At 40.0% G+C, this 288,358-nt stretch overlaps 1 protein-coding gene across 1 annotated transcript; it reads left to right on the plus strand.

Moving 5' to 3' along the window:
- Positions 1–27,953: 27,953 nt before the first annotated feature.
- On the plus strand, positions 27,954–223,101 carry LOC139700484 (RNA-binding protein Raly-like; the record flags this gene model as incomplete). Its single annotated transcript, XM_071599054.1, has 3 exons — positions 27,954–28,154; positions 62,007–62,114; positions 223,023–223,101. Coding segments are annotated over exons 1-3 (332 nt in total), but the record flags the coding sequence as incomplete, so codon positions are not given.
- Positions 223,102–288,358: the final 65,257 nt, after the last annotated feature.

Below are 288,358 nucleotides of genomic sequence, written 5' to 3' on the forward strand. Positions count from 1 at the left end.
GCACGTGATGAAACGTGAAAAAAGTGAAAAATAAAATTGGAAGCAGGAGGCTGAGGGATGGGAAGTCTACCCTCGGGGTTAAGTTAACCAATTTTCCTCCCCCAATACCCCTTGCCTCTGCATCAACTATCCTTCGTCCTCCTCTTCTACTCCCCAGCTTCCCCGGGTATCCAAGAGCCCCCTCCCCCCCTTTTGCCCTCTTCCACTACTTCTAATCCGCTGGAAGGGAACCAGCTGACGAGGTATTTGGGTTAACTGAATGCGATTTGGGTCGCAGTTTCCCACTACTCCCTCCCACTCCCTCCCTCACCATCCCTCCCTCCCTCTCCATCCCTCCTTTCCTGCCTTCTTTCCTTGCCTCCATCTTACCCTGGCGACCCCTACCCCCCCTCCGTTTGGAGTAAATGAATGTTCAGAATTGCGACGCACACAAAAGAGCGTGTTCCCGAATCAATTACCAGCTACCTTCCCCGCACCCCCTCCCCCGCCATCCCTTCCCCCCTCTCCTGTTCCTTGAACGCCTCCCGACTCCTGCCTTCCCCCGGCCGCCCTCCAAGGGCACGATACCGCCTTTGCCTCCATCTCAAGAGCTGATAAAACCCTTTAAAACACGCCGAACACCGTCATTATAACGTTAACACGTTTTATTACCAGCAATATTTTCGAGCTTTTTTTCCCTTGGCTGGGGCAACGATTTTAAATTCTTGTCAGTGAAGAATCCTTGTGTCGCTTGATGATGTTGGGATCGGGCGAGGCGAGGTTTTGAGTCGATTTTTCTCCCCACACTAAAGCCCCTCCCCCTTCCTCTCTCTCTGACTTTACGTCTATGTCTCTTCGGCGTTAAAATATATTAACTACCTCCAAGGAGATCGTAAAGACTTCTCGCTCAGGGGCAGATTTTTCCCTTCTTATTCACAGTTGGTAATTTCATGCGGCGCATGGGAGCTCAGGGATTTTCTTCGCAACAAAAGATTCAAAAGCTGTTTCGATTAGGCGTTTTTTTTACCAGATATCATTATTGAAAGGTTCCTTTAATGTTATTCAAGCGCCAAGGATAAACGATTGATCTTTGGATGAATATTATGGTTTTATAATTGCGGAAATGAACTTAGGAATCTATCTTGAGCGCGCTCTTTGATCCTAATGTTACCCATGACGGTTAAATGCGTGAGGAAAAATAAAACTAACATTCTTAATGCGATCGGCTTTCGTCTAGATATGAAAGCCCATATTTTTCGCTTATCTCGTGGTGAATTACATCGCCGTAATCGCTTCAAGGTCAAAGATAATGCGCTCTAGGGAGTAATTAAGAAAAAAGATAAAGATTGCCCACAAATTCCCCTTGTTATGGCGAATAATGCTCCATCAACACGGTTAATATCATTCATATTTTCTCAATGATTGAGGAGAATGGAATGATTAGTATGAAAATGGGATAGAAATCTATGCGTTCATAGTTCTAAAGGAATTGCGATGTTTAAAACCATTTTTGAGTTAAGTTAACATTTTAATTTTTCATGGAGATGAGCTTGAATCATCATGCGCTATAGTTGAAACCTTAATCATTCTTAATAACCAGTTATTAGTTAATATCCAAATTTAAACGAAAATTCGATTTTCCACATAGCATTGAAATTTGAAATCACTTAATATTGTGAAATTACTGAGTCATTTCCATCATACTAATTAACATAGTATCAATTAACAATACAGAATAACAAAAAATATGGAAATTTTATCAACATTAACATAAAAAATCACTAATACTTTAAATTGATCGAATCTTATTAACAAAAGCTTCCAGTAGCACTGTGTAATAATAAGTTTGTGAATAAGCAATTGATTTTTTCTCATTTGATTTCTGAACGTTGTGAATTAGTCATTGATTGAAGTCCTTGTGCACGACAAAATCAAATTATTTAAATAGATTTTACAATATTATTATTTGTGCTCAAACCTTGTTTTAATCTTCTGGTTTTGCTCTGTCGGGGTAAACGTTTTTACAATTGAAAGCATAGAATAGTGAGGAACTCCTTTCGAGTTTTGATTCCTAAGTAACTTCTTTGAGCATTTCGTTAAAGTCTGTTTAAGACTTCGTGCCTTTTTTATTCTCACAGAAACTTCATTTCTTAAACTCATAACTTATTTTGAAGTAATGACCTCATAGCAAGTACGGAATTTGTACGAACTGAAAACTTTTATATTTTATTTAAACATTTATGTGAGGCACTATCTCGATAAAAGAATGGATTATTGAAAAAAGCAAACTAATTTAAATCCTCCAAAAAAACTGGTGCAGAACTTGGCTCCTGAAGATGAATAGAAATGGAAAAGTAAAACATGAGAGGTGAAAGTGCATGAAAAGGTGTGAATGACGCAAGAAGAACTCTTGCTATATAAGAACCGGATGAACATAGAGCACCTTGACATAAGAGATTGATTAATAAAGCGTAATTGAAGGGAAGAGGTCCCTAAAATTAAGATTGTTCGGTGAACTAGTAGGCCAAAGAAATTGATATTTGTTACAAAGAAACTGGCTATCAATACATAAGATAATAATTACTGTTATGGGAATAATGTGAGCGAGAGGTCAACCAAATTTAGACCTGCAAGATCTGTCAGCGGAATGAGCTCTTTCCATGGACTTCCACCTCTTTTCAATTTATTTTTTGGACTGAGTGCAATTTGACTTGATTCCATCTCAAAACATTGTGCTTTTTGGTTGCTCATGAAAATCTAGACCAAATGCTGCAAAATACACGGCTTCACCTTGGCTCAACACATCTCTCCTTTGGAATACACACGTGGAGATGAAGTATGGAAAATTTTCAGCCATTACAATGAGCAACAACTGCAAGATATTTTCCCACACGAATCGCGTCTCCACATTCATGAGACTGTGGCCCTGAAACTAGAACTATGGCGTATCGTTGTCACCACTCGAGACAGAAACCCATAAATACATGTGTTTACAGAGTCTACTGCATTAGTTCACGATGTGTGTATATGTGAATGATGACTTCAGCTGAGAGAACAAGAGTAATGAGGAATCGAACTATATCAAATGTTTTACTTCGTTTGGAGATCAGTTCTTAACCCTTTTACCTCCAGAGATAAAGAGGTTCTATTTTCTTTCGAAAATTCTCTTCAGATATTCTCCCGTGTGTTTTCCCTGAAGCTTTTTCCCTCGCATTCAACGGACATGAGCCCCACGACAACAATGGTAACATTTGCTTTACGCCCCCATTACGCCGCGCCCTCCACAACACCCTCTCCTCCAAAAACTTCAATCCCCAACCCCCCCGCCCCACGGAGAAGAACCCCTCCCCCGCTCTGACCTCCACGCCACGACGGCTCCTCCACCAGAGGGCGTGCCGCACGGCAGCAGCATCCACACCTCTCGCCTCTCACCCGCGCTCGTCTTCCAGGCAACCCCCCCACCTCCCCATCCACACCTCCGGCGTCACGCGCCGTCGTTCGCCCTCTCCCACCCCGAGAGCGCACTCGCTACCGGCCTCCATTCCGCCTCCATGCCCCCTGATCCTCCCCATAAAAGCCCCTTCTCTCTCCTCTCCCTTTCCTTCCATTTCCGCCTCCCCCACTCCCGGATCCCCGTCTCCCCGCCATCCCCTCCAACCTCCAACCTTCTCCCCCTTCCTTCCTCACGCCCGAACTTTTCGAATTAGCCTGGGCAGGAATGCGAGTTTAATTCCCGAATTCATTTCCCTTTGGAATGGCAGACGCAAGAAAGCTGCCGTCGCAAGGGAGGTGTCGGTCTGGGCGATGGTGGGAGAGGATGGGGCTGAGAGGCAGGCAGCGAGGAAGAAATTGGGAGTTGGAGCGAATACGGGAGAGAGAGAAAGAGAGATGGAGGGAGAGAGGAAGGAAATAAGGAGGAGGGGTCGAATGAGGGGGACTTGGTTGGCGTCCGACGTGTTAGGAGGGAACTGGGAATCGAGGGTTGGCTACCCTGTGATTGTAGAACGCGTGTCTGGCAGCCATGGAGTGCGTGGGTGAGTGTTGTTCTTCTACCAATCGAAGGTGAAACAATGCCACAATTTTCTAGAACGAAAAAATTGCGCATTGGTTTATTTGCACAAAACCATTGAAACTTATGTCTCATTCTCACTGAATTTCTACATTATCAACGTAGTGTCTCTTCATTACAATCCAAAATGTCGTTATTCATTTTAATCACTACAATTACATGCAAAAATAAAACACCTAAGGGTCATAGGAGGTCGTCGAAGTTGCAGTGTAATGGATTTTTTTTCTATTTTGAGTCGGTTTTCTGTTTTTCCACCATCATTGAATAACCTGAATGGCCCAGTTATTTTATTTAGCAACAGAAGGCCCCGAAATGCGGTTGGAAAAGAACTTAGGGACATGATCGTCAATATCCCAGTGTAAGATTATTTAAGTAAAGTATCGTGTCATGAAAATCTTAGCGTGGGCCTACAGAGCTCCTTTGCTGGACCTTATTATATGATAGAGCGGCGATATTGGGTAATACGTACATACCTCCCGGCCAATCCTTAAGAGCGGGGAGCGAGGGCCGGGTTTTGCACCTCATCAATTCCCCGGGACCAAGGCGCTCCCGTCCATCAATCTGCTCAGAACAGGAATGCAGTGAATTTCCAAATTATGATCCAGGCATCATTTTCTCTATTGATGAGAATGAGATGCTTAAAATATTTTAGAATCGCTTCCGGGAATCTTCCATTGCCATTGAGGTCTGCTTAGTGGAGAAGGAATAGGAGGAAATAAGCAGCTAGTGTTCTGCAAATAATGTAGCAATTGATCCGATGCGTTCTTGGAGGGCAAATGCTTCACGTTTTAAATGAAACAAATTTGACCATGAGTGGTACGTTTGAATTTTATTCTAGGATTCGACTTCCAAATGAGATTAAATTTTGTTGATACAAAGATTTAAAAGGACAGCGGAACCGTAAGGGAAGTAAAAAGATCGAACTGGTCGAGTTAATTATTAGCTTTGCGTAATGTGGTACCCTTGTTTCAACTTCCCTGACTTTCTACCTCCTAATTTTTCCTTATGTTAACTTTTTGGTATTGAAACCCTTGTTCACCGTTAGTTTTACAGATTTAGAAATTATCCATTGCGTAATTTGCTTGCTGTCGCACATCGTTCCCAACAAAACCACCACAAACGTCTGTGGCTCTCGGAGGTTGAAATTCTGTCAGTTCTCAGCCACCTTTGTCGGCTGTCGGGGACGGGTTTAGACGAAAGTTTTGCAAAATGCGACGGAGTGGGTTTGACGGCATTACAGCCGTGGAAAACCTTTTTCGGACCAATATAGCTGGTCCCTTTTAGACGAATATTCGAAGTATAAGACGAACTGAATCTTCGAATAGTATTCGAAGACTCAGTTCGTCAACCATCAGGTCCATCCTTCGGATTTTGAGGTGGGTCATAGAGGTTTCTGGTACATTTGACCGTGGTCCGAGGTATTTGAATTCACGTGTGCTGCATATTGTCGTCCCAGGAATGCCATCTCGTACAACCATATCTTTGGACTTTAGAAGTATGAATATCTGAATAAAATGTTCGGAATTTTATTGAAATTAATTTTAAAATGACGAAACATGCATTTTTAAAATTGCATATAGTAGTAAATATTTGGGAACAAAAATTTAAAATGGATTTTAAAGCACGTTAAAAACCTTTAATCTTGGCATTGCAGCATGTGAAGTGAGGAATTAAAATAACATTATCCAATGCTCCTTGTTGAATGCTGAAACGAAAAGCGTATCTTTATTTTTCCTCTTGTATTTTCATTTTTATGCACCGAAATCTAGATTTCTTATGAGGTCTATATCCTGATGATGTACGAAACCTAAGCCATGATGTGTTAAATAAAAATGTATGTAGAAAAACAGCTATTCGAATTTTCATTCAATGGGAAATGTGGAGTGATGTATAGTATGTAGATTCCCTGCCAATCACTTATTGTAAAGTATAAAATAACTACAAATATGTTCAGGATGAATAATTTAAAGAATTTAAAGTATGTAAACTGGTCATAGGAGTGGTATACAGCAAAAAAATGGGAATCTCTTATGTATCATAAAATATTAAATTAAGTGATTTAGATACGGCTAGACATTTCTTTTTGTCAAATAACTTACTGTTTTATACTAAGGACACATTTATTTTTAGTTGACATTACTCCATGGCATAGTAGAGAAAGGAAACCAATATAATCGATCTGAATGATACAATTTGAGCCCTCAAATAAAGCGAAACGCAAACGGTTCTTGTTCTCAAATAGTGATATTAATGAACGCAATCACTCGAAGACTAACGGGAGCTGATATAAATTATTAGTTTATTTTTGAACGCCTGGAAAATATATTGTGTACTTTTTTACATTGCAAAGTTTTTTAGTATATGGGTATTATATAAATAAGTAAAAATTTGTAAAAGACGAACGTTTCTCTGAATCAGTTTGATGATTTTATGGTTTGTTCCTTTAATATCCTGAAAATTAGCTTATATACGATACATTTATTTTGTGAATCTGACGCACAATATTTGTGAATATTTCAGGTGCCTTAAGTGTAATAAGGTGTGAAACATAAAGACTTCATAGAATTCAATAGACATAATTGATAAATAAAACAGTTTCTTGCGTAACTTTGTGGAAAATCGTCATATTGAACTTGAAATTAAACCACTTGGCTTTTCCACGTAGAAATTTCTGTGTGGAAAAGCCAAGTGGAACATGGAATGGTTGGTGAAATTTGAAGATTTAATTCATGAAAAGTGTTATAAGAATTGTTATAGTGAAGTGATTTAAAAGTTAAAGTGCAGAGCTTACAGATGCTTTACTTTTAATTTCCATTTCTAATTGAATTACCTATACATTTTTAGTTAAAAAAATGGCCATAGTTGCGTGTTGTGTTTGAATGTATATCCCTATTGATTTCGTTTGTAATAACCTAGGTAATATTTCTGGTGCCAGATCTTTCTGAGAAACCGTAGGCGACTCACAGAAGATCGGGCCCCCTACCTTGAGCGCATGGTTTTCTCACACCACATATGGTTTATCATTAAATGAGCTCAACTATCAAACTACCCTTTGACTTTATTACTGCGTTTTTTATTACATTAAATGTAATGTCATTATTGCAAATTCGACATTCTTACTTCCAGGGAAAAGTTACTCTAAATCCAATTCAATGGCTAATTAATCATCCACTTCCTGGAGATGATAGTAAACATTAAACCATTAAATATTTCGCGAGGCGTTGAAAATAGAACTTTTACTTAGCAAACCAATATAGTATTATGCTAATACGAAATAATAATGTGGCTTTCCTAATTCATGCAAAAAGATTTGATTGATAAATTGCATATGAAATTCGTCAGTATTTAATCGATTTCACGATTTAGGTGTATTTTCAAAAATTCGATATTCATACTCCTGGGGGTGGCTTAAGTAAATCCCACTAGGTTTATTCAACTGATATATGTCATGAGCACCTAATAAGGTTATTTTCCCATTCTTACTCTTCAACTCTGCATGACCTGTCTTGTCATGGTTGGAAGCCAGTCCTATAAATGGTTGTGATTCATTTTTATTCCCTTTTTCTGCATAACAAATAACTAATTCATTAAGTGAATTAACCTTTCTTTTGAACTAAGTCTTTGTCCATGATGTGTACAAATTTGCACGTGATTTGATATTTTTTTCTGAGTATTTTTCCCTTTTCCCATCCTCTCCCATATCCTACCTTATCACCCACCCCTCCAACCTCGTGCTTATAACCCCTGCCAAACACCTTTTTGGTGGGTCACGGGGTATTTGTCGTCGACAACGAGCATCACAAGAAATAACATTTTTAACCTTGATGTCTTAGGACATTTCGGAACAAGCCAAAAACTTAAATCTTTTCAAGTTAAGTATGAAGTTATATTTTAACGCTTGCTCTTAAACCGTGAAAATGATTTTAAGCAGCGTAATTAGCAAGTTAAATGTCAACGTACCATCTGGGGCGTAATAATACCTTTAGTCCATCTGCCGTTTTGCAAAATTCAACTTCCGAGTACGTAGTTTGGCCATGGTTTACATCAGTTCTATTCTAAGAATTTTGTTCCCAGATCACTTTTATTCCCAATTGTATTGGAGTACAATAATATTGTGGAATAATTCTCCATCGGCGGGGGAAACCGCATACAAGCTTCGCGCGGAAGAATGCCGTGGACAGTTTGAGAGCAAAGGAGCACACCCCCCACCCCGTTCCACCTTTGACCTCTCTCTCCATCCATGAGCGAATGATATCCTCCGATATCTCTAACAGCTCTGGCCGTGTGCGAAGGAAGGAGTGCCGCACACGTAGCGAGAGAGCATTACCAGCTAAAAGCATAGTGGAGTCTGAGAGGGTTCCTTCGCTAATAAACACACGGATTAAGGAAGGGAAAAAAGAGAGCGGGAGCGTCGAAGAATGCGATGGAAGCGGAGATGGAGGAAAGCAGTGGTGAAAGGAGCGAAAGAGGGTGATAAAACGTCTTTCGAGAAATATGAGAGTGGGGATGGGTAAAAAGATCAAGTTTCCTTCTTCCACGTCCTCATTACCTCCTCCCTTTCCTTTTTGGTTCCCCCCCCCCCCAACCAGGGGTGCCTCGCCTCTCGAGAGGCGCCCCTGGGCGCATACCTCAACATCTTCCGAGCATCTTCCTCCAATTTCCCTCCCACCCCTAAACACCCTCCCCTTCATCCTTTCTACCTCTCCTTTGAGGAGAGAGAGAGAGAGAGAGGCGGCATCCTTCAAGTTCTGCAGCCGCCCGGCCAAACTCATTCGCCACCCCCTTGATCCAAGGACGACGGGGCGATACTTACTTTTCTCTCTGCGAACATTGAAAAGAGTCCGTAAATCTCTCTCACATAGAATTTGATCGCATTTTTAGAGATTTTGATTTGAATATGCGAGCGAAAACTTGTAAAATTCGCACCGCCATCTATTTTTTGGCTTAGTTTTGGCGCCGTTTTCCAGCACTTATTCCAGGAGGATGTAAATATAACGACCTTTTACTTCAAAAAGCCACAGCTACATCATTTTCTACTGTGGAGAAGGTGGTGCGGTTGAAGAGATAGGTGATTCCTCTCTTAATCTTCTTTTCTCTTACGCGTCGGCGAGTCATTTCACCGGAGTCACTTTCCATGAAGCACACTCTACGAATGCTGTCCAGAAAGCAACTTGCGTTTGCGTGTAGTGGGCGAAGCCGAATGTTTGCTGCCATGACAATCACAAACACACACACAATGGCAGTACATCTCAATCTGCAGTGTTTGAAAGGTCACACGCCTGTCGTTTGTTTATTGTATCGAATCAAAATGAACAACACAATTGGACAACCCACCAAATGTAAAAGTCGTTTAGTAATAAGGTCAAAAACTGGCCTAACTGGGACTTAACTGGACAAAAACTTAAAAGCTGCTGACATTCATCGGAAATTTTGTGAACTGTACGGATATGATTACTGACGAGATTTGTGCGTCGGTGGTGTTGCCAGTTAAAGACTGAACGGACAAATGTCCATGATGTCCAAGAACAGTCAGCTCATCTGTCACAAGGCTAGGCAGACCACTGCGGGCCTCGTCGTGAAAATTAGTGGGGCCATTTTTAAACTGAATGCATCACTGCCTCACTCCACCATCACTCATTATTCTCCGCCTCTGTACACTTCACAAGTTTGCCTATGAATTTAAACTGGATTGTGGTTTCTTTGCCACTAAAAACCTAATCATAGATCTCACGTGATTTTATATTGCAGCTAACATTTTAATAGTTATCAGTGGGCAAAGTAGAAAATCAGAGTCTGCAAATCACCATAGCAGGATTCGTACTGAGTGTAGAGACGTTTAAACACCAATATGGTGGCTATATCCTCTATCCACCGCCACGCTAGACCGAAGCGTAACTTACTTTCTTGACAGCCCTCCTACTAATAGGGCATTGAAAACTCATTTACGATAATTTCATGGGAAAATACTCGCAAAAAGAAAGAAATTAATTGATATACTTCATCCACTACCAGAAATTTCGAGGTAATTTGTTGATCAAACTGATTTCCTCCAAGAGGAAGAAAGACCGGCGATGAATTTTTAAATATGGTGAACGAAGAAAAGGCTTTGTGAGGAAAAATCCCAAATCGGCAGAAAAAACGATGGAAGGAAAGGAATATTGCAAGGGAGATGGATACTGGAGAATGGTTGAAGTGGGAGTATATTGTGTGATCATGGCTGAAGTCATAGGACGGAGGTATGCATAGCGCGAAGGCAGGGGGAGTAAATGAAAAAGGGAATTTTGTAGAGCGAGCAAGAGAGTAGCAGAACTAATCGGTAGAATACCTTGAATGAAACAGAAAAAAATGAGAAATCATTAACGTTGACATAATACTCAAGTCATTGATTCTGAGGCGTGTCATCTTAGTTCATTTTAATGAGATAAAAATTGTTAAATGATGAATATCGAGGGATTTTTAGTAGCGGTTTTTATATTTAAATTGAATATTTTGGGGAAGTTATTTTTGCTGCGAACGAAATATTTCATAGTTGCCATTTTCTCTCAACATTGCTTTAAATGCTAACATGTGTGGCACTAGGTAACGGTCTTTGTATGACAGGCGCATGAGAGAAAATGTAATTTATTGAGCTGATGCATCAGAACTGTTGTTAATGACACGCATTGATATCATTATTGCTCGTTCTATCAAGTTAAAACGTATAATTGTTGGCAAATTTCTCACAGGAAAAAAACAGATAAAGAAAAACCAAGTATAATTTCAGCGATACTCGAATGTTTAATTACTTCGTTTTAAATATCATTGACAATATTTTTTATCCAAGAGAAAAATCTATTTAGTTATTAATCGCTGTCTGTGGCATAAGTTGTTTGTAGACACTCTGATATTTTTTATCTTATCCTTCTCTCCACTGTTTTTTTTGGCAATAAAATTATGCACCATGAATAATAAATAGCGTCGATGGCTGTTTGTAAATTACTCATTGGTGAAATGATCATATTAGCAAGTTCTTTCCCATGCACCCCTCCATTCAATCAATCCACACCTCAAGCCATGGCCTTGAAACGCTCCGCTTAATTATTCATAATTGTTGATTGATACATCCAGATTACCTCTTTCAATAATCGCATTAATTTGCAAATACAAACAATCCGGTCGTTGGTAATTAAATTTGCTAAGTTGGTACGTGCCGTTGAAAGTGATGAAGTTATGAACTCGGGAATAAATTTTGTGTGTTAAAACAGAGAGAAAGTAAGAGGACAGGACGGAAATGTGTCGTTATGGTTAAAGAGGAATACCAAAGCAAACTTCTAACGCAAATTTAAACCCACTGGCAAATGCCAGTTATTGTCGCAAGCTACCAGTTGCATGCCCTGACCAGTATGTCATACATCAGCGTGTTTCCATGCGTATCGTACTGCGTCTACTAACCCTGATACCGAAATTATAAGGTGCGGCATAAAACGATCACCTGAATCGATAATTGGTGCAGATGCAGGACGTTATAATCCGTAAATTAAACGGGTATTATTTATGCGTCATGCAAAAATTGTCTCATTTCAAGATATTAAATTGTAACGGGCTGTTTAATTCTCTATAATCCAGACACTGAATTTAAGCTGTCAAGAAAGGATTATGGAAATTTTGCAAGTCCTTCTTGATTAGTATGAATCCCTGGCGATAACCGTATTGGATTTTAAGTATTTTAGGGGAAAAAAAGTTGCTATTTTTAAAGATATGGAAGAGTTTAGTGAATAATTTTCAGTGCTTTCAAGAGTACAGCTTCGGCAGAGATGTTTTTATTGTTTTCTTTCCGGTTCATAATAAATAAAAATTCAATCGGTTGCAAGGAAAATTTTTTGATAATTCATAAATTATTCCAGAAAGTGATTCCTTGAGCTCGCAGCCACGTCTTTTTTCCGAGATTTGATCATTAAAATTTGACTAGAAAATGCTTGCATGTTGAAATTTTGAATATATTAATGGCTCTAATTGGTTCTGTGGTACTGAATCAAATGATGTTTGGGAAATATTACATGAGTTAAAAAGAAGACAAGAAAGGGTAAGTATTTATTTCAAGACTATATATTTTTAAATAAGGAAGGATAGAGGGGAAGTGGATAAGGAGGCAAGAAGATTTTTAGGTGTTTTTAATTAACATGAATTTGGTTTGATCCAAATTTCACGATTAAATTTTAAATTTTCAGTAATAGTTGGCAATTATAAATTACATAAATTTCGTATTTCGACTTTGTTGCGATTTTCGCATCAGTTTGAAAATTTAATCATAAAAATAAAGCGAGAGGACTTCCGACGGCTACTGGAGAACCGGAAGGTGTACTGACGTTGCAACACTTGTTATTAACCCGCAGTTAATCGTTGAAGTGCAAGGGGGGCGTCCTCTTGGGTATGGCTAGAAGCTACGTACTTATTTTAATGTTATCAGCATGGTTTCAATAGACACAAGAGTACATGCAAACGAACAGGGGTTTGGTTCTGTAACGATAACTTCTGAAATTGTAATGCAGTAATTTCAGAGTGTGAAAATTATTCGCCTTGACCGGAATTTGAACCCGGATCCCTCAATGTCCGGTCAAGGTGAATGATTTTTACACTGGAATTGTTGCATTGAAATGCATCTTAGCGGATGACTCTGTTAAAAGTTACTGTTGTGGCATCTCCCGTAGTTTCTTGGCAATTCTGAAAGTGTGCATACATTTAGCTTATTTGGTTATGAAATAACTTTACGACTAACAATGAACTCACCTCACTGGAAAGGCTTGACCAAAAGTGGCGGGTATTGCTGAAGTCAGTCAAAATGATATACATTTATTTGTTTTCGCTGATGATTAGATCTATATTAGTATTTCATTCTGACACGGTCTTGAAGTTAATTCAGGGGACAGTGGAGTTATGTGTAGTAATAATTAAAGTATTTATATTTATCATAATAATGGCAGCCCTTAACCATTATAATTGAATATTTACTTTTGCATCTCTTGAATTGCTTGAGTCTAATATTATTTTACATATTTAATTAAGATTTCAAAAGTCTGCTATTGGGATATGACACCATGTCAACAGTTCACCACTAATAGGTATAGAGATTAATTCTCTCTTTGATGAATTGGCATCACCGTTTTATCTCTTGGCCAATCCCTACACATTATTTACTATATTAATCCGTTTAATTACTCAATGACCGGTTTGATTGGGGAAATTATGATATATATGAATGTTTCAGAGGTTATGCATGGTGTGTGTGTAAAAAGGATCGGAAAATGTTTCGGAAAAATTGATATAGTCCAGTTATTGCTACAATGCCTCAAAATTCTTCAACGTCGACCCACTTTTTCCAGCGGCTTTTCCACGACTCGAAGGCACCGGAAGGTCCTTAAGGGAGTGGCGAGTAAGCTTCGACGGCACTTAGGGTCCCATTGCAGTGCTCTTTAAGGATGTGAGTGTGTTACTTTTGGGGAAAAGGAATAGTCTGCTGGTGGCAATTCGGGACTGTTAGGGAGTTGGGGAATCGTCGCGTTGACGTTTCAGAAGGTCTTCGCAAGCAGACACTCGACTCTGCTCTCTCCGTCGTCCGTTCAAACACCTTCGGGACGAGTTTAGTGCAGATATTTCGCATCGCCAAATTTTCAGGAGCAATGGCGTGCGCATCGTGATCTTATCAATGTCGGTACAATCAGCAATAATGAGCACACTTAACCGACGGTCTAAATTCAGCACTTCACGCACATGTCATGGTAATAGTTGTTACCGATACTTTTTATACAAAATTTGTATCCTGTGAAAAAAGCAGTCTTCATGTCAGTAATTTTTCAATGGCCATCAAAGTCCGACTCCAGAACTTCAGAACGCATGCTATTCCTCAATATTCCCCAATTCGCGGCACATTCTCGCGCGCTGATCGCCGATTCCTCTTGAGCGATCAGTCGGCGACGTGACGGCGGCAGTTTCCGAACGCCCTCCTCTCGCCCCACAGCGTTTATTCCCCCTTCCTTCACCCGTTATCCTCCTTCACCTCTCACCGCGAACGGCTAATTACATTCTTCGGCGCCTTAGACACCCCCTTCCCCGTCCTCGCCCTCTCGACCTGTCCTGTCGCTCAAATTTGTTGTCGCCTTTATTAATATTCCCTTCGCTCCAATATTCAACCCACATACCTCCCAACGCAACCTTCGTCCGTTCCTCATCAATATTTTCCATTTTCTCCTTAGAAACTCTTTTCATCTACTTTCTTTTCACTTGCTGCTTTCATTGATTTTTTTTGCTCCAGAAAATTTTTCGTTTCGTTGCTGTGTGCTTTGTTTGCACCTTACACCACCAGAGGGAGATGAGAACGGTTTTCCATTCGGTGGGCTAGCGTTCGCTTTGATTTCCAATCAAGCAACGCTAGTGGAAGGAACGGCGAAAAAATACACGTTTTTCATTTAATTTCCTTTAAGTGCCTCATAAACGAGTAATGGAGCTGAACGGTTCCTTTTCGTAACCATGGTAGACCCAAGTGCACTGTTACGTAAATTGTTTTATGTTGCATTGCTCTGTTTTATTGGAATTGAACTCACTCTGCGTCTGCGATCGATGGCAAAAACGTACTCTAATCATTTTTAAACCACCCCGAAGTTTATAATTAACTTTCGTTTTGGACTCGATGAAGACGAATTATGCACAATTAAAACTTGCATTATTCATACGTCGACTTTTTACGAGTATTTTAATAACAGAAAAAACTGCTGTTGTATAACCTTTACTTTGATATGTCTTCATTCTCTTCATGTGCGATACTGCTGGGTATACTAGTGAGGAAAAGGATAGAATATTTTAACGCCTGGCTTTAATAGCGCTACAGGCTTACCTTATTTAGTTCCACGAATGTATTGCTGTTATGTGAGGGATGGTAATTAAGATAGTTGACGTTTCGGAAACCCACCTCAGATAGCGCCAAGCTCAATGGAAATGAAAGCCACTCTTACAAAGTGCAAGGCACTGTTTTCTTTAAACTTGATGGAGATCGAAGCCAAAATACTCATTCATGAATGACCCAAATTTTATAGTATTTCCCCACAGCTAATAAATTTTTATCTCTCATCGACAACAAAATTTCGATAACATAGAAGAAAGCATACTTGTTACTCAGATTGAAGAAGGCTAATTGAAGATGCTAGATGGACAAAGATTCTATTGAAAATGACTTGTGACCCTGATAATCTGTGTAAAAATCATGGTTATATAATTACGGCTGATAAAGTTGTCATAATTGCTATATCTTTTCAATTGACGATCCTGAATCAACTTACTATGGTTGACCAGATGAACAACGTAAAATAAGGGTGAATTGTCGCAGAGGGGAGAATTTCAAAATGTCGTTTTTCCCTCGAGCCATTAGTGATCATAATAGACATGATGGCAATCGCACAGGTGATAATATAATTGATAGTGTATATATTTATCGATACCTTGTATGTTTAACCCTGCATGTAATTCTTTTTATTCAATAGAACCATATTTTTAAAAGTATTCCAGGATGATGTGAATGTACGTATCATGCAATTGAATATTGTTGTATATAAATACTTTCTTTCCTGTGTTTAAAATTATCGAGTGCATGAACAAGTTAATATTTGTGTAGAGATAACATGACTTGGTTTTACATGTGGTTTTATTCTATTTTACCAGTGGTGACCTCCGCCACACGCCCATGCGACGGTTTGCGGGTATTGTATAGATTTAGATGCGGAAAAGTCCCGTTCAGAAGACACGCTAACTTCCACTAGTTAAATTGACGATGCTGAATCGACTTACTATAGCAGACCAGATCACCAACGTCAAATAAGGGCGATTTATTGTGGAAAAGGATAGATTTAAATTTCGTTTTACCTCGAGCTTGATGTCGTAAATAAATCGAAGATAGAAAATCATTTGGGATTTACAGATGTTCTATGGTGAGTGTCCATAAAAATATTATTTCAACAGGAATCGGAATTAAAAAGAAACATGCCTTCCAGAATCCCTTTTGATCTATTTTCGAGGGTCTGTCAACGTCGGATTCACTGATATGAGTCCGCCGTGTGAGTGGAAACAGGGCAGCTCTCTACCTCCCGGACAATGCCCCGCAACCAGAGTTTCTGAAACTTTGTCCGAAAAATATTTTTCCTCGGTAATTCATTGTCATGGAGTCGTCTGCTACAAGCCGTTGCCATTGAGTTAGCGCTGCAGTTTGAGACAGGGATCCCAGTTTCTATATGTGCTTTATCAAGAGTTCATCTTCGAAATTGAGTTAAGGCAATTGTTTCGCAAGTTGAGTCAAGGGATTGATGGAGCGTTATAAGTGGAATCGAAAACAAAGTTTAAACTCCTCCAGCTCTCGAGAGATCCAAATGACTTTTGGGGAAGCACACTTGTTGGAACGCCAAACCATTAAAGGGGCAAAGGCATAAGGCGGAAAATTTCTGAGGCATGAATTAATACGTTCTTATCAGCTACTTTTGATTAGCGATTGAATTATATTTTGATAGGCTCCAAGGAACTCATAGTCGGAAAGTATTTCTTAAAAAGGTTGTGGATAAGGAAGAGGAGTTGGATCTCGGCGAAGAGAGGGAGATAAAGAGAGTGAGAGGGTGAGAGACGAGAAGACGAATTTAGGATGTGAAGTGTAGCTATAAATGAGTATTTCCCAGGACATAAGAAGTGAGGAGAGATGTGCTATATGACATTAATGTTGCATTTGGATATTTATTATATGGTAATGAGTCTATAATAATAAACTAGTAATTTATCGGTTTAAATGTGGAAGATAAAATTTTACCGTAAGCGTATTTTTTTACTATGCCAACATTGGATTTTTTGAAAATTTTTCATTATCTTGCGGTTTTCTGTACTAGTAAATTTTCCATTTGTTCACTTGTGACATTTATAATAAAGCAAAGGAATGCATGACTTACGGTAGATATTCGTTTGCGGTAATTTACCCGAATTTAAAGTAAACGCATATCCTAAAATAATGCCTTTCCTCTTTTATGTTACTTTTCCGTTGCAGATAAGATAGAAAGGAGGAAATCATTTTTTATTAAGCAAAAAGATAAAGGCTCTCGTGGCACGCAGAAGAAAATATTCTTCAGGAAGCGCCCAAAACCCATCTTCGAATAGGAATGGAATGCCTATTGTGAATGAATACACCAGTACAATTCCGTTCATTTGCTGTGGGTCTTTCCTGAGCCGACAGGGCTGATCAACCATTCCTATCCAACGAGGAGTTGGGTATGGAAGCGGCTGTGCTGCCATCTATCCGTCTATCTGGCAACATGTGGCTTTAATCTATTGCGTATTTAGGGTTCAAGGAATAAAGAAAATGGAACCCGGCCGGTAATGATAAGAGGCGTGTTAGGAACCGTCGAATAGAATGCATGAAAATACATCATAAATTGAGGGTGCTGAAAATTGATTTATTGCTGCATTGATGCTTTGTCTTTGGGGTATAATAGTGGACCCAAGTTTCATCTGCGGTTACCAACTGACGCAGTAAATCTTGTTGGCTGCTCTTAAAACGTGTCAAATATTGTTCGGAAATTTCTATTCTGCTGTGCATTTGTGATCCTGTGTCAAGAGTCGCAGCACCCATCCAGCAGATAATTTTCTCATACCCAATGCCACTGTTAAAATGTGACATGACCATTCAGATATCATCCCTACAGCTTCAGCCACTTCTCGAACTTAAAATCGGGGATTCTCCATGACCATTTTAAGCAATTTTCTGGAGCGGTGGCATATTCTTGACGACCACTGCGATCATCATATAAGGTGTTCCGACCAAATTTAAACGGCATGAAATTCCTTTGCTTTCATACCTTTCATTTTATTTATACACTTAACCTTCCTACTTTTATTAGCATGATATCTCTCCTACCATAGTACGATGGGATTAATAACACATTGTCAACGTCACTGCTGAAAGGACCTCCTTCAAATTGATGCAAGAGCTTCAATTTAAAATTATACTTTCGCTCCGAGAGAAATTCCCAACTTAGCTCCTCTAATATTTTGGATACGCTCCTAATTTTATCCTAGAGTTTTACAAATCTAGCTCCTCCACGCTGCACACGGTCCAATTCGGCCATTATTACAACTTCATGAAGATTCTAAATGAGACCTAACCAGTGGCAGATATCATTTCTCTTTGACTTTGCCATCACATTGACCTAGAACTCTTCTAATAACTCCTAATTTTTTTTTTGCTTGTCCACATATTCCCCGTATGTGTTTATCTTAGTGGGAGAGGATAACGTCTAGGTATTTAATTGAGTCTACACATTCAATTTTGGTGTTCCCAATGCAGTAGGCGTTCGAGTGGGAATTGTTTTTTCCCTAACATTCAACACTACGCACTTTTTTAAGTTTAATTCTAATTTCCAAGTGTCGCACCAGCGTTGTATAGTATTTAGGTCATCGGACAAAGCTGCTGTGTCCTCAGGATTACGGATATCACGGTATACAGCTTCATCGTCGGCAAATAAACGTATCTTACCAGTTACTATGAAGTCAATGTCGTTAACTTAAAGTTGGAATAAAATAGGTCCGAAAACACTTCCCTGGAGGACACAAAAAGTTACTTTTACTGCAATTGGGCTAACTTCATCCATGACTAATCTTTGTACCCGATCTTATAAGTCTTCAATACAACCCCGGATATTGTTATATATGCTATATACTTCTAGCTTTGCGAGTAGTTTACTATGAGGTACCTTGTTAAAGGCTTTCTTAAAATCCAGAAAAATTGCGTGCACTGGAACATTAATCTCCCCCGAAATAAGAATATCATGAAAGAAAAGCGCAAGTTTTGCCTCGCAGGATCTACCTTTTCGGAAACTGTGCGAATTTTTCATTAATAACTCCTAATTATCGAGGTGTCTCACGGTCAAACTAGCAAGTATACGTTCATAACCTCACACGAAATGGATGTGATGGAATTAGGTCTGTAGTCACTCGGTTCATCATTGTCTCCGATTTTTAACTTTGGTGCTACGTAAGCCGTTTTCCAATCTCTGGTAACCATGTGATCTACCAGCGACCTCTTAAATTTTATTTCTAGATACGGCGCAATTTCCGAAGGAAATTACTGAAAATGAACTTGTTGAATGCTGAGCGCGTGATCTCAAGGAAGTTATTTCACGTATCCTCAATATTTCGGTGATTAATATCTTTCCAAAAACTTGTAAATTTATTCCATAGCACGCACTTTAAGCCATTGTTGTCCCCAAACAAGTAAAGTTTCTTTTAAGGCTTCTTATTTCGGACCCCACGTAGCGAAAACGTAGCATTTAATGCCCTCTGGCCACTGATTCCTTTTATAGTTTCTAACTAAGGACTTTTTTTTGGGAATATTCGTTACTAAAAATCAAGAATATTATCGCCCCTAGTTGGTTAAGTAACAAGTTTATGCAACGATTTTAACGAAAAAGAATGCAAAAGCGATTCGCAAATATCTTAGTCTTTACCCCCCGTTTTAAAATTACATGTGCTTCAGCCAATATCTGGGGCATTAAAATCTCCACCGATTATAACGTCACGAATGGAATGGAATGAGAAACCTTTGAATTGCGTATCTTATTCTAGTATTGAATTGTCATTGACGAATGGTGGTTTATAAAACGCGCCTGCATAAAGTCTTTTGGATTGAAGAATTTTGGTTGAGCATCAAACGCTTTCTTTATGAAGTATTAAACATTGCTCGGATATCATTTTTTTCCATATTCACAATATACTACGCGGGAACAACAACATATAGGCGTCCGCACCACAGATCTCTTCCCGGAGCACTGACGAGTTACGTGTTTTCTCATTACTATGCGGGAAACTCGGGCTAGTGCTGACATCTGGCGGTGATTTTGAAAACCTTTCAAAGTAACATCTTAAATTGTCACATTAGCATTTATCGTCCATTATTAAACAATTTTTAACTTAAATTTCAATCCCAAAGTCACAAGAAAAGAGGAACCAATGTGTTTGGTGTATTTTCTCGGCACAGGTCTATGTCAAGAGAGGCTTTACCTGCTGCGATGCCTGATGTATGTTTACTTTTTTCATCCATTTCATCACACATTTTTTCATCCTTACGCTTGCATAAAATTTACATTGAATATACAGATTCAGAATTCACAATTCCTCGTGAAGGTAAAAGGCAGAACCGGCTCCATTTTGATTCACACTCAAAACATAATCTGTTATTATAATTTTTAATTACAACATGATAAATATTTCAGGAATGAGACACATTGAAATATGACCAGAGGTCTTAATTGTAACCCAGTAATTTTTCCATTGAACCCCTTTACTAAATATTCCTCAGTGAAGCCCTGTACCAAAATTCATATGCTACCTCATAGCATGCAGAAAGGACGTACTAAGAAGCAGAAATGGAATTATTACATTTCAAGGGAGGTTTATTAGCAGAGTCCTTATGATACTTTACAGCATTCAAAGCCCTCTTATTAAGGAACCAGGAAGGTAATCCCAGGAAAATTACCCTCCAGTGATTCAAAATTTGATTGTTAAGTTCAGATTCTTTTGGACGGAGGACTTTAATGCTTTTGATGTCAAATGCTTGCTTTCTTTATGCATTCCCTTGATATGGTAGCAGAGGTTTATGTAGAGTTTCTTTGAGAATTTCGTTAATTTTCCCAGTTTTTTCATCAACATTTTATTTTGCGAAATATTTTGAATCGTTGAAAGATCCTTGTCTAGCAAAATTTTATTCTTCGAATGCATGATGATATTCTTAATCTATTTTGCTGATTACCCTTAAAGATCCCTTCGAAGAATTTTCAACTTAATGCATAAAAAACCCCGAACTTTTTCAATGAAATATTAAGTTTCAGGCGATGCTATGTGGCAATCCATTCCAGTGTTTGGCAATGGGCATAAGTGTACTCTTATTTCAATTGACGTGCGAATTAGTACTATATATCAAAATACTACCGCATTGATCTATATTCATTATAGGGTAAGAACCTGAAATAATTCGAAAAGTGGTCAGAAAAGGATGGAAAACTAGGAAAGTTGTCTTCCTCCTACTTTGCTTCTATCCGACGCATTAGTGAGCTCTCATGGCTGCCTCTGTCTATGCTCGCAGCAACACCCCTTTATTGACTAGTGCACTACAAAAAAATCACTGCAGCTGCCATGGGAGATGGATATGCATTTAAACCCCGTGCCCCATTGGTCCATTCCCTCACCAACAAGCCATTCGTCCGTCTACTTGCTTAACTCTTTCGTCCCGGGACCGCAATCACTCGGGGGAGGTGTGAAAAATAGGAATGGGGAACGGAGTTGGTGAGAGTGGTGCGGAGGGAGGGGCGATACGGAGAAAGATGTGAGGGAGGTTAGGTGAGGACAGGAGGCACCGTAGCGGGATGGATGAGGGTTAGGGGTTAAAAGGGCAAGGGGAGGGGAAGGGAGGCAAGAGGGGGAGGGCGTGTGAAACTTGGAGGGGTTGACTCTTGGGAAATGTTATTAGCGAGGAGAGGAGATGAGTAGGGAAGGGTGTAAATGGTGGCAGATCGGTTGAGAACTGGTGAGGAGCGTGATGACGGGAGGGTGGTCTGGGTGACTCGGATACAAAGGAGGGGGTGGAGGTCGTGGGGATGCATGGAAGGGGGGAAGGGGGAAGTCACGTGGTGGGGATGGATAAGAAGGATGCGAAAGGGGGTGCGGGGGAGGTTTAGCCGGTGAGAGAGAGGGAGGGGGGTGTGGCGAAAGGTATATAGAGTGAGAGGATGGCGTGGAGTGTAATGGATGGGACCGGAGTTATAGATGAGGTGGGGGGGGTGGGGCGAGTTGGAAACTTATCAGCCCACGTGCTCCCCAGCCCTCCTCTCTCTCATTTCACACATCCCCATCCCTAAGAGAGTTCATTCTCTCTTTCTCTCTCCATTCCTTCCTTTCGCTTTCTCCTCTTCTTTCTTCTTCTCGCCTTTGGCTCCCCTCCTCACACTTCTCCTTTCTTCGGCACACCAAACCACCCCCCTCCCCCCGGCCACCTTTGTCCGCCACCCCCCCCTCATTTTCAGCCCTACTATTACCCTCACTCCTTCCCAAATGCCTCTTCCATCTTTCAGTCGTAATTGAATGTGGTTTCCTCGGAAACATTTCGCTTGTCTTCTTCATCTTCTCCTCCGCCACATCACGACTTTCTACTTGGTCTTTTTTCCTTTCTTCCTACTTGTGGGCGGGGAACTGATTAATCTTTATTAAACGCCTTCAGGTTTCCGGGAATAGCTCCGTTTAATGGAATGGGATTCTTTCTGACTACAATTCTGACTTTTTTTCCCGTCGTGATGATTTTCATTTTCCTGATCCTTTGTTTGTTTTTAATTACGGCCTTCGTTTAAATTGATTACCTTAGAGATTACAGGGTAACAACACGGATAACTCTGAAATAGCCGATAACGACGTTTCCCCAAGTTTTTATTTTTAGAACTTGCAGCTTCAATTGAATGTGTATCACTGAAATGCCGGTAGAGTTTTTCAGAACAATGATGCCTTATTTCGTCTTTATACCTAAATGCTAGAAAGACAATTACGTTACGTAAATTCTATCAGGTAACAAAATAAATATTGATTTCTCATTTTGTCGTGGTTTATGTTGATTTCTTTCCTCATAAATATGCTATTCAGTTTAAAAAACTAAGGCTTGTTCATTGTTTGTAAATTATTTTACTGGTATATAGTTTGAATATAAGTTTTTCAAATAGAATATTTTCATGTTAATTACGAAATGTATATGGATTTTATGTTCAGAGATGTAACAAAAGGGAATCAAGAAGTTTAGCCCTGCAGACTGGAAGGAGAAAAATATTTCAGACTTAGTTTGAAGATCTCCAAAAAATATATAGAAAATAGAAGGAAATGGACAGTGAAAAAAGTGGTTTGGGATGTTTTTCGATTAATAATTAATGGCTGGCATGATGTAATTGAATACTAATCAATAGTAATGTTGAAACTAAATCTATAACATGAAGGGAAGGGAATACACTAAGCAATAATTTCATTGCACCCCAGGGAATGCATCTAAATCAAGGGTGCTCTGTCTTTATAATTTTGAACCGAGTTCAATAGACCTTTTAATCGATGGAACTAATAAAACTGTGGGTCATGACTTGAAAGTTCGTCTTTCAGTATTTCAGACTTTTACATGATATATTTCAGGCCAAACATACAAAATACAGAGAAAATAATAGAATCACCATTGTTACATGTGTTTTAAACGCATTTATATTTAATATTGGGGTATGTTGTTGTTATTGCAAAAAAATAATTAAAGATATAATTTTTAGCTGTTCATTCTTTAAGATTAAATATATTTTCAATTTTGATGAAGCAGAAAAAAATGCATTCACTTGAGTAGATAGAAATCGACCTAGAATAGATAGAAAAATTTAAATAATGTTTAAAAAAAATAAACAGAGGTTAGAAGACTAGGATTAAGTATTCAATGGAATTTGACAGCCATTAGAATAGCACAGCAATGTTTCTAATTGTATTTCAGGAAGAATCATTTGTATTTCAGAGATAACTATTTTAGTAAACGGAAAGTTACACATAAGGCTACGCCTTCACACATTAGACTTTTATTACTGATTAGTTTCACTAAACTGTAGCATTATCGGGACTAATCTGTTTATGGGGAAACGGAAAGTCTTATGAATCCATTTATGAGTATTTAATTCGATTCGATTGGATTATAAAGCATTATAAATCCGATATAATTTGTGAGAGGTCACGTTCGAATATCTGATACAATGGCTTCAGTATGTGCAGAGAAAAGACTGGTTTTATCAAGGATTTCTCTCAGCAGATAGTTGTTCGTAGTACCAAAGTACGTAATTTATAACAGATACTGATCAATGTTCTGAATAATTAAATACTTAAATATATACTTACATATGATATCATTTATTGTAAAAATTATACAAGAAAATATACTGGCATTCCACCACCATTCTGATATTTAAATGCACTCATTAATGAAATTAACCGCCATAGTTAATGGCTAGCTGAAACTTGATCACCCACAAATCTAACTAATTTAATGAATTCCTCACCTTTACTCCTCAGCCCAGCCCTTCCCATGTCTCTGCATGTGTTGAACCCATTATAGGAGTAAGAAAAATGAGTCCCTGTTTCATTCTCCTATTTAGCTTTGCCCATACCGGCTCTCTATCTGTCATGCGCACCTGAGTAGTCAGGTTACGGATAATCTACCTCCAATATTCTCCTACCATCTGGGTTACATTCATTTATTCTATCAAAGTTCTTCTCAATACCCACTAAACCATAAAATATATCCAGATTATACCTACTCTATGGCCTTTTCTATTGGTGACCTCATTACTGATTTTGCATCACGCTACCACTCTTTTATATATATTCACCCCCTGCCACAGACCCTAGCGGTGGTTTGCGGAGTACTAAAATAACTAACTAACTATCTGATTCCAAACTGATGATCCCCCAAGCTATTACTTGCCCTCCTCTCCATTATCTTATTGATCATCATACATACAACCTTATCTGGGCCTGGAGTAAAACTTCTTTTTCTATAATCCTCACTAATGCTTGCCTTTCACTTGTCCGGGATGGGAACTAACAATGTTCTGATCAAACTCATTTTTTATTATTGCTACAAAATCATCCCTAAAAATCCTTGTAAAATAATTGCGACGAATGTGAGGAAACACACGTAGAGCATGTGTTTCAAATATTGATTTCTTGTCTGCAATCAATAAGAAATTGTTGGCAAACTGAGATGTTCGTGGAAAGTATGTATTGTTACAATATCTTCCATTCTTTTATTTCAACTGATAATTAAATGATGCCAAATTTGGAGCAGCTGAGTAATTATTAATCCTCCAACGTCCCCAAACACCAAGCCAATGCACTAAGTCATTGGTTTTGAATTTGCTCAGGAAGCACTAAAAATGTTTTAATCATAGCATATAAAAATATTCCTTTTTATTCTAAAATAGTATCAAATAAGTGAAATGTATTACAACGGGAACTTCTATGATGTGTAAATACAGTAATTATCTTGCTAAAATTGCTGAAAACTTTACAAGCTGAAATCCATGCCTCTAACATAAAATAAATGTTCAGAATTTCTGAAATTGAATTGTTTTCTTCATAAGTAAATGCGACAAAAAAAGGTTCATATCTAACAACTTTGGTTACTTTTTAATAAAGTACGATTGACCATTGCCCTAGGAGTTTTTATTGGCCCGATGTGTTTTTTAAGGACGATATTAATGCCTCTCTCCAAATTTTCACCTGAGAAATCATTCTTTCAGGAAGATTTTGATCTGTTCAAGCAACTATCTAGCTCTCTTGATACAACTACTAAAATTTTTCTGTGGTCATGATCACTGAAAGGGCTATTAAGATGAACGTATCAAATGGTCAGATTTTCCCTAGTCGGAGGAAACATTAACTTAAACGATCTGTACAACGCCATTGAACGATTATCAAAATAGATAGTCTATACAAAGAATATGAGACTTATCTTTCTACGCACAAGCTGCTTGGCAGATCACAATCAACAAGGTGTGCCTTCCAGCGGCGTCTGTGAGAAGTAAGATACCGTCTTGCTTGTGGCCCTTTCTCGACTTGTCTCGGCACAACAACGATTCTTGTCTGATTTTGTGCACGCTTGCTGTTCAAATTCTTGTGTCGCGGAGAATGAAGGTGTTCGAGAAACAGCGCGTGTGCATTGAATTTTGTTTTAACCTTGAAGAAAGTCCACCTGAAACTTACGGAATAATGTAAGAGATATTTGGCAATGAATCTATTACTCGAGCACATTTTTTCCGTTGGTACAACTGCTTTCTGTCTGGGCGAACCTTGACAGATGAATAACCGAGAAGTGTACGACCATCGACGTCAACAAACGACGCCCACGTTAACAGTGTTATCCCCTCACAAAATTGTTCCTCTAGCAACACCGCTCTCCGGATCATGCTCCATCGGACTTTTTCCTATTTCCTAAGTTAAAAGCCGATTTAATGGAATGGTTGTCGATTTGAAACCATTGAAGACACCCAACAAAGTTGTACAGCAGACTTAAAGGCTATCCCGAAAAAAAACGTTCCAGGCGGCATTCAAAAGTTGGAGAAAACGTTGGAGGCGTTGTAATGGCAGTCAAGGGTAAAGTCTCATCTTTATTCGAACAGACCCTGTAAGTTAGAAAATTTCAGGCTTCAAAGTCAAGGTGTAATAATTGGAATGCATTACTTCCTTGTCGTCGAATGCAGATGTCAAATCTAATGCGAGAGTAGGATGGCGAAGTAATTAAGTCCTCGGTTCACCCAAGAACCCCGCTTTGTTATTGCGTAGGGATTGGTGGTGCCAGAGGAGAGGTATTGCTAGTGGTGAACTCGGTTATTGCCCGTCAGGAGAAATACCACATCCACCCGCTAATTGCTCCGCGATCCCTGCAAATGCCACGAGGAGCACTTAAGCGTTTGGAACACTCAACGCCATCGATTTATTAGCGTGTATTATGGAGTTAAGTTTGTTCAAGTTAAATATTCGTCCATCTGTCTCCGACCGCATTCAATCACCATGGTGCTCCTTTTAGGATTCGTTGGTGAAGCACATTATCATATGGGTCGTGTTCCACATCATTTTCAACATTCACTGAATTGATTTACTTTTATATCTTTCATTTTAGCATATTTTTAAGTTAAAGCAACAAGAAATACGCTCTTAACATGTTTCAGCATAATATGGGATTATGGTATTGCTTTTTAAAGTTAAGGTTAATGTATATTGTGTTCGTTATGGTACAGATTAGTCGTAACTGATTATCAACAGGACCTCATAATGAATCACAATTACTGAGGTTAAAATATCTTTTCTACTCCTTACAAGTAATGCAGCATTACTTAATGGATAACATTGATTTCAAATAGGAGTATCAAGCATTTTTATAATAGTTAGATTTATTTAGTTGACAATTATGAAGGACATTACCAATGGTGGCTGATTCGGTAAATGCCTATTATTCATCGTTAATATTTTATGGTATTTCTGCTGTTTTAAAAGGCTATTTATTTTGAGTGCCATTTTTATAAGAAATAATATTTTGGTTTAAGGAATTTGGAACTTCTTCATTATTATGCTTTATCTTTTGCCTTATAGTGTGACATATACGGGGGAAAAATTGCAGTATTACGAGACGAAATATTTATTGCAGAATTCTAAAATATCTCGTTGGCCACCAAAATATTCGTGGATTTCTATGAGAATTATGAAAAGAGAATCCCACGCACAAAAACGTATTTAAAAGCTTAAAATGGCGGAAAATATCACAAGGTTCACTACCGGAGTTATTTGTTTAATCTTCAAATGTGCAACTCTTTTTTCTCGTGAATTATCTTTCCAACCAGTCGTCCTTTGAATGATTAAAATGAAGCTTATATGAACAAGTGCATGAGAAAAATCTCATTGCCTTCTTTGTGCATATATCTTTGTCATAAATTTGATTTACATGTATTTTCGAGATTAGAATGTGCCAGATTGAATATATTTGCAATTATGCAACGCAATGTTACCTTAAAATAAAAGTGTTACTCTTAGGGAATAAGAAGATATGTTTTGAATAGAAAAAGTACAGCGTACAAATAAACTTTGGATTTCATCTGCTCAAACACGTTTACGGTGACAAAATATTGTTTAGCAAGCATTGCATTCTTTCGAGGAAGCATTGTATTCTAAGAAATTAACTAAATAGTCCTAAGTCCAAATTCAATGATTTGACAGTAGCTCGTAAATTTTATCGCGAGGATTCGCTTTTTTTCTTGTATTATTTGCTAACCGCGTCTCTCATTTGTGGTTCTGCAGGTTTCACAGCCACCCCCCGAGGCCTCAGTGGACGCTCGTCCCGCGTGGTCATCGCCCGACATGAAGATGAGCAAGGTGGGAAACCAAACCAACTCACAGGATCCGCAAGCCGTCAACTCCCGCGCCTTCGTCGGCAACCTCAACACATTCCAGTGCAGCAAGACGGACGTTGAGAGAATGTTCCAGCGATACGGACGCATAGCCGGTGAGTGGACACGAGCGAAAAGCCAGGGGAAATTTCTTGGCCTGATATTACAAACGAAGGTGGGTGATCATGTTAAGTAAATTGTCATCGTCATCTCTTGGTAAGTATTTTTTCTCAAAGAGGTGTAGTTGAAAGAAGGTTACCTACCACCTATCCACTGGTTAAAGCAAAATATTTGGGAGGATATCCCGTAAAAGGGGAAGGATTAGGTGAGAGATTCACACAGCTGTGATATATCTACGTCCCAGTTATAAGGTGCATTTTGAGAAGTGCTCGGAACACGGGAAATCATACCATTTCCTGGTAATGTTGGACGGTTAGTATTAAAAACTGGAGTCAGACTGTGCAGTTTAAAGTTAATGAGAAAGAAATGGTTAAAGAGGTATGATAACAACTGGATATTGGAATGAGAGTAGGTGGGGAATATATAAAATCACTTAGGTTTGCTGATGACGGAGCTTTAGTTTGTTAATCAGCCAAGGGGTTTCCGAGTTCATAGCAAATGCGAAGGAAACCTTTAAAGAGGCAGAAGAAGAACTGGAGATGTGAATGAGAGTCAGAGGAGAATTCATAAAATCGCTTATGTTTGTTGATGACGGAGCTTTAGCTTGTCAGACAGTTAAGGGGTTGAAATTATTACTGAGTTAAATAGAAATTCAATGCGATAAATATGGAATTACAATCAATGTAAATGAAACAAAGGTTATGCGGTATTCGAGAATATGAAAGGTAAACTGAATGTTAAAATAGGAGGGGAAAAACTAGAGCTGGTGGAAGAATTTACCTATCGCGGAAGTATTTCGTAACAAAATAATCGACGTGCTTGGGACGTAAGGAGAAGAGTAGTGCTTGATGGGGGAGGAGAGGAGATAATTGGGAGAAGATAAGAAGTAGGTGGTAAAGATCGATGCAAAGAATATTGATTTAGGATGGTATCTTGAAGACAGTGATAGAGGAGGGAGGGTTAGAAAAACGAGATAGGGGCAGAAATAGGATGTTGAACGGAATTAAGGGAGGGAGGGTGTATGCGAAATACGGTCGCTGTACCATTCGGCGGCATGTGTTCATCAAAAATCTACCTTTATCGTCGAATTACCGGTAATAATAATGTTATACTATTATTTACGGCAATTAAATTAAAGGGATGCCGGTTTACCAGTAAACCGGCCACCTTTGGATATCTCCCCGCAATCCCCTCTCCTTACCTTTCATGACGTCTAGCCCATCCTCATTTGTTTTCCATACCGTACACTTCACCTTTGCCTTCATTAAACTCTTCAAAAAAACATTTATTTTTGACACTTCAATTTAAAATTATACATACCAATAATGTCTTGTAATCGGAGCTAATATTTTAATTATGATCGTAGGTTCTAACTCAGTGACGTGATGTATACCAAAATTTTACTTTAGACATCTTAGATATCTATCCTTCAAAATATACAAAATAATTTTTATTTCTACAAAAAGCAATTAAAAATTAAATTGCACTACCTGGGTACGCAATTCTTGAAGATGTTTCTTCATTCACGTAACAGTATGTTAATAATCAAAACGGGTTTTGGACAGCATGAAGGGGAGGGAGATCTTCGGAGAGCTGGAGAAGGAAATGCAGAAATCCTACAAGGCTGTTTCTATTTTTCATTAAAACGAGAAATTTCCCGTTTTAGTGTAATTGTTTTCTGAAATTTCAAAACTTATATAACAATAAAGGAGCAATGATTCACCATATCGAAATATAATGCGGTTTTAGTACAGATTGCCTGAGACAGCGTGAAATTAAAATCCTCTTTAACCGAAAGGGAAGCTGAAATAGGCGAGAAAACTGAAGAGATGATAACGCGAGCATAGTGACCTGACGTGATAATATACGGTCATTGGAATTTCAAATCCCAAATCCATTCAGTGCGTTAAAACATTCAAAATGCGTATCGCTTGGCCAAAATGTTTGTACACCGATGCTCACTCCGGATTTGTAACCGTTCATCGCTTGGAGATTTGGAAAAGGTATACATAGGAGAATCCAAATGCGTCAAAAGCCCAATATTTCATATTTTAACTGTGACGGGAAATCCGCGAAAGGTCCAAAAAAAATGGGAAAGCAAGGGGATTAGAAAATACATCGCTCTAAGCTTAGGAAGACGAAAGGCATGAAAAAACGGGGACAATACAGTGCAACAGGGCCACAGCAGGGCCGGCCGGGCCTTGTCCTCCTCCGCCGCCTCTGTTTACCCAGCTTCGATTACGGGTGAGGATTGATTCCCAGTTGTGGTTTCGACGGGAGGCGACGTGCGCGCGATTTTAGCCCGTATTGCGAATAGATCTGCTGGAGTTGGGGGATTGATAAGAGCAACGGTAAACATTTTATGTCACAACGTGAAAATAATGGAGGATTCGTCACGACTTCCTGGTTAATAAATACCATAAGCCACTCAGTAGGGTTGAAAATGCTAGAGATAAACTAGAATTTAAATTTTAACTCGGATTAATAATATTCCCGGTGCTGAGTTTGAATATCCTCTCCTGAAAAAGCAGGAAACGATGTGCTATTCTCCTTTAAATATGTAATGGTGACCTGAATTTCGTGATTTTTGAAGTCTTATTCCTGCGAACCAATTGTTATAATTGGAAAACTAATTTCCTAGCAACATAATTTGCTGGGAGTTACGTTCGCTTTGTCCGAACAATTGCTTTTGGTCTCTTCTACGTATTCTGATACATTCATATTGGATTTAATTTCTCTTCTATATGTAATCGGATGGTACCACTCATAATTAAATGCTTTGGAATATGTAAAGTTTGATTAAAGTTCAGCATGGAGTCAACAGAGTGAGTAATGTCATTACATATTTCCTAAAATGTTTGACAAATCGTTTAAATCCATTTGGTTAAGAGAACTATTTATTAAATGTACCATACAGGAAATATGCCGATGCAGAGTAATGAAATTCATAGTTTAGAGTCCCTACTTAAATATTATTAATCAATCATACTTTGCCATATTTAAAGGTAATTACTGGTATCGCTCACACATAATGAAGGGAGAAAATAAACGGTCCTCAATAAGTATGACGCATTCCGAAGAAACTGCGGGAGATGCCGCAACAGTAACTTTTAACGGAGTCATCCGCTAATGTGCATTTTAATGCAACAATTTCAGAGCGTAAAAATCATTCGCCTTGACTGGGACTCGAACCCAGATCCCTCAATATCCGGTCGAGTGCTTTAGCCACTTAAGCTACCGAGGCGTCCTCTTAAACTCTGAAATTTTGGGGCTTTTAAAGGAACTAGATGTTATGACGAAATACCGTACATACAATGTCACATGCATTCGTAGTCGTGCGCGAGGCGCCACTGTCCACGAGGTTAAAAGCCAACTTTAAACACGTATGGTGTTTTCCCTTTGACAAATTCCGAAGAAACTGCGGGAGATGCCGCAACAGTAACTTTTAACGGAGTCATCCGCTAATGTGCATTTTAATGCAACAATTTCAGAGCGTAAAAATCATTCGCCTTGACTGGGACTCGAACCCAGATCCCTCAATATCCGGTCGAGTGCTTTAGCCACTTAAGCTACCGAGGCGTCCTCTTAAACTCTGAAATTTTGGGGCTTTTAAAGGAACTAGATGTTATGACGAAATACCGTACATACAATGTCACATGCATTCGTAGTCGTGCGCGAGGCGCCACTGTCCACGAGGTTAAAAGCCAACTTTAAACACGTATGGTGTTTTCCCTTTGACAAATTCCGAAGAAACTGCGGGAGATGCCGCAACAGTAACTTTTAACGGAGTCATCCGCTAATGTGCATTTTAATGCAACAATTTCAGAGCGTAAAAATCATTCGCCTTGACTGGGACTCGAACCCAGATCCCTCAATATCCGGTCGAGTGCTTTAGCCACTTAAGCTACCGAGGCGTCCTCTTAAACTCTGAAATTTTTGAAATTGTTGCATTAAAATGCACATTAGCGGATGACTCCGTTAAAAGTTACTGTTGCGGCATCTCCCGCAGTTTCTTCGGAATTTGTCAAAGGGAAAACACCATACGTGTTTAAAGTTGGCTTTTAACCTCGTGGACAGTGGCGCCTCGCGCACGACTACGAATGCATGTGACATTGTATGTACGGTATTTCGTCATAACATCTAGTTCCTTTAAAAGCCCCAAAATTTCAGAGTTTAAGAGGACGCCTCGGTAGCTTAAGTGGCTAAAGCACTCGACCGGATATTGAGGGATCTGGGTTCGAGTCCCAGTCAAGGCGAATGATTTTTACGCTCTGAAATTGTTGCATTAAAATGCACATTAGCGGATGACTCCGTTAAAAGTTACTGTTGCGGCATCTCCCGCAGTTTCTTCGGAATTTGTCAAAGGGAAAACACCATACGTGTTTAAAGTTGGCTTTTAACCTCGTGGACAGTGGCGCCTCGCGCACGACTACGAATGCATGTGACATTGTATGTACGGTATTTCGTCATAACATCTAGTTCCTTTAAAAGCCCCAAAATTTCAGAGTTTAAGAGGACGCCTCGGTAGCTTAAGTGGCTAAAGCACTCGACCGGATATTGAGGGATCTGGGTTCGAGTCCCAGTCAAGGCGAATGATTTTTACGCTCTGAAATTGTTGCATTAAAATGCACATTAGCGGATGACTCCGTTAAAAGTTACTGTTGCGGCATCTCCCGCAGTTTCTTCGGAATTTGTCAAAGGGAAAACACCATACGTGTTTAAAGTTGGCTTTTAACCTCGTGGACAGTGGCGCCTCGCGCACGACTACGAATGCATGTGACATTGTATGTACGGTATTTCGTCATAACATCTAGTTCCTTTAAAAGCCCCAAAATTTCAGAGTTTAAGAGGACGCCTCGGTAGCTTAAGTGGCTAAAGCACTCGACCGGATATTGAGGGATCTGGGTTCGAGTCCCAGTCAAGGCGAATGATTTTTACGCTCTGAAATTGTTGCATTAAAATGCACATTAGCGGATGACTCCGTTAAAAGTTACTGTTGCGGCATCTCCCGCAGTTTCTTCGGAATTTGTCAAAGGGAAAACACCATACGTGTTTAAAGTTGGCTTTTAACCTCGTGGACAGTGGCGCCTCGCGCACGACTACGAATGCATGTGACATTGTATGTACGGTATTTCGTCATAACATCTAGTTCCTTTAAAAGCCCCAAAATTTCAGAGTTTAAGAGGACGCCTCGGTAGCTTAAGTGGCTAAAGCACTCGACCGGATATTGAGGGATCTGGGTTCGAGTCCCAGTCAAGGCGAATGATTTTTACGCTCTGAAATTGTTGCATTAAGTATGACGCATATAATTTCGCGTAAGACTTCTCTTGTTCGTCCTGCATTATTTGCCTCATCCTGTTTTCTACATGTCTTCCTAGTGTCCAAAAAGTCGATACCTTTCCTATCCCCCTGAAATTCTGTACTCATTTTCATTTAAAAACACTACCCAGTTACGTTAGCTGTTTCACCTTCTCTTCGTCTTCGGATTTCCTCAGACTTTAACATAAAACTTAGCTTTTCTTTTTTATTAAGAGTCTCATTGCTTTGATTTTTTTATTTTCCTTCATACTTAACACTTACTTCATAGTTATGCTTTGTAATCCACTATCATGAGTCACCTTTCAATCTCACCACTCGCCTTAATTCCAAACTGAAGCTTTCTTCATGTCGCATTTAACATTTCCGCGACTGAGAATGGGTTAAAAAGCCCTGAAGGTACAGGAACATCCAATCTCCATTGCTTTTTACGTATGCAGTTGGATTCACAATATTATATTATGAGAAAGCGCGTTGATAAAAATATTCGCCTATGATAAAAAGTTCACGAGTTACGAAAAATAGTTGATAGTTAAGAATTCAAATATACAGTGACATTCCGAACCAGTGCATACGGGAGGGAATTGCTCCCAAACCCCTGAACTCTCTTTTCTTACGATCTACTCACTTGATATATTTAAAAAATTATTATTTCATAATTGATTGCCTCCTTTAATTTACAAATCACAATATCGATCCAGTAATTGACGTCGACGTTTCCGATTCTGTTTATTTCTAAAGAAATAGTAAGAGAACATGACTTAAGTAAGAAACAATTTGGTAGGACTTCAAACCGCATAAGGAAAAAAACTAAAAACAAAGGTGGACTTAAAACTTGAAGTGCGAAGTCAAGCGTCTTGGAGGGCGGTCAAGTAACCCTTGGACGAGGGTAAGGGTCGAATTGGGCGAGGGGATGCCTTCAGGGTCGCCGAGAAGACGCCGGAGGAGAGATTAACTGCCCCCGCAATGCATCCGGAACCCTGGAGCCTCCCACTTTGATTAAAGGCTGTGTATCGAAGGAGGGGTGGCCGTGGATCCGGCTGCTATCCATGTACTCTTCCCGATTACCGGATTCCGGTCTTTGTATTTGTTCCACCTTTATACCTTTTCTTTTTCCTCCACCCCTTCTCCTCCCTCCTAATTCAAAATGGAGGAAAAAATAAGCCTTATTCTTTGAACACTTCTGTTTTTCTGGGTGTAGGGTGAATTTGAGCACCACAGCCCCATTAATGCCCGTCTCAATTCACCCTCCCCCTTTCCTTCCTCTCCTCCCCCCTCCCACGCCGACCTGCTCGGTAGAGATACGACAGAGCAAATAACTCTGTGATTACGAGGGCCCACATAAACACATCTTTGTTTTGTCTCACCCCAGTGGCCACGGATGGGAAAAGAAACAAGAGCTGGGTAAATTTATGCCTCTCCTTTGAGTCGGACAGAATCTTTTATTCACGCTCGAATCCCCGAGCTCGTCCTTCCCCCTTTCCCGCACGGAGTCTGCCGCACCATAAAAATATGCATTCGCGCTCAACCGATACGCCAAACCATTGGGATTTCAGGGTTGACTGCAACGAGCCTAGATAACAAAATGAGGAAGGATGTGACTGGTTGAAGGATTGAATGGTCGAAGAAAGTGAGGGAAGTGCGAGGTCAACCAATACAAATCTGTCTTGGTTAAAACCCTTGCGCTCATGGTGCCTGACAAACAGTCCCCCGCCACGAACATTTCAGACCTAGGACGCCATTGTCTCAGGTAAACATCTACAAAAGAGTGTGCAGTGAATACGTTTTCTCTCCTATACTCTACTTATACTTGCCTTGGTGTGTCCATTTTCCATGCATCACTGTCAACGAGAGCTGTCCAGAAGGTAACATAGGTTTCGGCCTAGCGTGTGGTGGTGGGTAGGGCTAGAGCAACCACCTTGGTGTCTTAACGTCCCAACATTCAGTACCCATCCTACTGTGGTAGTGTGCACAATTGTGGTTCTTCTCCTCTGCTCTTTGCGAGCTTTAAATTGTGCGCAGCAATAAAAAATCACGCGAGATCTGAGATCGGGTTTTTGCTGGAAAAAAACTGCAAACCAATTGAAATTCATGGGCAACTTTTTTAAGTGTACGGAGACGGGATAATGAGTGAACTTGAAGAGAGGCAGTGGTGCATCCAGTTTGAAAATGACCATACCTATGTTCACGAATTGGTGGTCGGCTTAGCCTTGCGATAAATGAACTGACGGTGAAATCAATGAAATAACTCATGAAAATCGCCTATTTACAATTACGGATCTCTCGCTAGGCGTGGGCTGCAACACAGCGCTATGAAATTGACGCAGAATTGCATTCTGGTGTAAACAAGAGGTTCAAATCCAAGGCGTAAGATTTTTTCAGAAAAGAATTGATAAGATTGTGCATCGTTATGATAAATACCTCAATTTGAATGACGACTATTTAATAGAATAGAATAGAGTAAGAGTAAGTAAATGTGCCTTTCATATCTACACACGTATAATGAAACTTTGTCTTGTCACTAGGTTCATATTTTATTTCAAAACGTAAGTTACTTTCTGGAGTGACTATGTATATTGGTGTATTTCCTCTGGAATGCATAATAAGTGCCTGGGTATTTTTTTACCGCATCGCAACATCCACGTTTTATGTTTTGAAAATAAAACAGAGTGATATGTAACCTGCATTTTTCTGCCCATGTTTTACTTTGACTCTGAGTAAGGTACAAAATTGGTTTTCTATATGCATCATTCGGAAGTTTACTCTTTATTGTATAATAATGAATGGAATTGTTTGGAAAACTCAGGATTGATTTGCAACTGCATCCTCAAAACGTGATGCTGATACAAGAAACATTGGCAGGCTATAGAAGGTGCTTTTCGCACACGAATATGATATCTCATCATAGCCATATGAAGCATTTCCGAAATAGTATCTCAATGCCAAAATAATTAATTAATCATGCCATAGGAGTAATGATCGTGAAAATAGCAAGTATTTTACGGGAGCATATTAATAATCTGTGGAAATTACGTTGGGTGCCCAGGTTTGGAAATAATTCAATAAAGAACCTTCCACAAACAAAACATATTCGTGGAATACCAAAAATACCAGAGCAGATTCTGTCTACCTTGAGGGCGTGATATTACGTGCTCGCAGAATTATTTTATTAAAGCTCAGTTGTCCGCTACGCACCTATTTCGTGGCTTGACAGTCATTAGGTGACATATGCTCATCAGATCTAAAATTGGGCCGGTCCTCTCTCTATTGGCGTATCTCCCGAATGATTTAGAGTAATCCACCGGGGCAAAATCTACATCTCCGCTCCGCTTCGGAGAGCGATTCGCTCATCTTCGTCAGAGCTGTTGAGTTCAACCCAAAGTTAGGCCTCTCTAATTCTACTCCATTGAGTTGATGGTGAAACAATTCAACAGCTCTAAAGACGTTAGCTAGTGGAATGTCGGTGGTGATTTAGAACGTAAGGTCTTGAGTACTTTAGGTGCGACCCATTTGGAGTTCAGGACAACTCTTGTATTCAAAATGATAGGATTCGGTAACTTTTATTGTTTATGCACAAAGAGCATGTGGAGGATTTCGAGTGGCAATGGAATGTTGAACATTGTGGTAGAAGCATGAACGTTCGTTGGTGAAGCAGGATACCATTAATCATGATTAAAGAAGTCACTTTGCTTTCCCACATACAATATTTTTATTATGACCTATGTGTCGTTACAGCGTAACATCTTCAGGGCTTTCTTCAGCGTCTTCAGGTTGTCAGGTCTCGGTCCTCAAGATGCTAGACTGTAACGAAACCTACAATATTGTAATATGAATATTCTGTGTGGAAAAGAATTGTTTTCTCTCATCATGAGAGATAACCACCACGCTATGTCTGAAACTGTGTCATTTAACGATTAGGCATGCTGGATGGAATGAGGGGAGACAGAAAGATGAGGGGAGTTAAAAAAATGATTCATAGTATTGTCGAGTGCCGATGTCGCTTAAGGACCTTAAAGGTGAATGTAGCTGACGCTAGCCTTCTTATTCCCCTTATAACTAGCTTTGACCGGTTAACTGCTCTGATTCTATGCAAAATATTTTGTAGATGGACAGCGTACCTAAAGCACATTCCATATTACCGAAAAAAAAAGAATTATTTGATTTGCTCTATCGAAGGTGTTCCAGCAGTAAGCTGTTTGGTATGTCCAATTCACACATTCTGTGTACGAGACCATGCATGTTACATACATGTACTTTCACATATCACTTTCAGTGCCTCAGGTAACATTAGAATCCACATCATGTGTTTACCTGCGGGAACATGATGCTTTAATTACAAAATTATGTCTTCGCAGTAATATGCAGACACAAATCTGGGGCATTTTGATCGTTGCATAAGATTGTTAAATCAGGTTTTTGTCAAGACAACTTCTTATCCGTAGGAAAATTATACAATTACATTCCGATAAAATGCAATAGTCTATGCATCTTACATTGATCAAACAGACTCTTCGGCACTTTCAAACAGAGACATTCCAATACGATGCATTTCTCTTTCATTAGTATTTTGCCACCTAACTTTCCCCATTTTATTTTTCGTCTTCAACTTTCAATTCTTATTTTCTAAATCTTTAACCGCAGACATATTCTGACGAAGTGGAATTACCAACATCACATCGCTTTGGCCGAGCTATATTTTTGTGAGTCGCAGCCGGGAATTTAAAAATGCATTACAATTTAAAGCGAGATATGCAAAATGAGGTTTTCGCACCTCGCCCATCTCTCTTTCTGTCCAAAGGATATTCTCGAAGCTTAATTAAATTGAACTTAAACTTGTATAAACTGTAAAGTTTCGGGAGTTACTTTATGGCACTCTTTCGTGTTTAATAAAAAATGCCTCTTGGTAGCGTTCCAAATTTCCATTTTAAAAACCCAACTTGTTTAATTAACCAGTCGCACGAGTGCTTCCTTCTTCTGGGAATAGTGGCTGGGAATAGTGGCTAAAACTACTCTGGCATTCTCCCCCGCGAGAGATCCGCCTCGCACGGGAGTATGCTTGCGAATATTATTGAGCTTAGAAAACCATCGCACGAAGTCACAGATGATTCCTTGGTGGAATTTTAAAAAAATTTATTCTAAGGAACACGTTTTGTGATTGAGACTAGGATATAAGTAGAGAATAGGTTACTTTTATGCACAAATTTACACCATTTCAATTCAGGAACTATCCATGGATCACAGTAAATAGAAATGCCTCGATATTTTGGCTTTTAGTTTTTTTATTACCCTGCATGCCACCGCTAGGGTGTGTGGCAGGGGATAAATACACACCTGACTAATTTCGACCCAAATATGATCCCTTCCGTGGTCGAACACTGTTATTATGATCCCTTATCATTCGTGGAAAATTTGACATGTTAAATCTATCTGTTTTACACATAATTTCTCTAACTTTACTTACATGATCTTTCATACCGTAGTACGATGGGAGTAATAATACATTTTCAACATCACTGCTAAAGAGACATCCTTACAATTTATACAAGAGATTTAATTTTTAATTTAACCTTAACTCCGTGAGTGTTTCCCAGCCTAGCTTCTCTAATATTTCGGATACGCTACTAAGTTTATCATTACAGCGTTTTACAAATCTGGCTTCTCTACGCTGCAAGCGATTGAATTTGGCAATCAATCCAACTTCGAGAGAATCCCATATACTAGCAGAATGTTCTAAATGAGACCTAACCAGCGAAATGTAAAGTTTGCCTTTGACCTTTTCATCACATTTACCCTAGCAGTCTTCTAATAAATTCTAATTTTTAGTTTTCTTGCCCTCCTATTCCCCTATGTATTTCACCCCAGAGAGGTCGTGAGTTAGGGTAACGTCCAGGTATTTAATCGAGTCTACACATACCATTTCGGTGTTCCCGATGCAGTTGGCGTTCCGGAGGGAATTCCTCTTTTTCCAAAAATTAATCACTACGCACTTTTTTAACTTTAATTCTAATTGCTCAGTGTCACATCAGTGTTGCATAGCATTCGGGTCATCTCATAAAGCTGCTGTGTCCTCAGGATTGCGGATTTCAAGGTAAACCACTGCATCGTCGGCAAATAAACGTATCTTACTGGTGACTACTGAGTCAATGTCGTTAACGTAAAGTAGGAAAAAAAGAGGTCTGATGACAAATCCTTGGGGAACACTCGAAGTTACTTTAACTGCATTTGAACTATCTCCATCTACTCTTTGTACCCGACCACTCAAAAAGTGTTTAATCCAACCCTTGATATTCAATCTATGATTTTGTGCCAAGCTTACTCATAAACTGGTAAAAAATATAAAATTATTGAAATAAAGATGGTCAACGCCAAACCTACTTCTCTATGTGTATTTCGTCATCATATCTAAGTATTAATAACATCGTATTTTTAGGTTGATTTTTACGATTCTTCGCAGATTGACAGTACAGTATCTTCACAAATTTGACGGTTGCCGGTGTATTATTCTAGGGAGTGGAGAGCGTGCGGCCACTGACCTGAAGGCCCGCATTCAAATCTGAATATTCCCAATTTTATCCTTCCTGTATGATATTTTGGGGGCCAGATCTTCCTGTGACACATTTATGGAGATGCCGCGAAATAACTTGTTAACGGAGTCATCCGCTGTATGCGCAATACAATGCAACATTTTATGAGTGTAAAAATCATTTACGTCAAGAGACCTGTGAGAGGTCAGGGGGTGCCTTCACCCTAACTTTGTGAATTTTACAAGCTGCAGCAGAGCTCTAGCCGTTGTTAACTCCATACAGTAACTTAAAAATGATTCCCATTCGAAGCGAAACTTTAGCGCCATGAACTAGAAGCAGTAAATCAATTAGTTGATTTCTTTGCCTCCTGAAGAATTCTGTGTTACTGATTTATTGCGAATGAAAAAAACAACCTCATGTTTCGCATCTTGGTGCATTATTTTTTATTGGAGTTGCGTCGGTCGCTAAACCTATCGGCTTGAGAGATGGGGATACACTTTATTATCATTTGTCACAGGTTGTTGACCCTTACTAGGGAATAATGTTGAAGTGCGTCCTTTTTGCGAAACCTCCTTGCTAAACGTCCTTGAGACGAAAAGTCTCATTGGACAAAGTCTGGTCCAAAATATTTTTTTCGCGCATAAATCCACATTTTTGGCTATTTTTTTCCACACTTCTATTTAAATAATATTGATTATTAATATTCATATAATTCTTTATTTTGTATTATTTTTAAAGAATGGATACTGTCTTATTTGATATGGTAGTAGCTAATCTGCGGCCGGAATTCACTCAACTGTAATAATTATTTACCTCATAAATTACTTATGCCAATTTCAATCAAGTTTTTTGACAGCAAGACTCAATTTTGTCCTATGAAATGCCAGCTCTCCTGAAAGATTTTTTCACGACATTTTTCTTCATGTGACATCCTCGAAGGGACTCGTTTCATTATGTGCCGTTGAGCACTCCTTCCCATCGAATTCATTGTCTCGCTCAATTCATCCGCACTTTTTCGTTCCTCCTTCTTGCTGAGGTCCAAAGTGCCTTTATCTCCTTCTCCTATTGTACTAAGGTAGAAGAAAACATTCCTATAAAATCAGGGAGACTAAAAGTAGAACAGATACGTTTAAGATAGAGAGTTACCCTGAATCACGACCTCTCTTGGGTGAAAAACATACGGAGAATATGTGGGCAAGCAAACTAAAAATTAGGATTCATTATAAGACTACTGGGTAAATGTGATGACGGAGTAAGGAAGAAATGTTAAGGGCCTCATTTAGAATATGATGCAAGTATATGGGATCCTCACGAAGTTGTATTAATTTGCCAAATCGGATGGCGTGCAGCGTAGAGGAGCTAGAATTGTAAAACGATGTAATGATAAACTTAGGAGCGTATCCAAAATATTAGAGGGGCTAGACTGTGAATCGCTCTCGGAGCTTAAGTTAAATTACAGATTAAATCTCTTGCATTAATTGCAAGGATGTCTCTATAGCAGTGGTGTTGAAAATGCATTATTACCCCATTTGCACTACGGTAGGAGAGATCATGTGAATAAAATTAGAGAGATTAAGTGTAAAACAGATAAATTTATGATGTGATTTTTTCCACTAATGATAAGGGATCATAATTACATCGTCTGATCGCCAAAGGGTCACATTCTGGTCAAAATTAGTCTGGTATGTATTCACCCCCTGCCACACACCCTAGCGGTGGCTTGCAGGGTACTAAAATATCAAATATCAAATTTCAACGCTTTTACACTATACATTTCCTTTACATCTGTGAATCTGATCTTCGGCATCCTCCAAGAGTGACGGACATTCTGGCCATTCTCAATTTCTTGCTGAAAGCTTGTCTATAAATGCTAGTCCTATTATTTCCCTAATTAATTATATACGACATTTGTCACGAATGAGGAGAAGCTGTACTCAAGATTCGATTCTCGCAAGGATCTCGCTTTCATCTCAAATGGAATCGCTATGCTGTTATGAAAACCCTCCGGACATATTTTGATTTTCCACCGATCCTCCCGTACCGCCTTTGCGCATTGGAAATTCCTCGGTTTATTTTGTCTGCTCCTTTAAATTGTTTTTCTTCAGTTTTCTCACTGCTATGTCAATTGCGTTTTTCAATATATTGACAGTAACTCCAGGTCTCCTTCGCCAATCGTGCTTTAATGCTTTATTTAGATCAGTTAAAAATATTCGATCCTTCATAACATACTCCGATGTATTTCTTCTTTTTGTTTCCCACGGCCTTTTTCATTGATTTTTACACGGCACTTCCTTGGTCTGGTGAAACTGCTGCCTCTTTAAACGCTCGAGGTCCCTTTCCGTTGCTTCTATTTATTCCAGTTACCTTACTTCGACAAAATCAGAAAATGAGAAATTAAATAAAATTTTTATGAATCGGTTTCGGACCCTGAACCTATAGTCTGTATTCGAATGTTGTTCTTAGCAACTGATCAATTGGAGCACGTAGGAAAAATATTATCTAAACCTTTCGGCCAATTTTTCTTGTTATTATCATCGGCAGCCCTTTCGAAAATTATAATTCTATGAAAATCTATTTACTCTACGTGTTTAATCTTAAATTGTCTTTGAGTTTAGTTTTTTTTTAATTTAATGAAAAAAATATTTTTCTTGTGCGTGGCCACTTGTTACAAATTATAGGCAGAGGAAATGAATGATCCCTATTGTTTTCGTTTAGCTCTGCACATTTTGCAGCGGGTTATACTAAATTCTTCTATACATTTTAAATATCGTCACTATAAATAAATTCATTACTATAATTTATATTTGGTCGACACTTGAATGAAGCATTTCCACTTCTTTTTTTATCCATTGAGAGTTTTTTCATCATTCGAGATTTCTGCACTACAAGGGAAAATCATTTTTCCATTGCACATAAAAAAATCTTTACACGACGTAACGATCCGTAGTGTAAAACTTTAATCGCAGTTGTTAATACAATTTTTCTAGGTGAAATGGCAAAAAAGCAGCTCCATAACTCACTCGGCATAAAATTGCTTGTCAATTCTTGTGAATTAACGGCTCGGATTCATACGTTTAAATCTACGCGATTTATGAATACCGAATTATCGACTTGGGATGAAAATTGTGGTTGCCGTACAGTTCGTGGAGCCCTCCTTCCTCTCCGCTCCCCCTTCCACTCTTCCCTCTGCTCTCTCACCCTCTCCAACCCCGAATACTTCCCCTCCCCACCCCGAGCACGAATGTCCCACAAAGAATACTCAAATTCCCATTTCGCCGAGTTGAATTGGATACCCGACCAAAACGACGCGCCCTCAGCCAGTGGTAAATAAACACGCGTTTCCGCTTTAAGGCCTGCCGCTATATTCTGAGAGGGGGGGAAAAATAAACAGTGCACCTGTACCGTGGTACTCGGAAGAAGGGAGTTCAACTCACTTTTAATTTTCGGGAAAAATCTCTCTCTTTTCTCTTTTGGGCGAAGTAATACGAAATATTTCGCCTTATTGAATGGTCGAATAAAATCCTGTAAGCACCCGATGTAATGGACGAAAAAATTAAAATATGCCTGCTTCGCCTTCGGAGTTCAAAACTTTCCTGGCACAATAAAAATCGATACGGCCAAGTGCAATCGACCGCTAAAGGGATCAAACCGGATTATATGAGAGTTATTCAACAAACTTTCCGGTCCCTCCGCTTTTCCAATTCCATCTTTATCTCCCTACCCATATCTCCGATCTCTCAAACACAACCACCTTTACCGGTATTCCTTCCTCCGTTATTTCCGTCATGTATGCCGCTTCATTCATGCGAATATTAATTTTTTTTCCTCCAATATGTCTTCATCCATAAATCTTTCAAATCCCTGTAAAGTGATTTTAAAAGTCATCGCTTATGTATAGATTGAATCACTTTTCTAACACATTGAATGATCCAAGGATTTACACATGCATCAGGTTGTTCATTATTTTGGATGATTTACACTTTTGCCATTCCTAGAAGGATATAAAGCCATGAAGCCACTCGATAACTTTTCAACTAGTTATACCAGCATTAAACTACACTTAAATATAGGAGTAAATCAGTGTATAAGTCCTATCTCTAGCAAAACCGTAATCGGGGTAAATTCAGGAGGTTAAACATTAGCCTTTAATTAATATTTCTAATATCATAGAGAATATAACTATTCATTTATTTGAGTAGTATTGGTTTTTTTCACCAATACATATATTCATACATATATTTACATACATACAGAATATATGTATATATATATATATATATTTACCTACATATGTATATATATACTGTATATATATACATATATATATATATATATATATATGTACATACATAAACTTGCATAAGTGTTTTAGCGGTCCTTCCTCTAAACCATCTTCCTGCAAACTGTGTTGATTTCACAAACTGTAAAAATATACAAGGAAAATGGACTGACTTTAATATTAATTTTTATTTTATTCCAGGACCTTCATTTTATATTTAATATAGGTTTCCATGCTCTAAATCTTATATTATTAAGCCTAAAATTATACCTATTCAAGATTTTTTCAAACTGCGCAAACAGGGAGGATGTTTACCCCCTGATTGCTGTAACAGGCAGGCGTTCATAGCCCATTTCACAAAAACCTTAATCTACCTGCCTGTTTGGGTGATTTTTCTGCATTGAATACTTATAACTATCTTGTTATCAGAAGGTTTAGGAACAGATGATTTTAGGTCAGTTACAAACACTTACTTGAGTTGTGTTAAACTATCAATTTATTTTCAGTTTACTCGTCTGTACTACCACGAAAATTCAATTTCGAGGTATTTTCTGATTCATTCATCTTCTTTTCATTTCATAGCTTTGAAATTCCAGGCTCGACTTTTGTAGCTTTTGTAATTATAGTGATATTTTAAGAGTTGCTTACGCTGACGTTATGTATTTTCGCCACACCAATTTGGAACTCTTCCACGGACAGGCAGGCAGGAAATCATTCCCATGATTTGTAGAAACACGCGCGTTAATAAAATTTCATTAATTGCAAAAGTTTTAGAGTGATTGCTTCATTTTTCACTCGCCTATCTAAACAAAATAAATATGAGTTCAAATAAATGAAATAAATTCTAAAAATAAAATTCTGAGGCACAGGTATATTGAATTTCACTCTGTCGATGGATGCGTTCATAAAATTAAAATATCAATATGGCACGTCAGAACATTTTAACGAATATTAAAGACGTTATGGAGAGGTGAATTCCTCCAATGGATGAAATCTGTTTAAAAAAAATGATTACTCCTTGCTTTAGAAGTTTGTCTTTTGTTTTAGTAGATGACTTACGTTTTCTTCCCCCCCTTTCGTTTAATAAGGTCATACGTTTACTAGTAGTTTTTTATACATGAGAAGCTAATGATTTTTCCAAGAGTAAATTAAAATATATTAGAATGTAATTAATATAAATTATCGTCTTTCACGAAAAAAAATGTGCAATATGAAAAAAAGGATTACTGTAAAAATAAGTCTTATGATGTCAGTCCTTTTCCAATCGCTACACATTACACATATTTCATGGCGAAAGAAAGAAATCGAACCAGCCATGACTCTTCATGATATGATAAAATGTATTCATGGCAGGTCTTCTTTTTTCCATTCTGCTTTGTAAATGTTGTAAGAGTCATGCCGTGAGAGGTACGGACAGAGGAATAAATCAAATTTATACAGCGCTATATTTGAAAACGGGTTTTCATAATATTCATGAAAGTGTTTTTCCTATGTTTGCGTACTAGATATTCATTCTCAAAGTCAAACAGACTTCCCCACTCTCTCTATCTACCCCTCCCACCAGTGGGCCGTCACCTCGCTGAGAAGGGTTTAGCCGGAGTGAAGAAACGACGGTTGGGGTGCGGTCGGGGCACAAGGAGCGATGAAGCAGGGGCAGGGAACCTCAACAAAACATCAATTCAAAAGACCTCTCAACCTTAAAACCCAAGTCGTAATAATTAATGATATCGATCAATGATATTTTAACTTTACTTTGAGAGATAAATACCTATGCACAGCTGATTGAAAGAAACGATGATAGAACAAAATAGATAAAAATCCACATTTATATTTGTAAATACACCTGATCATTTGTTTCAAAGCTGATTATAATCGTAGTTTTAACCCTTAATGTTAAATAAAAGTAAAATTGGATATGTTTGTTGTTGAAAGTTTAGGAAGAATCTTAAGGTCATAATGGTTGCGTTGTGAAAAAACATGCCACAGGTTATGTTTAAGGTGATATGTTTCCGTGAAAGGGTGATATGTTTCCGTGAAAAAAGGAATGTGAACAAGAGACTGCTCCAGCAAACAATGGTTAACACTCCGTTTCTGAGAGGTTAGTGCACTGTGTACTGCATTTGTGATTTAAGGGGGTAATGAGGAGATCGGAAAACACCACCTTGTCCCAAATGCCACGAAAATATTCCGTCATATTGTGCGACCAGTTTCATGAGTTCAGGGCGTTCCGTATGAAGCTGAAAATTTTCTTCGGTGGCGAGGAGGGAAGGGTGTGGGTAGGGGGGATTGAGCGGTGTGTATTCTGGAACGCATAAAAATATTGACTACGTTGCAAACTTTTAATATTGACCTTAATTGGTGTCGCAACTACCTCTCAATTATATCTGTTATTATTAAATATTGCATTATAATTTCATAAATTATCTTATTTCTCACACATTATTAGTTTATGGTATAAATATGAAAAATGGCACGTAATAATAATATTCCACTTATCGACCCGGAAGTCAGTGTGATAGGCGAGGGGAGAGCTAACCAACGACTGGTAAAATTAACACATTAACAGGTTAATAAGGGGGGGGCAGCTCTTTATTCCCCTGTTGATGCCAATTAGAGTTTCCCTGGAAGATCTGGTACCCCAGAAAAATAAAATATCTTGGGTGGAACTGAGGGTGCCCAGAGGCATCTCCAGGAATCAAATCTGGGGTCTCCTCTGTAGCCCAGCGCTCTGTCCACTGAAATACCACTCCCTCTCTCATGATGATGTGCGCATTTCAAAACCATTCGAGACAATGAAGAGATATGAATTTTATTTGTCTACTTGTTCATTTATCCCGGTTGATAATGATAGCTCAAAGGTAGATTGCATTTTGTAGGATGGGAGAGGAAGTTGATAGGGAAGGGGGACTGAAAACGTGCGATCTTGCTGGTGAGGACACGGGTTTCCCGTTCGCACGGCGGAGGAAAGGAGATAACACATATGATATCTTCAGCAATGACTTCAAAAGAAGCAGTCAATACGTTTTTAAAACGACTTTATACTATCGATTTTATCACATTGCGTATTTTAAGTTAACGAGTGAGCATACCGTCCGTCGGATGGGACGTTAAATTGCGGACCCCTAGGCGTCTTTCGATAGTAAAGTAGGCTACTGCCGACGCCGGGTTTCTCTCTATCCTTCTTTCTTTCCCATCAATCCCTAATGGCGTAAATGACATGCCCCCTAATAACTTCTAATACAATCTTATTGCATTATTTATAAAATCGCTCCAACTTCCTGTTCACGATGGTCAAACCTTCGGAGTACACCTGAGTGCTTTAAATCTGCGTAAAATGAACGCATTAATCTATCTTAGCTCAATGTGGAGTTGGCGTCTAGTGGTGGTGCCAAGCGGTGCCCCTCACCTCCCATGGAGGGGGATAGTCCAGTAGAACCCCGCGTCCACGAGACGGAATTAATTCTCGGGCGCCGATGATCAGGACTGCCAATCTCTCGTCCCCCCTCTCCTTGTGCTCTCTGCCGCCGACCACCCACCTGGGCGTTGCACGGTGGTGTGTCGATGCTGCAGCGGACGGCACTCGGGAGAAGGCCGGTCCCTTAAAGGAGCGCTTAGCTTTGGGGAGGAAGGGGAATATCGGCAATGTTCTTGGCACGGTAGGGCGAGGGGAATCGGTCCGGGGCGCGGGGGCTGGGCGGGAGAGTGTCGTGGTCCTGGAGCGTGGGAGGCAGCGATAAGCGGGGGTCCCTTGGGGGGCGGAGTGATTGGCGGAGGGAGGAGGGCGCCGTCGCCGGCGGGGGTGTATCGGAGGGGGTGGGGACACCGAGTGGCGAAGGAGCGATAGGCGCATTCGGACGGAGGCGGGCGGCGTGGGGTGGAGTGGGGAAGGCGGTGGGTGCGGCGAGGCGCACTTGCCATCCAGCCCGTGGGGAGATTCCAAATGGAAAGGCTAATGGGACGGAGAATGGGAACATAATCTGATCGAAATGCTCCAGTCTCAGAGCCGAGGTCTTTCAATCGCCTGGCCAACGCGTGAAGACGTTCCTAAGCGAGGAAAACTCGGTGTAGTTCTCTAGTGGTAAGTAATTTTTGTCAACCTCCTTGGGCGCTGAGTTTTGCCCGTTTAGATTATCCCCCGCGTAAGACTGAGGGGGGTCAGACACCGCGCCATATACCCTTGTCCATCACCCAACTACTCCGTCATGGTATTATAATTTTTAGAAAATCTACCCGAATCCACAGCGCTTAATTTTGCGGGCATTGACAGAGTTCCTAGTCTAAACTGAATGGCATGTGACGAAAGAGTAGTTGGTTCCTTTCTTTCAGCCATTTCTCATAAATGTATAGTGCTCGAAGAACGACACATCTTAGGAATTTGTTGCTAAATGTCCATGATAATTTCACATGGTTGTCAATCATATTTAATTGGCTAATAAAATATTAGTTTAGAATATGAGGTAGTTTAGAATGAAATTCGAGCATATACGGTATTTTTTATAATCTATTATTTTATGCGATCATTTTTTTATATTTCGTTTCTTGAAATAAAGTGCTATGAATCCCTAGATGTCCTGCGGCTGAAATTTAACGAAATAATTAAATAGCATTGATAAATTAAAACCGACTGTTTTCACAAAAACCGAAGATGAATTGACCACGTGTGGTTTACACTGATACCCATTTTTGCCATTCTACTAGAAAAGTTATCTAAGTTTTATTCCATCTTAATTCATGTGAAGGTATTCATAACAACTGATAATAATCCCATATATTTATTATTATGCTTGCCACACAAATCCTCAAATTATACGTTGTATAAATTCCAAATAAAGAGCGCGGGAATATACTTGAAAAATATTTAACATAGTAGGGATTCATAGTCAAGAAGCAACTGTCAATGGCGTGAGATCTCATTTCTTTCGTCCTTTTAAAGGGACATGATTTGTTGGCAATTGTTTTGCATGCCTAAAAAGGGTGAATGTGACTCATTATCTCCAGTTAAGCGAATATCTTAGACGAAGCCGAACGAGTCGTAGCGGTACTGGTGGAACGGTCCTGACATTGATACACGCTCATTCCTGTGAAAGTGCCCAAGAGATCATTCTAACGTCTTTTATGGCCCCTACCAATCTGGATTTTCATGTAAGTTAAAAACATCTAGTCCGCAGTTTAATCCAGGCGTGTCTCGATCTCATTTAAAATAAAGTCCTAACTCACCAGATAAACTAATGACTTCTCCAATTTTGAGTTATGTACGTAATGATAACGTTTTCTTGTCATGAACTATAATCAAATCAAGTCAACTCCTGGGGTGATGGGTAAGAAATTCGATTTTAAACATTCATTTTGGAAGAGACTCCGTCGTCACGAATCCCATCAGTCATCTTCACCCGCATGACCCCGTCCTCTTAACGCTGTTATTTTTCAAGGGGTGAAGGTCGCAAGCCATTTCAGCAGCGCATAGCCTCGGAGAGACAAGCGGATTCTCACCGGCGGTGCAGTAAGGGTCCGACTCCTGCGGACTCTCCCGTCTCCTTTAAAGCCAAGAGGAATTCTTCAGATTGAAGAAGTGGTCCGGGGTAAGAGGTGGAAGGTAGAATAGTGGAGAGGGGAATCGAAATTTTGCGCTAGGAAAGAAAAAGATCATCTCACTCACACCGCCTTCTTCTGAGGAATCTCATGGAAATGGAATATCGAACTCTCCTCAGCGCGGACGGAAGGGAAAAAATGGAATTCCTAATGCTGGAATGGGCGTGGTATGAGGGGTGGTGGGGGTGGGGCCGGAGAAGAGAGGGTAAGAAAGCTGGGAGTATTGGTGGGAGAGTTTATTCCCGTAGTCCCCGATAGCCAAAGGAGAGGGTGTGGTGGGTGGGGAGGCTGCGGCCCACAGCTCCTCATCTTGGGGGGTGAGGGGGATCGAAGGCAGGGACGAGAGGAGGATTCCCACTAGCCTCTCGGAGAGTAAACCGCTAATGCAGTGTTTATCAAACAGCGGATCTCCGCCTCGAATTTCCTCGGGCACAGAGAAAGGTCTTTAAGGTATGAGAACATTTTTCGTGAACAATCATAGGAAAACATTGTGATGGCATATTGACTGAGCACCTTCTCCAAGTAAAGAACGTTTAGAAATTCTCTTGCTCGGTGACCTATTTTCCGCGACTTTAAATGATGTAGTTTAACGAAATGGAAATTTCTAATCAACAATTTTATTACAGTGAGAATGAGCACCGTCCCAATAAATGTTTTTTTAATATTATTCTTCTTGTATTTGATTTAAAATCCTATTAAGAAAATGCTCCTATTTATTGTTCAAATTCTTGCACCCTAAAATAGAATATTTTAAGATAAATAATAAATTATATGTAGCTATTTAATCCGTACCGATGTAAAACAACAATAATATTTGATGAAATTCATTAATATTTCTCCAAAATTTCTCTTGGATTGAGAAATACGTCCAACATTGACTACAATATTATCCAATTGCATCTGTTACAATGCAATACATTTTGAAATCGTAACGATCAGTGTTTTGTTAACTCATTGAATTTTTTTCAAATCGTCTAGTGTTGTAAATGGCACAGATAATCGTCCATGTCTAGCAAGATTTTTCCTAATTTAAGTAAACTTCTTCATCCACCCAGTATCATCCAAAATTATTGAATATCATCAATATTTTCAACATGTTTTAAAGCTGATAATATCCTAGAACAATCAAACGAAGCAAGCCCATTTCAATAAAATGAAGCGATTTACGTTGCGTATTTCTTGCTCAAATAAGTTCAAATCGTGAAATAGTGTTTTAAAAATGGCCAAGATTAGTGGATGCATAAAAAGCATGATCTTTGGGATATTGCATTGCAGTTGCATCCAAAGGAAACTGCAATTTTTAACATAGACTAGCACTTCCATTTTTATTGAGCACTGAGTCATCCTCTCATCAAAGATTCCAAAGCAAATTCTTTGAAGTCATTGATAATAACCTGAAACATGAAACTCAAGAATAGAATCTTTAATATCTAGGTTACCGCTGATCAGTGGCTACGTGAATTATAGCGGAAACCAAGACGATAGCCACGTGAATCCCCATATTGTTGATACATACAGATTATCAATAACTTGATCTGATTATTCAACTGAAATAGTGATAAAAGGTATAGAGATATAAAAAAATAATGAAGTCGATGAGCGTAGTAGTCTGGATGTGTAATTATGTAAGGTATAATCAATGCCTGCTGGTCGTTGTTTGAATTATTTTAAGATTACTCTCGATTTTTCCATTCGGAGGCACTCTCCTTATGTCACGTAGCCCTGGATGGCAGGAACACACATCGCAGCATCATGAACGGAATACGTTGGAGGAAACGCTCGGGTTCGGGCCAATGGAGGTTGGGGGCGCCTCGGTGCTCGCTACAAGTCACTCCGCGCGGGGCTCGACGGTCCGAGAAGTGACTTAGACGGGAGGCTCGAGAAAATTCATAGGGGGTCGCAGCAGGGCTCAGTTCTCCTGAGAGTAGGTTGTTGGGCGATGTTGGGGGAGAGTAAAGACGTTTTAATAAGGTGGCGGTGTCAGGGGGAGCGCGTTCAGGTACAGCGGCCACCGGAGATGGGGCGGCAGGGGGGGAGGTCTGGAGCGGTCGGAGGTGGGGGAGGGTTTCGATTCAGCGGGATAGAGATGGGGGCGGGAGAGGGTGGATGAGGGGAGGTTAGCAGCAGGCGATGCGCAATAAGAAGATGCTGGAATATGTCCCCCACGGGGGAGGGAGGATAGGATGGTGGGCTTGGCGAGGGGCGGGGAGGTGGATTGGGTGGAATGGAAGGAGGACGAAGGGGGGGGCGGGTAGGGAGCGGAAGGGGAGAGCCGTTTGGAGGACGTAGTGGAGGCGCTCAAATTACCTATTTCAGAGACCTTAACGTCCGCCATCAAACTCGGCTGTCCCAGTGAGGACATTAGGATGCCTCCCCAGAGGCCGAAAACTCATTTTATGTTACTTTACTTTCCTCGATAATCACAGTTGCTCATCTCGAGGATAAAATGTACTCGAGTTCTTCTTTTCCCCTCCTGCAGCCCCTCCTTCCAAATTCCGTCCGTCGGCCCTTGGTTTATGCCGTCCCGCGAGATTAAAGGGATTGAAGATGAGACTTTTATGAAAATTAGATGTCGAGTCCGTGCATTTTCACGCGATACACTCGCTCTCTGCATCACCTACCAATGATGGAGCTCGTTTCATGACTCACTATCGGTATCGAATGTTTTGATCGGTCATTCGTTGTTTCACGTTTCCTGTCCGACGAGTGTGATTGATTGGTCCACTGTGGCGAAGTCTGATTCGGTGGATTGCGAGAGGGGCTAATACTGATGCAAACGCGAAGCCTGCGTGTTGCTGCATCCCTCCGCTTCCTCGGAATCCCTTTCGCCCGGGGAAGTTTCGCACTTTATCTACCTCCCGATCGATATATCCGAGTTTTTCCAAGGGCCCCTTTATCGGGCCCGCTCGGCGAACGTCGTTAGCCCCCATATCCTCTGCCATTTACGTGCTTCGTTCCAAGTACTCGACGTAACTTCCGTATGAGCCAACAGCACCATTTCTCTAATGGACGGAGTTATGTGCAACTTTAAAAAAAAAAGTCAGCGAACCGAAGGTTAATTTTGGAACAAATTAAAAACGTTTCGGTGAAATAAAGAAACTCCATCGACACTTTATTAGTGACGATAAAGTGATGAGTTTATGCTTTAAATTACACTATGAAAGATTAAATAGCTTAGAGAGCATCTTTAGTTCCCAGTCCCTTACACTGTCCACAGCAACGCGAAGGGTGGTCAGGCTATCACTGGGTCATATTGAAATTAAACAGTGGATAAAGTAATGGTAGACTATGGTAAAAGTAATAATTAGGACTTTGAACGTATTTAGACAAACTCAGGCGTTGAATATAAATTACCTCTGTAAATATAACGAACATAGAGATGCACGGTTTCGCAAGATAAAGAAATAATGAAGTATTTAAAGAGATGGAAAGAGACGGGGGCGGTATTTTCTCTTTAGCATAGGTTATTAAGGGATAGGGTCGAAGACATATATATATATATATATATATATATATAGTATATATATATATAGTATATATATATATATATATATATATATATATATATATGGCGACGCACAAATATATAAAAACACGGATGTAGATTTGTAGAATATAGAGACACAAAGAAAGGACACTCACAGTATGTTATTTGACGTTTCGACAGCTCGGTTGTCGTCTTCCTCTATATTCTCCAAATCTGCATCCATGTTTTTATTTATTAATATATATATATATATATATTATATATATATATATATATATATATATATATATATATATATATATATATATATATATATATATATATATTATTCCTGCAAACTTGGTGAAATTAGATAATTTAGAGAGAAAATGGGGTTTTGAAAAAGACTGAAGTCCAATTGCTCAATTTACTTCCAGAAGTTCGAGGAAAACGTGAGTTTTAGGTGAACAGGCCCTTCATTAATATGCTTACAGTCATAATCAATGGTGAATATTTTCTCGAATTTATTTACCACTCATATCGAAAAACTTTATGATGCCAGGGAAGAACAAAAAAAGAAGTCCAATGCTAATGCTTCTGAAAATATCTCATGTGACTTTAAGAGTACTGTTGTTGTCCGAAGAAAAGAAACTGCTAATCAGTCTTCCACGCGCATGCCTTTCGACCACTCGCCTACCACCGAGTGTCTCAAGTAGTCGGAGCAAGGAGAAGCTTATCCCCCCTCCGATGAAATTCAAAGTGTCTATACCATGCTTTTTCTTTGTTTTCCAATGAGGAGAATCAGCAATATTACTTAATACCCTGATAAACCTCAGGGTTTATCTATCAAATTCTAATATTTTGGTACGAAGGCAATTAGAAAATTTTCCGGAATGGAATAGAGACTTGCCTCAGTTAAACATTTTTATTTTTCAATGCAGTCTCCCTGTACACTGTCTCCCTTCACTTGGTCCAGCGATGCTCCAATGTCTTCATTCCAGCTCGAAAATTAGATTCCTCCAGGCCTGCCAAATGCCGGTCTACTTCATCTGTTGGTTCTTTGTTTGAATAAAATCACCGTCCACTGAGAAACATTTTGTGCCTGGAGAAAAGATATAGATCTGGTGGAGCCAAAGTAGGTGATTAAGCCGGGTGAGGCAACGATTCGTATCTTAGTTCACGTATTTTTCCCATTGGACAACATTTGTGGTAAAGCGTGCATGGTTTTGATGAAAGATAGCTTTCTTCCTTTCCAATCCTAGTCTTTTCTCGCGTATCTTTTCCTACAGTTGATCCAAGAGGTTAGCGTATTTTTGTTCAGTAATTTTTTGACCTGTGGGAAGATAATCTAACAGCAGAATCCCTTTTGCATCCCAAATAACTGAAACCATCACCTTTCAAACCGACCGTATTGCCTTTGCTTTCTTTGGTGGTGGTGAATCAAAATGTTACCACTGCTTGGACTACTTTTTTGTCTCTGAAATATAGCAGTGGGCCAAAGTTTTATCTGTAGTTACAGGCGCAGAAAATATTGTTGGTTGCTTTTAAAATAAGTCAAACATTGGTCGAAAATTTCCATCCTGACACAATCTCGTATTTTTTCCGTTTTTTTTCGTTAACCTGCTCCATTCCATCGGTGCCAGTAAAACCAAATACCTTATCTTGAGGTTATAATTCACCTCAAAATCCATGCCCATTTCACCGTCAGATCAGAATCGTGGCATTAAGTATTACTAAATAGGATTCCATTTCGTGGGAAAAATTATCGCGCCATTACAACATAAGATTGAGAGCAGATCCGACAATTGACCAGGAACTGCCCACGGGCGGAAGCTACCCTTTGTCCAATAATGTGTCATGAGTAACTTTATTTGAAATAAAATAAGCAAACCAATCTTTGAATCCCTGACGGTGCCATCATTTTACTATTCCGTACGGATTGGGCGAATAAATTCCTCTCGTGGGTTATAGAGGCCACTGCGAATCAATCGCCGAAAATGAGTCGGGGAGAACTGTTCACCCCCTTAGGTCCTTCAACCCCCCTCCCCCACTTGATCCTTCCGCCGCGCCGGCCTTCGACAATCCAGCATCCGCACTCCAAATGGCAGCTGCGACTGAACGTGGCAGCCGCTGATGGGGCTTTGATGCGCCCCGAGCCAGGAATTAATTAAACGACGCGACCAACTGTGCACGCGCTCCTCTTTCTTTCCCCGCCACACACGCTCGTGCGATTTAAACGCACGCACGCGCACGTACACACGGGCGCGCCAACGAAGACCATTCCATCAACGAGCCAAGTTTCGATGGACCACTTCCACCTCTCTCTATCTCCATTTGCGCGCCTCCACCCAGTCGCTTTGTCATCTCCCCTCCTACACCACAACAATCCCACCGGCACATGCCCTGTTCCTGCCCCTCCCCCTCCTTTCCATCCCCCCCCCACCAACCCAAAGCGTTTGTCACCCGGTGATCTCCTTTCGTACTGAAGAGTTCCGAGAAACGAATCTAGGACTTTTTTTTCTAAAGTCGGCGGTCAAAAGGCTTTTGAAGCCTCATGCTTCAGTGCCAGGGAGAAATAGGGCGACGGATGAAAGAATTTAGTTACTTCTCAATGTCTGTCTGTATGTGTCCATTACTGTGTAAGACTAAAAGAACTAAAAGAACCTTCCAGGTGTACTCCTGGGAGGTTTTCTCAGTACTTAATCGCATTCTTTCCATCTCTATTTGTCCTTCCGAACCCGCATTTTGCACTTTCTTCCGATGAGGACCACAATTAATTGAATAGTCGTTGTATTTTGTATTTAAAGGTAGGTTGACGGGCGAAAAGATAACTATCAAGATATCATTTTATTAATTTTAAACTTCGTTCTTGCATGAAAGTTCACTAGGAAATTAATTTTGCAATATAAGAATTTGTTGTGGTTGTGATAGTATTTATTATTTGCCTTCGATTGACACCAAAAACTAAGGATGAAATTATGTCTAGTAAATACAAAAATACTAATGCTATTTACTCAGAGTTTTTTATGATTAAAGGTGGCCTTATAAGGCAGAAACTGGTAATTTTAATCATTTATTTTTATAGGTAAATCTAACGGTTAAGGTAGGTTTTAGATGGATGCTACTACCAAGTAAATATGTAGCCTCTCCTGAAAAAACTCAATCCAGAAACAAAACGCTACAAAAAAACCCTTTTCATCTCTCTCTGTTTTTTCTTCCTTCCTTCATCCCATCCAACATCCCTATCCTATTCCTACTTCTTCCTCGTTTGCCTAACAGTCTCCTGTATTACAGTCTTCATCATCCCACTGCCATTAAATATGCATTACCTCCATTTTTCCTGCCTCCTTTTGATTTCTCCCAGAAATTCCATCTCTCCTCGTCCACCATACCCAGCACCACCTCATTTATTTTCTTTTCTGTCCACCTCACATTCTCCATCCTTCTCCCAAACCACTTTCCAAAAGCTTTCAATCTACGCCTATCATCCTGCTTCATTGCCACGTTTCCGCGCCGTACACAACTATGCTCCATATCAAAGTTTCACTATCTCGCCATAATGTCTATCATTAGGAATTAATGGATAACACTACTCTTTTGTTGTTCTGTTCATTTAACATTAATTTTTCAGTCAAAAATATGCAGGTGTATTGTTACTACGATAAGCCATTGCTGCCGAATGAGTCACACAGCTGAGTACAAAGAATTGATGGGAAAATTCATAAGCCTAAATGCAAAGTGGAGTCAAAATCGCTAAGCTGAAGTTAACTAAGTGCCAATGATAAGGCTCCGTGCAAAAATGTGACATTCCTGTGTGTGATTACACTTTTTGGGGTAAAAATTATATTATAAATTCCCCGCTCGTTTCATATCCTAGATTAGTCAACGAAAACATTATTCTTTATGATTAATTTCATTCCTGTCGGTCTTAGAAGTGGTTGGCGCATCTTCTCCTCAAGAGCCTCTCTCGTGACTGTGGAGCGTTGACGGTGGAAAGAAGCTCGTGAGAAATTCCGTGGCTGTGTTTCATCGCATCGCTTAGAGGGTTTCAAGGTGACAGTAAATTACTAAGTTAAAGAGTTAATAAGTTACATTGGCAAGTAAATGCAAAAAAATTTCATCTTGTACTTTTTTTGCGAAAGAAGTAGATATTTCAGAAGTATTGGAATTTATATAATAGAAAAGCATTAAAATTTAAAAATTTCTGTTTATAGAGATTTGCAATCATTCCTTTCATTCATATTTACACAAATCCCATAGACGAAGAGTTTCGGTGTTCGTTTTATACCAGCCCATCCCGCTCATTTTTTTGTATCTCATTTCAACACATAAATATTACTTTTGTTAATATTTCTAAAAGACATGATTTTCGGGCGTATCTACTCAGGAAATGTTTTGTAAATTAATTAGTTCGGAGCTGCATTGAAAAAAATTAGTGTCGTTTAATACTCTTGAGACATAATATTTTACAATCAAACAAAAAGTGAACTCAAATGCTAGAAAATATGAAGCATTTAGTTTTCAAAAAATAATACAGCATCTACACCAAAAATTAATCCATGTTTCATGTATTTTAGGAAATATTATAATATTATTCGTTTCCCTCATTAGATGCACGCAATTTGTGATGCTCCACATTGACTTTTAGTATATAAAACCTAAAAGCTGATGATATTCTAAACTTTTTGCGTGATGATTTTTCCAGAAATTGGATTAAAATATTAATATTATTAATTTTAAAGTTTAGATATCTTTGTTTCGCTCAGGTTACCCAAACAAATGTCAACAAGCACTGAGCAAAGTGGAAATACGGGGTGTTCATCACCTGAAAATAGTATTTCAATTTATCTACATCTATATAATACCCCTCAAGAGCGTGTGGCAGGGGGTGTTACGTCACCACCCGAATAAGAAAAATATAATCGCATGCAAAACCAACACATTCATGCACACCCGCACCCACAGAGGTGTATATATTCATGCGAAAACCTACTCAACCTACGAATATAGAAAAATATATATACCATCAACCAGAGCACAAAAGCAAATAAAAATTTATTAAAAATCTATCCAACAACGAGGAAAGTAGAATTGAAAAGGAAGAAGGGGAACTCCACTTTCACATGGGCATCCAACACACAATGGCCTCCGCCCCCAAAGACACAAGCAGAGAATGTGCCACACCGCAGCAAGCAGGCAGCGGAGGCGTGCCCCCCCCCCCCCAGAGAGAGACAAGTGGTGGAAGGAGAAACTTGAAAAAAAAACAAAGCAGGGCAAACAATTCTATAAAGAACACTAGATGCATTGAATGGCAGTCCCGTGCCATATAAGGGTAATCAGACTAATAGATATTTCAATTTTCCATTTTCGATATTAGCGTCACTGCGTTCACATGGATATAGAATTTTCCATGTGTAAACTCAAGTGTAACGATTGTTTACTCACAAGGGTATAAAATACCTACTAATGCGAGCCAGGTACTTGGTTGTGACTTATCCTAAAATATTTCAAGGATCAGGATGCATAAAAGATTATGCCTAGGCAGCCTTTAAGAAACTGGGTCACATTGGACAGCGTGAATTCAAATATAATGATGAAAAAAAGGGTGGTACTTTCCTTGAAATGGTTTTTGCAATATGCGGCAGTTATTTGGGACCCGAATAAAATAAAGGAAAATTGATTCTGCAACAAAGATTCTGATTTAGTGTAAAATTATCGCACGAAGAAAGTTCTTAGGGATATATTTGATAAAATAGGGTGGGAACCCTTCCAGATAGGAAGATTACCGGTGAAACTAACTGTAAGATTTCTGTAAATGTATAAGAAACTAAATATTTTATCTTACCATTGATGGAATTATTGGTGCCCAATATTGCATCGACGGAAAAGAATGAAATGAAAATGGAAAAGGCTACAGTTTTGGCATTTATTCACTCGGTCTTCACTCTTTATCGTATCAATAAAATGCCAATAAACTTCCCTCCTTCTCCACTTCACCGGTTGGGTGGGTTGTTCTTCTGCAAGCACTTCACGTCCATCCGCTGTTGCGAAAATTAGGGCTGGTGACCCGCATACCTATACCCACTTTCATTGCCATCGTTCTGAAACTGAGCACTTAAACAGCTATTTGTATCAAGTTGCGAAATGAGAGAGTTTTACGGACAGGACATGACGAGTGTCCCCCAAATGGCGAAACCGTAGTGGACAACACGAAGGTATAAAAGGATTCAGTAAGCGCGGTTTGCAAATATTTTATCTTCAGAAGGCCATTTTATAAGTTATTTTATTGAAGAGAGTAGAGCTATTTTTCGCAAATCTTAAATATAATGGTAAACTTTAAGGTATCATAATGCTTGCCAGGTACTTGTTGGCAAAAGACGATTAATGCAGCGTTTTTAGCATCAAAACATTTGCCAAGACTTATAAAGGAGGTATGAGATAGGCCTTGCCTGGTGATCGCGAAATTTATAGTACCAATGTAGGTCACATTACACAATAATTATTATGGCACTATACGAATCAGTTTTCACATATTTTCTTCAGCTCGCCACGAGTGAAACCAAAACCCTATTTGGCCCAAAGCTCATTTTCACAATTCTAAACTGTCTAGTTCCCCTACCTAAGATGAAATAGCCAGCATGCTATTCAACAATAGTTAGATTGTAGTACCTGGTCACGGCGCAGTGCTAGGAGGTATATAGTATACCATGTCCTGGCGAATCATGGACCGATTTGAAACACGGCAAATGCGTACAAAATGAAAGTAGTTGTATTTATAACGAGAAGGGTGGTGGGCATGATCCCATCGTGGGGAAAGTAAGTAACAATAGGCGAGATTGATAGGAAGAGTTTCGAAGGCCAGGCGTGTTACTTACGCATGGAAATAACGAGTACCACAGGGAGAGAGGACTAATGGCTAACTTTCTAGTTCATTAAGAAAACATTAATAGGAAAACCAGACGCCAAAAGTGAAATAGATCCCTTTTTGGTAATTTTTCGTTATAATATGAAATAAACCATCTATTTTCGGCTAAAATGATGTGTATTTATCTTGGATTGAAATTGTTTAAGGTCGGCCTATAAAAATACTTAAATAAATCTATAGAATGATATTTTTCAGATGTAGAGTTCTTCAAAATCTACACATCTACAAATTGGTATCTCTCTATTGGTTGCTTGTTTGATCATCCGAAAACCTAACTGATTTAATTGCCTGCCGACTTTCATTCCTACCTCCAGTTCTTCTCATGCCTCTTTTATCATTTCCTCCTCATGTACATTGAACAGCAACGGTGATAATGGATAACCCTGCCTTACACCTCTTCCTAACACTCCCAATCCGAACACTCTGTCCCCCACTCGCACCCGAGCAGTCTGAGGCATATACAGGTTGCGGATTAGCCTCCTGCCCCTCCCATTTATTCCCATTTTCCGCAATACATTTATTAATTCTATCTATTTCACTTAATCAAACGCTTTCTTGAAATCTATGAAAAAAACCTTACGCCCTGATTGTATTTTCTGTTCCTTCTTATCATTGACCTCATTACTACAGTGGCATCACGCGTGCTACTCCCCTTCCATAACCCAAACTCACCATCCCCTAAGTAATCCTTTCCTCTGCTCTTCATCCTTTTGCTGCTGATCCTGAGAACCACTAAACTGCGTGCAAAATCAAACTTATTGTTCTCCAGTCCTCAAATTGTGTACTTTTACCTTTTGGAGTTGCTAGGGGTTTCATTTCTAATATTTTTCATCATAGTGTGACAAAGCCTTTCACTTTGTAAACTGTCGTCGAGTTGATGTGGAAAGGAATTTGTTACAAGCATTGGGTAAATTTTCCATCTAGCACGAATGCATGGATTATGTCGGGTTTTGGGCTTTTGAGTTGATGTAGAAAGATTTGCTGGACGTTTAAGTGTTACATTTGGGCATTTGGAGGTGAGAATGGTGCCTATAGATTTGATAAGAGGGAGTGGACAAGTGGATATATATATATATATATATATATATATATATATATATATATATATATATATATATATATATATATATGCTTTCGTAGACGTAACACGGAAGTGCCGAATAGTACAATACACAGTAACACACAATATAGAAACACAAAAAAAGAGAAGAACACTCACACGTTATTTCTTGATATTTCGACGGAAACAATCCGTCTTCCTCTGAAGATATAGAAGTAATGACCAATTAAGATAAAATAATATTTAAAATAAAATATAGAAGTAATGACCAAAGGTCATTACTTCTATATCTTCAGAGGAAGACGGATTGTTTCCGTCGAAATATCAAGAAATAACGTGTGAGTGTTCTTCTCTTTTTTTGTGTTTCTATATTGTGTGTTACTGTGTATTGTACTATATATATATATATATATATATATCTATATATATATATATGTATATATATATAGTTTTAGTAAATACATTTTACCTCTATCAATATTGAATTTTGTTGGATAGCAAGTTTGGAAGGAAAATTGGAATAAATGGGAGTTTTTTCAAGAAAGCTCTAGTAAAAATAAGGGATTGATGATTTGATTCCCCAGTGCTTGACATATATTTTATGTGTATGAATCTGGCAGTCAAGAACCTGTGTGAATGCTGTGTACATCTATTCACGTGTGCCGTGTCTCCTTTTCTTTGCCTTCCAGGGATCTCCATGCACAAGGGCTATGCCTTCGTGCAGTTCACCAATCCCTTCGACGCTCGGAGTGCCTGCCTCGGGGAAGATGGAAGGACCGTCCTTGGACAAACACTTGGTGAGTCCCCCACGCTTTATTACTCTCCTTCGCTGTGATGAGAGAATCTTTCCCATCCAGCATCTTAGCTGTTTATCCGCTCCCGCATGCATAGCTGGGACATGGAAGTAATATTTCTCGCTCGTACGTTAGAGTGCTCGTGGCTGTTTGGCTGGTTATTGCATAAAAAGGAATTATTGCACTCGCTCAATCTAGCGCATAATGAAAAACTCTCGAATGCGGATCAAGGTATATCTATACTCATATATATATGAAACTCGGACAGCAACAAACAGTATAGGTACACATATAAAGAAGAGTACACACGTTATTTCTTGATAATTGCGACCGAGGTTCGCTCCGTCTACCTCAGAAGAAACGATAGTACTCAAGGGAGTGAAGGAAGCAAAACGCACACACACACATACATAAATATATATATATATATATATATATATATATATATATATATATATATATATATATATATATGCACACACATATGTATAAGTAATAATCCATGGTTAGTTAATTTGTAACTATTTTAGTCCTCATTTATTGTTGAGGAGCAATTTTGATCCTCACGTGTTTATTTGTTAAAATATTATAAATACCCGAAAATAGATTACAAAGAACATTTTTCTGATGCACAGAAATTCATATTCTCATCTATACTGATGCTATTCGTAGCACCACGAAATGTCGGAAACATATGCACAGTTTTACCAACTTTAGCGTAGTTCCGGCGACCACGCCTGTATCTTATTTGACAGAGGATAGTGAGTTAAAACCCTGGAGAGGGATTGGTGAGACAGGAGAATTCCACCGCGCGGTATAACGCTCGGGGTTCTAAAGCACAACCATATTTAAAAATTTAGAGTTCTCGGTCCTCAAGTAAATTACATCTTTTTCTTAGAATTTATTAACGTCAAAACAAAATTTGAGACGTTTCTGAGAAAGAGGGAGACTTCAAATACATTGAAGAGGGCAAAAATTAGAACATGTAGAACAGTTTGCATTCCTCAGATGTGTTTAATTGGACTTAGCTAATAAATGAGTTTTTTAAATTTCGTGATATATCTTATTTAGGCGTGCGAAGCAATCTTGAAGAATCTTCGAGAAGAATCGATATATAAAAATTAAGTATGGCGTCAAAGGGTGCAGATTCTCCGTCAAAATGTACGCTATCTGATTCAAATAAAGCTGCGGTAATTGTAAACTCTCCATTCTATTGAAAATCGCACTTTAAATACACGTTTGGACAAACTTCTTCTTCCTCCACGAACAGAGTGACAGGGATGAAAATCCCAGATTGGCGGTATAATAAGGTATGAGCCAAAATAATCGATAGTATCGCGTTAGAATAGGATCCGTATGTCTTATTCCATGTCTCCACGGAAACCTGAGATAGAAGGGAGACTTATGATGAAGCAAGGGTGTAGAAGGAAAAGGATAAACATGTTGGGTTGAATGAAGAGAGGCAGAAAATATGCGGAGGGGTACATTGCAGCGTATGGCCGTGTTTTATTGAGCAAGGTCATTAAATGTACAACCCATTTGTTTGTATCGATGTCTTTCCGGGAATATGTGACCACGCAGCAGTGTATGTTCAGATGGATTGGTTTAGATCTACAAAGGGAGGCATGCGGGATGAAAAGAAAATTTGGCAACGTACTCGGTCAGATAGGGTAGGGTTTTTTAAGGGCCAAGTTTCCGGGATGGGCAGGTAGTGGAGCAACCGTGGAGAAAAAATGGGAAACATTCAAAGAAATAATTCTCGAAGGGCAAACAATGAATTTCCCCATAAAAAATTGGAAACAGAATACGGATCCGGAGCAGTACAACAAAAACATTTTTAAAAACCCCAAGAAAGCTGTACAAAAAGCACACAGATTAAAGAATGAAAGTAAAGAAATGTCACAGTATTACAGCGCCTTGGCATGGAACCTAAATTGGGAAAAGAAAAAGGAAAAGGAAATATTTCTTATCATTGCATTTTCGAATGACAATGCAACGAAATTCTTTGGTACATGAGAATGAGGATAGGGAACAGGGAACGCGTGAACATATGAAACACTAACGATAATATCATTATAATTAGCAGATATTTCCAACTCCTGCTTTAAGGATGTTTTTCGGGTCATAGGAAAAACGAAAAATAAGGCTTGCCTAAATAGCTCAGAAACGACAAAGAACTTCATCAGGGTAACAGCAAAAAATAGCTTACTTCCCTGGACAAACGGTATTATCGTGGAGGACTTTTATTTTGCGAAAAAAATTAGTAAGATGAGGAAAATTAATTCAGTAGGACCGGACAATATATCAATTGACATTCTAAAACTGAGTGATACCGCGATAGCTTTGTACCTGAGTCATCTATTCAAAGTAGCTTTAAATAATGATGCCTCGCCTAATGATTGGATAATAGCAAACATTACCGATAAATATTCTGATATTCCTGAAGTTGTCCGATTTCCTCATCCGTCTCCATCCTCATTCAGTTCGGTAAGAACGATCTATAAATCCTACGTATTATAGCATTAGTTGGACAATCGACTCTCGGGAGAAATAAATATTAGTCGCGAAGAACGTTAATTTGAATTGAGTAAATTTTTAGCCCATTGAAGAAGTTCCAGTGCGCATGCGTCCTCGAAGCAAAGTCTTTGTTGCCATGAGTGCTTACTGAAGTTGTTTTCGCCGCCATAAATGTGCGAGCACAAATCGACTCAGCCGAGGGCGGAGAAGTCAACTTCGCAAAAAAAATCCCGCTGCGAGTATGAATGAGGGAGGAGGGAGTGAGAACTCCAGGGCGGCCGGCCCTCTTTTCTCTCTTCCACGAAAAAGTTTACATCGGCTCCCTTGCCTCCACACTCATCTTTTGTGCTGGAAAAACACTTAAACATGCATGCCTCCGACCTGCACGTCCGCCCCCGCGGCAACAAGAGCGCTGACTTCGGTATGGCGGCGGCAAAGGGGGGGGGGTTTAGCGGGGGGGGGGAGTGCTTTGCGTCAATTGTTATCAGATGATGAATATCGAAGTTGGGGTTACGTGGGGAGCGTTCGTGGAAGAAACAGAATAGGGCAGATGGGGTGGAAAAGGAAGAAGAGAGGGGGAGCTGGGGCTCCGGGGAAGAAAGAAGCCTGAATGGGGGACACGGAACGCGAGGATAGAGTACTTACTTACGCAGTAGTGATAGAGGTGGATCTCGCGGAATAGCGTAACGTGATTGGGTGTTAGTACTTCATTGAATTAGCTTTAAACGTTCTTACTTAAACTTTAATATATCATGTACATAATTGTTAGCGACGCAACACTGGTGGTGTCGCCTTGATGAATCAATCCACAATTGTTATACAGCTTTAAAAAAACAAGAATGTCTAATTTGTTCACATCCATGTATATTCATTTTGCTTGGAAATTTTTATCAGCATATAGTTTGGGATTCAAATACTGTAATTACAAGCATCTAAGTTATCAACCAATGTATTAGTTCAGTTTTATATTTTCATAATACTCACAACCTGTTTAGTTGAATCTTCGAGGTCAGCGCTCAAAAGAATTTGACCAAATTCCAATCAATTCATTGCTTTGTTAATTAATTTTTCCTGTTTATAAGTTTTTAATTAATTAATTTAATAATTATTTTTCCATTTTTTATCAGCAATATTTAATTATTGTTGACTACTTGTTAGACTGCAATAATTACATAAAGATAAGGATGGACCTCGGTGCTTTTTACTCAAAGAGGTGCCTTCATTTCCTAAGGTAGTATATCTCCAGTCAGCGGGTGAGGGCTTAGCATATGTAAAATATCAGGATCTCGTCACTCACGTTTAAATGCCCAAAGCTCGCATTTCAAGATGTGTGGAATTGAATCCCTAAGATTGAATTGGGTCAGCAAAACAATATTTTGAATTCCGCGTTAAATACTCCTTTGCATAGAATATCGAATGATTGCTGAATGTGGTCACTGATCTTAAAGGAGGAGGCCCTCCCTCCTCGTGGAAAAAGGATGAATGTATTCGGGGCTGTTTAAAGTAGGCTAGCGGGAATAAATCGGCAAGGGCACTGGAAAATGTGTAGCTGCGAAAGGCAAATAAACTAGAAAGACAAATAAACGTAGGAGCATTAAAAGAGCAAGGAGCGCTTGCATGCGTATGTTGCCGTCCGGAGTTTGGAGTTCGTGCGCTGGGCATCGGAGGGAGGCAGTGTGTTTGAATACCTTTTTCCTCTCCGCTTGTATCACGGGGAAAGATTTTATTCAAAACGAGAGGGAGCTCGAAAGAGCGAGAGTTGGAGGGATGAGCACCCCGGGGGGTGGGGAGAGAGAGGGGTAAAGGGAGGAATGGAGGGAGTCGGGAGTGGCCAGACTGTGATGGGTGGGCGTGTGGGCAGGGATATGGAGAGCAGTGGACGGTCACATTTCATGGTTTCTGAGGTGATGAGCAGTTAAACAAAAGACTCGACGCTGGCCGAAGTGGCGGTCCAGGGAAGCAGAAGGTCCGAGGGGAGGGAGGGAGGGAGTGGTCGGGGTGAGGGGAAAGGTGTGTGTGGGAGAACCGGGGCGAGGGGAGGAGAGGGATGGTTGCGATGGGGAAGGAGTTGATGTGGCAAGCGTGCTAGACCGCACGTCTGTCCCTTCGCCCCTCGCCTGCCCCCGCGGTCTTGAGAGCTGGCTGGTCTCCTGCACCACCGCCGAGCAAAAGGACCACAATGCTTCATTCTCTTGGCCTCTCCCTTTCATCCTAACTCTCATCTCCCTTCGCTGTCCGTTCATCCCTTCTTCGGCTCTCTCTCTCTCTTCCCCGCCGTCCTCCTCCCATCGCCGCTTCATTTTCCTCTCCCCACCCCTCCGATTATTCCACTGTGTTTTAATCTTGCCCTCCCTCTCCCTTTCCTCGCCCCAACTCCCTTCCTCCCTCACAGACCACTCCGCTAAACGAGCCCAAGACAATTATAGGGAACTCCTCATGAAAATAATGCGCAGTTCATGTGGCTAAAGCTTGTCGAAAACATATGCATATTTCTAAGGAGCATCTGTGCACGTAACAACCATTACTCGTGGAACATGCCCATTGCTATCTTATTTATAACCTGTGAATATATTTACTTACTTGCGGACATTACTTTACTATTATCTATTAACATATTATTCCGTATTCGCAATGATATTTTAACTCTAGTCGGTGTTGGTACTTGGTCAAGTATTACTCGTCTTTTCTGGAGAGGACGTTTCAAAGCATTAGACCAATTACCGTGACTTGAGGGAAACTCATGACTGTGAAATTATTCCTATGGCTTCGAGGAATGACTTATTCTGTGCCGCTATTGAAAGCTATATAATTTTTTATATTTTTTGATGGAATGAAGGCCTCTACTCTGGGAGTAATTCCTTAAAGGGTTACTTTCTTAGCATTCTGCTTTTTTGGGAAAATTATCAGCATTTTTTAAAAAAAGGAAAAAAAACATCGTTTCCTTTGCTTACATTTATTCATCCTTTCCAGGAGACTCGCCCCTTTTTGTTTCTCGGGGCACCTTTCGTTTTTCATTACATACTTCTCAGTGTACCGAAGTTGATGGATAGCACACAGATGAATGTCTTACTGCTCCATGCTTGAGGAAAAAAGTTGGTTTTCGTTCTCACCTCGTCCGAAATTTTCTCCTCATCCCTTTCTGCGGTAGTGGGAAAGTCTGCCCGTTAAATCTCTCTTTATTTCCGTCTTTACTGCAATATGAATTACACCTACCCATGGAAATTTTTCTAATCATTAACGTCAATTTTTATCCATTCTTCTTGGCTCTCAAGATTTCTCAATAAGTATCAAGTCTCTTTGTAGAAAAACTCTCAGCTTTTCAGCAAACGATGACCTAATGCAACGCCATAAAATATTCACATAATGACGGCCCAATATTTAAGTTTGGTTCAGATCGAAAGAAAATTTTACCAAGAGCATTTGATTCTGAGTATTCAAATAATAAAGGAAGTAAAAGTGATTAACGTTTATATTTTTCAGCTGTCTTCGGGAAAAAAAATACTCTTCTGGGGATTCAAGTGGCCCAAGGTATACTAAATCCAAAGTATACACTCCTCCGACAAATTGGTTCTCGGGAACAGAAAGGTGTAAAATGATTTTGCAGAAATGATAAAAGGCAGAAAAATATCCTTTAAAGCACAAATCCTTGGAATTTTACCCATAAAAACCCCAATAAAACCAATTCTATAACCCTGATTATAAAAACTGTTGCTTGATAATTTATTTACAGCACGTTCTAATAAGGTTAACTTGATCTTACTGTAAATTAATGAGATTTACCTTGCGTTAAAATTGTTCCGACTCTAAAAGCTTTGAATGAAATGAGTAACAATGCAGTATGCAAATTTTCAATGGAAAAGGAACATATTGCAACGGACAGAATGTGTATTATGGATAAGAAAAAAATGGGGAAAAGTTCCGTTATATATATTATAGTAAGCTTCATTTCGGGCAAACTATGTTTCTATTGACAGTCTAAATTTAAATGATAAAGTGGCCGAATATCAATGTCTTTCCCAAATCATGGGTGCAGACAGTTATTGAAACAAAAAGCTGATTTTTTTCCTGATATTTCCGATGATTAAAACTGTTAAAAATCCTTCTTATTTTCAAGTGTCAAACTGAAAATAGAATCGAGTTAATTGTGTTTTTTGCAGTTAAGAACTCATTAGTAAGTTGTGCTTAGATAATTACAGATAACTATTCAAAAACCTTTTGGTATTTAATGTAATTCCCTTCATCCAAAACAATATACGTATGTGTATTTAACAAACTAGCGGAAGTTAGCGATAATTAACTATTAAAACTAGATATACAAATCATAATATTTTAATTTAAAAATAACAAATGAGGCTAAAAATCGGTGGAGATTTCAATGACCCCACTATTGACTGGAGCATATACGATATTTTAAATTGGGGTACAAACAATTTCTTTGCGAGTGGTCATAGCATCATTTTCCGTCAAACTCTATGACTAAGCTCATTATTTCCCAAATTAGAGGAAATAATATTCTTCAGTTATTAGCGACGAGTATTTTAGAAAATTCTTTGAAAAAGAAACTCACTCACTCACAATATCTTAATGATCACAGAAAAGTAAAGACTAACTGTATTGTATCTTCATCCAACATGTATTTGTAGTAATAAGGTACAAAAATAGCTCTTAGTTAAATTTAAGGAAAGAAATTAGCTAAAATTTAGCGAAATCACAAAGGCACCTAGATTCTACCTCTGGCAATGTAAATAAAACGAGAGAAAGGTCAGCCCACGTAAGAAGAATAAATGCGGAAGCATAATCATCTGTTAAAAAAAGGTTTAATTATTGAATTCCCTCTTTGGAAATGTTTTCACTGAGTTCTAACCGAATGTCTCCCATATTTTATTATATCGTTTCCTCCATCTGATACCCGAAATGTAATTTTCACATAGTGGAATGGATGTTTGCTGAAAATCTTTCCCCAAATAAATCCTCCGCACCCAATCAAGTGCCAACTCACCTATTTAAGGAACTAACATCAAATAAATCCATTTTTCTAACTTGAATATCGATTCATATTCAAGAAGTTAATAGGTCACAAAGTTTTAAATGACTGTAAAATGGTATTGTAACCCTTAAATTTATGTGGAAGAACCGTGTAATTAACTACCTCTATTCTTCACATCCATGTTGTACAAGGTCGTAGAATGCATAAATATTTTTCATTTCGATCATGAGGTGTCTCTATAGTATGTATTTGTTAACAGAAAATCACCCCAGTTTCCGACTGAATAGGTCTTTTAACCTGCTCTTTTTTCCATATTATTTTCAATATGGAAGGGAAAAAATGCTCCAATTGTTTTTTCCAGATTTGGAAAAAGCTTTCAAGAAAATTCCTCATTGTACTATGCACTAAGGTAAGCTTATGGAATAGATAGAACAATTCCAGGTTAATCAAATACTTTTTGAATTCTCGACTACAAATGGTAGTCATAGAAGGTGTTAGCTCTAAGGTAAAACAAGTCCCTTCATTTGTTTCCCAGGGTAGAGTTATCGAAACTCCATCTGTACGTTAATAACATTAAAAATGTGGTAAATAGGAAAATTAGTTTAAATACCAATACCGCAGTGGTTACAGAGACATCCGTATTCCACAGGATGAAGTAACTTTAACTGATGACCTAAATGCAATAGCGCATTGGTATGATTAGTGGAAATTAGAATGAGAACAAAAATATTTCTATTGATAATTTTTTTAGGATAGTAGTAGTTGCATCCAAAACTCCTATTGCATCAGAAATACCGAAATACAAAAAGTAGACTCTATTCAATACGAGGCGTTGCCCTTAATCACGACCCCTCCTGAGTGAAATATACAAGGGGAAAATGTGGGCAAGCTGGCAAAAAATTAGGATTGATTAGATGAGTGCTGGAGGAATATGACGAGAAGCTTAGGCAACCTTTAGTGTAGTCGGTTTTATTGTCGAAATGAATCGATAGTGTGCATAGAAAATAGTTTTGTAAAAACTAATCATAACAAATTGAGTGTGCGCATCTGGACCATAACGGAAACTAGGTTGGGAATCATTCACGGAGTGGTGATCATCATAATTAGTGGTTCAATCCTAAGATTAGCTGACTGTAGCCCTCCATTCCACCCTACCTGATGCTAATTGGCTTATTTCCTGTTATTTTTTACAATTTTCTTTCTTCTTTATTTGTTCCATGCACTTATCTTTTGTAAAGTATTATTCTTGAAGAATAAAATAGAAGGAAAAATAGTGGCTAAAGTCCCTCCTGGGACTTTAGCCACTATTTTTCCTTCTATTTCATTCTTCATGGATAAATTGTGCCTCAGGGTGTGGCCAATCCATCTGGTCCTCCTTTCCTCTATGGCGTGTCATAAGGCCCGTTCTTCATCTATTCTTCTGTATACTTCTTCATTTCTTATTTTATCCGTCCATTTGATCTTAAGCATCCTCCTTCAGCAGTAAGTTTCGAAGGCTTCTAGTCTTTTCTGATCTACTTTTCTGACGATCCATTGAGTACCACGCTCCATAGGAATGTTTTCACGTATTTTTTCCTCGTCTGTATTTCTATCATCTTTTAACACAATAGTTATATTTCAATTGTGAATGCTCTCTTAGCTAGAGTTATTCTTCGCTTGATGTCTGTAGTACTTTTTTGCGTCCCATGCGATGGTAGTTCCGAGATAGGTGAAGGAGTCCACTTGCTCTAGTATTTGTCCTTTCAGTATGACTACTGTATTCCGCTTCTCTCTTCCACATACTAGGATTTTAGTCTTCGTCTTGCTCATGTTCATATTGTATCTTCGTAAAGTGAAGGTAAACTTTCAAAATAAATATCTAGCACAATATGGTAGCTAGTGACTCTATTAAAATGTTTAAATGTATTATTAGTCTCATCGTACAACGGTAGGATCGATAATGACAATAAGTTTAGAGAAATAAAGTGTAGACCCGATACATTTAAGATTTAAAAAGAAAAGAGAAGAATTTAAGATTTTAAGAGAGGAATTTTTTCCATTGATGATAAAGGATCAGAATAACTGGAATCGACCGTGGTAGAGGGAAAAATAGTATTTTTTAAATGCTACGTAACCTAGAATGTTGTATTTATTTTTGCTAGCCATTATTTTTTTGTTTTTGCTGATAACAACTCGTCTTTTATGCATAGAAAAATACTTTTTCTCATATACAGTAGGTCTTCTGCCTGTGGTTAATGTTATCTCCATTATTTGAAATATTTTAGGTATATTTTGGTAGGTCACAATTTAGCAGGACCTATATTTTTGCCATGAATGGAATCACCACACACCCTAGTGATTGCTAGGGTGTGTGGCGATGTAGGGTATCGTTTAGAATTAGAAGTATAAAGTTACTTCTCTTCCATAATCTTTTACATGAATCAATATCATTCCACTAGTATTCTGAAAGCGGAAACCCTAATATTGCACGCTGGAAATAAAGTACAAAATGTTATACAAAACGAAAAAGAGAATAAAAATTATTCAACCAGAGCATTCAGTCTGGACTAAACTATCGCCGCTCTCATGAGCTATTCCGTAAGCTGGCATAGGGAGAATCGCATTAAATTATTAATATTCGCCTCAATTTTTCGACTAGAATTGAAGACTACAGCCACCTACTCCCCCCCTGGCTACCCATGATTAGAGCACGCCCCCGGATCGAGCAGGAATCCCAAAGAGGTCCAGTGCATCCGGTCATCGGCATATCGAGTCCCTTAATGCGGGGGGTCACTCGTTCGAGTGCCACTTCGGTCAAAACGTTCTAATTTTTATGAGTCGTATTCGGCCGCGATAATGGCGGGCGGAGACCTCAAACGTCCGTCCGTTCGTTTAAAAAATTCAAACAGATTCCTCCGGCGCGGCCCCCTCACCCCACGCCGAGGGGGAGATGTGAGTGGGGTGGGTTTTGGGATTTAACTACCCCTCGCGGACTGTTGCGGTTGGGCCGGGCCGGCTAGGACGACGGCACCTCCGGGCGAAATGTGCCCTCGGTGTGCAGGGCCCCCCGCGCAAGCGAATGAAATACAATGCGGGGCCCAGTGGAAAATCGCGAGGGCGCGCCGGTGGAGGAGGGAACGCGGTTGCCGCTCTGTCCTTGGGCGTGAGGAGGTGCAAGTGGAGGGAAGGGGGGACACGTTAGATCGCGGGAGAAGTGAGCTGAGAGAGGGGATGTGGAGGTGGGGCATAGTTTCCATCGCTCCGCGGCCCTTTTGTGCAGGCAGCCGCCGCACCATTCATATTTGATGGCGCTCGCTTTAGCGGGGCGCCACAGGATCAGGGGTTGAGCGCCCAAAATCTGAGGTTGAGCGTGCGTCCCCTTTCCTCCTGCTGCCCTCCTCTCCTCCAAAAGCGTGAACTGGTGCTCGCCTGCCATGCCTCTCCCTCGGTTCTCCTCATTCGTGGCTCAACTTCCCTCCTCCCTTCCCCCCAGTCGCAAATGTTGCGTGCTCACCGTATCCCTCCCTCTCTCTCCAACCTCCGCGGCTTGCTTTCCCGCCGAGATCTTCAGTCGCCTCCTGAGGTGGCGAGGTGTAGCATTCCCCCGCACTTTGTTCGTCGCATTTCCCGTTCTGCACTCAATAAGAGGACGATAGGATTAGCGATGCCAGAGATCGGCGGGGTTGACGCAGGAAATTCGCTAGGAGCCGTTTTTCACCCGCCCCCGTCGCGGAGGGTGTTTCGCGATGTCGGGGAATATCAATAAATGATATTCACGAAAGTAAAGATCACGGCAATATACATTAAATCGACGCTCCGCAACCACCGGCATGGTGTGTGGCAGGGGGTGCATCCACTCCAGATGTGTGCAGTACGCAAAGAGTAACGAGTCGAGTATTGCGCATTTCATGGAAAACCGATTGTTAAAATATATATATATATATATATATATATATATATATATATATATATATATATATATATATATATATATATATATATATATTTAAGGGATTTGAAATCAACGTGCGCGGAATTCGTCGGGAAAGCATCATCCATATTAGTGAGGAGTTCATGCAATAAAGGAAATGAAGTTGCTATCTCTAAAAAAATAAACCTTCTCCATTCTTTTTATTAACTTTTAAGAGAGTCCGAATTTACAAATTCAATATTATTGCCCGAGGAGGTTTCTTCCACTTCCCGGGTCATTTGCCTCTTCGTTTACTCGCTCCCGAGACCCCTTGTTCACGTAAACATAATCATCTATTTCGAATTCTATTCCTGGTTTTTGTCGGTCAAATCCTCGTTGCGTACTTTTAACTCTCTTGCCTTACGCGAACGACTGCGTCGAGTGAAATAAAAATGAACTCATGAAATTCAAAGCAAACGTTTGTCCATTTGAATTATGGGAAGTAATTTCAAAATAATACTGAAGCACCCCTGAAGTTTGCGTTGATTAAAATAAATATTTTTGTCACACGATTATAAAACATGTGGTAGACTTCAATTCTGGTATTATTAGTGTGTGCGTTTTTTCCACATTAGAAGACAAATCGTTTTTGTTTTCACGACGTCCTAACTAATACAACTACTATATTTTGAACAGTTTGTGTTCACTTATAGTGTGGATTACTGGGTATTCTATTTTATTCTTGTTTGATATTTTTCAAAAAGATTAACATCAATTATATTTCCCATTCATGATAGTTATTTTTTCACTCGAAAATAATACCGGAATATTACTTGCAAGCGACAATTTCAAATGTTGGATGTTGGCATAATTGTTTTTCTTTTAATAGTCTTAAACTGGGATTAGTTATTACGTATTACGGGCACTGAGGTAGGGGAAAATACAAGTTATTGCTGATCAGTGGTTTGTGATACATGTTGTTAGTTTATTACTACGCTGATAGCCCGTCGTTGTTGGCACCGAGAAATAAATCTTGATCTCACCGACTAAAGAGGCACATAAAAAGTTCGAGGAAAGATGGAGCCAAGGCAAACTTTGGCGCATCAAATTAGCAAGCTGAGTATGAGGAGAAGGCGAGGATGAATGAAGGTTATTAATGCTGACACGTAATAATTTGGCACACTACAGCCGCTTTCGGCGTATTGCGCTATAATCATACTTGAATATATGGCCCCATGCTGTTTTCAGACCCTGTTCAAACTTTGGGAAAATTTCCATAGCCGAGGGGAACGGAAATCCAAAGTTACTTCCGTTTTGCGAAGACGAAAACTGCATGATCGATGACCTGTCTATTTGGCTATTCAAGGAAAACCGTTAAGGAAGAGTACCACGGAAAGGTCATTAAAAACCGTGACCTCGCAGGAGCCTTCGGATAGAGGACGGCAGAGGTAGCCACAAAAGCGGTGTGCTGGATTACTGCTGAAAGTACTCAATGCGAAAGGTTTTTAGATTGAGAATAGCCCAGGAGGATGAGGAGCTAGCTTACCGAGCAATATGATAATCACAATGGAAGTCAGAAAATATAATTAAGATGATACCCCTCGTTTTTTACATCCAGGACACATTTGTGCTTGGGAACTGCTTTCATAATTTTATAGATATCTGTAATTCCCTAGAAAATCTCGTGCAGTTTAAAATGAATTGTCATCAGAAATATTTAAAATGAATGGTCATCTCTGTTACATATTAATACTGAAACATTTAATGTGCCAGTTGTCATGGTACCCTTTGTTCCTTGCTCATTCTCTGTTACCCTAAAATACCCTTAAATCTACAATGGTCTTCGAGAAGGAACTGCACTTTAATATACTGTCGGACACAATGGATACCGAAATTCGAATGTAAATGGTACGTCTCATGGTAATCTTTTTTCTACCTGACGCCGTATGGTTTTTTAACACTTGTGAGGCAGTGAACTGGTAGGAATTTTGAAGTTGGAAAAAAACAGTGGAGGAACTGAACAAAAGAAACTTATGGCGTCAATTAGCGTTTAGAAGCCTAAAAGCATTTTTGGCTGTTTTTCAATACCTCTTACTCACTCAGGAGCCAAAGAGCAGATTTTAATAATAATTAACCTATGGCACCATCCATAATTTAAAGGTTGTGTTCAGTATTTCAAAAAAGAGAACAGAGCATAGCAAATGAAAATGTTTTGAATAGGAATAGCAACTTCAGAAAATGTTATTGAGAGCAGAGGTATTTTTTTCATAGTATTTATTTTTCAAATTTAGTGAAATTTCCGTTACTTTGTATGGATATAGATATTACTCTTAATTGAAGATCTTTCAGTATCCTTCGCAAATTTTTAGTTATAAAGAATTCACATCCTAGGATATTTCATATTTTTATGTTAATTTTTAACTGACGAGGTTCCAAGATTTAAGATGTCGATGATTTTATTTTTGATAGTTTGTTTATTTTCACATGACTAAAAAATAATGGTGCTTCTTAGATACATGATTCGATAGTATGAGGAACGGAAATGTTTTAACGACACTGTAAGAGGCAATGAGCAGTATCTCCTAATTTGGAAATATTATTTTTATGCTTGGGTAAAAAACCAGAGGTTTATCCGAGGAAATGTAACTTTTTCATACCGAGAAGAAATTATTTGAGTGTTTATTTTGTAATTCGAATTTTGTTAAAACTCAGTTTTCGTTAATAAATCCTTTTTATACCAATATTATGCTAGATATTTGCTCTAAGTTAATATAAATCCCTTATACCGTCCTTTTACCTAATGATGTTCTGTTTGTGCTGCGGTGACGACGCGAAATGAGATCACTCTCGCAATGCCCCGAAAACGTATTTCGTTGAAAGAAATTAGTTTCTGCAACATGAGGTTACATCATTCTGTTTTGGATGAGAACATTACATCCCAGCTTTGAAAAAAATCAAGCAAAAAAGCAGACGTAACGCAATAAATCTCCTACGGCCCAAAATGCGTTTGGAGTAAGCATTCAGGACATGACACTACATATAACGAAACTTCTTAAGACTGATAGGCTTAGATTTTTATTGCGATACAGTGTCTTATACGCTTAAGTGATAATGTCTTACGCCAGAAGTAGTTTCCCAGTCAAGATGGAAAGGACCAACGCAGTCCTACTTAATGTGAAAATCTAATTTGACGTACGTACTATATATCTCGTAATGAGTTTAAAATGTGCGCACCCTTCTGTCCAATAAAAGGCTTCTGCTATCCTTTTAATGGAATATTAAATTGTGAATATATATATTTTCTCTAAATAAAGGAAAATAGGTTATTTTTCGGCATGGTCACGATGATTTTTCATCGATTAAATTTTCATACTTTGCCGGCCTCGGCGACGGGGGAGGTAACGTCCTCGTCTGCCAATCCAAGAGTCGCGGGTTCGATTTCCACTTGGGTGTCTGTAATAGTCTCCATTGTTTTCGGGGATCGAGATGGTGCGGGGGTTTACGTACTGGCTTCCCGCCCTGAGGGTGCGGGTTCAAATCCCGGCGGTGTTGAATATTTTTCAGAGGTATCTCGATCCCTACTTGAGGTGCTTTGTGGAGGGTACTTTGAGTGAGTACGCCGTCCGTCGGATGCGACGTTAAACTGCGGACCCTTGGCGCCTTTTGTAAAGAGTAGGCTAATGCCGACGCCGGGTTTCTCTCCACCCTTCATCCTTTCCTGTCCATCCCCTATGGCACAAATGACCTCAGCTGTCGGTCGCCTCCCCTCAAAACTACTACTACTAACAGATAGATTTAACATGTTAAATTTTCCACGAATGATAAGGGATCATAATAACAGTGTTCGACCACGGAAGTGATCATATTTGGGTCGAAATTAGTCAGGTAAGTAGATTTATCCCCTGCGGTGGTATGCAGGGTAATAAAATAACTAAAAACCAAAATATCGAGGCATTGCTACTTACTGTGATCCATGGATAGTTCCTGAATTGAAATGGTGTAAATTTGTGCATAAAAGTAACCTATTCTCTACTTATATCCTAGTCTCAATCACACAACGTGTTCCTTAGAATGAATTAAAAAAAGATTCCACTAATGAATCATCTGTGACTTCGTGCGATGGTTTTCTAAGCTCAATAATATTCGCAAGCATACTCCCGTGCGAGGCGCATCTCTCGCGGGAGAGAATGTCAGAGTAGTTTTATAAGTGCAACTTCGCCTCCCCTAAAAACTACTGCTACTCCATTGTTTTCACTGTTAATAGTCCGATGTAAAGGTATAAAGTAGAAATAAATTCAAATTAATGTTACTCACCAACTACAACTTTTACTAGAAAAGTCATATGTTGTCTATCGAGGTGGACATTTAAGTGTTAAATATAACAAGCGTAGTTAATGTTGATTAATTTAAAAAAATGCGATATAATAATTATTGCCCAAGAATTAACTAGCTCATGCATAGTCAGAGAACCTACGGCTTGCCTTCGTGATACTGACAGCGTTCAGTTCCTATTTATTCCTACCTTACCTATTTTCTCCCATAGTCTCTCCCAGGCACGCCCACACTCCCTCACACTCTTTCCCTGACCTCGCGGTATCTCAATCCTTATCACTCCTCGCCCTTCCGCACCCTTATCTCGACACACACTCTTTTATCTCCCTCGCCTCCCTTCTATACTCCCACCCAATTGCTTCCTCGTGCCCAACGTCCGCTCCCACCCCCATTCGACGGAGGCGCAGGCCTTCCCATTTCCGCGGCGGTACATCCCTTCGCTCACCAACACTCGCCGAGCACGCAACCCTCTCAAGGTTGATTCATATTTCCTCCTCAATCAAACACGGGTTCAAGACCTTTAGGGTTAGGGTAAAATATTTATCCTCCGCGTAATTATCTGGTTTTAAGTTCCTCTTTTATCCGTGCCTCCCGAGATAAGGCAATCGCCCCATCGCTTGCAACCTACATGTACGAGTGGATCTTCTGGGCGGGCGTTTGTCATTTCCCACTCGAGACAGCCGAGCAGCCTTCGACTCGGCGCACGTCCCGATCCCTTCTTGAAGCAATCCGTATCCCACGACGACCACCCCACCCTCCCTCCCGCCCTCTTCCCCCCACCACTCCCCTTCCCTTCAGCCTTCTTCCCGACTGACGCCCTCTCTTGTATTCGCTTCAACCCCAATTGCTCTTCCTTCCATTGCCCTCCCCTTTCCATTTCTTTTATTCTCCAGACCGCCTTGAGAAGGCCTTTTCTCTCTCTCTCCTAACTCATGTATGACTTCCCTCTTAACTCTTTTATGTTTGCGTTTATTGGTAGTCAACCGTGTATGATGTCCTTTCTTACTGCTTCGTATTATAATTATTATTTAAAGGAGGTTTGTCCAAATGGAAAACAAATTAATTTTATGAAAAATCTGCTCGTGTTTCATAAATAAAATTCGACGTAACGTAGATATTGTTTTAATGTCCTTTTCACTTAGGTGATAGTTGATTTCTACTATTTAATATCATCCGACTTTAATGTTTATATTATTCTTCGTAGTTTTTGAGACCCTCATTATACTCGTTTCTTTACCCAGCCATTCTCGTTCCGCATTGATCAAAGTAATTCTTCAAAGTGTTCAGCAATGATTTCTGTCTCCTAGATGACCGGCTAATTTAAACATTCGCACAGTTGACTGATTTTTAGAGTTCTTCGTCAACTTCTGTCGTCTATCCCCACAATTTACTGCTATTTTCTCTAATGCATCCATAAATTCTTCCCAATTGACTCTCTCTACTGCCTTTTCGAAATCTGAAAACGAAGCAAAAAAATATTTATTGGTTGTAATATGTACGTCTTTCTATCTAATACCTGCACTATGCCTACCTTCCTGAACCCACGCTGATCATCCCGTGAGCGATCGTTTGCATTTTCTCTATTCTTTTGTTGATGACCTCAAATAACCATTCAAAATGTGTGCGAAATCAAAAATACTGAATTTACAATTAACTCAGGAATGCTTACAAACCCTGGGCTGTCTGACAAACTGAAGCTTGATCATCAGAAAACCTAACTGATTTTACGAATTCCCCGCCGATTTTCCTTAGTATTTTTAGTTCTTTCCTGGTGTACAGGTGATATTGGACAGCCCTACCTTACTCCTCTTCCTAACATTGCTCATCCGGGCAAGCCATCTTCCTCTTCCATCTAAGCAGTCTTATCTCAATACACCGGTTGCGGATAAGTCTCCTCTCCTGCCAATCTATTATTATTTTCTGAAATGCATTCATTAGTTTTTCCCAATTCACTCTATTAACAGGCTTTTCAAGATCTACGAAACAGAGAGGTATATCCTGGTTGTATGCTATGTTCCTATCTTTTAATGACCTCATTACCGTTATGCCATCACGGCTACCTCTCCCCTTCCTGAATCCATACTAATCATCCCCTAAGTAAGCATTAGCCACCCTCTTTATCCTTTTTTTGATCTTGAGAACCACTTTTTCTGCGTGCGATTTCAAATTTATTGTTCCGTAGTCCTCATATATAAGCTTTACCTTTTTTGGAATAGGAACTAACACTGATCTCAAAAAACCTTCCGGTCGAATTCCTTTATCATAAATACTATGAATTTGTTCATAAAGACTCTCGGCTGCACACACTGTATGCCTGATCAAACTGGACATATATCTTTACCATATAGTTAGTTCTTCAAGGAATTCTCTTCCTCTTGACAAAATTGCTTCGGCTTTGACTATTGACAATTATATGAGATGAATAATGGAACCATTTCCCAAGAGTGTTTTAATTTGACAAAACCACTAAAATGTTGGGTCCACTGAAGTTTAGACACTTTTACAGCCTCTGACTCACCGAGGAGCATACGTGACACGAAACACCCTTTTCTCTGGCTCCTAACTTTTGGTCCAACCCGCACGGGCGGCCCTATCGGAAACTATTATTTGTAATTGTTTCCACCATCAAAGCTCTGGAATCAGCATAACACTTATGCACTTACATAATGCCATGATACCATCTTTGAATATACTCTTATTTCCATGCTCTTCTTCTGTAATCCGATCGATTTATTATTTTCACGAGACCAATAGCGTTAGTATCACTATTGTTTTGAATTACATTCCGCCAGATTGAGAATCTGCGTGCTACAATGCATTAACCATTCATTTTCTTTTACTGAAGTAAAAATAACCAATCCATTGAAAAAAACGATTTATCTATTCACTAAATTCTTTATTTGGTACAACTAGCTTCGGCGCATTGGCGTCATCCTCAGTTCTTCAGATGCGTCGAAACTAGTTGTACCGATAAAATATTTAGTGGAAAGATAAAATCGTTTTTTTTACTTCAGTGACAAATGACTTCCACAACGCTAAGCCTGAAAACATCATGCGCTCACTTACTCAGAGGGACCACTCCTGTCGCATTTTATAACCTCATGCGTACAGGCTATCAGTGCATTGGCAAGATTTAGAAATAATTTTCATCACTGCTTGAACTGTCCCCATTCACTGACCTTCACAATCTTAAAGATTATTCCAAATTGAAAGTGTTCTCAATGAAGGAAGCTCATTTAATATCCCATCATGCGTATTTTACCAGTCTCTCAGAACCCTTCACCATCGAAAGGAAGTGAGCATTTTTCACGCCGTAATTTCTTTTCCATCGGGATGAAAGTCGTAAAATCACTAGCCTCTAACGGCGAACTATTCAGTGGAGGTGCGCAATTAGGGAAAGTAAGAATGGTGGAGGTGAAGGAGGCATCAGGATCAAACTAACCCTTCAATGATGGACGGGGGGAAGGGGGGTTGAAGTTGGGGAGGCGTGAGGGTGTCGCGACACCCGGGCGGCAATTTCTTTTCAAGGGCCATTTGCCGAATTCTCGAGTGAAGGCGGTCAAACCATTGAAAAAACTTCACCTGCCCTGCCGGGAACAGAGACGTGGGCATCGGGGTCAAGAGGGGTCCACCACTACGACTCGAACGGAAGTGGGTGCGAGGGAGACGCGGAAGAAGGAAAGCGTGAGAAAGAATGAAATGGGTGGGGAAGAGAGAGAGAAATCACGGAGAAAGAGAGAGAGGGGGGGAGGGACGTCGGAGGGAGGAGTTAGGGTCATCCATCAAGTGTAAGAGGAAATCATTAGACTGAGGAGGTCTGTGGCGGGGGGTGCGAACGCTGAGTGTAGGAGGTGGGGTGGAGGAGGACGGAGAGGCAACGGGGGAAGGGAGGAAGAGATAGAGGAGAGGAGGAATAATTAGGTCAATGGATAGGCCAGGGTACCGGGTTCGTGCGCCTCCCAATTAGGCAGAGTGGAGGCGGGGGTGTGGTGAGTCGGATGGGGTGGGGGTGGTGTGGAAGTGGGGTGGGGACCTGGAGGGAGGAGGAGGGGTGTATGCAAAATGGGGGAAGAAGTCCAAGTGGAGGAGCGGACAGACAAGGGGCGAGGCGATAAAGGCGCTCCGGGTGGGCGGGGGGAACCCCGGGAGTGCAGTTGCCTGCGAAACTGTTCGTTCGGTGGGCGGGAGTGCTCACAAGACGGATTCTATTTTTGTTCAGCAGGACCAAAGTCGAAAGTTCTTCGTTCAGGTCTGACATCATCGGGCTGGCGTAAATTGAACGAGGATTACAAATTTGCACCTGGAAACCGATCGCCGGATCGAGATTCATTTGTTATACGCTGCATTAGTATTTCCAGCGTCGTTTTTATTTCTTTTGCCATCTAACAAACAGAGTGGCTAATTTACCTTTTTGCCTTCTCCCACATTGGGAACACACATTAAAGGCAGGAGACTTGAGATTGGAATCTTGTTATTATTATTAAATCATTAAAATCCGTATGTGCTAAAAAAACACGTCTATTTCCTGAATTTAATTTCTTTTTCAAGGAAATTTGTTTCTGAAGCAGTAGTAGTTTTTATGGGAGGCGACTGACAGCTAACGGTATTTGCACCATAAGGAATGGATGGGAAAGGAAGGGTGGGGAGAAACCCGGCGTCGGCATTAGCCTACCTTGTCGAAAAGCGGCAAAGGGTCCGCAGTTCAACGTCCCATCTGACGGACGTCGTACTCACTCAAAGTGCTCTCCACATAGCTCTTCAAGTAGAGATCGGGTACCGCTGAAAAATATTGGTTGTCTCCAGGATTTGAACCCGGGGCATCTCGGTGGGAAGCCTGTACGTTAGCCACCGCATCATCCCGATTACCATGTTTCCGAAGGAAACCCTGATATTGCCTGTCCATGGCTGGATGAATGTCCGTCGTAATAACTTTTGTTATCTCAGAGCGTTTTATTTATTTAAAAAGATTAAATCCATGCACCGAATTCGATGGCTTTTTCTGTCCTCCTCTTTTACACGCGCAATTAGACTACGCCCTTTCCATGAAAACGAACTATCCTTACTCACGTGGCCCATTTAAGTTGATGATTTGTGTGATCGAAGATGTGTTCTAATGTTTCTGAAATCACCATTGCATTGGTAAATATGCTAATGAATACAACTATGAAATCAAAATACAGAATAATATAGAATGCAGCCCATACGCCCAAGTGTATTCCCGTTATAGAACTGTGCATGGCACTTTCTCAGTATAAATAAGAATCTTATGTGAACTCTAAGGTTATATATACTTGTTGAAATCTCTGGCGCCGGCTTCAATGCGAGTTTAGAAATGCCCTCTGAATAATTTAACTGTCCAAAATGATAGCTGCCAGCCATCAGAATAAGCCACATGCCTCATTGAAGAGCGGAGCAATTTGTATTTCATTTCTATTGATGGATGGGGATTATTGTTTCTTGGAGACTTCCAATCAGAGTGCACCCAATTATTTTGCTTTATTTCTCAATTCATCCTCCTATTCTTTTGCAATATTTGATCCTAAGCAGAAGATCGCCATACTTTTAATCTTTTTATCCTACCTAATACATTATTTCTAATTTGTAACCAAGTCCCTTCATTAAAGGGATAAATGGATGCAAATCATGATTCCCGTCTCTATTTCTCCCGGACCTCGTTCCCTCTCTTCCAATATCTTTCAATCTTCCACTTCTCGTTCACAAAGCACAAATAGTCTTATTAAAATGGCGCTTAAGACGGCTTGAATCGGCTGACTTTTAAATTAAGATGCAAAATCTAATTCACTAATATAATGCAAAAATATGTACTGAGCGTTCATTAAAACCTCTGCAATACTCACTGAATTTTCCCCTTTTATTCATGATTCATTTATTTTCGCATTTATTTTTACTAATAACGATGCATAGGTTTGACAATGGATTGGTAAAGTTTGGCTAAGTTGATGATCACCGTTGAGCGCCATTTTTTTGCATTTCTGAGCTCCTTGTTTTATTTTTCTACATGGTTGCTCACAAATAGGTCTCATACGAATATGGCGTTTTAAGCTAAAGCCAATGAAATATTCCAATCCCGATTTTCGTTGCTTACAACGTACAAGCAAAAGATGAAGAGGCGCCGTATCGCCACTCATCGCTCTAACAGGAGGGTAGGAAGGAGCGGCAAGAGAAAAGAGAAAGGGGGCGAGGGATGGTGAGGCGAGGAGGCAGCTATTCAGAACCACTCGCCGTGGGGCCGCCGAGGGGAGAGAGAGAGAGAGAGAGAAAGAGAGGGGTTTTGTGGGGGTGGGTGAAAGGAGAAGGAGGCGGGAGGAAGATATAATGGGCCACGGGAGTCCTTATCAAAGCCCCCCTTTCGCCCTTATTTATCGCCCCAGCCGTTATTCACAACCCTATCTTATAATCCGCATTACGCCGTATTGCCAAAGTAATTCATTCTGTTTGTGGCGAGGTTGGTGTGGGTGGGGACACGAGAGACAATGGGAACGAGCGGTGGGCGGAGATGGCCCTCTCCACTCGCAGGGGGCGTGAGGAGGTCACTGGGGGTGGAAGGGGGCTTTGAAGAGACTAAAGGAGTGAGGGAGGAGGGCAAGGGTAAGATTTAAAAGGAGGAGGAGCAACGGGGGAAACAATATTTGGGCATGCTGTGAATTTGAATTTTAAGAGACTCCCTATCCACCTAACTCTCTCTCATTGGCAAGGGATTTGCCGCGTGCGTCAACGGATTGGTGTGGAAAAAATGACGGAGCAGGTCAATTCTTGCATTAACTTATAATTATATTATATTATTTATGTCACCATAATTTACTAGTCCTATGAAGCAACTTTTCTATCCGAAGCTTTGCTATCTTAGGTTAGTTCGCTATGAAATTCAAATTTGTTAACACTCGGAATAATTAAATAATTTTTTTAAACAATTATTAAGCATTCTTAAATTAATCATCTGCTAGGTTTACTTACTGGCACTTAATAACAGGAATTCTTTTTTGAAAAGTTTATATGAAACTGTACATTTCATCATATGAATAAGTAAATTAAGTGAAGTTTATATTTTTAGGAGCGACAGAATTTGCATTCATGATTTTTATAAAAAGTATCGGGAAATATTTCGGAACATTAGATTTGGTTGAGATACAGGTATTGCTTGTGTTGCTACAATTCCTAAAATTCTTCAATCGGTATATCCCTCGAGTGTCGACACACTTTTGCCAGCGGCTTTTCTACGACTCGTGGGCTCCCTGCTAGGCGAATTTCGGAAGGATCTTTAGGGTACGCGTTCAAGCTTATTTGACGCCACTTACGGTTCCATGGTGGTGTCCTTTGAGGGTTGGAGGTTTACACTTTTGGGAATAGGATATGGTCTCCTGGTGCCAAGTTGAGACTGCAAGGGTGTTGGGGAATCGTTGCGATGCCGTTTCAGAAGGTCTTTACTAGCAGGCACTCGACTCTGCTCTTGGTTGTCGTCAAGACCTTCGGAAGAACGAGTTTAGCGCAGATATTGGGTATCGCCTAATTTTCAGTAATAATGGCAAGCTCTTTCATCTTATCAATGTCAAAACGATCCGCGATCATGCGAACACTTAACCGACGGTCTGGAATTTAACAACTATCGCACACATGGTGTAAAAATTTTTACCCATAAACCTTGTATTGCCGCTACGAAGGACACAAAATACATTATGAATTTACAGATTAGAGAAAATTAAACTTTAAAATGTAACTATGTGTTCAGTACAATTTTATCGGCCAGCTAACTGAGATGCAATTTAATCCAGCACTTTTTCGAAGAAAATTTACAAAATAATATTGCTAACGTAAATATAAATTATTGATATGAAGTTTACCTAAATTATTCGCGAATCACAAATAAGACTAGGTGAGTAGAAAGAAAATTTCTAATTAATATCACTTTGTCACATATTGCTCGATCCATCACATCGTCTCATAGTTTAAGTCCACAAACACAACAACTTCCATAGCATAAAATGTTAGCCCTACTTTTCAACCCAAATCTACTTGATTGAAGTAAATGAATTCCTGCTTAATCAGGTATGATTTTACCATGCTCACCTCTATAATCGAAAAGAAGATGCATTTATTTGTCATTTAATGAATTTCACTCTTTGAGTTTATTTCTGCCCCGATCGGTAGAGAAGCCATGTAATTTCCCCTTCCCGTCTATAATCATCTCAAGCGACTCAGCAGAGACTGTTCATAAGGCGAGCCGTCGGAGAGAAGGCAAAGCGTGGGCGGGCGTGGCGTCCAAAGGCCGTGGAGTGGGCCGCGTGGTGGAAGAGAAGGGATGGATGGCACGAACTGCTCATAATGGGAGTTGGAAGGGGGAGGCCGCGTTTCCCGCCACTCTTGGGCGTGTGGGACTATGCCGGGGGGTGTCGGAGGCGCGATGGGGTAGAGAAAGAACAAAAGAGGGGATGGGAGGCGGAAGAGTCCTCGGAAATCATAAGAACGAACCGGGGCCTTGAGAGAAGGAGGCGGGTCCTCTAGAGGAGAGCAATGAATGCGCCCTGATTGGCGAGACGTGAAATTAACCATGGAGGCAAATGGTTAAGCCTGGTGGCCAGGAATAAGCGGCTGTGAAGTGGAAAACGTGGCAATTGCGTTCGTCATATTCAACAAAAGATTCTTACTTGATACTCAATTTGACCTTTAGGGCGATTACTTGAATATAATCCAGGAAGTTTGGGGAGGAATATTTTACCATAGGAAGAGTGCGCGGAATCCAAAAATCAAACTTCCATTGAATTAAAGGTGTACGTCATAGAAAAGAGGTCTAAAACCACTGACATCTTTGAGTGCTTTTTTTAAAAAAGCCATTCCGTTAGTCACAAACATGTTCTATACATATTACCCAAATTCAATGGCTTCTATTCTGGAATGTCCTTTTTCCACACTCGTAATAGTTTAGTTAGGTTAATAGTTAATACTATAGATACACAGCATAAGGTTTGCAGTTGATATTGTGACCCTGGCAGAATCAGCCAAAGATATGAATAGGATGCTAAAAACCTTGTTCACAACTTTGAAAAATGGAAACTGAAAATGTGAAGACAACCAAAGCCATTATAGTTTCTAGAAACAGGAAAGAACCCTCAGTAAATTTTGATGATGAATGAATCAAGGATAAGGCAATTAGAAGGGTTTCGCAACCTTGGGAGTTTAATTACAAGAGACAACATATGCACCTCTGCAGGGAAAAGAAGGATAGCCTTGAGGCAAAAGGCAGCATATGAACATAAAAAGAATATTTTAGGATACAAACACATGATATTTAAAATTATAAAATCCTTTGCAAAAACATTTATTTAGAGTACGTTATTATATGGATGCGAAACTTTGACATTGGGAAAGAGGGAAAAGGTTCGGTTGGAAGCAATGGAAATGTGGATTTGGAGAAGAATAACAAGAACAAGATGGATGGAAAAGAGAAGCTACATAGAAGTACTGAGAGCAATGAAAGAAGAAAGGAATTTCATAAAAGAGTTGGGAAAAAGGAAAATTAAATTTGTTGGAAATGTTCTGAGACAAAACAACTGCCTGGAAAAGATTATGGAGGGAAAAATAATAGGAAAAAATTAGAAGGAAGGCCAAGAAAGAAATTTATAGATGATATAAAAAGTACCATGAGACTAACAACCTATAATTAACTGAAAAGAGCGGCAATGCAGAGAGAGACCAATGTCTGCACTGACAAGGCTCCGCCTTTAGAAGACGATGTTGATGAATAGTGACAGCAAATCTCAGGTGAGAAGCATATCACGCTGATACTATGCATTGTTTTGCGTTTATTTATATTTCAGTCGACCGATATTTAATTTATAGCTTTTTATTTATATTTTATAAAGCTTTGTGGATTTTCTGCATGAAAAAATAGTCCGCTGGTGCAAAAGTCGGAAAGCGGGGTAATTGTGTGGGTATGTGTGTGTGAAAAGGTCACGGATGTGGAGTTGCTCCTCATGCTGGTCACTTAACCAGAACAGGAAAGGGAGGCGCGGTAGTAAGACGCGGATTTCGGGAGATGAAGCCAGCCGGGTGCGGCCTCCTTCGATGAGCTTCCTCCTTTAGGCTTCACGAGTTGGTTTGCGGCTGCCGAGAGGGTTTTATCGCGTTGCGGTGTGGCGGCGTTCGCCGACTCCTGGACTGGATGCGCTGAAAATATGGGTCCCGGTGGCGTGTGAGGCGAGTCGGCGACCGCGGCGGTCGACGGATAGGAGAGATAGGGGCAAGGGACGAGGGCAGTGCGGGTCAGGGATGCTGGGAATGTCTCCGCGGAAACGCGCAGCTGGCAAGAAGTGTGATAACACTCGTCATTCTTTTAGGAAGAAAAGCCTTTGTATCCCAGACACCACGACGGATTTATTTTGAGAGGGTAGTTACCACCGTCGTACTTCATAATTTCGTCGGTAATGCCGTTCGTGGGGTTAGATTATTCTAAGGCTTCGACATTTTTTTCTTTCTTCTGTCACTCATAGAAATATATCGGCCTGTTTTTTTTATTCTTGCGAGATAAAACGGAGATGAACATCACCGATACATTCTAATTCCATTGTCAATCGGTATTTTTTTATCTTAAAACCTTTGTAATCTAAGGTTTTCACGCATATCTTACTTACATATTAGGTAAAAGAAAATGAAATATACTTAAGCAGGTTTTTATTAATGATTTTACTCGAAATATATTTAATTAATATTATTTTATCATAACGGACAGTATTGTCAAAAGAGTTTTAAATATGAAAAACCTTTCAACAAAAAGTAGAGCGTAAAATTTCTCGTCAATATTCCCTGTTTACATCGAATTGAACAATTCATGCACCAAGTGACTTGTTCGAGTGAGAGTTCAATTCACAGAGACATTAGTTTTTGATTAACTGATAGGTTTGTTTTATTGCTGATAAGTTGAAATAATTATGAAAATATAAATTATGTTATATAGATATGAAGAAGATGTTTCATGATGGAACATCTATTCTACGGTTTTCGCAAAATAACAATATGAGATACTTCAATTTGTTTACCATCATATTTAGGAGTAAGCATAATGCTACCGCCAGCATGAAGCTCACTTAATTCTCACATGTTAAAGCTTAAAAACTAATTTAAATAACAAAGCATAGTTTTTAGCATTTTTCAATATTAACTAAATGAGAGAATGAGAGAGATAATGAAGGATCCAATAACTATTTAAGGCTAATTAATGCTAGAATATTCTCTCTCTCCCTCTCTCTCTCTCTCTCTATATATATATATATATATATATATATATATATATATATATATATATATATATATAATTACCAACAGAAAGACGTATACATGCATGTAAAAAAGTGTATTGTGAATATCAATGCGTGTAAAAGGTTTAATTTGCCTTATGGCGAACTGTTAGGACTCATTTCAAACTTGAGTACTAAGATGTTATCGATATTTCTCTTCGATTATCTTCATTTTAAAACAGGTCTATGTTGTTCTTTATAAAAATTATATTATTTGTATTTTATTTATATAAGAAAATACTCATTTTGAAATAAAATTTAAAATACTTCGCCTTTCCACATAAACCACTTTTATTACTACCTAGGTTTCGTTATGTTATAACATCATCAGGTTTGATGATGATGTTATACCATAACGAAACCTAGGTAGTAATAAAAGTGGTTTATGTGGAAAGGCGAAGTATTTTAAATTTTATTTCAACATGAAGAATTTCCACCAAGTGACGTCAGAAACTGTTTCAGGAAAATACTCATTGTTTCAGAAACAATATATTTTTGACGGTCCCAAAAAGAGAAAAAATGTAGCCAACTTACTGCATTTCTGTTCCCCCAAACATCCACCAAAAATGACCAGAATTTCAAAAATTGTTAATTATTTTAAACGAAAATTGAAAATGAGTGTTCCGCATACTAGTGAACATGAAAATAGTCCAATTAATCGTTTTCTAACATGCATAACTTCTTTTCGAAGGCTTGTATCGTAGGCTGCATTCCCTTCCAGTGTCATAGGAGATGGCTAATGCTCAATTTGAAAATCAAGAAAAATATTTAAGGACAGAAAATTTCTGCCGAAGTCAAAAAATGAATTTCAGAACGCAGGTTGAGTGAATAAAAGTCCATACTTCAGATTACTATCCGAAAAAGCGGCCTTAAATTTCGGGAATGTTTACCCTATTTAATGGTTTTAAATGCTACTATTACTTCACTCAATGCTGCATTCCCGGTGGAAAATTACTGCAATTGAAGATTATTTATTTACTTTAACTTCAACATTTGTCACTGTAATCAATTTTAATGGAATTTGTGGGGACCAGAATGCTACGAAAATGACCGAAATAGCGTGACTTTTAGGTCAAATGATGGTCCAATCTGGCGTATCACAATATCTGAAGTTTTAACTCGGTACATGCTGAATTTCGAATGACATTCATTTTGATCTCCGTAGGTGCCTAATTAGCGACCTAAATTGTGTATTTTACTACCTTTTCCATCTTTTCATTAATTTTTCGGTCAATATTATCTCATGGTTTTCTTAAAAATATAGCCTTTTCTTATTTCACTTTGTAACAATTTTCGGTTGTAGTTTTGTTGAATGCACGATGAAGGTTAATATTCCTAATTCAGAATACTATGTATGTACGAGGGTCATCCGGAAAGTAGTACCCGTTCGTGCCGCATGAAGTGCTGACGACGCGAGTAGCCGCTGGACGAGGTCAGATAGCTTCAGTGGCTTGTCTGCCTTCTCTGAGCCAAGTTGCGTGACGCTAGCATTGCCTGTGTTGTTTCTGTGATTGTTTACAATGTTTAAAAAAATTGAGAACGCCGCCAGTTGTGAAGTGAGGGCAGTGATTAAATTCCTCAATGCAAGAAACGTTCGCCCATGTGATATATTCATCGCCAATTAAAGGAGGTGTATGGAGACAATGTAATGGACGAGTCGTCTGTTCGGCGGTGGTGTCGCAACTTCAACATGGGGAGGGGGAACACACACGACGATGAGCGTTCGGAGAGACCGTCTGTCATTACAGACCAACTGGTGAGCTCAGTTGACGAATTCGTGAGGAACGATCGGCGCGTCACAATTGATGACATCTGTGAGCATTTTCCCAATGTTTCTCGAACAATTGTTCATGAAATTGTTAAACACCATCTGCATTATGCAAAAATTTGTGCAAGATGGGTCCCTCGCGTATCTCAATGAGCTGGCGGCGAAGGACTATGCAGCAGGAATACAGAAACTTGTCACACGTTATGACAAATGCCTTAATTTGCTTGGAGATTATGTTGAGAAGTAGTTTAAAGTATCCTCTTTCAAATAAAATTTTTTATGTTTGTTAATATTTACTTTTGTGTCTTTATTTCACGAACGGGTACTACTTTCCGGATGACCCTCGTAGAATGTATTTGGCCCCCAATGGAAGGCATTTGCTCACAGAAACCTGAAATTCTATATTATTGAGGTACAATTCACGTTATATTTCAGTTGCACATTAGTTTCCACAAATCTCGTTTTGAAATGCTTTTACGGACATGTTTGATTCATTGAAACGTTTCAATGTATCAAACTTTCTGTCCCTAAATATACAACCAAACGTTTCAGCAGTGCCTATATTTTCGTTAAAAATCATTCCTTATTAAGAAATTATTTTTTCGCATCAAAAGTGAATTATGAAAAGCAAACTTATGACATTCAAATATTGTGAAATTTTCAAGATCGCTCTCCTAATTAAGCGTTCATTTTGATCATAAACATATTTCTCGGAAACGTTTAAGGACTTCTAAAATTGTCTTGTAACAGCAGTGGCTGAGTCTTGGAATAGCGTGATGCGTGTTTGTGATGAAAATATCAATGACTGAAATGTGTTTTTCCGAGAAGAGGACAATTACCTAACAACAATCCAGAGGGGATCTCATTTAAGTGTTCAAAGGGATGAATAGTTGAAATATTTCCAAGGCAATAAAGGTTACTATTTAAGGCCCCATTAATCAACTTCATTCTGATCGCATGTTGAAAGGCACTTATTTCAGAATTCATGTACTCCTATGGGACTTCTAATCGTCCTGAAAAGCCATTATCATTTTAGGTGATTTTAGAAATTTATTGGATACCACTTATGACCAAAGACAGATTTTTAAGTAGTTACTATTATCAATGTTAAACAACGATGAGATTGATGGAAAACATCTGATGATAAAATACTAGTAACCAATTTAAATTACACAAGAGCGTCCAACCATACGGATTCGCTTTTTGTAATTTTCAAATTTCTATCACAGAAAGACAAGAATGGGATTGAGTAGTGGTCACACAGTTAAGGTAAATATGATTTTTTATTACTTTGTGGAAGGTTATTTGTTTCAGTATGATTTTTAAAAGTGACCATGGTGGCTTATTTAATAACATAAGATTTTGAGCAAAATGAGCGTTTTACAAATGTACGATAATTTGATCAGTATCTTATTAAAATTGCTTATTGGGCAAGCTGACATTCTGAAAGACACAAGTACAAGTCAAAGGCGCCTGTTTTGAATTGAGTGTGCCGAGAGAGAAAAATCTTTCACTTAATAACGTAAATATTTCTTTTACACAAATCTAGTCCATAAATGTAATCGGTTCAATATTGGAAGGTCCACATGCAGTTCTCTAATGAGAACAACGAGAAAAATATCTGGGTTTAGTAAGAAAATGGATTCATACTAATAGGTTCGCATGGGTTATACTGAATTTAAATTTATCACCTCTATTTTATATTTGACATCCGTTTTTCATTTAATATATATCTTAAACACTTTTGATATGTTTGTTGTTTCAAAATAGGGCATTGAAAAGCAAAATATTAGCGTAATTATTGAAACACACCCCGAAAAAAAATTACGTTTTTCACTAAATAATGTAAGTTCCAATAATGACAAAAAAATACCCGAATGGAAAGCATTACTAGTATTTGGAGACCTCTTTTGAGTCCTTATATAAATGCTCCTCCTTAAAGGAAAACGCCCGTTAGTTGAGGGGCAGTACGCGGGGAGGGATGGTCGGGGCGAGTGAGCGTGGCACGCGCGCGCGTGTGCATGGAAAGGGACACTGGGGGACTGTTGAGTGTTATCGAAATGCGGTGAAGGGGAGATGAAGTAGAGGGCCCCGGGTTTTCCGGGAGGGATGAGGGTGGTGGTAGGGGAGTATCCACCTTAAAGGGTTTGATCGCGTCGAGGGAAGGAAGTGGGGACCCGAAGGGGTCGGAGACGGGCAGGAGATAGAGGGCACACTCACATGCACACCACTTCCTCCTCCCTTCCTTCTCATTCTTGGGCCGCATGCGCCCCCGGGGGGGGGGGAAACCACAATCCACGGGCACGGAGAGAGAGCTGGAGGAAAGAAAGAAGAAAGTGGGGAGAGAGAGAGAGAGTAGGGATGGGAGAGGAAGACATCGTCCCCAACTCCTTAGACCCTGGGGCCGTCCTCCGCTTCCGTCGCCTCCCTCCTCTGAGAAAGGATAGAGATTTTTTACAAGGGTTAAAGAGCTGGGCGTGTGTGGGCGGGGTTGAGGGGTTTTCTTGATGGGGGAGTAAAAGGGTAAAGAGGGCACAGAGGTGGTTCGGGGCGGGTGTGGTAGGAGGAGGGGCCAGGGGAAGACACGCACTGGAGCATGGCATCGTGGGAATGTGCAGTTACGATGGCGGTGGCATTTTCGAGCCCCCAGGGCTGAGGAGAGGCGAGGGGACTGCGGGGGAAGGGGGGGGGTGTGGGGCGAGTGCGGAACGATGGGGAATAGAGTCGAGAATGTGTTTGCAGGAGGAGGGGTCAGAGGTTGGGGGGGAGGGGGTGGGAGGTGGGGTTTTTTTGGGTACGGGGTGAAGGAGGAGTTGAAGGGATGCGGGGGATGTTTGGGAGCGGGTTTTCGGGGAGGGGGAATCGGGGTGTAAGTGTGTGTGTGTGCGTGGAAAGGGGTTAAGGTAGTCGGTGTCTGCCTCCCTCTTCCTCCTCCCGCGCCCCCTCAACGGAATTGCCCCCACCTCCTTCCCCCGCCCGCTGCCGACACAGCGCCAAGATGGCAGCTGTGCACTTCATGCGAGTCTCACGGCCTCCCTCCCCGGTGCTATATCTCCCCCCCCCCGTCGTATCTCTCCCCAGCTCGTACCACTCCGTGAATATATCCGTTGCATTGCCGTTCTTCCTCCTGCGACTCCCGTCGTCATCCACGCAAACCCACCGCCGCCGCCACCACTCTCTCCCTCTCTTCCTCTCGCTCCCGTTCTCTGCACCCGATATCCCGCCATCGTCTCGTCAGAGCTCCCTCGCCCATCATCGCTGGCTCGTGAGAAAACGCTTGCGCGCTCGTCATCGGCCGTGTTACGGCCTCGAAGGTAATATTGGACTCTGGGCCGGAGGTGGGAAAACTACTATGGGATATTTTGAAATAAAAGATCTGTGTTATGTTTTGCTCTCGGTCAAATACGATATTTCCGAGTTCCTTTCCTGCTGGAGAAATACATAAACAGATTATGAAGCATGCGAAATAAAGCTCTAAATAATAATATAACTGGAGTAATCAGTAGTAGTTATTTGGAGAGGAGGCGACCTAAAACTAAACCCATTTGATTCTTTAGAAATTGGTTGATGAGTCGGCATGGGTAAATTGTTCAGGGGATGAGGAGAGAAGAAGAGTGTGGAGAGAAATCCGACGTCGATATTAGCCTACTCTTTATGATGGAACTCAAAAAGTTAAACAGTTTCACGTCTCATCCAACTGACTGCGTGCTTTTCTAGTTGTGCTCTCCATATAGAAACGCAAGTTGGGATATGCTGGCTAGTTAGTACATTTACCACTGCGCCCTCCGATTCCTGTTGGACTACTTTCTGTATCTTTGAATGCATGGATTAATAGCTACATGATTCAAATTTCCAGTCCATTTTCAGTTGTTATGGTTTCAACTTAACTAGTTTTGAATAAAAATATTAACTCAAATTCTTTACTTCGTCAGAAACAATCATGTTCCCATTCTGACCCTAGCGCGAGATATCGGGCCAATCGGGAAAATGAACTTACCATTGGAGAAAGTAATTGTTATGAATGCTCTCCTTTATTAGCACTTTCCACATTAATGATTGAATCATTCTCAAAGGGGGGAAGATTGACTGTGCTTAGCCAGCTACAATCTCCCCATTCAATGCCTCAATAAATTCTCTATCTCTGTGTATTTCTGTCTCTATTTTATCGAGGTAAGTGAGGGTTGGCGTCTGGGACAAAGAGGCCATACTATGAGAGTATTATATCAGCCCATTTAGCGCCTATTAGAAGCATTCCTGCTTTTTCTTGTCATGTAGCGGCACGAATGAAATATATATGTCGTCTGACAGGCGAGTCAAGATGAAATTCCGTCTTGATATCTGATTACTTATTCAAAGCAATACAGATGTTCGTGTTTTTATACCCCCCCTCCCCCTTTGAGGCGTCACACCCTTAAAGGCATACCAGTGGCTACTTAGCGAGAAGAGTTCCCCATATTTTGTCCTTCTAGGCTAAAAAAGCAAACATATGTCATTAGAAGATACGTATTTTCATGTTACCCCATCAGCTATGCATGCATAAGGATCTGAAGGAGACCATTTTTAAATAATGACGATTTTTCGTTTGCAGAGGTATTTCGTTTATATTCAATAATATAATAGAGAAAAAATGTCTCCTAAATTTTTATTATACACGGTTGCGTCAGTCCTATGATTTTATACTGAATTGATTTTTAATATACTTATACATGATGTGCTGCGCCGCAGTTTTATTATGATAAAAAATGCATACAAAACGACTAATTACATTTTATAATCAGCGTGATAGTTTTTAAGTACTAGGACAATTTAATTTTAAATCACGTGGCGTGCATCAAGATACTTAGTTAATTTGTTCAAATGAAATTATCCTTTGGAAGAAAATGGGTAAAAACAGGAAGATATGACATGAATAAAAGAGTCGGAATAAGCCCAAGGATTCCAAGGGATAGGCAGGGAAAACGAAAGATCTCTTAGAAAGGCCGTGGACGGTGAAAAGAACCAAATCTACGATTTACGACGGCTATCGGCTGCATTCGGTCGTCGGGTGTACGACTCTGCGCTGTGGTCGCATACCTCAAGGTATATTGAATCCAGGGATCGGGTGGATAAAATGTCTCCGCCGGTTTTTATTTGGCGTGTCAGCAGAGAGGAGGTGACATGGCGGGAATCTTGGAATTGCAATGCGTGAGCACTTATTTTATTAATTTATTTTTTAATCTCAGCCGTCGGGGTAATGGAAACATTTCATTCTTCGAGCAGATAACCTGATTTTATCCCTATGGTTTATTTTATTGTGAGGAAACGTCTTCAGCATGTGTTTTCAAGTGGCAAACCATTTATATTTTCTTTTAAACGCAGTCTTTTAAGTAAACTATCATATTTAATACAACTATGTCAACATTCAAATATGGCTGCTAGTTTACCAGACAAACGATATGGCATTTGGGGTAAACACTTAATTGTGTGAAAAGAAATGAATATTAAATAACTTTCAGCTTGGTATAGATAATTATAATTAAGTTAAGAGTTATGGAATACTAATTTTAGAGACCACGTATGCAAGCTGAATTTATTTCGTGAAAACTTAATTTGAAGAATATTTTCGTAATAGCGTCAACTAAATCAAGACATGTTATTAACTAATGGAAATTGATCAATCAAAATAACTTACAGTTGAGCTAGTGAGCGCAACAGTTAGTGATCGAATTTTGCTTTCTATCAAAATTTTGAATAATATAATGTATTTAAAAACATTTTTTCACGGTTTTCATCAAATGACTAATGGTCATATCCTTCATTTTTACCACCTTCTATAAGAAATTATAATGTTTTGATATTTTAACGTCCTGCAAGCCACCACTAGGGGGTGTAGCATGGAGCGAAAACACTGCAAATAATTTTTTACCCGAATATAACCATGCCGCGATCGGATAATGTTACTCTCATCCCTTATTGTTTGTGGAAAAATGAAATATCAACTAAATCTGTTCTACACCTGATCTCTCTAATTTTGCTAATATGATCTCTCCTACCGTATTACGATAGGAGCAATAATACATTTTCTACATTACTGCTAAAGAGACCTTTTAATTTATACAAGAGATTTAACCTTTAATTTAACCTTAACTCCGTGAGTGTTTCCCAGCCTAGCTCCTCTAATCTTTGGATGCGCTACTAAGCTAATCATTACAACGTTTTACAAATCTGGCTTCTGTACGCTGCAAGCGATTGAATTCGGCAATCAATCCAACTTCGCGAGAATCCCATATATTGGCAGCATATTCTAAATGAGGCCAAACCAGCGAAAGATAACATTTCCCTTGGACCTTTTCATTGCATTTACGTAGTACTCTTCTAGTAAATCCTAACTTTTGTCAGCTAGTCCACATATTCCTCGTATGTTTTTCACCCAAGAGAGGTGGTGAGTGAGGGTAACGACCATGTATTTTATCAAGTCAACATACTCGTAATATAATTTCGGTGTTCCCGATGCAGTACGCATACTGGAGGGAATTACTCTTTTTCCAAAAATTCATTATTGCGCACATTTTTTAAAGTTTTATTTCAATTGCCAAGTGTCACGCCACCGTTGTATACTATTTAGGTCATGCTTAGATATTATATAGATACAGATAAATGCAGATAAATATGCTTAGTGCATTATTTCATTAAATGGTATTTAAACTTCTGTTCCAATAAATTGTTTCACGATATAGTAGAATAATCACTTTTTTAATTCAGTGATGTTAATTTGCGAGGAAGAGAATGGGCTGTATGAAGGCAAGTTGGAAGCGTTGAAGTACGGAAGAATAAAATAATAACGGGCAAACAAAGGCAGCCCACTCTTTGGCTAAAGATTGATAGGAACCTTCCAAAGCATACGCTTGATTGGGGCACAATGCACATTCCAGAGTTATCCCATCCTCCCAATTATACGTCTAATCGCGATTTCCGTTGTAGCTCAAACTTTCACGTTTTGGGTTAATGTCTTTCATGTAAAATATTTGACTTCAACGATAATTAATCCTTAGAACAATGAATTGCTAAGTTGAATTTAATCTCTATTAGGCATCATGGAATAAGGATTTCCAAGATTTTTAATTACAATTGTATCTACCGAGTGTTTTCTTCCTAGTAATACGTTGGAACTTGGCAAGCGTAAATTCGTAAAGCAAATCTAATCCTTAGTCATTTCCTTAAGGAAGAAGAATTTCTTAATTTGCGGTTAAAAAAAATCTAAATCACAAAATACATCCCTCCGAGCAGTTCTTCACTTTACGCTGGAAATGCTACTAAGTGAATTAATGGACAAAGTTTGGGCGTTCGTCGTCAAATGTGTACCATAATGCGCTTTATCAAAAGAACGTGGAAACATCCTTTCTCATTTGGGCGCCGAGTAAATCGTATTTGTTTTCTCCCCGCAGCAGCTCTAACGTAGAGTTAGTGAACACCGCGGAGCTGTCTAGCTCATAGGTCGATGAGAGCGGTGCATTTGTTTCGGAGTAACGAAGAAGTTCTTGGGAGGGTTCACTGTCCCCATTGGCGAAGCGAGCAATTTGCCGAGGGTAAAGATTATCGTTCATGTGTCAGGGAAGTGCCTACAGAAACTACAAAGAAATTGTCTGGCTGAAAGGCATCTATCGTTACAATTAGCCAAGTTAAAGCCAGTTTGAATGAGTAAAAATTCAACGTACATCTTAAAGTTGGATTTCTTCTAGAAGAATTACTCCCGAGGAAATGTTTTTTAGTTGTAAAAAAGAATGAAAAATTTGAGTGATAATAATCTTTCGGAAAGTTCCTCGCTCATTACCTCGTAATTTTATTTATCTTAGTTTCCTCCAAGCCTAGGGTATGTGGTAGGGGGTGAATACATACCAGACGAATTTCGATCCGAATAAAACCCTTCCGCGATCGGACGATGCTATTCTGATATCTCATCATACGTGGAAAAATTAACATCTGAAATCTCTTTGTTCAAGAATTGATCTCTCTAACTTTAATGACATGATCTCTCTTATCGTAGTGCGATGATTACAATATGATGATTATAATATGATGATTATTGCCGTTAATTAGTCGTCAAATTCATTGATTTCATAAGCACTTGGCCGATGCGACGCATTTCTTCAGGATATTACCGTGCAATCCAATATTGGGATCACCTGATTTTACTCGATGAATTTTCTCAAAGAAGAATGGCAAAAATAGAGAGATAAACCCAAGGTGTTTTACAATTCCTATTTCGGCTCAAAGCTTTGTCACGCGTGAATTCTATTTATTTATTTATGTACCCTAGAAGCTACCGCTAGGGTGTGTGGCAGAGGGTGAAAACCCGCCAGACTATTTTTAACTTGAATATTTTCATCCCTACCGTGGTCGTACAACATAATTATTATTATCCCATATCGTTCGTGGAAAAAAATAGCATGTAAAACCTATTTGCTCTACACTTTATCTCTTCAATTTTATTGACATTATTTCTCCTACCTTAGTACATTAGGGGTAGTAATACATTTTCGAGATCAGTGCTAAAGACACTCCTTTTCAATTTATGCGAGAGCTCTCAATCTATAATCTAAACTTCGCTTCGTGAGTGATTCCCAAAACCTGCATTCAACCTGCCCGAGGGATTATTCAACAATTTGAAATAATATTTCTCTTTGTTTTGCCAAAACAATAAATGCGCAAAAATCCCGAAACTAAATTTATTATGATACACAATTATTATGCAATAATTTTCCGTTGCATTGCTACGTTTTAATGAAACCATTAAGTAACTGATGGGCTTATGTTTGTGCCTGGCAACAGGCTTTTCGTGAATTGAAGGGAAAATTATAGATAATTGAAAATTATATCGTCTTTCATTTATATTATTAAAAAAACACATTTTATTTGATATTGAATTAGTATGCAATCTGAAGCGCAATTTTTTTCGGAAAGTAGCTTTTTCCAAATTGAGGTTATTTGAAATATTTTACTTTGAAAACAAAACGGTCATTTGTACCAACAAAAAAAAATGACACTCAAATTCATATACAGAGCATCGGTGCATAAATGGCAGTAAATCAATTTGTATTTTAATGCATATGTGAATTTACTGGTTAATAAGAGCACTAAAGGATTATTAATAATGTTTACCTGGGTCGGGTTTTCATTTTTGTTCCCATAAATTGCTAAAATGTTTGATTTAACGAGTTGTTTCATTTTCTATAGTTTTTAGGATTAAATGTGCTTCATAGAACTCACGGTAGGATTAAAAATAATCGCGTAAATTGTTTCACGCATCGTCACATCCGTGGAACGAAAGCTGCAATGACGCATGTCTATGTGTTTTGCATTAATTCTCAGCTTGCGAGATAAACGTAGCATGTATTCCATCCATTGAAATCATATACGGGTTTATTTGATATAGGTTACTTGTGTAAAACAGATTTGCTGAACATAAGTTTTTCAGGGTGAAGTGTTCTCTTGTTAATAGAGGAGACACCAGGTATTAAAACAGTAAATGATTCAACGGTAGACTCAGAAATTTGTGGCACCATGATTCGTCGCTGTAAAAATGAAAAGAAGCGGTTAAACTTAATTGCCGCGAAAGATTTATCCGCGGCAGTCGCCATCATATCAGATGCCGGAGTAGTAAAGCCGGAGAGTGTCGTGCTGCATTAACACTTGAGTTGCAATTAAACGGTCAGGCGAACATGTATTCCCTCCCCCACCCCCTATTTCACCCCTCCTCTCCCACCCGCCTTTCTTTCCCACTCTCACGCGCGCGATTTCGCCGCGTTTTTTTTTCCCCGGCGACATTGTCGTCGTATATCACCGCGAGGATAAACTGAAGCATTACGATGTCTTCGGTGGAAGAGATTATACTTTTACCACCCAATGTACACACACAATGCATTCCCCCCCCCCTCCCCCCTCGATTCCCTTTGCGCCCTCCTCTTAATCCTCGGCCACATGATTAAATACGCAAAACCGAGGTGTAGGAGTCCGTAATAACTTAACAAGGGAATCAGTATGGGGCTCTCACTCTTGATATACGAGGGCATTTACCCTTGCTGGTTTCTACCGCGCCCTTATCACCGCCGCAGCAAGGCAAACGAAGACAAAGGTGAGCCCCGTTTCAACAGCACACACACACACAAACCCAAGTACATGCCCCCTCCCCCCCGCCAGTCCCCCAATACCAATCCCGAGTGAGAACTTAAAATCTCCGCCCACCCAATCCACCTCTCGTCTCCTCATCCGGCCAAACCCTTCCCATTTCGCTGGCGGCGCCACCCCTCCCCCGTGGGCGGTCTTCCGGCCCATTCGCCGTTCGATTCCCGCTCGCTCATTCGTCTGTCACCCGGTAGTCTTCCGCCGCCGTCAGCTAAATATTAGCCCGCGAGCAAACCCCTCATTCCGATGCCCCCCTTTCCGCCTCCCTCCATACCGCCTCTTCCAAAAGGATTAGGGAAAAGGGCTCTTAGAAAAAAATTTCATCCTCATATAATTGCCCTTCGTGCTCCGCACAGATTGATCATTTTTTGATGGATGTGCATCCTGATAACATTTCCCTCGTGCGTTCTATGTAGTCATTGAAATTTTCATTCCTGATTGTGCAATCGTTAGCACTAAGAAATTCCACCAATAAATTTTTGAATGTTTTCATCCCCTGCATTCTCATTATTCAACATCCCTAGATCCCATACTTAAAGTACTCAACAATTTAGGCATACCCGAACGAATTCTCCGCATCGCCGTAAGCCATTTCATTAATCTGATCAACTGCATACCTTAGTTAGCGCATGTGTTCATGGTCGGGGTTAGTAGAAATTTCAAACTTTTCGGAAAATAGCCACTTTTTTAAAAAAAAACCTTTTTCACGTATAGATTTATTAAAAAGCTGGCGACTAAAGAATTAAATTTTTTACTACATAATAAACAAATATACGGAGCTAAAAGCAAATAAATTATGCACATTATTAAAAAAACCTAATAAACACTCATAACTGTCAGTTTTGATAACTTCTGCTCATGTTCAAAGCCTCTGAAATTTGTTTTGTGTACCGCGGTGATCGGCGTAAGAGTAACAGATGTGGTACTAAGAAAGTTTTAATCCGGGCAAATAAATATAATATTCTCGCTCCGGCTCTTACCAGGTTTTAGTATTTGCATGAACACAGTTCAAAATAAGAATTCTCCCTTTTGGAGAATTTTTTTCGCTTTGGAAAGACTGCAAGTGAAGTCGTTCACTTATTTATTTATTTTCATCTCGTCATTTTTCAAGTGGTATTTTTCGAAATACGTATTTCAAGTAACTGCACGAGAAGCTCTTGGATATTTAGTTTAGATTGACGGTAAAAATATTAATAAATTTTTATTTAATAATTCAAGCACGAAAACTATATTATCAGCATTTGAAATTATCATGAAGTACTGGGATTCGAAAATCACTCCTGCAAAAGCGAATAACTTGAGACACCGTGTCTTAGAACAGTATAATTTATTATTAAAAGCGCAAAGAATTATTAATAAGTATGGCATCAGTAAATTTAATCATTAAATATATTCTTACAAATCCATAGTTGGTAATTTAAATAAAAATGGAAAGATCTTGCCACGAGCTATATATTTTTTTCGTTTCTTTCTGTTATATATTGAATATATGTACTAATTATAGGACTGCAGAATCACTTTTTATGGTTTACAATAGTTACAGCCAATACTATCCACAAGGTCATTTCATATCATACCTATTGGTATTATACACCAAGAATTTCAGTGGTAGCATGAAAGTAAAACTGTTCCATACTCTACTTACTCAAATTATTTAATCACGAGTTCATCGACGCCATTCTAACATGTAAAGTTATGAATTAATAATTCAGAACTAAATGTTCATATAAACACATATAAGGAGCTTTACTCGATGGAAGAAGGAGGTTTCCTCATTCCCTTGATGAAGGCGGTCTCCGAAATATTCAAAGCTGATACTGTAGGTGTTTCTTTATTTAGTCTTTCTTAGTTTTATATTCCAGTACCACGCTTTTGACTGGCCTAATAAAAGTATATTCTTGTACATACCTTTATAAGGTCAGTCAAAAGCGTGGCACTGGTTCATAAAACTTAGGATGACAAAATAAAGGAAAACTAAGAGTAACGGATTTGAATATTTCGGCGACTATCTTTCTAAAGGGAATGAGGAAACCTAAATATGTAGATATATAAATATCCTGCCTAGAAAAATTAGGCCTAAATCCCCTTCAAATTACTATCCTTGAGACCTTACATACTTATATCAGCGTCTATTCCACTATTCAGAACAATCGAGAAGTCCTTTTTCGGACTGGTCATCAGCTGCCTCGGCGTATTCTCTTTTCTCTCGTAAACGACAAGAATTTCGTGCTGCAGTTGCAGGGGATTAGCTGCCAAGCCGCAAAAGATGACCCAGGTTTTCTAGAAAAGCTCTAAACTGGAGATGCGTCATGTGCCTACTATTATGACCTTGAAGCAAAAGCCCAGTCTTCCCAAGAGTCGGTTGACAAGATAAAAGAGAATGCAATGCGACGAGGCATCAGTTCCTTATGTCCTCGAAGAAGTTGGTTTCGCCACCAAAAAGTGACATTTTTTTGTCTACCTATACATGCCTTGTATGTGTTTGCCCACACCATCTATATAATCTATCTATAATATATATATATATATATATATATATATATAACACTTTTTGAAAGTCTCACGGACGTGAATAATAATGTATAACACTTAGCACTAGTGGACACAGACAAAAACACAGAAACACAAAAAAAGAGACTCACTATTTTTCGAATTTTCGGTGGTCGTTGCCACCTTTATCAAGGAAGAGAGGGACAGAACTGACTGAACCAGTGTCAGTTCTGTCCCTCTCTTCCTTGATAAAGGTGGCAACGACCACCGAAAATTCGAAAAATAGTGAGTCTCTTTTTTTGTGTGTTTCTGTGTTTTTGTCTGTGTCCACTAGTGCTAAGTGTTATACATTATATATATATATATATCATCTATAATATATATATTAAATTTGAAGTTTCTTTCTATCTTTCACTGGTGGTTTACATATTTTATTTCTTAGAAAGGTATTTATTAAACCGAAGTTAGTTAAAAACTATACTTTTACAAATACAGGTCGACCATATGGCACCGACACATCAGTAAATATGGATATGACATCAGCGATCCCTACTCTATGGACTCTCCCGACCAATCAAGGGACAAAGCGACCTTACACCCAGTCGGAGGGAGGTGCATTTCCCACCCAGGGTGGCGCGACCTCACCTCCCACATACACCCGAGGCTCCCCGAAACGGCTCCCCTCCGCTAGGCTTCTCTCACCCCCTTTACTCACTCACCACTCCGCATGCAAACTACCCCCCCGGGGGGAGGGGGAGGCGAGTGGTGATCACGGCGGTGTCCGATGTGATAAGACGACGTCCGTTGCTTCTCCTCCGCCCCCAACAGCCACACCGCCACCCCTCCCATCCCTAGGCAGCCTCCTCTCCACCCCTCCGTGGTGACCCCAGCCCCTTTTTCTTCAGCCCTCCCAGGTTTCAACTTCCCCCCCTTCTCCCCACGTTATTCCCGCCCTCCCCTCGAGCCACCCCCACCTACTCGCTCCACGGAAGACCTTCGAAAATAATCGCGTGCTGAGGAAGGGGAGACAAGGGGGTGTGTGGGGGGGGGAGGTGGGGAGGTAGATGGCGCGCGGGGAGATTAAGGAGAGTAAAACATGAGAGAGAGGCGATAAACAAGACTCGCGGGGGGGGGGAGGGGGTTTGGGTGGCGGAGGGCTTTTCGAGATGGGGTGGGTTTTGGCGAGGTTTTAAAAAAGGGAGGATGGGGAGAGGGGAGGACGGCTGCAGTGATAGAGGGAAGTTGGTTTCCGTGCCGGAAGAGGGGGTTGGTGTTCTCCGCATAACTCATTCCCTTGTAAACTTCACCCTCGACCCCACGGACCTTCGCCCCACCCCCCCACACCACCGCCCTTCCTACCCTCCTCCCAACGCCCCCACGAGCCCTTTAACCGTAGCGTCAAACCGAAAACTCCTCCACACACACACACCGGTCCCTTTTCTCATTATTTCCCCTTTTTCCTTTTTTTGTGACCCTCTACCATTCCCATTTCCCATCTTGACGTGGATATATACACTCGTACTCTTTTTAACGCCATTAGTTATTTCCGTCTAATGACATAATATCTTACGAGTCGATAAAACGCTGTTAAAGAGAGTGAAGGGGGAAGAAAGAGAGGGAGAAAGAGAGAATGAGGTTAGTAGTTGTGATATGGGACCCGAAACCTTTTAATAATAATAATATTGATAATCATAAGAAAGTATAATTTGCTGCACACACGGTCGATTAAATTTATTACGAGCGTGTTGGCTGTTAATCCCCCCCCTCTTCCCCCCTCCTCTCCTTCCAACTCTCTCTTCTTCCCCCCTCCGTCCTCCTCTTTTATTACCCAAGTGTCATCGGTTTCGTTCGTTTGCCTCGATCATAAAACATTAGATTTTTTCCGACTAGTCTCGGATTTAGCGGCTTAGATTACACGTGTCTGTTTCCGAGGAGAAACGCCACTCATATTTTTATCAATTAATTAATTTTTACGCCAACAAACTTTTTAATACGCAATGGATTTTTCGCACGCACCCTCGTGTGCAGAACACTCGAGCAAGGATCAGTTAACATGCCTCGGAAATTGTGTGTATTTACATATATTTTTGGATCAACCCATTGATTGAATTCTATCATGAGAAAAGCGACTTATTTTTCACAAAAATATATATGTGATTCATCGTAGGCTGTTCCAAACATTGGAGTTTTTACCTTAAAAACATACAATTTAGGAACTAATGTATTTTTTAAGCGATGCATTAATAATGAAAGATCGGATTTATAAACGATGTTAAAGTGAAATCACTGAGAAAAAAATGTTGGGTTTTGTTGCCAACGATTTGTGCTGGTTGAATAGACACTGACCTGCAGATGAGATCGTGCGGAGATATTGCCTCAAGGAATGACCGGACCAATATCCATAAATATTTAAACTCACTACCAATCCTTTGTCATTAGTTCTAATATTGAGTTGGAACGCTCTCCATTCAATCCTTCTATTTATTCACGTCTTGTGTCTAAATTATTTCACACGTATCATGATATTCAGTTCCATAAAGAGGAATGCACTTTTATGTGTACTGGAGAATACATTTTGTAAAAGATATTAAGTAATTTTGATTCTTTAACAATTATGAACGTTATTTTGTGTTTATTAAGGATGAAAAACAGTATCATTGTAGACATTTAATGATAAACAGTTTAAGATATTATCGGAAGATACTATTTATCTCATTTTCCTGGGGGCTTGAATTCCTTTTATGTATGAATTAATGTAAAGCATAGACAAATTAATTCAAAATGCGTGTAAAGCTTCCTATGATATAACCGTATGTAAAGAATACCAACTAAAAATGAAATGACCGCATTTTCTTTCAAAAATATGTACCTTACGGATTTTAAATTTGTTCAGAAAAAAACTGGTATGAATCGGTGTTAGTTTCTGAATTGATTTTAGAGCATGATTGGCAGCGAAGGGAAAATAAATGAAGCTAATTAAGGACTGCTTCATTTTTAGTGTATTCAGATTTTATATATGCTAACCGATAAAAATATTAATAAAAACTGTCTCTTGGGGAATTTATGCCACGCGAGTGAAAGGGGCGGACGCGGAGGAATCAATGCCGCCGCGTCCGCCGCAACTTCTTCGGCGTATCTCAATACCGAGCGCATTCAGGCGTCCCTTACACTCTCATTCTTTTGCCACGATAATCTGACGAGCACGACATGCATAGAATATGTCTCGACTTAAAATCGTTCCCTTCCTCCCGAGCCCAGTTTGCGCAGCGCCCGGAAGTGGAGTGGGGAAGAGCCGATGCAACCCTTTCCCCAGTCTCCGCTTCCCCAGCTTCCGGGCACCGCGCGCGCGTTTGGTCCCTTCGCTCTGAGAAACGGGGATCATCATCTCGGCCGAGTGCTATCCGGGGATGAGGGGGTGGGCGAAGAAACATAACATTGTGGAACCCGCCCTCTCCTTATTTACCCTAATCTCCCACTAATCTCAGCGAGACTACGAAACCCTCCCCATTCCAGACCGCTCCTCTAAACTTCCCCGCTTTCCCTCCTCCCCCCCCCACACCCCCAACACACACACACTCGACAAAACGGATCTCCTCCACCCCCATCCCACCCCCCATTTGACTCCAATGCTTTCCACGGCTGATCTCCGCTCCCCGGCCCACGACTGCCGTGTGCTCCGCCCACAAAAAGAGAATTGCCTCTCCCCTTTACCCTCTCGTGGGGTTTCCCACCTCCCCCAGTCTCAAATTCCGACAGCCCCCACACCTTCCATCCTCTCCGCTAATCCCATCCACACGGCCGCAGTATCGCCCCGGAATCCTGTCCGGGCCCTCGAAATCCCCGTCCTCTTCCTAATCTTATTCTCTCCCGCTCACGCCCCCCTCTCCTCAACCGTGCCTTCTCCCAATCTGCCCCACGTCACCATTCGCTCTTCCTCGATGCCCCTCGCGCCTTCATCCCACACGCAGGCCCGCCCCTCCCCGCTCCGAAAGGCCCCATTGCCACAAAGCGGATTTGGTAACTCTCCAAGGCATAGAGGTGTGTGGGGGATGGTTCAGGGCATCAAGGGGAATATTTTGATATTGGGCACCCAGTATTTATAAGATGACTCTTTAAGTATGTTTTATATTAAATATCCGCATCAATTGCCATTGAATAGCATGGCACTATTAGGTTAGGAGCACTTCTTTAAGGCGTTAATAAAGCACACCATTTCGCAACATACCATACGGGCAACTTGCAGGTTGTCATGTAGAAGCAACAACAATATCAAACCGAATTTTCTTTAATTTTTTTCAATTCAAGACGCTAAATTTGCCTCTATAGTTGATCGCATCTGTTGTCACATTATGTACTGTATAGATTGTTGTGTTTGCATTTAAGTTTCACGTGTATTTATATAGAGTACAAATATGTAATTATAATTCTATGTAAATACATATTTATGCATAAAATGCTGGTTGCTAGGCATCACAGGACATGCGGCCATGTGACGACTCGCGAGGCATTTAAGCATTTTTGCATTTAAGTTTCACGTGTATTTATATAGAGTACAAATATGTAATTATAATTCTATGTAAATACATATTTACGCATAAAATGCTGGTTGCCAGGCATCGCAGGACATGCGGCCATGTGACGACTCGCGAGGCTATGCATGTATACTGTATACATAAAATCCATACTAAAAATACTGTACTTTTCCACAGATTGAAACCTGTGGAAAAGTCCTGTCTTTTTACTATGAATATGAAATACTTCCACGAAGTGACGCCTGGAACAGTAGAATGTAAAAAAAAAGAAGGGAAAGTTGTAGAATTATAACAAAAGAAGATTGAAAGCAGTGGAATGTTTCCGCTAGAGAAGAGCGAAAAAAATATATTGGGCGTACCGTATTACATAGTGAGAAATTCCATGAAAAACGGAAAAAGGAATACATATGCATTTGAAAAACATTGAAAATACAATTTGCAATTAACTGATACGTGGTGACATGATTCTTCGTTGAAGGAAGGAAAGTAATGTTGATCGTAAGAGTGATTGGTTAGCCGATACTACAACTGAGTTGAAAGCTTTTTCAAAACAGGGCTGACTTTTGTGATCTTCGATGATGATCATAATGTGAGTAACATTATTTTCCCTCAGCCAGGTATTGTTTTCTCAAAAGATATATCTAACATCTCTTCCTTCCCTCTCCCCTCACACTCTTTCTCCAAAACCTCTCCCCCCTCTTCCTCCCCATCCACTCCCATTGGCAGTGGGAGGACGTCGTAATTCCAGATTCCTTCTTCCGGATAACAGTGTCATTACTCTCCCAGATACCACCGCAAGCCTCGCTCCCTGCCTCTCCGCTTACACCACCCCTTCCCCCTTGCCATTTCCCGTTGCGTCACTGCCTCCTGCTACGATTCCTCCTCCAGGCCGTCGGCTCGCCTGCCCCTCCCCCTCCCCAACACGTCGATTCACCGGCGATGGCCAGTCACGGAAGATGACCTTCCAACACCCCGCGTGGCGCACAACTGTCGGACGGGATGGAATAGGGAGAAGGGCGGTTTTCTCAAGAGAAGAGGGAGAGGATGGCGTAAAAGGAGGAAGGCTGGGCGGCGGATTGCCGTCTGGGAAAATGGAGAGTGGTGGTGTATGCATCGGGGGGGGAGAGAGATAAGGGAGAGGCAGGTGTGGCGGCAGGGGGGAGGTTAGGGTTCCCAGATCACGTGTCCATCCGATCCGGAAACGAGGCAGGAAGACCTGGAGGCCCATTCTCCTCCTCTCTCCCAGCCATGTATGTATGTATGTGCATATACATGTATATATATATATATATATATATATATATATATATATATATATATATATCCCGCAACTCCTCCCCCCCTGGCCATCATCCATCCCGTAGGGCCCCACCCTGTCCCTTCCGCCCTCCGCGGCGAGCCACTTATTCCCCCGGGGTGAATCATGCACAGCACGAGGTGGCTTCCTAGTCACGCACCCCGGAAGATGGGGAAAGGATGGGTGGGGCAGAGCAGCAGAGGTTGTTTGGCGGGAGACACGGGAAGTCCTGGGGAGGGAGTGGAAGGGGAGGGGCGAGGAGGAAAAGTCGGGGCCCCGTTTGTATGGGGTTGTGTGCGCCTGCGATGGGGGCTCGCGCTGGTTTCTTTTTTGCCTCCCCCCCCGTGGGAGTGGGGAAGGGGAAGCGAGCAGTGGCGGCTTGGAAGAGGAGGGACTGTTTATTTTCGTAAAAAGTCAAGGAAGAGGTTGCAAAGGGCTATCTCGCAAGCTCGGGGTCTTTTCCACCGGGCGGGATTCACGTGGAAGTGGGCAGAGGGAGGGTTTTGCTTCGTAATGGTATGGAATCTGATGGGGATCCCCGCGGAATTGATAAATGTCTTCATTCGATATTTCTAAAAATAAGAAAGTTATGATTCACGCGCCGGCACGGCACGGAAGCCCAAAGGGGGCCCCGCCCACCTCACTATTTCTTTCCCCGCCTATCCACCTAGCCCCGCTCCAAAAGACCATTCTATCTGCTTCATTATTTTGAAACTGGATTTGTGATTTATTCGGGCATTTATAAGGGACCACTGAAGATCCACTCGCCCCCTTGAGACGTACGCGCGGGCGCATTGCTCGCGATCACGCCGATTTCCGTCGGCTGACCCGTGTTGGGTGCACGCCGTGAACGCTTTGAAATGCAAGAAAACAATTCTAAGCCCACTCATAGAACTCGCACAAATGTCATAAATTGCCCCTTTAATCTTGGCACCAGAAACACAATTCTAACATTTCAACGTATGTTTTAATTCACCAGGATTCCGGTTTTTTTCGCTTGCTTTCGTAACAGAAGAGCGGAACGTTTTCCCTTCAATAAGGTGTTTCAAGGAATATGGTATATTTTTACACTCGATTCTAAATTCGAAGACGGAAGGGAGTTTATCCGAAGCTATACATAAACAAATCATGGTCAAAAATTAATATTTTGAGAAACGTAAAACTTTGCTGTAACGTAACATTTAGGACATGTGATTCCCTGGATTTTAATGCTTACTGATCGATCGAAGTTTATGCATCCGAGAGAAGTCTTTTGATTTCATTTTTTGTTCAATTAACAAATTATTTGGTGAAGAGAAGGAATTGTGTTCCAGTATCAGGTAACTAGATGACCTCTGATTCAGGAAAAAATATTCTCTGGAGACTTTGCTGCATAAAGGATAACTACTATATAAAGCCTGTAACCTTAAAAAAATAAATTTTTATTATTTTTATTTTATAAGTATTTCTTTTAACTCTAAATGAATCCAGTTCTCTGCCTCTTAATTCCTGCATATTATATTTTTAAACAGAAATAATTAAAACATCCTCTTGAATGAAAATGAATTACGACGAAGTGATTAATACGTAATTCAAACAACATGGAAAGAGCCTTTATCTGGAGCGCTGAAATCGCCAAAGCAACTCTTAAATCTCGAGTACTTTTAATTGAAGTAATGGAATCAACTAGGATTTAAATTATTTGATAACAGCAAAATATAACTTCAAGCGATACCCCACGCCAACCTATAAGCAACTTTCGCAATGGGCATTTCTTCACTAATGATGATTTGATGATGATGATGGAAATAATGTGATTATTATCCATCAATTTTTTATATTCATCCATTTCAATTGACGGTACACTACATTAAAGTTTTAGGGATATCACTTTTGTGTACTTGGTATTCGTTCTTATCGCCGAATTTCATAATATAAATCGGTATGAATGATTAGCTTCTAGGGGTATTGCTTCATTATCAGGTGCATTTTCTTGCATGAATTACAGGTACAATTATGCTTACGGGTCAAATCTAATAAATGGATATCCATACATTATTTCTTATTAGCTTTTTGACCTGTTTATTCACCGTATTTGTATCTTTATTTTTCCTTATTTTTGCAAGTTTCACTAATGAAACTATCCATTTCTCTTCCACACTTATTGCCAATTTATTAATTGCAATACCAGTACATGAAGCAAAGAATGTTGTTCTCGTATTCTAATTAAAACCGATTGATTGTTACTTTGGAAACAAAATCAGTTTTCAAAGTTATCTGCGCATTATCGGTGATAATATGGTTTAATAATATTCAAAATGTATCTTATTTCAGGACATGCGCAAAGAATAACCAAAGAAAAGGCATAATTTATTATTACTGTTTATATTTTAAATTCAAGTGGCGTAGATTTTAGTGGTTTCAGTGTTAATTAACTTCTTATTGTGTTACTTGATGAATGAGCTTTCAATGTGTTGGCTGTATAAGGGTGTATCATTATTTTAAAGAATAGAGGTGAACTAAGTGGCAACAGTAGTAGCACAGAAATATGTACCGAATTCAAACTTGGCCATAAATCCTGGTTATGAATCCTCTACCATAATAGCTACTATAATGGTAGAGGAATCATCTTCCGAGTACAAAAGTACCTAATCACTAAAATTTGATTTCAAAATGGGAGATAAGCAAACAGTTGAAAAAGGCTTCGAAAAAACGGTTAAACCACTCACGAGTACTTTTAGGCATATACACGGAAGAATAAATACTTAAACACAAGATATTGACATGAAAGAAATTAGAGCGAGTGCGAATGAAATTAAAACTCTTCGTTCCACTTATGTCATTGCTCTGATAGCCAAAAATCTAGAAGACCTACGTGCATAATGGAGAACTATGAGCCCAGTACTTCAGAGACATAATTTGAAAGTTAACACAATACTACACAAGTCACCGCAAGAATGTGTAACGGGGAGTGTTAGGTCACCAGCAATGCATGCCAAATCCATACCTAAATATTAGTTTGATCATGCACTCGAAAAATGTTGAAAACATGCAACAATATTCCATAACAGGATTAAAATAATATTCAAATAATGCGGTAGGCCTGTTAAAAAGATGAATCTATAAAATATAAAAATAACATGCAAGAAAGAGCATGCAGGATATCGACAATATATTCACACCGCCAATTCTAGCTATATCCTACACGAAAGCTGTGTTATCTATTTTGATCTATAAAGGTTCGAGAAAAAACGGAATTTTAAATCTATTCATTCTACCATAAATCTCCTTGATTTTACGTCGGTGATCCGATCTACCATAGTAAGTCGGGGCTTGTAGTATGTCTTTAAAATCCTCTGATAAGTAACCTGCCTCAAATTTACGTAGTAAGTTTAACCTGTATATCAAACTACTAGTCAACTAGTGGCTCACATCTTAATTCTTCCAACTCTACTACCTTATTCATAACAACCTTTCACAAACCTAGTTGCTCTACGTTGCACTTGGTCTAGTGCCAAAATGAAGCTTAATTCATGAAAATTCCTTTGCACTTGCAGCATACTGAAGGTGGGGACTAACTAACGTGAAATAAATATTCTAGCAGGCAGGAGATAGAAGCTGCAGCCATATTCTTGCACTAAAGAGAAGATACAAGGAGTACATGTGAAATATTTCACCTAATATTTCGAAAGTAAAATGAAAAATACCTGGCAACCATATGCTCTAAGAAAATAATGTTAGAGACTAGGGAGAACTTATGCGGCACTTGATGGGTAAGGGAAATGGACAAATGCAAAATCAGACCCAAGGAGAGCAAGCTGAGGAAACCTGATGATGGAGATGAATGATTGAAATGAAACGGGTTGATAAAATAAGGAAAACCCACAAAAATATATACGGTGAGTGGGTGTGCAATAAGGAACGCGATTAGAGAAGGGATCAGGCACACCCCGAGGAAAACTGAATATGATGGGAACATAGTTGAAGTCGATAAACATCATGGAACACCAAGGTACAAAGGCGCAGGCCAAGTGGAGAGAAACGGAAGACCTAAGGGCTAAGGAGACTAAGCGGGATACTGATGATGTTGATCGATTTAACTTGTTTGGTTTGTACATAGTTTTCCTTTCGTTTATAATTATTTTGGTGAAATGAATTAGTAACCAATCAACATGCATGATCCAAACTTTCATATTTACATCTACATAAAACACCCCAAAAGGGTACGTGGCGAGGGGTGTTGTTAGGTCACCACCCGTAATAGAGAATAGAAATCAATTAAATGCAAAATCAACAAATTCATGAAAATGTATCTATCTACATCTACATCAACATAATACCCCGCAAGCCGCCGCAAGGGCGTGTGGCGGGGGGTGTTAGGTCACCAACCGTAAAAAAGAAAAATACCACATGCAAAAAAAAAACACGGAAAATTACACCCACAGCAGCGCACACACTCATGCAAAAATCCCTTCATCCAATACTCATGCAAACACATATACCGCAAAACCACTAAAAAACTGCACCCCATGATGCAGCACGAAAGCCATCCTACAACACGGAAGCCAGGACACAACAAGCAAGAAATTGAAACACCACATGAAAATGCACCACGAAACACTCTACCCCCCGAGGAGATTCTAAAAGGTAGGGAATGCGACCCAACGTTGCAGGTAGCAGGAATTTGCCCCCGCGGAGAGGGACAAGGGATTAAAAGGGAAACTTAAAAACAGATGAACAGAACATGAATGAGGTCATTCGGGAAGAATGTGTTATTATAACAAAACACATAAGGTTAGTGGAAGAGCATGCATTTAAATATAACTAATTATTTTTTAGACGCTGAGGGTGGCAAGTGGAATTTTTGCTAACTATAACCCTGCAGTTGCTATCCCGTATTGTCCGTGGGAAGAAGGAGTCCTTGAGTCGGCTAGTTCTGGCATCTATTTCCCGAATTTTATATGCATGATCCAAGCGACCAATGTATGTAGGAGTACGAATAATATGCGAGACCTCGGTGCTGAAACATGCGGATCTAAATTTATTTAATAATTTCAATCTTGCATTGAATCGTCTCTCAGCCAATGATTCCCACCCCAAATCCATGAGCATTTCGGTGACGCTTTGCGTTTTATCGTAGGAATTTTTTACAAAACGGGCTGCCCGGCGTTGAACCTTCTCAATTTCCCGAATGAGACCTTTTTCACTCGGATCCCACACGCTGCATGCGTATTCTAAATGAGGCCTTACAAGAGCGTGGTAACAACGTTCCTTGACCTTCGAGTCACTTTTGCCGACAATGCGTCTAATGAATCCCAATTTTTTATATGCTTGACCGCAGACTTTACGTATGTGAGTCCCCCAAGTTAAGTCTTTTGTGAATGTGACACCTAGGTATTTTACCGTATCAACTACTGCCAGGTCACCTCCAGCTAATTTGTAAGCAAATCCCGTTGATCTTTTAAAGAAATTTACCACTGAACATTTATTATAATTTAGAGTCAATCCCCAGTTAGAACACCATTTAGTAATGCAATCTAAATCCTGCTCTAGAATAAAACGATCCTCATCCCCAGATATCTCCCGATAGATCACCGTGTCATCCGCGAACATCCTAATTTTACTTTTCACTTCGCGGTTCAAATCGTTAACAAAAATCAAGAAAAGCAACGGCCCGATCACACTTCCCTGAGGTACCCCCGACGTGACTCGAACGCTGTCGGAACTAGTTGTACACCCTTATTAGCGAAAATGTACACCCTTATTAGCGTATATGTTCATGTAAAAACCTTTTTAACTTACACGCATGCAAATACATATACTATCAACTAACATACACATGTACATACGAATATAATAGACGTCTACGCAGTATTTAGCCTTTCCTGACTTGTACATCGAATGTCTTGACTATTTCTACAATGACTTGGGTTCCTTAAAATTAAGGATCTTACTCTATGTATCTTATCATTTTGATTGCAAAGATTTTGATTTTTCTAATGACTAATAATTTTTTCTCTTAATTTTATTAGGTGTCATTGTTCCCCTTCCTGTATGAACTTATACGTTAATCCTTAATCAAGCGGTACTTTGAGTAAAAAATATTTAAAAAATCATTCGCATTTTCTCTTGCGTTGGAGCTGTGAAGTGAGTAATGAAACACCAAATGCCTTGGTGAGTGCATTGAGCTTTTCGGAGGCCTAAAGGTGAAATGGGGTTAAAAGGAAAAGAAACCTGATATGTGCGTGTCATCGCCATGGTGGGGGTGAGGGGGGGAGGCGAGTAGTATAAAGAAGAGAGTAAAGGTGGTGTAAGGGGATAATATGGAGCGGCACCCGTTCTTACCCTCTTCCTATTCGCCCCCTCCCCCCATTTCCCTCCCCCTTCTCCCCTTTCCCCCCTCTCTCTTCGAGCTGCCGGTCCTCGAGACGTATTGGATATGTGCGTGTGTCTCCGCGTGCCAAAGTTTAAAAAAAATAGTCGTATTATTGCGAATGCCAATGCCTTGAGAGGGGCGTTTGTGTCACCGGAGACGCGAAGGAATGGGCCTCCTGGTTTCCCCTCTCCTTCCTCCCTCTTTCTTATTTCCCATTCCTCCCGCCTCACAGCTCTCCTTTCTGATCCACTCACTCTCCTTTCTCGCCCCCTAGTCTCTTCTCTCTCTCTCTCTTCCTCGCCGACTCAGTCTTGAATTCCTCGAGTATCCTGCCCGCTTCCCTCCCCGACGCTCCTTCTCCTCTTCCTCCCCTTTATCCCTTAGCTCCTCTCATTTCCCGAGCGCCTCTGTCTTTCTCCTGCATCGGAACTCCCTCTTTTCACGCTCTCTCTCTCCGTCGAACACTCCGTTTGGGATAGCTTTTGACTGAGGCGTTTGGGACCTGAAACGTTTAAGCAAGTGGGCTTATTATTAGTAGTAGAAGTAACAAGGACACACAATCAAGGCAATGACAACTGCCTAGCTTACATCAACATCTACATAATATCTCACAACTCTCCGCCATGGCGTGGGGCGGGAAGGTGTTAGGCCACCACCCGCAAAAGAAATAAAACCATACGCAAAACTAACATTTTCACGCCAATTTACACCTTAATTGGCGCATATATTAATGCAAAAACAATATAAACTTATACGAATGCAAAATGAATACACTATCAACTAACATTCAAATCCACCTACGAATGTAATAGATTTCTACTCAGTATTTAGTCTTGATCTGACTAGTAAATCGGATGTCTTTACTATTACTGTCATAACTTTGGTTTCTTACTCTTATGATTCCTGTTTGTCCGGGGAAATAACAAATATTTGCATTTAGCTGCACTGGAGACTATTGCCCTTATCTTATCTTTCTGGTTTAACCTACTATAAATAGAGCAGGGTCTTAATAATTCCGTTTTTGATATTATTAAACTCGTTTGTTTTGAGACTTGCCAAACGTCTATGTCTCGTTTGTTTTATTTGCATCTCAAGCAACTCGCAGCCTAATTCCCCTAAGAGGTCCATTGCGCTCGTCGTCTTATCGGAACAATTTTTTACCAATCTGGTGGATTAACTGTGAACTTCATCTAATTCTTTTAGCAACACTTTATCCCAAGAGTCCCAAACACTTGAGGCCTATTCCAAATGTGATCTAACTAGAGTAAAATAACACTAACTTTAACTATCTTACCTTAACAATCGCATTACATTTCCTCGACACCGGTTTAATGAGGCTGAGTTTATTTAAGGCGGATCCGCATAGTCTACTGATATATGCTCCCCATGAAAGGCGTGGTGTTAGAACTATCCCAAAATATTTACCTTTATCTGCCGCAATATGCACTGAACGCTTTGCTTCATAATTTATGTATGGCTCATCATTTCCTTTGCTCCTAAATTTCAAAACCGCTCATTTGCTTATGTTAAGCATTAATCCCCATTCCTTGCAACAATCTGATGCTAAGCCTAGATCTCTAGAGAGTAGCTCGTAATCTGATGGCCCCCTTATTTCCATACATACCACGGTGTCGTGTCTGCAAATAATCTAAGGTTTCTACTAACACGAGATTTTAAGTAATTAATGTATATTAATAATGGTAAAGACTTCCCTGGGGGGCGCCCGAAGTTATATCTACCTCCGTTGAGCACAGCCCATCGATGATTGCTATTCGTTTGCGATATGACTAGAAGTCTCTATCCAATTACTCTCTGATTGATACAATGGCAATGTAGTTTGTGTAACAATTGATTGTGCCGGACTTCATCGAAGGCTTTCTTGAAATCCGGAAATACTGCTTACACTTGTGTGTTCCTTTCTAACTATCTAAGTGTATCGTGAATAAATAGGTCCAATTGGGTTTCTTAATATTTACTCTTCCTAAATCCGTGCTGGTTGTGACTTAGTATCTTCCTGTTGTCGATAAATCTCAGACTATTACTGGCATTAAGGTGCTGTAATATTTTACATGAGATCGTTCCTAAAGATATGGGCCAGTAATTGGTTGGTTTATCCATATTTCCGCCTTTATATGGGCTAGCTTCCAGTCCTGACGTACTGAGCCTTCTTCTATCGATTAAAGAAAATAACGTTTTAAAAAGGGTACAATATCTTCGGCTAATTTCTTCAAAATTCTAGCAAGTGTTTCTTCCGGGCCTGATGTTTTGTTGGCTTTGATACTACGGAGCTGATATTCTATTCCTTTTGTGGTCAGTGCTATATCGCTGTGTGTGTGTGTTCCCCGGGTGGGTTATTTGCTTGGTGTGTTTATCTTTTTTATTTAGAAGCTATGGAAAAAATTGTTTAAAATATATAACTTTTTCATGTTTTTTTAATAAGTTAGTCGTTTTCCGTTTTCAAACAATGTACAGTTTATCGTATATATATATATATATATATATATATATATATATATATATATATGTATATATATATATATATATATACACACACATATACGTAAACATATACATGTATATACATAGTAATGGTTCTATTTATTCCCTAGTTCCCTAAAGAGTGCTGTTTCTCATTGTTGTCAAAAAATCTCACGAAATTCCATGTAACTTTAGCTATGGACTAAGCAAAATTTTGGACAAGGCTGCATACTTTATCCCCCCACATCCCTACACGCTTCTTCTCCCCCTCATTCACGTTTCCCCCACACTTCATTTTTCGCTCTCACTTTCCGCCTTGCCCGATCACTGCTCGTCCCCGCCCGCCTCTGTCGTCATAGGGAAATCATTGGGTAACCGGAGGGAGAAGGATAACCTATCGCTTCTTGGAAATCCCACGCCCCTTTTTTCCGTTCCCGAAAGACTGAGGAACGAAGCATGGAGAGATTAAAATAAACGGCAAAAGGTGGAGCAAAACGCCTTGCATAGTGCTACGGCATTGAACGAAAACGATCCTTCTTTCTAGACATCCAGAGAAGTTATTCCTCCGCCCCTTTCTATCTTCCAGATTTCAATTATAAACTTTTTGATTTGTTTTCCCCTTCTTCGCCGCTAACTGTTTAGAATGAAATATTTCATCACATATTTTGGAAATCCCCTCGTAAGGGAAAGGATATTTATCGTAATTCTGATTACTTTCCAAACGGTGAGATCGGGCAAAAATTAATATCCCTTCATGAAACACTTCTGTAATGCGCATGTAGACAAAAGTGCAGTCCAAATGCAATAGAACACCGTATGTTTAATGCATTTCATTTAATATCTATTTACATCCCCTGTTAACTGTGGTTCAACATGCCATTTCTGCTTTCCATGCTATTCTTACCAATTTGTCACTGATTCACTTTCACAATTTATTGAAAATCACTCAATGTAGATTACTGGCGATAAAATTAATTTTTTAATCTTGATTAATAATAGTAACTATTATACTTATTTCATTGAGTAGCGACGTTTGATATAAACCCTTAATCAAGTCTCACAATTTTCATGTACTTTTCAATATAAATCTTAATTAATATATTTTAAAATTCCAAGTGGTAAGAACTTAATTTACAATACCGACGCTATAGCAAAATAAATGTGTTCATGATATAATGAATAATAATCATTTTTTCAAGAAAAACATAATGTAGCCCGTAGCACTATTTAACTCCGTATCATTAGATGTATCTGAAAGATTACTTTGGCCTAATATCTTGACGCACTGTCTCTTTAAGTGATTTGTAAGTTCACCAGTTTTGAGTAAAATCGCATTGAAATGCATCTGCAGTTATTGAAGAAATTTAAACGTCAACACCTTTTTCCCATTGATCCGAATGCAAAGTATTTAGAGAATATACTGGAATGTTCTAACAGCCCAAATAATATCCAAATCAGCTTTCATTATCGTTCAGAGAGAGGCTTCTCATTTTTACCCAGTATTCGTGTCTACTCTGCTTGCAACTCGAAATGGATCCTTGAGGGGGCAAGGGCCATGCAGAGAAAACTCTGGCGCAGGAAGAGCGCGGGGAATGAGGGGGCGTGGCCGTGGATGAGGCGAAGATTAGAACGGGAGATAAGGATTGGAGAAAGAATGGGGGAGTCGTCTCTGGGGTAGAGGGACGGGAAAGACAAGAGGGAATCAGAAAGGCACGCGAGTGGGGTGAGAGAAAAATTTCGGTAGCATAGAAACATCTGTTTTCTTGGTGTGGAGGAAACGCTTTTTCTCTATCAACCGAAAAAAAACAACATTTTCATAATTGCGTCACCAATTTCTGTTCTACATCCCATTCCACTTACAATAAATGAGACACAATAGATGCATACATGATTGACGGACAATTTAGATATGATAGGTAAATTAAATAGCTGAAAAAATCATGGGAACTCAAATTCTAATAATAATAAATCCTGCTGAATTAATTATATTTGATGGTGCACCAAAATTCATTTCCCTATCTTCCTTTCATTGCAATTTCTATGATTCATTATCGATTTCAACTTAATCGTTTGGCTGATTCTGTTAAGGTTTTTTTTTGAAAGATTGGAAAAGGTTTTTTTGTACCTCCATCTTCATATGCGAGTCTCGTAAATTCTACGAGTTAACTATTGTGCGAATTCTTGCACATTTCCCACATACTTTCATCTGCACTGTTCTTCCTCACTCTTAAATAACTAAAAAGGCATTTCTATATGAAAAAGCGTTTTCCGGGAATTGAATTGTTTTTACTTTTATAAACATTGGAACAATTCGGAGAAAGTTACGCTTAAAAAAACAAGTGGTGATGAAAAAAGATATCAAACTGGAGTGCCATGCGTACTTGTGAGACTCCAAGATAATTCTTGCAACTAATAAACGGACGGAATTGAAAAACTGTATTAAATTTGTGGTAAGCAAAGTTGTATACGAGTATTTCAGCCTCCGTTTAGATACAATCAAACAGTAAAAAGCTGTTATGTTGGGCTCTGCACAAAGAGAGCGCACGTAATTCCATTCTACTAACTATTCTACAATGGTCAAATTACTGGTTAAATGACTTGTTATGCCAAAATGAAAGGCGAATATGTCAAGATCGTAAAAAAGTAATCTGATAGTAATCGTAAGGTTCATTTCCGACTTATTCTTATACTCTTACCCATTTACGTTTCAATGCTACAGTTTAGTCAAGTATCAAAATCCAGTATGATCCCAACAAATTTATGATATCATGAGTAAAAAGAATTGTGTACTTATTTTATTTTGGGTCAGAGAAAAAATAAATAGTTTACTTGTCTACCGTGTAAACCTGACGGAAATATGATGGCTGTTACACCAAAATCAAGCCAGACACCTCATAATGAAAACTTCGTTGCAATTTTCCACAGTTAAAACTTTATTGCCGACCATGGTTTCGATACACTGTATCATCTTCAGGTGAGGAAAAATACAAGGAGAAGGGATATATATACACAAGTTACAAAAAGGGGTGGCAGGGGAGGAGGGAGCGGAAACCATGGTCGGCAATAAAGTTTTAACTGTGGAAAATTGCAACGAAGTTTTCATTATGTCTCGATTCCACAATATCACGCCTGACTCTTCACTTTTCATACAGACACCTCATGTTATAACAAATTATTATTGTGAAGGATTTACTAAATATAATTATTGGGCACCACAAGGAATTTGAATCTCAAAGTTTTCCCTAGTGCCGTATGAATATATGATAAATCTAAATGGTGCGGGACAAGAGTTGCGCCTTTTGCCCATGATGTGCCTTGGGTGCGGGAGAAAATAGCCAGTTGACCTGGTTATGCTCGACTTTAAAAGCTCTTTCAATACGATGTCTCATCGCAAGCTACTCGAAAAAATAGAACTCTGTAGTAAAAATATAAATATCCTAGGCTGGATGATAGACTTCCCAAATGAAGAGTCATCGGACCCATTTTATTCCTTATTTATGCTAATGATAATTACTCCGCGATCACTCGTAAGATACGTTTATTTGCGATGACTCAGTAGCTTACAGCCATAGTCCTGAGGGTAAATTAACTTAAGCAGCTGAGTTTAATAAAATACAGAAGTTAGATAAAAATTTTAAAAAGTCCAGAGAGGAATTTTTGAAAAAGCAGTAGTTTTCTCCCGATCACCTTCTTCATCGGGAATACTGAGACATAAAATGTAGACTCCATGCAATGCGAGTACTTAGGCGTTACCCTTGCTCAAGGCCACTCCTGGGTAAAATACTATATACAAGGGGATAATTTGGGCGAGCTAACAAAAATTAGGATTTATTAGATGAGTACTGGGGAAATGCGGCGAGAAAGTTAGGCAACCTTAGTGATAAGGCCTCATTTTGGACAGGTAGCTGGAAAATGGGATCCTCGGCGAATAGCAAATAGGAGCTAGCTTTGTAAAACGTTTTCGTTATAAACTGATAATTTATCTATATTAGCAAGATAACTTCGGTGTAAATCATTCACGAAATGAAGGTCAACTTTCAAATGATAACTCCAGCACAAAATGGTAGCTGATGACTCTAACTACGATCTTGAAATGTATTATTAGTTCCATCGCACTACGGTAGCAGCGATCATGGCAACAAGATAAGGGAAACCAAGTGTAGACCTGATACGTTTAAGGTAGCATTTTCCCCATGAATGATTAGGAATCAGAATAAATGTAATCGACCGTGGTGGAGGGAAAATATACTTTTTTAAATACTGTGTAACCAAGAATGTTGTGATTGTCTTTTGTTAACCTTTATTTTATTAGTTTGTTGTTAAAAGAAACTCGTCTTTAATGCATAGGGAAGTATTTCTTTCTTACATATCGTATACCTTGTAGCTGTAGTTAATATTGCCGATGTAATTTTAAATATTTTAATAGTATTTTTAATTTGACTGAAATTTAAGCAAAATTAAATGTTTCTGTGGCGTTTATAATATGGAATACCCACTGTCACATGCTCAATTGATATGTTAAAGGGTCTCATGCAGATTTAGATCAGTTGCAAGATAAATCATTTCTTAAAAACAGTATTTTTCTTGACAAATAAATTGAATGTTCATTTTGTCTTTTGAGAGTTATAATCACAACTCCATCTTGAATATCCTATGTACATATAATTTGTTAAACGATAGATTTGATACTATGCAGTGTATTATTTACTGTTACACTGCTTAGTACGCAAACGGAAATAATCACTTCCAAGAAGAGTGAGGTTTTGATGGAAAATTAGGTGCATTTTTATGATCACATCTGTTGAACAGCTGGAATAAGATTTCTTCAATTATTCAGTTTTTATCATCTTGTGCTCTCTTTTAAAGTTTAGTTTCGGAAGCCTTTTCTCGTCAAGACAGTATTCAAAAAAATTATAATGGCTTCCTAGCTAGAGATTCAGGACTTATCGCAATTTTAGCTCATTGTTTTCGGGCAAAAATCGATATTTTATGTGCCATCAACTTCATCTTTGTGACTTGCTTCCTCTCCAAGCTAAAAAAATCTGTGAAAGTAGCGGTACAAATATCCTTAAAAACCTGGACCTCTTTTTACATGAGATTTTTTTCGTCGCAGGGAACCGAGCTACCGGCAAACTTTTCCAAAATGGAACTTGAAAAAAGTCACGTTTCTGTACAGGCAATTGTTGAACTCTGGTAGCTGCGCCCTTGTTCCTACCCTCATCGAAGGCATAAGCCCTCTCTCCCCCAAATCCTCTCTCCCTCTATACTTCTCTCTCTCTTTCCCCGCTTTGCAATGCAATCTCTTATCCTAATGCTTCGATTTCTGAGTCCCCGTCCCACCGGTCGAAGGCACCGATATCATCCCTCTCTCTCTCTGACCCTTTCCGTCCCTATCCCTTCCCTCTCCAGCCGACACCACATTCTCTTCCCTCCTCGCCCGGGGCATGGGCAACATTGGACCCGGTCCCTCAACATCCCATACGACGAGACATTGTGAGGGATGCAAAACTTTTCGCGACAGTGCTAATAGCCCGGGGAACTTATAATTCGGATGAGGGAAGATGGGGAGAATGAATGAAGAGAGAGGAGCTGAGTGGGGAACATGGTCGGAAAGGGGGGGGGGGAAGGTGGCGGGCACGCCCCGTCAGTGGGCGAGACGACGGACAATTAATGATTCATGGTTAAAAAGGGGCTATGCTTAAATAATTAAATATACATTCAATTAAAAGTCTCCCGCCATCAATTCAACTACGTGTACTGAAATTCTTTGGCTACCCCACATCCGCATGGTACTCTGCCTGCAAGCCACCGATAGAGTCTGTGACAGGATATCATTGCACACCAGGTAATCAACAGCAAAATTGAATGTTTCTTAAATGTTAGCTGCCTATACTATAGCGAAATAATTCAAATAACGGCAATGCGTTTTACTTGGGCCGCATGCGCAACGGTACCTAATTGTAAAATACTTCTATACGCCTGGGAGTAGAGTCGTTAGTAACAGTACAAGACAAGAGAGAGAAATATTCAGTCCAATCTCCTGAAACCGGTGAAGCCTCTACGCACCATAACTAAGTAATAATGATTGATGAATGACTGATGAATAATGATATATATATATGTATGAGTATTTTTTCGCCGTTTGGCGGGATTTCGTGTTTGAATGTGTGTGTATATATATAAACATACAAATACGTTTTAGAAGCAAGCATTTTTACATTCAATTTTGTTGATTTTTGAATGTTACATTGCAAAAAACCTCGTATTGTCTTTTTATTTTCTTACCATATTTATTATTTAATTCTTTCTTTAAGTACTCGTAATTCCTAACTAATATTGAAACGATTCCAACTCCTAAACGACCCCATCAAAGGTTTTTTAAGGGGCCGTAGTTAAAATAAAAATGCCAATTTACATGTTAAAACTGAAATGATTGTAATATGCTAACCCATATTTTTAAAATTGCTGTAAATGCAAAGAATGAAAATTTAATGTACGATCGCGATCTGAAGGAAGATATAAGCATGTAAGCTGAAACAAGATGCATGCATGAATCTAGCAGCCGAGAAACGAGGTTAACCGAAAGATATGTAACCGAATGTGATTTAAATATGCATAAAAACTCAGTAAATGAATATTAATGGTACCCACTTTCTTTCACGCATTAATATCTCCCGCATATGCTTCAGCCCTTTTTTTATAGTGCCTGCTTTCGTGAAAACTGGCTAAATTATGAGACCCCACCGGCCACCGACAAGGTGCCCAATCTGCGATGAATCCGCATCAGGCATGTACAGCAATTGAATAACTACAATCACGTGCCGTAACATGAAAGACTGGCGTAAGGTAAATATAGTATAAAACGAATGTCAGCTTTGCCAAAAAAAGAAGGAAAGAGGTGACTAAAACTTGAAAAACGAGTAATATAAGTTAGGTTAATATCAAGAGCCAAGAAAAACAAAACCATAAAATCTATTTAACAGTTTTCTATTAGAGGCACGCTACAATCTACCGTTGTTCAAATCTTCGAAAATTTAGGTTGACACAAGCTAAAAAGTCACGTGCGTCAATGAATCCACGTGATCTATATCTCGCGGCATTTATTTTTACATTAAGTATGCTGTTCTCTTTTAACCTCCAGTATCAAAAATGCTATCCTCAAAAGAATATAGTATCTTTGACACTGCATGGTTCACCACTTACTATTAAAGTCATGAGCTTGAAATTAGCGCATGACTGCGCATTAAAAAAAACACGAATGTGTGTGTATCGATGTGTCTCGAGTCTGGTGAAAAATGAAGGAAGGAAGGAAGTAAGGGGGGGGACCAGGGGGTCAATTGGAAGGGGTGGGAGGGATGTAGACGGGATGGAGGGGGGTGGAAATCCGGTGCGTGGATGATGTATCTTGGGGCGGCGTCAGGTGAAGTGCGAGGACAAGGAGGGAATCTGGAGGAAGAAGGAAGGGAGGGAAGGCAGAGGAAAGGGAGGGAAGGTAGAGTGAAGGGAGGGAAGCGAACAGTATATGAGAAGGGGGGAGGGGCGTGTGTCTGTGTCACAGTCCTCTCTCTGCGGTACTTGTCGGGTAAGGGGAGGAAAGGACAGAGGGGCCGCTAAATGTGGGAATCACTGCCTCCGGGGAGAGGGATGGAAAAAGCGGCCCTGGGGGAGGGGGTAGAACTCTCGGCAGGAGGAAGAGAGGGGGGCAGGGTATGTGCGAGAGAGGGCCCTTACGCAAAGCAGGTGGTGACGGCAGGCGATGATGCATTCTCTTGATGACGCGCCTTAATAATTGTGAGGATTAATTGGCAAATTAGTCCACACCGCTGCGCTCAAGCCTTCTTCCTCCCCTGCCCGCCCCCCTTCCCACCTCCCCCCCGTCACACTCCTATTCTTCCTCCTTCCGCCTCCGACGTCTTCCATCCTTCGCCCTCTTCCTCTCTCTCTCTCTCCCTCCCTGTCTCTCCCGCCTCCCAAGCCCTAAAGTATCCTGCATCGTTTATTTTCATCAAATTCATTTTTCTCCTCTAATTGCTTCAGAAAAGAAAGAACCGAACGGTTGCATCGCTGGATCGTCTCGTTGGAGAGAGGGGTGGAGAGGTTGCGGGAGGGATTGAATCTGTATCGTGACATGCAGATTCATTTGAATTTATGCAAATATTCAGCCAAGCAAAGTTCACGGAAACTCTTATTCAAGAGAGGCAGACTTTGAGGTGGGCACAAAACACAGGCTATAGAAGACATTTTAGTAACTAACTGTTTCTGGGTTGGTTATTGTCACTGTTCAAATAACCCCAAATTTAATTAGCTTTATCCATACTAAAAAGAAAGACTCGTACTTTTCCACAGATTTTATTATACGGTACAACGCGTTTCACCGACTTGCGGCATCATCAGGTACGAGTCTTTCTTTTTAGTATCGATATTAAATACTTCCACGAAGTGAAGCCTGAAACAATAGAATATATTAATTAGCTTTATTGGGATTTTTTTGTGAATAGACTGTATAGTAGAAGAGAGGACTTGCAAACGGATCGAGTTTCGATCAAAGCTAATGTTATATGCATGGTTTTAAAGCTCGACGATGGAAATTATATGTAGGTAGGCTTGCTAGGATACAGGTAGGGTAGAGTATTTTCTGTTAAATCACGCAATTTGAGTTCATATGGCCGTAATTTATCAAGGGTATTATTTTGATTACTCCGAAGAATGAAAATAAGCTCATCTCCTTTTTATTAGAATATTTGCCATTTAGATCGACTGTCAGAAAATGCTTCGCACGTTCTAATATTACGTATACGTATGCAAATGCAAGAAAATCAATCACCATTCTTAATCATCCCCCTTATTCGCCAGATCTCGGCCCCTGAGACTTTTTCCTATTCCCAAAATGAAAAAATGTGATGAGGGAACAACACTGGTAAGATGTGGACACAATTAGGTAAGAAACGACGATAAAACTAAAAATTCTGACTGCTGCGGACTTCCATGGGTGCTTTAAACAGTGGAAAAGAAGCTGAAATAAGTGCATAGCAATGAATGTAGAGTACCTCGAATGGGACAAAATAGATGTAGACTAAATTTTACAAAATAAAGTTTTTATGGTTCGCGTATTTATTGGACAGACTTCGTATACTGAGAATCGTCCAGTGAAAGGTTCCAATACGCTCGTTTCTCTCCTCCGTAATTGTATGAAGTACATGTAGCTATTTCTCTTTTCATGCTCTACTTCATAATTTTAATTGTGCTCTCCAAAGCTAGACTAAATGAACAGATTCAAATTTAATAAATCCACGTAAAAGAAAAGGTGGCAAAAGCATGGTGAGGAGGATAAGTTTACCTTTAAATGCTCTTAAACAATTTATTTTAATTTTTTTAATGATGTATTTGTTGCAGTTTATTTTCGCCTCTAATGCCATTTATCTGGCACGAATTAGGAAAGCGTCCGCGTCGAAATCCCACACCACTTATTTGAAGTATTTTAACCGAGTGTATCGTTTTTCATTCAGTGACGTGTGTACTCTATCATCCCTCCAATTTTAACCATCAACAATGGGTAATGAAGACGTGAAAATTGCTCCTATGCTCTCAACGATTCAGTTAATAACGAACAAATACCAATCCTTAAAAAGGTAGGTTCACAATGCGTGGGAATTCCCATCCATTTCGGGAAATTCCAAAGAAAACCAATGTAATAACATATTTCATTAAAAGATCATTAGGGTGATCGTGGATTTAATGACAGATTGTCTTCAATGGCTTTGTATCTGCGAGCAAGCAACGGTCGCTGATGTACTGCGATCAATTAACATCGTGTTAAATTTAGAAAATACAACGGGAAACGCCGCTGCCGGGGTCTGAAAGTAATTTACGACGCAACCTCGGCGCCCGCAAGACACTGCCATTCACCTCTCCTCCCTTTATTCCCCCTTCCCCATCGTCTTCCTTATCTCCTTCCTCAATTCTTCAGGCATCTCCTTCGAGATGCATATCAGCCGCTCCCACCATTCCAAGAGCTCACCCTTCTTCCTCCCCATCCCCGCACTCCTTCTATTTCTCGGGGACACGCATTTACCCCCCTGGCACCCCCTGCACCCGTCTCCACCCCCTTCCGTCCTCCCATGCACTATGGCCCCACCCTCATCGCTCATCAGCCCTTATCTCGCCCAGGCCGTCGCTTCCTTCCTCCCCCGCCTCTCTCTCCCCCGCCTCCCAATCCACCGCCTCCCCCTTCCCCACTCACCCTTCCCATCTGTCCCCTTTACAGGCACCTACATCGCTCACGCAATTATATTACGTTACGGCGTCGACACTTTCGCGAGCTTAATGCACTCCCTCGGCCCCGTTTTAAATCCTCGACCCCTTCCTAACCTTTTGCCGAATTCAAACCAGCTCCCCGCCCAATCCAAATGTGTCAAGGGAAGGTGCCCACGTATTAAATCTCTCTCTATCTCGCTTTCCGAAGTGATGCCAGTAAGGGCCAGACGTCTCAGGACACTCCTCTTCCTCCCGGTCATTTCTGTCTGCTTGTTTTCCGAATGGATTCCGAGCGTTTTCCGACAAACTCGGGGTTACCTTTGTATATTGTAGCTATTGCGAGGGAGGGCTCTGGAGTTGTCTATTGACCTCTTTGCTCTCTGTATAACCTCTTACCTTTGGCCAACATGATTATAACTAGGTGGTACCCAATCTCCTTGCTGCTTATAATTTACCTCGGTTTCCTTGAGATTCCACCAAAAGCATAATTTGACGCTTTAATATTCTTCTTCATGGTGTATTAAGTTTAGAGTTGAGCAGAATGTAAGACGTGATTATAAAATATTATTTCATGCCAGTTAAATGGAGTTCAAAATCAAATAATGTGTCAAGTGAATACAGTTAAAATCCTTCTAGGATAGTAGCTAATTCTTTTATTTTTAGTGAACCTTCACCAACTCCCCAATTCCTTGTATACTCTCTCTAGCGAATGTTGGTTTGAAGTTAATTGAATCTGATTTTGCGGCTAATATGTGAATCAAGCAACTAGTATTGATATAAGAAAATTAATCTTCCCCTCTTTGGAATGATATTTTGCGTAATGATGCTACATTATTTATAATAGGCGCAAAATGGTGCTCAAACACGAGATATACCAATTTGTAAAAAAAAGGGGAAGGTTCTTAAATATAACTCTGTGTTTCTTTTCAACATGTAGGTTTGACCATCAAGATTCTCTGTCTATATTTCAAGGCCAAACTGCTTAGTGCAAGTCAGCTAAGCAGTAGCCGCCAGATTACAGGCATTTGGAGAAAACAATGCCAGCTTTATTTTTATTTAGACGACTGGGAAGAACGTGATTAAATTAGTAATACACCCAAGGAATTACAGTTGTAGTAAATCCTTCATCGATAGGCATATTTTTGACGAGTTTATGACTAAGTTCCTTTTGAGCAACTCCTGAGTTTCAGTGAAGGATATTTTTTCCCACGAACGTTAAATATTAGAGCGTGGACAAAAATTTTGGTTGGATGTGCGATTTTCGCTTTCATAATGCAGTGGATATGGATTGGTGACGGCCTCCATCGTTGTTAAAATCTAATTTGGGCCATAAACTTTAGGGCAAAGAGAAGTGATCCCACGGCCGAGGCGTTTTGGTTCCCTTCGGGTGCAATCGGGCGAAAACCCTGTGAGAAGAGGCCTGGGGAGAATTTCGGCCCACACGCCACCCAGAACTCATATAAGACTCAATCCGCTCTCGCGGCTCGAAGCGTGTCAGGATACAGTGTTCCCAACCGAACAACCCTTTCTTCCAATCCCTCCCTTCCTTGCCACCACCACCACCCCACGTCTCTCACCCTCCCACTCCCCCCTCTCTCTCCCCCTCTCCCCAGCGTTAAATTTCCTTTCCGAAACTTTGGATCGTCGATGACGAGCAACGACACTTGAGGGAGCCCTTCGCCGCGGTTCCTCCACATGCGCCTGCACACACACAGGACCACACGCAAAGGCGCAAGGGCCCGGCGCTTGTTGGAAGAGACGCTTAGGTAAGAAGTGGGGGAGTTGGGAGGGTGGAATGAGCGTGGGGAGAGACCTTTCGGGTAATTCCTCTTCGTCTCCATAACTAAGTTGAGTGGGACCTAACACGTGTAGAATAGAGTGGATCACCTGGGTGTGGAAGTGGGGGAGGGGTGGGAGCTGAGGCGGTAACCATGGCGGGGAAGGAGGGATGGATCTTTTTTTCGATTCGTGTGGAGGCGGAGGTGGAGGGAGTGGCGGGTAGTAAAGAGAAGGGGGCGGCCCATGATTTAGGGGGATGCGGTCTCTATCCGAGTCGGGGGTGGATGGAAAAGGAAGCGTTGTGCCGAGCGAGGCCGCCTTGCAAGTGATTGCCCCGCCACCCGGGGAAGGGCACCACCGATGATGGGAAGGGGGCCACACGGGGCACCGAGCCTTGAAGACGAGGTGGAAACATGGTGTGCATTAATTTTGAGACACTAGCATTTCCTTCATTTTACGCGACACGATATCTGCCGCTAATTTCAGCGATAATTCCTTCCCGCCTTTCACTCCCCCTGCAGAACGTTTGTCGTACTACAAAGCTATGAATAAATGGAGGTTCAAAAACTCTTTGGACGGGATAATAGTCTGCCAAGACATAGAAGTGATGTTCATTCTTTGAAAATTATTTTTTTTCCGATTTGGTACATGCTACGATGAAGTAAGTACCGAAAAATTCCCATTGTTATGTAATACTAGCAAAATCACTTTCCTAATATACCACTATCTACGAGGGTCATCCGGAAAGTAGTACCCGTTCGTGCCGCATGAAGTGCTGACGACGCGAGTAGCCGCTGGACGAGGTCAGATAGCTTCAGTGGCTTGTCTGCCTTCTCTGAGCCAAGTTGCGTGACGCTAGCATTGCCTGTGTTGTTTCTGTGATTGTTTACAATGTTTAAAAAAATTGAGAACGCCGCCAGTTGTGAAGTGAGGGCAGTGATTAAATTCCTCAATGCAAGAAACGTTCGCCCATGTGATATTCATCGCCAATTAAAGGAGGTGTATTGAGACAATGTAATGGACGAGTCGTCTGGTCGGCGGTGGTGTCGCAACTTCAACATGGGGAGGGGGAACACACACGACGATGAGCGTTCGGAGAGACCGTCTGTCATTACAGACCAACTGGTGAGCTCAGTTGACGAATTCGTGAGGAACGATCGGCGCGTCACAATTGATGACATCTGTGAGCATTTTCCCAATGTTTCTCGAACAATTGTTCATGAAATTGTTAAACACCATCTGCATTATGCAAAAATTTGTGCAAGATGGGTCCCTCGCGTATCTCAATGAGCTGGCGGCGAAGGACTATGCAGCAGGAATACAGAAACTTGTCACACGTTATGACAAATGCCTTAATTTGCTTGGAGATTATGTTGAGAAGTAGTTTAAAGTATCCTCTTTCAAATAAAATTTTTTATGTTTGTTAATATTTACTTTTGTGTCTTTATTTCACGAACGGGTACTACTTTCCGGATGACCCTCGTATTTGTGAACATGTAACGATTTGAGCCAATGCGAAAACAGTCATCATTTTGAGTTAAAACAGTAATATTGGAGCATGACTTATGTGGGGTGAATGCATTTTTTCAGCAATTAAAATGATTCCTCAATGTATTCCTCAAGAGCAGTTGGTTGACATTATGTGTTACCACTTTAAATATCAATATGGCATGATAGAAGCCTAGCTATTTATTGTTTGACAGCATATGTACGAATCTCTACCATCGAAATTAAAAGCTTTTATCGTATTATTTTAAGCATTTGTTTGACTTTGGTAAGAGTTTGTGAAAATTATTTCATACCAATAATACTCTTTACTGATCTACTTTTACGAATCACATCATAAGTCCATCACTAAATAAAATGTAATTTTTATTCGGTGGAGCGTAATAATATATGCTATTTATTAATATAATGCTTTATATTTTCTCAAATGGTAAAATGCAACAATAGGTGTTATTTTTGGTCATTGCTCCATTCATGTTGCGTTTGAGTTGCAATATATGTGCAGTAATTCCAAATAAACGCAACTTCCCGTATTAAAAATCTTATCATACTTTTCCTATGAACTCTAGATGTATTCACAGAAGTTCATCAGTTAGAGTGCTGGGTTACTCACCAGAGGGTCCGAGTTTAAACCCGGGTCATGTCTTCGGCCGCCTTTATCTTTACCCAAGTTTTGTGATTTATTGAGTCTTCCTAGGTAACTACAGGAATTAACCCCCCTGAATACCCAGGTGCTTGAATTTCACACGCGTCTGTACTTTGTATTAGATGAACTCTATGCTCGCATATCAAACCGACCTTTGGGTTGATCAATACAGTATGTCACCGTAAACAATCTAATAGTAGTGATTTGATGAGGCCATTTTTAATTTTAAACGCGTTTAATTTTCTTCTAAACAATCCTTTCTCTTTTCTGAACTAAAATTCGTGTTCGTGAAATTTTAGTATGGAGTAACTGGTGTTTTGGGTAACGTTAATTAGGGTTTAGAAATACGTTATCGAATAGTTTCAGGGTCCGTTAAAAACCTACCATAACACTACTAGACTAGCGCTAATAATTAGAATAATACTACTCGTGGCTCAAAATGATGCAAAATATTTTTCAAAATGGAGGGATATGTCGAACATAAATATTTAAGAAAAACGATGGGATCTCGTGATAGACACATTCGTGTTTTGTTTCTCCATCGCTTTTGTACACATATTTGAAATGACTATAGGAATAAACTTGATCAAATTTCCGTAAAATAAATAAAAATACGTGTTTCTCTGTCGTCAGGTACGCCGCATGTCCTAGGTGTTCGGATGCATGTATTACCGTCACAAATCAAATTGACAAAGTGCGGTGGACATATCGCAAGTTCAATTCAATTATCCCCGAGGTAATTCACCACTCGATAGCGATTAAACCTTAACCTCCATTAATTTCCCTGTGCGGTTTTTGTCGTGATTAATTGGATGAGACGGATGAGGAAAGGAAACGGAGTAAGTGAATGAGTGAGAGAGAGAGAGAGATTGGGAAGGGGGTAGGCGGAAAGGCCACGGAATCAGAGACTCCCGCTCAAAAAGGACGCTCGCGCGGCCCCTCAATCAATTGCCCGTCGCGATCTCAAGTATCACGGCGAAGGCTTGAGCCGCCATTGTGTTCGTCTTGTGGAGAGGGCGTCGCTCGGGGCGGGTAAGGGATCCCGCGACAATTGCTGTGTGAATGCGAGGAGGAGGAGGGGGCATGAGAAGGGGGGGGAGTTTTGCTTTGGTGTCGAGGAGGCAAGGGGTGTGCGCCCCGAGATTGGATTCGAAGTGGGTGGGAGGGGACGCCTCCAGGCGGCGACCGAGAAGGGAATGGGGTTGGAGTGACGACGGGGGATCGAGACGCGGCGATGGAGATTGGAGGGCGAGAGATGGAGGGAGGAAGGCGAGTCGGAAATGACAGTCGAAATACGGTGAGGTTTACGCGGAACGACACCGCCGCACAACCCCTTTGTTTCCCTTTAGATGGCAAGTGCTCAAAAATTCGGCTTTGCTATTTAAACAGATTTCACCTAATTTGCCTTGAGGAGCTCGAATCCAATGCTCGGCAAAGCATCTCACGGTTTTGTGTCGTCCTATGATGAAACTTTGAACGATAGCTTAGGATTGCTTGTATCAGTCACAATAAGTCTTTATTTTCATTTTTCTTTGAATTCTCCCGATTATTCATGGCTTGAATAAAAAGTATCGGGAAAGTTTCAGAAAAATAGACTCATTTCAGTTATCGCTAGAATGCCTCAAAATTCTTCAATCAGTACATCCCATGAGCGTCGACACGCTTTTGCCCGCGAATTTTCCATGACTCAAAGGCTCCTTAGTTGGTGGAAGGTCCTTCAGGGTACGCGTGCAAGATGTTTTTACGGCACTTGGGTCCCATGGTTGTGGTGTCCTTTGAGATAGGATTTCACTTTGGGAATAGTAAAAAGTTCGGTGGAGCCATGTCGGGACTGTAAGGGGGTTGGGGAATCGTCGTGACGCCACTGCAGAATTGGCTTCGCAAGCAGACACTCGACTCTGCTCTTGGTCGTTTCGGGACTATTTTAGCGCAGATATTTCGTATCGCCAAATTTTCAGTGATAATAGTGTGCACTGTCATCTTAAGAATGCCAATACAATCTGCGAAACGCTGAACCGAGAGCCTGAATTCCACATTTTACGCAGAGGTCAGGAAAAATTTTCGACCGATACTTTTTATACAAACGTTGTAAACCGAAAGAGTGTATTGTCTTATATGGTGACCAAATGAGTTTAAAGCTGAGGACACATTTTTAAGACAAATCATTCAAAACGCCGACAGAAGAATAGCTGAAGATAATTAAAAATTCCTTCCTTCCAGAAACTGTTTTCAGATGTAACACGACTGGTTTCACAGATTATGGCATCATCTGGGAGAGAGACATTCCTCTTGACAACGCTGAAAGTAAAGGAAATCACACCTTGCATTAAGAAATAATGCTATGTAGGAGATACGATTATTTGAATGCATTGGTTTATAGAGACAATCATGCTGAGTCTCATATTTCCCAGCAGTTTTCTAATATTTCTATTAACCCTTTCCTCAATAGGTTCATCCTTAAACACGCCATAAGCTTACGACGTCTTTTCAAAAAATTTTAGAATTATTTCACCACCCTCAAAGGCATCGCTAGGGTGCGTGACGGGGTAAATACACACCAGACTAATTTGACCCGAATATGACCCTACCGCGGTCGGACACTGTTGTTCGGATCCCTTATCATTCGTGGAAAAAATATCTTATATCTATGCGTTCTACACTTAATCTCTCTAATTTCATTTACATGATCTCTCCTACCGTAGTACGATGGGGGTAATAATACGTTTTCAACATCACTGCTAACGTCGTCGTCCTTCCAATGTAAGCAAGAGATTTAATCTATAGTTTTACCTTCCCTCCTTGAGTGATTCCCAGCCCAGCTGCTCTAATATTTTGTATATGCAACTAAGTTTAGCATAACAGCGTTTTACAAATCTAGCTCCTCTACTCTGCACGCGATACAAATTATCTGTTTAATGCTATTTCTTGGTCATCATAAATGCAACTGTTCATACTATACATTTTAGGAGACCATCAGAACAAACAGTGAAATATATTAAAAAATGGAAGGCTGTCTCTTTAGCAGTGATGCTGGAAATGTATTATTACCCCCATCGTATTACGGTAGGAGAGATCATGCTAATAAAATTAGAGCGATTAAATGTGGAAAAGATAGAATTAAGGTGTCATTTTTTCCACGAACGATAAGGGATCATTATATCATTGTCCGACCGCGGTAGGGGTGAAAAAATATTAGTCCCAAATAGCCTATGGTGTATTCACCCCCTGCCACACACACACACACACCCTTGCGGTGGCTTGTAGGGTACTAAAATATCAAATATTCGATAAGAATGAATGGAGGAAGAAATTCTTGAATTATAAGTTTGAAAAAAAAGATGTATCAATAAAGACTGAATGGGAAATTTTCTCACCATTTTAACGCCCCGTTTGTCAAGAGAGACACTTTTATCGAAATGTCCGTTATATTTTCGCGAAAAGTAAAGCGACGGCACGCTTTTCTCGGACCCTTGACAGCGTTCATGCATTTGACCATTACGCGCGTATGGTCGAAACGTCACCGCTTCGCATCAGTTCATTTGAGTTAGAAGGGAAGCAGGTCGGACCCGTCGCATTACGTCGCCCGTGGGATTAAAACTCTCGCCACGCATTAGATCGCGTTCGTCTCTCTAATCGCGTCTGTCCGAGTGCGCGTTGGGGCGCTACTCGCGGGTCACAAGGCCGCGTCATACGCAGGGGTAGTTGCGCCCCTTCCCCGCGCACCAGATGCGCCAAACTCTCCTTACCCCTCCCCTCAAGTGTGCACCACCGACATTATCCCCGTGTCGCCGTGGGAGACTGCACAGTGAGGAGGCGAGATGGGGTCCGTCGAGGGGGGTCCAGCCGTCTCCGCTCACGAACCGAACTCACCAACCTCTCACATGTCGAGATCAGACGCTCAGGAGTGACACTGCGAGGCCGCAGGCGGAATACCCGGCGTCAGGAGGCGTTCTGCTTTCTTGGTCTCTGTGTGCGCATCGTACTTTTTCTAAGTGTCCAACACGTATGAATCGTGTGGCGGTATTTTCTATTGAACTCTTTAGTATTCAATGGAACAATATCATTATTAAACCATAATTATATTGAACGTTCATATATGGCCTAATTAGATCGCCTGCAGTGTAGAGGAGCTAGATTTGTAAAACGTTATTATGATAAACTTAGTAGCATTTGACATTTTCAGAGGAGATAGGCTGGGAGTCACCGAATAGAGCGAAGGTTAACTTACAGATTAAATCTCTTGCATAAATTGGAACGACGTCTATTTTGCAATGATATTGAAACGTTGCTATTACCCCCATCGTACCACGGTAGGAGAGATAACGCCAATAAAATTAGAGGGACTAAGGGTAAAATAGATAGATTCGAGATATCATTTTTTCCACGAAAGATCAGAATAAAGTTGTCCAACCACGGTAGGGGGTGTGGGAGTATTTCGGATGAAAATTAGTTTAGTGTGTATTCACTCCTTGCCACACATCCTGTAGGTTGCTTGCAGTGTTGTAAAATAATACTAAATAATAAAGGAGTTTCTACTTTTTAACTGTTTTGCGCACTGATTTCAGTTAATGCGTTAAATAATGAAGACGAAAATGTAAAATCCATTTGACTTGACCTTTACGAAATATTTTCCAAGGCTCTTTAATTTCAGCAATGACTGCCAGAATTTTATGTTACGAAAACGATTTAATTGGTGGTAGAAACGTAACACAATCTGGAGCATCATCAGGAAATCAACCGAAAATAAATTTTTAAAACCATCGTTATACCTTCTAATTACCCCAATTTGTGAGATTTTTAATCTTATATGTGGATATGTTTTCACTTTTTAGATAGAGTTAATTATCCAAAACCATTTTTATTCATATTTTCCTACCGCTGATTTTATCACTCAATACATTCCTATTCTGGTGAAAATAGCATTTACTTTTCCATTTTTATTCCAATTGTAAATTAAGAAGAGTATGATCGCGACTGAAGTTTTATCTCATCATTACTAAAATCCTATTTCAATATTCATATTGAAAACAATGTCAAGGAAAAACATAAGGGTAAAGATACAAAGATAATATTGTCGATTTTTCTTTAAAAAACTGTTTTTTGGAGAATCAATAAAAAAGCATTTAGGCCTTGTTATAAATGCTATCGTTTATCAAAATTTGAGGTGCTTGTAACCCTTGAGCTTATATAATTAATGGGAAGGAAAAACTATGCATTGATATTTTTATCATCGACATCGCGATAAAGAAATACGCAGATTGTAGAAAGATTGTAGAAAACGATGTGCGCACAAACACTGGCTGCCTTTTCCTCGTCCATCTCGTTGTATTCTTAAACCAACGAAATCATTTAAGACTGCGTAATATATATTCGTAGGACAGTTAATGCCTTATCTAGTTGTGGTGTAAATTGTTCCAAAGCGAGAATCCTCAAATTTTAACCTCTTGCTAATTCCTAACACGTTTGGAATGATATGCTCATGTATTTCGTTCTTCAATATCATTGTTAGTTTCGCAAACAAAATATGATAGTTGAAGCAAATATCGTTATTCTAAAGTTTTTTTTGTTTTCATATTCAACTGTCCTTGTTGTTTGTGACGGAATATTTCCGGAGAGGCATTGTCACACGCAGCGGTCAGTGCCTAGCAAGCATAAGTTATGCTAATTAGGCGCTGGTAAATAAATAGTATTCTTCTCTTAATCTTCAGTGCGGGAACATGTAAAACATATGGAGAAAAGTTTCGGAAAAAAATTTATTTCGGGTATTTCTCTTAAAATCTCTCAAAATGCTGCAATCAGTGCATTCCTTGAGCGTCGACACACTTTTCCCAGCGACTTTTCCACGACTCTAAGGTTCCCTGGTAGGCGGATTCTCGAAGGCCCTTAGGGGTACGCGTGTAAGCTTCTTTGACGGTACTTAGGGTCGGTACCATGTTGGTGTCCCTTCGAGGGAGGATTTCACTTTTGGGAATAGGGAACAGTCTGCTGGTGCCAAGTCGGGACCGTAAGAGGGTTGAGGAACCATCGCAATGCCGTCTTTTAAGGTCTTCACCGGCAGACAGACGCTAAACTCTGCTCCTCTTGGTGTTCAATTCAAAGACCTTGTGGACGAGTTTAGCGCAGATCATTCGCATGGTCAAATATTCGGTGATAATGGCGTGCCCGGTCTTCAATGCCAATAATACGGTCTGCGATCATGAACTAACTTAACCGACGGTCTGAATACAGCACTTCACGCAAAGCACGTCAGGAAAAAATAGTTACCGTTGCTTTTTATATAAAACATATATCAATATATATATATGAAATATAAAGACAGCATTTAAAAATACAAATATATAACAATTTGTAACAATAGTATATTTGTATACCTGTGAATCGTTTGGTTATTAAACTGAAAATTTACATCACCCCGCTTGTCGACGTATCGATATCAAGAGTAATGGCCCTAGAGTCATATAGAGAATGTGTAGTGCCAGGTTTTCTGGCCTTAAGCAGGTACCAAACCCTGGATGTAAATGGTGAATAAGTTGATGGAAGGAAAGGGTGGTGAGGAGGAGAGTAGGAATCAAAATGGGTCGACATGGGTGCATTCGAGGGCGAGAGGCGGGGGGCGAGGGGGGTCCGTCTGCTGGGGGGAGAGCGCGCAGGATGGGAGAGTGGTGCCAGGCGGAAAGGGGAGGGGATATGTGTGTGAGTGTGTATCTCTCGGAAAGGTAGACCATTAATTAATTAGCCTTCAAGTGATTTCAAAGTGGATTTTAATAGGCTTTCCCAATAAGTAATTAATCACACCCGAGCTGATGACTTTGCACTTGAAGTTTTAATAACTTTATAGCCTCTCTTTCTCTCTCTCTCTCCATAGGAACGCGCGCATCTTCAACGCTGAGTGTTAGAGCGCTTTCTCGCTCTTCGATTTGTTATGTGTACATAGCGCTCTCTTGAGCTCGCCTACTATATATATATATATATATATATATATATATATATATATATATATATATATATATATATATATATATATATGTATTTATATGAATTGGGACTTTTGTGCGTCGATTAATTTATTCAAATTTTACTTTAAAAATTAAAATAAAATCTAAAAACTATGCGTAAGCATTTGGAAGAAATTCCCGAAATATTTGTTTCCCATGATTTTTGTTCCGTGCAGTCTTCATTTGTTAGCGTCCGCTTTCTTTAGTTAGGGAAAGGTTCTTTGTAAAGCAATAATATCAAATCATTTTCACTTTACTTTTCTTTTATTCACAATCAAAACGAAATGATAGTATTTTGTTAAATACCTTTTTACTACAAAAACAAATTAATAGTGCGCCATTCCAATAGCTTGATTCTAAAGAGAAACCATTAAAGGAAGGGTGATTTCGATTTTTTAAACATGTGGTAACTCAATTATGAATGGTCATTTATAAGCTTTTAAAAGCTGACCCGAAACTTGATATTTCTGAAACACGTCAGGTGCTTATTAGGCTATAATTTATATATTATTCCCTGAATAAAAATAAGCTGGACCAACGGGCATGTATGAAAAATATAGACGAATGAGGAAAGGTTTCATCTTTGGCAGACTAGCAATTAGCGTTGGAGAAACCAAAACTTGAATTTCTGATGTTTGTTGAAATTGTTGATAACTGTATATTAATTTAATTTTTAGGTAAAGCCATATAATACCACCTTTACTCTTCGATACTTCTTTGATCTATAACGTCCGAAGGCAGTATTCAATGCAAATGTAAGTATTTAGGTTTTAACGCGACATCCAGCAAAAGATTTTTCTCAACTCAGATTTTTCATACGTACATTATCGAGGCTTATGTGTCCTTTCAACACCTTTTGCTAGTTTGATAGATTAAAACTTAGGGCTGTATTTCATTAGAATCTTTTCCGATACATCGTATAATAGAATACGTTATTTATGGCCATTAATGAAAGCAAAAAAAGACACCACACTCCTTTTCTAAGTCGATGCTTTCTCCGCTGACGGAGGAGCGGGTACGTAACCATGAACATAGAATATATCTACAAATTTTCTCATAAACCTTTGGCACTTTCATGCAAGGTTTTTTTAAAAAAATGAAAAATTTAATTACATTTTAAGCCAAGTTCACTACATTTCTAGTTTTGTAAGTTTGAATGTCATCAAAATGGTGTATGTTTCACTGTTTGAGAGTATTTTTTGATATAGTACAACCTTCTTGGGATCCACTGGTTGTATAAAAATTGATACACTAAAAAATAAACTGCAAAATATCCTAGAGTAAATGTCTGAGGCTAGATCAAAAAACGCAAATATTCTAGATTGAAGAAATATTTATCGAAAATTAGGAATTCCGCCTATAGAAAGGCTGTATGGCAATGCCATCATAATAGGACTCGTATATTTTTGACTAATATAAAATATCTGATTTAAATAAAAAGGAATTGCCATTGAGGAGCAATATTAAGTACATAACAAAAACATTCATACAAATCAAGGTAGAAGAAAAATGGAGGTTACTGTACCCCTAATTTTTAATGAAATATCAAAATATTTCAGAATATTATAATCAGTAAACAATTTTAAAGGGAGAATAAAAGACTGGCTATTATACAAAATGGATTAGGGCTTGGAAAAAAACGTGACAAAATGTATGTAGCTATATAATGGCATACTTTTTAAACTCTTATTTTTGTTTAAGTGGCACCTATTGTCAAGCCAGAACTGAATGGCTTAGCATGACCAGGATGAGTATTCCATTTGTAAATTTTTTAATGTATACTACTATTGTACATTATGAAGATAATGTTGCTATGGTATGAGATGAAGATTGTCTGTAATTATAAGTTGTATTGAATGCCTAAATTCTTTTTATATCATATATGATGAAGATCATATCACTAGAGTTATAAAAAAGGGGTAGATTTTGATAATGATGCAGGTTTGTCCGTTCATTCTGTTGAAAGTAACGTTCAGGATGTTTCTGGTGCCTGTTAAACGAAGTGTGGGTCTAAATTTACTTAGACATAGCGTATTACCAGCATAGGACTACATCAACCTAATCAAATACGATACTCGTATACCTGTAATAATAAATGTACCCATCTCATTCTCTTGAGTGAGGAGACAAAGCAAATTAAGCTAGTTTTAATGGCTTTTATTGAACGGAGCAAGGTGAGACACGATTCTCTTTGCAAAAACACCAGAATAGAAAAAGAGGATTCAATGCCGCTTCGCTGTCTGATTGAATTGCAACCCGTCTGCGAATTATCCTCCCGTTTCTGCAGGGGATTGTTTGTGAATGAGAAAGGGACATTGATTTATATCGAAAATTGCGTTCTGGACGTCCGTCCAGAACGGCGAGAGGGGCAGGCGAGGGAAGGAACAAGAAGGGTTGGAGGTAGGAGGCTGGCGGGAAAGCCGGGGCAGCCCAAGCAAGAGGAGGAGGTCTTGAAGATTAATGATCTGTTTATCAGCCGCAGGCCGAATTCGGCGGGTCGCAGTCAGTTGGGGTCCAGCGGCAAAACCAGCAGATCGAGAGCAGCAGCAGGCGGCCTCGTTGTTGTTTTCGAAAACGACTGACTGGGTCTTTAGCGGCGACTCCTGGACGCACCCTCGCCCCGCCCCTTCCACCTCTTCCCCGCCCACCGACCCCTCCAACGCCACACCATTAATGGGAGCAGGGCCTCGGAATTACGGCCGCTGCATTTCGTGTTCATGAAATGGGTCTCCCCACTACGAAGAGGAAAATATCCAAGTGGTACTTTGGCGCTGGATTCTGATAGGAGTACCTCTTAAAGTACACAGAAACTTCCATGTGTTTTAGACAAATAAATATGTGCGCATATTATATATATATATATATATATATATATATATATATATATATATATATATATATATATATATATATACACACACACACACACACACATAAAAATATGTGTGCGCCTGTGTATAGATATTGTTTCGAAGAAAATAACCAATGTGCCTTTTTACACTGACAAAACACAAACGCAAATACAGATAAATGTATTTTAGACATTTAAGTACCCTGAAAACCACCACTAGGGTGTGTGACAGGGAGTGAAAACACACCAGACTAAATTTTGACCCGAATTTGACCTCTACCACGGCCAAATAATGCCATTCTGATCCCTTATCGTTCGTGGAAAAAATTAAATCTATCCGTTTTTAACTTGATATCTCTAAGTTTATTGACATTATATCTTCTACCATTGTACGATGGGGTAATAATACATTTTCAACATCACTGCTACAGAGACATCCTTCCATAAGAGGGGAAAACACGCGCTTGCTAATAGAACTCAGAATAATATATATATATATATATATATATATATATATATATATATATATATATATATATATATATATATATATATAATGCATAAAACAAACGAATACCCAATCCTCCCATTAAATTACTTCCGAAATCTTTCCGTTCACATTTGCGATGTTTTTTTTCAATTGAAACCCTATTCTGGTTCCGCTCTTTCCCTATTGTGCACTAGTTCTGCCATTTTGGTTTTATTCTTGTACTTTATAAACTTCAACTCAGGACTGATTTTGTGATCTAATCTTTCTTGTAACTCATATTCTCCCAGATCAACTTTTGAAATTACCAGATAGAGATCTCTGTACTCCACCTTTATGAGCTCTTCAATTGCTCCCACTAAACCCCTTAGTCTCATCACAAGCCGCAAAATAAATACATATCTTATAATAATATTCCCTTTGAATAAAATACAAATGAATAGATTTAGACTTAAACTATGAAATAGAAAACAGTTCGTTTCCCATTCATGAGCTCTGCAAGTTTTCTTGCTTATCACTCATTAGCAGATCATCAAATTGCTCTCAAAGGCAACTCTTCTGACATTTTACCAAAGGAACTATGTGATATATTTCACGAAGGTAATCCTCATGCAAAACTTCCCGCCACCCTTCAATTCTTGCCAGGATTCATCCTACACAGTCTCGTCATCTTCAGGGGCAGAACAAGCAGTCTTTGATACTACCGAACCCGATGTAATATTGGAGACACTTACTCGCATTTTCATTTGCACATATTTTATAACACTATCAATCAGAACTGAGCTTACTTCCTGACTTCAGTGTACACTTTTTCTAACTCCTGAGCATGCTTCCATAACCATTTCGGTCAGTCTTAATTGCACTTCATTTTTTCTCCACGCACATACACACCTATCCCATTCCAGTCACAAATTATCCAAGTGTGAAAGTTATTCATAAGTATATAGTCTAGAGCTGAAAAAATAAACTGCCGTTGTTTAGCATAATTAAGTCAATTAAAAGAATTACTCTATCACGCGATCAACCTCCAAATTATTAATGATTCGGGCCAAGTTAGGGAATGGCCTCGCACGGAATTCATTTGAATGATTTTAGCGTTTGCGTGTCTTGGATCAGTGGCGATGTGGGATATTCACAACTTAGGCCTGAAATATTTTGAGAATTCGTCTTCCTGAAGTAGTTAATCATTGATGAATACTATGGGTACATTTTTTCGTAGAATTGGGAAGTGTGAGATCATGCACATTTTTTAATAGATTATTGGAAATATATTTATGGAATTAATTTCTTATCTAGCCATACTTACTCATCAAGCAAATAATATAAATACCAATTTTGTTAGAATCCATAGAGAAAATTCTTCTTACCATGCATGTTAACCATGACTCTTACCATTGACCCGTACCGATATCAAACATTCCTAAATATTTAGCTATATTACTCCTACGTTATTGAACCCTTTTTAGTTATTCGTCAACCGCTTACGAGAATATAGCTCATCTAAGGACATAAATTGGTATTTGATGTCTGTGTACTGATACGTTTCGTGTCATTAAAAATCGGATAAATATGAATGCTGGTAACTCTATTTGACGTGATCACAAACAGTTTTCATGACAGCCGTGAAGAATGAATGGGTGGAAGTCCACTAGGCACTGGCTTGGAAGCGCCCTTGGAGTGACCCTAATGCGACAAGAAATTAGGAGAGGCAAAAAATATAACAGAAGCGTAGTGAGGCGAGGATGGGGGCCGTCGGAAGATGGCGATGGGTGAGGCGAAGGGGGTGAAGAGTAGGAACAGGTGGGAAATTTAGGCGGACGGCAGGGTTTTGCATTGAAACGAGAGATCAATATCTCGCTTGCATCACCGGTACAACGGTAGACACGAGTCTATACCACCTGATCTACAAAAAGACTTAGCCTAAAGAACGATTTTGATCGGAATTTGTCGGGCATTGTATTTTTTTCGGGAATTTTATAAGTAAATCAAAGTGTTTTATCGGGAGAGTATTTATTCAAATGGATCAAGAATCACACAATATGGCATTAAGTTCAAAGTAATATGCTTCGAAAATTACTTAAAATGTTTGCGCTTTTAAATAGAATTTTATGATTATCCATTCGTTATAATCCTTGTCCAAATCCGTCATATTTTCCCCAAAATTTTTGCTTAACATATCATGCTAAAGAAATGCTATTTTGCGTATAGTTGAAAAAAGGTATTTTAAGTTGATGATCGATTTAGAATAATCGTCTTGTAAGGTGGGTAGAAGAATAGAAGATTAAGATATTATGAATGTGATCAGGAGTTTCATTGGAAATTATAACCGTATGCTTAGTCACTCATCAAAAGAAAGGCAGTACCTTCTGCGCACGAAGCTTGAATTGCGTTGTCTAAACCTGGATTCGCATGAAGATTACAAAATAATTGCTAGATTTGAGACTTCAGTCAAAATAACCTAAAATCAATTTCGACCCATCTTCTGAAAATAAGATCTCAACATCAGACTCCCCAATTATGTCGGAGGGGGCTATCATTGAGAAAGTATTTGGGTTTCCGAAAGATATCCATTCTTTGCGAAAGCCCCGCAAGGTCGCTGCTTCGATCCATTCCCTTGGTACGCGCTTCCGTTTCCCTCAGCCCACCCTGGGACTCTTCTCAGGGCACCGGCAAAGGAGCTGTTTTCTCGGAAACAATTATAATTTCCATGCATTGATTGGAGGCTAACATGCATGTGAAAGCCACTGATATCCATCGAAGTCGGAAATAGTTCACCTCAAATTACTCAATCACCTGTCAATTAAGCCAGGTGGTGAAGACATTGAAATTGCATAGGAGCTTTGACATCATGTAGACTTGGAGGAGTCAAGTGAAGAAAATGAAGGGTCATACGATAAAGCGTAGCAAAAGATCGTAACACTTCAAGGTACGACTTTTATATGATTATTTTAATGTCAACTTTTATTTGAAGACACGGATAGAACCGTCTCTTATACCACCGATGCTTGAATGAAGTCGAAAACTTGCGTTTTACCAATGAAATGAAAAGTGAGAATGAAAGCGAATGGGTATAATTTGCTACATTTACCGAAGCCTTTTATGAATGTATTTCTATTATCTCGAATGATCTCTTACACTGATTTATTATTACGCATGCGCTGTAATTCGTATTTTCCAACTCTCCCGTCTTCGCCATCATCTTACCACTGATAGTCCATTTAGTCATGGTGGTTTGCTCCTCTTCTGCGTTTTTGCTTCTTCTTCTATTGGCTCGGTCGGGCAAGGCCTTATGGTGCGTGATGACTACCGCTGAGGCTTTCCCGCCTCCCCTGCAGGGAAACGCGCTCGGTCCCTTGGCCCAAGTCTTGTAGTTGCCAGCTCTCGTTTTCACATTTAGCTCCTTCATGTTTTTCTTGAGATAAATAATTGCGATGTGCGGGCACTATCACCAAAACGGATTCTCTACCGTGGTCAGACGCTTTTGCAGCCGAGCAAAAGCCACGCGCACTGCCTTAGCCTGGCTCCAACTCTTCGCCGTATCTAACACGGGTGACCATAATAGGAGCATTAATTGTCCCTCCAGCCAGTACTGCTCTATAGGTCATAGGAACACGCAATCCCTTCCTCCACGTCAAGGTTGCGTTACCAGCGTTATTAAGTTTTCAGTAAACATTCCACTTCAAAAACGTTAAACTATGCCAATGTATTTTGACCTCTTATGATAAGTTAATTTCAAAAGTAGAGCCTATGGAATTACTATTAACAGAACTCGCTCCGAAAAATATTCCAAGGAGTGTTAGAAAAAAATGCGATGCAACTCCACATTATAAAAATGACACGGCCATTGTTTCTTCATTATGGGACAAGAAAATATTTATTTAGACACGCAGCCTACGGAATTACTCGTTTCTTCCTCTTTAATTGCCGGATAATTATCAATTTTGTATCTCAAGATACAAATTATAGCATTATTTAGTTAATTTTTTACCTAATGTGCTTTTAATTTTTCAAGTAGTAGTCTTTCTACTCGGATTTCGTATATATGCACGGTACATTTAAATGTATTTCTGTAAATATATTGCACGGTCGTGAAAAACGATGCAGCAAGTAATAATATACATTAAATTGACCAAGTTATAGTGTTTATAATTCTTTTACATAATTTTTTTCCGAAATGTTATGTCTTTAGTACTTCTCTTGCTGGTAGCAAAGGCAATGCTGCAAATGATTAATAAAGTGGGCACAACGCACCAACTAAGGTTTTAGATTTTCCGAAAGCTAACCATTTCGTTTCCAATATTGATTACCTTACGGAAAATTGACTGACGGGATCAGTTAAAGCAAGGGTTGAAGAGGTATAGGGCAAAATCGTGGACATTATTTTCGTATGGTCAATATCAATTTATCACATGTCACCGAGGCTACCATCGGCTTGCCGGTTAAGAAGCAAACCAGCGTGAAAAGGGACGTTGATACTCGTCAGAACAACGGAGGCAAATTCCATTCCCGGCTAATGGAAGTGGAGCGGTGGCGCAAAAAATACACACGAAGCGGTCCGGGGAGGGGGTGACCTAAGGAGGAGGGGGGGGGAAATGGTCGGCGGATGATGGGGTGCACAGGGAAGGATGAGTCAGCTATCGAAATAATGGGAAACCGGCGTCCTAAGGAAAATTGGACTAAGTTTGGTGTTTACCTCCTGTAGTAATTAAATACTCAAGCATTTCAAAATATTTGACGTCTTGAATCACCGGATTGATGGCCAAAACGAAATCAAAAAGTCGAGTGGATATGTACATATTGCATGATTACCAGTTCAAACTGCTTCATACACTCAAGGAAGAAGATCCTAAGGCCAATAAATTTAATTGCTCAATTTATTGGCCTTAGGATCTTCTTCCTTGAGATTATTTCTTTAACAGCCAATAGCTCCACATCCTCCATTTTGCTTCATACACGGCAATTCTCATCCTAAGCTTATCGACCAATTTGCAAACAATGACTCCATTAATATTTTTCCTAATCGTGTATCTTTTCAACGCGTATATTACATTGAACTATTAGGTTTAGGTTAAAATTGAAGGAGGGCACTTATTTTAATTAATCTCAGTTCATAATGAATAGGGACTCTTAAAAAATTATCCCAATTGCTATCGAATTTTATTTCATAATTGTAGTAACAACTTTAAATATATTTAACGTGTTCGTTCTCATTTCTGCAAATATGGTTCGTTTCTTGAAAGATAGATTTTCACGAGTCATTATAGATATTCCGCACGCAGCGAAAGTGGATCTAAGGAGCATCAACGAGGGAATGAAGAACACGACGAATTATTATTTAAGGATAATCAGTTTGGATTCGGGAATGGGAGAGGAACGCGTAATGCCAAATCGGTTACGAGGTCATTAATCGAGAGGAGCATAGAATACAATCGGAACGTTTTGGCATGCATTGTAGATTTCAAAAGGGCGTTTACTAGGGTCTACTTGGAATAACTAATGAATGAGGCCTGAACATAGGAGTACATTTGAGAGATAGAAGACCGCAACCGGTATATTGAGATATGACTGCTAGTAGTAGTTTTTAGGGGAGGCGACCGACAACTGAGGCCATTTGCGCCATTGGGGATGGATAATATGACTGCTTCGGTGCGAGTGGGGGATAGAATGAAAGTCAGTAAGGTTTATTGATGACCAAGCTCCAGTCTGTCAATCATTGAGCCAGCCAAGGAGTTGCAAGCACTGCTAAGTGAATCGGACATTCACTGCGATAGATATTGGATTAGAATGAATATAAATAAAACAAAGGTTATGCCGCTTTCTTGAAAGAGAAAGACTAAGTTATGCGCTTCAACATGAGGGAAAAAACTAGAGCAGGTGGAGCAGTGTACGCATCTCGAAAGTTTTTTGGACCAAATGGTAAAAGTAGTAGAAGTTAAATTTGCACTAGGAAAAGAGGCTTTCCCAAGGAGGTGGAAATTGATGACAGGGACGTTGAGAAAGGATGTTAAGAAAAGGCACGTCAAAACATTGATATGTAGCTTAGGTATGTATGGCGCGGAAACATAATCAATGAAACATAATGATAGGCGTAGATTGGAGGCTTTTGAAAGGTATTTGTAGGGGAAGAAGGAGAAAATAAATTGGACAGAAAGAAAAACAAATGAGGAGGTGCGAGGGTAGTCGGTACAATGAATGAGGAGAGGGGATTGTTGGGAGAAATCATAATGAGACAGGAAAAATGGATGCCAAGCATTTTGATTGGCGAAGGGATGTTGAAGAAGGGAATAGAGGGAAGAATGTTTGGCAAATGAGGATGGGGCAGGAATAGGATAGGTAAGTTGGGCAGAATGAAGGGGAAAGAAGAAGTATACGGAGATGAAGAGGTGATCTTTGCTGTGGAGTAGAACGTTGGCTTGTGATTTGTTTGCAGAGACAAGAGAATTATCTGTTTACAATGTTATTCCAAAACCTACCTTAACTGACAGATTACCCACAAGAGCAATTATAATTATTGCTATGCAAAATTTGAAATATAAATCCAAACATTAGTGTTACTTTTAATGGCTAAGTGAGGGCATTCCATCTCCAGATCGGAAGTAAGATTTTTTTTTGAAAGTATCTCTTCCATTTTTCATTTCTAATGTATCAGAAAATCTCAAACAGTTATCTCGGGGGACTGCCATGATACAAGAAGTACGATTTTTTAATTTGCGACGTGTAACTCATTTGTCTGCCTACCACCACACATCCCGCACCCAACAATGTAAACGTTGACCCCTGATCGGAAGCCGAGGTTTATCGGGCCGACAAGAAAAAGGACAAGATCGCACCGACCAATAAATCCCCATTCAGGGCCTGCTAGCAGTGCCAAAGAGGTTCTGGGAGGAGAGAAATGGATAAATCCCCGAGTCTCAGACGGCGGTAAAAAGACGCAAACTTGAAAGGATAGCTAAATAAAAAGAAACTTGGAGGGAATTGGATGAAGGCAGAAGACTGATATGCAGCGGAGTATAGGAGTTTTCATGAAGGAGGAAGAGTCTGTTGGGCGAGTGGGGAGAGGGAGGGGCGAGGTTATCTATTAAGAAGGAGAAATGAGGTGGGTGGGTGTTTTAAGTCCTGCCCGTTCCTGAATGGTTCGAAGTACGATTGTTGATTTGGGTCTCGAGATATATATTTATCGATACCTTCGAATGCTTGACCATTTTCTGGAGGTAAACAAAAATACGTGTTCTACTATATTCGCGGTTTTATATTGTCTACATGCGCCTTTCATAAATTATGAACATTTACTGAGAACCATTCTTGAACACGGGGTGAAATTTTGTTACTAACCCATTTGGTGATTTATCTGAGTTTTATATACTAATTTCTATCATTCAAAGGTTAATTTTGGTTTTGAAACAATCGGATTTCGCCTTGCATTACAAACATATTCGAATGCATGTATTCTTTCAAACTTTATCCAATACATTAAAGTAATATCAATTCCGATCGAACTGACATGTTTTTCCTTCCGTCTGTTAAATTTTTTAAGAGGTCTTTATCAATATGAGTCACCAAAATTCATGGATTTGTACCGCACCACTTTCCATAAAGAAATCAGTTTGAAATCTCGCGGGGAAAGGGCAACCTGGGGGCATTCGCCATCCTGAATATTTGATTATTTTAACACTTAGGTGCCCGTAATATTTTCCAAAATCAACTTTATTCTTTTTTACTTGAAAACGTGTCCATTCGAGTCTATAAAAGCACTTCTACATTTGGAGCAACATTTCTACTCTTGAGAGATGAACTTATTATCGTGACCACCATGTCATGCATTAGTTTTGGATGTAAAGTACATGTATTCAAGGGATTTGATAGCCACCTTTGACTTCCCCTTGTGCCTGTGTGTATTCGTCTTTGGACTTTGGTGATATGTAGCATTGTGATGGTTTTTCACTCTTTTGTGGGAGCTTTACGCAAAGGCATCACCTTTCGGATAGCCCGAATTTACAAGTTTTGCATAAAAATTATCGGTAACAATTGTCACCTGATGTGCATTGCCTGAAGTACTGTATTCACGCCGTCGGTTAATTTTGCAAATGATCTCAGATCGTATATTGGCATTGATAAGATGACAATGCACACCATTATCACTGAAAATTTTGTGATGCCAAATACCTGCGCTAAATTCGTCCCAAAGGTCTTGATGAACGACCAAGAGCTATGGACGGCGTGCTCACACAAAGTGCCCTTTACAAAGCACCTCAAGGAAGGATCTGGATACCGCTGAAAAATATCTTCCACGTCCGGGATTCGAACACGGACCGCCAGAAGGAGACGTTAGTCACCATACCATACCGATCCCCCCATTCCCAAAAAGTGAAATCTTCTTTCAAAGGATACTATCATGGGACCCTAAGTGCCGTCGACGAAGCTTTCTCGCGTACCCTTATGGCGCTTCCGGAATCCGTCAACCAGGGAGCCTTCGAGTCGAGGAAAAGCCGCTGGCAAAAGTGTGTCGCAAAAATTACGTTGAAGAATTTGTGGAATTGCAGAAATGAATATATTTTTCCGAATATTTCCTGATACTTTTCATAAAAACAATGTATTATTTACTTACTACTTTCTATTCCGCGGATTTTGACTTACGCGTATGGGAACAGTGAAACATATCCGAAATGATGAATATGCATAGCTGCTTATCGATCTTATTTTCACCAATATCACAAGTGTCGGTAAGTGAGTTAGGTTGTGGTGCGTAGGTAAGCATGGTGGATAGAGCGGGTCGGGATTATAAGGAGAAGGCAGCAAAAGGTGGGGAAGGGAGGGGGAGGATGATTGATCGTCCCGCGGCTAGGCGAGGGATTGGATCATAATTCCTCCCCCAGCACACGCACCCCGCCTATCAACCCCTCTCTCTCTCTCTCTTTCCACTCCGCCCCCTTCCAAGAACACCGCCCCCTCCACCAAGAGCGTCGTCGACGAAGACTTGGCGGAAATTGAGTAATTGGTCCGATTCCCTCAGACCCCACCCGGCATCTCCCACTCTCCTGCCCTCCTCTGGAGATGCACACGCTGCACAGGCTACCTCTCCCCATTTCCCACTTTCGCTCTCCCTTGCGTGCACCATCTCCGCACCAATGCTTTGCACCCGCCTTCTTGACTTCATGCTCCGGACATATAATCTCATCTGAGCCAGCAAAAAAAAAAGTCAATACTTCCCCACCTCAGCTTTTTTCCTATCTTCCTTCCCGATTTGTTACCCTTCTACCTCCCAGCCTGGGTATTAGCGAAAGATGTATGGTAAAAAGTTTGAAACATGATGTTTGTGACGGTCATTGTCTGAGGCAAAGACAGCTTAATAATGGTTTTCTCGTACTACGTCTGCTTTCCAGGATATATTTACGTTCAAGCCAAGACAAAATTCTTCCGGCTTTCTTCATCTGCAGCGGAAGGGTATGGCCTTTATCATGACCTCTCACGTTCCCTTTTAACATCTGCATCAGTGTTTTGCTTGAAAGTTTTGACTTTTATCTTAAAACAAAAGGAAATAAAGGATAAAACATGCTAGGGTTTATGGATTTCTGTGATTTATGTTTATAAAGTATCTTTTTTATGTTAGATTAAGTGTTTTCCGGCTTGTGAATATTCTGACTCAACCTACCAGCTAGTAATTAACCTGTTATTGCATAATTTTGTTGAAATTCACTGTAAAGTTAATGGCTGGAATGTCATTACTTGGGACCTAAGATTACACTATGATCCCAAAGTTATCTCAGAAGCGCAAATATTCGCCGAAAATATTTCATTTTCAGCGAGTCGCAGCTTGGCTGGAAAAATTCCTTTTTAACATATCATTTCGGATGCCAACTGCAAACCAATATCTAAAATGCGATGTCTGGTGAAAATAAAAAGAATTTTAAGAAAATTCCTATTGGATTAACGAGGAGGCATTCAATTCATGTGGGAATTTATTTTCTGGGAAGAATGGTGCATCAATACAAGCGCTGCATGAATCCCGCTCGAAAGAAACTCCAATCATAATTAGTACTCAAAGGAATGGAAGGAAAAATAACCGTGGCTATCTAAAGCCGTACTGTCAAGATTCTTTTCCAGGAAACGGTGCAGGTAAAATTAATTGCATTTCACAGTGACGTGCCCACCATGCTGCTCGGAAACAGCAACATGAGGAGCTGCATTGGCCATGCAAAGAATCTGTCTTTATTGCGGGAGGACGTTATATCTGGAAATCCTACGGTACATATGCACAAATTAATTAATTTTGCAAACCAGTCACAGTATTTCATCATTGGTGAAGTTCGTTGCGTTAATATTTATTTTAAAGGGCCCTGCCATCCCTTAATCGGTTGTGTTACAAAGGAAGGAGATCATAAATGCCGTAATATTAATGAAATTCCTAAAATATTAATGGAAGGTGAGCATTTAAGTTATGGAATAATTTAGCGTCAATTACTATTCATGGCTCTTAGGAATATCGACAACTCATGCACTAAAATTCATGCGATAATCCTGTTATTATTGTTTTCAGGTAGCAATGATAGTAAACATATTAATTAAATTATTAAACTGTTATGAATCTTTACAGTGAAGAATTTAGTACTATTCTAAAAAATGAAACTTTTCCATCTTTGGATTTTATTGACAATTCTCAGAGTAATGAGAAAGATGATACATTATATATCATGATATATATATATATATATATATATATATATATATATATATATATATATTCATCGTTCAGGATAAAAAAAGTGTCTGCAATCTCAATAATAATTTTATCCTGGGAATAGTTTAAGTACTACATTGATTTTTCCTCGTGTGAGTGTCCATCCTATTAAGTTATCTCGTGCCATTTCGCCTTAAAAACTTAAGCAGAAAATTGTATTTGTGGATGTTTTTATTAGATTTTCTAAATTTGACTCTGTTGGAGGTACTGAAACATTAATTTGCCATTACTTTTCTTGGTGTAATAACTCATTATAAATGACAATGTAAAATATATACAACGCCAACAATAAGCTTAAATTAAATTACGTTAGAATTAGTCTTTTCCGAGAGAGCTTTTAAATTCTAGTTTTCGGGCGAATTTTCTGCCACCCACCGGTTCTATCAGTCTACCAATAAAATTAATACGCCAGAATAATGTCATTTCGATGTCATATGATCGACTTGTCATTGGTAAAAAAATTTAATAAATATCCCTTTTTCAGTTTTTAATAGCTTCACTTAATTAATTTGAAAGTAACATTTAAAAATATCGTTAAGATGGGTATAATAAGAATGCATCCAAAATTTCTTCTCCTATTGGCTAATCGGGTCAAAGTAGAAAATTGTTTCTCAACATGTGGTAAGCAAAAAGCGGTGTGGGTATAGAAAATATGCTGTCAATTCACCACATACACTAATTAGGAATGTTTAAGCGTTTATGCTCCGAAACGATTTTCAACCTGCCTCAAGATTAAATTGTTTCAAAAAAAGTTCGTTCGGAAACCGAAAGATCTAAAGAAAACCAATTTATTGCATTTAATGATAACATATATTATGAAGTATGACGATAAAATCTACATAAATGATTTTAATTCGGTAGGATTCTCCAGTCGCAACTTAGTAAAAGGCGTAATTTTCTTTATTCGGCCATAATTTTCACAAGAAGTGTGCTTCTGTATCTCCACCGAGTGGCCATTTATTATTGCCCCACCGCTCAGGACAAATGGGGAAACTTCAGTTCGCAGGCAAGAGCGATACCTATTTTCGTACCGAGTGCGAAGAATAGGATTGTTTGTAGTCTTTTTCGTACTTTTAGAAATCTCTGCATTAGGAGCCGAGCTTTTCAAAGAACTCGAAAACACTATTGAAACTATTTTTCAAGGATTTGTGTAGCAGATTACTTGAGGATTTAATCAAGATACGAGATTTACTCCTCGATTTTATAAATTAGAAAAGTATTTTTTTGAGGATAATTAAGTTTCTAATATGTTCTCGTGGGGGAATCACCCGATATGTTATACAGTACGCATAAGGTTTCCGGGTTTTGGGGGAATTTTAACATAAAAAGGATCCAGAACAATGTAAATTCTATATCTTATGTCTTTTACATGTATTAAAATAAATAAATATAAATTATTGACTGAAGTTATGATTGGATGCTATAAGATATATTGCGTTGCGTTTTCTCTTTAGATTCTATGACATTTCTGACGTGTGACCAGGAAATTTTTAGATGGTCAAGTAAAACTCACCTAGCTTCTACAAGTAACTGTTTTCTTTCTTGTTTGGAATTGTTTAAGTATTTTCAATCATTACTCCTAAAAATACTATGAAAATATATCCTGTGGGTAATAAAGATGGCGATAGCAACTTTTTGGAATTGAATGATCGAAATTTAAGTAGCAGTAAAACTTTAAAACAAGTCATTTTAAATCCGATCTCTAGAGGAATCGTGGAATACTTCGGATTGAGAAAACAAATCGTCGTGAGAGAGAGACTAATATATTTCTGCAACGAGAAAAACATGGTTGTGGTCTTCTCTTGGCCATCTCCGATCTACATCTGAGAAGAAGATACTCATGGAAAATACCTGGAGACAAAGCACGATACCAAATTGACGACACCCTTGTCAGGAAGAGATACAAGAACCAAGTTAAGAAGTGTAATAGCTAGCAGCAGATAAAAATAGCGATCATATCCTGGTGATCATGGATAGCAGACTGTGATACAAGAAGATGAAGAAAAAACTTAACAACCCAGATGGAACACAAAGGTATTGGAAGAAAAGAGTGCAAGAAAAAGGTTCACCACGGCTATCAAAAGGGAAATAGAAGGAAATAATGAAAATACCAGCACTGACGGTCGATGGAAAGAAATGAAGAATATCATTACCAAAGGTGCTGATGAACTCCTTGTGAGTTAGGCGGGAATATCTAAGAAGCCATGGATAACAGTTCAAATAAGAGGACTCAAAGACGAAATAAGAAAATACAAGAATCCAAGAAATGAGAGTGAAGAAGGCCTATATAAACAGTTGCGGGACCAGGTCATACGAGAGTGCAAGAGGGCAAAGGAAGGATGGATAGAAAGCGGCTGCGAGGAAATTAATAAAAAAGGGAAATAGCGAGATGACTTATAAACTTGTGAAGAGGCCATTCGGGGAAAGAAAAACAAAATCGCAATACATTCGAGCCGCTAATGGAAAAATGCTGATAAATGATGACGACATTAGAAATTGATGGAATGCATTGAAGGACGCTTTCAAGCTCCCAAACCACTAGAAGATTGCTTAATTAAAGATGAAAGCATGATAAGTAAAAACGATCGGGGTCCGCAGATATTAAGAAGCGAATTCGAGAGAGCCGTGGCAGACCTTAGAAAAAACAGGGCACCAGGATTTGACAAAATAAACGAAAAAATAATCAAGGCACTCGGGGTCAATGTGAAGAATACCCTCCATGGAATAATCAAAGCTAGCTACGACAGCGGAAAGATATCGGAAGACTTCGAGAAAAGTGTAATGATTGCAATACCAAAGAAACAGAAAACATGAATGCGAATAACACAGAAAATTGAGCCCAGTGACTTAAGCATCAAAAATCCTTGCATGCAAGAATGCATTATTGAAGAAGAGGCAGTTACTTTGTTCAAAGGACCTAAGCCTGAAGAGAAGGGATCAATTCGTCAAGAATTTCGTATGAGTATGGTCCGCTATGGTACCGAGACTTGGAACATTGTAAAAGTGGACCAGGAGAGAATGGAGGCCTTTGAAACATGGTGCTGGAGGAGAATTCAGAAGATGAAATGGACAAAGCAAGGAACGAGGAAGTATACAGAAGAGCAGAGGAGGATAGGGCCATATAGAGATCCCTGCGGCAAATAAGTAATAGATGGATTGGATACACATTGAGGCATAATGGATTGATTAGGAATAAAATAGAAGGAAAAATAGAAGGGAAGATTTCACGAGGAAGACCAAGAGACATTTAGATAGGACAAATTAAGAAGGACCTAACACAGAGAAGGAATCAGGGATTGAGGGAATTGACATTAAATGGAGTAAATTGGAGGGCTGCAGTAAACCAATCCTAGGATTGGAGTACTGATGATAATGATACACACACACACACACACACACACACACACACACACACACACACACACACACACACACATATATATATATATATATATATATATATATATATATATATATATATATACTATATATATTATATATACATATATATATATATATATACATTTTTTTCGATAAACCTTATTTGCGGGGACAAGTTGACAGGAATTAGCATAAATAAACATTGGATTGAAATGTGTATCTTTTATTGAGCCAAATAATTTATCTCCCCGAGTAAAATTATATCTCTTGTTAAGATATACAAATTCAAATAACGAGCGGTGTCACGCGACTTCGCGTGTTCCTACGGAATAAAAACCATACTTCCAAGCGACAGTGAAGACCTTTATGAATATTCCATTAAATTAGCTAAATGGTGTTTTACTTTTATTAAAAAAGATTTATCACCGCGCATATGAACAAACGTAAACCAGATGTTGCGTCCCCCGCGCCCCCTTTCCCCGCCAGTCCCCCCCCCTGCCGGTTCTCCCCTCCGTATGGCGTGCCTCACGCACACGTCCGCAACCCCCCCTCCGTCAGCGTGACCACGCCATGCCCAAAGTTGGCTGCAGTGAACCCCGCTTTGCCGGTGACGCTGCAGTCCAATTGGTAGCAGGGCCGGCCGCAAATGCAGGCAGCCCGAAGAGGCGCAGTCCGTTTGAGGAGTGTCTCGGGGAGAGATATTTAAATTGTGGAGAGTCGCGGGAGAGATACCCGTCGCCGATTGCACTTCTCCCTCGATCGAATCAATATTCAAAGCGAAGCTTAGGTAGAAGGCCACCTTGTGAAGAGAAGGAAAGCCACCCTCCGCCTCTCTCATTACCCTCCTTTTATCATCCACATCAAATAGCGGTCAACAGGAACCGGATTCGCTGGATTTCCGAGCGTCGAACTGTAAACCAATGTGTTCCCACCGCTAACGGCTCCGTCGCGGGAGTGAGTCAAATTTTTTTTGGATGCCGGGTGAAAAAAAGCTCGTCGCGAGTCTTCTGAATCAGAGGTTTCGCAACACTCTCTTTCCTCCCTCTCTTTTTCTCTCCCGCCGCTTTCACCGGAAAACTGTTCGGACGTCAATATTTAATGCTTGGCACCTGAAACGGTGTAGTGTCAGGACTTCCGCCCCACGTGCAAAATTAAAAACGTCTCGTTTGATTGTTAGTATTCTGGAACTATGGATTTATTCATAACGCAAAAAAATTCGATTTTATCAAACTTTTTTCCCGGGAATAGAGTATATACTCTTGTCTGCAAACATATGTCAACATTGATTTTTATGGTTTACTTGAGAACACTTTTCCGTCTTCTCTATCCAATGGCAGTTAACATTATAGACACTAGCGTCAGACTCGTGCATGGCGGTTCTCAATTCTCGTGGCTTCATCATGAATCCCAATCCGTGTGGATCAAAGCTGGGTATTTTTAAACCCCTCCTCTCACTTCCCTCAGTTCTAATCAGCAATAACTTCAATTTCCGCATATCCCACCCATATTATTAATCTGAGTTTTGGATTTGCATTGTTTCCTTCCTGATTAGTTAAAAATAAACTATTGCTAAATGTAGTATTTAGTCTATTCCTTTGAATTACAACGGTTCTATTCAGTGTTAATTCTATTAACTCTAAGAATTCTGGAAAGGCAATTTTTAGTTGACTATATATGGTAAGGAGATTAAATTCATTACCACATCTCTTTATCTTTTTTACCTTAATTTTTCGTGAAAAGAAATTGAGTTTCTAATGCCCTATGTATGCGATTACTAAAGAAGATAGTGCTATAGTATTGAAACATGAACCATTATACATATTCTGTCCAAAAAATAGTAGGACTAAGGCCAGCGGGTTTTCCACACTTCGTACGCCTTCTGGAAGGCGGCGCCCGGAATGCTGCTTAACTCCCACATCACGGTCTGTTGTAACGCTTCCACCGAGTCGTAGTGACGTCCTTCCGGAGTGAATCTGAGGTGGGGGAAGAGGAAGTGGCCTGGAGGGGTAAAATCAGGGTTTCATCATGTCCATGTTTTTGGCGACAAGTCAATGAATATCACTTTTAGGGATGTCAAGTTCATCAGAAACTATGCGAACACTTAATCTGCGATCCCTATCCAGCAAAGCCTTCACTATTGCAAGATTTTCGTCATTTTTTGTGGTTTAAGGGAGTCCTGAACGTTCGCCGTCTTCCAATTCTTCTCTACGCTCCCCAAACAGATTGCGTCGCTCAAAAACACCCGATATACGCAAGGCGATATCACCATAAGCTGCCTCGAGCATGCCATCTGTTACCTTCCTGGTTTTTCCCAGTTTCTCGCAGAGTTTGATGACGTAGCGCTATTCCAATAACCGATTCGTGAGGTAGCGTAATGAGTTCATGTTATAGAGGTTTCGCAAACGAACCATCATCACTCCACAAAGGCTGGGAGTCAACTGCCACCGGCCTTCAGCCTTTCCTAAGACTCTCCTCCCTCGAACCCAGCTAGAAAAACCGCCACCCGTCTGTCCGTCTATCCGGGAAGAAATAAGTCCAACTATTTTTGAGGCAGACCTTGTTGAATCTCACAGTGGTGCAAGAACTTATGGCTATTCCAACCTGCATTTTGGTTCATTTCTACAGTTAACTCACTAATGTCTCAAACTAATCTCTAGAAAGTTCTCTCTTTTTAGTCTTGGGACTTGATGTGCTCTTCTGAGTATCCACCCACAGCATCCATGATCTCAAATTTTCATTATACGAACATTTACACATTACCAATTGTGTAATTTGATAGGCATGGGCAATTATTTAACCAGTAATATGGTCCAAAGCAATACAATTAGTTCCTAATTAATCACAGCTCACCCTAACCAACTTTGGTTGTTACTAAAGACTTCAAAATTAAATTAATTTCTATTGTAAACTCTCCCCATATTCACGGCATTGCTTATAGTAGACGAATGGCGCAGTTATTGAGTAATCTCTTGCGTTTAACTATAAAATATCAAAATATATTGAAGTGGTACAGAGAGAAATGTTAGCTTACCAAAGCAAGTGTAATTGGATCCTCTATTTCAGCCGGATTTATTGAATAGACCGTGTAAACAAGGGAGCTAGTTAAGTCATGTGAGCGAAGGCCAAATATCTCGTCACGGAATTTTAGATTCGTGCGCTTGGAATAGCGAGAGTGAAAGAAAAAAAAACGAGTTGCAGTGAGTCACAGAGACGACACCTGGGCGGATAGATGTCTGCATTCTGAGTCGCAAATTCGAACTGTATCCACGCCTCAGGAGCTCGTTTCCTTCATTTTTGTTTAAATAACCCAATTCCCCTCTTTATATAATGCGAGGTCAAAGGTCTCTGTGGTCACATGCCATGAGAGACACTTTTTGAGTTCACAACCCTTAATTCTTTCATTAAAAAAGAAAGTGAATGGGTTCTTTACCAGATTTTGCATTACGAACATGATTCGATGCAAGAACGGATACGATCATCTTTGTTCGCCGCTGTTGATTCAGCTATGCACACATAACCATGACTTAGTATTCAGGAAACACATTCGTTACGCGTGCTCAATGGCATTATTCCCTGGGAGAAATTGGGTCATAGGATTCACCAACGTAAGAAATGTATAAAGCTAAATTATGTCAACAGTAATTCTTATTTCTCATGCACACAGTAAACGTACATGCATTTTTCTTTCTAATCAGCCAGCATAAAACCTAAAGTATTAGTGCTCCAAAATATATTTGGCTTTCATTTATTTTTTGGGAAATGCACAGATATTAATCCGCACTCATGCTGGAAATTATACTGCTATTCTATTATGACTTTTATTTTTTTAATTCCTTCTAGACGATGTTAATTTGTACATTTTATGGTAATAAATTTCTTGCTTTATTTTGCATCGCTTTATCATGTTAAAACCATTTACTATTAAACCTTCGTATTAACATCAAGGTTTATGAATTAACGAAGAAAGAAAAGCGTTCAATTTAAGCGCAGCGAATGGCAGTAATCCTGATTTTCGGCTTGGAGTCCAAAGGGTAGCAAGTGTAGTCAGTTGAAAGGATTTCGGTCTGCGTGAAGCAATTTCATTTCAGATTGTGTGGTGCTCTCGTCACTAAACTTAAGCGCCAAAACTATCTAGGAAAATCTAAGAAGAAGTTTATTTTCTTCCGCATTATACTTCAATCGCCTCACGCAATCGTTGTAATTCCTAATAGCCATTCAACAGGAGGGGTTTCAAATGTGCTTAATCATTGTCACTTGACTACATTTGGTTATGTTTAATTATGTGTGTGTTGATCCGACGAAAAATAAAACCTTTGTTTTTTTATCTGTTTCCCAACTATGAGATGAAAAGAATTATTCAAGATAAAAAAATAATGGGGTTGTGAAGAGGTAATTGGAATTAATAAATTTAGATCTGCGCCAAGCCGATCCATTTATACGTAAATGACATCTGCATATGCAACATGTAAATAGAATGACTTTTCAAATAGTCGATAGTCCTTTTTTTAACATTCACCAATCTCTGTTTCTTCCGCTTCCTCTAACTTTCACTTGCTATCATAATCGTTAAAACGTTTAAATTTATGTTGGCGTTGTAACTGATTGACATGAAGAAAAATGTTGTTTCACATACTGTTGTTGTTGCTAAATAATGGCCAAATTTAAATGATACACAACGCACTTCTTTTGTAAGCTTTAAAAAAGCTGATTAATTGTGTTTATTCAACGTAGTCCACATATCACAGCATTTATATTTCATTAAAACAAGCATCGTCAGCACCAACTTTATTTTTTTATTGTTAAGCAACCTTCAGGACAGTTTTTGGGTGTCTTATTCTTTAACTTCCTCACATTCATTCGGGGCTTGTAGCCTTTTTCATAAGCTGCACGCAGGAGGAACCGTGCGAATGGGATAACTACGCGCATATATTATCCTATGAACCCATTCGAAGAAATCTCATAACCTTGGAAAATTGGGATAATAACTGTGAAAGACCGGCGGTGGGTTGTTTGGTCAAGTAATCAGTCCCTGGGCGAAACGTTGAAGGGATATCCACCGTGCACTTGCCGCTACCGTGACGTAGCTCCACACTTTCATTTTCTCATTCTGGTTGAACGAGCGGCAATCCCTTCCCGTCACACCGCTCGGCACCCGCCTCGGACACCTTATCTCGCAGGGAATTATCCGGGGGGAATCGGACACCTCGGACGACGCCCGTTCCCCGCAAGAGAGGAGGGGGGGCGTGGAAATAACAATCTCGGCGATCGGCGCGCTGAAAGGGGGGAGGGGGGGCGACCGGAAAAGGGGACGGTTAGAGAAATGGAGCCAGCGCAGGAACGGGCATTTGTCTGCGTTCGTGCATTGAGTTGACACCGAGGAATCTTTGATTTGAATCTCGATCTGTGGGAGAGAATAGAAAGGAAGGAGGCCGAAGGACGGATTGCGAAGGGCATATCAAGTGGCACGGGCGGAGAGGAGAATGGGAGTATCGGGTCATCTGTCGCAATCTTGTCGAATTTCTCCCTTGATAACTGCTGCACCTTCTCTCCGAGCTAAGTCCAAAATTTGAAATTTATGTACCCATTGTAACTCTAAATACTTGGATAGTTAAGATTTTGAATTTGCATCCAAGAATTGTGGTAGCTAGTGATTGACGTTAGCATCCCAACTATCACTTCGTTTTCCCATGCCAATTGATATCTTCTTCTGGTGGAGAGCACTTTGAGAAAATACGCCATCCGTCAGATGGGACGTTACACTTTGCGACCCCTTGTCGCCTCTCTTTAAAAGTGGGCTAAATGCCGGCCGACACCGGGTTTCTTTCCACCAATATTTCCCCATTCCCTCAACATCCGACCTCTGCCAAATTACCCACCTTTACCTAACGACGCAAGTGTCGTAACGACGCGAGTCAGTTGTAGGTCGTCTCCCCCAACAACTAATACTACTACTGACAAGAAAAGAATGAATTATCAAGTCGTAAGATAAATCATGTAAAGGCGTAATGTAGTTTTTGGTAGAGTTGAACGGAAAGTGATGAAATTGAATTTTAAGGTATGAAAAAAGCAACGCATTCTAATGACAGTGGTTGTTCTTTTTACTGAGGCATATTTAGTCATGTCAGTACTATGAGAAATACGCCGGATGAAACTTCAACATTCTTGTTTCGTGGACACTTTTGGAGCGAACGTAAAGAATTAAATGATCCTCCGTGAAGAAATTCCTGGAGTCTTTCCGTCAAAAAATACGTATGTCGCACGTTCGATGTAAGTTATTGATTCCCTAGCGAAATAAGGTATTTCCGAACGTAAGGTATTTCCATAATGAAAAATAATGTTATGGTTTCAGTATATTGTTTGATCATTTCATTCGCATTGATCTCCATATAACAAAAAACTCATAACTCTACTTATGTGAAAAAATTGATACGCATGATGCCTTCGAGGCTAAGTATTTTGCTTTCCTTGTGTGTTTCTTAGGGAAATCTTTTTTTGAAAGGGCACACGTCACTCTATTAAACACTGCGGTACTTCCCTGAGTCCAATGGTAGTACGAGGGTCATCCGGAAAGTAGTACCCGTTCGTGCCGCATGAAGTGCTGACGACGCGAGTAGCCGCTGGACGAGGTCAGATAGCTTCAGTGGCTTGTCTGCCTTCTCTGAGCCAAGTTGCGTGACGCTAGCATTGCCTGTGTTGTTTCTGTGATTGTTTACAATGTTTAAAAAAATTGAGAACGCCGCCAGTTGTGAAGTGAGGGCAGTGATTAAATTCCTCAATGCAAGAAACGTTCGCCCATGTGATATTCATCGCCAATTAAAGGAGGTGTATTGAGACAATGTAATGGACGAGTCGTCTGGTCGGCGGTGGTGTCGCAACTTCAACATGGGGAGGGGGAACACACACGACGATGAGCGTTCGGAGAGACCGTCTGTCATTACAGACCAACTGGTGAGCTCAGTTGACGAATTCGTGAGGAACGATCGGCGCGTCACAATTGATGACATCTGTGAGCATTTTCCCAATGTTTCTCGAACAATTGTTCATGAAATTGTTAAACACCATCTGCATTATGCAAAAATTTGTGCAAGATGGGTCCCTCGCGTATCTCAATGAGCTGGCGGCGAAGGACTATGCAGCAGGAATACAGAAACTTGTCACACGTTATGACAAATGCCTTAATTTGCTTGGAGATTATGTTGAGAAGTAGTTTAAAGTATCCTCTTTCAAATAAAATTTTTTATGTTTGTTAATATTTACTTTTGTGTCTTTATTTCACGAACGGGTACTACTTTCCAGATGACCCTCGTATTTAAGAAGAATTGGCTGGATAATGAAAACTTTCGACAACATCATAATCCTGCCTCCTAATCATCTGAAATCACTGAGACATTTCGTTCCGAGGATTAGCGGGTGGGGTGGGGGGGAAGAGATGTGCGGGGGGACGGGAGGGGGGAACCGAAGAACAGAATCCAGTTGGTATTTGGTTTGGAACACAAAAACGGGTAAACCAAAGGCATGGTATGTCCGGGTCAAGGAGTGAGATGGAGGCTCGAGAAAATGGATAAAAACACTCGTCCCACTCTCCCGCGAGCTACTGTCCAAAGCATGCAGACACGTGGATAAACATATCGAACAATAGAAATAAAAGGGAAAATCCCGGGGAAGCACGGAGAGAGAAGAAGGATGGGTGGGGGAGACGCGCTCTGCTGAAGGGTGGGGGAGGAGGAGGGCGGGGAGACGGGAGAGGGGTTGGGAGGGGGGATGCAAGGGGTGATTGAGAGTTGAGTGGCCAAAGGTAGATTGAAAAAAAGAAGATATCGTGCGGATAAAAAGTTTTTGTTGCACTCCTTTTGGAATCTCCAGAAAGACATGTCCCTTTCTTCCGCCTCTCCTCACACACAGTCGAACTCATTTCCCGAAAAAGTAATAATAAAAAAAAAAGGAAACCATTCCTGAAACCATGAACCCTGTTCCCTCTCTCTCTCTCTCCTTTTTCCAGTATCGAGCGGCAACCCACCCTGGCCCTCGTTCGGAGTTCCGACCGCGCCCCTCCCCCCAACACCCCCTCCGCCACGAACCCTTAAACAACCCCATCCCTCCACTCGATCTCTCGCCATGCTTTGATATCACCGAATCCTCCTTCCTATTGTCCCAGGCACCCTGCAACCCCCCTCGCCATCCCCTCCCCCCAGAGGCTTACTTACCCTTTCCATTACGTCGTCTTGCCAGCGCAACCATCATCTCTCCTCTTGTGGACATTCACATCCTCTCTCTCTCAGCAAACAATTTAATTCGCCAAGTCATCAGCCCCAGCACCATGGCGTCATGGCGAGGTAACAGCGGCGGGCTAGGGTGCTTGGAAGGTGGGTGCCCGCCACATCCCGGTGGGTGGGCGAAGCTCTGGGTAACCTAGGCCGCGGGATTTCCTATCCAACTGATCTCCCTCGGGGCATCGAAGGCCCCAGGGGGTAAGAAACGCCCCCGCACTCATAATAATTTAGGTAATGGATGAAAACCGCACTGTTTATTTTCACGTGATAGCCACCGAATCCACTTTTAACTTTAAATCGATATCCCCCAATTCTAAACGAATTGTCCACCTGAAGTTATGCTCGGATGCACTTTCATTACGGCCGCACGTCCCGCATGCATTTTGATTTGCTTGATCCGGGCGAAGTTCCCATCACGGTTTGGGTGTCTTTTAAATTCGCAATCCAGGGAACAGCTCAGAGTATTTAAAAGGTGTTTTTATTATCTGATTGTTAACTGAGTTTTAATTTCGTCAAATGAACTGAAAATTGAATCTGTAATTTTTTCTAATATCTACCATAATAATGACTCAGCAATTATACAGCGATAATATTATCTGCCATTAATTGAGTTTGACGGGGATTCGAACACCGGATCTTTCCACTTGCCGGGTGGATGCTCTTAACCACGTGAGCTATCGAGGAAACATACTTTACTCAGAGATCCGTGGGTCTAATATGTCGCCAAGCGCCCCGATTCTTTAGCCAAGAGATGGCGTCAGGGGGCTGTTTCACCCACCAAAGGAGAAATACACACGACACAAGAGGAAAGGACAGTGGGTTGGTTAGAATTCATACAACATCATACAGGAAAGGAACAGTGCGTTTCGTGGCACGCATAGCCAGAAGAAAGAGATGAGCCACATTGGCCAAATACACATTCAAACACGAAATCCCGCCAAACGGCGAATAAATACTCATTTATATAGAAACAGATATAAGGAAAAGGGATAGGAACACACATAAGGACGAACACAATAAAGGTGGGGAAGGCGGAATCGAACGGATCACAAGAGTAAAAATATATCCTTGACCGGGATTCGATTTATATATATATATATATATATATTTACATAAATATATATATAATATTATATATATATATTATATATTATAATATATAATATATATTTATATAAATATAAATATATTTATATAAATAAAAATATATATATTTATATTTATAAATATATATATATATATATATATATATATATATATATATATTTATACATGTATATATAAATTTTATATTATAAATATATATTATATATATAAATTTTATCATTGCTTTTCTTATTACCTTAAGAATCTCTTATTTAAAAAATATATGTTTTGAAATATTCAAAATATTTTCTTCCTTTCTAGCGAATTATTTCTCGGGTACCTATTGAGATGGGAGTATTTTGTTGGGATTTGGAATGTTTTAAAGGATAAAGCATGAATATCTGCAAGAAGGAGTGAAGCGCAACGCTATCTACCACGTTCTACGGCCGAAATCGAATATAACTAGGTATCTTGTTAAATACTGAGATTTAGTGCCTTGAGCGTAGAATATACACCAGGACATGGCCTATGTATCTTCGCTTAGTAGGCTGCCACTCACTATATCCTTGCACCCAAGTCACGTATACTATGTGCTCATAATGCAAGTTTTCCTTAACACAACGTTCTGGTGGCAAATCGTTAATCTTAAAATAACCATACGCAAGATTTACAGAGGATCCTTAGAAAATGAAACACGAAAACTGGGAAGTCCAAAAAAAAATAATAATGTTTTTTCGATACTAGTGAAACGTATTTCCATTTTATTTACAATACTAGCATTATGAATTTAGATATATTGAATGATTCATTTTAAATTTTTAAATTTTACACTTTTTAATTTGTAGCCACAAACAATTTTCCCACGACCGTCTCGTGATTTTTTAGCTATTTGACACGTGTGTATGCGTGCGAAGACCTTATAAAATATAATTTATAACGTTATTAGTAGATTATAATCTGTATTTCAGCGTGAACGGACTCGGAGAACACCCCGCCATATCCTCCGTTCTAGAGCGTTTCTCCGCCGCCGACCGCCCTCTCCCCCTCCCGGTTTATGCGCATAGCCAATCCCAACCCCTCCAACCTCACCTCACCGTCTTTCATCTCCCGCTCCTCCGCACACCTTGTCGCCCCCTCCTCCCAACACTACCACGCACACACCCTCCGCCGTCCTCTCCCTTTTCGCAGTACTCCGCGCCGCGCAGAATACCTGCGCCATAAAAAAGTAGCCATCCCGCTAATTGAGAGCCCTTGTACGCCGAAGCCTGAGGGACATGGAGAAAGAGAGAGAGATAGGGAGACGTGAGGGGGGAAGGGATGAAGTACTCGGGTGTTCTCCCAGCCCTCCTTGTATCCTCATCTGCCTTTCACGACCCTTCCCCCTCTCCACAGACACACACACGTCATATATATATATATATATATATATATATATATATATATATATATATATATATCTTCCCTTTGCTCATCATCCTCCCCCCTTCTCCTTTGCTCTCCCTCTCTTGTGCCTACCTGCTTCCCTTCCCTTCCGACGCCCGCCCCCACCACCACTCTCCGTAGCTCATCGCCTCGCTCCCTTACGACCCGACCCTACTCTCTTCCCTTATCCCTTCCATTGCCCCCCCTCCACCGTCCACCCACGCCTCTCCCTTTCCTTAGTCTTACCGTCTTTCTCCGTCGTTCACCCGATAGCCCGATCCTGTTACGAGCACGGGACGATGCCGAGCGATTCGAGCGTCGGAGTCGATATGAAACGCTCTCCCCGTGCATGCCTCGATCACTTTAAGTTCCGACCATGGGTACGATTGAAGACCTCATTGTTGAGCAGCCGGGCGATGTTGGAAGGTTTCGCGAAGAGCGTACTCAAGCGGGTCAATGGAGCTCGGCCTGCAGTGTTCTCCCTCCGGCACACACAAAGCGTCGGCACACATTGCCTCGTTAGGTTTCCTGGAACAATTCACGAGAATGGCAGAGTTCCATAAATTGTGTTCCAATGTGTATAAAAATACGAGATGTGAGTGCATTCACATTTTACGCCAGTACAGTCGTGCCTTTGTATAGGCTGTTCCCACCCAAAACATAGAACCTTTACCGATAAAAATACCAGCGAAAATTGTATGCAATGAGTTTGCATTGCGTAACAATAAATTAAGTCGCTTCTAAATACTCTTTTTCTCGCTGTTACAAGATCTAATGTCGATACAACCAATTCGTTATCTGATATATGTGTATTGTAACATTAGGACTTGACCTTACTGGTTAATGATGCCACTATTACCTTCTGAATACGCTTAGGAGGAATTCCTACTATTGAATAAGCACGGGAAAGTAACTGTTCCAATGATTTCCAACTGTCGTGCATTTTCTGTCGTCCTGTTTTCAAGTGCTTGAAAAGTGGCAAGAGTAAGCAGACACCAATGGATCGGATTTAAGATTGAGTAGTTGTAGTAGTAGTATTTAGGGGAGGCGACGGACTGCTGAGGTCATTTGCGCCATTAGGGATGGACAGGAAGGGATGAAGGGTGGAGAGAAAACCAAGCTACTCTTTACGAAAGGCGGCAAGAGGTCCGCAGTTTAATGTCCCATCCGATGGACGGCATACTCACTGAAAGTGCACTCCACAAAGCACCTCAAGTAGGGATCGAGATACCCCTGAAAAATATTCAACACCAACGAGATTTGAACCAGGGCCCTCTGGGTGGGAAGCCAGTACGATAGCCACCACGCCATCTCGATCTCTCGACTTTATTCTCAAACTACCAAGTGTCCTCCTTTTCAATGTTATTTTCTGCGTCCATTGCCTTTTTCCTCATCTTCACTTTATCGCATCGGTATATCCTTCAAACTAGCAGTCTCTTCATTTTCTCGTCCATTTTTTTATTCCATTCCAATTTGTCGCTCCTGATTCTGCGCTCTCGCCTCTATTTTTCTCCGATTTCAATCCACCAGCCAGTTTCATATCAATCCTCTCGGCCCCATTTCTTTGCTCTTTCTTTTTCTTTGGTGCCTTTTCTCGCACTGCACAACCAGATACCTCTCCTGGCTCAAACTTAGTGCTCCTCCATCTGTTCCATTGCATACTCTTTACTTGGATTTTACCCCAAGCTCCTCTTTATCGCCACGATTCGCATTTCACACCTTTGGCAATTTTCCCACGAATTTTCTATGACGCCTTACCACTAGTCAAATTCTCAATTTTCTTACCATTCTTACCTTTTTCTAAGTGGCTAAAGCACTCGACCGGATATTGAGGGATCTGGGTTCGAATCCCAGTCAAGGCGAATGACTTTTACACTCTGAAATTGTTGAATTGAAATGCACATTAGCTGATGTCTCCGTTAAAAGTTACTGTTGTGGCATTTCCCGCAGTTTCTTTGGAATATATCCTAAGTGATCTTATTATCTTCCAATACGCTACGCTACAATCATTGAAAGAATATCTTTTGAAGCATGCATTTCCCAACAATCACGCGGAAATAAAATTTTTTAAACCCATTGCATGCCATGGTCTATCAAACTTTTACATGAGCTATCTGGTAGAGTCTAGGTGAGCATCTGTGGAAAACAATAAAACAGCCTTTTATTCTTTGCCACCGATCTATTTTTATGGTATTTTCGAAAGTTAAAGTTTCCATAAACTTAAGTAACATTGCAAAACGGAGAAATAAATAAGGAACTTTGGAATAAAGTACTTGTATTTTAATTACACACATCGCCAATCGGGCATATTCTCTATATTCGTTTTTGATAAGCTTGATTTAGCGGCGAATTCGTTTGCAAGGCTATTGTAGGTCTACATGTATTTAGAATGACTCTACAGGTGACAGCGTTTACATTCAGGACGTGTTGTCGGACGTAAACATCGAGGAGAGACGAGACTAAATGCACTGAAAGACGTGCACACCCGTGCCGCCCCTGCCTACCCACCGTGAAGAGAGGGCGAAGAAAGGGAGGGATCTCAGCCATTCTCCGATCCTCCTCGCCCTCCCCGCCCTCCTGCCCCACCCCTGGCGTCACCCTCTCCTCGCCACATCCACTTCCTCGGCGGTGCGCCCCCCCCAATGCTCTCATTCGCCCCTTTTTATTCCTCGCCCCCGGTCCCCTCGCCTCACACCCCCAACTCCACTCCTCACTTCCTCCTTTGTCTCTTTTTACTCCCTCTATTTATCTACTCCAGGTGGAAGTACGGCCTTAGCAGGATCTCAAGAAAAATGCATAAACGTATAAACCCTTATATGGAGTCAGTTTGAGAGGGCTGGTGGGCCAAACCCCGGAGGCTGAGTGAATCATGATTGCGAGGTTGGGATTGGGGGTCATCAGAGACGTTCTAGATGGTAATGAGGGCTGGGGGGCGAGTAATTTGATTTTGATGTAAAAACTAATATTTGATATGAGAAAGATTATAAATGAAAATCATTTACTGATGTCCACATCTGGATTGAAAGATATATTTATTTCAATAGTTTCAGCCTCAACTTTGTGGAAGTTCATTTTAATAAATGAAAAAGAAACACTATGTTCCAATCCACCACTTTATTACAGGTACGACTAGTTTCGACGCTACGGCGTATTCCTCACGCCGTAGCGTCGAAACTAGTCATACCTGTAATAAAGTGGTGGATTGGAACAAAGTGTTTCTTTTTCATTTATATATTTATTTTACTAATTCTTAAATCACGGCCTTAAGTGGTAGGACTGATTTTCTCTGGCCCGAATGGAGCGGTGGAGGGGGGTCTGCCTGGCAGGATAAGGTGGAAGGGGCTCTTAGCAACAGACCGACACCAACCTCAGTCGCCTGCGGGCTGTCGTTGAGTGAGGACACCGTTTTTAGTGAAGCACGTTTTTTGTCCGCGTCGAAAAACAAAATGAATCTGCTTTTAGAGCAACGTTATTCCGTGAAGTTTTGTGCGAAACTCGGGAAGACGGCGACTGAGACCCTCGATTTGATCAAGCAGGGATATGGGGACACTGCCTTAAGCCGTTCCACAGTATTTGAATGGCACAAGTTGTTTAAAGAGGGTAGGGAGCTCGTTGAAGACGACCAATGCTCCGGACGGCCGTCGATGGCAAGAACCGACACGAATGTGGACAGAGTGAGGACACTGCTGAACACAGACCGACGCTTAACCAGTGAAGAAATTGCAGACCAGTTGGGTCTGTCTGCATCCAACGTCCATCGCATTATTTCACAGGATTTGGCCATGCGCAAGGTGTGCGCCAAGATGGTGCCGAAAATTCTGCCATGGCGCGCTCGTCGTCAGACAGCTCCTGGCCAAATACGGCGTTGCCACGTTGCCGCACCCGCCCTAGTCTCCCGATCTGGCACCACCGGACTTTTTCTTCCCCCTGATGGAAAGACAGCTCAAGGGACGACGTTTTGACTCGAAAAAAGCCGTTTAAGAGGCTTCGACGAGGGTCATCAACGGCATCCCCGAAGAAAATTTCCAGTGGGCGTACGGGGAATGGGAGCAACGTTATACAAAGTGTGTAGCAGCTCAAGGAGCATACTTTGAAGAATATTAAGTCGATGTAAGTATATCGACAATAAAATTCTTGTAAAAAAATTAGTCCTACCACTTTTGGGTGCGATCCTGTATATATGTGTGTGTGTGTATATATATATATATATATATATATATATGTATATATATATATATATATATATATATATATATATATATATGTATATATATATATATATATATATATATATATATATATATATATATATATATATATATATATTCGATATCCCTTCTCACCATTAACATATTTTAATAGAACATTTTTATATATTTTCCTCGTAAGTATTGCCGGATCAAACTAAATCATATCCACATCTACATGGTACCCCGTAGGTTACACGTAAAATGCGTAACCGGGACTGGTTCAATACCAGGCAGACAATACCAAATATTTACAATGCAGCAATTTCAAAGCGCAAAAATCATTCTCCCTCACCGGGTTCCTGGTCAAAATGAATAACTCTTACCCTTTGAATGTACTGCTTTGCAATACGCATCTGTGGAAACCTCAGTAAAAAGATGCGCTCCTGGCATCCCCCGCTTCGTCTTTTAATTCTTCATTAAACATTTAGTTTTTCTTAACAGTTAGTCACATTTATTGTGTTTAATAATTGAAGTAGTGTAGATAATAATAACTACAGTTACATTCACTCCAATGTTTAAGTAAAAAACTTCACTATCTGTCCGAGACGGGATGCTAGTAACGAGAACAATATTAAACTAAGAAGTGTGTTACCATCCACGAATTAAATGCGTGTGCCCGTCCCCAAATTAGTTTCTTACACGGGGATGGCTTGAAGTGGGAATGAATATCAATATCTCTTCTTCTCAGAAACTAACACAAGAGCTTCGGCTAACGGCAAATTTTAGAAGATGATGCTTAAGATATATATGTATACTCATTTATATAGAAACAGATATAAGGAAAAGGGATAGGAACACACATAAAGGACGAACACAATAAGTCCCGGTCTAGGAAATGTTTTTACTCTTGTGATCCGTTCGATTCCGCCTTCCCCACCTTTATTGTGTTCGTTCTTTATGTGTGTTCCTATCCCTTTTCCTTATATCTGTTTCTATATAAATGAGTATTTATTCACCGTTTGGAGGGATTTCGTGTTTGAATACATATATATTTATATATATATATATATACACGTGGGTCGCGGTAGTCCAGTGGGTAGAGCGTTGGACTGCTGACCGGAGGGTCCTGGGTTCAACTCCCGGGCAAGGCACTCTGGGCACCTGCAGCTATACCCAAGCTATGTGATTTTTCGGGTACCAGATCTTCCTGGGACACCAAAACCGGTATAGGGAAAGGAACTGCCCCCCCTTCCCTGATGTGTGAATTTTCACACGCCGTATAGGGCTTAGTACTGGGTGAACTCTACCATCACCTATTAAACCGACCTTCGGGTTGATTACTGTGTTTATGGTTTATATATATATATATATATATATATATATATATATATATGTATATATATACTATATGTGTACGTGTGTGTATATATATATATATATATATATATACACACACACACATACACAAATGCACATTTTAAAAGTTCGCAATGTGAGCAAAGTAGAAGAACCACAATCAGCACACCTCCACAGCAGGATGCAAACTGAGCTTAGGGACGTTCACACGTGAATTTCGTGAATCCAGCCATACCCTCCACACTTGTCCGAAACATAAATTACTTCCTTGACAACCTTTGTATGATATAAAGCAATTAGAAAAAACCTTTGAGCATCTTCCTCTACCAAAAATTAAAAAAAGGTATTCCTAAAAAGTAAACTTTTGTCTTCCACTCTATTTTCTCCGTTGATTCCGTCATCTTGCTTTCGCCAGCTATCACCAGAATCACATCGGCAGCCCTATCACACTTTGCCCCCTTCTCGTATCTCCTCTCCTTTCCCACCCGCCAAATAAACCCAGTGACTCCATAGTGTTCCCTCTAATCCTCGCCACAGTCGCTCACTTTTAGTCCCATTTCAAAGAGGCCCTTTCCCCAGACCCCCCCTCTTTTTCCACTTCCCGCGTCCCAGTCCCCCCGGCGTCGTCCCCCATCTCCCCCACCCTCCACTATCCTCACACGATCGCACTTTGTCTCCTTATTGGGCTGCCGTATCTGCAGCCTGTCTTTCTCCCCGGTAGCGAAACTTCTCCCCGCAGTGGTCTCTCAACACCATCAACGTTAAAGAGATGAGCTGAATCCCCTTCTCCCCGTCAGCAGATGAACAAAGTCCCGAGTGAGAGAGAGAGAGTCTATCTGCGCTTTGCAATAATTCCTCCGATATGTCAGCCCATCCACCTCTGGCGCAAGGGGAAGCCTCCATGTGTCGGATGCGGTGTGAAAGTCGTCGTAAATTAGCGCTAAGGAGAGGAGGAGACGAACGATCACGGGAGAGTGGCCACTTTCTCAGGACTTTGGAACATTTATTGATGCTCGGTCTTAACTGGGGGGGGGGGTGCGTGAGTGGGGCCCCTTTCCTGATGTCGGCTCTTGTCGTGATTCTTTCACGCCTCGTACTCTCGAATTAACTCAGTCTTGGCGAGAGAGAGGGGCAAGATGGTGAGTCCACTGGCCTACATAGAATCGACAACGTGCGTATGTATATCCTACCTGTCTCCCTTATGATGTGGTTTAGATGACCGGAAATTTGTTGGATTCATCAGGTATGTTGGAATAGACCAACTAGTAACGAACAACAGTATGCAGGGAATTATTTTCAGGACTAATTGAATGAGGGGAAATGAGAAATATCTTTGCTACTTGTTTTTACATTGAGTGGAAATTACCAATATTGGATTCAGAGAATCTCTGTTCATTCACATGGAAATAAATATAAGGATAAGGGATCTTAAGTTTGTCCTTTATACGAGTATGTTCTCCAATCCATTTCCCTTTTATCTATTTCAATGTTTGTGTAGATACACACACACATACATATATATATATATATATATATATATATATATATATATATATATATATATATAGTCTGACGTGAAGAAGGCCTCAAAAGACAGAAAGGTTAAACTTTCTGGAATGTGAGTGTCCTTCTAGGTGTTCTCTATTTACATTTTTGTTTTCAATTGTACCGTCTAAATGTTTTATTACTCTCGTGAGAGTTTATATATATATATATATATATATATATATATATATATATTATATTATATATATACTTAAAGCTTAGTGCGTCCCGCTCTGCGAGAGCGGGACGCACTAAGCTTTAAGTTGTTAAAAACCCTCAGTCCGACATACCTCGCATACTCTCTTTACTCTATTCCGTATTCTTGAAGACTGAAGCGTGGGCTATTGAAGAGAAATCTCATTACTTAACATATATGACGATACCCTTTCCTTGTATGTTCTGTACTTTTCAATTTGTATTGGATGCAAAGCTGCAAATAATTCTTCTATTACTGTTTTTACTATTTCATTTTACCCTGCAAGCCACCGATGAGGTATGTGGCAGGGGGTGATCACACACCAGACTACTTTAAACCCAAAAAGCTTTTCAATCCCAGTGCGGTCGGGCAACGTTATTTGGATGCCTTATGTTGCACAGGGAAAATTACATCTTACCCTAGTATGTCTAGATCTATTTCTCCTAAACTTAATCTTAATAGTCTTAATTGAATTTTTTCGCCTACTTCAATTTTTTCTGGGGTTAATAATGCATTTTCATCATGATTTCTAAATAGACATCCTTCCAATGTATCCAAGAGATTTAATCTGTAATTTAACCTTGAGCTACGTGAGTGGTTCCAAGCCTACAAGTCACTCCTCTTTTCTGTAAGCGATCCATTTCGACAATCAATCCAACTTCATGATGATCCCATATAATAGCAGTATACTGTAAATTTGGTCAGAATAACTAAAAAACATATCTTTTTAACTGTTTCATCACAGTTTCACAATACTATTCTATTTCATGCAAAATATGTGTTGGCTTGTGCACATCCTCCGCGTTTATGTTTAACCAAAGAAAGGTTATTAGTGATGGTAACGCCCAAGTATTAAATTGAGTCTAAACTTTCTATTTCAGTATTTATGATCCAGTAGGTTTTCCGGATGGGACTACTATTATTAAAAAAATTTATCACTACGCACTTTTTTAAGTTCAATTCCAACTGCCATATGTCGCAATAGCATTGTATAGTCATTAGGTCATCTCCTAAAGCTGCTTATTCCTCAGGTATACAAATAGCTTTGTAAAATCACAATATCTTTGGAAAATAAGCGTATCTTGCTAGTGACTACGAAGTCGACGTCGTTAACTTCAAGTTAAAAGAGGTCTGATAACACTTCCCTGGGGAGCACCTGAAGTAACTTCTTCTGCATATGAGCTAACTCCATCTATGACTACCCTTTGCACCCGACCATTCAACAAGTCTTTTATCTAACCCAGGATATTTTTATCAATACCAAATACTTCTAGCTTTGTGAGTAGTTTACTATGAGTTATTTTGTCGAGAGCATTTTTAAAATCTAGAAAACTTGCTCTCCCCTGAACCAGAGATATAATGAACAAAGAACGGAAGTTTTATGTGGTAGGATTAACTCTATCAGAAACCTTACTGGTTTTTCATCAATAACTGTTGATTATCGAGGTTCCTCACTTGGCATTATATGGATGCGATAGAAATAGGTCTGTAGTTACTCGGTTCCTCCTTGTGTCCGCTTTTAAAAATATGTGTATTATTAGTTTTCCAATCAGTGGGAACTTTGTGTTTGATCGGTCCTGGAGTGTTGGTTAGAAGTTAATTTTGTTTAGAAGTTAATATTGTCCGCAAAAGCTTTATTAAATTTTATGGAATTTCAATATAGTCCTTAAAAATTGAAAATTTGCTGTGGAACACGTATTTTAGCCGTTATATTCTCCATTCATAAACAAGTAAATTTTTCTTTTAGGCTTTATATTCCTGACCTCGTGGATGGATATACTACTACCTTGATCAAACATTTCCCGGAATTTATTCAGAAAATTAAAAATACAAGTTTATTCATCTAAATCTATATTGTCCCCTTCAAAGTAATCCCCATCGACTGCAACACACTTATGCCAGCGCTTGATCCAATCCTCGAAACATTTTTTATATTCGGTTTTCGGTATGTCCATCAGTGCTTCCTGCGATTTTTCCATTACTTCCTCTCGGCTGCTCAAACGCGTTCCCCGTAATGGTTTTTTAACTCGATTGAACAGAAAGAAGTCACAGGGAGCCAAATCAGGTGAATTCGGTGGCTGTTGGATGGTATTTGTTGCATTTTTCGTCAAAAAATTACGAATAATGATAGCACTGTGCGACGGTGCGTTATCATGGTGCAAAATCCACGAGTTTTCTGCCCACATTTCTGGTCTCTTTCGGCGAATTGCTTCACGCAAACGTCTCATAACGCCCAAATAATACTCTTTGTTTACTGTCTGGCCTTCTGGCAAAAATTCATGATGCACTACACCGTTGTAATCCATGAAAACCGTCAGCATTGCCTTCTTTTTTGACTGAAAACGACGTGGTTTTTTTGGTCTCGGCTCATTTGGTGAACGCCATTCACTTGCCTGATGTCTGGATTGCGTGTCGTACTCATAAACCCACGTCTCGTCTCCAGTAATGATCCTTTTGATGAATGTGGGATCGGATTCAGCCTCGCAAATCATGTCTTTTGCGACGTCAACACGGTCTCTTTTTTGCATGAAATTGAGGTCTTTCGGCACCAACTTTGCTGCTACACGACGGAAACCCAAATCATTAACCACAATGTCTTGGGCGGATCCATAGGCAATGTTCAAGTCCTCCGCTATTTCTCTGATGGTTAATTTGCGGTTATTGACCAACATTTCTTTTACTTTATCAATTTTTTCACCGACTTTCGATGTCGATGGTCTGCCACTGCGTTCATCATCTTCGATTGACTCACGACCACTTCTCAACCGCTCGTGCCACTGGTAAACGACCGTTTTTTTTAGAGAATCGTTGCCGAAACACTTTTCCAACATTTCCAACGTCCGTGCGCCACTAAATCCGTTTTTTACGCAAAATTTAAGGCAAGTTCGTTGTTGCAAATTTAAATCCATTTCTGCAATTGTAAAAAATCGCCAACACACACAGAGATAGATGTACTCTTGGCTACGTAACTTTTGCAAATGTCAAGTTATGACACTAAGATTTAAAGGGAATATCAACAACAGATGTACCAATTTAACAAAAAAACAGAACTCAAATCGGAACGATGGGAGCGCCACACGGTGGTTATTCCGGGAACTTTTTGATCAAGGTAGTATATTAGCATTTACTACTCTGTGGTCATTAATTACTTCAATATCTCCTGTAGTTAAGACTTTTTTGGGTATGTTTATCAATAGCAAATCAAGGATATTATCCCCCCTAGTTGGTGAAGTGACGAGCTGATGCATAGAGTTAAACGCAAAGAAATTTTATGCAGCGATTCGCAGATATCTTTGAGTTAACCTATATTAATTCATAGTGGGGATATCATTGTTTGTTCACAGCCTCTATTCATTGTGACGAAAAATTATTGGGGGCTATTTTTTAAATTTGGCATTTTATTCTCTTACCAATCACAACTGCATTCATAAAATTTAATTTTCGTGGTGTTTCATATTTAACAATACAAAATCGCTACTACCAGCAATTTGAAAGTTTATTTGAGTTATTCCACAGTTTTTAATATCTAAAATAAGTTTGTTGGTTTTATGCCTCTAAATAGATGCTACATGATACTAAAAATTGATGCACCATCTTTCCTTTGTCGGAAGTCAAGCCCCCCTACTTTGCTGACGAATATTTCGCTCTGCTCCTGTGCTTTAAATAATTCCCACATCGTTCGTTCCTAGCTGAATTAACATGAAAAGTTATAATTATCCTTCGTATATTTAATATATTATCCAACATTATAGATTTGAATCTTTAATACACAATTGTAACGCGTAAATTCATTTGTTTAATTTCTTCACGTCAACCAATTCCAAAAACGCCCATTAAATATATTCCCAATTAATAACGCCGACGTAATTTTCCTGTTGAATAATCTGTCATCCTGGTTTCATTAACACAGATGTGCCATTTAGGCGGTTAATTCAAGTGTAACATAAATATTTCTGGTTAAAAACTTTGATTGATTTTAATACGGGATCGGAAATTCCTCCCCAGAGTCTTCTACGTGATAGTGAACCTTAGGAACTCAACTATCTAATTCATCTGTTTTTAATTCAAGTTTCTGTTTGAGCATTTAATTGTACATCAAGTTATTATTATCGGTTTTAAATAAGTTTGAGTGAGATAATTTCTCATATATGACTCAACATTCCCAAATGAACTCAATTGCAAATAATATGGTTACTCATCAAAAAAAAGGTTGAGATTTTGGAGGATGTTAAATACGAATAAGCTTGTATTTCAGTAGTTAACATTAAGGGAACGTAGAATTTGAAAGTCTAGTATAAAGATTCAACTCATACCACAAAGACTGATGAGAACCATCAACCCACTTTGTCATTCGCTCCCCATTGTTGACTCGCAGGCCATGGCCGTACCCATCCTTCCCCTCTCCCACGTCTTCTGGCTGCGTATCGTTAAAATATTTTTGAAACATCAGCCGTCGTGGTTAAATTATTCAAGTGTGTCTCCCAAAGTTTTCATTTTTCATTTCAAAGTTTTATACAACTCCATCTCACGTTTTGTTTCGCTCATTTTCTTGGTTTGCTGCCAGATAAATTTTGTAGGATGCCAAAATTGGGATATGTTTTCAAATTCTACGACTAGTCTGTCTGACAACGCTCGATGTTTCTCTAACCGCCACACCTTCGCTGCATCCTCATTCATCTCCCTCCCCACTCCACTGTCCCCTCTGCTCTTCCCTCATTCTTCTCTGAACCCCCTCCTTCCACCCCTTCGCCCCAGTCCTCATTCATCCTCCATTCCACCACCCAGGGCGGCACGGGGAGTTAATCTTTCTTCCTTTAAGAGACTTCTTCTAGAGCAGCAACATGCCTCTTACATTAGAGAGTGGATGACGGGGGAAAAAGGCAGGGGGAGGGGCGTGGCCCCTCAACTCCCCCTCCTATGTCACCTCGTTTCTTGAATGGCTGATACTAAATGCTATGCCAATGCCTTTGGCTAATGGATTTTTATGGGTTATCTGCCCCACCAGTACTCTCGTTTCTCCGGAGAGTTAGAATAAAATGTGTGCGTCATTGCTAAACGAGTGTTGACTAGGGAAAAATAAATATATTGTCTATTTTATATTCATCTACATATACATAATACCCCGCAAGTCACCGTAGGGACGTGTGATGGGAGGGGGGGTTATTAGGTCACCACCCGTGAAAGAGAAGAAAACCTAATGCAAAACCAACGTATCCATGCAACCCTACACGCACAGAGGGGTACATGTTTTTATATTCATGCAAAAACCTTTGATCTACACCCATTCAAATGCATATTCTATCAACTAAATACTTATGCGCATACAAAATTAATAAAAATCTATCCAATAACGCGGAAATTAAAATTGATAAGTAAGAAGGGGATACTCTACTATCACATGGATATGCAACTTACCGCTTCCGCCCCCTAAGGCTGGGGAATGTGACGCACCATAGCAGGAAGGCAGCGGAGGCCTAAGAGAGACACACTGAGAGAGAGAGAAGAGGGATGGAAGGAGAAACTTGAAAACAAACAAAGCAGGGCAAGCAATACTGTAAAGAGCACTTTATTCGCTAATGGCAGTTCCATGCTGTCATGCGGGAAAGGTTTTGATATCAAAACACACGAGATTAGTGAAACTGCTTGCATTTGGGTAGAACTAATTATTCCCTAGACTCTGTGGGTGGCAAGTGGGATTTTGGCTATCACTTACCCTACTGTTGCTATCCCGTATTGTCCGTGGGAAGAAAGAGTCCTTGAGTCTGCTAGTTCTAGCATCTTTTTCCCGAATTTGATATATCAATCCGATGCAAGAATGAGTTTCTTTTTTGTCTAGCAAGCAAGATCTTGCATTTGGCGTCGTTCCTCGACGTACGTTTGGACGTCGCTCCATCTGCTTATCGTTCAATTAATGTTGCATCCATTTTCCGATCTTTTGAAACTTTCCACTTTTCCCATGGCACGTAGGCTCATGAAAATGGCTGGTTGAGTAAAACTCAATTGCGTGGCAATCATTTTTCGCGATTGCGTATCATCTTCGTCCAAAAGAAATGGTCCTCAAACCTACCTGGGCTGATTTTTACGCACCTTATCACTCAAGTCAAAAAGGCCGTTTTTAAACCAACGAAATCAATCTCTGCGCGTTGTCCGTCCACGTGGTACCTGATTCTACGTACATCGTCGTCCCAATTGAATGGTCCCGCTGTTAATCCCTACGGACAATTGTTTCTATCAGTCAAAGTGCCTACCCATTTTGTCTGCACGGCTGTGTGTTCAGACTGGATATATTGTTCATGTTCACTTGCTAGCCAAAAGAACTAGGGTTCGATTCCCGCCTCGGGTATGGATGTTTTGAACTCCCTGTGATTCGCCCCTATGACGCTGGTTGGTATGCCAAGAAGTAAAACCTGTATCAGGATCCCCGGTGGGCAGACGCGTTATAAGCTATGTTCGGGATGTAAAAAAATTATGGAAAACGGAAAGAGAGCGAAGTGGCAGGAGAATTTTTCCTGAAGGCCTAAGGCCTCTATTCTGTGCATCCGAAATCGTTTTCTGAGTTTTTTGAAATTACAGAGGATGTTGGGTGGTCTTCATTATTGGATGCAGCACGCGTACGAATCCAAGGTAGAGGTAAAAAACTACTCTTTTTTCCATATAATCAATTGGAACCATAGACTCTCTCTGATTCCTGCGACATTGATTCAGTAACCAGTGCGTTCCTTCCAGTTTTTACAGAATACACTGAACTTGGCCAGCATGAATTTGCCTGGCGTCCGACCCAGCGTCTTTAGAGTGAAAGGGTTGAAATAAAAACGATAATTTTGAATATAGCGAAACTGTTAATTGACAAATTCAAAGAATGCATTGGCTCCGAAAGGATATGTTGAGACCAATAAATTAATTGATACTTATGAGCTATAGGAATTATCATTTTTGGAATTGTAATATAGTGCACGTAAATTAAATTTGGTAGTTCAGTGGCTTGAGCATCAGTCTCTAAGAGAAAAACCTGGTTTTAACACAGGCTGTCGCTTCTGGAGACTCTATGCTTCACTAAATCTATATAATTTTCAAGTACCAGAAAAAACAGGCTGCACAGAGAAAGAACTGCTTCCCTTCATTATCCTGTCGAAGTGATAATTTCACACGCCGTGAGGTTTATTAAAGGTTAGTGAGACGTCTTGTCAACCTAAAACTTTGGGTTAGTAACTGTGATTGACTAACCGGAAGGTGGCTCACCGAATTGCTTTTGGTGACCCAGGGACTGAATATAACGGAGTTAGTTTATCGGTAACCGGTAGAGTGTTGAATAGCATATATTTTTTTCAAACCAAACCAATTGTTTTTTTTCTAAGTTAATTTGTGCCCATCCTTACAAAGTTAAGATATTCAACTTTGAATTAAATTCTTTAAAATTGATTTTCACTGCATTGGCTCCTCCTTTTCACGTTCTCCCTTCGTTTCTCTTATTTTACACCTCACTCAATCACCCGTCTCTCTGTGACCTCCATTCACGCGTGTCATTTCCCCGCAAAACACAACCAGTCCTTCCCAATTAACTCAATCAAATGCAATCATTTATCTGTATAAGTGCATGCTTGCGCTGTCGAAGCCTCGAATGCTTCCCTCATCATTCATAATCAGAGGTACGAGGAAATTCAAGCCAAATGAGAGTAAAAATTGTTTGTATAAAAAGTATCGGGAAAGGTTTTTTGAAGAGGGGGGAAAATAGATTTATTTAACATATGTATTGCTACAATGCGTCATCAGTCTTCAAAGTACATCCATTGAGTCTCGAGATAATTTTTCCAGTGGATTTTCTATGTCTCGAAGGCTCCCTGACAGGTGGAGGGTCCTTAAAGGTACATCTGCAAGCTTCTTTGACGGCACTTAGGGTCCCATGGTGGTGTCATCGGGAGGAGGGAGTCACTGTTGAGAATCGGAAATGGTCTTCTGAGGCAAGGTTTGGACTATGAGGGAGCTGGGGAATCGTAATGATGCCGTTGAAGAAGTTCTTCGCAAGCAGAAGATGCTCGACTCTGTTCTTGGTCGTCAAGATCTTCGGGACGAGTTTAGCGCAGATCTTTCGCATCACCCAATATTTGGTGAAAATGGTGTGCACTGTCATCTTATTAATACGCCTATACGATCTACGAGCATACGAAAACTTAACTGACTGTCTGAAGTCACTACTTCACACAATGCACGTCAGGGAAAAATTGTAACTTATAGTCTTTAAACAAATTATTCCTCTGCATACGAAACAGTCGCTCGGGTGATGATTGGTGAAGTCGTAGCCTCCACGCACTGGGTGTGCCCTTCCGAGTGAAAGGAGGGAAGGGCTTTGCCCTAAATGTGGATGCACACTGCCGGGTCACACTCCGGTATCGCGAGAATTTGCATCCACAGTCGTTTGGGTGGCAAATAGGGGTCGCGGTTCCCTCTTCTCCATGCTTCCCTGTCTCTCATGACCCCTCCACTCTGCCGTTGGAGCAGGAAAAGAAATACCGGTTTGTTGAATTCTATTTGCATTGTCATGTACGCATTTAGTAGTGGCCTCTGAAGTTAATTTCGTAAGATAAAGAAAACATGCGCATAATTTTCATCCACCATGAGTTGCGTTTCTATCTGACCTTCCTCGTATTTCACCAAAATTCTCAAAATAAAAAGAAAAGTCAAAGAAACACGACCGCTTCAGTCAACACAGTCCTCGCTGTACGATCGTGGATAAAAAAGACCATGAGTTTAGTTTTCTGTTAACTTTAGAGAGGTTTAGGCGTTGTTCATCATTTCAAGTACAGCTCAGCATCCACCGGAAAGTTACTCGTAAAAGTCGTGAGAATAACAAATTTTGCTAATTTTTCCAGTTACGAATAAAATTTAAGGCGGCTTCAACATTTGGACCCATTAAAAGGCTAGGCTGCCCACGTATCTAATGGCAACGTGGTCCAAGCACTTGCATTGGCTGTGCATCGTTTATATTTGCTCATTTCATCGTTATAGCGAGTTGCATTGAAACTTTATAATTGCCAACTACGCCAAATATTATGAAAGCAAGTTATTCTCGTGTTTACTTCAAATAACATTTATGTTTTTTTAAAACTACCTTGGAAAAATTTACTCGTATGTACTTGTATATAGAAAGAAAACCAGGAGGAGTTTCCCCCGCTATCAATTTATATATATATATATATATATATATATATATATATATATATATATATATATATATATATATATATATATATACACATATATACATATATATATGCATATGTAACTGCATATATATTCATTCATATGCTTTACTTTATGCATGTACATATCCATGTGAATGAATATGTTTTCACGATTTTGTCAGGTTATATAGTCTATAAGCTCTTCCCCCACCAAACCTAGCACCTCCTCATTACTTTTCTTTTCTGCCCATTTCACCTTCTCCATCCTTCTCCACACCCACATATCAAAATCCTCCAACCTGCGCCTTTCATTCTACTTAAATGACCATGTTTCCACCTCAAACATAACCACGTTTCATATCAAAGTTTTGACGAGCCTTTTCTTAACATCCTTACTCGAAATCTCTGTCATCTCTTTGCTCCTCTTTGTGATATCTTCTTTGCCTAGCGAAATGTTTCTCCTTATGCCCCCACTACTTTGATGAACCTGGTCCAAAACTTTTCTGAGATACGCAAACTACTTCACCTGCTCTAGTTTTCGCCCTCCTATTTAAAAGTTAACCTTAGCCCTTCTTTTTATAGAAAACTGTAAAGCCAACCCTGGTGATGATGGGCAACTTTATCTTACCCCTCTTCCTAACACATCTCATCCGGACTCTTCTTCCGCCACTCACATCTTAGCTGTCTGAGACATGTATAGGCTGCGGATTGGTCTCCAATCCCTCCAATCCATTCATATTTTCTGCAATATGCTCATTAGATTTTCCCAATTTAATCCTTTAAACACTTTTTCGAAATCTACGAAACAGGCAAATGTTTCCTGGTTGTATTTTACATTCCTCATTGTTAGTATTCTCATTACTGTAACGCCATCACACGAGCCTCTTCCCTGCACGAATCAAACTAATTTATCCTAAATAATTATTAACCCTCCTCTCCATCTTCCTGTTGAAGATTTTGAGAAATACCTGAACTATTTGTGAAATTTAGTGCTTTCTTCCAGGAGTATAATAATCATTTTGGCTAGCTGATCGTTTACACCTCCTACTTTTTTCTACCCATTGCGCTTTTCGGCACGTTCGACTGCATTACATACCACTACATTGATCAATTCTACTCTTATTTTCTCTAATATTATTCTGAATTGTATATTGTAACTTAATAATAAATGTTTGAATTTAGACTAATTCTTGTTCAAGAGGAATACCGCTATGATTACCATTATTTGTTAATTGATCAAAGTTGTTCCGCGAAATAATATTTGTAATATATTCACAATACTCCTTAAATATTGGAAGGGAAACCCTAAGGTCGATAACTATTTGTTCTTCAAAATTATGGTGGCAAGGATCGCCATAGGCAAGGAAGAATTGCACTAAAGAAATAAACAACGAAATGGAAACCTAATGTTAACATTTTTTTTTCAATCTGAGAAATGTCGTAACATTCACAGTTTGGGGTAATAGTGATGACCTCAGTATCCACGCTATTATGACATGAGACGTGTGTACCACGTCGATATCAAAATGGCTTCGTATCACCAATGAACGATAGGAACGAAATAATTTGATTGTTAACCACCGTTTCACTCAATTAATACTTTGTAAAATGCAAACCACTAGGATGCCTTTCTTGATCTAGAATTGGAAATACAACTCGCGATGTGATGGAGTATGCGTTTGGAAAAAATAAATAATAAAATATAGGAGTTTCCATCCGGTACGAAGATGAATGTGGAAAGAGGATAATAGAAGGTCGAAGAAATGAATTTTCGTGACGTTCGAAGAGAAAACAAAGCCGCACGCGTCCCGTCCCCCCCCCCACCCCCGCTCCAGCTGTGAAGGGAGCCGGCGGCCATTGAGGGGATGTACAAGAGGAGCAGGAGGAGGGGAGCTTTGGTTGGGAGGCAGGGGGCACAGGGGAACAAGAGGGATGCGAATCGAGGGAATGATGATGGAAAAAGAGTGTGGGGCGGGTGATGGAATAGAGTGGCGGCTTGATCGGTGGGGGGGAAGGGGGCGGGTAGGGACGACGCGACTGGAGAGTGAATGAAGGACAAGGTCTGGGAAAGTGGATTCTGGGAAGGAGAAGAGAGGAGAAGGGTGGGAGGGCGACCGCTGCCAATTTTTCCTCCTCCGTGGGAATATCCCGGCAACTTGAATCCCAAATGGGGAGGCGGTTTTTTAAGGAACGTCGGTTGTTTCTTTTATTGGCTTGCTCGACTGACACGTATTATGTGAGATGAATTAACGTCCACCCGCGCCCTTAAAACTTTCTATGAGAAGGGGGAGCAATAGGCCGCGAAATACACTGTCCCTTATGCTTAAGCTTAGTAAACGGTCTAAACAATATAAACATCTCGTACTGTGAACTGATTGCGCTTGCATTGAGTTCTCAGAAGCATCAGAAACTGACTATTCATACGATGGTTGGAGAATGTTTTGAATCTTTGCAATCATAGTAAACTTTCAATCGCCAAATTAAACTGCTTTTTCTTGAGTAGTTTAGTTAAAAATGTAGGGAAAAGTGGAATTAAAATTATAAATGATTGCGTTAAACATATATAAACCTCGTACAGGGTAGGAAAGTTAAAAAGACGATAATATATTGAATATTGCGAATGTGACAATAATTCATGATTCGAAGGAGAGGGAAATATAGGCTGAAAAATATTATAATTCAAATTTATAATAAGTTATTCATTACATTTAGTTCAATTTTTCTATTGATTATTTGAAGTTGAAGAATGATATGTGTGTACATTGCCATCTCACCAAATAATGCACAGCATTACTGAAACAATGAATAGTACCGAAGGAGATATTTATAAATATATTTAACTGTCTTATCATAATTTTATCTTCAAAGAATGTAAACTGGCCCCCTTACTACCCTGATGTATGAATTTTACTCATTGGCTGTTATTAACCGAGTTCTACCATCATCTACCCAAAACTCTAGGTTGATTGCTTGGATATAGGGATTAAATATGTTTGTTACCCATTAATTACCTCCGATATACAAGGATGTACCTTAAATTATTTTTATTACTAAAATTCAATCAAGATAGAAAAATAATATTTATTTGACATTCGTTAGTTTCCTCTGAATAGTCAAAGGCCAGTTTTATGCATTTCATCCAATGTTTCTTGACCTTTCGAATGCCAATAACTCTAAAAGAATGCATCGATAACCATTATTCCACCTCTTGAATGACGTCATTTTTGTCGCCATATCTCCGATCCTGCAACATGTTTTTCATGAGTTCTGGGGATGAGAAAAATTAGCTTCCGGGGAGATCGGGAAAATTTGGTGGATGTGGCAAAATTTCAAAACCAATTGGCTTTGATTGCCGGTCGCGATTGCTGGTCACGCCGGCAGCCGTGGAACCCAAGGTGCTTACACCGTTGATATGTGCAGTTCTTCGTGAGTAATTTACCGTGCCGTAATTAAGATCGGTCTCATTCATGATCATCTAGGTAGTTGCTCTTCGATTTAATGCGGGGATAGTACCCCCGCTTTCTTCCCTGTGGCAGCATCGTCTCCGAATAATGGTCTTCCACTTCAAGGATCGTCGTCTGTGAGGGCCATGTGACCAGCTTGAAACTTCCTTTTTCGCCTCACAACTGAATCATATGACAGGCTATACTTTCCATAAACACCCATCATATTGTTGTAGATTCTCCGGGCTCTGTAGCCTTTAAATGGTGGAATACTTTTGTAAAAGTCTCTCGGACGTGAATAACAATGTATAAAAGTTAGCACTAGTGGGCAAAGACAAATACACAGAAAAACACTAAAAAGAAAAGAAAGTCACTCGGTTTCAATTTTTTAGTGGAGATAAGGACAGAACTTTTCCAGAACAGTTCTGCCCTCTTCCATGAGAAAGGTGGCTTCAACCACCGAAAATTTGAAATCGAGTGAGTTTCTTTTCTTTTTTTTGTGTTTTTGCCATTGTCCACTAGCACTAAATTTTATACTTTATATGCATATATATACACACCTACAAATACGTTTTGATATATATATATATAACACTTTTTGAAAGTCTCACGGACGTGAATAATAATGTATAACACTTAGCACTAGTGGACGCAGACAAAAACAGAGTCTGTCACTCTCTTCCTTGATAAAGGTGGTCACGACCACCGAAAATTCGAATAATAGTGAGTTTCTTTTTTGTGTGAATCTGTCTTTTTGTCTGTGTCCACTAGTGCTAAGTGTTATACATTATATATATATATATATACATATATATATATATGTATATATATATATATACATATATATATATATGTATATATATATATACATATTTACATACATATACATTCAAACACGAAAACTAACCTCACGGCGAAAAAATATTCATTAACATGTAAATAGAAATATGTAAAGAAAAGGGATAGGAACCCATCAGGCCCCGGCAAGTCGAAAGATCCGTGGTTCAAGAACCGGTCGAGGAAATATTTTTGCACTTGTGATCTGCTTGACTCCACCTTCTCTACCTCTCATGTGTTTGCCTTTTATTGTGTTCCTGTCCCATTTCCTTATTTACATTTTCATGGGAATGAATATATATATATATATATAAATATAATTATATATATATATATATATATATATATATATATATATATATATATATATATATATTCTGGCGCCTAGTTCCGAGGGGCGTTGTTGAAAAATAGACCGATATTGGCCGAGCGTCATCCATAAATAACTTCTTGCTCAAATACACGTAAGTCAGCAGGAAAACGTCCCTGACCCCTGCTTGCCTCGGTCTGTATTTCTGCGCGCCAAATTGGATCATGTGGGCAAAAGGTAGATCGGGGGAAAGAAAGGCGGGTGACGGCGTGCCTCTCCTCCTTCGGACTTGCTTCGTGCCTAGAGCCCTCATTCCACGGCCGCGGCCTTTACAACTCCACCCTCTCCCCTTTCCTTCTCCATCCCTAACAGCAGACCCATTCACTTGGGGCCTCGTTGCCCCCTCTCCATTCTATATCTCGGCAATCCCTTAACCACCCTTATATTCCGTGGGTATTACTTTGGGGTGGAATTTAATAGCGAGGCGGCGCCACCCTCCCGGGCCCCTTCGCAAGCACGACGGAATGGGGGAGAAGGGGGGTTGGGGGCAGTAGGAGGAGATTGGAACAGGAGAAGGGGAGGGGGCCATGGCGACGAAGAGTGGTCGGGGAAGGGGATAAGAAAGGAAAGGGGAACTCGCCGTGGAAACCCATCGCCGGCCGCATAAAAATTCCAGGTGCTTATACTCCCCAGCAATTTCCAGCCCCGCTCCTTCCTCATGCACATCCCCCCTTCACTCCCGAGGATCGGGTTCTCTTGCTGCCCCCCCTTTTCCATCCTCCCTCTTCCCTCTCCATCCGCAGCTCCCCGAAACCTTCTCGTCTGTCGTACTCCTCTTTCGAGGCACCTCCGTCCCCACTGGGACGGGTTCAGGGGCGAGGGAGGGCGGCATAGGTGCTTTCCCCTTCGTCGCTTCACGCGAATTTGGCGCCAGGGAGTAAGCGGATCGCCCCTCTCATCCCCCTCGGTACATCATACCACCACTCCCAACGCCTACATAGCTTCCCTAGCCATGCACCCTTTCTCCCCTTCTCTTATCTTCTTGCTCCCTTTCCTCCGTTTCACGTTCACTCATTCCCACAATTATTTTCATTTCTTCCCCATCATTCTTCTCTTTGCAGCGTCTTCCTCCTATTTTCTTAATGCCCGTGAAAAAAGATGACTCTGCGCTCGGTTAGCTCCCATTCTAAGGCCAGGACTTTATCCGAAATATAAACTTTAATAATTTGAAAAATACATGGTTTTTATTAAAAGTATCGGGAAACGTTTCGGAAAAATAGATATATTTCAGATATAGCTACATCACCTCAAAATTCTTAAAAGTACATCCTTTGAGCGTAGACACACTTTTCCAACGGCTGTTTTACGACTTGAAGGCTCCCTGATAGGCGGAGTATTCTACAAGCTTCGTAAGGGTTCGCGTGCAAGCTTCTTTGACGGTGCTTAGGTTTCTATGGTGGTGTCTTTTGAGAGAGGGAGGATTTCACTTTTGGGAATAGGGAAAATTCCCAATTATTGGCAATCGATGAAGGTTACCCTTAAAAACTTAAAAGATAAAGAAAAGTATTTGATTTCTCATGTGAATGACCCACATAAATCATTTCTGTATGCATAATGGTGCTTATTTCTCTCGTGTGCGCAATGATAAGTTTAGATCATTAAACTGTATTAGCCGGTATATGTCAAGTTGAGATCAGTTTCAGGGAAGATATTTGTCTTTTTACGATGGTATATATCTCCTCTAATTCCATCGCTGTCGGTTTAATATGATATACCCAAGCAGAACTTTCCGTTAAACCTGTCTTCATTTTTGTATCTTTGACCGTGATATTTGCTATCATATCAATTGCTGATAAAACGCCATCGTTTCGAAACATATATATCAGTTTCCCAAGAAACCTGAAACATCCCAGGCGAAAAACAACGATATTTAAACTAGTTATTAATGCGTGTAAGACCAATTTGTCGAGCGAAAGCAGAGGCAAACGCACTGATTCCGCTCAATTTTATCCGTGCAAGTGCAGAGTTTCCAACTCACGGAATAGGCTAGCCAAGATCGATTCATGCATATTCTCGGCGGCACGCTTAATCATGTTTCAGCAACATAATCATCATCTCTCTCACTTAACCCCTCCCACTCATTCTCCTTTCTCCTTTTGATCAAGTAGTTTTCCTTCATTGCCAATATGGCGGTCATTATGCTGGGAATCGTGCTAAAACGTGTTTTTGTCGTGGAATTCCTCCCGTCCCGGAATAAGAAATTTATTTTTTCGTTCTCTTCCCTCAAAAAAAAACGCTCTTCTTCCGCCGACTCCCCCCCCACACACACAAGCCATCTCTTTCACTCTCTCCCTCTCTTCACCCTTCATCCACCCCCTACCCCCTCTCCGCTCGCTAACAGTCCCTCCCCCCCTTGCCTTCTCTTCCCTCGGCTCCTTCCCTATTCCAATGAATAATTCTATTATCCTTCTCGCCCGCGCTTCGTATATAGATGTGCCCGGGGCCTTTCGGAGGTGGGGAGTGGACGGGAGACTGGAGCGAGGTGTGGGAAGGGGAGGGAAGTTGATTGTGGGGGGTGGGGGGGCGGTTCGGAGACTCGGTTGGGGGTGGGGAGAGGGTGGGGGAGGGAGAGAAAAGAGACAAGTCGCACACACGCAGCAAACGGATTCACTTTAATTCCGGCCGCTCATTCCCTCCCTCCACCTTCCCCTAAAAAAAATCGTAACTTGTTATCGAATCCCATTACTATATTCTATTAAGAAAACGAGTTTCCATATTTATGACTGCCGGTGGCGAATCCAGAATATTGCCTCAGGACCGCTGGGGTGTTAGATGAACGGTGGAGTTGATGTGGGTGATAGCGCGTCCGCTTTTGCTCTCCACTCAGTCAAATGCTCGCCCCATCATCGCCAACATCCCTATTGCAACGGATCACTTATTTATTTGAGCTACGGGCTCATATATTCGAGGGAGTATTGCTTCAATGAATGGCGTTACGATTTGTTGCATTCGAAACAAAATAGATGTGCAAAAAACCTTTTTTTACAAAAAAGTGGAATCATGAAAAAATACAAGAACAGCCCATAAAGTAAGTTACGCTTTGAAATAAAATACGTACCTAATATCAAGACAAATCTTGATTATTTACATTTGAAAGGCACATTCCTAAACTATATCTCTCTTTGGAGTAACCATTTAAATTGATGCGTTTATCATAACAATGCATAACCTTTTCAATTCTGTCTCTGAAAAAATCTGCCTTCAGAAAGTTGTATATGAATTTTAATTGGCTTGTGATTATTTGCAAGTAACAAACTTATCACAGATTGTGCTTCACAACTCGCAAGATTTTCCATTGAAGCTCACATTTTAAAAGTTCACGGTGAGAAAAACACTACTGCCTGCACATTACCATAGCAGGATGTGTACTGAAGTAGGAACGTAGAGAGACCAAAATGGTGGCTCTAGCCCTGCCCACCGCCACGCTAGGCCTAAACGTAAGTTACTTTCTGGTCAACCCTCGCAAAATCATGTGCTGATATAGATTTATAATTGTATTTTATATTTTGCCGTTGGTTACGCTATCAAATTTGTGTCCATATGCATGCTGCGAAAAGAAATGTTATGAGAAATAGTTCTTTGTGTAAAAACCCCGAAGCCGTGACAACAGAAATGGATGATTTTTGCCGAGATGTTACACGTTTCCGAAAGTACACACTCAAATGTGAGCGGCTGGGTGATACACATTCTTTTGGAATTTCCGGAATTCTTATCTTTTTAAAAAAAATAAGCTCACCAGAGCCCAAAATTGTTATTAAACCAGAAACCAGCGTTCTGTATTTAATACGAATCTGGTTTTGAATGTACCGAAAAATTAATCTCCAAACGTTTTGCATCATGCGCATTTCAAAAATATCTTAATCATACATGGCTTTCGCTTTGAATTAATTCTTCCTCCTAATTGTCACCGTTGTCACTTTCTCCAGTGTTGTTCTCTGGGAAAGGCAGTCAAATTGAAAGTCGACTTTTTCAATTGTTTTAACTCTTTTCACAAAAGAATGCGAGTACAAAATAGGGAGAACCATTCACCAATTGATCTGTCCAGCGAACAAGAAAAGAACGAAATTAAATGGGGATAAGATACATTCTAGAATAAAATGGTTTGCAAGAAACGGGACAGAAGGGGAAAGTGTCAGGAGAAGTATTTGCCAAGAATTAATTGATGAGAAAATTAAACAGACGAGAGCAGTTCTAAATGGAATTCTATGAGAAGGAGTGCATTGCAGTAATCCTAAAAACACCAATCTTTGTTCTCACGAAACAAGTAACACAACATAGTCAACATTTAGGGCATTTCTTAAAGTTGTAATGTGTAAATAAAATAATTCTACGAGACTTAGACGGTAATATGAGATGTATAATTATGACGATTCGAGATTAAATCGATTGTGTTTGTTCATAATACACATGTTTTATTTCGTCTTAATGATAACGCGAAAAAATTATCAAAATATATGCAGTGTGTTTACGACTCTTCCTCCCTTTTCAAGTGAATGTACGCGCTGCCAATTTCATTTGAAGTTAGTACTTCTCAAATAGCAATGTATTGCAAGTACTCTTATATAAAAATACATTTGGATATCATCTCCTTTACATTCTGCATAACGATTAATCAACAACTTGACTACGCAATATCATTGCCAACAGGTTCTTTCAGTCACGTGGTCCTACCATTTCTATGAAAAATAATTCACTACTCTTTCTCAAGTATTAATTCTTGTTTTGTATATTTTATATATACATGTACACACACACACACACACACACACACACACACACATATATATATATATATATATATATATATATATATATATATATATGTGTGTGTGTGTGTGTGTGTGTGTGTGTGTGTGTGTGTGTGTGTGTGTGTGTGTGTGTGTGTGTGTGTGTGTGTGTGTGTGTGTGTGTGTGTGTGTGTGTGTGTGTGTGTGTGTGTGTGTGTGTGTGTATATATATGCATACAACTGTCCCTCATGGCCCACGCTGACTCCTTTGTTAGTCACTTGCACAGAAGCAACTATTATTTTACGAGAAATTATAAAACAGACACGAGAATTAAATAGGTTGTCAGGATTATGCAATAGGTCGTAGTCAATGGTATTTTCAAAAAACTCATGATATTTTTGTATTAATAATAACTAATAACAAAATATCTATGGTTTCTGGCGTCCTACGCAGAGTTGAAAGAATAATTTAACGAATGCGACACAGGTTATCCGTGATATTAACACGAATGGACAGTGGTAGATGTAGGATATTCTCAGGAAAACAGAAAAGAACATTAGCATTGAGTTGCCAATTGAGATGCACCAAGGACTTAGATCCTACCGAGGTCTCATTAATATTACAAAGAAAAAAAACCGAACGTGCTCTGGCATCCGAGGTGAGACACAAGATTCGAACTCTCCTGACATTCACCTTGGCAGCAACATGATTAGCGCGGTCGGCCTCGTCTCAAAAACCTCTCATCCTTTTTACAGGTTGAAATATTTCGTGTATCGAGTTTTGCTAGAGTTTTCATTTATTTTCATTATTTCGTCCGTTTTTACTTGTCACTCGCGGAGGTGAATTCATTGGGGACTGTCCCCATTTCTGAGGAACGGCTGTCTGGGAGTCGAGCGAAAGTCCAGAGGGTGGGGAAGGGAAGATAAAGGGAAGGTGAGAGTGGTTTGGGGTTCGGGAGCGTCGCCTTCGAGTGAGTGAGGGAGTTGCGGAAGGGAGCGACGGGTAAAATGAGCAGAAGCCATTAAAATTGAAAAGGAGAGCGGATAAGGTGAAAGGTGAAAGGGATGGCCGTCGATGAATCATAGGGGAGAATGGGTAATTGACAGCAGTGCTGCAGACATCTCCTCTGCAGCCACTTTTTGCCCTATCAAGGAATCTTTGGCTAAGCAAAGGCCCTGTTACATTGAATTGACGTCATCAGTTTGAAATAGATATCATATCGTTTAGGAGGAGAAAAATTATGGAAAAAAACAAGAGCGCTAATAGTTTCGGGCATTTCCATCGATAATATGAAACTGTATGTAATTTATTAGGACTTGATTAACATCCATCTCGCTAACTACATGAGCAATTGGAAAATTTTCATTTGAATATATAGTATAGCCGTTTTTTCGCAAATTACCCAAAAGTGCGGTCAAATAAGTCAAGAAGACACAAGTCTAGCGGCCTACAGTATTCAGAAAACGCCTTTTTTGCATGATAGGTATACTAAACGTTTATATTCCATCATAAAATTCAATACTTCACTGTTATCCGCTCTCTAGATTAGAGATGCCCTGCACGGAATTAGTCATCAAATGATAATTCCTTTCTCCACTTGAGGAACACATTTTGAACAGCACGATGGTACAAAGCAGTAAAACTTTTCAACTTATTTGCAGTCCACTAAGTTAAATGAACCTGAATGTACTTATGATTTCACGTCAGGAAGGATCCGTGAAAAGGGTTTCAATGCCTTATCGATTAACTTGCTTGCTATATAAAGTTCACTTACGATCTTAAAAGGCAAATTAATTGGAATTTCCAAGACATAAAAGGTTATAAAAGCGGCTTTATGTATATCGAAAACGAGAAGTGATATTTTTCAGCACTGAGAAAAACTTACTTGCACTTTATCTAAGAGGCTCAGGTGGTTTTGGTGTGTACTCAAACGTGGGGATATAGTGTATAGTTTTAATTTCATATATCCGGACTCTTTCGCATCAAATTTGTTGAAGAAACTCTTTATCTAGTAGTAGAAAGAAGATCCAATCGAAATTCCTACGGCTGATAGTGTTTCATCCCTTCACTCCGCACTTACACCTTTGAGAAGCCGTTAAAAAGAGGGAATAAAAGTGACCGGGAAGTGGTTCGAGTGCTTTATTATGAGGAAAGGGGAGGGAGGTAGAGAGTGGGTTTAGGGCGAGGGCAAAATGGAGGGAAGAAAATGAAGGGGAAATAGGAGATGAAAGGAGGAGGCGGGAGGAGGGGGGCGAGATGTGAAAGGAGTGAGAGGAAGGTGTTGGATGTAGCCGCGCTCTGGATGTGATGAGCCCTCGCCCTCTCATACCCGCCCTTCTTCTCCTACTCCCCCTTAACCGCACCCAATTGATAAGCCTTCGGAGGGGATAATTTGGGGACCATTACTCGTCCTCCCCCTCCGCTTCATCTCCGCCAAGTCCTCGGGTCCCCAGCTGATCCACCGACGAAATGAGAGGCTAATTCCAAAATTGGAGTGGAGAAATCGTAAGAGAGAGAGAGAGGATCCGAGCAAAGGAGAGGAGGAGGGAGGAAAACAAAGGGCGGCAGGGAGCAAAGGGGAGTATCTGCAAGAGGGGATAGGTGGGAGGGAGGATTAGAGGCGGGGTTGGCTCAGGATGAGAGACTTGAATGCGAGAAGTGAATGCGTGGGTAAGGCTGTTTCGCGCAACCGAGTAACTCGAGAGTCCAAGGCTGCCTCTGTGGCTTGCTTGAATCGGACGCGGGAAATCGGACGATCCGTGTAATTGTCCTCTTTTTAAAATCGACTCCGAGCATCAATGACGTCCCTATCCATGAAGTACAATGTTTGTATGAAAAGTATCGGAAACAATATTTTCCAAACGCGTTCATGAAGTGCTGAAATCTTAACCGTCGTTTAAACGTGCGCATGACCATAGATCGTATTGACATTGATGAGATGACAGTGCACACACAATTATTAATGAAAAATTGGCAATACGAAACTATTACCGAAAATTTTCCCGATACTTTTTATACAAACTATGTACACGCTACTGCATGTCATGTTTCCACCCTTACGAAGATGAATGATACAAATGTGTATATTGCACTGGATGGACCCAATAACTGGGCTGAGTGATTTCAGACTTGGTCCTCTATCTCCTTCTAGTTTAATGCAAATGTAATCTTATTCAATGTTATTTAAATTGTTTTAAAAATAACACTGGAATATGACACTTTTGTATTTCAGTATTTGGGGCCGATCGGCAATACTTTTCACACCCCAGTTTTACTTGAAAAAATAAATATGCGCTAATTTTATGTCCCTCAATTTATCGCCTAGCCTGGGAGTAAGAGAAGAATTATCCCTCGAGGCTCTTAAACCCTTTTACCTGCGATGACCGATTATGACGTAAGTGTCTTCAACCCGCCAAGGGACCGACTACATTTTCATTTGATTGATTGCACGGAATATGATCGCTTTTCCTTTCGCTGCTTTTGCCTCCATCGGGAAAACTCGAAATAACGTAAACATTTCAGATATTGAATAATTCAATTCAATGAAATTTGTTACATTAACCTAAAAAACTCATTAATTTAATTATGTTCTATACGGCAAGGGTTTTATTTATTCCTGTTCCCAAATTTTTTCAATAAAGTTTTCAAATTTTTCCATCATTTTATAGATTTTTTCAACTGTCGTGATAATCAGTATGCCTAACTTGAATAGATTTATCGAAATAATATTTTCATTTCTGTCGCTAGATCCTGAAGCAGTCATATTTTTATCTGAGATTTTTCTGCTATCTTGCCTCTATAAAAAGATTGTGTCCAGAGGCTTCTTTTCCTTTATATTTATCAAATAGTTGTCTTTTATCAAGTTTTTTAGCGAAAGCTCTTTCTTTATTAACCCTTGGTCGTTTTAGAATTCACAGAAATATTTACTTATTTGTAATTATTTTTGTGCATAAAGATGAAAATATTTGATAATTATAAAAAACTCAGGAGGGAGGAGACATAGTTTTGAGAACCGGACTTCTAGTACATGCCAATTCGTTATAACATAGTAATGAAAGTTCCTTTTTACCAAATCCCAATGTTAACTTTGATACTGCTGCATATTAATATTTTTTGTATTCTATTGTCATCACTTATTAGTTAGCAAATATTCATGCTTTGGATGAAAAATTTAATGTTTTAGAGTAACTTTCATTAAATTTCCTGAATAAGATTTTAAAAGTCACCTCTATGACAGCAATATCCTAGTCAACTGTGCATGAAATACAAAGGAAATAAACTGACTAATTAATATAAAAAACACAGAATGTGACCCCTCATTTCTCTCAGGACTCAATTTCATCCTCTTCAACCTGCTTGCTAATGTCTTTATTATCTCCATATAGATCTTAAAACAGTGGAGCTCAGACCTATCTCTCAATCACACGAAGTGTACGAGGCATCCGTGCCACTCAATGTAAGATGATCTCACACGGAATGGAAGAGGAAACCTCTTAAGAGAAAATATCGTCAGCATAATGGTGGTAAACACCGATAAAAACTAAACCAGTCGAAATCTGATGCAAGATCCTCCTTATAAAATATATAAATTAAGCGATAGTATTATGAACTTTGAATGGCATTTGCTTATATCATTAAAAAACATAACTTGAAATATATATTTTATATTTATATATACATGCCCTGCAAGCCACCGCTAGGGTGTGCAGCAGGGGGTAAATACATATCAGAAAAATTTTACCCGAACATTAACCTACGGTGGTCGAGCAATGTTATTATGATCCCCAATCGTTCGCAGAAAATTATATCTTAAATCCATCTGTTCTAGACCTAATCTCTTTAATTTCAATAGCATGATCTCTCCTACCGTAGTACAATGGGAGTAATTATACTTTTTCATCATCACTGCTAAATGGACCTCCTTCCATTTAATGCAAGAGATTTAATCTGTAAATTTACCTTCGCTCAGTTAATGATTCCCAGCCTAGCCACTCTAATATTTTGGATACGCTACGAAGTTTATCATAATAACGTTTTAAAAACCTACCTCCTCTACCCTACACGTGATCCAATGCAGCAATCAATCCAACTTCGTGAAAATCCCATATACTTGCAGCATATTCTAAATGAGGTCTAACCAACGACAGATAACATTTCTCTTTGTTTTCACCACATTTACCAAGGACTTCTAAAAACTCCCAAATTTCTGTTTGCTTGTCCACATATTCCCCGTAAGTGTTTCACCCAGGAGAGATCGTGAGCAATTTTAACGCCTATATATTTAATCGAATCTACACATATAATTTCGGTGTTCCCGATGCAGCAGGCGTTCTGGAGGGAATTGCTTCTTCCATAAATTCATCACTACGCACTTTTTTAAGTTTAATTATAATGGCAGCGTTGCACCAGCGTTGCATAGCATTATGGTCATCTGAAAGGACTGCTGTTTCCTCAGGATAACGGATATTACACTAAAGCACTGCATTGTCGGAAAATAAACGTATCTTACTGGTGACTATGGATTCAATGTCGTTAATGAAAGGTAGGAATAAAAGAAGCCCGATAAAATTTCCCTGGGGAATACCAGAAGTAACTTCTACTGCATTTGACCTAACTCCATCTATCACTTCTCTATGCATCCGACCATTCAAAAATACTTAAATCTAACCCTTGATATTATCATCTTATACGTATGATTCTAGCTTTGCGAGTAGTTTATTATGAGGTACTTTGTCGAAAGCTCTCTTAAAATCTAGAAAAATTTCGCCCACTGGAATATTTCCCTCTCCCGGAATAAGAATATCGCGAACAAAAAGCGCATTTTTTATCTCGCAGGATCTTTCTTTTCGGAAACCGTGCTGATTTTTATTAATAACTTCTGAAATTAATGGTGTCTCACGATAGAACTAGCAATTATATGTTCCATAACTTTGCATGAAATGGATGTGAGGGAAATAGGTCTGAAATTAGTCGGTTCCTCCTTGTCTCCTTTTTGAATATTGGTGTTACGTTATTTGTGTTCCGATCGCTGGGAGCCTTGTGTTCTACAAGTGACTTCTCAAATACTATTTCTAAAATATATGTTGTACATTAAATGATATCCAACACTGTCGTGGAACGGTTGTTCCATTGAAGTAATTATTTTTCAATTGGCTTTGTTTCCTTCACTTTCTACATAGATGATGAACCTACAAATTTGGTTCAATAGTCCTCCCTATCAATGCCTTTCAATCTCGTTATTATAGAGTTAAACATCTGTATTTATTATCATTGAGTCAGGCAGGAACTATTATGATATCAATCATAATGTGAGTAGTGTCGGATCGTATAACATACATTAGCGATGGATGTGGAATTTAAAGTAGAGATTTCCTAATATTGATTATTGTCGCCACAAGGTGGGTGGTATCTTTCCGATTCTTACATTCCTTTACAATCTTGTATATTAGCAAGCAAAATGTACGAAGATATAACTCTTAGTATTTGCTATCAAAATTTGCTAGTTAAAATTGATTTTTGCGTTGGACAAATTGATTATAATAAAGAAATAAGATATAGCGAGAACATATAGAGTCAAAAATAAGTTACAACTACTAAACATTCGCTCAAGTTAAGATTCGGCGAGCTTATGAATTGAAAGCGAAATAGCAATTAACATTAGATAACTAATAAGGGCCTAGGCAGCTGAGTGAATGGAGTGCTTGGCTACTCTCGGAAGCGCTTGAGTGATACGTCTATGTGGATTTTTTTCCAGTGACGTATATCTCTGGTCAACCACAGACGAGTCAGTTATAGGAACCCTACCCCGTTTGATATGTGAATGTCATTGAATGTCTCTGATTCAATACTTAAACTAAACTGACTAAATAAGACATTATAATTTTTAATGGACGAACTTTTAGCGTAATTGAAGAGTCACCTGTGCCACTATTTGCACTTTAGCTTCGCATGCACGAAAGCTGTCCAGAAAGTTATGTTTTGAAACATAGTATGAACCTAGAGTCAGGACAAATTTAAATATACACACTTAAAAGTCACATTTTAAAACTATTTTTCAGCATAGTTACCAATCCAATTGAGGCATTTATCATAACGATACACAGGATTTTGAATCCGTCTCTGAAGAAATCTGCCGCCTTATATTTCAACCACTTGTTTACACCAGCATGCAACTCTGCGTCATTGCCAAAGCACTGTGTTGCACGCCATATTTTCATCGCGGGAAAGAGGTGGTAAAATCGCTTTATCCATGTCTCATCCAAAGTTATGACGCGATCTAAGCGTGCGTCACCATCTTTTTCATAAGCTTCGAGGAAAGTCAGCAATTCAGCAAGACGCTGTTTTTGCGGTCTTTCGTTAAGATTTTCGGCACCTATCTGGCGCGAAACTTGTGATAGCCAAGCTTTCCCGCTACAATTTCATGTGATACACTGTGAAATTAGGGAAAAATAAAGCAAAAGATTCGTAATCTTAAATTGGCGACTTTCACGAATGTTTTTCGTTGATTTTCACAGTCAGTTCATCTCCCACTAGGCTATGCGGTACAACGGCGATACTCGTCGTGAACATTACTGCGGCAATTTCAAAACTGAATTCACCACTACCTCACTCCTATTTCACTTATTATCCCATCTCCGCACACTTCACAAATTTACCTTTAGATTTTAATAGATTTGTAGTTTTCTCTCAGTAAAAACCTAATCACAGATCATACTTAAAAACTAGTAGGATTTTCTATTGCAGATCACATTTTAACAGGTCGCAGTGAATCATGTAAAAACCACAGTCTCCACACTATCATATCAGGATACGTACTGAGTCTAGGGACGTTTATGGACCTCGATGGTGGTTCTAGCCTTACCCACTAAGCCAATGTGATAGACTAAAACGTAAGTTAGTTTCTGGTCAGCCCCCATACATCGAATAGTTTCATGAGTAGATGATCCGTGGTGTCAACATTATGTCATGATTCATTCATTACTAGTCACATAAAACCTTTAAATTTGAAAGAAAATCATTTCGTAGTTAGCAAATGCACAAATATTATACGATTATATTGACGAATTTAAAATTTCGTCTTACTTGCCGATGCCTATTGCTATTTTCTTAGGCAATTTTGTCAAGTTTATAAGATATACATTTAATTTTTTTGGAAGAACAAGACTAATTAAGGTTTAAAATACCTAAGAAAAGAGAATAAAACTCCAAATAGACCTTGGACCAAAAGTTATCTCCGTTATTCGTTCAGTATATATATATATATATATATATATATATATATATATATATATATATATATATATATATATATATATACATATACTGAACGAGTACATATGTATCTATATGTGTACAAAAAATATTTAAAAAACATAAATATATATATATATTTTTTAATTTTTTACCATTATCCTTAATGTTCGGCAACCCGCGGTACGGCAATGCATATTGTTAATATAATCGTCAGGCTGAAGTAAATTCTTAAAAGAAAGCGAATCATGAAATTCTTCTCTCTGCCTGCTTTTTCGGGCTCACGGTCCCGCAGCAAAGTGGCACAAATCACAGGAGGGTGGAAGTGAAGATTGGGTTCAAATACGTTGGAGAGATAAACGTAAGGAAGGGATGCATTTGCGTGGGAATAAAAAGTGGGAAGCGAAGCGAGATAAAAGAGGGCTGAAGTGGGGGCCGAGATGGCAAGGAGGAACCAGGGAACCGAGGCAAGGGGAGGGTTGGAGGAGGTGGTGGAAAGCGGAATGGGGTGGGAGTGGAGGCGATGTTGAGAGCAATTGAAGGCAATTGTAAGGCTGAATGCAGGCGTGGCGTGTGTTACCCTCACATCTATATGTTTACAGACCGAGGCGCAGGGTATAAGCGCGGCCGGCGTTGGGGCAGAAGTTGAAAAATAAATCACCGCTTTGCCAATAGAGCAAGAGTTCGATTTAATTATGCAGAGGGGGCGGTCAAGGATCCGTGAGAGTAAACAAGGATCGTGGCCGCCGGTGAAGCGAGAGAGGGGTGGGTGGGCGACCAGGAGGCTCTCGGAGCGCGCGGGGGAGTGACTAAGGGTGAGATTAAATACTGCAAAATGCGGAGTTGAGGAGAAGAGAGGCCTGCTTTTCTGAATTTCAGTTATTTAGAGGAACATGCTGGTGGAGAAATACAGTCACAATGCTGCTAGATGAGAGAACAAAGTTACTACGCTAGAAGAGTTTTATGATGACTTTTTTAGTTACGGCTACGGTTAGTTGTAAGATGTAAAATTGAGACATATAAAAGGGGACTTCACGCGTCAGAAAAAAAACAAGAATAAAAGGTTTTAAGTTCTATTTAACTGCGTTTTTTCATCGTAAAATCTTAATTTCTTGAGTTTCTTAATCAGGGTCAAAATGGAAACCATACTGTTTAGGTGACGTACGTCTTTATTTCTCTAAGCACATTTTGACTCTATATTACAATTAAGATCAAATAAGGCGTTCAAGAAAAGCGATGGTAGTGGTCGTTTACGAGAGGTCAAAATGCACTTTTTTGATGAATTAAGAAAATAATAGAGAAATAGGGAATAGAGAAATAGAAAAATAAAAACGTAATTTTTTATCACAAAAAATAACAAATGGAATAATAGAAAAAAAGTGGTCTCTTGAAAAGGTATTGAAACTGTACCAACATGTTCCGTGACAACTGAGTTTACCAATAATGAGGCCAGAATGTTTAAATATCACGGATAAAATTTTCTGATTGTGATTATAAATTAGCGTTTATATCTAATTACTTCAGTTATTTGTAGGTTGAAATTTTATCAGATATTTTATTCTATTTGAGGATATCTTGACTTACTTATTAGTATGGAATGTGGCAATGATTAGAGTGTAGAGTTGACTCTCAGAAAGAGAGATGAGAATCGATTTTAAGCCTAGAAGAAGAAAATTCTACGGGGGAGAATGTAAAAGTTTGCAAATTGAAAAATAGAAAAAAAGGTACAAAAATAAAGTGAAGTAATAGAAACCCTCAAGAAATGGAAGATGAATTCGATTGAACACCATCTGTCCAATCAACAGGGAAACAAATAATGATGCTTATTTAATCGGACATATTTGAGTCGCTTTTCCTTATTTATCGTATACTCATGACCTTTTCGACACAAACAAATGCATAGAAACGCATCCGAAAACGGTTTGATAAAATATGATATATGAAGTAAAATGAATGGCTATCTAATATCACCATTATCATTATCAGTATTTCAATAGTACTAGGATTGGTTTACTGTAGCCCTCCATTCTATTCTACTTAACGTCAATTCCCTCAATCCCTGACTGGCTCTCTGAGTTAGGTCCTTCTTAATTTATACTATATACATGTCTCTTGGCCTTCCTCGTGGAATCTTCCCTTCTATTTTTCCTTCTATTATAATCCTTATCAACCCATTGTGCCTCAATTTGTGTCCAAACCATCTATTACTTCTTTGCCGTAGGGTTCTCCATTTGGTCCTATCCTCTTCTGCTCCTCTATACAGTATACTTCCTTGTTCCTCACTTTGTCCATATAATCTTCAGCATTCTCCTCCGGCACCATGTTTCAAAGGCTTCTATACTTCGCCGGCCCATTTTTCCAATGTTCTAAGTCTCGGAACCATGGAGCTCCATGCTCCACATGAAAGTCTTGACGAATTACTTCCTTGTTCTATCTTATAAAGTGCAATATAAAATGAACACCGATGACTACCATTCTTATTAAGTGTTACAGTTTTAATTATAAAATATTATCATCCCTCTGTAGAATATGCACTTTTGTATAATATAACTGAAGATAAAATTGGCTTTGCATAATTTAATGTTTATATCAGTCACACGTTTGTATCTCACGTTATAGTATTGAACCCTTTATACGAATTCTACAGTTATATGAGAGTATAGTTGAATGAGATTTTTATAAACATGTTCTTTCTACAAAGTTTTCAATTGAAGAGTAATTCTGAACCATTTATAGGCACTTACATAAGGTGAAGCAATTGCTAAAACCTACCCCCGCGCGCGTGTAAGGTGGATTGGAGTATTTTCTTAGTGCGGCACCGTAAAGTCGATCCATTTCTCCTTCCTTCACCTCCACACCCCCGTCAAAGGGTGTCGAGAGATTTCCCTGGGAGTGAGAGGGGAGGGAGGTCCACTTTGACTTGGGCAAAGGAACCCTTCCTCGTTTCTCCATTTGTTTTCGCCGGGGAGGAGATTAAAAGATACTCCCCCCTATTACACTACGCCACATTCTAAAATTTTGAAATGAGGTGATTCTCACGGAGTTAAAATGAAAGAGCAAAGGATATGCTCCATCTTAATAATACCCACGAGCGATTTCAATGGGTCTGAGGTAGGGAGTGCCAAAATGAATCAATGTCATTCAATCATAAAATGCCACATGCTTATAAATTTACTTTATCAAGTAATTATGAAGAAAGCAAGGAAACCGTCGCTTTCTCTCCCAAATCTATGAATGTTTTTCTAGCGTTTACTGGAATTAGGAACTTCTGAGGAGGATAAAATGAAAGAAAACATAGCATAATTTGAAAGATAAATAACATCAAAATTAAACTTTGTAATTCCACATCTAAGACATAATTAATTAAATGCATATTTCACTGTGGTCAAATCTACATAATCATCAAGCCTGATGATACTCCAAGGCGGTGAAACATAGGTCACATTAAAGTTCATTTTCTATGTGAAATGTTATTAAAATTTATATTACAAAAAGTTACGCCAGAAAACATTAATTATTTGAAAACCCATCACTTTTATTTTATCCTTTTATGTATTTCACGTATCGATACATTGTGGGGTCATCATAGCTTTCTGTGGCAGACAGATGCTGCACTAGGTTATGCTTTTGTAAGAGTCTTCGCCTGACTTAGTCCCTTTGTCAAATGTAAGAGCTGCCACCCTCACTTCTCTACTCATCGCCCAGCACGTGCTTTTTATGGTAAAAGTTTGTGGCAACTTCATGGAACGTATTTCATGAATTGTACCTAATTCCCCGCTTGATTCTATCACCTATGGCCTCCAGCTGACCCTACGTGAACCCTTTCGCTGGGCTCGGAGGACGGCTGGCCGGCTGGCTACGATCTAATGCAGTCTTGTTGGGCGGAGGGTTGCCTTGTAATGGAGCGAAGGGGCTAATGTCAGCGGAATAATGCATGCGCATGCGTGATACATTTATTTAAAGTTATAAAACTCTCGTCTTTGGGAGTTCCGCTTCTTCCTCCCTTCCGTCTTTCTGCTCACGCACAGCCGGAGAAATGTACCGCCGTCTATTTATGGCTATGCAAAGTGAGCGCGAAGCAGTTCCGACGTATTGCGATTGCCGTGCACCCATGCACATTGAAGAGAGAGACTCCATTTAAGTGAGGGGGGAGGATGGGAAGGATTCGTTCGGAGGAGAGGACGTAGAATGGGTCTAACGGCCGTTTATGATTGGAAGGAGAAGTGCATTACTGGCGAGAAAGGAAGGCTTCTATGTGCCGCCCTAGGTCATAAACGGCAGTCTTATGTTTTAATTTACCGAGTTTTTATCCCATCTCTGCGAGACCAAGTAGACCACAGTCCGTTATTTCTAATATCTAGGCTAAACACTGGGGCGATAATGGGTTATTACTACGATTTATTCTTCTTCCTCTACATTTATGCGTCACTTTTTATACTCACCATTCTGAGTGTAAGGCGCCATACACATTTGGGAAATCATCGCATGTTGAATATAATTTTTATTCAACCACTTTTTTTCCCTTTATTTTCTCTTTTCTTTCACTGTACGAGACTCTATGAATTATTGTAACCGACGCACTCGTGTGAGGATGTGAATCACAAGCCATTGCCCCTTTTTGCGCCAAGAGCATTTCATTATCCCGAATTACTGTCGATATGGACATAAAAAAAACTTCAATATATTTTTATTAAGATTTTTATTTTTTTGCGATTTGTTGTAGTTTTTTATTATTTACATATTACTTATAGGATTTTCTAAACGAAAATTCTCCAAATGGGATGTGGTTATTATTGGCAAAGGGAACGAGATATTGTAAATTGTACTTGGTTGTGTTCCTATTTTCACCTATTTTAATTGCACAGGACATGCGCACAAAATAAATTATTAGTTCATAGCTCAAATCTTGGGCCCAGTGTCAATTTCATGCAATTCTTATGATGATCGTATTTCCTCAATTATTAAATTTGTTCGTTTAATATCATTGTCACCGGATGCCTTAAATTGAATCGTAAAGATTACTATTGTCAGGTTTATTACTCTTTGTTGCAAATATTCCAGTGTTGTTCACTTTTAATTCATCACTAATGAATGAAATTGGCTCTTTCTCAGTACGCGTAGATGCTGGTGAGTGGAGAGGATAAGTCATAATGAATCTTCCCGTCTTGATGCATTATTATCCAGGATGCACCGAAGACAAATTGAGGAGCTCTCATTGCTTTGGTAACTTCAGGTTCACGGTGACCAAAACGGATGCTTTTACTAGCGTTCAGAGAGCCTGTAACAGGGACGCAATCTACAAGTCATGAGTGGTTTACCGATAGGGTGAGCCTTTGAGGGCCCCCTGCGTCCCCCGGGTTACCCTTTTCGATGTGGAGAATTAGGGCGCTTCTAGCGATTGCTGGTGTAACAATTCTCATGGATTCATTATATGATGACCCAGGAATCCATTGCCTCTTTGGAATCCCCATTGCGGTGATTGGTGAGAAGACCGAATGAGAAAGATGTGAGACCTCTTGTAACCCAAAAACTCATGCTCGGCAATCATCTCGTAAGAAAAACTGCAGTGTATTCACATTTTATTTTTTTAACGTAGGAAAACTTAGTGTTCAGTTGTCCATTTCCATATTTGTTCATGTACGTATGTACACCCACGTAAGGACCGTAAGGTAGTCCGGTATGTTTAGTACCCCGGACTCGGGTTCAATTACCTTGACCCTCAGATCACCGTGAATTTTAACCAAATTGTTTGATTTTCAAGTATTATTTCATCCTAAAAAAACCGTAGGTTGTGAAGAGAAAAATAAACTGGATCTCAGATCCTGAATGTGTGGATGTCATTAGCCATATTTAGCCTTAGTATTAATTCGTATTCTCAGTATCGACCCAAACTTTGGATCGATAGGTAAGGGTACGAACGATTGTGGGTGAATTATATGTTGAATGTAATTTAGCTGATTGTTTAGAGCTACAGAAAATTAGAGAGACGGATAGAGGTATTTATTTGGGCGAAGTTGAGACCAAATTGTCCCTTCTTCAAGGCCATTCATCATCATATACATTATATAATGCCATAAAATTCATTCACAATTCCTTTATACACGTGCGTGCACTTAGATACATAAAGGGTTCGTCCGGAAAATAAGTGTACTGAGCTCAGGAAAAAAAATTTATTACACTTTTACATATCTTAAGCTAATATTCCTCAAAATAGGACCCTTGTGAGTCGATACACTTGTTCCAGCGGCGTTCCCATTCCTGGAACGCTCTCGCGAAGGCATCATCGGGAACCTCTCGAAGACACGTCGTCACGGCCTCTTTGACGGCGTCCAAAGTCCCGTATCGCGTTCCTTTCAAACTCCTCTTTATCTTCGGGAACAGAAAGAAGTCCGGTGGTGCCAAGTCCGGGCTGTATGGCGGGTGCGGCAGCGTTGCCACGCCGTGCTTGGCCAAGAGGTCCGACACGACAAGCGCGGTGTGAGACGGCGCATTGTCGTGATGCAGCCGCCAGATGTTTTTGATCGCTGGCCGGACGCGGGCGACTCGTTTTCGAAGCCTGTCGAGCACTTGGACGTAAAATGCAGCATTTACAGTTTGTCGTTCAGGTACAAATTCGTAGTGGACGACTCCCCTTTTGTCAAAAAAGACAATCAAATCAGTACACTTATTTTCCGGAAAAACCCTGTAGAGATAGATAGACATACATTACCCACAGATTGGCCTATGTTTATAAATTTATGTATCCATATGTGCATAAACATACGTATATAAATTAATGTGCACCTGCACACACAAAGTAAGTGGAGAAAGAAAACGATAAAATAGGAAAATTCTAAGCAAAGAATGAGGTTTATGGGGAAGACATGGCATTGCTCGCAAAGTACAAACCCAAGCAGGAAAACACTCATGAAGAGAAGGGGGGTGTGAAAAACCTGGAAAACCCCTATGAATTAGAAGAAAGATAAATTTAGATTATAATGGGGGATCGAAATGGTGCAGTGGCTAACATACTGGCTTTCCACCGAGAGGGCCCAGATCCGAATCCTGGAGACGGCAGATATTTTTAGTGGTATCCCGATCCCTTCTTGAGGTCATTTGTGGAGAGTACTTTGAGTGAATACGCCGTCCGTCGGATAGGACGTTAAGCTTCGGACCCCTTGGCGCCTTCCGACATGAGTAGGCTAATGCCGACACCGGGTTTCTCTCCACCCTTCCTCCTTTCTCATCCACTCCTAATTGCGCAAATAACCTCAGCTATCGGTCGTCTCGCCTAAAAACTATTCCCACTATTATATTATACTGATCATTTTTCACATAGTATGCATATTATCATGTCACAGAAACGAAAATGAAAAAATAATAACATGAATTACAATTGAAAATTAATGAGAATCATAACATTAAAACTAGAGATAATGATACAAAAAACTACAGCTTGAGATGACAAAAGAAAAAGTAGAAAGGGTGGCTCATATACAGGGCCCTGTATCAGCGGAGCTAAGGGGGAATTGGAATAGTATTTTGCCTGAGGAAAATAAACTTGAAGTGCTAAAGGTAGGCTGATAGAATCAGATAGAAGGATGAAGGGAATATGTAATGGTTAGAAACCTATTGGAAAAAACTATACTCTGAGAAGAGTTCATTCGAGAGTGCTATGAAGGAAATTTTTGAGAATGAATAATAGGATGGCAGGTGCGGTGAACAGGAATGATTGGAGGGTAACATGGCCTCAATAGGGCTCCGGTGTCGATGAGTAAGAAGGGTTATCGCATTTGCGACGTAGATATGGCCTTAGTATTATCAATGAAGGCGGAAGTAAGTTATTATTTATATACGCGGAGGTCAATTAGATCATGGATATTATCAATATTTTCGCCCAAGGCAAACTTTGAAATTCAAACTTGATTTACAGTAGAGAGTGATTCCTTTCTGAAGGAACATGGTATGATGATATTTTTAGGCGTCAATTACCCATAAAATCTCTTTGAATTACCTTGCACCATTCAGCGCCTTCAAAGGCGTCAGTTGTTACCACCATCTCCCTTCGCTTTGTGCTTATAAATCCTGAGGTATGGTCTCAGAATTTTCGTGCCGCGTAAAAAAGGCTTCGGAAAATACATTCTGGCGAGAGGAAATGGAAAACTGGTGAGCCGGAGAGGAATAGCCATATGTAGGGAATTCTCGCGTCCTCCCATACTGCATGGGGTTGGGCCTCTCGGGCGGCAGCCCCGTTTTGCCTGAGCAGCGGGTGTAAGGACTTTTGCTGTGGATCAAAAACCACTGATGAAAGGATTTCCCTTCAGGAGAAATAGGCTGGGATGAGCCCATCCCGATAATTGTAGCAGATTATTTGTTAAATTGAGGGGCCTATAGTTTATTTTCGTTTCCGAGAGCAAATCCAATTGCATGGTATTGCAGAAATGAATCCAATGAGGATGAAAACATTCTAAAAATCATTAACGGACCAAGCAAGAAATAAAGATGTGATGTACAGGTCCGGAAGATACGAGAGTAATTTGAAAAATTCTCGGAATGGAATAGAAATAAACGACTTCCCCTGGAATAATTTTTTTTATTTTTCAATGTAGTCTCCATGTACAACAACGCACTTGGTCCAGTGATGTTCCAATGTCTTGATCCAATCTCGAAAATTAGATTCCTTCAGTCCCGCAAAATTTTCGTCTACTTTGACTGTTGGTTCGTATTAGGGAACGTTAAGACGAATGCAATCACGGAAAATGGTGTGATCACGTGTAAAAAATTGATAGAAATACTTAAAGAAGCACCTGCAGGGCACTGAGACAACCCATAGTACACCTTGAAGATCAGCGAAAAACAGTTGGCAGCCCTCAATAAAATATGCGCAATTATCTTTAGAAAGAAACCGGTCGTTTGATCGGAAGGAGGAATCGTCCAAAAAGGATCGAAATGGCTCTTTTCGGTGGGCCGCTAGCGCGTGTGGACATGGGTGAGCAAGGCGCGGGGCCGCGAACAGGAGCGATGGTGAGCATCGGTCGACGTAGGCGGGGCTTACACCCCGCAACCGCCGCGTATTAACCTTTCCCCTGCCCCCACTCCCGCTTGACTCCCCCTTCCCCTCCACGAAAGGAAGCAGAGGCCGGGACCCACGAAGGGGCCGGGCGGTGGAGTTGGGGGCGAGGGGTGTGGTGTGGGAGAGAGGGTGGCGGCTATGCAGGGAAAAACGAGAACGAGGCCCCTTTGTCTTCGCCCTCCTCCCCACCCCAACGCCAACCTGCCTAACTCTCCCCCCAACCCGCTCCCTTTCTTCTTTTCGTTTGCTTCCGCTCAGAATGCATTAAAATACATTATTCAACCGATTCCACCCGAGGGGGGCGTGAGGGGGGGTAGTAGAGGGTAGTTGGAGGCGGTCAGAGCGGAGAGGGGGCTTTCGACCGGGCGGGATATACGCCAGGTGCTCTCCACCCACCCTCCTCTCTCTCTGGCCGTCCGGTTCGAGGGAGGCTCGCGGCATCGTCGGACGCCCGGGCGGGCGAGTTGCCCACCGCGGCGGCGTTAATTCACTGCGCCGGGACTGTCGATGCACGGATGGGTGAACGCACGCACGACTACGAGAGCAGCTCGAGCAGAGGCGGTTAAATGAAGGGGCGGGATTACATACGTATGTCGGCGAAGGCAAACGGGCCGCAAACCAAGCGGGCATTCTTCATTTCCTTCGGAAGGTTATAATCGCGTGGATGGTAAAAATTGAACCGATCCAATCTGGCGTGATGCCAATATATCCCTCTGGAATGGCATTAAGGTTTTCTTTTCCTGCAAATGCAAACATCGAATCCCTGAATCAAATAAGCGAAAAATAAGTTGGTCCGTTCGTGAATCATTTCCAGTGCTTGAATCATTCAATCGAGCTTGGGAAATTGTTTGTCTACTTAAATTTGGCTCTATCGGTTATAATTCCGTGTGAAAGTAATTCCCCGAAGTGCACTGGTGTAGTCTTAGTTGGTCTCAACTGGTTTCATCAATGGAACTAGTGTTGCGTGATTATACGGTGCTATATGAAACCAAACAAGTTTCTTGCCAGCAATCTAACCCGTTCCTGTCGACAGAACTCCGCATGCAATTTTATTGTATTTAGGTAGACTTATTTTAGAGCACTCATTCCCTCACCCTCAGCATCTGATTGTATGCATTTTTATTTTGAATGAATTCACTCAGTATGCACCATAATTATACTATTTCTAAAGCCGAAATTACATGAAATATTTGATTTATTTCACCACTCGTTATCCTGAAAAATATACTTTTTTCCTTATTAATACGAAGTACGTCCCTAAAATAGGTGGACTGTGGCGCGTCGCGCACGACTACGAATGCCTGTGACATTGTATGTACGGTATTTCGTCACAACATCTTGTTCCTTTAAAGCCCCCAAAATTTCAGAGTTTAAGAGGACGCCTCCAAAGCTTAACTGGCTAAAGCACTCGACCGAAAATCGAGAAATCTGGGTTCCAATTCCAGTCAAGGCGAATGGTTTTTACACCCTGAAATTTTTGCATAGGACTAATTTGATTTGGAAAAAATCATTTTGCCAGAATTGATTGTTTTCCAGTCAAAGGTCTCCGAAGTAGCACTCTTTTGCATCCACACATTACAGCCAGGAGGTTTTTCTTACCTCGTATGCCTTTCGGAAGGCGACGCCTAGAATTCTGTCGTCACTATCTGTTGTAACGCTTCCACCGAGCCATGGTGACGTCCTTTCAGTACAAATATGAGATGGGGAAGAGGAAAATGTCCGGTGGGGAAACGTCAGAGCTGCAGGATGACTGAGGCATGGTTAAGTAGCTCTAGGTAGATCCGCGTGCGAATTTCCTTTGGTTCGCCTGAGAGAAATCGCGGCAATAAGTTCGCTTATACCTTTCTCATGCCCATTTTTTTGGTCACAAGTCAATGCACATTACTTTTAGGGAAATCAAGTTAATCAGAAATCATGCGAACTTTTAATCTGCGATTCCTTTCCAACAAAGCCATCACTTTTGCAAGATTTTCTTTATTTTTGGAGGCTGAAGGGCGTCCTGAACGTTCAGGGTCTTCAATATCCTCCCGAAACAAATTATGCCGCTCAAAACACCCGATCTACCCATGGCGTTATCACCATAACCTACCTTAAGCATGTCATAAGTCTCTTTCTTGGTTTAAAAAAAATCAAATCAGCTTTACGGAGTTATTTTCAATCGCAAATTTGCACTAAGCATAGACAATATGTATTTTTTCCTTGTGGAAAATCATAGCCTGTATTTTAGCGCATTCTTCATGTTATCCAACCTTTCTCACTCCAAGATATAGGGATTACAATGGTGCTCTTTAAAATGTGGAGTGAGGTTCATTTGGTGTAAAACAAGCGAAGAAGCCCTTAAAAACGTGACATATCCTCTGGCAAGGGCTAAAGGATTCCTACCCGTGTGACGTAGGTATGTGGAGAATGTACGGTTGGCGTAGAAAGACGTTATGAAGGACTGCGGATGACTTAATTAGGAGCATTGTTTGTGCTTGCTTCCTGACCGAAGAATATTTGTTACCCAACCTCACGATAACGGTTGCGTTTTCCCAGAAAGTAGAATGTTGGGAGCAAGAGCACGGTGGGATAAAAAGGATAGAATTTTAGAGGCGGAGGAGGGATAGGATGAGGGGGGGGGATGATGTGGATGGGGGTGAAGGGGGTGAGAGGGCGGCTCGTACGAAGGAGAATGGGTCTGGAGAGGAAAAGTTGCAGCGTTTGATGAGGGAGGGAGTGGAGAATGAGAAGCGTGAAGGGTGGGCGAGCATTGTGTTCGGGTCTGTATTACCACACATGCAAACTCACCGACAGGCGCGCGAATAACGTGGCTCACCCCCAACCTCCCCCTCCACTCAAACTCCTGACCCCAACCCGCCCTTCTTCCCACCCCCCACCCCGCCCGTGCCTCCCACTACACGCACCCCCTCCCTTATTCTGGATCATTTTCTCGGAACGAAAAGCAGTATTGCTCTCCTTCTCCATCTCTCCAGTTATGAATGAATGGAGTTCGTTTCCTATTGTTTCGTCCCATAAAAGTGGGTGCACTTTTAAAATTTTATCCCACGATGATAAATTTAAAATGAAATCCCTACTCTTTCCTACCTTACAAGGAGCGAGAATGACCCAGGTATTAACACTTTCGTCGCCTCAATATTCATGTACTTTCCTACTCAGACTCCTAACCCTTCTCTCTCCAAGCTTTGGTTGCTTAAGTTTCGTAGAGAAAGTAGCGCTCTTGTTAAAATAATGAGAAAGATTTTTTTTTAATTTCGGCTTGAACACATTCAGTTATGCGATGAATATTTTATGACCGTTACGAACGAGCTTTCAGTTTTGTCTTTACCAAGCCTTTCATTTGCTCGATCCCTTTGTTTTGCATCGGCGATACTCTCTTTTCTGAAAACCATCTCATAGATTTAATAATTTACTGCTTTACAAACTTTCAAACATTTGGTTAAACGCGCAAACACACGGAGCAGCTACGAGCCGCACTCTTCCGGGCGCGGTGTAAAGCGACTCAAAACACATGATCCGGTTGAGCGAAAAGATACATATTTATCAGAGCTCAAAGTGATCGACAGGTAGATTAATTGTTTTGAATGCATGTTTGGAATTCTGGCAAAGGTTGTTACACTTACTCTGAGAATAATCCAAAAAAAATAATTTTGAATTTTTTAGCACTTGAAAAATTCTTAATCATCCTGTCGCATAAAGCAATGCAGTATTTTGTGATATCAAAGTCAGGAGTTTTAGTTAATTTCCTGAATCAAGAATCACTAAAGATTCTAGCGGTAGCTTCAATCAATTAGGATTCTCTCGTTTTAAAGACAAGTATTGTTATTCTCTTTCAAAATCGGACCAAAATTTAAATTTAATATATATGGGAATATGACAGAAATATCTTCCAATCTTTCATCGTTAAACTAATAAATAAGGGCATAGTAATGGAAAATTAGTCACTAAAATCGATTTAGCTAAACACTGGCTCAGTCTTTACTATTGCTTACATTTCTTTTGAGAGATGAACTTCATTTATTCAGCATCTTCAGTGGTGAAACTTCTTTTATTGAGGGATAGAGTCACTAAGCTAACGAAAATGAAATATCTGATTTCCTGTTCCTTATAAAGTTACTTTTTCTGATGCTGGAAATTGGATTGAAATAGTTTTTAAGTTTTCAGTGGACTAAAAGGTTTTGAGGACTTCATTTGATCAACGCACATATGTTATTAGTAGAAAATGTTCACCTCTTCCCCGAGGAACTTTTATCTCTCACGTCATCATGCATATATTTTAGTGCTAAACCATTAGAAAAATATCAGTTACAATTTCCCAAGTTCTCTGATCTCCTGTAAAATGTATTCTGCCATGATAGTTAAAAAAAATGGAAGCAGAAACCATACATAAATTGAATCACGCCTGAGGGTAATACTAAGGTGAATTTACTCTTCCGATTCTAGGGTGCAGAGCCAAGTTTTTTCTTACGTCTATCAAGTCTTTTATGAAACTTGGAGAAGCCAGAATAGTATCATACATTTTCCCTCCGATTTGTGAATCCCCAGCGCCATCACCGAAGAAAACCACTAAATCCAAATTCGGTCGGCTGGGCCCGTCCCGTGAGTGCGAGGTGGAAGGGCTCCCGCCACCCCCTTCTAGGGGCGAGAAAATCAAAGAATCGCTCGCTTTGAGTCCACAGCCACTCAACCCCCTCTTCTCCCCTCACCCATGAACCCCCCTCGCCTTAATGCGAGTTTATTAAGTTGCAAGCCGAGACTGGTGACACTATCTACCTCAAGCGGTGCGGGCGGCTTCCAACTTTCAATATTCGCTTCCCTTCGCCTCTGGGTGCTGGGCGGCGGGGATAGAATGCCGATGGGGGGGCGTCAGGGGGGCCGGGAAAGGTGGCGGCGGAGAAGAAAGGCATATCGCGATCTTGTAAGAGGGAGCAAGAGGCTCGGGGATCTCCAAACTCGCCACCCCTTCCCCACTCTCCCTTGTAGTAAGGAGGCAGTTTCTTTAGGGAAAGGAAGCCGAAGGGCCCCCGGGGGTGGGGGTGGGGGCAGGTGGAGTTTGGGGAGGAGAGGTGGCGTGTAGTGGAGTGGAATGGAGTGCGGAGTCGTCGAATGAGGAGGAGGAGGGAGGTTGATCTTGGCCGTGGAGGGTGAGAGAGAAATGAGCGAAGTGGCAAAGGGTGGGGGGAGGAGGTGGGAGTGGAGGGGGGATGGAGGGTGAAGAAATTGCCGCAGGATAATGGAGGGAGTGGTGTGTAAGGGACGGGGTGAAATGAAGAGGAAGGTAAAAGGTGTGGGATGAAGGGTATGAGAGCGATCTCACTCCCCCTCTCTCTCCGCTCCCCCTAACCACTCCCCCCCTGCCCTCCCCCCACAGCAATCTCTTCGGGTAGATGGGGCGAAAGGGGGCAAAAGGGAGAAGAGGGCGCTATCGATTCTGGCACGAAACAAGCCAAGTGCAAAGACCGCTATTCCATATAAAACCCTTCTCTGCCGCGTTGTTCGTCTTCTTAGCCGCGCCCCTCCCTCCGCCTTCCCACACCCTCGCACGGCGCCCTCTTTCCCCCTCGCAACTCCTACGCGTCACCCGCCGAGCCTCCACTCCTTCCCTCTCCCACCCTCTCTCCCTCGCCATTTCCACGAGGAATCAGGCATTCTTATTCAACGAAATATTAAGAGACAATTCATTCACTCCGTCCTCACTTGCCTAACCCCTCCTTCTAAATCTTTGATGGATGGAGGAGGAGTTGAGCGAGCCAGGTAATTAGTAAAAGGTTTGAATAAAAAGTATCGGTAATATTTTTTTCCTCATGTCCATTGCGGGAAGGGCTGAATTCAGACCGTCGGTTGAGTGAGCGCATGCTCGCAGATCGTATATTGGCATTGGCATAAGATGTGATAGTGCGTACACTATTATGACAGATAATTGGGTGATGCGAAAGATCAGCGCTTGACTCGCCCTTGACGGACGACCAAGAGCAAAGTCAAGTGTCTGCTTGCAGAGACTTTCTGCAACTGCATCCCGACGATTCCCCAACCCCTTTAGAGTCCCAACTTGTTCAAGTCTTGTTAAAGTCGCTGGTAAAAATGTGTCGATTCTCAAGGAAATGTACTTTGAATAACTTTGAGGCAATTGTAGCAATATTTGAAATAGATCTCCTCTTCCAAATATTTTCTCGATACTTTTTATGTAAATCATTTATGTGCTCAAAGCTTCAGTATTTCTCGAGATCATGACAAATCAATTGAAATGTCTCGTTTTTTCCCGACGCTCGTGGACATTCTGCTTTGTACCATCCCGCAGGGAAATAAATTATGCTCGACCGTCCCGTTGTGTCTTCAGTCCCACCTCTCGGCAGGCGAGGGCAAATGGAAAAGGAGAGAGAGAGTGCGTGCGAATGGGCGCGTGGGAGTCGAAGCGCGAAGGCCAAAATATTTGAGAAAAAAATGGTTAATTGTGTCATCCGTTCAATGCGGCTGAAGTTAAAATTCATTTCTGCATAATGAAAAATTGGCTGCATTTGTTTTTTTATTTTCTAAAGCACTCCTATTTTGTAAAATTTGTTTCACCAAATTTCCTCACTCTCTGACAGGCAAATAAAATTCCTATAGTTACCTTCTGAAATTTAAGAAAAAAAAAATTTTTTGTATGATTTTGTCTTTTGGCTCACATTTTATTTTTTCTGGATGTTTTGCATCGGGTACTGTGCGCTTGTTAAGGCACTAGCTTAGCAACCCGAGGAGTTAAGATTCGAATCCCGAAGGTGACGGGGTTTCATTAGTATCCTGATCCCTACTTGGGGCTCTTAGTAGAGGGTATTTCAAGTGGAGTACGCCTTCCGTCGGATGGGACATTAAATTATGGACCCCTTGACGCCTTTCACTTGGAGAAGTTTCTCCTAGTCAATTCCGAGTTTCTCTCAACCATTTCTCCATTTCTTAAATATCCCATCCATGAAAAATTACCCACCTATCCCTAATGGTGCAAACGAACTCAAATTTCGGTTTTGTCCCTCAGTAACTACTTATACGATTAACTAAAAATGGCAATCTTCCTCAAAATAAAATTAAATAAGACAGGTTTCAATGTAATTACATTATCATCAGGTCATATTAAATTTTATTTTGTGGAAAATTCCCAACTTTTAATTAATCATGATATTCCACCATACCACGCCTGAAACGTCTCTTTTTATACGTATACGTCTTTCATTGTTTGTGATAAATGAAAATGACAAATGTAACTCTTATTTCCAGACGTCATAGCTGTTTTGAAAGTTTATTCAATCAATTAAACGATCGGAGAAAAATGGCGCGACAGTAAATTTATCACCCTGACACACCGATGTGCAAAGAAATGTGAAAGGTTTTTTAGCGAAAGAATTCATTTTCGAGTGTCTGAGAATGTGTCAATTACTTGAAATTCTTGTCACACTTTTCCAGAAATCACTAAGCAAATTCCTTGAGAAGGAGAGAATTTTTGTTATGCATCCGAATATCACCTGCAACACGGCTTTTTGACTGGCAAAACGCATACGCAATATACAGTAAGTTGAGCTGAAGAAGATATCAATTAAAAAATTAAAATGTTATTTCTCCTGCTATATTATACAGTTAATTTCAGTAATGCTCAACCGAATTTTAATCTCTTAATCTCAAATTTGCAAACCATTCCTCCAAATATCCCTGGAGTCGTAAACAGTGGTGACCGACGGCGTTAGGAACTTTTTGTAGAATCAATTTGATGCAATAAATCCCATCGGTACGTGTGACGGATTTCTGTCCTACGGAAATATTTTTGTGGTACGCTGAAAACCCTTCCAAGTTTAAGTCGGTGATACAACTATGGGGTGCGGTACTGATCAAAGTCCATCTATTATAAATTGACATTGACCATAAGGCAATGCTTCAAACCATTTTAAAACTGATGGAATTGTCAGAGTGGAACCTTGATGCTTTTCCTCCAGTCCCTCGGCCATTTTCCACCTTAAACCAAGAATCCCAACCTTTCACAAACAACAACAATCACATGTTTACTGAAAAACAAAGATCGTATGGCACGTATATATTCCTCCTTTAATCGAAAAACTAGAAAGCGATGCAGTAAAAAGCGGAGCAATCAAAGAAAATTACTCGGAGAGCCGTCCCAATTATCAGGTTTCAGGTTCTTATTTGACCAAAAGTGAAGATATTTATGAGCTTTCCCTGCATCTTCTTCAAAAAATATTTTAAAATCAAATATTTCAAGCGATACAGAGCCATTCAAAATCCAAATTTGTTGGTATTCAGGGCCTAAGTTTTAATTTCTAAAGAAAGCATTTCCTCTATGAGTATTGAATGGGTGTTTTATACTATTTGGTGCCAAAGTACATTCCCATGTTAATATGAGTATATGATCGGAAGTCTTCTTTGAATAACAAAGTACTTGTTGAATTAACTTCAAGTCTGAATAGAAAATTCACGATTCAAACAGGCAAATATTTCTACCGTCGCGTGCTCATTCAAATGTTGAGCATCCTGTGCAATGTTAGGGAATGGCATCAAATTCCCTCGTGACCCGGAGACTCCTTGGTCTTCTTCCCGCCGCTCGCTCGTGTTCTTGAACCGATAAAAAGGGCGTCTTGAGTTTCATAGCGGCGAGGGAGGATGTGCGCGAGTGTAATGTCGCAGGAATTTGGACCTCGGCGGTAATATGCTTTGAATTTCAGCGTTCCAGTCCAGATAAGTGCCTAGTTAAGGACACCCAATTTGCTACCTTATCCGCTTATTAATCAGCCTAATCAGGACAGTAGGAAAGTAACAATACAACATCATCCTTTCCTCATTTGTGTTGTCTATTTTTCCTTTCGTGGGTGAATCAGCTCCTTAACCAAAGAACCAGCTCCTCTTGACCAAAGAATCGAGCACTTGGTTGCATAACCCTCCCGCAGATTAAATTCAGTGTAAATTACGTTCTTTTCTATAGCTCAAGTGGTTATAGCATTGGCTCGGCAAGTCGAAAGAGCCGGTTCTCTAGTCCCCGTCAAAGAAATATTTTTGCACGTGTGATCTGCTTGATTCCGCCTCCCTTACCTTTGCTGTATTTGACCTTTTATCTCTATTTCTATCTTTTACCTCTTTTGTCTCTATCTCTATTATATATTTTTTATGTATTACATACATTATATATGGATTCCACATGGAACTTTATTACATTCACATGGAAATAGATATAAGGAAAAGGGACATGAACACAAATTGACAAACACAGGAGAGGTGGAGAAGGAGGGATCAAGCAGATCACAAATGCAAAAAAATTTCGTCGATCGGTACGATATATATATTTATATGTATTTATAAAAATACACACACACAAACACATATACACTTTCATTTCATTCACATATATGGTCAGGAAGTGGGACAGGAAGACATATATAGAAGACAAACCCTGAAATGGTGGAATCGAGCGTTTAGCGTTTAAAAAGTTATTCTGACATGGGACTTAAGCCATAGTTCTTCGACTTTCGTTGCCCTAACCGATTGAGTTATATATGATGGCATTACGGAAATACTGGGCTGCGTATATATGTATATGTATATATATATATATATATATATATATATATATATATATATATATATATATATATATATATAAATTTTCAGGACTAAGGTAATCAAATTTAGGGTGGTACCATGAGAAATTCCCTTTACAGCGAAATTTTGATTGATAATATGATCCGTTTTAAGTGACTGGATTTTAAACTGTGCTTTGAAGAACACTTTTCACACACAGTTTCCACACGGTCTTATTAGGGCTGAATAATTTGACCTATGTGATTATTGACCACTGAAATCCGAGGGTCAAACGTTTGGAAATGTCTATATAATTTTTTTCTCTCATTTGACATAGATTTAAAAAATAATATCAGCATGATATAAAAGAGAGAAATTTAAATAGAGATGGCTAATGAGAGTGAGTACTTAAAACGTCTTGGATCGTAATTAATTAAACCTTTGGTGACTGGGGTTTGCAATCATTTAGCAAGCAAAGCCTCGGCTTTAATTAACTAGGCAATGAAGAATGAAGCACTTACATTGCATTCGCCAACGACGTAAGAGTTACGCATCCACCTTCCGTCGCTTCAAAAAGTGGACGTTTCCCACCTTGGACGACCGTAAACGTGGGGAATGGCTTTCGTTCGCATTCCCGTGAGTCACACAGCACTCGCTGCAGGGGATGCCGTCCCATGGTGCACGGCGGGAGAGATGGAGGAGTGAGAACCGATTGGAGAGTGCCTATTCGCGTGCGGGGAGGATGGGTTCAACCGCGGCCTTCCCAGATAAAAGGTCATTAGCTCGGATCCAGCCCTGGATGCCTCGGAGGGAGTGGGCTGCCCAGTGATCGGGGAAGGCGCAATAACCATTGGCATAAGTCAGCGCCCTTTCGGGTGCTGGGGACCGCGCGTTCGAGGGCAGGGGTCAGCAGCTGCCTTATTTTCGAAGCGGATTAACAAATCATTTCCCCTCCCTCGTTTCGCTCTCCGCGACGTCCGACGGTGGGCCGGCGACTTAATGACGTTAGCAAGGGTTCCGCCTGGGGGAGGGGAGGGGGGGAGAGGCGTACACGCCGTTAGTCTTATCTTATCACGGAAGGGACAGATTAAGCAAGGGGAAGCAATTGTGTCGGAAGTGATTACCGCGCTATCGCCAGAGCGAGAGTAGGGTGGCCATAGCGACGCGGGAATTGCGCGGTTCGCGCGTCAAATGGGGAGCGGGGAACGATTGTAGCTCTCTACCACCGTGGGGACGCGCTACGGTGGCGCTGCGGTCGCATTCGATGCCGACGGTTTATCATTGCTAAAATCAACATATTCCGTGACTCGCATCAGTGAACCATGACGCCCAAGCGGGAAGTTCAACTCTCATCTGTTGCAGATTACCTGGCAGAAGAGAGTTTGCCATATGCGCAGCCGATCCGCATGCCGAGGAAAATTTCGGTCTTGCCAAGCGGCGCACGAAATATTCTCAACCACAAGAAATCATGTGAATCCATATGTGAAGAGTCTCAATCCGCGAAAATGGCGGCATTCTTTGATTAACAATTATTTCATAGCAGCAAAGGTTTGCATTGACTTGAACACTGCAATTAATCCGCATTTCTTTTAGCGCCAGGGTATTCTAGACTAGTGCTCAAGATTGTCAGTGATGACAGTTAAGTAAATTTATGGATCTTAAACACTTGTAGTAATTTGGTTTTGATTGATTTTAAAATTCACTTTCACGTGAAAAAAGGTTTGAGGAATAATAGATAAACACAAATACTAATTTAATATGTATTATGTATGTATTCGGACCAGAGAATCTTCTTCAAGGAGGGAATTTTATAGCGCAACCAACTAATAATCTCTTATAGGGTAACTTATAACTAATTTGAAGCTGTTGGTATTTCAGTAATATTTATTCAGATTCGTTGATGCACAATATACGTGGCTTCTTGTCCATTTAGTTATATTTCTCAGTATCTAACTCTCTCTCACACACAAACATTTTCCTCAAATTTTAGGATTCATTCATTAGTGGGCGTTTATTATTTGTTCTCTAACATGAGAGATATCAATCCCAGTAAATTAATTTTATTATTTTGAAATAATTATCTGGTGATGTTTTCTTCAAATTATAAAGCGTATTTACTTCCAGAAGGAATGATACTGGAAAATAAAATATATTCATGGTACATGGGTAAACCTCTTTTAGGGTAGTATTTGTTCATAGGCTGCATCTAGAAATGGATTAAATTGACCTGCTATCTGTATTTACATACTCTTAGGTTTTCTCATTAGGCCTCTCATTTCATCTTTGCCTTTACTTCGTAATTTTATTGGAACTGGAATTTGACCCACTTATTTTCCATACTCAATACTGGTTTCTCTTTTTTTAACAGAATCAGTCATCCAAGCATGCAGTCATTGCATTTTCATTGCATGAAAATTTTCAATAAACTATATGACTGAAGGAGAATAATTAATGAATATTTTTAATAATTTTCACTATTTTCATTTGAAGAGCATTTGCAAATTCGCATTTGCATTTTGAGAATTCAAATTAATAAAAAATGTATTGCCTATATTTTAGTCATTTAAGAGAAAAATCCCTAGTGCCCTGGTCTTCTTGTTATTTTTGTGTGATTTTGTACTTTTTGAACCGTATATAAATTTTTCTCTTCCTAAAGAGACCAGAAACTAATTTTTAGTGTGCTTTTCAGATGTTAACATGGTTGCCGAGCCTAAGCCACACCAGACTGGTAGGAAAAGGCAAAACGTAGCAAAAACGGGAAATGACTGGTGAGTTTAAAAATTAATTTTTACCACATTTTTTTCACATATACATGGCACAAATCTCTTCTAACCTTTTTGTTAGCAGAGCAGCTTTTGAGCCTTGAGGGACACCTCCAGGTATGATACTCTCCCATTATGCTTGGTTCAATTGCAACGTATTACTCATGGTAATTTTAAAAACGTACTTATGTAAAAGCTGGAGATATTAAAAATCGAAAATATGATTCTTATGCCATTCTTCAATGTTAAATTTAGAATTTACTTGAAAGGGAAAATACCTCGATTCTAACAAATCCTCTTTAGCTAAAATGGCGCATTTTCACGTGTGTTTGAACGGTGAGTGGAGTGGTTTGAATACCCTTTGCCGAAATTTAATGATTCTTCATAGCATATGTTTAAGTAGCATGTAAAATTACTGTAGTGTGTTTAACTAGCACTAAGCGTAGTTACTATGTAAAAAAAAACTTTTGATCACTTTGAATGAAGTTGTCCTCCGTTCTTTACATGACAACGGGATGCATTGTGGTCAAAACTTTTTTTTATTCAGAAGAACAGACTGAAAACAATTTCACGAATCAAATATTTAATGCAATACTTTTTTGTGCACCTGGAAACAAGGATGAGAGCTCTATGGTGCAGATATATTGATATCAAATAATTGTATGTGTGTTATAAAAACTTAACTTGATAAAATACGTAAAAACTATGGCAAATGTCAAATTTTGTGTCCACTTATTTGAAATGCCCACATAAAATTACTTTCGGGCATTAGTGCTGATACAATGAATGGAATTGGAATTAACCCCCACTCTAATATTCGTACGCAAAAAGTAATATATATTTAAATTTAAATGTAACTTTGTTTTGAAAGAAAAATTGTCGCACCTGGCCAATGCTCGTTATTTGAAAAGCAAAAAATAAATAACTTCATTATTGCATCGTTCATTTCGTAAATAATCAAATATTCCCAAATTAAATGTGAAATCGGCGACTCTCTCAACCTCGTTATTAATTAGGGAAAATATTCAAACGCCATGCTTCCTGTACTATTGCGATGACAATTGGTATCCGCATTCCGTTATTATGTTCGGGTAATTGTAATTTGTGTAATGACTTCAGGAAATATAAAAATTCCATTCCAGTGAGCTTTGTTAGCGTTTACTTTAAACCGATCAATGAAATAATTTCCAAAGAGCACTCAGCCGTCCGTCCTCGTGGCGGACGTAAGCTTAAAATTAGACATATGTGAATTTTTCTTGTGGTACCTGGGAATTGAGGTCAAAAGTTTCCTGTACCAATAAAAAATAATTTTTCATATTGAGTTGAATTGCTCCATGCCATTTGGTCCGTGGGAATTTTGTTGAGCGCACATAACATCCTAGTACATGAAAAAAAATTATAGGCAAATGTGAATGGGTTCACTAAATTAATAAAAATAATAATTAAAAAAACATTTGAAGGAGGAAATTACTCCAATCAAGATGGATTCAAAAACAAATTTGATATCAATATTGAATAGCGATGCGATTTTTCATTTTTCATAATTGTTCATTTTCAATTTGACTACAATCTTTGTTTTTACAGTTGATTTCATAATTCATAATACTTTAAATATTATCGCCTTTGTGATGCAGCACTTCTTAACCTATTTGGTTTTGTTATTCCCTTGAAATATATATATATATATATATATATATATATATATATATATATATATATTTATATATATTTTTATATATATATACATATATATACATATATACATATATATACATATATATATGTACTAAAATATAAAAACACAAACTTCAGCCCAGCAATCGGTGCGATCATTGAGAGTACGGCAGACGTAGGTCATCTTAAATTCACGCATTAATGGCAGACGAGATGGCTCCATTTTTCTCGGAATCCTTCGGCCTGCTAGAAAGTTACCTGCTGCAAAAATGCCCGGCTGATTATTTTCTAAAGAATCCAAGACCCTAGGATCTAAGAAAAATAACCCTCACATAGCTGCCAAGCCCGTTGGTATATTTTGTCATGTAACAATTGCTCCGCATCGCTTCGTCATCTGCAGTATTAAAAATCATACCAATCTATTTATAAAATTTTTAGAATTTACATTATTGGACTGAATAAGACCAATACTGATAGCCCAATTTTCAAGTTTAAATTCATTACTATGATATAAAATCGTCAGCACAGTAATCAACCCGAAGGTCGGTTTGGTAGGTGATAGTAGAGTTCACCCAGGACCAAGCCCTATTTGTCGTGTGAAATTTACACATCAGGAGGAGCATCATTCACACATCATAAGAGGAGCCAGTTCCTTTCCCTGTACCGGCAATGGTTTCCAAGGAAGATTTGGTACCCGAAAAATCAACCAACTTGGGTGAAGCTAAGGGTGCCCAGAAAGGCTTGCCCGAGAATGAAACCCTCCGGTCAATAGTCCATTGGTCTATTCCTGGACTACCGCGACCCAATAACTATTATATATTAACAGTATAAAAATATAATAAATTTCCATTTATAGCATTATTATTTAACTATCATATGTGGAAGGTAATTATATGCATATATTTTTATAAATATTTGATCCATAAATTCAACATTAGGCACATATTCTATAAGGAAAAACTTTAAAAGAGCAATTTTCAATGATGAATGATTTTTGAAAGGTTGTCAGTCGCAAATAAGAGTCGTGAAATAATTATCTTGAAATCCATCCATCTGGCTCTTGATGTCTTTCACGATATGAGATGTGTGCACTTTCGGCAATAGATTTAGTGTTTTATGGCTTTCTGTACCTCACATTGATTCAAGTGTTTTGTGAGTCGTTAGAGATTCTCAGATATTGCCGAAATCAGTTTTTGTTACGCTTACCTGGACTAATGCGATTAGGCGGGAGTTCGGCTGGACGCTTGCCCGGTAGCTCGCCAAGAGATACCCACTTAAGTGTCAAGTCCTCCTTAGGCTCCAATGGAATTATTTTGGTTGCCCCCTCTCTCTCACCCGCTATTCCCTTTCTCTTTCGATGAATTAAGTGCCTTTTAACTTTTCGATCGTAGCCATGTGAGCTGTGTCCCCCCACCTCCACCCCACCACACCGGGAGCGGTCGGAACGGGAGGGGAGTTGTCGTTTTGCCGATCGGAGATCTCTCCCTACCCCACGATATCGTTTTCCCTCTCTCCCCCCCCTTCCATCCTCCCTCTCCACTTCCCCTACCAACTCTCCCTTTGACCCTGGGGATCGAAAACTCCCTGCGCACGCTCGTACGCACACACTGCAAACAATAAACCCCTTTTCACCCCAATTCCGAAACCGATTCCCATTCTTCCTACTCCTCTTTCCATCATCATCTTCCTCCTTTTTTTGTCCTTTCTCCAAACACGAGAGAGAGAGAGGCGGAGAGAGGGTAGAAAACGCACACAAGCGGACCGCACACACTCTCGAGCGGGAAATTCAATTTTTCATTAAAGCGGACGCCGTTTGCACACTTTGGCGATTGGAAAGACTTGCGAGTGGTTTTGTAGACAGGGGAGGAGGCGGGGGAGAGGGTGAAGTGGAGTTGGGGTCGCGCGAGGGGGATGGAGGGTGGGAGAGGTTGACGAAGGAGGAAGTTGTGGCGAGAGCTGGGCTGGCGGGCGGTCGCCGTCAGGTTTGCTCCGGCCAAATCAACTTCGTCCGTCTAACACTGTGTGCGCTCGTGGTTGGTGCCCGCGGCATGTATCGCGGGGGACTACTCCATGCGTATCTGACGGTGTGGATCTTACTGCTTCCATGAAGTTTCTGCCTCAGTCGCGCGTGTGTACTCGAACGCTAGTCGACAGGGGCAACAAAGGTGGTCAGAAAAACTCCAGACAGGTATAAGGACTCTTGAGTAACTATATATTTGAAATTTTTATGTAGAACGTCTTTTGACTCTACTGTGTGATTTACGAAAGCGGTGGGCACGTGACGGACAAAATCATCGGCAAAGGTTCTCAGTCCAGAGATTGGTTGTTAGCAGCTATCATGATACTTACTGATCTCTGCACTTCCACTATGTTCCTTGGGCTTATAACTTCCATCACTTGCTTCTGATAATGATTCATCCTACGACTGACTGACTACATATGAAGCTCATCCCTTCCTCGGCGGTTCAATTAATGGCCTCTGGCAAACTATAATTTATCAGAGTTAGTCCAGATGGTTTGTCATCCTGTGAGTCAGCAAATGCATTCAGGAGCTTTAAAATACGCTGCTCATAATCTCTGCATCCACCATTTAAACTGCGTTGATGGAGATCGAATATTTAAAAATGAATACCACTGACTGCTCTTGTTCGAGCTTTACATGCTACTTGTTTTGCCCATTACATGTTTAGTGTTTGCAATCGTGTAGTTCTCCACCGTGATTAGCCTGGAGGTCATTCTTGAGCCCTCATTAGATGAATAGTAATGCAGATGATTGATATCTCTCTCCATCAATTCTTTCTCAAGAGAAAATTTCCAGTTTTAATGCGTGAGAATAGGCTGACGGCAGTCGGTCTGGAACAAAGGTGAGTCGAAAAAAATAAGTCCTGAAGAGCTTGGGAAGTCGAAGAAGGAAGAGGGAAGGGAGCGGAAGAAAGTAGAGGGACTTGAAGGGGGGGTTGTAAGAGCGGAGAAAAGACGAATGAATCGAAATCATTGGATCCATTATGAGAGTCCAAACATTCCTCGTTTGTTTGTCTAGGGCTGACGGTAGGACGGTGACTAAAGCCCTCAAACAACTGACCTGTTGCCAGAAGAGGTAGGTGGGGGGAGAACGGGTGGGATGGGGAGGAGGAGTGAGTGCAGTCAGTGGGGGAGGGAGAGGTGGGTGGAGGCGTCGGAGTTGTAAAGGAAATGGGAATAAGAGGGCGCGGGAAGAAAAAGCGGAAGGGAACGAGCCGGAAGCGGGGAGGAGGGACAAGGGTGTTGGGGTAAGGGAAAGGAAAATCTTTTTGGTTTGCAGGGTGAGCGGCGATGGGAGAGAAGGGGGAGGGAGGGGAGAAGGGGTGAGTGTCATGGGTGGGTGGGGAGAGAAGGCGGGGGAAAGTTTCGCCCTTCCGAACGGGGGGATGAAGAGCGAGAATGTGTGGAAAGGATCTTCGGGGAGGAGGCCGTGCGGTTTCCATAGCAACGGTTTTATGGAGCATAACCGCGCACGTGGGGGAGAGGGGGAAGGGAGGAAGAGAGTAGTATGAGGGGAGAGTTTGGGAGGGAGGTGGTTCGGGGTCTGGGGGATGGAAGGATATGAGTAAATGGGAAAGCGAGAGCGTAGAGAGGAGGAAGCGTTCGGGGCCGAAAGTGAGACTCGGAGGACGGTAGATTGGAGCCTGCGAAGGGTAAAAGATAGTAGGGGACGAGTGCCGGCAGTTACTGGGGGAAGAAAGAATGGGGATAGGGGGGAACGGAAACATGACGTGGAACGGGGGACTGGATGACGCAGAATAAAATCGCAAATAGTTGGTAACATAAGCCTTGGGAAAATCTCGAAAGGCAATTACCCTGCAACGGCTCCGAGCACGCAGTGGACCAGGTTTTTTTTAATACCGCGTGGCACATCGGAACGCGAGAACAAGCGTATCTTCCTAGGAGTAAAAACCCGCTAGTTGTTTTGGCTTTCCTCAAGAGAATATTAGTTATTTCATTTCAAACTCCTGCAGCCCGTGCCCCCTCTTGAAAACAAAATTCTGTTCAGTGATGCTTTGACAGACAGTGTTTGTTTTTGTAACTGAAATATAAGCGGCTATGGTTCTTTCAAAGTATAACTGCCGCGTTGAAAATATCATCTTTGCAAAAATGATACGTCATATCTCTGGTTGAAGAGGTCGAAACCCTTATGAAGTAACTTCACCAGTTGCTGTAAATGGTATTAATTTAACGATCAGTAAAATACTCACTTAATCGTAAGATAAGGAGGGAGTAATTACTTAATATTGATTTCCTGTGTTCCCTCCACTGGCCTCTGAATTTAAAATAAGTAGATTCCCGCATTGTGAGGTTTTTTCTTAATTTAAAGCAGCATTTGTACATCCTTGTTTATGCAAATACGGAATCTAAGCGTTTTGATATACAGACTGAACATAAAACGGTATACTGGAAAAGAAAATACTTTGTTCTTCCATATTTATGTGGAAGAACAAAGTATTTTCTCTTCAGATATGAATCGCTTCCACAAGGTGACGCCTCAAACCATTCAATCAAACGGAATGCTATAAATTGCATTTGTTTCATTTACTATAATCACACTAATACAAAAGTATACCTGTTGAGCATAAATTGAAATTCACTAATTTAATTAGATAGATCTTCAACCTATTTGAGTCGATGTTAGACAAAATATCGATCGGTTATCGTAATTTTTCCTGCTTATAATTTTTTTTTAATACCTGACTAGATCTTTTAACTGTTGATCGTCATTCTCACCTCAAAATGAGGTCTCTTTACCAGTCAATAGATTCAGTATTTATTTATTTATTTAAATTTCGCAATTATTATATCAGTTTTCATAAGGCATTAAAGTTTAGTGTCATGGTTTCTCCTTGCCATTTATGGCGTTAGAAACGAAGATTATTTGATTTAAAGGTATAACTTTGGGATGCATTTTGAGACATGGTGAAATATATCGGGTAATATAAGAATTTCATGGCATTTTGCCAAAGCAGAGGTGGGTTAGTTTTCCATATGGTAATTTATGTAGACTGCTGCCGTTATCAAGTAAGCGTTTGGTCGTAAATGGCAAAAGTTTCATGCAATGATAATATAACTGCAACCTGGAATACAAAGTCTAACATTTTCCGTGTTTTAGATATTATACCACGGTTAACAATATATGAATATTTTTTTTTATTTTGCACAAAGATGTTAGAGTTCTTTATTGCTTTGCATGGCCAGAAATCATGTACAGGATGTGTTCCTAAAGTAATGCAATTATTTTTTTTTAATCCTATAAATTAGGATAAAGAATGAATGATCCTCCGAATAATATGCCAAAAATTGTTATTTGAGTGAGTGATCAAATAATTCAACCATTTGCAATAAATATATACAACGCATTAGGATTATTTTCTCTTAAACGATTTTTATTAATAATTCCACTGGAACCATAGAAACCTTAAATAAAAAAATAGATTCGGTCAGACCCGTTATCAATATTTCATTTTGATGCCCTAGGTCCTCTCTGCCAAAGTATCATCTAATTTTATAAGTAAAACAATTAATGAGTTGGGAAAGAACAATGAGAAAGGTGATCTATATTTTGTTCTGATTTCATCTCTAAGATTAAAAGATGATTTCCAATAAAAATATGGAATTTTTTTGTCTCCAGTAATGGGAATTAATTAACGAAAAAATGATTCTCTACCGAATGAAAGGGTATATTTTCAGTTGAAATATTTCGACGGGTTGTTGAAAATCGGTGGTGTAATTGATCAATACGGAAATGTATTTTTAAATAAGAATATGAAAGCAGTTAAAATTTCAATAGGCCTTGCCTACCATATTACATACTCCCACGTGCCAAGATCTCAACTTTGGGATATATTCGTTTAACGAAATATTCCCTCGGAGCTTTTTGTTGGTTTGCATAAAAATTTATGCCTTCCTCCGAATATCCTTTTCCAGCATGTTTGGATAATGTGACATAAAACGGTAACATTTGCTATAAAGTAATTATTTTATATTCATTTAAAATCAAATCAGCATTTCCATGGAGCTAATATTTTTACCGGATAATTTTTTCATTTGAAAGTAGAGAAAAATTTCACACTCCAACGGTGAACGAAAAACATGGATGGACTGGATGTATAATGCAATAGAAGGAAAGATGTATAAATATACAGGATGTTTCATTGTCCTTCAAGAAGGTTGGGTATCGGGTTCGCCTTATAATTCTGAGGTTGCGGGTTCGATTCCCGCATATGTGGGTTCATCGCAACCTAGCACTTGAGTGTTTGTGTTTTTCCTTGCCTGACATAGTTGGTCAGAAGTCCAATTTAAAGCTGTTTGTTTATATTCATTATTAAAAAATAAATAAAATCAGATATAAAATAAGTAAGTTAATGGATATATATATATATAATATATGTTTTGATTAAAAAAAATATATACACACACACACACACACACACACACATATATATATATATATATATATATATATATATATATATATATATATATATAATGGGAGTCTCTGAGTGCATGTATGCATAATAAAATATACATAATATACATATAACCATAATATACATATAAGCACAGTAATCAACCCGAAGGTCGGTTTAGTAGGTAGATAGATATACCTGTATACATATAAACTCAGTAATCGACCCGAAAGATGCTTTGGTAAGTGATAGTAGAGTTCACCCACCCTCCGTGTAAAACTCACACATCAGGGTAGGGTGGCGAGTTCTTTTCCTTTTGCCGGTTATGGTTTCCCAGAAAGATATGGTACCCTAAAAATCATTTAGCTCGTGTGAAGGTGCATGTGCCCAGAGAGTCTTACCCTCCGGTCAGTAGGCCAACTTTCTACCCCTGGACTACCGCGGCATATAGTATATATATATATATATATGTACATACCATTCACTTGCCTGATGTCTGGATTGCGTGTCGTACTCATAAACCCACGTCTCGTCTCCAGTAATGATCCTTTTGATGAATGTGGGATCGGATTCAGCCTCGCAAATCATGTCTTTTGCGACGTCAACACGGTCTCTTTTTTGCATGAAATTGAGGTCTTTTGGCACCAACTTTGCTGCTACACGACGGAAACCCAAATCATTAACCACAATGTCTTGGGCGGATCCATAGGCAATGTTCAAGTCCTCCGCTATTTCTCTGATGGTTAATTTGCGGTTATTGACCAACATTTCTTTTACTTTATCAATTTTTTCACCGACTTTCGATGTCGATGGTCTGCCACTGCGTTCATCATCTTCGATTGACTCACGACCACTTCTGAACCGCTCGTGCCACTGGTAAACGACCGTTTTTTTTAGAGAATCGTTGCCGAAACACTTTTCCAACATTTCCAACGTCCGTGCGCCACTAAATCCGTTTTTTACGCAAAATTTAATACAAGTTCGTTGTTGCAAATTTAAATCCATTTCTGAAATTGTAAAAAATCGCCAACACACACAGAGATAGATGTACTCTTGGCTACGTAACTTTTGCAAATGTCAAGTTATGACACTAAGATTTAAAGGGAATATCAACAACAGATGTACCAATTTAACAAAAAAAAACAGAACTCAAATCGGAACGATGGGAGCGCCACACGGTGGTTATTCCGGGAACTTTTTGATCAAGGTAGTATATATATATATATATATATATATATATATATATATATATATATATATATATATATATATATGTGTATATGTATATATATAACATATATATATATATATAACGATTGTAAAGAAAACTCACACGAGCGGCACAATAATGGGCTGACACAATATAACACAATAAGAATAGAATAGCAGCATTTAAAAGGACACTCACACTGTAAATTGTTCGAGCTTTCGGCTCTCTCAGTGAGGTTCTTTAAGTGAAACTCACTTGAAGAAGGCCTCTGAGAGGGCAAAAAGCTCGAACAATTTACCGTGTGAGTATCCTTTTAAAAGGTGCTATTCTATTCTTATTGTGTTATATTGTGTCAGCTAAATATATATATACAGGGTTCGTCCGGAAAATAAGTGTACTGAGCTCAGGAAAAAAAATTTATTACACTTTTACATATCTTAAGCTAATATTCCTCAAAATAGGACCCTTGTGAGTCGATACACTTGTTCCAGCTGCGTTCCCATTCCTGGAACGCTCCCGCGAAGGCATCATCGGGAACCTCTCGAAGACACGTCGTCACGGCCTCTTTGACGGCGTCCAAAGTCCCGTATAGCGTTCCATTCAAACTCCTCTTTATCTTCGGGAACAGAAAGAAGTCCGGTGGTGCCAAGTCCGGGCTGTAGGGCGGGTGCGGCAGCGTTGCCACGCCGTGCTTGGCCAAGAAGTCTGACACGACAAGCGCGGTGTGAGACGGCGCATTGTCGTGATGCAGCCGCCAGAAGTTTTTGATCGCTGGCCGGACGCGGGCGACTCGTTTTCGAAGCCTGTCGAGCACTTGGACGTAAAATGCAGCATTTACAGTTTGTCGTTCAGGTACAAATTCGTAGTGGACGACTCCCCTTTTGTCAAAAAAGACAATGAGCATCGCCTTGATCCGAGATTTGCTCTTGCGAGCTTTCTTTTGACGGGGTGATGATGGGGTGTGCCACTCCGCACTTTGTCTCTTCGACTCCGGGTCGTACTCAAAGATCCACGTCTCGTCACCCGAAACAACGTTCTCTAAAAAATGTGGATCATTTTTGCAGTGATCCGCAAGTTGTGTTGCGATTTCCAAACGATTGAGTCTTTGATCATCACTGAGCACTTTCGGCACCAACTGTGCACAGATTTTTCGCATCTGTAATTGCTCCCTAATAATCTCGTGCACTATTGTTTTTGGCACATTACACTGCTCTGCTATCATCCGAACACTAAGACGACGATCAGAGTTCAGTGCATCGCGAACTTTTCGCACATTTTCGTCGGTGAGTGTCGTTGATGGGCGTACAGGCCGTGGTTCGTCGTCGACCTCTTCTCTGCCCTCCACGAACATCTTCTGCCACCGAAAGATCATGTCTCTGGACATGGCTGACTCCCCGTAAGCCTGGTTAATCATACCGACAGTTTCGGTAGACGATTTCCCAAGCTTTACCGCAAATTTGATGAAATAACGCTGCTCCAAAAACTTGGGCATCGCGTTCCGTGACGTGGGTCGAGCGTGGAGGTTCGCGTTAACAGAGCTCCTCACTACATCACAGCTCAGAGCTGACTGCCTTTTTCAGCGTCGCTTGCCAACATACCCCCCTCCAATCGCAGCCCGTCAGAGCGGTGCTGGGCGCGCCTGGAGCGGCGGGAAAAAATCCGGACGAACCCGGTATATAAACACAGTAATCGACCCGAAGGTATGTGGAATATATATATATATATATATATATATATAATATATATGGTTGCGTGTGTATGTATGTCTATGTATATATATGTATATATTATTTTTCGTATATTTTCCATTTCCTCGTGAGAGAGTGCGTTGTGAATAAGTAGTCACGTCAGAGTTTGAATGGGGTACAACGTATCCCTATCGACCCTATCGCCGCCGCTGCTACGATATCGATACGTTTCTTATGAGTGCATCAGTCGCAACCTTCCTTTTCTCAAAACATTATTTGAAACCAATTCCGTCACACGTGATTTCGGTCATCCTAAATCACATTGCGATCCCCGGCGGCCGAGAGGGAGCGTTTGCGGGGTTTGGGGGGAGGTGGGAAGGGGAGTGTGTTCGATGGAATCGGATGAGACTGCGGGAATGGAGGGGGTTGGGTTTGGGCGAATAGCGGGGAGGGGAGCCGTTCCGGTGGGATAGGGAGCGAATTGGACCTTACGAGGGCGAAAGACAATCGCAGTGGGGAGTGGGGGATTGGGGAGAAGGCCCGCTCACCGTGATGCTATGTGGAGGGGGGCGGGGTGGGGGGGTAGGTGGGAGAGGGCGGGATCCGGAGGGCGGGATGCGTGCGTGCTCCCCCCCCCTCTGACCCCCCCTTTCCTTCCCCTGCCTCTATATATACCTACACTGGGAGCATGCGTTTGTATTGAACGGCATGGGAGAGATACAAGGCTTGGAGGGGAGTAGGGTACCGCGGGGGACGGAGTAGACTGGGCCTTGAGTATGATGGTGCGGGCGGGAGGGATGCGAGATAGGAGGATGCTTTCGGCTCGCCGAAAGAAGTAAGGATTCGGAGAGAGGTCCGTGGGTCGGCTGGGTGTGTTGGAGAAAGAGAAAGGATACGCCGAATGCAGTCGTTGGGGCGATCAGCGAGTCTGGAAGGAAGAAATGGAGGGAGGGAATGAGGATAAATTGAGGGTGGTTATGGGGTTGGGGTGGTATTCGCGGGGGAGGGCTGGAGGGACTGAGCGTGCGCACTTGGAGGCTAGGATGCAGTGACTCGTGAGGGGGCGGGAGGTCACACGAGTGTTGGGGGTCGCGATCGGGTGTGAGCTGGTTGGAGCATTTGAAAATCATTCGCCATTCCCGCCGCATTCGCGTCCCATCCCCACCTCTTGCTATTTTTATTTCTTTCCCACCCCCCACCCCCAAAAAGCCCTTTTGCGACCTCGAATTAAACCTCATTTGTTCCCATGCTTATCGATAAAAAAAACACAAACGAGCACTTCCAATTGGGACCAAGATCCCTTGCAATTGCGACCGGTTTTAATTAATTGGTGGAAAAGCTACCGCCACCAGTGGCTTTTAACAGAATTAGTTCAGGAGACAACGTGCCCAAGCCAGTGGATGGCGCTGACGAAATCTATGCCAATATCGTTGTCTGTTATGCTTCAGTTAGAGAGTGTAAATGATATTGCCATGGTTGAATGATCTGATTTGTTTTTGACAGTTGTTTAAATCTGAAAGTTTTTTAACATTGTGAAGAGAAAACTCAATGAGGTTGCTCTTTTTCATATACGTGCAGATGATTCGCCTACCGAGAAGAAATTCGTATTGTTCCTTTTTATAGCGAAATGCCTCAACCTAATCTCTACTTCTCGCTTATGCTTCACATTTTCACCTTTTTGCGTACCCTTTCAGCCTATTGGAAGGTTTCGGTGAGTGAGAAGGTGATCATCTGTGCCTGGATATTCTTTCCATATCCATATATCCAGCCCGATCACCTGCTCAATGGATACCTGTGAACACAGTATTGCCGACAACTTATTTCGCTCTCTTTTTATTGAAAAAAATACTCTTTTCACTACTTTTTATTGACAACCATGAGTTATATACAAGGTTTGTATAAAAAGTAATGGCAACAATATTTTCCTACGTCTGCTCAAAGTGCTGAATTAAGACCGTCGCTTAAGTGTGCACATGATCGCAGATCGTATGGTATCACACCATTATCATTAAAAAATTATCGATACGAAAGATAAAACGCGTTAAACTCGTCTGGAAGGCCTTTGGACGGACGAGCAAGGGTATAGTTAAGTGTCTGCTCGAAGACCTAAGACGTCACCGCGACGATTCCCCAATCCCGTTAAGGTCCCGACTTGGCAGCAGCAGGTCATTTATATTCCATGTATGTTCTTAATATCAGACGATTCTTGAACAGTTTTCCAAGTATGAATGTTAATCACATATGGACTTACTGTAGTTCGTCTCTTAATTGTTTCAAATATTTCAGAAACTTCTTGTTTTATACTTCATCAGTAATTTGCTTTTAGTGCATAAATCCCTACGCCGTTAACTCCGACAATCTTATTTAACTCTTCACCTTCATTACGTGCACGTGCGTCACATGAAGTTTATGCTTACACGAATCGGGGTTTTGGTGTCCTACAATTTTTCGGCAAACACCCTTGTATATTATCTTTTGCGAAAATTTCGGAGAGACGAACACAGCTATGGAAACACAGGAAACTATTCAAGGAAGACAAGGTTTCTTTCTCCTACACTAGAGAATATTATGGGCTGTTTGCCGCTTACCTTTGGTATTGTTTGCTTCAGTCTTTTCCGTTTGCAAACAGGAATTTTGTTTAGTTTTTTATATTTTTAACCTTTACTTCAGTTTCTTTACTAGTCCCAAATATTTTTTAAGCGATTATACATTCTGAATTATCCCGCCGTGTATGTACTTTGTTCTGAAAAAAGACCTAAACGAAAGTCTCGATTCGCGTGCTGTCCTCTCCCGATAAAGCGGGAACGTGAGCCGTGACTTCCTCCGAGCGATGGCTCTCTGTGCATACAAGTGAAGGAGCCTCGCCTAAAGATGAATTTTTGACGCATTTGGGTAAAAAAAATTCTTGGTGCCTGGTAGGATAAAGCATGCTTCATACCCTGAAGCACGCCTTCGTAATATTTCTCGAGAACTCTTTATGTGCCGGAAAGGAGTTGAAAGGAACTTTTGAAATATTTGCATTTCTTGTTCACCTTTTACTTTGAGCGTGACCAATAGTGGTCCATAGTAGATGCGTTTTTTTCTTTGCAATATGAAAAATGCTATATCCTTAATGGACGGAATTTTAGTATAAATTTAGCTCTAATTACCTCGGAATGGGCACAATTGCGTGGTATTTTACCATGATTATTATTAATATTACAGGTATTATGTAGTTTAAGATAGGTTTTAAGACAACTAATAAACAATTTTACAATAATATCTTATCATTGAGTGATGGTGTTACATTAGAATCACTATTTAGGAAGGCAACGAGAAACCATCAAAATTATTCATACCGAGATTTTTAGCATGATGTTGGAGCAGATCATATTTTAATGATAAATTTCAGCATCATTGAAGGCAAACATCAGCGATTTAGCTCATAATACAAATTTGATATTATCATCAATTAAATATACCGGCGATATTGAGGTAGTAAACATACGCTATGGTATTGTTATAGTGTAACGCATGCTGTTGATTTCAACTACATCCTTTAAACTATTTCCCTTCGTTGATATGTGCCTACCGTAATAATAAAGCAAATAATCTCGTCCAGATTGAATTTCAACCTGCATTTGTTAGCATAAAAGTTGATTGTTTTGATCAACAGGATTACAAACCAGGCATTGCATTCAATTAAGACCATTTAGGTGAGCTTATTATTAAAATAATTTGGCACAACCTGAAACTCGCATAGTTTGCTTATTTGAAAACTTACTTGGAAAGTATACGCTGTTTGTAAAAATTTTAAATCATTATAATTTAAATGTAAGTTTTTCGCCGGAAATAATTAAATTTTTATTCATCATAACGCCGAAGTAGGAATCATTCACATTTTCTTATTGAATATATATAAACGTGAATTGTCGCAGAATTTTCTGGAAGCTACAGAGGACGAAATAGTTAATTTTGAACGCTCCTTCATATAATCCTTTTGGAAATCATGGATTACCCAAATTTGAACCTTTACAATCTTAAAACTGAAAAAAAACTCGAAGGCTTTCTATGAAGAGTCCATCAACATGGTAAACAATGATTATAATTATTTTAAACCAACTCGGGAGATGAGAGAGGAGTTTATTTTATACTTTAATCATTTTAATTAACTAATCCCAAAGTGCGGTGGAATACGGTTCTTTCAATTATCCCTTTTCTCAGTGAATATGTAAATTCGTGGATTACAACAATTTTTCTCCAATTCTCTCCTTCCAAATTTAAAAAGCTCTTTTTATGTCTCATATTTTAAAGGAAAGCATTGTGATTTTTTTTTATATCTGATAAAAAGTTTCTCGAAAATGAGATTATAATGCCCGAAGTAAAAAAAAATTCACCGGCATTTCCGCTATAAAGAACAGTGGTTATTGCCTACTGTTGACTGTTGTAAAGCTCTCGGGCCGTCCGTCATATGCCACTTGAAAGAAATTAAACCCGTGATATGTCATTGATTATTCAGCACTTAGTTGAAAAAGCCGTTTTTATGAAAACTCAAAATTAGGTAGCTCCATGGAGGTGGGGACTGAAATTAGTCACACGGCCAACCCTGTCTCTGCCGCTCATATTTCAAGCAAGTGGTTTCATTAATACTACTGTGTATAACCCGTATTTACCAAAAAAATTACTCTCAGGATCAACATGGTATGAGACAAAAAAGCAATGCATTCCGTAGCTTGCCTTTGAACACCCGGTAAATCCACAAAATCGGAATAGAAAAGGCCATGCAAAATTAATGAAAGCTTCCGCTTATAACCACATAATGTGAAATCGCACTTCACAGAATTTCAGCAGCTATTCCAGATGGGAGGAGAGAAATTTAAAAAGTTTTGGTTCAGGTGGACGTGCAATATGAAAAAAATGGCTGGAAGGATGCATAGCATGATTTTTTCACGCCATTTTCGCCTGCTTCTTCTACGTACCACTTTAATTAATATGTGGCAGTAGTGCACACACAAATATATTAATTAACTTTAAATCAAAGTTTCTTACATGAGGAATGAAATTGTAAAAAAAATAAATTCTTTAAATTTTCAAAATTTCCAATTGAATAATTAGTACGCATCACCAGGTTAATTACTCTGAAATATATTTCAACGGCTTTAATAAAAATACAAAAAATGCTTCACGTTATTTAAATAGAACCAGCTTTCCAAATTTTTTAAGTAAGACCAAGAAAATAGTCAACATAATAGAAAAAGTGACCTTAAGACATTGAAATACAATGGCTGTAGTACAATATTTACTTATCGCATTATAAAAATCTTTTACATTAAGCAAGGATTTCCGATATTATATTTCTATGATTGCGGTACATTCCGATTTATTACGACCCCATATAATTCCGATATATTTCGATGAAAATAAGGTGGACCACACAGACTTTGCGTTCCACAGACTATATTGCGTTGCTTTTCCATCATCATAGTATTAGATTGAACAGTCCTCGACTATCTTTCATACCATGCGTAAAAATGCTCGGATAATTGTTGATATGTACACTCACTTCCCGAATAATTCACTGGAGCAAATGATTGGAGGTATAATATCCCCCAAGTATGATCAACGGTCGGCTTCTAATTCAATTCCAGGTATGAATTGATACAGCACGGAATAATATAATTTTGTTCGGAACTGAATAATCTTACAGATTCGTTTTCAAGCTAAAGCAAAAAAATAACAATGGTAGTGGATCGTCTATCCGATAATCAGTTTGAAGTAAGAAAAGGAAAGCATAACAAACTCTGCTGGTTCAAGATTACTTAATTTCGTGGCAAAATTTTAACTTAAAAAAACAATCATTTCAGAAAAAGTTATCCTAATTATTTTTACAAAACTTTGAACAAACCAAACAATTCTAAATATTTAGTTTTCCTATACTTCACATTTGTATGTATATCACAAAGAATCAAATACAGGAAATTAAATTTCCTATTTTGCTCAATGAAATTACATGAGATATTACGTACATATCATAATCTTAGAGTACCAACAAATACTTAAGAAGGAAAAAATTACTCTCCAAAAATTTAAAAAAATACATAAACTATTAAACATGCTTAATCCCTGATTATGCTCACAAAATACGAAAAGAAAGGTCCGCGTAAATATTTGTATTACTTAATCAATAATAGTATGCGGTGGACCTGATCACATTTGCGAGAGGATATGACATTTCTTAACATAAATTCTGTTTTAGAATCCCACGTTCGATAAAAACACTCGGCTGACAGAAACACCAGTAATTGAATAACGCGAAGCGGCTGAAGTGCCTCTCGTCCCCCTCCCATATACGTATCTCCTCCGATGTCTATACAAATCAAATCGAGGCCTCACCTCCCACCGAAATGTGTTCACAAGTCGACAGCTCCCGATCCCCCTGACCCTATATTAACAATTGAGACTCACCCAAGCCAAGAGAGTCATTCTTTTACCTTACCCGTAGTACCCGTTTCATTGCATCTGTCGACATTGATCCGTTTCATGGTCTTCCTCCTCTTCTTTATTTATAATTCTCGCACTGCCGGCCCAACTTTCTCATGTCTCCCTCCACTGTTATTCGCTTTTCATCTCCTCCTCCCCACCCCCAAACCCACTCCTCCTCCGCTTCCCGATGATTCTTTCTCCTCCCCAGGGACCAAAACCAACCCACTCCCTGCCATCAACCCAAACTCTTAATTCCCCCCACCCTCCCTCATCCCGGATCCTCAGCCCAAGACGGCTCTCGCCGGAGTTGGGGTCGCGGCCGTTGTGTGTGGGCGAGGGAGAGGAGGAATGAAAGAGAGTGGCGAGGAGGGATTGCCCTGAAAAATGAAGCAGGACACTCCTGCCTCTGAGATTGGCGGTGGGAAGACAAATAAGGGCCTCTGGTGGTGGGGTTCCCTGGGAGAGGCACCCCTGAGATGGCGGGTGGCCATCCTATGGGAGGGTGGTAACCAAGGCTCTGGATGGGGGCAGGGGTGCCCCCTCTGGGAGAGTAAAGAGAGGGTAGGAGAGGGCCAATTCCGCCGTCTCTGATGAGAGAAGAAGAGAGTACCATTGGCAAAGATACTAGGCATGAAATCTGTTTGGAGCCATTCTTGCAATAGAGGCGATCCTAGAGTAAGTTTTTAATGCACAACTAGACGAAAGAAAAACTTTCTTTGTATCCGATCGAACCTCTTGAAAGGCCGTTCATTTTTGTTTGAATCGATGAAACTCCATTTGAGGTTCTCCGCCGCTCTTAATATTCCATCGTTGGCCTGAGAGCGGCGGTTCAAACGCGGTCGAGGCACGTGGGCATGCGATGACCGCTTTACTATTGAGAAATAATGTTATTTTCAATGATACATATAATTGCATCATCTGTTACTCTAAGTCTGATGGTTGCTAGGCTTCTTTCTGCCTTAGGCAGGCAGCCTTAGGCAGAAAGAAGCTGTGGCTTAGGCCACTAAGGATCAAATGAGGTGTACGGTCTTTTCATAAATTATTAAGCAGCCGCAATCTCTTTTTTTTAATCACAGCAGTTACATCTCAGATACGCCGCCTTAAATTTTGATTTATTGAGATTAAATTTAGATGGAACAGATTCACTAAGTATTAAATCGGAAATATTTTTCCGTGGTATCGCAGTGTCAGTCGTGATGAGGAGTGTCTATCAATCTATGTGTGATTTAAGTTTATTGACTGCATGATCAAACTAATATTTGTGTAGAGGTAACACGATTTGGTTTTGCGTGTGGTTTTATTCTATTTTACGGGTGGTGACCTAACACCCCCGCCACACGCCCCCGTGGCGGCTTGCGGAGTATTATGTATTAATGAAAATGAGCAGCAATTGAATTTGCTTGCATACAAAAAGCCGTTTCACTATTGGCGCTGCAAATGTTTGCATCGAATCCGGCATGCTATTCACAATGCCGACGGCCACCGTCCGGTTAAACTATCACTCTCGTTTGAAGACAAAATATGGCGACGCGGAGTTTTGTTTAAAACTAAAGAAGTCATCGGACGAGTCTCCGTTATGCAATTTATGCCGTAATTACAAGACTACCTATTTGCGTGCACCGATTCATATTTCAATGACAGCTCACACTTGAAGGCCTTGGTGTTTTCCCTCGAAGAACTAGAAATCACGTGCCATCGAACTTCCAAACGTATGGAAATATGTAAATTTTCCTGAAGTCAATCCCCGTGCAGCTGTGGTCATGATATCATAACCCGTCAATCTAATGCTCAAATGTGAAGTAGGAGCAGAGAAAAAGTCGGTTAATTCGCTGTTTTTACATGATGCTTTCATGTAGATTCCCAAAAGTTTGATTCCCCTCATGCCTTTGATTCTAACCCTAATTCTATGAGTCTACACTCTGGAACTTCCGAAAGGTAAGCCTCGCTCTCCTTAAAATCTAACTCCCTCACCATTTGCAGTCCTTTCTATTGTATCATGCATACGGAATCCTTTCTTCTTTTGATTGTTACACATTCTAAGAAAATTGCTTTCTTTGCCAACCAAATCGTTAAATGGATAATTGGATTACTGTTTCATCAAAATAACGTGGTAGGAATTACGTAAGATATTGTGAGATAAATTTGATATTCTATGTATAAACTATTGTAAGAGTTATTTTGTTTTGTTCTTATGGAAATGATCAATTTCCCTGGGTGATATATAATTCCCTCAGCCCTTGGGCGTCCTCTTATTTTAACATTCGGTTTTGCATCATATGGATAGATTCGGAATGTAGTACGTATTTCTATAGTTTTTCATCTTCGCGTGAGCGCATTACACGAAATAATTATTTATTTACATGTGTTTGCTTTACATTCATTGTGTTTATTGACCTTGTAATGGATCTGAACTTATAAGCAAAAAGTATTGATTAAACGTTACAGTTTTTCATCGTACAACTCTGCACGTGATCAATCAATTTTCAGCATGGACGAAAGAGAGAGTGTTTATGAAAAAGATTCCTTGAAAAACGCGGAATCAGTATTTCAACATGAGTACTACTGATTCCAAGCATTCATGTATTTAATATGTTTTTAAGTTGATTCCATTTCTCTACTATGGCAAGATATTCCATTTTCTAGGATTTGGACATGGAGAGCAACGATGCCATCAATAATAATTTTCACTTTTTCCACCCGTTCGAAGCACATCATCATCAAGTACACGGTGGTAGGAGTTTTATTGTTGAATAAATGACCACTAGAATATTTACACCTCACTCGTGGCCATCTTTTCGGGTCATTGGTTTCCGCCCTCTTCGTTGAGACGGTTTGGGGTCTTGGAATTGCCAGAGTGAGGGGGGGGGGTGGCGGGGAAGGGGAAGGAAGGGATACCCGGAGATTTACCCCCTCAGGCGAAGGAGGGAGGGAGGGCAGTGGTGCGGGGGCGGAGTGGTGAGAGTCCTCGGAGGGAACCTTTCCCTTTTGGATGAGAGAGGGGGTGTGATGAGGGGGTGCGGGAATCATCGGCAGGCGGAAAGGGGCAGAGGAGATGGAATGAAAGAGATTGCGTAAGAGAATGACGCGGGGCCGACGAATTGAAGTGGAGAGAGGGAATACGAGGACGGAGAAGGGGGGAGGGGTGGGGAGGGACGGGAAGTGGACGGGGAAGAAATGGCTCCGTGGACACGGTTGAAGAAAAGGATGGGATGACCTCGGGAAGATGATCGGCTTTACCCCGACGAGATTGGAACCGTGAAATTCCCCTTATGTGCGTCCAATATGTGGAGACAATAGGAGTTCTCGCATTTGGCTGATCGTCTAGAAATAATCATTTCCTTCGTCGCGGCAAGCACTCCCCCGGCAACTTCCTCGCACGGGTTTCAGAGGAACATCGGTGCTGGGTACGTTCGGATTTTATTTCACTCATGTGTTGCACGGCGATTCCGAGCCTACCTCTACTCTAGCACGCCGCTGAGGCGCTTGAGGACTATTTTCCGACCCAGCAATCCGTGTGCGGGCCACAGGTTGCATTCATTCATTGCATTCATGCACGGGCATGCATTCCCGTACCGCAGTTCAGAATGCTATTTTGATAATATTTCGACTCGAACCGAGGTTAAGGTAATGGAAACTAGCCAGATAGACTCCTTTCGCACGAAATACATCGAAATTACCTCTTGGAGCACCAAAGATTTACTAATACACCGAAATTCTTCTGATATAGAAGGATGAGTATATTCGCTGTTATCCGTATAATTCCTATGGGTTGGCTTAGCACTTTCTTGCAATCGGTAGAAACATTTAAAATCGTTTACGCTCTCCTCGTGAATTCTAATTTCGGATCTTATATAAAGTTATCATCTTGCCCACTTTTTGACCATCCATTAATGATCTATATCTCGTTTGACTTATTCTATCATATCATCTCCTTATTCCCCAATTTTGATGTTAAATGAAGTTTTATGTGTTTAATAAAAAATTCTTTTTCTTTCTAGTCTCATTTGTAAACTTTCCATCGACAGCATGTCTGGTATTTATCATATAATCTTTTTCAATAGAGTTAATGTCGTACTATTTGTCATTAATTCCTATATTTTCTTAAATGTTCTTCTAGTTTAATTACCGTTATACTTATATCTATTTCGGCAAAAAGTAATTTAAATGTTCTATGAGTTTGATTATTTTCATTATCCGTGATGGACATCTACTATTAGTTCTTGGAACCAGAACTGGTGTGTATTTTAAGTACTTCAATTCATTAAATTCCTATTTTGCAAAACTCCCCATGTGTTTTATGAACGGAACACTCTACAAGATTTTCCTTTTGTCTTTCAATTAGATTCATTTGCACTGTTCCAGTTTACAGTTTCATAGTTATTGAATATTTCATTCGTGAATATAAATTGAAGAAATTCCCGTGTTTTTTTAAATTCCAATATTGGTTGTCTTTTTAGGTGATTAAATCGACATTAATAACTTATTTTGGGAACTAAACCAATTTTAACTCATTCGCATCCAAAATATTTTTTAAATTTCGGGCTAACTGTGTATAAAATGTACCATCGTCGACATTTCCCTTTCTACCGACTATTTTATCATGCGTTAACATGCTTTTCATTCATTTTTCGCGGGAAAGCTTAAATTTTGCGAAAATCAAAACCTGATATCAATAACATTGCATTCATAAATAATTCATTATCTGTTATCATATACCACTTTTACTTGCTTGATTTTCCATTCCAAGAATTTTACACATTAAATTGCCGAGTAATTGCAGTGGAGATATGGTGTTACGGCAATGACAGACAAAGTGGTTTACTTGCCGTTGTCGGATCTGTAGGTCTCATATATCCGATTAGCATTAAGTATTCAGCATTACGCTCTAGGGAGTGCATGTTTTTACCGACCATAGGCTTAATTTTACTGAGTGCATTGACAGCGAGAATGCACGAGGTTGGGAGGGTGTTTCGCCCGGAGTTTCGATGAAATACATATGAGGTAAAATAGGTAATGACCTTAAGGGGTCGCGGGGAAGTATTGGAACGAATGAATCGGAGAATCGATTGAATTAACGGCCGGAGTTGGCCAAAAGGGAATGATAATTGAGAGCTGAGAGATGATATGAAAAATGGCAAATGGCTATGTATTTGTGTGGGGAAGGAAGGCAGGAACTCATCCCGATATCCCTAATATGCTCTATAGCACCAAACCGAACAGCTCGCGGCCAAACCCCCCATCCGCCCAGCGCCCTGCCTCCCTCGTGCCCACTTTCACATGGTTTTCCATAACTCTGGCTATCTCTTAACGCCGAGCCCGCGAGAGAAGTATTGATAAATCTTTTGTTCACTCGATTTACAAAGTGAAAAACCTTTTCAAGATCGGTGAAACAGCAGGAAAAATCTCCATGGACTTACATTGGCGCCAAAAATATGTGCATGTGTGCGTGCACAAATATATATTTCTTATATTTTATTTAGGTATTTGGAAAAGATAAATACAATTTCCATGAAACTTTAATAAAATTAATAGTAATTTCCTCTGGTACATAATGCGTCACCGTATCAAAACCTTTAAAAGAAAATCTATTTTCTAAAATACACAAATGCAAAACTAGGCTAATTATAACCTAATGATACCAATAGTTTATAATATTCCTTTTTGGAAGCAAATTTACGTTACGCTCCTACTTATCTCCCTTCTGACACACGTGGTCTTCTTCACCTCAAAAGTATCGATTATCTGAACCGCTATTTTTTAGGAAAGTAAAAACCTTGAAGTTAATTCTGTAATTTTACGTCGCTTTATCTATTGTTAAACGTTTCTTAATCCTATATGACAGTAACCTGGGTAAATAATGCAATTCACAATAATTTTTAATGAAATGGAAACATTAAAAATTAATCTTTTACGATAGAGTGGTGGAGATTTAAAGCAATTAAAATGGACAATGCAACAATGTCACAGTGTAAAAACCATTTGCCAGGTTGACGTATCGAGGGATCCGGGTTCGAATCCCGGTCAAGGCAAATTATTTTTACATTTTTGCACTGTAATGCACATTTAGTGAATGACTCCGTTCAAAGTGACTGTCACGGCATCTCTTGTAGTTTCTTGGAGGTAAAATGGAGTTTAAACCGAACAATTAAATCCTGAATTAATTATTGTCAGTGGCTTTAATTAGTGGCTTGATCCCTATCTAACCAATGATAAAATCCAAATTTTAAAATAATATAATTGTTATTTCCAAATAAATAAATGAAGTTAGTTATTGTCAGGACGCCATCTTACAGTTATAATACCTCGCCATGCAATACGGGTAGTGGAAACCCTTATGCCATATTTTCATATAATTAATAAATTTAGACAAAATTTGAGCTTCCCGCCAAACTTAATATGCCAAATGAAGTTTTATGCATAATTTTTGGCCTTTTCAGCATTGATGGAAAAGTAATGGAGAGAAAACTTCGTGGATTTAATTTTAGTACAATCAAGTTAACTCCATATTGTAATGAATTTAAAAACTCCGGTCCGACGATTTACTCAAGTGCAAAACTCTTCTACGGAGCCAGGAAATAATACAAAATAAATTAAATGAATTACGCAGTAACTTTGTATCAATCCTTTTGCAATAATATATGATAAATATCTACCTAATTCCGATTAAATCAACTCAATCCATGAAGAATTGTAAAGAATAATCCTTGAATCACTACGAGTAAACATTTAGATGCTTTCTAAGACCTTCCGACCGTCTAAGATTTTTGCTATTAGTAACATCCAATTAATTTAAGATATACGCTTCAGCTAAGTTTACCTATTAGATATTAGTTACCTTTAAACTATGAACTGATTCATGAAACTATGAATATTCGAGACGATAATTACTTGGAAAAGATATGTAGACGTCTTTTTGAAAGTTAATTGCGTATACATACATTCACATGAAGATCTAGTTGTTCTTCTAAACTTGACGTTCTTGACATTGAGGGAATATTGATGTTTCTCACATGAAGATTTGTCTACACGCGTGAATTCCTCGTGCATAGTTTTTTTAATTGGTAATCATCGAAAAAATAGTTTGCTTAGTAATTATTTTAAACTCATAGATATGCATTTGTGAAGACTCGTGGGTTCTTCCTATGATTGATATTTTGGGATCATATATCATTTTCTTCCCATTGGGAGGAGCCGTATGCTTACTATATTGACACACACACACACAAAAGGGCAGTGCGCCTCGATCAGCAGTGTTTGGAAGACCATGCCGCTTGTCGTTTGTTTACCGTAGCGAGTCAAAATAAAAAATAGAATTGGTCACCTCACAAATATAAAATCCATTTAGCGATAAGGTTTTTACCGACAATAAACTTCAAAGGTGCTGACATTCTTAGGAAAATTTGTGCTGTGCACCGTCTAAGTGATGAGTGACAGTGTTGTGCGTCAGATACGGTGCTGTTAGTTTAAGGGTGAAAGGGCAGATTCACATCATGTCCCGGAACTGGTCATCCGTCAGTTCATCTGTCACAAGGCTAAGTCGACCACTGCGGTCCTCGTCAAGAACATTGGTGCGGTCATTTTAAAACTGAATGCACCACTGCCACACTACACCTTCACTCGTTTTATATCCTCTCCATACAATTCACCAGTCGCCCATGCATTTCAATTGGCTCGTGGTTTTTTGCTAGTAAAAACCTAATCACAGATCGTAATTCAAAATTAGTGGGATTTTTCTATTGCAGCGCACATTTTAACAGTTTGCAGTGAATAAAGAAGAAGAACCACTGTCTTCACACTACCACAGCCGAATAGGTACTGAGTGTATAGACGTTTAGACACCAAGAAGGTGGCTCCAATGGCCACGCTAGGCCAAAACGTAAGTTACTTTCTCGATAGCCTTCGCATGTTTCGGGATTCATTCTCGGGAGCAGTGTTCGAGGAGCCGAACACATCGCGCACCCCCTTCAGAGGTGGCAAGGGAGTGAATTGGGTGTCCCCGCCCATCCTGACCTCACCTTTACGCACCCCTCCGGGAGCCCTGTGAGGCGTGCTTGCACTCTCGTTCTCAGCCCCTGCCTCCCTCCGTAGTTGCCCGTCCCCATATATTCTTCTGCTTTTTTCTTTTCTAAGTACACCCCTTGTCATTTCGTGAAAGTAACGAGTCAGTGGTAAGGTTTTACTCCTCTTTCTTGAAATTTTTCTCGTCTTCCACGTGGCAGACTTTTCCTCTTCCTTCGAATTCTGAGTCAAATACCCGACATTGCTTCTACACTGCTCTTTGTCCCAGATATCACAATGATCGTTCCTCTATATGTAACCATGCTCAATCCCAATTGGTTTAACCAGCCATTCTTTAATTTTATCAATTATGTTATATTTAATTTCACATCCGCTTTGAATTTTTCTAGTAAAATGATAAGATCAGTTAATAATAATTTTTCTATGAATTTTTATCACTCAATGAAATAACTCATTATCACTTATTTATCCTCCCGCCAGTTTTTCTACTAGTGGCCGTAGTGGTATGTATCCCGATGGCAATAAAGCGCGCCTCCCCCAAATCCACCCGTTCGAATTTGTGCGCGCGTGATTATTATTCCGTCGTGATGCAGCGAACTCTCTTACGTGATCTGTGTCAAGTGATCTTCTGCCAACGGAGCTTCAGAAACCCAATTGCTTTTGTAAATTAGTCCAGTTCTACTGATGTTACTTTTGCTGCTCCTGAACGCCGTAAGTTCGTGAGGAGAATTCTATATTCTTTGCAGCACATATACGGTGCGGCAGCAATAACTTAATTTGATTCAAAGGGTATTTGAATTCAAATAAGAAAGTTATGCTGCTGCACGTAACACAATATTAAGAATAAAAGCTCTAAATAGGTATTATAAGTGACTTAGATAGGAATAAAACAAAAATGCAAAAGTAATTAATCATGTATTCATCTCAAATTTTATTTGCTTGCACTGATTACTTCAATTGATAAGGTCTCATTTGGTTCCTTAAGGATAACGAGAGTTTCCTCTCGTTTATCTACTTAAAACAAGTATTTAGAACACGAGGATCACTCAAATATGATTTACTGTGTAATATTTTCACTAATTAAGAGGAATTTAATTTTACTCATGTACCAGAGAAGATGTGTGCTCACCTCATACTCCTTCGTATCGCTTATTTCAGTGAATGTACCATTACCAACTTAATATTACCCTGCTACTTTGAATGCGGATTCGATTATTCCCTTTCTGGCAGATACAGCGGTTGACGAAACGGTTAGAGGTCATGGTATTTTTTTAATCTTTGAGTTACTCGTCTGATTTCTTCTTCAGAAATTATATCTTATTATGGGCGCTCCTCACCCTGCAACTCTGATTCCCCTACCATCCGCCTTCCTCTCCGTGGCGCTTGATTCCTCGTTTCCCATTCCTTTCGCATTGCCTTCACTCCCGCTCATGTCAATGCGATATTTTGCCTCCTTCCTCCCTCAGCACTTGCAACACTTCTCCCCTTTATATTACTCTCAATGTCTTTAGAAAATATAAATGAAAACTACATGCGTACCCGGCTGAATTGATCAGCTACTTAGTTGGCCATTCCCAACTTATTAAATATCTTTGTCATTGAAACCGGTGATAATCCTCGGCTCATTAATCCTGGGTAACCTGTGCCTAGGTTATCCTAGAATAAGAATATTTTTCTATTGAAATACCAATTGTGTCCCTAAAAGTAACATCTTTGGTCAGAATATTATTTAATTTTATATTTTCGACCTTTAAGGAAATTATTTGAAATATAAGGCTGGTATTGGTGCAAAGGGTACGTGTCATTCATTTAGCAGTACCTGTATCAGAAGTTCAACCACCCGCCCTTTAGCATGATGAAACCTATGGGAAAATTCCCAAGGTAGAGATGCCTAGATCCGGTCTTTGTACCAAGAGCAACATTTCTAAGTACCTCTCAGGGTGCACGTACCGCTGTTACCCTAGTAAGACCTCAATAAATGACGAAGAGTTATTTTATTCGAAGGCGATTTCATCTCAATATCTGTCTTGGGCGTGTCATTTTTACTACCCTCATCCCCTCTCCCTTTCCTTCCTTCCTTCCTTCCTCCTCCGCCCATCCAAGTGTATGTGTGCGTGTCCCTCTGCCCCCCCAGCCACCCACCCCTCTCCACAGCCGCTATCTCCAATGCCCCACGACCGACTCTCTCCTCGAGGCCTCTCACCCCGGTCTCGAGCGCGGCCACCTCTCATTAGTCTCGTTAGTGCTCGTCCGAGTTTACGGGCATCATAAAAATCTTAGCCAACCGCTTCGCCAATAAAGAATTACGCCCCGCGATACAACGGCCACCCACTCCGGCCCTTGACCACGTTCCCAAATCCAGCACGAAATCCGTTTTAAGTGTCCGCCATGAGATGTCGGGGGCCTAAGCAGGGTAGTTCTCGCGCTGATATTTTTTTTAACGTGCAGCAAGGCTTTAAGGTCGTGTGGAGAAGAAATGAAGCTCCTCCGACGCGTATTACGCCTAACCACAAACTCTCTTATTATTTTTCCTGCTAAAGAGATACTGAATCATAAAGATGAAGCATTTTGAATTACATTTACTAAATAATTAGGAAACATTTTATTCATTTTCGTAGCTATGCCTCAAGATTATAGTAGTATTGAGTGGCTTTATCTCTTATAAGATTCTACAGTTGAGTGTTGAAACAAAGTAAATCAGTATAAATATTTCAGGGAAAATATACAAGTATGATTTTTATCGGAGTGTTTCTGTTGTTGATATTAATGGACGGTATAAATAGTATAATCTATGATAGACTATATTTTAAAAGAATATAGATAACCTGGTATGTATTTCGGTTATTTTCGAGGCATTAATGTAACATATCCTTCAAAACCATCAGTATTCACCCCGAAAGTTAGATTGATGGTTGGGTAGGTCGCACAAAGTCCTAAGGAGTGTAATAGTTACTATCAGGACAATAATTTTGTCAAAAGTTCCTTTTTCTGTTCTATTTCGACAGTTTAATTTCCGGTTTTTTTGAAAGATCTGAAACTGAAATATCACAAATTATGATCTCGGAAAGGTATCGCCCATGTTATGGACTGATGTGTAGCGAGCGCGTCACCAAGGTCATGCGATGCCCACGGTGTTATGAACACTCGAGTGGGTATTCACCGCGATTAGACATAATTTAATTTTAATTTCGGTCGGGGCTCAAATCGGGATTCTATAAGTGCCTTAAACCCTTATACATCTATGCGTTCAATTTTCGTGGTGATATTTCCATGGGAAATTTTTAGTGGATATTCAATGTGAATATAATTTATCATTTTTGTCCGTCATTCAATTGCAAACCAAGAATTTTATTTCTCAACTGAAGATATATTTCGCGAGGAGTATATTCTATTGGCGTTCACCATAAATACCCATTTCATCCAATTCCCTAGTGAAAAGCCAAACATTTTCTATTGGCTCGTAGAAAATGGCAGATTCACGTCTCCTCTTACTGTGAATTATTGGATAAGTTGATGCATTGACTGACTATAATGCACCAAAATATTGAGCTCACAAAATCTCAAAAGAATTTCCACATTATAGTTTATGGATTTTTACCTGTAGTCATGCTTCGTTCCCTCTAAGATAAAGCGATTTTTCATTCATCAAAAGGAAATAAGTGAAAAGCTGTGCTCATTGATTGCTACGGGGGTGGGAGTATTTTTTTTCTTGAGACTTAAGGATATTAGCATATCAGTTTGTTTTTTTCTAATTTCTCCAATAGTTACTTTCGTTTTGAATCGTACCCCAACTCAAGAATATGCGTCATATGACTCTGGAAAAAAATTCAAGAACCGGTATTTACATTGAGGACCGTTGGGTTCTCCAGCGAAGCGATATCGACTTTCCTCTCGGAGATGGTATTTTTTTCATATTTCAATTTACCCTCTCCAACTACGAAACGTTTTCCTTCCCATTTTCACGTAAAATAAGAGTTAGGTATTTCACAAAGTATATTTGGCTCAGAGTTAACGAAAACTAGCAGAACTTCATGTGGATTTGAATGAAGATTTCTAAGGCCCACTGAACTTCACTGGAGTATTTATTTTGCTCTTTAAAAAAATATGCAGTTGCATGGATTACCTTTATCCGCGCTCAAATTTAATTTAATCTACGAATTAAGTGATTCATATTTTTTAATGAATGCAATAATGCTTTCTAATTTTCCCGACCACGTATGCTGTTGCTGTGGAGGGTATAAGAGTACCTTCCAAATACCAACCAGGGTCATCAGCTCTGGCTGGCGGAAATATCGAAGCTTTCTGGAAAATGTTACCTGTAATTTTTGGAGCGACTTTGACTTGGTGTAGTATGACTTGATTAAAATCCAAGCACCGTTTAACTGCGATCTGAAGCTACGTATCTTCGGGCAAGAGGGTCAATGCTTAACTTTACTCTTCTGCAAGGTCTGTTTGAGCTCTGAGAACAATCTAAAATAGCTTACCTATACTTAATGAATATCACTTAATGATTATGGCATTAAAGGTAACAGAATTCACTGTAATAATATACTTGTATCCTTGTTAAATACGAGGGCTGTCAAGATTGTAACCTCCATTATGCTATAAAAAACACATTTGAATAGATACAGAAAATTTATTTATTTCACCTCAAGACTACATATTCCTACTATTTTATACATGTTCGTCTTGCAGATTTAAGCATTTTTCAGATCTCTGAAATAGTTTACGAATTCCTGCAGCATTAAATTCTACCGCATGAGATCGCAGCCAACCGATGACGGCAGATTGAAGTTCCTCGTCGAGACGAGCACAAAATATGTAGTCGACTAACTTTTCAGTCATGTTTCCATTCAACAGAGTCATGGAAATCTTTGAAAAACTTTTTTACAGATTTCAGATGACGTAAAACTTAGGTTTACACGAACTTTTTCATTATATTTCAGGTGCATTGTTCATCATAGACGGGCGGCTACTTCTGTCATCACCATGAACATTTTTGATCCACCTTAAACAAACAACACTGACGCACAACTCTTCTTACTCATCACATTTGGTCCGTACGGGGTACAAACTTCCCCATAGATGTCAGAGGCTTTGAAGTTTTTTTTTTTGATCAGTAGAAACTTTACCACTGAACGGAATTCACATTTGGCGGGAATTTCAATGGCATTGTTCCTTTTGACTCGCTATTGTAAACAAACGACAAGCGGCACGACCTGCTAACAACTGCAGCTCGAGGCGCACTGACATATTACGTGCGTCAATACAGCGACAATGCGACTTCCTCCATTAATTTTCACGATACGCAAAAACGGAGGATACTTTCTGGACGGTCCTCGTATATGTATCTCCTAGTAAAATACTTAATTTTTCATGGTAAAATTCAACTCAGGGTACGGTCTTTTTAGAAAATATATCGATATCAATTTTAAATATGATATTGTGGAAAAATTCATTTCATCTATAAAAATATCATCATATGTTTTGTGATGTTATTTCACAGTGTTGCCGTCTTCTCAAAGAGTCACTGGAATCCTAGAATAATGGTTAATTTCCGGGATTAGGAGAGAATAAAATAATCTTGTTCATTTACAAAGTATAAAAATAAAACAAATAAAATCTATTCTTGTAGCAAAATACGTCCAAAACCTACATTTTTCATATTTTCTTATTTATTTTAAGCGACGAGAGCAATTACAAAAAGGCTAGTCCAAATGGGCATTTTTGGATCCAAAAAACCACCCAGGCGGAAGTTCTCTACATCTTGGTTAGCTGGGTTATATCTTAATCTATATGCCATAGAGGCCAGATAAAAGGTTCAGCGCCAGAAAATAAAATGAGCTGGCATAAATATATCATTACATGTCAAAAAATATGTTAACGTACTGGTAATACAATTTTTTTATCTTAAACAGCTATTGCCGCTGTTTTTCTCAGATAATATCCCACTGTTTTTATAAGTGTGTAAGGTTACTCAATCAAAAGAAAAATATTACTAAGTCCTTCTTTAAGATATTGTTCAGTCCTAAGGAAAAAATATGATGCATGATATTTTTAAATCGTCAATTTTAAGTGGCTTGCGACATACAGGTACTGTACTCCTGTGATATCTTTCCTGTTATTCACAAAATAAATATTACATTAAAAATCCCACCAAATGTTAAGCCGGTTCAGTTATCATATTTTTACTTATAAAAATACCTTAACATTTCTGACATTCATCGGAAAATTTGTGCTCTGTACGGACCAAATGTAATGAGTGACGAGAGCTGTAACGTCATTGTTGTTTGTCTCAGAGTGATCATAAATATTCTTGATGATGACAGAAGTGGCTACTTATCTATGGTGAACATTGAACTGCACCTGAAAATTGACATTTATTTCATGAAAACACGTGTTTTACGAATTCTGATATTTTAGAAAGTCGTCCATGAATTTCTACGACTCTGTTGCAAGGAAACTACTGAAAAGTTGGGCTATAACATGTTTTGTGCTCGTCTCGACGAGAGACCTCCTCGACGGCGTTACCTTCTTGATAGCCCTCGTATTATCAGTCAATGAATAAAATATTGTAGTATTATAGTATATTAAATGCGATTAGGGATCCAAAAAGTGAGCTAATATCCTGAAAATAAATATGGAGGGGCGTAGTCAACGAATGTATTGAGATGTGAAAATTAGTGCGTTTCCTTCGATGGCCATTAATGTTTCAACATTTTGAATGATGATGTTTATGATTTATCGTATCAGGAACAATAATCTCATCCATAATTTGATAGCTGACAATTGACCAGGGCTAATTGCATCTATTAAATAGTTTTACTCCGAACTCTGTCTTCTATATAAGTAAAAGTTCTTGTCCTTGCGTTTCAAAATAAAATAAAACGCAGATTGACAATTTCGCAAAATGAAGCCTTATCGGAAGGTGTATTTTCCTCAACAATGTAAGTTTTAATTATCATAACTGAATTGTCCTTGTCATCAAATTAATTTTCTTCGGACTAGTAATACATTCTAACATTCGATGTATTTATATCCGTGATTTTACTTTGAGGCATCGTAGATAGTTTTCAAAGTAAGAAATCATCCATTTTTAAATTTCAAAAACCAAAATAATATCAAATTATTTCAATTTGTAGAATAATTCAGACGTCACTGGCTTGAAAATTTCTAAGGGCACAATTTATTGTTCACTTTTTCATTAATTATCACAAATTTTAAATGGATGATAGCCTAAAAATTATTCGTATTATCCTAAAAAATATTCCAAAACTTCGCAGGAAGAGTTTTGCGTACTCCATGATTATTCTTTAAATTCAGGTAAAGTTATTTTTAAACCAAATGTTCAAAAAGCTGGAATTTAATTTGACCCATTACAACTAATTAATATTTGCGCAATTTGGGAAATGAAACTGGGCTTTAAACACGTCCAAACTATTGGCTATTGATGTTAGCACTAAAACCAACCCCGGTATATAATCTCTCTTACATTCACTATTTTAATATAAGCGATATTAGCAAATATATCTGTAAACTACATTGCATACAATTTGTTTGCAACGTTTATTTGCAGAACTTTATAATGCAAGTTTTTATGTAATATAATTGCTTTTTAGTTTATAGCTTCCTCATAATGTTGGAAATAGGTAATCGTAATTATTTTCATATTTTCTTTATTTTACAATAGACTTTGTCTGTCTCAATGTGTACCATTTTAGTGACACATTCATTCATATTTACATAAGCGGGAAGGGATGCTAACCAATCAATTCCAAAATGAATAATTATGCTTGTGTGAATGCAAGATTTTTCAGGGGACACGCAAAGTCATACGATACTTTCTTATTAGTCCAGACCTACTTTGCGCCCTATGAATATAAATGAGCAAACCAAACGACTGATAGCCGTGATCGGATGAATGTCTATTCTTCAGACATATTACCCGTCACTTCTGCCGGTCAAATATGGTGTAATCACCGTAATGGATACTAATGCAGAGGCTTTTGGGAAGAACGAGAGAGGGGAGAATACTTCCATTGATTAATTTTCGACCGCGGGTGATTAATTGTCGAGTCACTTTTTGGCGAAGAGCAAATACTGCGGTAACCGCGCTCAGTTCGACTGTTTTAATAATAAGGCACTTTCCATTCAGCACGATGGAAAACGCCACTGCGAAATTCGTCCGAGCACTTTCTAACTCCATTCTACAATTCTGAAATCATTGGGAACGCGGTAACATTGAGGGGAAAGCGTTCAATGACTGTCACTACTTTCAATCAATTTTTCTTTCTTATTGTAGTCATAAGATGGCGTACGTTTCCATTATTGGGATACTTTATACATATACATACCTGAGAAGTTATAACTTTTATGAAGAGATTTTAACAAGGAAACCTAGCCAAGAATTGTATTTTGCTGAAACATATACCATTCACAATATCAGTGAATTAAAAACAGATTTTATATTTTATGTAAAGGCGGAAGAACCTTTTTACTTAACTCTTAATAAGAGGTGATAATTTAATCTCCAAAATTTTTCAGAAGTGATAATTGATGGTTTATATTTGTAAAACTGCCCTGAACTATGACGTTCCATGACGTTATTTGAAACAAAGAGCAAACGGTGTGATTCCGCTGATGATCTAATTTTAGTAATATCAAATATAAATTATGGTGTAGATGGTGGCCAGTGTAATCATGATTCTGAATTCCTCCAATTTATTCCTGGTGATCCAAATTTGCGAACTTAATACGGGGTCATAAATATTCCATATTTTCCACATTCTGTGTTCTATGCATTTACAGAAGTCTTAGAATTAAGTCTTTCGTCTTCTTTTCGTGACTTCAGGCTATTAATAATAAAGCTAAAACCCTTTAATTCAGAATATGCTGTATGAAATTTTGATAATATTTAATATTTTTCGTAGCAGAGGCACGGGTAAAACATTTTGATAGACCCGTATAATGAATTAGTTACCATATGCTATTAAGTAGCGAATTTATATTTTGGGTCATGAGGAGAAAAAAAATCATGGAGAACTCAATATAGTATGTCGGTGAAATCAGATGAACTTTTTGTCAAAATTACATCTCAGAATAAGATAAGTGACAAGAAAGATGAAAGTAGAGCGCGAATGAAATTGTGCGAAAAATATTGCAAGAAAAAATATGGATGTCAAATAGAGGATAAAACGAGCTCAAACAAGCGAAATGGTCGTGAGTGAAAATCAGTGTTGGTTGGAAGAGAGGTTGAACGGAATATTGTTGAAAATATCCGTGGAAAATGTGTAATTTTGAAGAAAAAGTGTGATTGATACATGGTGGAGTGAAAAAGTAGAGGCATGTGTTGAGGATGATTGCAGCTCAAGCGGAGGAGGAAGCTTAAGAGATCTTCACATGGAGAGGATTGGAATGAAAAAATATCATTGAATACATTTAAAAATTACGAATGGCAGTAATGTAAAAAATTCAGAATAATTTAGAAAAAATAAGAACAGCCCTTGTAAATGAGTGAATAAGTCCATGCAAGAGGAGAAGGGGTAAATGTGATAGAGAGAGTAATAACAGAAATAATTTCCGGTATGAAGGTAGAGTATGAAATATTTGGAGGGAATACGTATGTTGGAGATTTGTATGATAATGAATTTGAGAATATATGTGAGTCAAGTAGAGCGGAATGCAAAAATTACTCGAGGAAGGTGTTGCGAGTGGAAATGAAGTTGTGACAGCAGTTGGAACTTAAATGAAGGGAAAACTCCAGATAAAAAATGTTCATTTACGAGAGTATTAATTATATTTTATGTCCATAAAATAGATTATATGTACATTTTTAATGCATGAGTAGTCTATGAGGAGTTTTTTACTTTATGATTTCTATCTATACGTGTAGTTTCAAAATATGATTGGGAGTATTGTTTGGGAGCAATGATTGTACCTTTGCATAAAGAATTAAGAATGAGCAAGCCTATAAAATGGACAGCCAATAATTTCTCCCTCCGTAAAAAAGGTCAATACCCGATTGCTGATAACAACATGGTCAGCTCTTCTACTTTAAATATAAGTGCGAAGTATGCATAATGTGTAACTCTCAATAAAATGAGAAGAATGTGATACAGGGGAGACTTTTAAAGGGGTAAATGAGATTGAGATGGGAAGATAACAGACATGGTTGGCTGACTGCAGGGAGGCAGGTGGTGTTAAAGGACGGCTTAATTTAAATGCAGGTTTTAGAGGATTTATTTGGTGTCTTGTTAGGTTTCGCTCGCAAATGTGGCAGTGCTGAGGTATTGGATCCATGAAAAACCTCATTTCACCGGCGAACTACTCTTTATGGTAAAAAAAAAGATGGTCATACATAATTTTGCGCGCAAAAAATTCTCATTGCATGCTTTGGTGCAGGCACACGCCTCCATGGGTATATATGCACTGGGAAATGATGAAAACTGACTCTAGAACCCTTAAACGTGAGTCCCCTTTAAAATCTGGTGTCCGAAAACTTGCTTCCTATTCTGCGGAGGTAACAAATAAAAAAATCGTGTTTTTTATCTTTGTTTTCGTGCTCCTATTCTAAAATCTTATCATGATACCGTCACCAAAAATACAAATGAAGTTTTCTTTAATCAGATTTTGATGTCGCTTTACATTTTTTGGCCAAATGGTGACTGGACATTTTAAATATTGTCAAAAAAAAATTGTACGTTTGCAACCGACAATCTGGAATGTTGGTTTAGGTATTATAATATCTTGCGCAAAATAAGTTTTTAAAAAACTATTTGATTACAAATGTAGATGAATGAAAACTTGAACTAAGTAGTTGTTTCATTGGTTCACATTCATGTTTGCCCCAGTTTAACGTCCCAGGTTGATCGAGCCACTAGCGCATGAATCTCGATGCGGGCTCATAAAAAAGAAGCCGAATTTTAAAATTAGGAAAAAAATTTGTGCGATGGGAGCTCATGTTGAGTTCTGAAACAGCTTGTACCCGGTTGGAATAAACGCAATGGATATGAACCTCACTAGTACGCCATGTTGCGCGAAAAATTATTCAGTGATGTGGTTTAGGTCAGTGAAGTCACCAATCATAACTTGAAGTGCTAATATTTAGGCCTTCCGCTCACGCAGGGGTTCAATGACACCAACAATGAATGGTTAATTAGTGTTGAATTTTGATGCAAAAAATCAGTTTTCTCAGCGTCTCTTCTTCTCTGTGGTCACCAATTAAAACTCCAAAAATCATTTAAATCGGTACCATTTTATTTTATGCTATTTTGTATTAATGTTTCACACTGCCAATTGTGGGCATTACTGTATTTTTCCCAAAAGTTTAATATATTTAAATTTAACATAGTTTTCTTTAATAAATTCTCGGATAAGGTACCACACTACACAATTTTTCGAATTTCTGTTACACTTCAATGTGAAAATAATTGCAATATTTTTAATTGGAGGTTTCATTATCTTTTGAGATAGTGCAAAGATATTGGGTTGGATTCTTTGCGTTTAACGAGCTTTGCAAGATTCTCATTCCCCCTTTCACATTCTGCTTTACCTCGTCATTTTCTTCCCCGTAAGTTTAATCTTGGAACGGCCATATATCCATCCTCAAAGTTAAAGGATCATCAAATATAGAGTCATTGAGAAAGAAAAGACTTTCACACTGCATGCCAAAGACGCAGAATGAATCACGGAAGGGTGCATAGGGCTCACGCGTGCCATCCCCCTCCCGCCACTCCCTTCTTAGGGGGTAACTTCTCCAAATGACTCACTTCATTGCGAAAGGAACCATAATCCCTCCCAAACTGCCCTCTTCCTAGCCTACCCATCTCACCTGCGTCACATTTATACGCTCCTTCTTATATGTTCTCCTACCCGTGTTTCATGGGATATTCCTCTAATAGAGTCTTTCGCCGCATTTACCATCCCTTAAGCAACTTACGGTATCCTCTTTTGTATCTGGTTGAGTATAACACTCTCGTCCATGCTCTATCTACACTTGAGTAAATCAGCGTCCCTCTCTTGCTCTATGAAATTCTCCCAAATTTCGAAATGATAATCTTTGAAATTCACCGTCACTCCGCGATTCCTGAAGGTTATTTCCGCGAGATGGACAACGTTGCGCCCAAAAGGAGTGGAGTCCTCAACAAGAGGGAGTGGCGTGGCTAATCTGATTCGATTGGTCGATTCACGTGGAAGGTGCGGGCCATACGCAGGACGGGGAGGGGGCGGGGGATGGTACGTTTTAAAATAATCCCCGCGGCCGGCGTCGCCGCAAACAGATCGTGATGATGGGAGGCCAAGTAACGGGGTCCCCCCAGCGGCGCCTTCTCGTCTCCTTTCTCATTCGCTATCAAAGTGGGGGACATCTTCCGGCACACGAGAAAGCCCCCTCAATGCCATTTTCGCATCGTCCCCCTTCTGCCCTTCGGATCTACCTCTACTCTCTCTTCTCACCTCTCCCCTTCTCTCTACATGTAGAGACTTTCTTGATCCGTCATCTTTTCCCCCAACTCCCTTATATAGCCCACCTGCTCTCCATCCCTCCCATCCCTTCTCTCTACACTCTATCAAGTATGTAAATAAATATCATATATAAATATATATATTTATATATATATATACATATATATATATGCACACATATTCATTCCCATAGAAATTAATGCAAGGAAAACGGAAAGGAACATTTACTCAAGCAAAACACAAACACCGGAATGGAGGATTAAATGGAATCGAGCAGATCATAAGTCATACGTGAAAGCAGTCATGTGTGCTTTGTAACGAACGGTTTTATCCCTTACGACATTGTGCTATTGCTTTCCCTACTATCCTTTCCTCTTGTGTCCTTGTCCATTTCTCCTTTGGTGGTGAAACAGCTCCCGAACGCTATCTCCTGGCAAAAGAATCGGGACACATGGTTCCATAAACCCTCCGAAGATTTCAGTGTAAATTATATTTCATCGATAAATCAATTGGTCATAAACCCGGCGAGTTTTGTTGACCTGGCAAGTCGAAAGATCCGCGGATCAAGTCCCGGTCAAGGAAATATTTTTGCATATGTGATCTGATAGATTCTGCCTTCGTCACCTCCGTTTTGTTCGTCTTTCATATGTGTTCCTATCCCTTATCCTTATAACTATTTCCATATGAATAAATATATGTACATATATATATATATATATATATATATATATATATATATATATGTATAAATATATATATATGTATATATACATATATATATATATATATATATATATATATATATATATATATATATATTCATATGTATATATATAAAGACACTCGCGCACATACGATTATATCCTTATAACATATACATATCAGGATCTAGAATATACATATAAGGAATCAGAATAAAATAGCGTTTTTCCGACCACGCTAGGAGGAAAAGGCGTTTGGGTCAAGGATGTTCTAGTGTGTAATTACCTTCTGCCACACACCCTTACGGTGGCTCGCAGGGTACTAAATGAAACTGAAAAAAACACACATGGCATGTACATGCAAGCAGCCATACATATTTGTACCTCCACTTCGTCGTTTCCATGATTCTTTCATAAGATTTCGTGAAAATCTCGTGCAATAGACAATCCACCCTCGTGCCCAGTTCAAAGGGTTAGAAGAAGGTGTTGTCAAACCTGAGGGGCATCTTTGGTTTATTGACTTCTCAGCAGCCCGCATGCGCCCACGAAGAACCTCCGCGTTGGTCACAATTCCGTCCGTATGGAAACATTTCTTCTCATTAAATTTCCCAATACTTGTGACTCTTTTGCGACTCAACTGACCTATGCATCATTATGATAGGCGATAAACCTCTCATATTCCAAAATGTCTCAACATAAAAGAAAGACCCTCTCCCAATGAAATTCAGAAGAACCCATGAAAAGAAGTGATGTCCATGAATGTCCTGACCGATAAAAAGATGCCCTTTTCACGTTGCAGTGAGTGGTATCGATCTGGCGACGGTATTAATTCTCTCCTTTATTTGGCGGTGAACTAAATCGAGACCATGTCGGTGAAAATGAAATAAATTATATGGGGCGGAAAACATCAAATGAGTCAAAATTTCATCACGGAATTCACCAGCGAGTCTTTGTGGGGAGCAATAATTAGTGCCGGCGCACATTATTATGCATTTCCGTTGCCCTTTATTGCCAGTTAATTAAATAACTCGGAATGCCACGCATAACATCCGCATCACACTGTAACGCGCCCGCCGTTCACATTCGGTGAGTAGACTCCCTCCCCCCCCCCAACCCCCATCCTCCACTCCTAACCCCCAACCCCCCCGCGCCACACGCCTCCTCTCCCCAATCCGTTTTCTGCTCCTCGACCCAAAATGCGTTGCAGAAACACACACACACAGCACCTGCATAATACATTCGCCCCACTCATTCTCGACTTTCCAACCGCTTTGAGCATTATTAATGGGAAAGCGTTTAAAGTAAGCCTCAGTTATTTAATGATCATCGAATTCTGAAATCATCAAAGTGAAACGGTGAAAGCTTTCATATTCAATGGTTAGCACACCTCTGCACACTATTCCAGTACGTTGCTTGCCCGCTTACGTCTTTTTGTTTGCGTTAATTTTCGTTCTATTCTTATTCTATATGCCATTCGAATCGTTACAGAGACGTCTTGAAAACTCTGCCAAGCCTTCTAGTTGCCGTAATGTTATTTTTTAAATATTCTACGCCAAGTCCACGCACGTTCACGTCAAAGAGCAAGTTCGAATCCGATTGGTTTGATAGAACTAGAGCTCTATTCGAATAAAACATTGCCCCTCGTAGTTCTTTAACTCACAAGTCCAGAAGTTTCAACTGCATTTAAATTATTTTTTGCGTGACATTGATGATTGACACCATTCGTGCAAATGCACGGAAAAACTATGCACAAGAGTTCATAAACTCCTGCTCATATTTTTGCCACGAGCAGTTGCGGGATGTTTGCAATCGACGTGGATGAAGTCCAGCCCGCCTTAACGTCTTTCTTGACGAGTGCTCGCGTATTCCTGCTCGTTCTCCAAACTTATTCGCATAACCCGACGAGATGATGCATACGGTCGATATTTCCTGGAAGAGCTTATCTAACAACCTTCATTTCAGGCCGCTGCAGTATCTCCTACCTTACTTCTGTACATTTATTTATAGGAGATGGTTGGAAATATCATTCTCAGGCGTAGACAAAGAGAGAGTTGAATTATATGAAACATGAGCGTTATTCCCATAACCCGTCGAGATAAAGTATAAGGTCGATAGTTCCTGGAAGAGCTTATTTAAAAGCCTTCTCTTCAGGCTACTGTGGTGCCTCCTACTTTACTATGGTACATTTATTTATAGGAGAGGGTTGTAAATATTATTATAAAGCATAGCGAAAAAGTGAGTTCAATTATGTGAAACGTGAGTAAGCCATTCACAAATGATTCTCATAAAATTATTCCGTACTTTTGTGGTGATGTGGGTCTATTATTATTGATGATAGTCTCACATTTAAGATAGGTTTTGTATGGACACTAACGTAACATCGCTTCGTTCCTAAGCTCCGTCTAACAAGATATATTTTGATATTACAAACTACAATTAGTTGGATTCAATTCCGCATACTTCCTTTCTCCCTCGATTCCGTTTAGCATGTCTGTCCTCTATCTTCTCCCACCTCACTTGCCAAACGTTCTCCCGTCTATCACAGTCTTCAATACTCCGTCCACGAGTAAAATGTCTTGCATCCATCATTCCTGCCTCCTTTAGGTTAAATGTTACCCTTACAGGTCCTTCAAGGATATTCAATAACTTCAGGTTGCAGTATCTCTAATTTTCACATAAAATATTGTCCGGTACAAATGTTGTATATCCAGATGAAATTTTGTATAGGCATAGCATTGTAAATGCTACTGTTATATGAGATATATAAACGCCGAAGATCCACCAGCGTATAATCAAAAATGTCCTGTATAATTATCATTCTTAAATAAGCCTTTTTCATTTAAAAACCAGTACATATATCTTCGATAATATCTTAAACCTCGAAGCATTTGCAACGTGCCTATTTAAGCTGCATATGATTGTCCGATCTTTTTTTGTTTTAGTCAAAATCTCTTTTTCCATTAGGTTCATATGTTCTTGTTACTTTTATTCTTAGCCTGGCGTCATGCATTCACGGTCATTGATGTGATAATTTCCTTTTCTATGCATTCGTTAATACTTTCTCCTTTTGTTATAAACCGATAGCTCTCTTCTTCTATCGTAATTACGAATTGAGCTAAATGGGAATATCTTTTGATCTTTTTCAAATTTCTCATACCGCCACCTTGTGCTTTGTTCATTTCTTGTTGTGACGGGGTCCGTGTTTCACATGGAGCACGTTAGAATTCCTGGTGCCATTGTCCTCTGAAATTGCATTCCTTTATCTTCTTTTGTTCCATCCTTTGGTGATGGGCATTCCTTCTGCACAAATATTAAATTTCAAAATGCAAAAATGTGGCTGTAGATCCCTCGTGACTTTCCGCCTCTTTTGTTCTGACACCCTTTTGCCACTGGTAGGGGTCGGGGACGGACGGAGAGGAGGAGGAGGGGGTGGAGTTGCCGAAGTGCGATGCGTGCCCTCCGGGATAATCCTTAGTCGGGAGGATCCGCTTCAGGAATCGGTCTCGGCTCATCACAAATGAATATGTATAGCCGCTCGTTCGCGTGTCAATTCGTAATTTCCAACTGGAAAGTTTGAAACACATTGCAATGGAGTCACGTTGGCAAGACTTTGAATCCCTGCACACCCGTCACACTAGTCCACAGAGAGCACACACACAAGCGTTTATCCAATGGAATAAATGGCGGAGGGTGTTTGTTGAGGATTGCAGCGACGAGACTCATTTTTCATGGCATTATTTTCAGCGTTGCATTATCACTCCTCTTACATTTGGAACAAAAAATTAAAAAAAAAAACATCCAGCAATGTGCAAAACTTTTCCTTCGAAAAAGGCTGCCCGTACTGTCTCAAATATGGCTGGGCATACAACATGCATTTTAAATTCGGTGGAATCAAAAAAAAATTTTAATTCACATAATTTTTTCTTAAATTTGGCTTCTAGATTTTCATCTACAGTTCATTCGTTTTGTACGGTAATACAAGCACAGATATGATAATTATTCTTACTTTTCCGCAGTAGAGTATAAATTTTCTATTTAACTTGTTTTTTATGATTATGATACATATTTTCAAGTACCAATTGTCATTTTTTTAGGATAAGAGATAGTTCAGAAGTAACGAGCCCAAACTTTTCAGATTTGGAAAAATATTATTTCCATTTTTTTCCGAAATGGCGCAACCAGTAAACTTGATACTAGTCCAAAAACTACCCAGTGAAAAAATGGCGAAAAGGGAACAGTTTTACCATTGGTGCCGTAAAATTAGACAATTGGTCCAGCACCAACTGCCACAGCTGCGGGCAAGCACTGCAAAGTGGAAGGCAACGGAAAAAAAATCACCACGCTAGGAGTCTCACTCGAAGATGCAGCCTCTCGGTGGCCTTTCTCCCGGTAAAATACTCCGGGGGTAAGTTACTTCGAGCGGATCTCCGGGTGGGCATTACTGAGAGGTATACCTGAGTCAAGGTGAGCCTAGTAACAGATCAGAAGGAAAAATTGAATAAAAGACTCCGCGAATAAGACCAAGAGACAAGTGCGTGGGCAATATACATTTTAAGAGTAATAGAAAACCGGAAAGCTGTCAGAGGATAAGGAATGATCGCTGAATGGAGAATAATGAACTGCTTGCGGTAAACCAATCTTAATTTTGAAATAATGATCATAATTGTCATTTGTATTTTTTTTGTAATTTGTCTCGAGAGTCTTACGGAGTCTCACCTTATCTAGATCCAACACGTAAATTTTAGCAATTATAAGACGTAATATCTATGATGGGAAAGATATTTTGTAGGGATGAGATCAGAAAAACAGGATTTAGCCGAATCCTATGGTCTGCATGGATTCGAGATTCGGGTTGGATACTTTCGTCGATTCCCAGCTCAACGAGTTCCATATGTGATATGAAGTCGCGCAAGGGCAGAGTGGGTTTTGCTTAGTTGCCACTTCCGCCAATGCAACTCTCGACACGAATAAGTGGAAATCCGAGAGAGTATACATGCATTGAAGTTTTCTCCTAATTTTAATGCTTAATCCTAAAGCTGGAAAATTTTCGTTATTTTGTTGACTGGACGTGTAATGTGCACAAATTTGTATTGTCTCCAGGCACAAATTCACGTCTAAATAAGGATTAGGCTTAACTAGACGAGGCGGCTAAGACACAGCTGCTCCATTGTATTCAAAATATCGTATGCGTAGATATCGATTGAACTTCGCCCATGACATCCTTTCTTCATTCACAAATTTTGTACTTCAGCATTAATTAAGTCATTTTATAGATGTATTAGACTTAGTCATCTTGTGTATGATAAGTTAATCAATATGAAGATAAATGACGTAGTAAGAAAAACGTGTACACTTTCGAATGCTAGGAAAATATGATTACACTCCATGTTCCTTTGTTCAAGCTAAAAACACAGCGGACCACTGAGGAATAATTTGCCGCCAATGTTATTACCTGCTTTTACCGAATTAATATGATTTTGTGTTGATTATTTTGAAAGATAAAGGGAGAATCCGAGGATGCAGTCTCGTTTTGAAAATGAAATAAAGCCAGCGTCGGTTCACGAGTATTGATGCGTTTGAAAATAACTTGGCCAGTTCAAATGATACGAGTATTACTAGGAAGCCATCGATAGACTGAGCAAGTTGACTTTCGGGTGATTGATTCTAGGAGCGTAAAGGGATAGCGCGTTGCCACTCTCCGACCATTAATTGTATTGGAACTAAAGGAACCGTAACTTTAAAAAATATGCAAAAAATTCACATGGAACAAAGACCGGAACGTCGCGAACATCGTTGATGGTAATCAAAATTTTATGACGAAGAGTATGACATTGACTGACAATCGTAGCTATTAGCTATTCCGGTGAACGAAGAAAGATAAGTGCTCGCGGGTAATTAGAAATCACTCTCGAGATTGCTTAGGCATGTGTTCCCTGAAGTTTTTGGTTTGAACCATCGCTTTGACCTTCGGACCTTAGGATGTGTTATTTTTCAATAGGCTCTTACGATTGAGAATCATCTCAATGTATATATAATATGGACAGATATGAGTTGACCAAAGGCCTTGTCGAAGTTGAGCGTACTTGCGACATTAATCGTGAGCTCTTGCCTGAAATTCGGTCAGTGTAAGTTCAATCAGATTAAAAACAGTAATATTCTACATAAAAGTATACAGTTTATCTAAAAAATTATAAAGGAAGGAAAGAAGTATGCGGAAAAATTTACTGTAACGTCCGATACCAGATTGAGATTTTTCTAGGAGAGGACAGCGGATTTATATATTGTATATTACTATAGGCTGTATCCAACCAAAATCTGCTTTGGCGTGAAAAATACCAAAAATAACAATAACAATATAAAATTCTATATTCTGTATAAAATTAATAAAATGGCGATATAAATTCTCACATTTATTTTAATTAATGAAGATATTAACTTTCACTGGAAGAAAACACAGAAACTACAGCGGTTCAAAATATTAATAGAAATAATATAATTGGTTAGGATGTCTAATGTTTTCGATGAACACAGATACTACGCACCACTTTAAATTTAAGCTCTGACTAACAAGGCATCATTAAATCATGTATTACCTATTGCGTAAAATAACTATTTTTTTAGCCCGGCATACTTTCTACTTTCCCTAATTTAATCCCAAATTCCTGAAATATTTTCTATCAACTACTTATCTTTTCCAGCACTCTCCCTTTCTATACGTATGCCGGTTTCAATACTTCCCTTACAACACGGTATCTCCTGCATCCACTTGTCCCACCTTCGAATTTCCCCAACAGCCGTCCCTCTTCTCCTACAATGTCTTGAACTTCTTTGTTTGTTTTCTTAGGGTTCATTTTATTTGAAATTATCAAACTTGGATTCAACTCGGATGCACTAAATTATTAATAAAGAAATGAAAATTATTTTTTTTAAGTAAATGAAAAAAAAACATTCGTATATGAGCTATCAGATTCGGTCAAATTTTGTATTCGGTCTATCCCTAGTGTTTAAGACGCCCATTTAATAATATGGACGCTTTTTCGATGAGCATTAATAGTATTTATTACTCGAGGTATTTTCCCATCGGAAATATATCGTCATAAACTAGATTGTTTTTTTTTAATATCGGGGTCGATATCGGAAAGGGGATATCGCAACCGGCTGCTCTCCCAAACCACCCCTGGCAGCCCTGGTCCCTCCTTCGCTTTCGCCACACCTGCTTAGACCGTCTCCTCCCCACGCTTTGTTTCTTCCCTCTTCCTCCATCGTCGCCGTCCCAATTTTTATTCCTTTCATCTCGCGGAGCATTTTTCATCCCCTCTCCCGCGCCCTCCCTCCCTTCACTCCCTTCCCTCCCTCCGCCCATCCGCACCGAAATCCATCCACACTCCCATGCATCGCATCGCCCTTCTTAAAATATTCCTCTCCTCCCCCGAACCCCTCGCAGAGACGCCATCACACCTCAAACCCACCCCCAAGCGCCAGAAGGGGAGGCGCGCCCATTTTTTTCCCCGATATACTTAATCAATTACCACCCTCGCCCGCCACATCCTCTCTCTCGCCTAGGGAAGAGAGGGGGCGGAAGGAGAGTGGGTGGAGGGGTTGGGGGCGTGCCGGCAGAGGGGCTTACATGTGTCGCGAGAAGCCTTTAACGGGCTGCCACCCGAGCGTACGCACACTCTTAAAAAGTTGTCGATAGATAGGAGCGCAATAAAGATTTGAGGAATGACGGAGAGGGTGGAAATATGGAGGAGTAAATTGGACAGCTTCGGATGAGGGATGAGGTTAGCTGGGAGGGGCGAGGAGGCGGGGGGAACGGGAGGAATTGCGGGGGGGGAGGGGTCTGATCGGGAATGTGGTTTTGGGGAAGGGACGGCGGAATGCGGTTGCCTTATATAAAGAAGGGGTGGTGGCTTGGCGGGGTTGAATGCGGATATTTTGGATCAAAAATGAGTGGATTCCACAGGATAGGCCTGCGCGCGAGATCGTAGCTGTGGCATTGGCTTAGGCTTTTGATATAATCCGATGGCTGAGGCCCACTCGATTGCATCTTATAAGTGTCTAAGTCTTTATTCTGTAACAATTCCATATCCTTGTCCGAGGAGTTTTTTTAAACTCTAGATCTCAGGGTTAGACGGAGCGTTGCCGAAAGGTCGATCAGTTTCGATCCCCCTCCATCTGAGACTTTGCGCATCGGTCCAACAATGAATGCGCAATCCACTAGCAGAGAGGCATTTGTGGTCGGTGATCAGAGCGCGAGGCCCGAGGTGGAAGGAAGAGCTGATGATGGATGGATGGCCTTTCACGAGGGAAAAATAAAAATTATAGGGTAGACATTAACACTATGTCATAGTATTAATGTACTAAATGTAATATTCTTATTAAATTTGAGTGTCGCCATTTCTAATCTTCCAAGAAATGGATCAAGGCTATGCTTATTTCTGTTTATTTGCCCTCATTGTGCTGAAATTTTCGGGAAGAGAATATACAGGATTTAAGAACACCTGTATTTAAGAATATTTTTCTCGTCAATCCCTTTGTTTATTATTTTTTTTCATCGTATAACAAGGTTATCGTTTTTTTTCTGGGGAATTAGAGGGTGCGTCTTTCACGGAGCGCAAAAATAGCTCGTGTTTTAAAATAATTAACTGATTTATTTTAAGGAGTTATTGGAAATAGAAGCGTTAAAATTCTGTTCCCCAGAGTTTTCTGTTTTCTGGGGATTGTTACAGAGTGAAAGTTAGAAAACGCATTTTTTTCTCTTTCACCTTTATGTGACATAATTCCTCGTCAAAACTCATTCAGTGATTAGGAGATATAATTATAACACTTATTAGCTTTTGCAGATTTTACCCAGAAGTATCAGCATGCCCTACAACTCTGCTGAATGCCGTGAAGTGATATCAGTCCGTGATCAGCATCAATCCATGCAGCTTTGGCTTTGTGACTGGTAATGCGTAGCCATTGAAAAATAACTGCTCCATTTTGGTAAAATTTATTAGAAAACGTCGACTTTGATTCATCTCTTTAGAAAATATCCCCACATCTGAACAAATATTAGAGCAAACAATAAACCATCCATAAAAAGATTATATAAACAGAGGTGATCATAGGAAAAATATCAATGCCGGCGTAAAATTAAAAGAAAGCGATTAATAACCCTCGAACTCACTCATGGCATTTCTGGTGTCACACTCTGGTCTTGCCAGTCGGATTATCGCTGGTGTGCTTTATTAAATATTACCCCATAACATATATTAGGAAATATAAAGGTTAAGGAAGGTTTTGAATGGACACAACAACCGAATAAATATTTTGTTCCTCCCAAAAAAACTCAACCCCACATCCTAATCTATATTAATCATTTAATATTTTCCCCTCAATTCAAGTCCTCAGCATCCCACTACCGATCAATATGCCTTTCATCCATCTTTCGTACCTCCTTATTATTTCTCACAAGCACTTTCTCATTTGCTACCCTTTCTATCCGCTTTACTTTCTCCACCCTTCTCCCAACCCATATTTCAAAAGCCTCCAATCTATGTCTATCATCTTGCTTCATTGATCATTTTTCCACTTTGTACGTAACTACGTTCAATATCAAAGTTTTCATGAGCCCTTCCTTACCAACTTTATAATTATTATCACTTAAATCTCGTTGCAATTAGGCAATTGTTCTGATGGTAACTGTCAAGTCTGGTCAATGTCACTCTTGCAATGCGCATACTTACATACGAGACTCTCGTAAACAGGATGAACAGATATGAGACAAAATGCTCTTATATACAATGACAATTTAAGATTAGCAACCGTACGTTCACCATTATAAATGAGTTAGGTTCACACCATGTATACAACGCACCATCCATCGCCACACTCCGTCCATAATCACGCACTCTTCAACTTCATATACCATTCAAAATCACGCGCCGTTAACACATTATTCGCCATCGCGATGCAACTTCTTACGCCGTCCACATCATGTACACAACAATATTTTCAATAAGTACAATAGTATAATAATCAATTACCAATAAATTTTATCAACCAGTGGCCTATTTACACTTATTCTTAAAAACTTCAAAAAATTGGATAAAAAGGGCTCAACTCTACTCAACGTCCCTGCCATTAATTCCCTCGTTCTTGTGAAAGCTTCTTTGCCTAATGAAATTCTTCTCCTTACTGCCCTAACTAATTTTAACATTTTGGTCCAAAACACTCAAATGCATTTTAGCTTAAGGTTTTATTTTATATCATCTCCCTTAATGCCTTTTCTATGTCGTCGTCAAGTATGCCCGGACCTAAGCTCTCTTAGTTTGCGCCATTTTCTCTTTCTATGTCTAAGCTTGTTACCCTAAGTTCTTTACCATAGAGCACTTCTATACATTCTTTACATCTCTCTTGTATAATTTCTGTTTCAACTATTATCCTACCAGAATCGTCTCAAACTGCCAACGCATATCTTCCCTGCTTACTTCCCGATGGTGAAACAATCTTAAGGCAACCTTCCTATGTAGGGCATCAATTCCACCCTTTCTCTGCAAACTTTCTATATCCTCGCACTCTGTCTTCCAGCACGCTACTTTTACTCTATTTGCTGCTTGTCTTCTTTTAATATTGAATTCTTTATGCTTCCTTTGACTTAGCTCGTGTTTAAATTGATCAATGTCCTTCTCTCATCTATTTTTCTAATCATCTCGTCCGTTATCAATGGTTCCTTCTCCTTTCCCCTTTTTGAATAAGACGCTAAGCAATGAGCCCGCAACGGAAAACTATGCAGTTTGATGAAACTGTTCCTAAATATGTTCCCAACCATAATATAATCTAACTGATACATTTCTGAGTCACCTGGAATTTTCCAAGTATACCTATGCCTTGGTGGTGTCTAAGCCAAGTGTTGGTGATGGCTAATCCCTTTCTCCCGCATAACTCAATTCTTTTCTCCCCGCGGTCATTCCTCGTTCCTAAACTCTCATTTGATTTCATCCCCCTTAATGATTAAGTTGATCATGTTTACGCTCCCATTTCATCACCATCTCTTCCTTCACCTACCGTCACATTCCAATACCCCATCGCGATCAAATGTTTCCCAACATAAACACACGATTCTGTTCTCCAACTGATCATATATGTTGACTACGCTTTTAATTCAATATCATACGAGTAGCAACCCCTCGCTGTCTCTGATCCCCGCCGTTGTTTATTATTCAATAATTATCACCCCAGTAATCCCCACTATCCTTCCGTATCCCCTCGCCTAGACCTAAAATATCTATATTTCGTCTTTCCATCTCTCGCTTTATATTTTTTATTTATTCTATCTTCTACATAGTCCCAACATTCCAAGTTCCTATTCTAAGTAATTCTGTCTTCTTCTTCTGTATATTCTGTTCTGCTGCTGTCAATTTGGTTTTGAAAGGATTTTTTGAGATGACGACCGCAGAAGACTTGCCTCTCCCGCTGCCGGGTGCGACACAGGGCTGATCGTCCCGTAGTTGCCAGGACTCATTTTCTCTACACCGTCTATCATGAAAATTTTCAGATTAATAATTAAGGTGGTTTTCCGTTGGCTTACTGAATTATATATATATATATATATATATATATATATATATATACACACGAGAAATTTAAAAAAAGTGCGTAGCCCCGAAAGAAAAAGCCTATAAGATTCTGTTTCTCCCTATCCTGGAATACTCGTACAAGTGAGGTGGGATACATTCAATTTTAGAAAAAGAGCAAGGAAAGTCATCCCAGATTTGTACTTGGTGGAACGGATATCCTCGATATTCTGCAATGGTAATTTATAAAATGGAAAAATCATAAGAGTATTTTAGGTGGGGAAAAAAATAGCTGAAAATAGCAAAACATGGGAAATTTTAAGAAAGGAAATAGAAAATCCAAATTTAAGGGGATCTTAGTTTAAAAATATAATAAAACTAAGAACAGAAAAAAGAATAGGAGATTGTTTTACATACAAGTATTTTTTAATTAAACCGGCTACTTGGGGAGTTGTTTTGAGCCGTTTCCATCAAATGATAGGAATTTTAAAAACAGCTGTGAGCCAGCCCCTGGACGAAGGATAGGGTGATAAACTATAAAATGGCTTCATGTGGTGTGACGTGCCAGCGACGTAGGAGGCTTGAGAAATTTGAGAGTGGAGGTATGTTCATTTGGAATAGTAACGATTTGTGTACCACGTGACACCGTCTGCCTAAGCATGTGTATCTTAATAAAGAAATAATAATATTATTTGAGTACTTTACTTGAAAAATTACGCCTTAAATTACTGCAGGAAATATTTAACAAAAGAAAACCATTTCGAGTTAAACGACTCCGAAAAGTAATAATATTGCAATGCACTGAGGAAATGTAGGACAATTTTTTAAAAGCCACGAAATTTTGCAGAAAGCGATTTTGGAGAGAAGTCTCATGCCATCGAGCTTTCGAGAGAAGGAAGTCAAGTTATTTTCTGGCTTGCCCCTGCGGGTTTGCAGATCGATCATTTTTTTCCTCCCTGCTAACCGAACTTGAAGCCCCATTAAGCACATGGATCCAACAATATCGATTTCTTCAGGGACTGCAAGGGCCACTACTCTGTCCAAGAGACAGAATTCTGAGCAGAGTGAGAGGATACAGGTCGACGGAATTTATGGAACGGAGATGAAGGCAACATGTGAGTAGTTTTTTCGATATTTGGAGGAAAAAGGCTCATGCAGAACACACTAGTGATTGTTTTAACAAGCTTGTATTGGTTGTTGCATTTAACTACTCCTCTCTTCTAAGTTATTTCCAATTTTGACGTATCGCGTTTCGGATTTATTTTCCGTTCTCTGAATTTTCCATGCCGTCTTTAAATCTCTTTTTGATATCGCAAAATCATGTAAGCATATTCTTAAATTAATGTTAATGACTATAAATCGGAGGTCAACCAGCGTCTAAATAAATAGGAAAAGATGTACAAATAAACGTACAAATGAGAAACTTCTCTTTTTTGCCATTTTCTTTCACATCTAGTCGGGAAATTATCACATCCTCTTCAAAGGGGTTAACAGAATTGTTCGAAAAATAATTTAGAGATGATTAACAGCATTCCTCGTAGTAAAAGTCAATTTTTTCATCAAATTTATTTGTACAAATATGCAAAAAACATAATGAATTTAATTTATATTCTTGCTTACACATATTTTATTAAAATCGGCCAGCGTGTCGAAATTATGTAATTTTTTTTCTCATTGAAATATGCCAATATGCGCATTGCAATTGCAATTGAACTGAGTGACTTTCAGGTATTCCATTTTCATTAATGTAACATGTGTTCATGAATTAAAATTATGAGTATTTATCTCTCTTGTATTTTGTTCAATAGTATGCAAGTTGGACATTGTCTCCTCTACGCAGAAGGGCACACGGTAACGGCAGGGCTATTGGGGTGGGCGATTTTCTCTCTGAAAAACTCAAATACACATTTGTATTACACATATACGTATATTACTAATTGGGATCCCAATGGAAGCATAACATAAGTATTATTTTTCTATAAGCGTTCATTTTTATTCATGGGTCTATTTCATGTCTACTCACCCAAGGATGTAATAAAAATACTATACCAATTTTTTCGGTAAATTTCATTTTTAGGATTCATTCTCGTAGACATTGAATCCGAGTTGAGTAAAATTAAATAAGACTCCATTTTATTTTCAACTTTTATCCTCAAAAGCGAATGGGCAGTGGTTGGGCTAACAAGAGAGCCAGACGCGGGATTACTGCTGTAATATTCACGAATGTAGGTAGTTGCTAGGGATTAAGGAAAGACCAATTCGAGTTCAACCAAACCCCTCGCTTATGATTTAGGATTTAACTACTTCTACATTCTACCGTTTTCATTCGATTGCTGGGGAACGATAAATATTTTCCGGAAATATGGATTAAACCGGGTAAATTCGGAGCTCTGAAATAGTCTTGATGCTTTTGGCACAGGTCATCATATTTTTTCACATATATTAGTTTTACAATCCGCTTAAGTGTTGCATATATATATATATATATACGTATATATATACGTAAAATAACAAATTGTGAGTGTCCTTTCTTTGTGTCTCTATATTCTAAAAATCTACATCTGTGTTTTTATATATTTATATATATATATATATATATATATATATATATATATATATATATATATAAAACACAGATGTAGATTTTTAGAATATAGAGACACAAAGAAAGGACACTCACAATTTGTTATTTTACGTTTCGACAGCACGGCTGTCGTCTTCAGAATGGCGTTCTCGGGGAAGAGCGGAGAGGATGTGCGGGGGAGAGGTGGGGGAAGGAGAGGTAAAGGGACCAATAGGAAATGAGCAAGGGGGTGGGGGGGGGGGATATGTAGGCAGCCAATTGATGCATTCAGTGGGCTTGGTTCAGCCCGGGCGGTTTGAATGATTGGGCCACCCAGATATGCGCCATCTCGCGGGTTCTCACCTCTATTATACTCGCAGATTTGGGAAGGATTTCAATCGCCGAAACAGAGAAGCAGTCGTCAAAAGATTGGTTGTGGGAAGCGGTGTGAGTAGGGATGGGATAATTAAGAAAGGTGGGAGATTTGGTGGAATATCGGTGGTTATTCATGCGGAGGGAAAGTGCGGTCGTGCATTCGCCCACGTAGAAGGCAGGGCAGAAGTTACAGGAGAGGCGATACATAATATTTTTTGAGGTACAGGTGGCGAGTGGTTGGGAGTTGGTACTGAGTGAGGGGGAGGGTCTTAAAAGATGACAGCATTTGCAGCGTGGGCGGTTGCATGGTGCGGATAGGGGCGGGGGAGAGACGGGGGTGCTTGAAGTTGGATTTGTGGACTTAAAGATGTCTCGCAGGTTCGACGGCCGTTTAAATGAAACAGAGGGACAGTGTGGGAATAAAAGTGATGTGGACTGAGTGTTATTGATAATTGGGAAGAGGTCACGGATTAGATGTTTAATTTTGTGTGTTCCGGGGAAGAAAGTGGTGATAAGATTAGGGCATTTTGGGCGGTTTGGTTTGGGGAGGGGAGTGTATTGTGTTGACGGTTTAAGGATTTTACTGTTTAGCAGTTTTTCAGGGTACCCACATTTTCTGAGGGATTCATGCAGCTGGTCCAAGTATTTCTGTTGGGAGGGGGTGTTGTTGCAGAGACGGAAGCCACGGATAGAGAGTGAGAATGGGATGGAGCGCTTTGTGTGAGGAGGATGGCAGCTGTCGAAATGAAGATATTGTTGCTTATTGGTTGGTTTAATGTGGACTGAAGTGTGAAACGTATTGTTTTGGAGGTGAATATCGATATCTAGGAAGGTAATATTCGAGTCGGATATAGAAGAAGTGAATGATACTGAGGAGGAGGAGTTGAGAGAGGAAATGAATGAGGATAAAGTTTCGCGTCCGTGGGACCAAAGGAGGAAAATATCATCGATATAGCGGGCCCAGAAAAGTGGTTTTAGGGTTTGTTGTTGCAGAAAGTCGTGTTCTAGTTTACCCATAAAAAGATTGGCGTATGCAGGAGCCATACGCGTGCCCATTGCAGTGCCTTTTATTTGTAAATATATTTTGTCATTGAATTGAAAAGCATTTTTGGTAAGAACGATTTGGCTTAATTCGAGGAGGAAATCTGTGGATGGGGTGTGTGGTGTGGATCGTAGGGAGAGGTAATGTTTCAGGGCTTCTAAGCCTTCTTTGTGGGGAATGGAGGTGTACAGAGATGTGACGTCTATCGTGGCCATGAGAATGGTTGTGTTGTGCGGAATTGGGATTGAGTGTAGACGTTCCAGAAAGTGGTGCGAGTCTTTAATGTAAGAAGGGAGTGAAGTGGCTATCGGTTGAAGGTGGTGGTCTATTAATGCGGAGATTCGTTCTGTGGGTGAGTTGATGCTGGAGACAATAGGGCGTCCGGGGTTATTGGTTTTGTGTATTTTGGGTAGCAAATAGAAATGGGGAGTCTTAGGATTAGGTGGTGAAAGATTGGATATGTCTGTGGGGGAGAGACCTTCTTTGGGACCGAAATTGGAAAGAAAAGAGAGAATATCCTTTTGATAAGAAGGGTTTGGGTCTTGGGGCAGGGGGGCATAGCAGGAAATGTCATTTAATTGGCGCAATGCCTCGGCGTTATAGTCTACTTTGTTTAGCACGACAACGGATGACCCTTTGTCCGCCGTCGTGATTATAATATCTTTATTTGACGTTAAACGTCTGAGAGCTTGTCTCTCAGAGGGGGAAAGGTTGTCTGGTGGCTTAAGGGAATCTATGAATTTTTTGTCGGAAATCTTTGTCAGAAGGAGATTGATAAAGATTTCAATTGGGTGGTTTGATGGGAGTGGTTTGGGTTCGTTTTCTGTGGCTGGACGGAATCGGGTAAGTGCTGGGTTAATGGTGGGGGAGTTCGCAGGGAAAGGCTGGGATTTCCAATGAGCATGCCACCGTAAATTTCGGCAGAAATTTAATGTGTCGGTGATGATGTTAACGTGGTTGGTTCTCGGGGTGGGGGAGAAGGAGAGGCCTTTACTTAGTAGCGAAAGCTCGCTATTGTCGAGGGTCACGGACGAAAGGTTCACTACTTTGTTTCCGTTTTCGGGTGTCGGGTGCTGGGTCGGGGACTCTTTCGGTTGACGCCTGGGGAAAACGGGTGCTTTGCACGGAGGATATGGCAGGTTGTAAAGGGTTGCTAGGTCCAGTTTTGAAAGAAAAAGGGGTGGAGGTGCGGGTGGGGGCGGCGATTGTATAATAGAGGTGAGAACCCGCGAGATGGCGCATATCTGGGTGGCCCAATCATTCAAACCGCCCGGGCTGAACCAAGCCCACTGAATGCATCAATTGGCTGCCTACATATCCCCCCCCCCACCCCCTTGCTCATTTCCTATTGGTCCCTTTACCTCTCCTTCCCCCACCTCTCCCCCGCACATCCTCTCCGCTCTTCCCCGAGAACGCCATTCTGAAGACGACAGCCGTGCTGTCGAAACGTAAAATAACAAATTGTGAGTGTCCTTTCTTTGTGTCTCTATATTCTAAAAATCTACATCTGTGTTTTTATATATTTGTGTGTCGCCGATGAGCGTTCCATTTCGAAGATATTTTATATATATATATATATATCATTATATATAAGATTATTGCAAGTTTACGCTCAGAAGTCATACTCTCCTCAGAAATGCAAAGGATGTTCTCCATTGGCCTCCTTCCTTGGTACTCTTCTCAGTTAAGTTCCGTAGCTTGATAACATCCTCTTACGATTTAATCCAAGGTTTATACGGCGTAGGGCTGCGTGAGAAAAGAGACCCAATATGATCTCTCGTTTTGGCTTCCAAAATGAAGCGCGGATCCGTCTGCACCCCCTACCCCCCGAGTACTCCTCTCTTTGCGTCTCTGACCTCTGCAGTCCTCCACCGCTTACCCCCTTTCCTCTCTCTCGTGGGTTTCCCTGCCCTATTAAAATGATCAAAGTCAAGTGGTATGAGACATGAGCTTCGTGGAGGGGCGACCATTGAGTCATTCGGCCACCATCGAATCATCGTGGTACTTAACCTCCATCTCCTTTTTTTCAGAAAATTATCATTCATCAGTATTTCAATTCTATTGCTGATTGACAGCATTCCTCCATGATTCCGCGCCATCGACCCATTCGTTTCATGCATCTCTCTTTACGAGGCCAATTTCCGTATCTTTTACTCTTCCTAATGGAAACTGGACTTTTATTTCCCCATAAATGTGGTTCCTACCTGTTTTTTTCTCAAGGTTTTAACAATTTGCATGGTTCTTCTTTTCCTTGACATGAAGCATATTACCATTTTCCTTCAACTACGCTTCTTTCGTTCCCGCTGATGCGTAATTGTGATTCGTCATGATTTGGTTTTCGTGTTCCATTCTCCAGAATACCTAATATTTTGCTTAACCATTTAGTTCCATTAGTGATCTAGCATCTTCCTCAATCGTATGTTTGCCCAACCAGTCTACAATGTTTAAATTAGAAGTATCGGTAAAAGTTTTTCCCTGAAGTGTGCGTGAAGTGCAGAACTCAGACCGTCGGTTAAGTGTGCCCATGATCGCATATCGTGTTGGCATTGGTACGATGTCGGTGCGCACCATTATCACTGAAAATTTTGCAATGCGAAAGATCTAAAACTTAACTCGTCTCGAAGGTCTTTTGACGGACTACCAAGAGCCTAGTTGAGTGTTTGCTTGTTAAGATCTTCTGCTACGTCATCGCGATGATTCCCCAACCCCCTTAAAATCCCGTCCTGGAATCAGCTGGCTATTTTCTGTTCCCAAAAGTGTAATCCTTCCTCAAATATAGTATACCCATCAAGTGGCATCAAAGGAGCTGGCACGCGTATCCTTAAGGACCTTCTGGAATCCGCCTACCAAGGAGCTTTCAAGTCGCTGCAAAATGTGTGTTTACGCTCAAGGGATGTGCTGATTGAAGAATTTCGAGGGATAATTGCAATATCTAGAATAAATGTATTTTCCCGAAACTTTTCCAGATATTTTTTTACACAAACCATATATTCTCTTCTAGTCGGCTCCTCCGATGCCACGCCGAATTTCACACAAATTTTTATGTGATCCTTATCTCCTTTGAACTTAGAAGTTGTCTCTTGTTCAATACCGAGTCCCTAGTTTAATCTCAATCTTTGCTCGCCCCTTCCTTTGAGTGCCCTCCATCTCCATCCGTACGATGCCGTTCCCGCGATGAGTGGAGCCTCGGCGAACCGCCCTGTCAAATATCCTCGCAACGCCCATCACGTGCTGCTCTGCTCACTCATTCAAGGGTGTGTAGCTGTCGTTTGCCGTGTTCATGATCGGAACCCTGTTTCACTCCTCCTCCTCATCTTTCATTCTCTCCCCTCCTCAGCCTTGCCGCTTCCCTACACCCCCCCCCCCCTCACCCCCCCCCCCCCGGAGCCTCTAATGACCGAACGGCGCCTCTACTTCCCCCTCTCTGAAGAAGTTGATGGGCAGCGAAAATAGTGACGCAAATAACAATAATAGATGACGGGCGAGGAGATAGGAGGAGGCAATGGGGTGGATGAGGGTGGAGGTGGTCGGATGAGGGCGATAAGGGGGCGGGGGCAAGAAATGGGGGGCCGCGGCCCAACTCCTTTCCAGCGCACTCCAGGGGCCTCCGCTGGAAAAGAGGGGGACGAGAAAGGAAGGGGTCATGCCGAGATAGGGCGAGTCTCTCTCTCCGCGTGGTCGAGGGGATAAATCACTTGGAAGGAATGGATGAGGGCGTCCCTCCCTCTTAGTGGGGGGGAGGGCGGGAAGGGGTCAGCGCTCTCAAGGCCCGCTGAAAGGAATGGATTACGAGGGAAGGGTGAGTGGAGAAGGGGACGTTTGGGCGTTGCCCCCCCCACCCCAACCCCCATCGGAGGAGCGGCCGACCCTCTCGCCCTCGCTCCTTGGTCGGGGGCCCAAGAGAGTGGCGCCGGCGCCCCTTCCCCCTCTCTCTTTATCTCTCTCGCTCTCATATGTCTCCTCTCGTAGTCGTAGGTCGGGTGCATCTGGACCAATACGTCAGCGGGAGTCTAGAGAATTCAGTACTTGTGTTCGTCCCCTAATTTCAATTTTAAGTTTACGAATTGGGATTCGGAGAGTATTTCATTTATGGTTTGTATAAAAAGTATCGGGAATATTTTCGGAAAACTATATTTATTTCAGTTATTGTTAATATGTCTCAAAATTCTTCAAAGTACATACCTTGAGCGTGCAGACACTATTGCCAGCGGATTTTTCACGACTCGAAGGCTCCCTGGTAGGCGGATTCCGGGAGGTCCTTGAGGAAGCGCGTGCAAGCTTCTTTGATAGCACTTAGGGCCACATGGTGATGTCCTTTGAGGGAGAAAGGATTTCACTTTTGGGAATAGAAAATAGCCAGCTGATTCCAAGTCGGGACAGTAAGGGGGTTGGGGAATCGTCACGATGTCGTTTCAGAAGATCATTGTAGGCAGACACTCGACTCTGCTCTTGGTTGTCCGTACAAAGGCCTTCGGGACGAGTTTAGCGTAGATCTTTCGCATCGCCAAATATACGGTGAGAATCTTGTGCACTGACATCTTATCAATTCCAATACAATTTGCGTTCATCCTCAAACTTACCGACAGTCTGAATTCTGCTCTTCACGCAATGAATGTAAGGAATAAAATATTACCGTTACCAGTTTATACAAACTTGTAAATCATGGCGCTGGACTTGCAGGATGTGGATGACAGCGGAAGGAGAATGAAAAACAAATTTAGGCTTGTCGCGGGACGAATAATGTATAGTAAAAAATTTAAAAAACATGCACTGACCCCTTCAAATGAATAATTGACTTTAGGGAAATTTAGTGCATAAAATACGGATATTACTAGAGTAAAATGCACATAAACTCTGCTATGGTCCAACTAAATATTGGAAATTGCCGCCGAAAGACAGAAAGATCTTTCCAGTGTTTTTGGTAGTATCCATGTACGCTTGGGAGTTACTAACTAAGCACCGATACAGTGATCTGCGATGAAATGGAAGTGTAAAAAAGAAGCGAGCATGCATACATAAAACTATGAATAAGAACACAACTTTAGGCATTCTGTCAGGACCGCTTGATAGGCGCCGTGGGCGGATGGAGATCCGAAGGTGAGCGGCTTAAGTCAGCGGATAATCAGCCCAGTGATGCGCTTTCGTCTGCGGCAGCACTCTGGTCCATTCGACCGTTGGAATGAATCGGAATGGGGATGGAAGGACTCCCGCCGTTGGAACAGAAATGCTCCATTACCAGTAACAGATCTCACGTCTCTCCTCATCCCGGGTGAAACCCGAAGCGAGATAAGAATGGAATGGAGACGGGAAGGGGGAAAAGGGGGCGGGGGAGGGAGGAAGTAGTCGCGGCTTACGGGGAGATTGAATGTGATCGAATGGGCGGGAGGGGGGGGGTGAGTGTGGAGAAGGAAAGCAGAGACGCGCGAAGCGAGGGGAAACAATGGAACGTGTGGCGCTCCCCCTTGGATAGTGTGCGGCCCTTTTCGTCGGCGGCCCTTTCGCTAATCCATCATCACACACGTCCGCTTCGCCCTCGTACGCCTCCAGGTTCTCACTCTTTCCCGAGAGGCGGCGCTGGCGATGCGACATAATTGAGATTATCGGCTCTTCCGCCCGCGGGGCAGGTGGGAAATACTCTTTGGTCGTCCGTTGGGATCTATCCGTTCAAGGTGGGCATTAGTCCCGCGGAAGTTTCCACAGACAGATCCCCCACGAAAGGAGGATGCAACTTACTCGCTAACAAGGGGTGTTATGGCGTCACCCCTGCGTCGTCGGTTGTTCTCCTCGGGAATAATAATAATATGAGATTAACAACTTATCCCACTAAACCTTAACTCTCTATCTGTCATGTAAATAGTGAAATAATTATTTTCCTACCTCTTGCATTTCTATATCATTTTATTTATTTATTTAACTGAGGCTTTGTTTTTTAATTTCATCACGGATTGTTTAACGTTTGGTAATGGAACGAAGGAAATCCTATTAATTTCGTAAGAATGGAGAAAGGATGGCCCTTGATAAAACATTTTATGCAATACTAATAAAAGGTCATGTTCTTCCTCACCTAACATTATCCTTTGGTTTGATTAGAATATCGACATAAATACCCCACAATGAACCAAAAAGGTGTGTGGCACGGGGTGCAAGAACAAGATGGGATGGGTAGGAGATTAATAGAGGATATGGGAGAGGAAGAGGAAAAGAGAAAAATATTTAGTCGCAATCCCTCAAACAACGTGCAAACTTCCATACATACTGGAGAAAGACTCAATGGAAAAAATAGGTCAATTCACCCAATAAAGTGGTCATTTGTTGTATGAAAAGAGGGAATAAAAGAGATGATTTTGGGATCGAATATTTCTATTGTGGAACTGAATCATTTGATTTGGGTTAGGTTCAATTATTTTTGCACCACGGAAGTCGTTTAGCCATTTACAAGTATATCTTGGCTATTATTATATAGTTATTCATTTTGATAAAGGAATAAAAATTTGGGCAAGCGTTTTTTTTCAAAAAGAGGATGCTAGCAAAATGTTCTCAACTTACACTACCTTCACGTTTTGCAATTCTGCGATGCCTCAGCCTTATATCTGAAAAGCACCTCAAGTCTATCACTATGCCCGTAAATGGTGTTAACTCCTTGGGGCTATTCATTTTCAGATTAGACTAATTTTGGCATTGGTTTCTCTCCGCCGTTAGAACTTCACCTAAAAGAGTCTTACCAACCCTATTTCTAATCATGTATCTAGCCTTAGTTCCCAATTACCTCTTCTCATGTTGAGAAAACATTCCTGATTTATAAGAGGTATGTTTATTTCAAGTAGTGGCCAAGTATTTGGTTATTTTAGTCGGAGTTCCTTATCAAGGACTCCCATCTATCTTGCAAACACTTGCGATATATCTTCGCAACCCAATTCGATTGAAGGTGGAAGAGAGAGGGTGGTGGAATTATGATTCCGATACAGAATGGGAGGGGCGGAGTCGATGAGGGAAATGGGGAGTGAGGTGGAGGGCGGGGGAATTCTCTGTTTCGGCGCTGGAATAGGGTGGGGTGGTCTCCCCAAGAGGTGATTTCCCCCTCCACATATCCACCTCTCCTCCGCCATCTCCCGTTTTCCCTCTCAATCAACCGTAATTGATTTTTGACGCGGTTCGCGATCAAGGAAAAGTCACTTACGTATTAAGGCCCCACGCACAGTACCTATCAGGCGTGTATACGTACACTTACGTAAATGCCTTTAAGGAAGCTATGCGCACACATGGTTTATGGTTTACGGGTATGACTTCGACCACTTTGGTAATAAGAACAAAAAATTTACCTGGCTGTTCATGGATTTTTACCCCGTTAGCCCTCCGTAGTGCCCAAATAAAGTCGACTTCCAAGTCTTCCAGAAACTCTTGGGTCAACGATATTTTTACTGTCCCTAATACGGCTGCTTCACGGTTGAAAGCTCTTGAAATAAGAACTCTGCAAGAACCTCTTTGGCAATATGGTGCTAACGAATCCCATGTAGGCGGCATTTCATTTCCTACAAAGCTAATGGTAATTAGTGCGTGCGATTATACAGCATTTGTGTAATGCGCTAGCATAAGGTTGGATTTATATCGTCATCAAACGCGTTTTCAAGAATTATTATTTTAAAAGACAGGATTTCCAAAGATGTCATCACGGTTTATCTCTCTTTTGGTTCATTTTTCGTTTCTACGAAGAGTTCTTTTAGCTCAAACAGACGTTGGCAATTCACTAGAATTGAAAGTAGCACTACCGAGCAATGACAGGAGTCTTGGTAAGGCAAAATAAAATGTGTCCTTTGAAAAATTCACCAAATTTTTAAATCCAGAATTTTGTGGGACCCGCCTACTTTCTATATGAGTGTTTAATCAGAGAGTTATTCTCGAGCAATCAAATAGTATTTTTACGTATCGGTGACAGATAAATTTGATCTATTGCTTTAATTGTATATATATTCTCAAAAATGTCGTTTCTTTGCACGAACCATAGGTATTTAATGGATATAATTGAAACATAATTTTTTTTTATTTTGTGGAAATTACAAGGGTAATTTATCACGATTTACTTAATGAGCAGCATAATCTAGCACTTAATTAAATACGAAAACGCAAAGCAACAACGTCACATTCTTTCCATAAATAACGTTCAAAAACAAATGTAAGGTTTACATGATATACGAGGGTCATCCGGAAAGTAGTACCCGTTCGTGAAATAAAGACACAAAAGTAAATATTAACAAACATAAAAAATTTTATTTGAAAGAGGATACTTTAAACTACTTCTCAACATAATCTCCAAGCAAATTAAGGACATTGTCATAACGTGTGACAAGTTTCTGTATTCCTGCTGCATAGTCCTTCGCCGCCAGCTCATTGAGATACGCGAGGGACCCATCTTGCACAAATTTTTTGCATATTGCAGATGGTGTTTAACAATTTCATGAACAATTGTTCGAGAAACATTGGGAAAATGCTCACAGATGTCATCAATTGTGACGCGCCGATCGTTCCTCACGAATTCGTCAACTGAGCTCACCAGGTGGTCTGTAATGACAGACGGTCTTCTCGAACGCTCATCGTCGTGTGTGTTCCCCCTCCCATGTTGAAGTTGCGACACCACCGCCGAACAGACGACTCGTCCATTACATTGTCTCCATACACCTCCTTTAATTGGCGATGAATATCACTATGGGCGAACGTTTCTTGCATTGAGGAATTTAATCACTGCCCTCACTCACAACTGGCGGCGTTCTCAATTTTTTTAAACATTGTAAACAATCACAGAAACAACACAGGCAATGCTAGCGTCACGCAACTTGGCTCAGAGAAGGCAGACAAGCCACTGAAGCTATCTGACCTCGTCCAGCGGCTACTCGCGTCGTCAGCACTTCATGCGGCACGAGCGGGTACTACTTCCGGATGACCCTCGTAGCTATTCATTATTTACTAAATTATGGCTATTACTTAAGACTAGTTCAGTTTTACATTTCAAGAAACTGCGGGAGATGCCACGTCAATAGCTTTTAACTGAATATTTTGCTAATTTGCATTACAATGCAGCTATTTCAGAATGTAAAATAATTCGCCTTAACAGAATGATTTTTATCCTCTGAAACTCTTGTATTGTAGTTCAAGATTGTTGTAGAACTGGTAAATTACCGTCAAATTCGTTAACCTGTTGAAAACACACCTTTAGATAAAATAGTTACAAGTTCGTGAACCTTTTCCTCGTGAGATTAACCCAATCTCAGAATTTTATAATAATATACTTTGGATCCAGTAGTTTCCTCAATTGCGAAATGCACGTGATCTGAAACGGAAGTTTCATAGGACGACAGAAGTTCTGCGCATCCATGATCCTCAACATCTTTCTCTCCTCCCCATTTCATCCATATTTCTTGGATTATACAATAACTAACATTGCATGACTCCTTCGGTAAGGCGACAGGAAAGCGTGAACCTTCCGGTGACTTCATGGAACGTATTTCCAAAACGCTCAGCCTCAAGCTTAAAATGTTCATCTCGCCATGTTTGGAAAAGGGAACGATGAATGTGTGGTTGCCGTGTTATTAGTCAGGCGGCTTCGTGGGACTTCAAAGAGAGGGAGGAGGATTCCCGATTGCTCTCCGACTACTTTGCCGCAGATGGATTTTCTATGTCTCTCTCGTCAAAAGAGTATTAGAGGGCTTAATTCCAGAACGTGACCACACAATTTTTACGTGAAACAGGGAAGGGATGGGAATTGTCCTCGAAGGAGAGTAGGAGTTTGTTGGTGAAGCAGGAAAAAATTGATTTGGGAGCATAATTTCACAGAGATTAATTCCTAATATCCTTTGAATTGACGGTTGAAAACGCTTTAAAGAGTTTATTCAATAGTCAATGGAATATTAATATATAAAGATTTTGAAACATTGGTCTTCACTGCCGCAAATGAAGCAATGGCAGTAACTTAACATATTTTGTGGTTAACGCTTGGAAGTAGGCTATACCCTTACGCACGTACGCTTCATGCTCTATATTCCAGCAAAGAGTGTCAAGCTAGCATATTGCAGATTCGACGACACAAGCTGCAGCGTGATAGGTTTTGTTCATCTGCCCCGGCGAATTAAAATGAAATTCGCCTTATTAAATATTTTCAGTTTAATAAAAATATTGAATTACGAAATGTTAGAACCGGCTCAAATAAACAAATTCTCCGAGAAGGAAAATAAGGCACCGCGGAGGATGAAGATGCACGAAACCAATCCAAGGCGTTCCCTCCTTGACCTTTTTAAAACTTCCGAACCACTTGTATGATGCTCGCAACTACAGTCTCCTAAAAAGTAACCGGGTCTCCGGAATTCGAATGCATACTCGAAACCCAAGGAGAATGCTCTTTGGAGATCTCGGCTTGGAATGGAGGGAGAGGGGCGTGGTGGAGGGGAAGAAAAAGGCGTGGCGATGTGTGGAGGGCGAGGAGGGGGGTACCGGTAAACCGTGACGCCGAGTCAATAGAGGCGGCGGGCACCCCCGTGCGGGAGATGGCCGGTCCCCCCAGGGGAATTCGTAAATGGGCGATGGGGGAAATGAAGGAAAGTGCGGGGAAGGAAGGGAGGTAGGATTGGTAGCGGGAAGGGGGGTCCCACCCGGTGCAGTCTCCCGTTGTTTAGCACATGCATCCCGGGGAGAGTTTCGCCCCGGCCAACCTTTTAATTGATTCCTGCCATAAGAGCCCGACTGCCCTTCCAATCGTCGCCACCCCCCCACCTCCCAGTCCTCTGTCCTGGGTTCGTGGAAACAGAGCCCAAGTTTCGAAGTGTGTCCGTTGCCTGCGACACTCTGCCCCCACTCCCCCTAATCATCTACCACCGTTAAATTTCTCTCCTGACAGAATTGGAACCAACGCTCTTGCGTGTGTGTTACGTCAATTTTATCTACATTAATGATTGTATTCTCAGGCTAATAGATGGCATGAATAAAAAGTATCGGGAAAATAGCTTTATTTCAGATATTGCTCGTACAATGCCTCAAAATTCTTATAAGTACGTCCATTGAGCATCAACGGACTTTTTCCAGCAGCT

This window comes from Hetaerina americana, unplaced genomic scaffold (genome assembly GCF_022747635.1).
Source record: "Hetaerina americana unplaced genomic scaffold, ioHetAmer1.1.p SCAF_102, whole genome shotgun sequence".
Classification (NCBI taxonomy): domain Eukaryota; kingdom Metazoa; phylum Arthropoda; class Insecta; order Odonata; family Calopterygidae; genus Hetaerina; species Hetaerina americana.